This window comes from Mus musculus, chromosome 17, assembly GCF_000001635.26.
Source record: "Mus musculus strain C57BL/6J chromosome 17, GRCm38.p6 C57BL/6J".
Taxonomy (NCBI): Eukaryota; Metazoa; Chordata; class Mammalia; order Rodentia; family Muridae; genus Mus; species Mus musculus.
Genome location: NC_000083.6, coordinates 83,683,856 through 83,971,580, shown reverse-complemented (window position 1 = coordinate 83,971,580; position 287,725 = coordinate 83,683,856). Strand labels below are relative to the sequence as shown.

At 47.4% G+C, this 287,725-nt stretch overlaps 2 protein-coding genes, 8 long non-coding RNA genes, 1 other non-coding gene and 1 pseudogene across 40 annotated transcripts, besides 1 other annotated feature; 7 read left to right on the top strand and 5 right to left on the bottom strand.

Annotated features, from left to right (window-relative positions):
- Positions 1 to 1,116: 1,116 nt before the first annotated feature.
- On the bottom strand, positions 1,117 to 7,606 carry Gm35457. Its single transcript, XR_385836.2, has 3 exons — positions 6,203 to 7,606; positions 3,866 to 3,953; positions 1,117 to 2,417 (listed from the first exon to the last, which is right to left on the bottom strand). It is a non-coding gene; the product is annotated as a predicted gene, 35457 (long non-coding RNA).
- Positions 7,607 to 10,643: 3,037 nt separating this feature from the next.
- Positions 10,644 to 21,510, top strand: Gm41638. Of its 5 annotated transcripts, XR_877040.3 has the most exons (3): positions 11,999 to 12,142; positions 12,973 to 13,589; positions 17,445 to 21,510. It is a non-coding gene; the product is annotated as a predicted gene, 41638 (long non-coding RNA). The 5 variants fall into 5 exon arrangements; XR_003952366.1 differs by lacking the exons at positions 11,999 to 12,142; positions 12,973 to 13,589 and adding an exon at positions 10,644 to 10,764; XR_003952364.1 differs by having other exon boundaries at positions 12,024 to 13,589.
- Positions 14,153 to 17,454, bottom strand: Gm35229. 5 transcript variants are annotated; one of them, XR_385830.4, is made up of 4 exons: positions 16,597 to 17,454; positions 16,258 to 16,414; positions 14,712 to 14,999; positions 14,153 to 14,238 (listed from the first exon to the last, which is right to left on the bottom strand). It is a non-coding gene; the product is annotated as a predicted gene, 35229 (long non-coding RNA). The 5 variants fall into 5 exon arrangements; XR_003952369.1 differs by having other exon boundaries at positions 14,156 to 14,238; positions 14,854 to 14,999; XR_385833.4 differs by lacking the exon at positions 14,712 to 14,999 and having other exon boundaries at positions 14,154 to 14,238; positions 16,270 to 16,414.
- A 28,461-nt stretch (positions 21,511 to 49,971) lies between the features above and the next one.
- Positions 49,972 to 53,647, bottom strand: 1810073O08Rik (RIKEN cDNA 1810073O08 gene). The gene is made up of 2 exons (NR_166916.2): positions 53,477 to 53,647; positions 49,972 to 51,659 (listed from the first exon to the last, which is right to left on the bottom strand). It is a non-coding gene; the product is annotated as an RIKEN cDNA 1810073O08 gene (long non-coding RNA).
- Positions 57,349 to 58,476: an enhancer, noted in NCBI's record as "VISTA enhancer mm1105". NCBI's record gives its function as "enhancer in: limb[9/11] | branchial arch[9/11] | nose[9/11]" and the evidence as "EXISTENCE:transgenic organism evidence [ECO:0001131][PMID:17130149]".
- Gm35125 lies at positions 96,859 to 107,043 on the top strand. 2 transcript variants are annotated; one of them, XR_877036.3, is made up of 3 exons: positions 96,859 to 96,968; positions 98,214 to 98,319; positions 105,727 to 107,043. It is a non-coding gene; the product is annotated as a predicted gene, 35125 (long non-coding RNA). The 2 variants fall into 2 exon arrangements; XR_385829.4 differs by having other exon boundaries at positions 98,214 to 98,867.
- Positions 107,044 to 109,544: 2,501 nt separating this feature from the next.
- n-TIaat17 lies at positions 109,545 to 109,637 on the bottom strand. The gene is given in 2 exon segments: positions 109,545 to 109,580; positions 109,600 to 109,637. It is a non-coding gene; the product is annotated as a tRNA-Ile (tRNA).
- Positions 109,638 to 117,162: 7,525 nt separating this feature from the next.
- C430042M11Rik (RIKEN cDNA C430042M11 gene) lies at positions 117,163 to 119,909 on the top strand. 2 transcript variants are annotated; one of them, NR_155491.1, is made up of 2 exons: positions 117,163 to 117,365; positions 118,607 to 119,909. It is a non-coding gene; the product is annotated as an RIKEN cDNA C430042M11 gene (long non-coding RNA). The 2 variants fall into 2 exon arrangements; NR_155490.1 differs by having other exon boundaries at positions 118,468 to 119,909.
- A 2,690-nt stretch (positions 119,910 to 122,599) lies between these two features.
- On the top strand, positions 122,600 to 140,233 carry Haao (3-hydroxyanthranilate 3,4-dioxygenase). 9 transcript variants are annotated; one of them, XM_030249442.1, is made up of 12 exons: positions 122,600 to 123,789; positions 124,759 to 124,944; positions 128,307 to 128,385; positions 128,634 to 128,730; positions 132,697 to 132,780; positions 133,003 to 133,109; positions 136,017 to 136,106; positions 136,347 to 136,390; positions 136,657 to 136,802; positions 139,186 to 139,254; positions 139,672 to 139,754; positions 139,860 to 140,233. In XM_030249442.1, exons 5-12 carry the CDS (start codon positions 132,721 to 132,723, stop codon positions 139,936 to 139,938), a joined length of 678 nt encoding a protein of 225 aa, XP_030105302.1. In that variant the 5' UTR covers positions 122,600 to 123,789; positions 124,759 to 124,944; positions 128,307 to 128,385; positions 128,634 to 128,730; positions 132,697 to 132,720; the 3' UTR covers positions 139,939 to 140,233. The 9 variants fall into 9 exon arrangements, 7 of the variants coding, with proteins under 7 accessions (XP_030105302.1, XP_030105301.1, XP_006523526.1 ...); XM_030249441.1 differs by lacking the exon at positions 128,634 to 128,730 and adding an exon at positions 124,485 to 124,553; XM_006523463.4 differs by lacking the exon at positions 128,634 to 128,730.
- Positions 127,474 to 127,815, top strand: Gm19260 (predicted gene, 19260; annotated as a pseudogene).
- A 4,720-nt stretch (positions 140,234 to 144,953) lies between the features above and the next one.
- Gm41637 lies at positions 144,954 to 146,056 on the top strand. Its single transcript, XR_877035.1, has 2 exons — positions 144,954 to 144,992; positions 145,733 to 146,056. It is a non-coding gene; the product is annotated as a predicted gene, 41637 (long non-coding RNA).
- Positions 146,057 to 147,865: 1,809 nt separating this feature from the next.
- On the bottom strand, positions 147,866 to 265,418 carry Mta3 (metastasis associated 3). 12 transcript variants are annotated; one of them, XM_006523511.2, is made up of 18 exons: positions 265,296 to 265,416; positions 263,115 to 263,182; positions 256,874 to 256,967; positions 233,126 to 233,252; positions 217,664 to 217,727; positions 215,905 to 216,022; positions 208,568 to 208,670; positions 204,975 to 205,074; positions 195,811 to 195,999; positions 189,605 to 189,679; positions 187,246 to 187,304; positions 182,539 to 182,663; positions 179,780 to 179,928; positions 178,817 to 179,039; positions 171,445 to 171,531; positions 166,984 to 167,130; positions 153,029 to 153,219; positions 147,866 to 151,401 (listed from the first exon to the last, which is right to left on the bottom strand). In XM_006523511.2, the coding sequence occupies exons 1-17, from the start codon at positions 265,321 to 265,323 to the stop codon at positions 153,062 to 153,064; spliced, it is 1,914 nt and encodes a 637-aa protein (XP_006523574.1). In that variant the 5' UTR covers positions 265,324 to 265,416; the 3' UTR covers positions 147,866 to 151,401; positions 153,029 to 153,061. The 12 variants fall into 12 exon arrangements, with proteins under 12 accessions (XP_006523574.1, XP_006523569.1, NP_001366318.1 ...); XM_006523506.1 differs by having other exon boundaries at positions 182,539 to 182,660; positions 265,296 to 265,412; NM_001379389.1 differs by lacking the exon at positions 153,029 to 153,219 and having other exon boundaries at positions 265,296 to 265,397.
- On the top strand, positions 193,593 to 199,942 carry Gm46597 (predicted gene, 46597). The gene is made up of 3 exons (NR_168497.1): positions 193,593 to 193,689; positions 198,539 to 198,710; positions 199,638 to 199,942. It is a non-coding gene; the product is annotated as a predicted gene, 46597 (long non-coding RNA).
- Positions 265,419 to 287,725: the final 22,307 nt, after the last annotated feature.

The window sequence follows — 287,725 nt, the reverse complement described above, 5'->3', positions numbered from 1 at the left end:
CTCAAGTTCAAGGCTAGCCAAGTTTACATATTAAGATTCTATATTTAAAAGTGGGTTGGAGGATGGAAATAAGCCAGGTAGTGGTGGCTCACACCTTTAATCTGGCACTCAGGAGCAGAGGCAGGTGGATCTCTGAGTTTGAGGCCAGCCTGGTCTACTGAGCAAGTTCCAGGCCAGTCAGGCTACACAGAAAACCCCTGTTTTTATTGTTTTTTGTTTGTTTTGTAAAGTGTCTGGACACAGAAAAAAATATATATGATTTATTTTATGTTCTGCTACAGCATTAGGCCCCAGTACACCATACCAAACCCAAATGGAGTTGCTTGTACTAAAAATGAGACCAAAACTGTTGTCTGACATTTCAAGAAACCAGCAATGATGGTAGTCAGATTTCCTAAACTATTAGCATAAAAATTAAGTTTTCCTCTGCCTTAACTCTTGAAAATAAAGACACCCCCCCCAAAAAAAAGGAAAAAAAGGAGGAAAATAAAGCCACCCCAGACGGGCCAAGCCCAGCCACTTATTCTCTCTTTCTCCATCTCACTGTCCCCTTCTTCTTGTGTAGCTTTGGAGTCATCAGTCTCAGCTGTGAGGCTCATACACAGCTCTATGCCCGCAGGAGGGACACTGTTGTGGGCGGCCCTGGTGCTGTTTGTTTTAGCGAGTAGGGGAAGAGAGAAAGGAAGAAGAGGAGGTGGAAGGAAGATGGTGCAGAACCTCATGGCCCTAAGAAGCCACAAGTAGCAAGGGATCTCATAGCTGAGGAATAGAGTAGTGTAGTGGTAGATCTGCCCAATCTAGGCGTGCAGCTTATAAAGTTATGTAGTTGTGTGTTTTTGCATGGGCATATTGGGGCTGGAGGTTTAGTGCAACAGGATGCTGATGCAGGATTACCAATATCTACATTTTGTCTTGTTTCTGCTTTCTCTAGCTCTTCTCTATCTATAAAACTATTCTCTCTCTCTCTCTCTCTCTCTCTCTCTCTCTCTCTCTCTCTCTCTCTCTGACACACACACACACACACACACACACACACACACACACACATATTCATTCTAGGATGGACAATAAAAATTAGAAGAATTATAAATTGTAATTTTGTCAAATGATTCTTTATAAATGTACGAGATAATAGACAATGTCACAATGTTACTCATTTTCATCAATGTGAACTTGATGCTACATTAGTAGTTCAGTCACCAAGAGTAAAGAGCTCAAAGGAGAGGATCCTGAGTGTTCCAGGGGAGGGAGGGAAGGAAGACAGTAGGGATCCACGTTGTAGCTGGGGAGGATGTGGTTGGGGTACGGACACAGAGGCCATTCCTGGTGATAGATTCAAAGTGCTGAGGGAGAAATAACTAAGTCTGGCAGGATGCAGAAGCTTAGGGGTCTCAGTAAAATACGAAAGAATGGATTATTGTTTCTATCCATGTGTCCAGTCACACCTCCATTATTTTATCCTGTGGCCCAAAGCATAGAGGGACAGAGGCAGGTATGCAGGAATTCAGCCTGAGGTGAGTGCCAGGAAGGTGGTGGGAATGCTGGGAGCGTGGTGGGAATGCTGGGAGCGTGGTGGATGCTGGGAGCGTGGTGGATGCTGGGACTTTGAATACTATCTCCTTAAAAACTGAAGAGCGTTTGGGCCCCCGATCACAATTCAAATTCAGATCCAGGCCAAATATTTTTCCTGGATTTATCTAGAATGTGGCTCCTAAACAAGCCACATTTCCTTTGCGTCCTGGGGTTCAAGGTTCAGACTCTATGATTACAATGCTCTGTTCAGACTCCAGTCTCCAAGACTGCTTCCTGCTCTAGCCTGGTTCCAGGCAGTTTCTTCAGGGCTGTTGACCTGGGCCCTGGGAGAAGTCGCAGAGGGAAACATATGTTCCTGCTGAGATGAATTTCTTCCATCTGGCCATTACTGTGTTTGGCGGAACGAGGCCATGGGGACTGAAACCGTGAGGCTGTGCTTGAAAGTGCCTGCGTTTGCATTTTGCAGAGTTTCTGGTCTGGTTATCTTAGATTAACAACGAATCTTCCTGAACAGAGACAGGACCTCTGTGGTCTTCACTGGCTCCTTGGGACTGGCTGCCTAGAGCTGGGGCTGAATCTTAAGATGGATGTTGAGTCAGTTTCTGAAAGGCCAGCTGTGTTTTCCAGCCCGAGCTGGGAAACGACTCTAAGACTGAGCCAAGAGGAGTATGAGGCCAGCCAGGCTAGAGCAGACCCTACAGGGTCCATTCTAGCTAACAAGAACAGATTAACCTAGGCCGTAGTGATGCTGGGCGGGAGGCTCAGAGGTTAAGCGCACTCTGGGGGACCTGAAGTTGGTTCCCAGCACTACATAGGAGGATCACAACTCTCTGTTAAGCCCAGCTCCAGGAGATCCAATAGCTTTCTCTGGCTTCTTCTGGAACCTGCATATGCAAGGCAAATATTCACACAAAACTTATATGTACATAAATTTAAAAATAGAAGGAAAGGAAGGAGATAGAATGCTTATGATGTGATTCTGAAGGCCCCTTGCTCCTCCTGGCCTCCTTGAGGGGAGGTCTTTGATGATAAGAACATTTGCTCTCAGTGGCCATGCCTGTTTGATTCCAGAAGGCAGAAGATAGCACAGTAAGTCTCTCCTGAGATCTTACCTTAAACTAGATACTTAAACAGGCCTCCAGGCAGGAAGGAGAATATGGTCCAAACATCATTACATCATAGAATAGAAAGACCTTTAAAAACCCACAAAAGGCCGGGCGTGGTGGCGCACGCCTTTAATCCCAGCACTTGGGAGGCAGAGGCAGGCGATTTCTGAGTTCGAGGCCAGTCTGGTCTACAGAGTGAGTTCCAGGACAGCCAGGGCTACACAGAGAAACCCTGTCTCGAAAAACCAAAAAAAAAAAAAAAAAAAAAAAGAACCCACAAAAGATGAAGAGATGGTTCTGAAGCTAAAAGCACTGGCTGTTCTTCCAAAGGACCTGGGTTCAATTCCAAGCACCCGGCTCACAACTGTCTGTAAGTTCATTTTCAGGTGACCGGACACCCGCTTTGGGCCTCTGTAGCTATCAGGCATGTATGTGGTACACAGACATATATGCAGGCAAAAAATTCATATGCGGGCTGGAGAGATGGCTCAGAGGTTAAGAGCACTGGCTGCTCTTCCAGAGATCCTGAGTTCAATTCCCAGCAACCACATGGTGGCTCATAACCATTTGTAATGGAATCTGATGCCCTCTCCTGGCCTGCAGGTGTATGTGCAGACATAATAAATAAATCTAGGGGGCTGGTGAGATGGCTCAGTGGGTAAGAGCACCGACTACTCTTCCAAAGATACTGAATTCAAATCCCAACAACCACATGGTGGCTCACAACCACCCATAATGAGATCTGATGCCCTCTTCTGGTGCGTTTGAAGACAGCTACAGTGAACTTTATATATATATAGCCAGGCAGTGGTGATGCACGCCTTTAATCCCATCGCTTGGGAGGCAGAGACAGGCAGATTCTGAGTTCGAGGCCAGCCTGGTCTACAAAGTGAGTTCCAGGACAGCCAGGGCTACACAGTGAAACCCTGTCTCAAAACAAAAACAAAAACAAACAAAACAAAGATAGCTTGGAAAAGCTTCCTGTGAGGATAAGGAGACATGGTCACAAGGGACTGAAAACCCAAAATGATGGCTTAAACAAGACAGATTTTTATAAATCTTGGGTAAATAGTCAAGAGCTTGTCATCAAGAGATCACCGATGGTTAAGGGACCAGGCCGTTCTCATGGCTTCTCCCAAACCATCAACATGGGGTTTAGCTCTGGCCTTGCCACCCCCATCTCCTTCATCTGTCTTCACCATAGCTACGCTCAGCAAAGAGCTTACCAGGAGCCATTTTTACTGATTTTCACATAGGAATCCACGTGATCCTGGTAAGAGTCTCACTCATAGACATCCTTTGATTCCCACTTAGCTGAAAGAGACAACTGCAGAAGATTAACAAGCAACACACACAGGCATACTCCACAGTCCCTGATTTGGGCAAACAGATGTATTTAGAGGCAAACCAAAAAGGGCATCCCTTTCGTGACAGTTTGACTAGAACTTAGTCTGTGACAGAAGCAAACAATGCCGTGAAACGCAGTCTTTGTACTAAAAAAGACAAAGCAAGCATGGGGGGGAGAGGGGGTCCTATGTCCTAGGTGTAGATGTCTCTAAACACACCCTTACACTGTATTAATTGGCTTGCTCATGTCTGTGTGGCCAGTGTGCGGGTGTGCTGAGGTCAGAGAACAACTCTGAAGTGCTGAAGTGCTGCCTTCCCTTCTACTTGTCTGTGAGTCCCGAGCTCTGCCTTAGGTCACCACGCTGGCACAGAAAGTGCCGTAACCTATTTGCCAGCCCCTAATTACAGCCTTTTGATAAAATTAGGGCACCTTCGGAGTCCTTCTGTATCACATGACCCCTGTCCTTGTGCCTAGAAAGGCTAATGAGATTGCTTGAACTAGAATTGGGGAGACAGAGAGAGACAGAGAGACAAAGTTCATCTCTCTATACTGGACTGTGGCGTGTACCCATAAGTCTCATGGGCAGTGAGTTTCAGCTACGCTTGAAGCTACAAAGCTTCTGTCTGTCTGCATCCATCCACTTCACTTCCATCTAAAATGAAGGCAGAACTTTTGGGGTGGGAATACTGCCCAGGAGGTATGACCAGTTGCTAGTGGCCATGTCCTGAGGGCCTGCTATGTATCCCTGGGTTTGGCTACTGTTAAGACCTGTCAATGTACGCTGTGACCTAACCTCCTTGTTTGACCCAGTGTGTTTCTTACAATTATCCTGTTGCCTTAAAGACTTTTACTCTAAGAACCAGGTAGACATGGAAGGATGAATGGGGAAGAAAGGCCGTGGCAGGGTGGACGAGGGTGGGGTTGGGGCAGCTTAGGGGAATTGGTGGAGGCATCAGACTCACTCTGAAGTGATGGCCACTCGCCAGCCACGGTCCTAAGGGCTTTCAACTGTCTGGATTTCTCTACACAACATCCAGGCTACTATTGCCCCATTTCACAGACTGGTAAAACAAGGTACAAGGACTAAGGAATGAACTAGCCCCAAGGTTAAACCTACAGAGAAGTGATAGTAGTGAGATACCTTGCTCTTCCCCAACCTTTGGGTTGGATGTGTGATGTCTGGCTAGACCTTGGACAAAGGGAGGGTACAGGACAGATAGAGATAGCATTGTCTAGAGCAGTGGCTCTCAACCCTCCTAATGCTGTGACTACCCTTTAACACAGTTTCTCATTATTTATTCCTCATAATTTTATTATTGCTGCTGCTGCTTCATAACTGTAATTTTGTTACTTTAAAAAAAAAAACAACCCAATGTCCCTCACATATTATATCCTGACCACCACCATTTCCCCTCCTCCCACTCCTCCCAGTCCCTCCTCCTACCACCCCTCTCCCCCAGATCCACTCCTTCAGCAGAGGGCAGGCCTAGGGGCGTCAATCAAACACAGCATAGCAGGTTACGATAAGACTAGGCACATGCCCTCCTTATCAAGGCTGGAAGAAGCAACCCAGAAGGAAGAAAAGGGTCCCAAGAGCAGGCAAGAGTCAGGTAATTTTGCTACTGTGATGAATTGTAAAGTAATTATCTAATATACGGGATATCTGATATGCAACCCCCATAAAGGGTTGTTTGACCTCCTCAGGGGTCATGACCCACAGGTTGAGACTCACCAGTCTAGAGTAACTGCAATGCAAGGTCTAAGAAGCAAGAGAGGGCAAACCGGCTTGGGAGCCTTGTCCACGGGGGCTGTGGAGGGTGACTGATGCTTTGGACGCTTCAAGGAGCCACCAGGAGTGTTTAAGTTGGGAAACAACATCCTTTGAGCCTAGCTTTTGGGATAGATACTCAGGGCCACACGTTGCACCAACTGGAAGAGGCTGACAGTCAGGAAGCTCTTGCCATAAATGCCCCTCCCTATGCTTCGATTTCATGGAGAAGAGACAGGAAGAAAAAAAAAATGGAGACACTCGACTTCTCGGGCTGAGAAGTGGGACCTGGGACCACCTGGGGTTCCAGACAGGGCTTGGTCCTGTCAGTGGGATGGGGCTAGGAGATGTTGAATTCAAGTTGGACAAAATGGGCTTGAGATTCCTGTGGGGGCTACCCAGTGGAGGTGCTCGCAGGGGGATTATGGGAAAGAAGTCAAGACTTACAGATGCAACTGTGCAGTCATGTAGTGGGACCTCTTAAACCACTGGTGCAGGTCACACCCTCAGGAGACAGACTTTTGAGTAGATCCTTGGGGAGGTAACGCAATGAGCTGTGAGAGACATGAAGCAGCCAGAGGAATGGTCCAGACATGGGGAGGCAGTTCATACAAGGAGCTTTGGGTAAGAAGGCAGGAGAAGCCGAGGGCTTGGGGTTTCTGTTGGGGTTGGGCCCTAGTGCCCCACAGGTTCTATTAGCTTCCTTGATGCCCCAGCTACGGCTTCAACACTTAGGGCTCTGCAAAGTCAAATAGTTTAAATTTATGATGGAAAATGGCCCTGGGGACTGGGGCAATTTACTGCTCACAAACGGATTCCAACTTGTCCATTAAAGCAGCTTCATTCCAGCCCCAACACCCAGGCATGTTCACACCTCTGGTGAGGAGTCAGGCCTGCCCCGGTGATTAGCCTCTGGGCTCGGCTCTCAAGAGGGACCGGCTGCTCCCCTGCGGGAAACATGACAGCCTCCAGAAACAGGGTCACAGCAGCCCACACTGCCACAGAGAGAGGCCAGGCCTGGCGACAGGGCGACAGGGCGACAGGGCGTCTGCTCTGGCCTGCCCTGGACAAGGCCTCTGAGGGGAGGCAGGCCCTGCCCCCTGGAGCGAATTGTGGTGGGGTTGGGTAACAAAGGACTTTGATGCCAGTTCCCAACTCTGCCATTTAAGAACCCTGTGGTTTGAACAGGCCTCCTGGCCTGAAATCTTTTCCTCTTCTGTAAATGAGGAATGGTAATTCCCACCTTAAGAGGGCTCTCTAATGAGGGGATGAGGTAAGAGTGCTAAGCTAAGCTCAGGGCCCGGGGCTGAGCACTCCCTCCAGAAACCAGATGGGTTCTTAGTACTGACTGACCAGCAGTCTGGCCTCTTCCCCAAAGTGTGAGTTTAGGAGGATGTCGCACAGGGTATAGGGAGCATTTGCTGAGGAAATGCTCACAGGACAGGGAAGCGAGAAGAGTTCCGTTCTTGCATCTTTCCTCTGCTCCTGCCCCTTGTCCGCTTCCTTGAAGGGATGGACTCCACAGTAGGAGTGGAATTGGACCCTGGAGGCTGGGAAAGAGAGAGGAATGAATACTCTGAATTGAGCTGCTGGCCTTGAGGCCTCTGTTGGCTTCCGGCTTCGTCTTTGCTCCCACTGCCCAGACCGGGTGGTCTTTGGGAGTCTGTATAAACATGGAGGTAACTGCCTGGCTTTGAAAAGATGCAGAATTCTTCATTCTACTGCTGAACACTCACCTCCCTGTGTAACTCGCGCTTCTCCTGACTGCACCTCCCACCCCCATGTTCCTTCTCTGGTACTGATGCCATTGCAGCTGTTCTCTTTGCTTCTATTTCATACTTTAAAAACCGAGCCAGGAGCTGGGAAGGAGAAGGAGATTGAGGCGGGGGGGGGGGGGGGGGAGATACAGGTTTTATGGTACTCCCACCCTACACTCCCTTTCCACCCCACCCACTGATCACAGAGCCATGTGAGAAGGAACTCCCTAAGGGAGACATCTCCTGTCTCCCAGGCCCTTAACCCTCGCGTCCCATCCTCAGACAAACCCAAGGCAGCCTCTGAGGCAGAGAAAAAGTGTCCAGCTGTGTTCCGGGGTCCCTCCTCCTGCTGACACACACTCTTAGAAAAAGGGTCATCAGTGAAACTGGTCAGCGCCCAAACCGCTCACCAACCACAAAGGGAGACCCAGGTGGAGCGCGAGGGGAGGGGCCTGTGACAGGCAAGAGACTTGTTTCATACCCTAGGAAGTTTCCATGAAGTCTGTGTGTGTGTGTGTGTGTGTGTGTGTGTGTGTGTGTGTGTGTGTGTGTGTGTGTAACCAGGGAAACAAGATTGACAAGTGTGAGTCATTTGGAGCCAGAGTAAGATGTATGACTTTACAAATCTAAGATTCTGGAGATAAATTCTACAGGTGTTAGAGAGACACCTGAAAATGTATTGCTGTATCCCAGAAGGAGAAAGAGAAGGCGAGAGGACACAGCACCAGGAACGAGGCAGAGTGATCGATTGATTGATCGATCGATAGGCACCCAGTAACAGTCAGGAGACCGCATCTCTGTGAAATGGCTAGCATTGACAGGCTGTGACTGGGGTGGGCCAGCTCTGCTCCTAGCTTTGGGGTTGGGGCTCAGGGAGGAAGCTTATGCTTGCATTTTGTTTTGTTTTGTTTTTTTCTCTGAGTCCATCTGGCTAGTCAGTGGGAGGCTAAGGCAGGCTTACCCTCAGCTGACCACTGCCAGTCCCCCTGGTGCTGCTCTGGTTGTAGCTCTTTCCAGACCCGTCTCATTTCCCTCCCAGCACATGGCCCCTCTCTCAGAAGTCCCGTGGCAGGCCCTCATATCGGTGGAGCAACTGAGCCAATGTTTAGTCAACAGAAACAACTTCTCAGAATGACTCTTTTTCAACTGCCTGGTGTTTGTTTGCTTTGCTTTGATTGGGAGTTGGTGGGTGTGGGGTGGCCAGACGGCTATTGTCTTTGGTATTCCCTCCCCTGACCATAGTTCTCAGTAGGAGTTGAGGTCCTGGGGCCTCTGGGCTCTCTTGCTATGGGCGCTGCTTCAGATCCAAGAACTATAAGCAAATATATTCCTTATCTTCCAGTGAACTCCTCCAGTTGAAGGCCCCAGAGGGTGTGAGTTTACCCATATTTTGGTTGAGGCCAGGAAGGGAGATAGCTTTGGACAAGATCTCTGGAGCAGGGAAAGATGGTGACCTTACAGTCAATTACACAAGTAGCCCCATACTCGCCTCCAGGGCCTCCGGAGACTTTAGGGTCCGTAATGAAAAAGCTTGGGGTCCTCCCCAGCACCCTCGTCCCCTACCCTGTCACCAACACCAAGGAGCACCAAAGAGCTTTGACCCCATTCCCCTGATTGATCGGAAAGCAGGAGTGTAGGTGAAGGGTGCTAGTGTCCTTCCCAGAACCACCCTGCCTCACCCACTTAGCCCACTCCACACACCCCGCCAGGGCACAGGAGGAAACCAACAGCATGCTACCCAAGATAAAGGCTTCTGTTTGGTTTTGTGGTTACGCTGAAGCTGTGTTCTTAATTGTTCCAATAAACAGTTTTCAACCTGGAGGCCAGGATATGCCAAAACATGCCACTTCCGCTTCTAGCACCAACTGGCTGCTATGGGTACAAACCTGTTTTTCCAAGTCACAGCTGTCTCCAGACAGTGCCTAACAGGCCATGGCGGCCAACAGGGAGAGCTGGTAACAGAGTGTTACCAACCCAAGGATATGAGACCTTTGATTTCCAGTTCTGCGAGCTACCCCTTGGTGACCTCTTTGAGTTAGTCTTCCTTCCTGAAATACATCAGGGCCTTGATTTCTGAACCTTTAAAGAGATGGTCTAATACCACTGTCTTCTCTTATTGTTGATGTGAGCCTAGCCCTTAACAGCTGAGCTATCTCTTCAGCTCCCAGCTGTGTTTCCAAAGAGCAGGTCCTTCAGTATTAGCATCATTTGAGAACTTACTGGAAATCCAGATCCTTGGGCCTCTTTTCTACTACACCAGAACACTCCGAGTGATGCCCACAGACCGCTGTTAGAGACATAGACACTCCTGTCTAGCGTTGGCCCTTGGTTTTGTTTTACGGTGCTGGGGACTGAACCCTGTGGCCTTGAACATAGCCCCAGCCCTAACTCTGACCCTCAATAAGCTCGTACCTATGATAACTAGCGCACTCTTCAAAGAGGCTACACGGGCTGGGCTCCCAGATGAGCTCTGCTTGTTGGCCTGTTGTATCCCAGAATCTGCTCTGGACTTAGGCTTCTGGTTTCTGCAAATGGCCTGGGATCCAACAGCCCAGGGAAACCTGGCTAGGCAGCACCATTCCTCCCTGGACCCCATGACTGCCACAAGGCTACACTGGCAGACTCTTATCTTCATGCAGACCTTTATGTTATGTCCTAGGGGATTTTTGAGGCGGCAAACGGCTAAGAAGAGGACCATGCTAGCTGTAAACGTCCAAGGCATTATGGAGAGAATGATTTATTTAAAATTCATTTCTCTGCCACCAGCTCCTCCAAGAGACACCAGCTGAGAGGATGTGGCTTCTCTCTGGGGGAACTTCTGTGTGCAGGAGGGCTACTGGGAATTCTGGAACACATCTTCCTGGCTTAAAGTCAAACCCTGTATCTATCGACGGTGGCATCCTCTGGTGTTCAGGAGTTTGCTTTCAGAAAAGTACAGGCCAGCGTTGAGGCTGAAGGACAGACCCAGGTCACAGAGGGTCACTAGGACGCTGGGCACAGGATCCACAGTGGAAAGAGCCTTCAGGAAACTGAGGAAGGGGCCAGACTGGCTTATGACCCATTAGGGCCTCCTGCTGCCCTTCTCCTAAGTCACAATGGCTCCAAGAGCTTCTCACATTAGATCAGAAAACCTTGGGAGAACAGATCCAGCCCAAAGGATGTGCTAGGCTCTCACCAAGCCAGAGCCATCTGAACCGAGGCTCCTCGTCTTTGGAAACTGTGTCCCTGGAAATCTTAGGGGCCGAAATGAAGGTAACAGGAAGCTACTGGTCCAGGAAGGGAAGGAAGAGGGCGAGCTAGGCTACCACATCTGTCATAAATCACTGGGAAAGGCTCACACAAAAACTCGCTTTAGACACAAGCCTTCAGGCCTGTTTTTGGGAAAACTGAGTAACCTCGGGTAATCCTGCCCACCAGGAGATTTTTCTGCCTGGTTCCAAGAGGGAGTGAGAAAGGCTCTGTGTTCCCTTAAAGGGGAAAAGCCACCTTGGTTCAATGTCATTTGGCTCATTGGGGGGTGGAGGGGGATTAAGGTTAAAAGCTATGGGCACTTTATGCTGGGGGCAAGAAATGGGCAGAGGCAGTGTCACACTCTAAAGGGAGCACTGTCAGGAGGTGCTCTCTCAGACTTCACTACTTGGATCTAGGTCTGGTCTTGGAGCAGCCACGAGGCCTGGAGAATCTCAGCAAACACCCTGCACAGGATTCCCGGGTGACTTCAGGGCCTGGCCTGTCAGCTCTCCCATTCTTTGGGAATAGAATGAGTCCAGCCTGCGACTGATTTCCCACTCAGATGACTCTGTTGGCAATGAGGTGTACACTCACTTGGGTTAGAGAGGGGTTTTATTTGGAGCAGAGGTTTCTCAATGCAGTGGCCTAGCACAAAGGAAATAAACACACACATGTATACACAGACATGCACAGGCACACACACACACACACACACTGACCCCATGGCGACTTCAGTCACTACAACAGCAACATACAAGTAGATGAAGTCCAGAAGAAAACAGCCCGTGACTACCAGGACCCAAATCCCCAATGTCACTATCTTTTATCTTCTGTCATTTCATAGATGTGCTTACTTGATCTAGGGGCAGTAGGGAGGAGCTACACATGCAAATATGATTTTACAAGTCATACTACAGAAAGAAGAATGCCTTTCCTGATCTCCAAACAAAAGAGAACACCTGAACCCTCAGTTCTACCCAGGAATCTGCTATTGTGATAGCCCCAGTGGCTCCTTCCTGGTCCCTCACTTCCTTGAGGTACCCTAAATGGCCGGGTCAGTTTTCTGGATTGCCTTAGGCTAGCTTCTCCTGTCTCCTAGTCTCCTAAGTGATGGTCCACTTCCTAATCCCGCCTCCCACTCGTCCTTTGGAGCCCACCAGCAGGAAGGAAAGCTAAGCATGCAACAGCCATGAGCTATCTCTTTAAGAGAGTGGCCTGACAGTTTGTTTACCAGATTTGTTTGGGTCTCAGTGGGAGGGAGAATAAAGATAAAAAGCTGAAAGAAAGGGGGCAGGGAAGGATGCCTGATGCCGAAAGAGGGAGATGGGGAAAGCTGGTCCAGAGGGGGGATTTATTTTTGCAGCATGGATTCCAGTCCCCGAGGGACAGTTTCCACTGAGTAAGTTAATCACCAAATGCGTAGGTTGGGTCAAATACAATTCCCAGAATCCAGCTGAAGGAGACCAGGGCTCTGCTGCCAGCGCCCTGATCCTTCAGGCGGAGGCAGCTTTGGGGTAGAGGGAGCCAGTGCAGACGGATAACACTGGCACTGGAAGGAAGCCAGGGTTACCCAGGCATTGCATTGTGCTGGAAGATAAAAGCTTACCCCTTGGGCTCTATTGATAGGCTTCTGGGCATCCAGGCACCCTCTAATTGTTTGCCCTTTTTGTAGTGGGACACCTGTGCCCACAGGTTTGCAGGAGTCCTGGGCTTTCAGGGGCCAGTAAGATGCTTCAGGGAGTAAGGATATGTCATATGCAAGCATGCAAGGAGAGGTGGGTTGTCAGGCAGAGAAATGACAGAATGAGATCTGCCTCTCCAGAAGTCCGGGGGGGTAGGTGCTTGAAACCATGGGAGGTGTGTCAGGGGCAAAGTACACAACCAGGCTCAGAGTTTGGGCAGGCCAAGGAAGAGGGAGGTTTGGGGTGGCTTTCCTAGAGTCCAGAGTCCAAAGATAGGCTGTTGACACTAAGCTCACAACACAGGGAGCGCTCCACACCCATCTCCTCTCTTTGCCCAGGGCTCCCTGGATGGAGAGCTTCACTGTAGACCGGGATCTGCTCACACATACAGTCTGGGCAGGTTATCTTGTGCAGGGGTAGCAGCTAGGGACTATGGATCAGACTACAAATGCTATCTTGCTTGAGGCAGGCAGAAGTAGCCAGGCCCTTGCTGGAGAACAAGTGAACCAGGGTAGTTTTTGAGTTTTCTTTCCTGTTATGTTCTGAGGACTTGGGAGAGCTCCCCCTCTCTGAAGCATCTCCTCCTAGCAGTGGAGACTAGGTGTGGAAAAGAGCCTAGGCGCCCCAGACTCTTTACTTGCTCCAAGCACCTACCACCCTTCCTGGAGTAGGCTGTCTCTGTCTCCACTGCCACACCTCACTAGAGAAGACCCCTATCTAGGAAAAGTCTCAACTTGGACCGGTCAGCTTCACACACCAGGAAACAGCGGTTAGGAGCAGAGGACCACTGCAAGCCATTCTGCCAGAAGCCTGAGCCATAAATATCTACTCTGCTGGTGACCAAGTGTTTATTTGTCCTTGCACAAAAGGCCACTGTAAAAATTGTCCACTGGGCCATAGCAGGGGAAGATGGGAAGACGATATCCAAGACTGACCAGCCTCGCTGAAGAGCTATTAACCCAATCCATGTCAGAGGGAAGAGGCTTAAAGGGGATGCAGCAGCCAGGACCCAGCTATGGGATTTTGGGTCATTGTCCCAGGAAGAAAGAGCGATGGTAAACACCACTGGCAGAGCCAGAGTCTCCCCTGAAGGTCAGCGCCTCGAAGCCTGAGGCTGAAGCTCGAGGATCAGGAGCTCAAGGCCAGGAGAGCCTTGGCTATGTGGTAAGTTCTAGTCCAGTCTGAACAAGAAGGCCCTGCTCCATCAAAACAAAATCAAACACAACAACAAAAGAAAACCCCACCCTGGGTCAAGCTCAAGTTCCGAGGGCTCCAGAGGCTGCCCCACTATGCTTGTCAGGAAGCAGGCTCAAAGGTTCTGGGACCTTAGGTTCCCCCTTCCTGTCTGGCTCTTTAAGAGTGCCCTGCTCAGACTGCTCCAAGCTCTCCATAGACCAATCTCTCTCTCTCTCTCTCTCTCTCTCTCTCTCTCTTTCTCTCTTTCTCTGTGTTTGTGTGTGTGTGTGCTCCCTTAGGGCACGCTCGATCCCTAGGAGAGCAGGCGGGGGGGGGGGGGGGGGAGAGGGAGGGGAAGAGCATCCGTTTGTCCAAATAGACCTCCTGAATGCTTTTAAGGGCCTACAGTTAAATGAGTAAATATTTTCCCTTTCAGATGAAAGGTACAATCACCCCGCTTTTTAATTACTTTAATTAGAAAAGATTGCCTTAATCTTTAACTTATCTACACTATTGTGGGAACTGCCAGAAAATGAAGTGCAAGGAAAACAGGTGGGGTTTGACCTCTGCTCTCCGGCGTCTTGAATGTCTTCACTGCTGGTAATTAAGAAGAATCAGGGGAAGTTCCTTGCTGAATCTAGGAAACAAAGACACACACACACACACACACACACATATGAGAATGGTAGATACAAGGGCACAATTGACACACACACACCCTTTCCTACCCACATGTACATATGAATGGAAAGAATAAAGAAACCCCAAAATCCCAATATAACAAACTAGAAACTTCTATCTGACTTTGAGGGCAGTGTTCCGGCTCCCAGCCTGAGGTAGTTTAATGAGTTTCCCAGGGTGGCCCAAAATGATTAATTAAGCAGACAACCCCCTCCCCGCCTCCCCTAACAGCAGAACCATAACGGTCTACTTGGGGAGGAACAACGGGGCCCCTTGACTCCAGAGGCCGTTGATGACGTGTTGTAAGAATCAGGAGCCCCAGATAAGGACAATAGCAACGGTCTGGCCTGCGACAGCCACCAAAGTTCCTTCTGCTCAAATCCTGGCTGGAAGATCTTGGGTCTGCTTTCTGGGCTCCCTGTGTCTCACCCTGTTCTGACAGCAGAGTACTCTTGGCACGATGTCTGTTAGAGCAGGCAAGGTTGTCTCTGGCCTCCCTCCCTCTCAGAGTCCCTACGTGTGACCATTCCTGGACTCATCGGTGGACAAGAGGAGGGGTTCTGGTGTCTACCTGGGTTGGACTGGTATGGAACATGAAGAACAAGGACAGAGAGGAGACGAAAAGTTACTCTTGTCTAGGTGTCTGCTCTTTCTAGCTTCTGGCGCCTTCAGAGCCCAGTACTGACTGTTCAATGTTACAGCAAAGGCATCAAGTACCTGAGGTGGAGGGAGAACGGGTGACCAGTAGTGTAGAGACAGGCTAGACGCCAGGCCCACTGTGGGAACCCCATAGCTTGCCCTGGAAGCTCTGATGAAAGGTGGGCAACCCTGTGCCTCTTGGAGGCACCTCAGGGCTCCACCTCTGTAATTTGGACAAGCTGTTCCTCAGACTACTAGACTGTCTCACCAGGAAGGTGCCTCAAGACTACCTGGAGTGCTGAAGGCTGACTACTCTTTCCCCACAAAGGCTCTGTGTTCCTTCCCAGACAGTTGAGCCTGCCTGGGACTTGAACACAAGCAGAAATACCCTGCTGTGAGGCTCTGAGGCTCTGATTGCCGGCCTTAGGAAGGCCTCCGAAGCCTAGAGGCCTGGGAGGAGGCCAAGGTGAGAGGTGGGTGGAGCCACCAGCCTTCTCCTTTCTGAAGCTTCCAGGTGCCGGGGGAGGGATTTCCAGCTTGTTTATGCAACTGTCTGCACTGCGTGCTTTTCTGCAGGTGTTTGTCTAAGCTCAGGTTCCACCCATGTGTCTGATGATGCCTGCAGGCGTGTGCCTCCAAACTCCAGAAACCTGACTTTAGTCTCTACTTTGTGTGAGCACTCTCACCCCAAAACGCTTTACTAAAATAAACCTGCTGCAAACACTTTAACAACCATTTATCCCCACCCTTCTTTCTCGTTCATGGCACAGGCACTAACACCAGCAGGTCTCCACGGTCAATTTAGGAAGCTTGGGAAAATATTGCTTATAATTAAAAGTCTAAAAGGGCCTCAATTAGGGCCGTGTTAGCCCTGCCAGGCCTGGTCCCAAATGCTACTCGGCTACATTCCTGTCCTGGCGGGGAAAGGCTTTTGATTGCTCCAAATCTTCAGTGGCCATGCTGGACCTCACTCTGGCTCTGTGCATCTTACCAGCTGCCCAGGGCACAACCAACCTGGACCTTGGGCTTGCGACTCAGTCCAAGACTTGGTCTTTGTCAGCATAGGACCGAGTCTCCCAGCTCCACCAAGACCTTCCTCCCTGCAGGAGAGCTGGGGGCTGGGTCAACCTTCAGCACCCCTCCTTGGCCAGAGACCAGGCCTCCGGAGGATGAGACAAAGGCAGGGTGCTAAGGGAAAGTGTTGAGAGCTGAGACAGGCAGAGTTCAGGCCTCCTACTCCCACACCCACCTCTGTCTGAGCAGCAGGAGGTCCCTAACCTGGAGTACAAAGAGCTGTCAGGGAGGGGAACAGGATGGGAGCAAGATGGTCACACACCTGACCTCTTACCCTCTGGGGTTGAAAATGTGTAGCTCAGGTGAACTGCTCTACCCCGGCATCTATGAGGCTGAGGGCGCTGAGGGAAGAAACATGGGGCACGTCGTGGTACTGCCTCCTCCTCCAGGAGTGAAGGCCCCAAGGGCTGCTGTCAGGGCTGGGTGGACAGAGGTTCTGAGTCAGTTCCAGAGTGTGCTGTCCCTCCCCGCACGTGGCCACAGCACCCACTGACACACTTAGACAAGGGCGAGAAAGTCCTCCCTCCCCCATCCACATTCTGTTAGCCCACAGTGACACCATTCACAGTCCTAAGAGAGTCACTGTAACATGCACACAGACCTCTCTTGGGTCCCTCCATGTGGACCCCATCTTTTGCAGCCTGGGCTGTCTCTAGTGCCTCTCTGAGTAGGAGAAGCAACTGCAGGCCACAATTTGTCCCCAAGCCCACTGGCTAAATCTGCCTAAGTAGGACAGAGTTGGAGATGTCTCAGGACGCCGGCCTTGGTATCCATCCCTCCCAGTGGATCTCTGAGGAAGGCTGAGGCAGAGTCAGGCCCCAGCTGCCGGGGAGCTGGGAGCGGCAGGGGAAGGGTTACAGGCTAACTAGAAAAAACAATTCCTAACGGGAAAGGCATTCCAGCCCTGCTTAGCTGGGCCGCCAGGCCGTGGGTGGTTCTTGAATTATGCATTTCCTTGAACACAAAAAAAGCAGAGTTCAGGGCAGTTCAGCTGTGCCCTGGATCTCACTCCGGGCCTTTGTTTCCAACCGCCTCAGAGCCCCTCGTGCCTGCACACACGCACACACGGTCCGCCTGGTCCCACCAAACATCCACTGGGACAGTGTTGGCATTAGTGTCACCAAAAGCCAGCAATCAGAGTGGGAGCAGGCTGCTAAGGGACTTTGAAAACGGAATGCAGAAGTGGCCAGGGCCCTGAGCAGCGCTGTCTGCAGTGAGGCACTGGAGACATTTCTTCCCCATTCTCTTTCCATAGCGATGTGGTTGGTGCCCCTGCTTTGTGGCCAGGCCCAAAGCTACACTTGCAGGGCTTATGGTCAGGGAACCCTGGTCTTAGTTCTACCCCTTGGTTGTCATCAGGGATAAGTAGAATCCCCAAGCCCGCCAGACCAGCCTGACTACCCAAACCTAAACTTCTCTCTTTTTCTTTTTCTTTTTTTCTTTTTAAAGGGCCAGTGAGTTGGCTTAGCAGGCAGTGGCACCCTGAGATTGTGGTAGATCAAGCTCTGGAACCCATGCATAGGTGGAGAAGAAGACCCAGCTCCACGAAGCTGTCCTCTGACCACCTCACACATGGTATGGCATGCGCACCCCCAAACAGAAATCAACAACAACCAAAGATCTCAACTGGCTTGGGAGCTGCAAAGGGCCAGGCATGCCAGCCAGAGCACTTCCCTGAATGGGACCTCAAAAGAAGTCTCGGAGGCGTGGCTGATGACAACCACTCAGATTCATCCATTGCCTTCTTTGTCAGAAGGACATTCCCCAAGCACGGAGCCCTCACAGAGAACAGCTAGTCTTTAAGAGGGACTTGAAGAGGTTATGCAGCTGAAGCATGGTCAGGGCTGCTTGTGAACTTTCGGGAGCTGGCAGGGAGGCCTGGACCTAGAGAGGGGCTGGGCAGGATGGATGCAGGCACAGGGCACCGAATACCAAAGGTCAGAGGGGAGCGAGACTGGAGATTGCTGAACTTACAGAGATCCCTGGGCTTGTATCAGAATGTGGGGGACAGGGCAGGGGACAGAGAGAAGGCTAGAGGAAGCATGGGGCCAGCTCGAAGAAGCCAATTTCTGCCTCAGAAGCCAGGGGTACATGAGGTAAAAAGAGGGGAGCCTTCCAGGACCTTGAGAACTAGCCTGTTTTAGCCAGTCTGATTCTTGGAAAGAGCAGCAAAGTCGGGCAGGCAGTCAGACATGACAGGTTAACTAGGCATGGTGGTCCAGGCCTGTAATTCCAGCTACGAGGGAGACTCAGGCAGGAACGTCACAAGTGCAAATCCTATTTGAGCTACAGAGTGAAGCGAAGAAGAGTCTGAGCAACTTAGTTAAGGTTCTGAATCTAAGAGTAAAAGCAAGAGCTAGGGAGATGGCTCAGCTGGTAAAGTGCTTACGTCATAGGAATGAATGTATGAATGAGTTAACTCCCAGCATCCCTGGTTAAAGACCATCACTGGGGAGGCAGAGGCAGAGGCAGAGGCAGAGGCAGAGGCAGAGGCAGAGGCAGAGGCAGAGGCAGAGGCAGAGGCAGAGGCAGAGGCAGAGGCAGAGGCAGAGGCAGAGGCAGAGGCAGAGGCAGAGGCAGAGGCAGAGGCAGAGGCAGAGGCAGAGGCAGAAGCATCCCTGGGGTTTTCTGGCCGGCCAGTCAAGCCAAATGAGTAAGTTCCAGGTTCAGGGATAGACTATAATTCAAAAATAATAAGTAGATGAATTAAAAAGGTAGAGAGTGATTGGGGAAGCTATCTACTGCTGACCTCTGGCAGACACACGTGTGCTCGCCTCAAGCTGCTTCTCCCTGTCACTTAGCACTCACCTCTGGAGATCCCACCATACACAGACACACACACACAATACACATAGACACACACAGACACATACATATACCTACACATGCACACTATCACACATATACATACACACATATGTATACACATGCACACACATGCGTACATATACACACAAACACATGCACACACACACACACACACACACACACACACACAAACATTTTTAAAGTAAGAGGAGAGCTAGGGAACGTGCTCAGTAATAGAACAGTCGCCTAAGATGCATGAGGTCCTAGATTCCGTTTCTGGAATTTAATAAGAAAGAAAAGAAAGGGAGAAGACTGGGTAAGGTTAGAGATTATGAGAAAAAGATGAGGGGATGAAAAGATGAGGGGACAGATGTGATCGAGAGTAGGGTGGCTTATGATGAATTGACTTGAGGGGACAAGGACAAGGACAGATCCTAGAATTGTGATCTTCCCACTGAGCAGCAAATGACCGACAAGAACACAAGGGAAGAGGAGCCCTCTCAGCTTTGGCTGTGCGTCCCGTTGGATGTTAGAGATGCAGATCTGAAGAGAAAGATGCCAGAGGAAGAAAGAAGTGGCGCCCGTGTGCTATCGGATGAGAGTGGAGAGGCAGCAGATTGGGGGAAGGAGGAGACATAGCCCACACCCCAGTTAGCCCCCACTGTCCGTGGTGGGGAGCTCTTGCACCAAGCTTGGGAGGTGGGCTGCATTTGCTCAGGCATGTGGTGGTGTTGCTTAAACATCAGATGATAAGTGCGGAGGCACGGTCGTCCCAGATCTGAAGAGGGCCAGGCCCAGCCTTGGCTCCAGCACACTCGAACAGAGCAGCCATGTGTACAGCAGCCATGTGTTCCTCCAGGGCTGTCATTTCAGTGCCTGTCTGGTCCAAGTCAAGGTCTTGTTTCTTCCCATGGTGGGAGCTCCAGAGGTGAGTCCTAAGCCACAGGGAGAAGCGGCAGCAGCTTAAGGCACCTTGTCTGTTCCCCTTCCTCTCATTGTTTCTAAAAGACACCGATAGCCGGGCGTGGTGGCGCACACCTTTAATCCCAGCACTTGGGAGGCAGAGGCAGGCGGATTCCTGAGTTCGAGGCCAGCATGGTCTACAAAGTGAGTTCCAGGACAGCCAGGGCTATACAGAGAAACCCTGTCTTGAAAAACCAAAACCAAACCCAAAAAAAAAAAAAAAAGACACCTATAAGCACCAGCTTTTTTTTCTCTGCCTTTTTTTTTTCTCCCATACATTAGCTTGTGCAGGCAAAATGGCCATGGGTCACCTACTCGACCCATTCCTGAGGCACCCAATAGCATTCAGATGACCTGGAGACCGCCTACCTAGATCCCAGTGAAATCCCATCCCCCACCCCCACCCTTTTACTCCTAATCCCATTCAGGGTTGAGTCCTGTCTCCAGAATTCCCTGAGAAAGCACAGGGGGCAGGGCGGTAAAGAGTCAACCAAATGAGCAGACTGGGTTGTCTCCCATAATGCTGGTGGCCACCTACTAGTGGCCTGTTGTGTCCCATGTGTCCAATAGGCCTGTGCCAGCCAACATCTCCTTTGAGGGCTTGCCCACCTGCCTGAGGTGTTCTTTGTTCTTCCTGCCTGATGGTCATTCCCTTTGCTTCCCTCCTCAGACTGGACAACAACCATGGGCTGTTGCTTAAACATCAGAGCCTTGAGCCTTGAGCCTGGCCTGCAAGCCTGTCCGTCTAGGTGGAATCATGACAACTGATTCTGACTGATGGAGGAACACATGGGCCAGCAGTGGGCTGTGAGGCCCTGGGGAGGGCCGTTGGGAGGCGCAGAATACACTAGGTGGCCTGGTGTTTAGGAAGAAAAGGGCATCGCAAGTTCAGCGTGCTCTTTGATGGAGAGAGCAGAGGCCAGAGGTCCAAGGAGATGGGGTAGCCAAGGATGGATCTGAGCCACATTCCTCCCTTTCAGGACAGCAGTCTCTCATCTTCCTCTATTCAGCTTTCTCAGGGCCCAAAATGCCTACGGGAGTGGGGGTAGGGTGTGGGGGAGGGCAGAATGGGCTGGAAAGGGAAACCAGATAGGTCCCTATTTATTCTTTTGGAGTGTCTTTGTTCAAGGCAGGAAGAACAAAGAACACCTCAGGCCAGCCCTCCAGGTATACCTGATCTCCTCCTCTGGGCTCCAGGGACAGAGTTCAAAAGCTAGAGTGCCCCACTCCCAACCCAACTGCCAGCCACATCCACGAACCGGAAGACAGGAGCTCTCTGACCAAAGTGGAGTCTGCAGTCCACTGGCTGGCATTCCCACCAGACTGACTACCAATCCCCGTGGACTCTCAGCCTCTTCACCAAGGCAAGATTTGGTGCTGGGACAGAGAAGAAGAGCCTACCTGTCTTATGGGGGAAAATAGAGCAGAGTCATAGCAGCCATGACTCTTTTGTATACCAGGCATGTGGTTGCTCCCTGCTGCCCCACCTACGCAGAAGGCTCCCCAGAGGACCTACCGCTCCTCTCCCCTGAGGTCTGCCAGCTCCCACGGACCTCCTCTGCAGATTCTTCAAGGTGACCTCTGTCTGGAGATGAGGACAATGTGTCTGTCTGTTTTTCAAATATTTGGAGCCTGCTAAAGACCAACACATTTTTTTAAGTGTGTATAATTTGAGGGCAATTTGATCCATATGTTTCTGATTCCCTTGCACTCAAATCATCAAAATATTGATTTTTAAGAGCCATCTGATGTCTAAGGAGCCTTTTAAATAAGCTTTTAAAGCTCTTTAAACCTGGAGCCTGGAGCCGGTGCCAGGGCCCCAGCTGTCCCAGGGCCAGAGCACGCCACCCACTTCCCCAGGTCAGCTACATTTGGACCTGAGTCTTCCTTCTCTTCTGCATGCCCAACCTTTGCCTGACCTTCCTGTCTCCCCCCAGTTTCCCCAGGGCCCCCAGTGACCCTCTCTTCTCTTTATAGACCTCTCTCCTGCATCACCAATACGACTTTGAGACAGAGACCAAGAGGAACAGCCATGATATTTATTTACTTTTGAATCTGCATTGCATTTTGTTTTGTTTTGTTTTTTTCTGAGACAGGGTTTCTATGTGTCACCCTGGCTGTCCTGGAACTCACTTTGTAGACCAGGCTGGCCTCGAACTCAGAAATCCGCCTGCCTCTGCCTCCCAAATGCTGGGATTAAAGGCGTGCACCATCACACCTAGCTTTTGCATTGCATTTTTATTGTAATGTGCTTATGATGGATCCAACCAACCTGACCGAGGAATGTTTAGGCCATGTTGCACTGTACACCTCTGTGCATATTTCTGATTATATCTTTTGGATGCATTTCTAGATATGAAAACACCAGTCTAAGAGGCCACACCTTCATGTCTTTTTATCCACAGCACCTTTTTTTTTTTTTTTCTGAGAGATTTGTACCGGTTTGTGCTTCCACCAATGCCCTAATGGGCACTCAGTGAGGATCTCTGCACACTTGTGGCCCCTATGCTCTCCTTCAACCTTACTGTCTTCCTCCTTCTCTTCCCTTGTCCATCTGCCTAACTCTGATCCACACCTCAGGGTGCGGCATGTGTTTCCGTAGTGCCAGCCCACCTCCCCACTCACAAAATTTAGTGTCTACCTTTCTTGCTGAGACTTAAGCTCCAAGAAGGCAGAGACAGGATTAATCTGCTTCCCAACGCTTCTGGCAAGACCTTACATGCTGCAGATCGTCGTGAACCATTGCTGAATGGAGGAGGAGGAGAATCGAGCAGCCTATATTGATTAGGGATGAATGTGAATCGATCCTTGTCACCCACAGAGGGTACATCTGTGCCTTTGGGGATAAGCAAAAGGATTCTGAGGCTCAAAGGATAAGTCCTCTGGAAGAGTCCTGAGATTTAGAGATGACAATGTTAGTGTGGCTTCTGTGGCCATGTTGGTGGGTGTGAATGTTCTGGTAGGAAAGTCCCATGGCCACCAACCACAGGTAACTGGGACATTTGCTGATGTTCATGTCAGTAGCTTTGATCTGTTCTTTTTCCTTCTGATCTTTTCTTCTCAGGTCTTTAACCAGGGGACATGGTGCCTCTCTTCCATGGCTCTGCGCTGGACCCAGGGCTTAGGGACAGGAGCAATGTTCTTCCTCCCAGCACAGAACCCTTGAACAGTCAGGATTCCACGGGAGACTGGGAGGGCCTCCTCATGGCACTGCCCAAGACAAATCCATCTCTGGACACAGAGCCCTCCATTCCTGGCACAGCCTGGTAGTTACAGATTTCAGATCCTCCAGAAGGATATATATATATATATATATATATAGCCTGGAACCACAAAGGAAGAAAGGTCCCAGACTCTAGATGGCTTTGAGTCCCAGGAGTCCAGGAAGAGGCAGGATCTCTGTTCTCTCCCCCAGTCCCATCACTTGATCCATACTTACAGATGGACCTAGTTCTGTCTCTAGAGTCCCACTTTAAGTCAAATCCATTGACTTCAACTCCCAGATTATGTATGTGCATTGTGCAAGCCCTGACCAGGGAATCTGAGCAGACACTGCCCTAGTAAGAGCATCGCTAGGGCTCAGGGTGAGAAGCTGACTGAGGTGCTGGGCATGAAGTACCTTGAGACACACGGTTCTCCGACCCCCTAAGCACCCACCCAGCACACATCCATCCCTCACACTTTACATACCTGGGACACTTTCTGTCCTCATGGTTTGTTATGGGAGGGACTCTACAGCTACACCAAAAATGGAAGTGTTCCTGGTTATGTGTCTGCATGTATGGATGTGTTCATGTACACTCACGTGTGTGCACATGCATATTTGTGTGCATGTGGTGGCATTTAGAACTTTAGTTCCTGGGATACACAGACCAGATAGTGTGTTTCCAACTGAGTCTCCTACAGCTCTTACACAGCACTAGGCATACACATGAATGTAAACATGTGTAAACATGGAGCATGCATGTGTAAACACATGCATGCATGCATGCATGTATGCATGACAAACCTTAATAATTCACCTCTACCAGACTGTGTGATCTGAGAAGAGGGTTCAGCAAAGAGTCTGGGAGTTGTAGATAGGACTTGAAATGTCCCTGTTGTGTCTGACATAGCTGGGTCTTAGCTACTCTGTTTCTCCTATCCCAGAACTAACCAGGCTGGACCCTGCTTTAGCTTCTGAGACCACACAAGATCAGGCATGTTCAGGGTGGAATACCCACAGACCCCACTCTGTTTCTTGATGCTCATTACAGTCTAGAGATGGGATCGGATCAAATGATTTTTTTTTTTTTGCTTCGATGCTAGAGACAGCTCGGTCTAGAGTCTCTCACAAGGCCTGCTCCTTATTACAGCCTGCTTAGTCCTTCCAGCTGCAGAGCTCAATGGATTTCTGAAGCCCCCAATCCATTTGTGCTGGGACCTTCTGCCCTCCTTCTTCATAGGGCTTGGGGCTGTTTTGCTAACATTCTCCAGGAACAGAGGACAAACACAGTGGCTTTTGCTAAAGCCCAGTGGGCAGGTCTCTGTGAGGACAGGGATTAAGTTTGTCTCTGTTGATCTACCCTCCAGTCCAGGCTGTCTGGGAACTGGCTTCAGGTTCTCTGGGGTTGACCCTCCAGAGTCTGTTTCTATTAGCACTGCATTACCCGGGTGCCACGTTTAGCATCCCCCCTGGGGTACCCTTGCAAAGTGGAACAGATCCAAAAAGAACAAAGCAACTGTTGGCCCAAGCTGATTCTAAGTAAATTACCTTTTTTCCCTACCAGACTCTCGTGGGAGGGAAAAGAGTCCCCTCTGACGTCCAGGCTGGGCACTCCTGCCAGACTGTTCCACACCAGACCAGAAAGATCATTCTGAGCCGTGACCAGGGGACCAGTCTCAGCCAGCCCAGGCTGCCTTCCTCCCAGCCCTGGAGCCTGTCAGGTTTTGACAAGCTGACTGTGATGGTTTGTGGGTTGATCTTCAGAGGATTATCTGGATTTAGGAGAGTTACTTAGGGGTCAATAAGTCTGGGAGGGCCAAAGCTAATTCCCTACAGCAGAGGTGGGCAAGGGCACTCTTTGTGAGTGACCCTTCGATCTTAGAACTGCTCCATTACCTGGGACACCCAATGGCTCTCAAAAGAGTTTTACCCTGGATCCCAAAATATCTGCTTTAGGCCTCTAGGTACCATTTTTTCCTTCCTTCCTTCCTTCCTTCCTTCCTTCCTTCCTTCCTTCCTTCCTTCCTTCCTTCCTTCCTTCCTTTCTTTTTTCTTCCTTCCTTTCTTTCTCTCTTTCTTTTAAATATTTATTTATTTATTTAATGTTTGTGCGTACACTGTAGCTGTCTTCAGACACACCAGAAGAGGACATCAGATCCCATTACAGATGGTTGTGAGCCACCATTTGGTTGCTGGAAATTGAACTCAGGACCTCTGGAAGAACAGTTAGTGCTCCTAACCGCTGAGCCATCACCCCAGCCCTACCATTTCTTTCAAATATCACAGTAGCAAGAATTCTAATCTTTTATATAGAGAGTAGACAATCTTTCAAGCAATTTATGTGGTATTTGTACATGATTTCTTTAAACTCCTTAAATTCTACAACAGAAGAAAGATTAATGCTTCCATGTTGTGACAGAACAATATTTTATTTAAAAATCTAAATCAGGCCAGAATCCCAATTCTCAGGAGGGAGGGGAAGGCAGATCCCTGTGAGTTTGAGGTCAGCCTGGTCTCCATAGTGAATTCCAGGACAACCAAGCCTACACAGAGAGATCCTGTATACACATACACACACACACACACACACACACACACACACACACACACACACACACACACGCGCGCGCGCGCACACACACACACACATGGCAATTCATCACCAATCAAAGGTTTAAGATTGTTCAGGGACTGATGTTCAAAATAAGACTGGCCTGTAGGTTGAATATCTTGAAGTATTTGGAGATAACTGCTTCTAATGAATCTGACTCTAGCATCTGAGATGACAGACTTAGAAGCTGGGTACCAATTCATAGAGACCTCATAAAGGGAGTTTGTCTTGTTGCTCCAAGACCAAGGGCAGGCCTTTGGATGAGAGAGATTGAAGAACTTTGTTGTTGTTGTTGTTGTTGTTGTTGTTGTTGTTGTTTTGTTTTGTTTTGTTTTGAGACAGGGTTTCTCTGAATAGCCCTAGCTGTCCCGGAACTCACTTTGTAGACCAGGCTGGCCTTGAACTCAGAAATCCGCCTGCCTCTGTCTCCCAAGTGCTGGGATTAAAGGCGTGTGCCACCACTGCCCGGCATTGAAGCACTTTTAAACGTTGAGAATACTGTTTGTTCTTTCTCCGTTCCTTGACACTTGGGAGGTGGTATGGACAGAGGACAATCTAAGCAGGCATCAGTGTCTTCTGGAGTGACCATGACAACAAAAGAAACACACCAGTCACCAGAGCAGCAGACTGGAGGCTTTCCTGGGAGGAACCATGAAGCTGAGTGAAGTTTTTTTTACAGCTTTGAGCAACAATAACAACAAAAAACATCTTCAGCAAATATGAAAATGAACAGGTAAACAAAAGCAAAATAAGAGAATGTGGGCATGTCCCACCACAGGAGACAGTTGTAGAAAGTGCAGTGAAGGCCTTCAGCTGGGCTCGAGGTCTTTGCTTCCTTCCGTGCCCCACCGTGGCTGTCTTGGCAAGTTGTTGCTGTTGGCAGGTGAGGTGTATTCTAAAGCAGGGTTCCATTAGCTTCAGCCTACAGGCCAGCCAGGCTCAGGCCCTCTTCAGCAAATAAGGTTCACTGGTTCCCAGTCAGGCCTATTTTCTTGGGACTGCATGTTGATACTTCACACCAAGGTGGCGGACTTCAATGTTAGGAAGGAAGCATATGGCCCACAGCATGGAAAATAGTGAAAATCTGGCCCTTCCCAGAAAAAAGGTGGGTAACCCCAGGTCTAATGCATTTCCAGATGGTTAATTTCAGTTGTATTAAAAGTACTCCCCAAAGAAAGTCTTTGTAACTCTAGACTGTTCTTGGCAGCACTATGCTATGTGTGAGATGTGTACAAGTCTCCTGTTGTAGGGCTAGGGTCGTAACTCAGTAAGTGCTTGCTGACCTAGTGTAAGGACCTGAGTTCAGATCCAAAGAACTTACATAAAAAGCCAGGCAAGGTGACACACGCCTGTGATCCCAGCATGGGGAAGGCAGACTATGCAGGGAGGGAAAAACCAAAACCAAAACCAAAAATCTCCAGCAGATCCCCGCAGCTCATTGGACAGATGACCTGGACAAATCCGTGAGCTCGAGGCTCGGTGGGAGACCCTGTCTCAAGAAGTAAAGGTGGTGAGTGACCCTCAGCATCTACCTCTAGCCTCTAAGTGCACAGGTACACACAAGGATATACACACAGCATGACACACCCCACACATACTGATAAACAATCAAATAAATACAAGAAGAACATTGTGAGGACCACTCTGTAGAGTCAGGCCTTCTCCCTGGTGGCAGTGTGGGCTCCGATGAAGCTTTCTCTGAAGTTCATAACTAAAAAACTTTTTTTCCCCCTTTGTTCCTGATTCCTGGCCATTTCCACTTCAGTCTTCAGCAATGTGAATGTTTGTTTGTACATTTGTCTCTTGTGGTGATTTGAATAGGAATGCCCCGCCCCAACCCCATAGGCTCATAGATTTGAATGCTTGGTCATCATGGAGTGGCACCACTTGAGAAGGATTGGGGTGTGGCCTTGTTGGGGTGGGTGTGGCCTTATTGGAGGAAGTGAATCACAGGCGGGTGGGCTTTGAGGACTCAGAAGCTCAGGCTAGTCCCAGTTCATTCTCCCCCCCCACCCCCCACCCCGACCTGCAGATCAGAATCCAGATGTAGAACACTCAGCTCCTTCTCCAGCACCATGTAGGCCTGCAAGCAGCCATGTTCCCTGACATTATGACAATGGATGAAACCTCTGAAACTGTAAGCCAGCCCCAGTTAAATGTTTTCTTTCATAAGAGCTGCCATGGTCATGGTGTCTCTTCACAGCAATAGAACACTAAGACATCTCCCAAACCATCTCTAAGGAGCACAACATCAGGATGGACGGAAACTCGTAGTCTTTTAAATGGCGGTCCACCACAAAAGTGCATCTTCAGAAGGTCACAGACTAGCAAGGCCTTTACAGTCACTCCTTGTGACTGGCTTTGATCACAGTCTATTTAGTGTTCATCTGCTAACAGTTCTGTGACTTTGGACACACAAACTAACCTCCCATGGACAGATGAAGATCACACTCTAACAGAGGTCAGACACAGCCACATACATTTGTGTTCCTGGAACTCTTGAGGGTCCTCCTAAAGCAGGGGGATTTAGAGTTGGAGGCTAGCCTGGACTACACAGTGAGTCTTTGTCTTAAAAAAACAGAAACAGACAGACAAGCAAAAAGAAGAAAACAATGCTGCTGTTAGGTGAATCACATCTCAACTGTGACAAGCCCAGGCTCAACTGGAGAAAGCTGCTATGGCAGCCATGAGACTGATTCACTGCTGGACTGCGGCCGGGGGTAGTGGTGATGGGGTATTAAACTCACAATTCATTCTTCTCCCATCTCTTACTTCCCTCCCTCCCTCCCTCCCTCCTTCCTCCCTTCTTTCCTTCCTTCCTTCCTTTCTTTGTGATTCTATGAATAAAGCCATCCCCCACCTACTCACATATGCTAGGCACACTCTCTACCACCGAGCTACATCTCTAGAATGAACAATTTCTATCCAACATCCTTTAAAGGGAGAAACAACAACTTCTCTTCCTCCTCCTCCTGCTTCTTCTTCTTTCTCCTCCTCTTCCTCTTTTTCCTCCTCCTCCCCTCCTCCTTTCTTCCTTCTTCCTCTTCTACTTCCTTCCTCTCCTCTTTATTCCTCCTTTTCCTCTTACTGCTCTTCCTCCTCTTCCTTCTTCCCAGTGCTGAGCATGGAAGCCAGGACTTCATATATGCTAAGCAAGCACTCTACCATTGAGCCATATCCCAACTCCCCTCTTACCTTTCAATTTTGAGATAGAGTCTCACTTGCTTGGACTGACCCAGAACCGATCTGTAGATCTGGCCAGCCTTGCATTTCTGACCCTCCTGCCTCTACCTCACACATAGGCCTGTGCCATCAGGCCTACCTTGAGACTGCCTATTAGTTTTATTTTTCTTTTTGAGACTGAGGATTGCTATGTAGCCCTGGCTGGCCTGGAACTCACTCTATAGACCAGACTACCCTTGGTCCTGTGTTAGCATCCTACCTCTGCCTCCTAAGTGCTAGGATCATGGGCAGGCGAGTGCTGCCTCACCAGTCAGACTGGTAATTTCTCAAGGCAATGTTCCAAGCATAAAAAGGACACACAAGTCACCGGGCCTTCTGCTGTAGTGGCTGCCTAACTAACAGGCCTTGTTCTGCTTCTCTTCCTGCATCTATCCATCCAGTTAGCTGTCAGTCACTGCACCCAGTGGTACAGGGGACTGATCTCTGCGTACCTCTGTCCCAGATATTGTTCTCACGCCCTGTTATTTGAACCCCTGCCGTGTTTTCCTTATTGTTTCTACTTAACAAAGGTAGAAATTTGCCCAGAATGTGGTAACTAGAAAGTGTCAGAACCCAGGTCCACTCTTCCCTTGGCATCCCGTTGCCTCTCTGCAAATGAGGCCCAGGATCATAACGGCCCAGGATCAGAGTGGCCCTCACTCCCAGGCACTCTGCTTCTGCTTGGCCTCCCAGTTGCAAAGAGGTGTATCCCAGCATTCCTGCATCCAGAAGCCTCACCCCTGGACAGAGACCTCTGCCCATTTCTCCTCCTTACTGGAGATGGCAGTTAGAAGCTAAATCCATGTCAGCAGCCCACAGTCCTGTGTAGGAAGCACAAATGAAAACCACACCATAATGAGATGCCGTTTCACAACTACCAAACTGAGTGGCTAAATAAAAGCACCAACAATCCCAAGTGGTCACTGGAATCTGGAGCAGCTAGAGCTCATACATACTGTTGGGAAATAAATGAGTATAAATGGCTTAGAAACTATTTGTCCCTATCTACGAACACTAAATAGATCCCTTCCCTGTCAATGCTATTCCACTCCCAACACAAATACCCGACAAAATTGTAGACCTATTCCAAATGTTCATGGCACACCATTTGTTATCACTGACAACTAGAAAATTGCAATATATTCTTAAAGTTCAATGTTATACAACAATAGGAATAAAGAAACCACAACTCCCACGGAGACCTGAGAGAATCTCATCCACGTAATTGTAAACAAATAAATTCATTCAAGATGACATAGCATATGATTTCCTTTGTGGAAAGCAGTGCCCTGCATCCCAAACTCTTGTGTTCAAGGTAATCATTCCCCCTAGGCAGGGAGACCCAAGGACTAGAAAGACTCGAGAAAGGGGCTTTTTACAGTTCCAGACATGTTGCTGTTGGGGGCCAGCATGGTGGGTGATGGAGGAGCAGATCATGTACTGGCCACTGAGGTTCATGTTGACCTTGGACTTTTCAGATCATAGCAAGCAAATGCACAAGTCTGGGTTTTGAACTCTGTTGCTCTTTTCGGGGCTCACCCACAGCACCCAGATGGAGGTTGCCAGAGCTGAGTGGTATGTGCCCAACATCTCCTCCATGTATGGCAGGAGTATAAGGATGTATGCATGTGCTTTCACCCCACAGGGAGCTTTTGTTATCATTGCTCCGTGACAAATATTCAGTGTGAGGGGCACAGGTTGGAAAAACCTAGGGCAGTGAAGGTTTCAGATAGGTGACTCAACTCTGGAGAGGAGATGTCCCAAGAGATGAGGGTTCCAACCATCAACCAGCAGAAGGACCAGAGATGTACTGATGCGGACGGTGAGCACGGAGGATGAATCGGATCACGTGTGGTTTGCAGCCCAGTTTGGGAGGTGAGGTACAGGGATGTCTGCTTGTATCCTGTGCACTCAGGGAGAGTCTGGCAAGGAACTTATGGTCTAGTGCAGCTACAATGGGTGACTGCTGAGGCGTCTGTGGAAGGTGGCGGTGACCCAGAACAGCCTCAGATGTTTGGAAAAGGGGGTTGTGCTCACTGGGCTTCTTCCTTGCAGGTGCCAATCATTCTTTCTACCCAGCATGCATTTCTCCCCTCTCATCTCTAACAAAATCCTCTGCAAAATATGATCTTTCCAGCTCTAGCTGCGATACAACCTATTTCCAACAAATCTCAAGTACAAAGAGTTTTATGGCCAGGCTTTTTAAAGGTCATGTTTTCTTGATTAAAAAGTATAGATTCAGCTAATGTAAACTTGCCCCTTTCCTCCATTCTCTTGGCCTGGAAATTAAATGTGAAGGCTGGAAGTGACGAAGCCATTTGTGACCATGTGAACAAAGTCAGGGATGGCGGGGGTGGGGAGTAGCAGGAGTCTTAATTGTCCATCACTCTTAAGAGCTCATACACGTAACCAGATCACCTACAGCCAGGCATCAATGAAGCTAGGGACAACAGCCCTTACTTGTTTGGTGATTAAGTAACTCATAAGCATGGCAGCCCGGGATGCCTAGTTCTTCTTGGCTTGGTATAACCATAAAGGCAAGACAAGACAGGCAGACAAGAGTAACCAAAACAAACAACCATCAAGCACCAGGGATGTAAAGAAGTCCAGGCCATGTCCACTTCTGGGCCGTTCTCAACGCCAGAAGGCACCCTGCAACTCTCCATGATCAACTTTGTCCTCTTTTGGACTCTCTTATGAAACAAAGAATGACCTTGGTAATGCCAGAGAGGAGCGTATCTGTGGTCCTTGGCGTTTCAAGCCCCCTTCTGACTCCCACTGAGCCACTGGTCAGACATACCTCTTCCTATCCAGTCACTGAGAAAGGCCAGGAGATCACCATGAGGAATGAGTGGAGAGCCAGCCAGGACTAGGGAGGACAGGCAGGGAGGGAGACCTCCTGTCTAAAGAAATCTCATGGGCCCACAGCATGAAGTAGGAAAGAAGGCCAGTTGGACAGAAGGCAGGAATGGGATAGAGGCTGAGGTGCACCCCAGAGTTTCTCAGAGAGGCAGCCCCAAGGCAGAAGGCCGTGGGGGGCTTGATCTTAACGGAATGAAGTTCCCAGTCCCGCTGGTCCCCGGGTCTGTACTCCTGAGATGAGTGACTTTGGCAGCATGAGGCCAGTGAGGGACAGACAAGTGACCAGATCTGTGAGGTGGACTGGAGACAGGGCTTGTCCAAGGTAAGGAAGCGGCAGGGATCACTCTGTTCTCCACACCCACAACAATAAAGTGCTCATATGCATTTCCTGTTGGCAAAACTCTTTGGACAGACGTGATCATACCCAGTCAGTGGAGTAAACCCATAAATGGTGTCAGGCCCACAGAACACAGACAAAGGCATTTACTCCAGAGAGCTGGGGCCTGCCGAGCCCACTCAGGACCGTTGGATGCCAATTCACCCCGAATGCAGCGACCCTCGGGAGGTTTCTCCATTTATCTGTGTCTTCCTCAGAGGTCTGCTGGCTTCTCAGCTCTCCAGCCTCACTCCCCTTGTCTGGACAATGAGGGACTCAGCATAGAGCCCTCTGGGTTTACTGCAGTAACTCAGGGGGCCCGGGAAGCCCAACCTCTGTCACTGTGCATCAGAGTGCTAATAAGGTCACCTCAGCCAAGGCTTCTGACAGCTTACTGAGGACAAACTGTTCCCATCTCCAGACTACACCTGAAGGAAGGAACGACCCATGCGCAGCTGCCACCCAGTACCTGGCCACCGCTTCCTCGCTGAGTAGAAGTCCAGGCTGGGACCCAGGCCAGGCGCCTCCCCCACTCCCTGGAGGCAGGCGGCTGCTAATGGCTCTCCCCACAAGCTGGTTCATTAAAGATTTGTTCTGTGGAGTTGCAATCAAAATAAACAGACGGCCTGAAAGCCAGGGAACTAAAAACCAATTAAGAAGGAATAGAGATGGAGGGAGGCTGGGGGTAGGAGGAAAAAGAGGCCTGGGCCTTCCAAAGACTCGGTTCCCATAGCAGCCAGCTTCCAAAATAGTCTGGGAATGAAAAATAATGAAAACCACCGGGGAAAGCAAAGCTGTCCTGGCAAGAGAGTCCTAACCTTGGGATTGGCTAAATCCCGCTGCCCACAGCTCCCAGAGGGCACCTGGTGACCCGGTGACCTGCCCTTCCCCCACACAATCGTCTTCTTTTCCAAAGTTGTGAGTGGTGCTGCCCCTCTAACAGACCCTCTGCGTAGGCTCCGAGGCAAAGAAGCCACATCCAACCTCCACCTCATGGGTGGCCCAAGAAAGTGGAGAAATGTGAGGGACTAGGCATGTGGTTGTCTGAAAGGTGACAGTCAGTACATCAGGAAGCCCATAACACAAAAGGGCCCCAGTCTAGGTGCAGAAGTCTTCCCGAAGTGCCATTCAGACTGAGATCTCAGGTCTGAGTAGGGCTGGTCCAGAGACAATCCGAAGTCCCCTCAGGAGGCACCTGGATAGCAAGGCTGCAGGAGCAGGAGAGTGGGAAAGCTGAGAAGTGGGAGAAAGAAAACAAGCCTGGTGCGTGCTTCTTATCCCAACAAGGCTCAGACAGGAGGATCACGTTCCAGGCCAGCCTGGGCTACACAGTAAGATCTGGATAGATAGAAAGATAGATAGATAGATAGATAGATAGATAGATAGATAGATAGATAGATAGATAGATAGATAGGCAGGCAGGCAAAATGAAAAAATCAAAACCACTAAACCAGCAGCTCAATGTGGCTGACAAAGATTGTTGTGGGCAGCTCTGTGTCGAGCTTCGTGCTCTCGGCACTGAAAGTTCGGAGCTCTGAAGGTTCAGAGTCAAGGAGCAAGGAGTCCTGCATTGACCTACACAGCAGCTCTATCTCTTTTGTCCAGAGCCAGACTTTCTGGGGGAGCCCAGATCCACACCCCCTTTCTCACCCTTAGTGCTGGGAAACTCTAATGTGACTTTCCAGCAGTTTCTCTGGCGGGCCACCGCCGGCCAGGAACATGGCCAGTTAACCATCTCCAGATCCGTGTCTGCTCTCGGTTTTGTGTCATTGCCGCGGCAACGGGAAAGCAGAGCTCCTGGCCGGTCCACTCTCAGATGCCAAGAGAGAATTACTGCCAAAATGAAGTTAACCCTTTGCACCCTCCCCACCAGCCTTCCAGGCCACAGAGATGAACACTGTGGAGCGTGGTCCTCAGGCCCACAATCCCAGCATGAGGAAGCTGAGGCAGAGGGATCCCTGCTAGTCTGAGGCCAGCCTGAGCTGCAGAGAGAGGAGCCAGTGAGAGCTAAGAGAGAAACCATGCCCGGAAACAAAACTAAAACACAAAAAGAAATGAGAGCACCAAGTCTAACACTCACCAAAAGTTCAACCGCCCCAGGCAGGGCCTGCTCCAGAGAGACCCCGCCACCACCTGAGTGACAGAGTAGAGAGCAGCAGAGAACAGCAGAGGTGGCGTGAGGGTTGACATGCTCAGCTGCTGGAAGCTGCTCTCAAAGCAACTGCCTGTTTTCCCAAGAAACCCAGCCCATGACCGGCAGGAGCCTACGGGCACTTAGATGGACCCATGAAGGCAAAAGCATGGCCACTGTTCCCCCAACTCACTGAGGTACCAACCGGAACAAGGGGGCATGGGGCAAAGCATGCTGGCCTGGGAATCCAGAAACAAGCTGCCCCCAGGTGCCTGTCCTGTCCCCAGGTGGCTAGAACTATGGTCCGGTTGGTTTGGGGTCGGTTGGTTGTTTTAACTTTTTTAAATGAATTAATTTCGAGGGAGGAAGAGAGAGATACCACAGTGCAGCTGTGGAAGTCAGGGGACAAGCTGTAGGCTCAGGCCTTCCATCGTGTGGCTCTGGGGACTGAATTCAGATCATCAGGCTTGGTGGCAGGCACCCTTACAGAGACGCCACGGCTTCCAGATGGTGAGGCTAGGACAGACACGCCCATGAAATCTGACCTCGACGGCTCCTCCTTGTGACCTCATGTTAATGACTCTTCAATCAGACAGCAGACGCCTTAGGTAGGGTCTATCCACGGACACTCAGGGACAAGGGTACCTGCTACTGCTTTTGCCTCCTAGGCATCAGCTTCTTCACCTGTGAGACTGACTGGGGTCATCCTGGGCTAACTGCACATCCTGGGCTAACTGCACATCCTGGGCTAACTGCATAAAGCAATAGAACTGAAAGGGCTGCAGGTGCATTCACAGCTATCTGGCTGAAGAAGATGCTAGAAGCCACCCCTCTTCCTGTCCCTTTGTCCTCTGCTCATCTCTCAACACCCCCTGCCTGCACCGCCTCTTCCTGGGTGGCCACCCAGATGAGGAGCGCTCCTGAGGCTCGTGGCAGCTGTGGTGGCGACTGCTGGCCTTGTGGAAGAGATGTTTTGTTTTGATTATAAATTTGGGGTTGTTTTGTTTTGTTTTGTTTTGAGGCAAGTCTCACTCTGTATTTTAGACTCCTCTGAGACTCACTATGTAGCACAAGCTAGTCTCAAACTTGTAGCAATTCTCCTGCCTCAGCCTTCCAAGTGCTCTACTTACAGGCTTGAGCCTCCATGCCCAGCTCAGAAATTAAGATTGTCGTTCCTCATGTGTCCCTCCCTGCCCCCCCCCACTTCCCCACCCCTTTACAGCTGAAGGAAATGGGTCACAAGCAGGGGACTTTCCAGGAGTCACTTGGTTTGCAAGAACCTGATTCTCCAGGATGGTCTTAGTCTAAGACCCTGTCCCTGTCTCCAGACACAAGCAGGATGATTTCCTGTCCTTAGGACCCATCTAGGGCCAGTGTGAACCTTCTGGGTCCTGAGTGCACCTAAAATGCTAGGGTCATCCTGGGATATGATGAGTGTAGAGAGACGTGTCAAACCATGGCTAGCTTTTTCAGTTGCCAGGGGCCACCTGCAATGAGTGGGCAAGGCACTCAATGTCAGTCCCACTCAGGAGGAGGGGACACTCAGGCCTTCGAGGTGACACTCAGCAAGTCTGAGTGTAAACGTGGACACTCCCTCTAACCTCCTCCACTCTTGCAAACTTCCCTAAGATTCAGGTCAGGAAGGACGCTTGTCCTATCTCATTGGCTTCAGGGAGATCCAAAGATGACTGGCGAGTGTCAGGAGCCTGTAAACCTGTTCTCATTAGTCATTAATGCGCTCACTATTTGTTTGTGTTTCTAAGCAGCAGATCTGCTGATCAGGCCAAACCTCCTTTCTCTCCTCGATCCTAAACAGAACTTTTGATGTGGATCTTGTCTGTTCCCATACCTAGAAGTGAATCCAAGGCCAGATCGGAGAATCAACATCTTGTCTTGGTGAACAGAGTGCTGATGTCTACCTTTTGGGCAGGGTGTAGGCCCTGAGACCAGCCAAGCGAAGGGAAGCCAGCACGGCAGGCAGGTTTCCTGCTCCAGCTAGTAAATGAACAAACACACCAGATCAATGGCCACAGGATACGCTGTGTAGAGCATTCACCTTCCTGGCAAGGGCTGGCCCTCACAGTTACAGCTCTGACTCTAGACCTTTACAAAGAAGTCCTGCAACTGGTTCTCTCTCTCTCTCTCTCTCTCTCTCCCCTTCCCCCTCCCCCTCTTCCGCCCCCTCCCCCCTCTCCTCCTCTCCTCTCTCTCAACTCTCTTTCTCTCCCCTCTTCTCCCTCTCTTTCTTCCTTTCTTTCTCCACTCTCTCCTTCCCTCCTGTCTTCTTTTCTCTCCTTCCTTCTCTCTTCCTTCTCTCTTCTTCCCCTTCTCCATCCTTTCTTCCTTCCTCCACCTTCCTGCCATTTCCACCTTTGACCTCAAGGTAGAGGCAGGAGAGGGAAGATGTTGGCCTTTGGGTACCTGTCTCTGTTAAGCAGGAATGATCCCTGGGAGGTCAGGAGCAGGATCCAGCCATCCGAAAGGGACCAGGGACTGGGGAATGATGAGCAGAACAGCAAGGAGGACCATGTTGGACAACTGTAGAGATATTGGACTAAGAGAAGCCAGAGCCTGGTGATTTAGAGCACCAGTCCGAGTGGGGAAGCCCTCTGAAAAAGGAATATTTGGTAACATCCTACTAATGCTAACAACCCCAAGCCAAGATTGGGCACAAAGGCACACTGTCAGGGAAATGAGATTCTCCAATTCCCAAGGAAAACAGGGGACATCTGTGCCACCACAAACACAGCTATGGAAGGAGCCGGTGATGGAAGGGCCCGGAGCAACCCAGAGGAGAACTTGATGCCAGCAAACTTGGGTCCTGAACAGCAAGATACTCAAGTTCTGGTGAGGGGGGATTCCATGGAACCATGTCCATCCCAGGGAAGTGGAGGCAGGAGGATCAGGAGTTCAAAGTCATTCCCTCTCTCAAGGAAGAAAAAGTCTCTGGATGTCCCTTTCTTTAAGGGAGAGAAAGATCCCTTTCCTCCTGTCAATCAGAAGAAAAGGAACGCAGACTCTCTGTGAGAGTCTCACATGCCCTGAAGGATCACAAACTCCAAGATCCTTCCAGACCTCTTACATAGACAAAGGAATGGAGCCTTTATCTAGGATCCTGGGCAATTGTGGAAACTTTCATTTGTGCTCAGTGTGAATGCAACTGCTTTCTGGGGGCAGATGACAGGGTTGCCACTAAATGTACTAAGTGTATTTGCCTAGGGAGGTAGACACTGACTCCTAAGCCCATGTTTAATCGACGGGCCCATGGATTGATTCTGTCTGCACAGAATACGCCTTCCTTCGGATAACAGTGATCCCATGAAACTGTCAGGCAAGTTGGTCTGGACAACCTAAGGCCAAGCCACAGTGAATTCCTGCTCTTCACAGAGCTTTTGGAGAAAGGCAGCTTTATTAAGTCAAGCCGATACAGTAATGGGGACCAGGTGTGACCACAAGAGGCGCCCGTGAAAACTGCCCCAAAGACCAGCTAGGAACAAAGCAAGGCAGCTGATGCGTGGGTGGGTATGCTTCTCTGGAGCTTTTAAGAGTCGTTTTTGAATATCCGTCTTAGCATCATTTTCTCACGATCTTTTAAAGAAATTTTGTTATTACGTTTTATTTATTTTGTGTGTCTCTTCTGTATTGCCACAAGGAAAGGGATGAAAAATTAAAAGGCTAAAATTTCCACCACCTCTGTCCAAACTACCACAAATCTCAGCTGATAACGTCCCACAAATGCCTGTCTGAAGCCTGGAATGCAGTACTCCCTTTACCAACAGTTGGAGGCAGATGCAGGCAGATCTCTGTGAGTTCGAGGCCAGCCTGGTCTATGTTGCAGGACGGCCAGGGCTATACAGAGAGACCTTGTCTCAAATTCCTACTCCATCCCCCCAAAAACTGTCTGCCTGACTCAGCAGCCTATGTTTCTCAGCAAGGAGAGGCGGTTTGACAATTTCCACACGGAAACAGCCTTGGTCCCAGTCCTGACTTGCCATCATCGCAGAAAACTTAAGCACTGGGAAATACTCACTGAGTCTGAGGCCGTAACTCAGTGAGCAGTACAAGGTCTCTGCATAAGCATGAGGACCTGAGCTTGACCCCTGGCACTCAGGTAGAAGCTGGCCGTGGAGGTGATGGGCTGTCGCCCCAGCACTGAGGCAGATAGGCAAGTCCCTACAGTGTTGTCTCAGTCAAGCCAGGCGATTGATGAACTCCAGAGTCAGTGAGAGACCCAGTCTCAAAAAATAATGTGGAGAGCAATAGAGGAAGGTACTCGGTGTCGGTGTCAACCTCCAGCCTCCACAGTGTGTACTTAAACTGCCACCTTCTCCCCGTCCCCCAACACACAAACACATCAAAGGATACAAATGCAAATACATAATGAACTTAGTGGCAACAAAATAGGGAGAAGAAAAAGCCCCTTGGTAGGATTCGCTTTGATGATGTGCTGAAGGAGTAACTATTTCAACTTGTTGTAGTCAGTGACTACTCAGTACTTGAATCTAGAAGATGCAGTAACAAGTTATGTCTTGTTACTTGTCATGTCTTCCAGGAAAGTCAAATTTTGCAGACTTCAAATCACGAGATGGGGCTGCGCAGACTACCCTTGTGAAACTTCTGCAAGAGGACAGAAATAAATTATGGTCCACGGAGGTGTAAGAAGATGGAGTTACTTTCATCCAAAGAGCACAGAAGCTCCGTGAGGCATCCTCCTCCTCTGGAAGACATATGTTCTGTCACCCAGCAGTAGCTCTGCAGATGCATGCGATAGAAACTAGGATGCATTCAGTCCCATTCTCTCTGTAATATTTAAAATGTAGAAATGTCTGAACATTCCTCTGGGGAGATGCTGTTGCTACGGTATGCGTGTGGCTCATACGTCAATAGGTTGGTCCCCAGTAGAGTGACATGGGAAGTGATGGGGTCATTAAGGGGTGAAGCTTAGTAGAATTAGACCAGGTCATGGAGGTGCTGCATCAGAAAGGATCTGGGTAGTTCTCAAGGCATGTTCAGTTAGTTCTAAGAAAAGATGATTATTTAAAAGCAAAGAAATTTTTTTTTTAAAGATTTATTTATTTATTATATGTAAGTACACTGTAGCTGTCTTCAGACACTCCAGAAGAGGGAGTCAGATCTTGTTACGGATGGTTGTGAGCCACCATGTGGTTGCTGGGATTTGAACTCTGGACCTTCGGAAGAGCAGTCGGGTACTCTAACCCACTGAGCCATCTCACCAGCCCGAAAATTTTTAAAAAATTAACATTTGGGGTTGAAAAGAGAGACCAGCAGTTAAGAGGACTTGCTGTTTTTACTCTGGACATGTCCAGTTCCTATAGCCAGGTAGCGTGCTCACATTCGCCTGCAACTCCAACACTACTCACAATCACATACTCATGGATACACGTGCACACACACACACATTTAAAAATAAATTCAACACCTTAAATCTGATCTCTGTTCCAGGTTCTCTCTCTCCTACCATTCTGATGCCATCTACCACCAGAGCTCAGTTGGTTCCTGCACTGTGCCCTCAAACTTCAAGAACTTAGAGCTAAACAAACATCATCTTCAGACCTCAAAGATGTTGTTAGAGTCAAGAAAGGGACTAATTAATATAGGTCTGCGTCACTAAAATGAATGCATTAGAGCTACATGGGAAAATCTAGAGAGACATTTCAGTCAACAGCCACAGCAAAAACTGCAAAAGGATACTTACAATGATACTATTGGCACAAACTTTAAATGACACAAAATGGCTTGCAGGTTTTGTAGAAAGTGAATCAGCTCATGGACATAAAAGATATCTATTGACTTCAGAACTCTATCTATGGGGACAGAGAGAGGTATAAGAGGAAGAAGGTGGGTCTTGGTCCTAACTATGGCTTTAGTATTTTGAATTTATTTATTTACTTATTTATTTATTTATTTATTTATTTATTTATTTTTGGGTTTTTCGAGACAGGGTTTCTCTGTATAGCCCTGGCTGTCCTGGAAATCATTTTGTAGACCAGGCTGGCCTCAAACTCAGAAATCCGCCTGCCTCTGCCTCCTAAGTGATTAAAAGCATGCGTGCGCCACCACGCCCAGCATGGAAAACTGTCTAAAGAATCACTAGCATTACCAGAGAGATTCTAGAGCTGCAGACTGCAGGGGACTTAGACTTCATACGATAATTTCAACAAAGTCAACTCAACAACCAGCAGCAACAACACAACAACAGACTCTTCAAGGAGAGGAAGGTTCTAGAGTTACTGTATTGTGACACTTACACCTAGAGACTGTTGAAAGACAGAATCTTGAAAGCAACAGGACCATACACACAGGGCTTTCCACCAAGAATTCGAGCAAGACTGTCCTTCAAAATGAAGATACACTTAAGATATTTCCAGATAACCAAATAGAATAGATATCATAGTGAATGCAACAGAGTCAATCTAGCCAGAGAGTCTCAAACTGAATGTTTTCAATCTCCCTATAACACTGCTTATAAGAGATTCATGAAAATATATGACCCCAAGTGGGGTTAAAAAAAAAAGGTGAAATAATTTGTATCAGAAAAAAATAACAAGTGAAGTGAAGCTGACCTAGTATCTTGGTTTCTTTCCTCGAGGCTACGATAGGATATTCTGACAGAAGCAACTGAAAGGGAGCCATTCATTTTAGCTCACGTCTCATGATACAGACCCCTGGGGTGGGGTTCAAGGCAATGGGAGTGAGAAACAGCTGTCACATCACATCAACAGTTAAGAAATAGAAATGGGGCTGGAGAAATGACTCACTAGTTGGGAGCATTGACTGCTCTTCCAGAGGTTCTGTGTTGAATTCCCAACGACCACAGGGTGGCTCATAACCCTCTGTAATGGGATCTGATGCCCTCTTCCGGTGTGTCTGAAGACAGTGACAGTGTACTCACATACATAAAATAATAAAATCTTTAGAAAGGAAAAAAGCAGTAATGAGTGTTTTCTAGGCTCAGCTCACTCTCTCTGTTTTATACCGCCCACCATCCTAGCCTGCAATAACCCCAACAGGCATACCCAAAGGCCATTCCCAAGTAACGCTAGACTCTGTCAAGTTGACAATTAGCACTGATCAGCACAAAGAGCAATATCAATACAAGGTAAAACATACCTCAAGGCAAAAAAGTACATTTAAAAATATAGAGGAATAATATACAATGGTGAAAGGACATTTACTCACATTTTTCTCTTTGACCTTTGAAGTTTGTAAAACTTCACTATGTACTATTTAACTTAAACAAAATAAACGGAAAGGATGGATAAGCAAACGTACAAAGACTAGTGAACTAGAAAATGAGCACAGCAAATATCAACAGAACTAAAAAGTTAATTCTTCAAACAATAAAATAGCATTAGGCAGAGTGGCTCACGTCCATGATGCTGGAACGCAGGAAGCTAAGGCATGATCAAGTAATCTAAGAGCAGCCTGCCTACAAGAGACCCTGTCACAAAACAAGCAAAACCAAACAAATACAGAAAACAAACACGCAAGTCTCTGGCAAGTAGGATTGATGGGAAGGAGTAACAGTACAATGGACCATTTGTGGGCTGCTGTGCTGCGCCACCCCTCGTCCTAGGCTTCAAAGGTGTTTTGTGGAACTGGGCGTGGTTAATACCTCTCTGGGATCCGGGCCTTCAGGAAGCTGAGGCTGAAGGATCGTTGGTTCAAGGCCATCCTGGGCTACGTAGTAAGATCTTGTCACTAGAAACTATTAAAAAGAGAACACCGGGAGCTGGTAAGATGGTTGAGTGCGTAGATACTTAATGCCAAACCCGACAACTTGAGTTCAAACCCTAAGACCAATATAGTGAAGGGAAAGAACAGAACCCCACAAGTTGTATTCTGAGATCCACACACATTTAGTGGCACATGAGTATGCATGCACACACACACACACACACACACACACACACACATGTAAAGGAAGGAAGGAAGGGAGGGAGGGAGGGAAGAAGGAAGGAAGGAAGGAAGGAAGGAAGGAAGGAAGGAAGGAAGGAAGGAAGGAAGGACCCATGTTGGGTAGAAGCAGTCTTCTTGTTCATACCACTATTGCTTTGAATGCTGTCAACAATAATCCTAACCAACACTATGACTTAGGACAGAACTAGACTGGATCAGACAGGATAAAGGATTATGGAGAGCAGCAGGCAGAGCCTGGACCATGATGATCAACGGAAGCGGATACAGAGGTAAAAGGTGAAGCCATAGTGTGGTCACGCTGACAGCAGCCAGAGGAACAAGTGCTAACCACTGAAAGGGGCCAATTACCATGTCTGCTTCCAGGGTCTCTTGGCTTCCCATAGGCCTCACCCAGGATCCTACCTAAGGGGGCAGAACAACGGGCATGTCGGACACTAGGGAGATGCGAGTAGTTTGCCTACTGGTTCAGCTGAAAAAAAAAATCCCAGAAAACCCAACTGGAACAAGTTAAGCAGTAGAGGCCATGTGTATGTGCACTTCACTCAGCTCTGCATGATGGTTCCATGATGCTGGCTGCACACACATGGTCCCATAGCGCACCTCCCTCTAAGAGCCGCTGATTCTACGGCATGAGAGAACCTTCCTCAAACCCACACTACCTACGGATCCCCAGTGCCTCCCTCGCAAGTCCCGTGACTGAGACTTTCTCATTGGCCAACCTGGTCATGTGCTTGGATCCAAGCCAGGACTGAGTCCGCCCAATTGGGTACCACCCTTAGAGCTACCATGAAGTTAAGTAGTTTGGTCAAATTACTGAGCCTCGTTCTTCTTATGTAGTAAAGAGGATGTTACCAATATCTCATTTGTAGTGAGATCATGTTTAATGTTGTAATGTTTCAGATAGTATAAATAAGATCAACATTTAGGCAGTGTGCCCAGCACACGCTGAGTTGACCAACACCTACGGGGGCTGACACCGAAGACTGGACCTGTGTTCCTCCTCATGAAGTGAGAAAGTGGGGGGCCACGGCCCCAGATTTGAAATGAATGTCAATTAGCATACAGATCAGTCGGGGCAACCAATATTAAAATATGATCCCAGTCCTTAAAGATAAACTGAGGCTGTGTGTCTATCACACAGGTAAAGGAATATGGGCCCAGGAAGTCTACAATGACCCCAAAGATGAAGAGGTATAAATGCCTCTGCTCAAACAGGGCTGTCTTGGCAGGGAGGGATCCCTCTGTACCTCGCAGCCTCCCCAGGGATCACGCTTGGGCCCCTGCCATGGGACTGGACCATTAAAAGGCCACAAGCAGATGAAGACAGTAAAGAGCTGTAAAATCCCCTCTAGCTCAGTTGTGGTGGATCATGGGGTCATACGCCCTGATAGGCTTTTACCCAGGGGGGAAAATCTTTCTAATAGCCCTGAAGAATGCCTAATCTGACAGCTCGTTTAGCAGATTATTGGGCCTACCTTTGATCTTCACGAGGCATAATGAGTACGGCTCTGGGGCCAATCAACAGTCACTAATTACAAAAATAGCCAGCAACAGGGGGCCTTCCCAGGAATGGGGCCCACTGCTTGCAAAATTGGAGGATGGGGGTGTTTATGAGTGAGTCAGACCCAGGGGGAGGCTATGGGCTTGTCAGGTCACCAGGACTAGCCCTGGGGTCACTCTGGGAAAGTACTGTAAACTGGGTCTTCACAGGCCTCATGTGACACTTGATACTACCCAGAGACCGGGCAGCTAGTAATGGACCCATTCCCAGCCACAATAACCCAACAGTGAGAACACTGTCCTGACTCAGTACTAACAAACAGGTGGCACTAAGGGGACAGGGAGCCGAGACCACCCTGACCTGCTGCTGGCCCACTTGAGCACGGCAGGACCCTGCCTCTGACTTACTGACTCTGGGCTCCCTTTTCTCCCTCTTCTGAGTTCCCTGGGTATTGAGTGAGTGGTGAGAGGGTATTAAGCCCCGTGATTCATGAGTAGGGGACCTAACCTGAGGTTTAACTGTTTATTAAACTGGGTTTCCAACAGGAGGACAGAGAGAAAGTGAGTTAGTTGTTCTGAGTCAGAGGGGCCAGAAGTCATGTGGGGTAGACACGGTATGGAAAAAACTGCCTTCCGCTGGTTGAGTGCTGGAGCTTCACGCTCAGTCTCTTGGACTTGGTTCTCAGCACTGTGCAAGAACCAGACCCAGCAGTGCAAGGTGTAACCCCAGCGATGAGGAGGTGCAGGTAGGAAGACAAGAAGTTCAAAGTTTTCCTCAGCTACATAGCGGGTGTGAGCGGAGCTACGTGAGACCAGGTCTCCAAAGGAAACAGCTCACAGCAGCCCCTGCCACTCACAAAAGAGCCACGGGACCTTGGCTAAGCCACGTGAGCTCCTCTGAGCTGTGACTTTCTATTCTGCGTAAGAAGTGGGCGGTTTTCCACAGTCTTCACCACACATGATGTACTTCATTAGGTAGAGCACCAAAATGCAGATGAAAGTATTAATATAGCTTAAAATTAATGGAACTTTTAGTTTAACTTCAAAAAATAATGATCGTATTCATTATTTATGATCATATTTATGAAAAGACTTATATACTAAATATATACTTCTAGAATTAAAAACATCACTACATACATTCTATTACATAATACTCTATTACGTATAATAGAATAAATCATTAGCTTTAATAACAAAATTATATTTTATTTTTATTTTTATTTATTTATTTATTCATTCATTCATTTATTTTGAGACAGGGTTTCTCTGTGTAGCCTTGGCTGTTTTGGAACTAGATCTGTAGGCCAGGTTGGCCTTGAACTCACAGAGATCTGCCTGTCTCTGGCTCTGAGGTGCTGGGACTAAAGACAATCACCATCACCTCCCACATAGAATATAACTTTTTAAATAAACCATTTTAAGCCAGGTGGGGTGGCACTCCCCTATAATCTCAGCAGCACTTGGAGGTAGAGACTGTAGAATCAGAAGCTCAAGGCAAACGTGGGCTACTTGGTAAGTTTTAGACAAACAATATACACTCTTAACCTCTGAGCCATGCCGAGGTCCCCAAGTGTGCCTTTGGCATATGTGTGGATTGTCCCCACTACAAAAGTCTTTGCAGACTGACGCCATTCAGAGAACAGCAAAGTGAGGATAATAAACTAACATGCAATGTCTTCTTTTGACACCACCTCACTTTATAACTCTACCTCTACCTCACTTCATAACTTAGAGGAAAAAAAAATGTTTGGGTTTTGTTGTCTGGCAGGAGTGGTGGAGACTGAGGTATGTTCACTAGGCATGAACATCCTGTCCTGGTTTGGTTTAAGTCTTCCATACCCTCATCAGACTCCGCACCCACTCTGGCTGCTCACAGGCACCAAACACTCTTTGAACTAGAACCTGAGCCTCAGGGTAAACTTGGCTGCATCAATTAGCGTGTTCCTTCTCTCCCTAACAATTATAGAGATGTTGAAAGAAAGAAAGAGAGAGAGAGAGAGAGAGAGAGAGAGAGAGAGAGAGAAAGAAAGAAAGAAAGAAAGAAAGAAAGAAAGAAAGAAAGAAAGAAAGAAGAAAAGCTTTTGAAATGAGTATTTTTGTTTTAGTTAAATTTTACTGCAATTCATAACATAAGCTGATTTTTTTTTTACAATATGAACTCAGAGTATAATGATAAAAACAACAACAGGTATGTGATCGTTTAAAAGCAAGGAGCCAGCTGCCCAGGACCCATGAAGCAGAAGCAAGGAGGGTCTTTGTGAGTTGGGGGCAATCTTGCTCTACACAACGACTTCCAGGATAGCTGAGGCTACACAATTATGAGTCCTATGTCAAAACCAAACACAAGGGAAGCAAGGAAGCAAGGAAGGAAGGAAGGAAGGAAGGAAGGGAGGGAGGGAGGGAGGGAGGGAGGAGAGAGAGGGAGAGGGAGAGAGAGAGGGAGAGAGAGAGAGAATCCCACAGAATTGCACGTGGTGGTGCATGTTTATGTCTTGCTACTTAGCAGAAAAATTGCTCATGTCCAAGATTTGATGCCAACCTGAACAATGTACTCAGGGTAAGTAAGCACACGCGTGCACGCACACACACACACACACACACACACACACACACACACACAGAGGAGCGTGGTCTTCTTTTCTATGCTAGGACCTCTATCAAGAAAAACTGCAATGATGAAAACTGGCCAAAGCAGGGATCCTTAAGCCAAGCGTGGAAGAAGAGGTCAGAGAGCCTCCTCCCCTTAACCATCCACCAATACCTGGTGCTGGAGAGCGTGAGTGTGGGAGAAGGTAAGGACGCTGAACTTACTCGGTTTGCTGGTGCTGGTGGAGGTGGTGGTGCTGGTGCTGGTGTTGGTGTGTGGAGCTCTACTTGTCACTGTGTGTGCAGGCCCTGTACTGAGCTCTGAATCCATGGATGAGCCACACAAGCATGATTCCTGTCTTCCTGAAGCTTACAGTCTTACAGGAGAGGAGACATTACAGAAATACTCACTGATAGGTTAACCACACTGTCTTACGGGTCCCCCCCCCCCATAAATGTGATAAAGCTTAAAGCAGAAAGTCTGTTTCACAGTCCAAGATGTAAGCAAGGGCACAGAGAAACCACAGAACTGGACACTCCATTGGGTGGAAAGAAAGGTTTATTGGGTAACTTCAACGTGCCATGGCTATCTCTGGGGCAAAGAGAATAGCGAACTGGTGAAGAAAGTGTTGTCAGTTTTCTGAGGAACAGTTAGCAGCGGGAGGAAGTGTATAAGTGGGAACAACCTGGGGACTCCGTGGGGGACTTTGATTCACGTTGCGGGTATGTGCTAACAGGGAACTCGATGCCTTACTGCCAGAGGTAGTCAGCTGTCCGGGCAGATACGGGAATAGTGGCTCTTCCTGGCACACCCACTCCACAAGTTTCTGAGGAAGGCTGATTTCGGGCTTTTGTTTTTCTGCCAGCAACCTTTCTGTTTACCCGGAGTCAGCCTGAGCTGAGCCCAGACTGTCATCTAGGACGTTGTCAATAGAACTGCCATCTTCGGAGGCCCACCACGGCTCTAACACAGGGAGGTCCTGGCAGCAGGAGCTTGAGTCAGTCAGCACATCTCATCCACAAGTCGGGGAGTAGAGAGTGACAGATTCATGTGCTTAGCTCTGGCCCAGGGTCCCCACCCAGGAAATAAACGTCCCTCCCATGATTCAAATGGCTCTTTCCACATCAATTAATATAGCCAAGACACTCCCCCCAAGACTTTCTTAAGAGGCTAACCTTGAACTAGATAATCCCTTACTAGTGTGGCCAGAGGCTTGACAACTGACACTAACCATCACAATTTCCAAGCCTGGGGGTTGGGGGGCTAAACACAATGAAGAAAAAGAAGAGGAAATGATGAATACAGATAGGCCTAAAAGGTGAATGTCCTTTAACCTCACCCCTCATTTGTTAGAAATCCTATCAGCTCAGCCTTTTCAAAAGGTGACATACGCCCGGGAACAAGAACAATAATGACTTAATCAACTTGCTGACACACTTTTTGCAATGCTCTTTCCTATATTTTGGCTCCATGCTCTCTCTGCTCTGTCACGTGTCCATGGCTTCAAGCTCTCCCTTTTATAGATGAGAGTGGTCGGGCATCCCTCCTACACAGTCAGCCCAAATTCGTGCCCTATTGTTGGGAACTTAGAGACGTTTATCTCGAATTCACAGTAACACTGTGTGAAATTTTAGGACAGGTCTCACATCAGTTAATGTTCACCAGAGGAACAAAGCCAGTGAAAGAAACATATAATTTGGCCTCAAGGTCTGAAAATTGAAGTGGACGGTCAATGTCTCAAAGGCAGAGAGGCTGGATGCCCAGATCAGGGTGCAAGCGCAGCCTTCCCTTGCCTTCCTGTTCTGTGCAGCCTGCATGGATTGAATATCTTGCCATAGGAATGGTGGCAGAGGCTCTCTCAGTCTATGTATAGTACTCATCTCTATCAGAGACATCCAGACGGAGCAGGCGATAACTGACTTTGTATCAGTGTTTGAGTAACGATGACTTTACACCATAGGATTTACATTGTAGGAAATGAGGCTAAGGGTAGCCATTACCTGGATAAAGAGCCAGCTCTTAACAAGAGATGATTGCACTTTAGGTGGAATTATGACCTCATTGTTGACTTTATTTGGAGGTTAAACATGGCTTAAAAAGATGAATATTGCCAGGCTGTGATGGCATGGGCCTGTAGTCCTAGCACTTGTGAGGCAAAGGCAGGTGGGTTTCTAAGTTCAAGACCAGCCTGGTCTCTAGCATGGGTTCTAGGACAAAGTTACACAGAGAGACCCTACCTCATAAAAACAAAAAGAAGGAGGAGGAGTAAAAGGAAGAAGGAGGAGGAAGAAGAGGAAAAAGGAGGAGGAAGAGGAAGAAGAGGAAGAAGGAGGAAGAGGAAAAGAGGAGGAAGAGGAAAAAGAGGAAAAGGAAGAGGGAGGAGGAAGAAAAAGGAGGAGAAGGAGAAGAAGAGGAAGAGGAAGAGAGAGGAAGAAGAAGAGGAGGAGGAGGAGGAGGAGGAGGAAGAGGAAGAGGAGGAGGAAGAGGAGAAAGAAAAGAAGCAGCAGCAGCATATTGGTACCAAGTTTATAGGAGTGGGTTTGTGATAGTTAATTTTATTTCTACTTGACTGGGCTTAGGGACCTCCCCTCCCCCCACTCCAAGCTGGTAAGACATTCTTTTAGAGCACATCTGCCTTTAGCAGTTGCATACATCATCCATTTGGCTCCTGCCCCCAGGGCCCAACTGATCTTGTTGAATCTGGGTCCTGACTCAGATTTGCACTGACAGGTCAGGCCTACCTGAGAAGAAAGGCCCCAGAGTTCTTCCAGGATGCTAGGGCTCTCCTCAAAAGCCTATTTCTCAATATATGGGTGAATTAACCCCTAGTGCAGATGAATCAGTCTTAAATGACAAAACCACTAAGCATTTTAATCTCCCTGAGCTTCTAAATCCCTCCCAGAGAAGGTGAGCATTTCCAGTTTTCCCATTGTCTTAGTTAAGGTTTCTGTTGCTATGATAAAACACCATGACCAAAGCAACTTAGGGAGGAAAGGGTTTATTTGGCTGATGCTCCATATCACTGTTAATCACTGAAAAAAATCAGGTCAGGATCTCAAACAGGGAAGGCACCTGGAGGCAGGAGCTAATGTAGAAGCCACAAAAGGGTGTTACTTACTGGTTCTCCATGGCTTGCTCAGCCAGGCTTTCTTATAGAACCTAGGACCACTAGCCTTGGGCTGGTTCCACCCACAATGGGATGGGGCCCTCCTCCATCAGTCCTATGAAAATTCCTTAGAGTCCTGTCTAAAACTCTACTTGTGGAGGTATTCTCTTAATCTGAGGTTCCCTCTCAGATGACTTTAGTGGTATCAAGTTGACATAAGACTGTTCGGCACACTCATGGTGGGTCATCTTTTGATCCTTATTTCAGCCAACAACCAACCAACCAACCAACCAACCAACCAGCCAGCCAGTTGGGCTGGAACCCTTCCCAGCTAGCTGCAGAGTCGGCTAGGTAAGCCTGTATCAATGGGTTTTTGCCTAATGGAACTTTATGATCGTTGTGTATCTCACACCTCTGACACATTTGCGTATTCATGTCCCTCAGATTTCTGTTTGGGCAGATTAGAAAACGCAAGTTACTCTTTCCAATGTGTTCCCCATGCATCGCTCTGGGTGCCCCAGCTTTTTAGACACTTGAATGCAGTTACAGATCTAGAAGCATCACAACTGTCCCAGGAGGGGGCCATTGTTTTGGTGGCAAGGCCACCTACGAGTCACACCTCATTCTCCATGGGAAACAACAAGCAAATGAACACTCATGCTTGGCCGGCTTTCTCCATTTTATTCAGGGAGGAGTTTGTCACAGTGAAGGAGGGACAGAGGAAAACTGGCTCTTAGAAATATGGAGGCTCAGAAGTCTCTCCAACTTCCAGGTTCACACTGGAAAGTCAGAAGAGCTGGTGACACCATTCAGTCCGGATCCAAGGACTTGAGTACTAGGTCCCCCTGTCTTTGCACTTCAGTTCAGGCACTTAGCAGAATGAACCTCTGCCTGAATGAGGGCCATCTTCTTAGCCTACCAAGGCAAGTGCTAATCACTCCTGGCAGCTCCTTCATGACAGACCCCAAAGTATCTGAGCTGACGCACAAAATTATCCTGATATTACGCAAATATCACGCAAATTTGGTAGTAAACTCTATCAAATTTTATAAAAGAACTGTTCAACTGAAGGAACTTTCCTCAGACTAGCTCCTGGCTCTGCACTTTAAACCTGGTTTCTCTGTCACTCCCCACAGGCCTCTCTTACTGGCTTTCACCACATCACCACGGGAGGCGGGAGTTTTCCAGGAAACCATTCCTCTGGAGTAACTTTAACTAACATGCTCAGACGCGACTGAGCTCACCCATGGAACCATATGTGCATGCATAGCATACAGCTTGAAGTCATCCTACTCCTCATATTCTGCGCAGTTCTGGATCAAGTTTTGGGGAGTTAGATCCCCCAAATGTTCCCAGTTCCACTTCCAATTGACAGCAGGAAAAATGTGGCAGAGGGGAAGTTGAAGTGAGAAAGAGTCAGTGGCTTCGAATGACTGCACCTGGAATAACCCTTCTACACATTTTACACAAACACACAAGCCCTTGTGAAAGCATCGGTAGGACCTGCCCCCAAGCTCTGGAAGGAGGGGTGAGAGACAGCAAGCTCCATAGAGGGGCATAGTCTTTAGAGATGAAAGAGACCCAGAAAAGGGTAATTATAAAGGTGAAGACCTCAGAGCTGCAGCCTCTGGCACAATTATCTTAACAAGTTAAATTAGCCCCAGATAAACCTGTGCCTAATAACTCTAGGCTGCTTGTGCCTGGAGCTCCCATTTAGAAAGAGGACTTCAAAGCCCCAGGCCGGGTCACCGAAGGTGGTTATCACCAACCCCCAAAATACACACACACACACACACACACACACACACACACACACACCTCTTTACTTAAGACAGGGAGTTATTTATGTGTCTGTGTAGCTACCACGTGTGTGCAGGTGCCCCTGGAAGCCAGAAGCCAGCATTAGTTCCCACGGTTTTACAGGGCTGCAGGTGGTTGAGAGCTGCCTGGTGTGAGCTCTAGGATCCAAACCTGAATCCTCTGGGAAAGAAGCAAGCACTCTTAACTGCTAAGCCATCTCTCCAATCCACACCCTAACACTCTTAAGAGCAATTGCAAGACACAGAACCAGATCTCCAACAAGCCTCAGGAGGGGATAGTCCCTCTGCAGGGGCATGGGGAGAGGAAGCAGCGGGAGCAGAGATAGGGTAGTCTCTGTATGCAGGCTGGCAACCATCATGGGAGCTGGCTTTCCTCTTCATACCTCCACTGGTACCGAGCTCCAAAGCTCTGCAGACTTCTTGTAACTCCTTTCATTTGTAGTTCTTCTGCCATGTCTGGGGTATGATTTATCTCACAGATACTAGAGACTTGGTCCCCAATGCAACGCTATTAGAAGGATGGTCGAACCTTCAAGAAAGAAATAATTGAGTTATGAAAATGCCACCCTCAGAAGGAATGCCTACCCCAAGAGAGTGGGCTAGCTCATCGTGGGAAAAAAACTAGTTCCGTGTGTGACACTCACAGCCCCTATTTGTGCTCCCACCAGGTGATGTCATCCGCCATATTGTTACAGAACACTGTCATCCAGAAGCCACATGGAGTGGGCTACTTGATCATGGTGTCTGAGCTTCCCAAACTGTAAGCAAAATAAACCTCTTTATATTATAATTATCCCACCTCAGGTATTTTGTCATAGAAACATACAACAGACTAAGATGGGGCTAGAGAGATGGGTTAGCAGCTAAGAGCAGGCATACTGCTTATATAGAGGACCCAAGTTCAGTTTCCAGCACCCACCTATGGTAGCTCACACCATGTATAATTCCAGCTAGTTCCTAAGGATCTATACTCTATTCTGGACTCTGCAGGCACCTGCCCTCATACATATAGCTATGCATGCATGTGTGCGCTCTCTCGAGTGTGTATACACACACACACACACATAATTGTACACATAATCAAAAATGAAAATAAATCTTAAAAAAGGATATATCCTTTTTCATTGCATTTATTTATACATACACACATATATGCATATACATATATTTCTAAAGTGTGTATATACACATATATATGTGCACACATGCACATGCGTAGAGGACTGTTTTCAGGATCTGGTTCTCTCCTTCCACCATATGGGTCCTAGGGATTGAACCCGGGTCACCAGGCTCAGTGATATCTCCCTGAACTATGATATATTCTAAGAAACAAAAATCATGAACCAGACAGTAGAAAAAGATGTTCGGTTAGCCTCCAGGAACTCTATATTCACAGCTGTTATGGCCTGAACCCAGACCGTGCCAACTCCGCATGGTACCGTCTAGCAGACTGGAGTGAGGTCTAACCTCAACTTGCACCCAGGATGAATGAGAACAGTGGGAGGGGCATGGGGGTGAAGTTCCTGCCCTGGGTCTTCGGCTGCCTAAGGTCTTGTTTTGCTTCTTTGAGGAGACCTGCTCCTCCCTCCCTCAGCCTTAGTGTCTCTGTTCCAGGGCAGTACCAATTCTAAGACCTTGATTAATTCTTAAGGAATATTCCAAAACTATCATCTAAGAGTCAAGACCCTGGGTTCAAGATCTGGGATGACTGGAGTATCAAGTTAGGAAGACTGGCCAGAGCAGATCAGCTCCAGAATAATAGAGCTATGAGCCCCAGACCAGCCAAAGCTGACGGCACTGAGCAGGACTTCACTGGTCTTCCGCTCAGGAAAACCCCATTCTGCCCTTAGCCAGCAGGAGAAAGAAAACAGGAAACACATGTTCTTAAAGGGACGCTGTGCACCTAGACTCAAGATGCCCTCCAGGGAGTCTGTGCCCTACATGGGGGCTTCTTACCCAGCCTGGGGAACCTGCCCTGATCGGCCCTTGAAGAAGAGAAACATTTGTCAAACTTATACAAAAAACACCAAAACTGTAGGCAGGATATTTGTAGTCTTACTAATTCCTGTGCAACCTTGAGCAAGGGGGCTCAGCCTCTCTGGGCCTGTGTTCTCTCTCTCTCTCTCTCTCTCTCTCTCTCTCTCTCTCTTTTCTCTGCTTCACACACCTCACTGGCTTTGCAACTATAAAGTATCACACACATAAAAACAAGTAGGAATGCCAGCGAGTCTTCCCATGCTCCCCACCGCTCCCCGTGCTCCCCTCCATTCCCCGTGCTCCCCACCCCTTCCTGCAAGTTCTAAGTTCCAGGATGCCTCCTCCAATTGCCCCAGAGGAGTGACTCACCCATGATGGCCCCTCTGGCATTCATCCTTTGCTTCTTCTCCTGTCAGGAGCTTGGCATCCTTCTCATCAGGTGTCTGGTCATCCTGTCATAAACTCAGAAACACCTTGAGGTCTGGCAGCCTGGCTACTCTTCATGTCCCTCCTTTTGGCAGCAGGTGTGTAAGAAGCCCTGGCTAGAGGTACAAGGCCTGGGTGAGAGAAAGCACGTTGTGACGTGCCTGAGCTCCACCCACATCTCTTCCTTTGATCCAGTTCTGACTGATGGGGACTTTTGGACTTGACCATCACAGTTGCTGGGCCCAGGTCACCGAGCCCAGAGGAGAGCAACCTGAAGTGGACTCTAGGGTCTCTTAGAGGAGACTTGGGAGGCACTCAGAATGCCTGAAGTTTTAAGAGGATAATGTGTGTACCAGCTCGTTGAGGGTGTCCACCTGTGCCCTCCATTTCCCCTCAGGAACATCCATGGTTTTTCCTTTTAAAACCGGGCCTGGGACCAATAACCTACCAAGCATCTTAAAGAAGGGCTAAGAATGGCTGGGCAGTGGCGGTGCATGCCTTTAATGTCAGCACTCAGGCAGAGACAGGGGCAGGGGCAGGGGCAGGGACAGGGGCAGGGGCAGAGGCAGAGGCAGGTGGGTCTCTTTGAGTTTGAGAGCAGCCTCATCTATAGAACATGTTCCAGGAGAGCCAGGGCTACACAGAGAAACTCTGTCTCAAGCAAACAAACAAACACAAACGAGGAGAGCTAAAAGGCCTCCTGAGGAGGGAGCATCCTGGGCTATGGGCTCAGCTCTATGAGCAGAGCAGAGCAGCTAAAAGCATGGAGATGGGTGGGTGTGAGCCTGGTCCTCACCGTGAGAACAAAATCTAAGCGGTAGATGGTAGCACCCAGGCCGAGGAGACAAGATGAGCTTGCGCCTCCTGTCTCTCTCTCTCCTGTGTGCCTGCTGACTGCAGAGGACTCTGAGCCATCCCATAAGGAGAGCAGAGTCATTGAGAGTCTGGGCCCCTGAGGCAGCACACAGACAGCCTCCTCCCAGCCAGGAGCCCACCCCAGGCGGTTCAGTCAGGGAAATGTGAGGATCTGTTTGTTTTACCAGCAAACATTACAGTGAGGCGAGTACTTAATGGGGGCAAGACTGCAGGAAAAACGGCCCGACGCTTCTAGTATCTTCTGGCCCACCTCCAACGTGGGCTTTGGAGTGTGGTCAGGTTCCCTCACTCAACCCTGATGTCATAAGTGTGCTATGTCAGAAACACAGATGAATGCGTTGGAGTCCTTTCACGATGTCAGCATGTGTTGAGTAACAAGAAATCTACAAGGTACAGCTGCTCCACTGGCAGAATGTCAGCAAGTAGCCTCGCTTGCCTTGATAGCTCTGGCCAAGGCAAACACCGTTTCTTTTTATTATAATCTTAACTGCTAATATTAACTCTCAGATCATACATCATGCAAACACATGGACACACAGAGAGAGAGAGCTTTAAAAAAGCAAAACAAAAAAGTCCACAGAAGTGTTCAAGAGATTTCAAAAGAGACCAGAGAGGCATGGAAACATCAAAAAGAGTCTCCAAAGGGGAACAGTGGACCAGGATGGGAGCTCTGCTGAGTGATCGCTGGAGCCCTGCTGCTGATAAGCCACAGGTTTGAGCAGAGTTCCAGAGAAAGGAGTCTAAAGGCAGAGGCAGTACAGAACTGTGGAGGCTGGAGGAGCAATAGGCGAACAGGTCTGGATATACGGACAGACAGAAGACCCAGAGAGACAAACGGGAAGATAGGCATATCTGCAAGTCAAGTAGGCTGCATCAACAGTGGGGACCAAAGTAAGCAGAGGTCCCTGGAACAGCTGGGAGCTCTCTCTTTTAGGGCCCTAGGCACACCCTCTGCATGAGCTGGGTGGCCAGATGATGAGCTGATGGGGCCATGGCTATTGAAGAGTTAAGTGTCCTTCTCCCTTGGGGTCCTTTAAGGGAGTTTCACCCTTTCCGGTCTGTTTTTCTTGACATGATTTTTAATATGCCCTTCACTCTTCTAGACTGGATTTATTCTAGGCTGGCACCCAAGAATAAGTCGTTTATCACTCTTTATCAAGTGGTTGGTGGGTCCCATAGATGGCACTGTCCGCATGTCCACCTCTTCCATCCTCAGAATGGAGTCAAAAGCTACTTGCAAAGTGGAGTTTCTTGGGCCAAGGAATAGTATGAAAACCACTATTCTATTCAATAGAGAGTAAGTTAGGGTGGGGCACTGCCTGATCATGTGTCATGGTGGGCCCGGTAGATGGAAGCTTTAAGCCTGAACACTGGGTGCATTTGTTCTTGCCTAACCTTGCATCTTCCTGTTCCCATCCTAATCCCACCCAGGCTGGCCATGCTGACCCTGTTTAGCAGGCTCCTGGTTGAAACCTGTCTATTCCAGCTGTTAGCAGTATACTTCTAGGGCCTCTCCACTCTGCTTTGGGGCTCTCTAGGACCCAAGTCCCTCTTCTTCCCTTTCTGGGTACTACCCCTTCCTTTCTCAGAGGCTGCTGAGCTCTGTGATCATCCAGAGGACAGATGAGGCTTGCCTGTATAACAGGCTCACACTGATGCAATGCCTTCATGCTACGGGCTGTCTGTGCCTTGACCACTTGACAAGGAGCAAGCCCAAGGTATAGACACTGGACCACCAACCTGCTTCTGTACCTGGTGTTATCATCCCATTTTACAGATAAGAAGACCTAGGACTCCAAGAGTAGAGCCTGTGCTCTGACATCACTATGTCACATTGCCTAGAAGCCATAGATGCTCAGTAAATTTGTTAAGCAAAACAGATGTGGCAGACTGACTCCCAGTGGTAAATGAAGTCCCCTAGTGTGAGGGGGTTCTGTGGCATTCTGAGGATGCTCCCTGAAGACTGAGGGAGGGTCACATGATCTCACTGGCCTGGCTTATCTACCAAGGTTTTCAGGAGTGTGTGTGGTGTGTACTTATATGTATGTGTGTGTCCTACAAAGACCTGGCAAGGGAAGTACAAGAGATTTTTGGTGCTAGGTAATAGAAAGAGGACACAAATATAAGAGATATACTGTCTTAGTTGGGGTTTTATTGCTGTGAAGAGACACCATGACCATGGCAACTATTATGAAGGACATTTAATTAAGGCTAGTTTACAGTTTCAGAGGTTCAGTCCATTATCATTATGGTGGGACACATCAGGCAGACGTGGTGCTATAGGAGCCCAGAGTTCTACATCTTGATCTGAAGGCAGCCAGGAGACACTAGGCAGAGCCTGAGCATAGGAGCCTCAAAGCCCACAGTGATACACTTCCTCCAGCAAGGCCACACCTCCTAATAGCACCACTCCCTATGGCCAAGAATTGAAACCACCACACATGTGTGTGTGTGTAATTTTCTAGTAACTTCATTTAAAATAGAAAAAGAAAAAAAAAAGAAATATGCTAAATTAATTCATCCCAACACTTGGAAGGCAGAGGCAGGTGGATCTCTGTGAGTTTGAGGCCAGCCTGGGTTACAGAGTGAGTTCCAGGACAGCCAGGGCTACACAGAGAAACAGTCTCAAAACAAAAACAAAAACAAAAACAAAAACAAAACAAAACAACCCAAACCCCCCAAAAACCAAAACAAAACACCCTAATATCTTCTATTTGAGCAATTCTATAAGAAATGCTATCATTTTAAATATGTAACTAAAGTACAAAAGAGGAAAGAAGAAAGATCTTTTTCATTTGTTGTACTGAAACTACGAAGTCCAGCGAGTACTCTACAGTCAGAGCAGCACATCTCAGGGACTCGAGAGCCACACGTGACTCCTCACCACTCTTTTGCCCAGCACAGCTCTGATCTGGGCAGTTGAGGTCAGGCTGACCTGAGACTGTGCTCTGGAAGTCTCAACATGGTGCCTCCTGATGCTCTGGAAAGCTCAAATGGTCAGGTCTTGCTTAGCAAAGCATGATGCAAGTCTGTAAGTAGCAGGCAAGGAAACCCACGCTACATAAACACAAACTGCTCTGTGTTAAGATCCAGGGAAAGCCACCGACAGTTTTAATCTGAAGCAAACCCAGCATGTGTTTGTACTTTTCTATTTACAGTAGGCTCTGGGAGGAGGAGGCCCGTAAACAGCTCAAGGAGCGCCAAGTGGCCCGGCGCTCTCCACACAGCTGCACCTCGTTCCCCAGACCCTCAGGTTACAAGCAAGCCCAGATTAAACCAGAAAGATTTCATGACCAAGGAGCACGGTCTAGGAAATGTGAGGGGGAGGTGGGAATTGGAGGAAAGAGCCAGGCCAGGAAATTGTTGCCAGCTGTGGTATGTGAGCTCCAAAGATGGTAGACGCCTTGAGTCCTGCCCTATGTCTCTGGGCTGTGTGTCTACACACAGGAGAGGCACCCCCAAACTTTAAGCTTAGCCAGTTGGCTGAAAATGGCCCCCAGGAGGTCAGGCCACCCTTGCCAGGGTAAAATCTGAATAGATGGCTCAGCAGGACCCCTAACTTTCAAAGCCTTGTATTGAAATCCTTCATTTTTGAACTGTAGGCTTACATTTTCATTTCACACCAAGCCCTGCAAACTGTGCATCCAGTCAAGGGTAGAGGCAGACTCAGGCAACAAGAAGCCCTTCCTGGCCCAGGATTCCTGCCGGGGAAGGACTAGGTATTCTACTCCCTACAAGTCACTCAGAATGTTGTGGGGTTTCCAAAGTTCAGTTCACAATGATCAGATCATTTAAAGAAAAATACCACGACAATTTCCTACCAGAGTTTAAGTCTTAACTCTTAAAAACAAACAAAACTACTAATTTTTAACCTACCAAAGAATGTGCTTTTAAAAGCTGCCTTCCAGCCCTTCCTGAGGCTAAGGCCCTTTCTCTCAGCTCAAAGGGAGGGGCCTAAATCCTAGAGAGGGGACTTCAAAGCCACAACACAAAATTAAACAGGCAGTGGGAATATGCTGGTGTTGGTGGGCCACCCCTAGATTTACCAAAGACCTACCAATCAGGGTAGGCCTTACACCGTTATCTCCTGCCCCTCATGTCTCAGAGAAGCTACCTCAGTAAGTCTTAATCCTAGCACTTGGGAGGCAGAGGCAGGAGGATGTCTGAGTTCGAGTCCGGTCTACAGAGTGAGTTCCAGGGCAGCCAGGGCTACACAGAGAAACCCTGTCTCGGAAAAACAAAAACCAAACAAAACAAAGCAAATTCTTCTCTCTTTGGTTAGACTACCATCACTAGTGCAAAACTGAGTCCCCACACCTCCCGTCCTAAAACAAAAATGTCCACACTCATCCCCCCCCCCTCACCAAAAAAGTACTCAATTGGTCCTTGTTTATTTTCTTTGAAAGAAAACTTTCTGGAAAAAGTTGTCTAAGCTTGCTCTTTCCAGTTCTATTTGCCTTGGTCTTTCTCTGTAGGTCTTGTAGAGTGTGGACGGGTGTGGCTCAGTGAGTTCCTGTGGGAACAATCAGAGGATTACCTCCTCCAGCTTTATTCCTCAGGACCCAACCACCCAACAGGAGAAGCAGGGACACCTACGGGAGAGTGTTTCCAAAGTCCCACCAAGAGGGGAGAAGCCACTCTAAATGCGGGCAGTGCCATTCCATGGGGTCCTAGACTGAGTAAAAAGGACAAGGGGAGAGAGCAAGCTAAGCGTTCGTGTTCAGGAACTGATAGGACTTCTTACTCCGCTGCCTCTGTGCCTTCCCGACCACAGTCTCCTCGAACTGTGAACTAAAGCCCGGGCCTCCCTTAGGTCGCTTTTGTCAGCAAAGGATGCAGATGCAGTGCTTCCCCCACTCCTGGGCAATGAAGGACCGCGTACTGTTAAATCCTGCTGCACATCTGCACTGTTGCCATGCGATTCAGACAAATCGAATAGCTAAGTGATTCAGACCCTACAAGGATTCCTGTTTGTTGTTGTATGTATGTGGTCACGTTCTTTGGTCTAATTCATAATTGCCTTTCCTTTTTATTTTTTATTTATTTATGTATTTATTTATTTATTTATTTGGGGAGTGTGTATACGTGTGTGTATGTGTATGTGTGTGTGTGTGTGTGTGTAGGTGTGTGTGTGTGTGTGCACGTGCATTGTGGTACTGGGCATTAAACCCAGTTCCTCAAAAATGGTAGGCAAATGTTCTCTCACCTCTGAGATATAGCCATCTAAGTGTGTGTGTATGTGTAGGTGTGTGTGTAGGTGTGTGTGTAGGTGTGTGTGTGTGTGGTTGTATGTGTGTCTTTTATTTTGGATATTATAATTACATCGTTTCTCCCTTCATTTTCTTTCCTCTTACCCTCCCATACTCCTCTCTGCTCTCTTTCAAATACATGGCCCCTTCCCCACTCTTCCTTCCTTCTCGCCTTTCCAAGATCGAATCTGAGTTCATTTTCTCTCTGCCGAAGATGCTCTTAGCCGCCCGTCATCAGATGAGGAGACTTACCACAGTCTGTTTCTCAAGGCACCTCTATTTCTCCTTTGTTTTTGCTCCCACACAGTCAGAGCTGGAAGTCACTCTGGCTCTGGGGCTTCGTTCTGGTATCCTCTGGATTCTGCCGTCTCGATGGAGAGTAGGTTGCCTATCCATTGCATCTTTCTTCTGGCCTCTAGGGCTTTAACCTTTGTGTTTGCTTTGCTTTGTGCACTCAGCTGCCCCACAAGGGATAAGGAGAAATAAGGGAGGAAGGAGGCAGCAAGCTTCTGCGACCTCAGGTTAGACCAAAATCTCTTCTTCCGTAAGAAACCCTGGAGGTGACACCATACGAGAACCTGAAATTGTCCCCAAGAAGGATGTTTAGTCTGAACACTGAACTGCCGGACCATAGCCCTAGGCCAAGGTAGAGGAAGACAGAAGGGAGTGGAGGGACTCCTACCTGAACTGTTGGCACTCAGGACACCGAGAGCTACCTCGTGACTCGTGGCCCTCAGCCGATGGCATGTGAGAGCACATGACAGACGCCATGTTCCAGCAAACACGGTAAGAGCTGCTGCATCAGTGCTGAAACCTCGTGTTCACAGCCAGATAAGTGGAGTCACAAGATCAGTGCCACCAGAAGAGCAGCGACCTGTGTTGTGTTCGTTGCTGTGTCACTGGCTCATAGACAAGTGTCTGTTGTGTAGCAAGAACTCAATACACTTTATCAAATTAACGGAATAGAATGAACCTTGCCTTCTGCCTCAGCGGGATCCTCGCTGCGCCAAGAACAGGATGTATTTACCCAGCTAGATGTGCATCCCTACCTTCTAAATCAAGACCACGCCCTCTAGCTATGTGGTCAGCCTTCCCGGGACCTCCCGACCTGCTCCTTACACAGGCTGAGAGACTAATCTGTGGTATCCCGCTTCACTCCACCACGTGGCTTGCATTTGAGAATCCTACAACAGCTCAAGCAGTCAGTGGTCCTCATGGTAACTGCTGTAAGACACATTCTTTTTCTTTTTGTAAACGCAGGGATTAGGACCAGTCAGTGAAGCACCTTCCCACGCAAGCGTGGGGATCTCAGTTTGATTCCCCAGCACCCATGAAAAAAATCAGGCACAGCTGCAAGCCAAGCCCCGAGGAAGTGGAGCTAGGCCAGGCCGGCCTTTAGTCTAACCGAAGACTGAAAATTAGAGTTGATGAAAGTGAACAGGGCTTCTGTTGTGGGGTTTGGGGAGTGGGAGGAGAGGCTTAGGGGTGGCGTGATCAAAATACATTGATTGGATCTATTGATGCGATTGTCAAACAACAAACAGTGCTATTAAAAACCGAGGTGGGGAGCTATTTGAGAAAGACACCATATGTACCACCACACGCATATGCAAACATGTACACCTGTACACAAAGAGGAGGACATTGATGGGATATGCACCTAAGAAATCATGCCTTCCTTATCAGAACCCGAGGCTGCCAGTCTAACTGTCGGTGGCCACAGAAAGCAAGCTTTGGGGCGGGGGGGGGGGGGGGGGGGAGGGGGGAGGGGGAGGGCAGGCTTGGCTAGTAGAATGGACGCTGGGCTGGGAGCCGCACTCACTGTGTTTGTGTGCAGGCTTGCAGTGTAGCAGACAGCAAGGGGCTAGAGTTGGGAAGAGACACCTACTGAGCTCTGTATTTAAAGTCTAACCCTGGGAAGCTGTCAACAGGACCTGAAACTCTCTGGGCCGAGGGCCCTAGGAAGAAAGGTTGTTGCTGGCACGGAACCATGTCAGGCTCAGAGGGCTTACAATATGAGAAGAATACATATAGACTGGACAGATCAGGTCTGGAAGATAGCTGGGAGCCTGGGCTAGATAGCGGAGGGGAATTTTCCCCCAAATGGATGGAAATTAGTACCAGGCATCTATTTATACTCAGTGTGAGATTGCCAATGGATACATGAGTTGTACCTGCCTGGAGATTTGTAATACAGGTTACAATCTATTCAATGAATCTCCTTTTGCTGCTATTACTGAGTCCTAATTATAGACACCTCCCCCACCACAAACATAGCCAAGGAGACCTGACACAGGAAAGGTGGGCTGGTCTATAAGTGAAGACCCCCCCCCCCAAGCTCACAGTTATCACCGCGATGGCTGGGGTTAAACTAGCCCTGTGCCCACTTGGAGCTGTACACGTGTGTCTGGGGACTGATAGACTTGAGTTGTTTCCTCTCCCAGTGGATCTCCCCACTCCATATTGCTAGACAAAGGTCAACACACGCAGAAAGCTTCTCTGCTGAGCAATGGGGAAAAGACACGGCATTCTGAACACTGCTTTGCAGATGACCAGGATAGTCTTGGTTAGAGTGGCTAACTGTCTCCATGAGGACTAAAATGCCTTTCCCTGGGTTTGCCCAGGGTAAGCCCTCAGTGCTCTCAGGCCCTGGCGCTACCACACGATGGAGGTGGCTTCTCTCCTCCTTGTCCCCTTTGCAGGGAAAATCAGGGTCCTGCCCCTCAGAACATCCAGCCAGCGCCACACACAACACCCAAGCCTCTCCCATAGCTGCTGAAGGCCCTTGATGCCCAAGAGCTCCAGCTGAAGAGCTCAGTGGTTAGCCATATCTCGTCCACACAGAAGGGCGATGCAGAACCAGGCTTTGGGGTTTTATGAAACTGCTTTGACTTCCTTGTTTGTCTCTGAGAAAGACAACCCTCAGCCTTGGTCCAGAGGAAGCAGTGAAGAGCCAACCTCAGGCTATTTCTGAAGCAGTCATGTCACACACTCCCTCCCCTGCTCCCACAGGAAGGGAGTACACAGTTTGGAGAGTCAGACCCCTACTTCCTGGAAGCGAGCTGGCGAGCTGCTTTTTGCCGACTGTAACTATTTCTCAATGACTTTTTAAAATTTTGTTATACTCCTTGAAAGGCTCGTTAGATGATGGGGAAAGAGCATTATCTTGGTTTAGATTGCTATAACAAACACACAGACATCATACCTGGGTTAGTGAGATGGTGTCCTATCATGTAAAAGCACCTGCCATGGAAACTTAAAGAATAATTTAAGTTTTCCAGTTTGGTCACTGGGACCTTTCTTGGACAGAACCAACTCCACAGAGTTGTCCTCTCACCTCCACAAGCACCTGGTGGCACAGCTGCACATACAAACGTACACAATAATGATAGAGTTTCTGGCTTAGAGAGATGGTTCTGTAGTTAAGAGCAATTGCTGTCCTTCCAGAGGACCTGAGTTCAGATCCCAGCACCTACCTCCGTTCACAACTACCTATAACTCAAACTTCAGGGGAATTTGATCCCTCTGGCCTCCTCCAGGACTTGCATATATATGCAACCCCTGCCAACACACACACACACACACACACACACACACACACCAAAAATGAATATTTTTAAAAGTTTTCTGTTGCAAGATATTTGATCATACTGTGAACCCCAAGATTGTATTACTTGCTGGAGGAAAAAGACAAACAAACAAACTTTCTACTATGGTGTGGCTCAGTCCTTAACACCTTTTAGTCCCAAACAATGGAGGTAGAGTTAGTTTGTAGATGGAAGCACCCATGTTTGAAAGTGACTTCTACTTAAGGGGCAGGCAAAGTGACGAGTCAGAGAAAGATCTGACAGAATGAATTAGAGATAGGATACTCCCAACTCTCCTAAGGAAAGAGAAGAAAGGGAAGCTACTTCAGAGAGCAGTTCAGAGAGAGAAGGAGGCGCTTTTACTGGGGGAGTTTTATAGAGACAGATTGCAGACAGAACAAGCTAGACACAGGTGAAGACAGAACAAGCCAGAGAATGAGAAAGTGCCCAGAAGTTTAGAACAGATTGCCAGAGTTAGTTTGAGGCCAAGCAGAGCAAAAAGAGGTCAAGAGAGACTAGGTTAGCACTAAGCCTGGAAGACAGCAATCACATCGGGAGAGTAAAAGTTATATTCTTCAAATCTGGAAGCCTTACGCAACACATTTCTACAGCTGGCATCTGGAAGTCTGAGATTAGGGAGCCTGGCAGGGCTCTGGTGAAGAACCTCTTCCAGCTCCCATAGTATTTATGTCCTGTTATGTGCTTCTGTGGGAGACACTCCGTTGTGTCTACAAGGGCTTGGAAGCAATTTGTGAGGGCTCCAGCCTCATAACCTTACCACCCCTAATTACCTTCTAGACCCACCCCTTCAGCAGTTAGGCTCTTACTTCACAACTTCTGTGTGGACCCCAGCTTTCAGTCCACTTCATAAAGGAGGAAATCAAGACTCTATTGTGTTAGAGTTGACTCAAAGGAGAATGATAGGGAGAGCCGCCCTCTGATTCCAAATCTCCAGCCCCACCCATAACTTCTGTGTGCTTCCGGGATTTCCCCTTCTATTTCATCTCTACCGGGCTGCCTCTGCAGCCCCAGCCCAAGTCACGGAGAATACCTAGCCCAGAGAAAAAGAACTTGGCTCCTGCGATCTCTGCTGACAACTGGTTGCGTGGTCTCAGATGCATCCTTTGTTCTCCCAAGCCTTGGTTTCTCTATTTGATAGCGACGAATTAGTCCTTGTCTTTCTATCTCTGTCAGTTCATGGAGGGATCGAGTAGTAAGTTGTCTTATATAAAAAAAAGGCTTTGACTTGGGAGTCAGAGACAGAACGATCATTATGAGTTCAAGACTAGTCTGGCCTAGATAGCAAGTCCCAGTCAAAGCTGCAGATCGTGATACTAGCTGGGAGATAGGTAGGTAGATGATAGGCAGACAGACAGACAGACAGACAGACAGATAGATAATATCTTTAGAAAACAACAAAGTTCTTTGAAAATAGCTGTGAGGTGAGGAACAGCTTGACTTTGTAGATAAAGCTCCTTCTACCACTGCACAGGAAATTGGTCAAGGAGACAGACAGCAGGCAGTCCCTCAGCTCTTGATCCTCTAACTTCTGGCCATGGCTGGGAGCCACAGCGTCTTCCAGACCTCTCTGTAGTGACAAGAAACACAGCTGCTTCTCATTTACTACCTGGGCTAAGCTGGTCATCCCACCGGAGTCTTGTCAGGGTTCTCTGGGCCATAGCCTCTAAACAAATCCTTGTCCTTCTTTCTCTAGGATTGGGAAAGTCAGAGAGAGGCATGGAAGCTCAGAAGCCCTGCTGGAAGGCAGGCATCACTGCTGTAATAGGCTGTTGTTCTTGTGAGTATCCCACACACACCCTCCATGCCTGCAAGAAGGTTATCCATCCCTATTCCAAACCCTGGGGACTTGGGATACCTCGTGGAGAAGGCACCTGCTTTGCCCAGTCAACTGGCTTTGGCCAATGCTGTTAGAACACGTGCACATGTAGAAAGAACCAATGCTGTTCTCATCTCTACCACCCCTCTACTCTTACTCCTCCGTAAGGGCTGGCCTTCAGCTTGATCCCAGAATGGACATCAGGGTATGAATTCCAGGGTGAGCCCAGTGTGTACCAGGAGGTAAGAAATACAGTACTACATTTAAGATTCAGGCACATTTGTTACTGCAGCCTTACCTAACACATGCTGACTGATGATGCTCTGTCCAGTTCCTCCAGTCTCTGAGCTGAGTCGCATCCACTTGCTTGTAGCTGAGGATCTGGAATCGCTGCTCTGTTTCTACTTCCTGGGTGGAGGCCTCCCTTCCCCTATGGCTCCTCCTGGGCATCAGATGTGGGGTATGGGAACTCTACCTTGGGCTCCTGAATAGCCAGGCCCTCTCTCCTCTTTGATTATAACTGTTCACCCTTCTGCTCAAACTTCTCAAGCACACTTTCAGAGAATTCCCAAACTCTTGCCCTCACTCACATGAATGGCCTACGTGCCACTCACTCCTGCAGACAGCACGGGGCAGCTAAAGGAAGCCAAATTCAGGCACTTCCTCTGTCCTTCCCTTCCTTGTCATGGGGTCCCACAGGCATGTCCAGGGGAATTCCTTCTTCCAATTCCCATGAGAAATAAAGCAAGTCTGCTCAGCCAAACCCGCACCTCTCCTCCCAACAAGGTCTGGGCCTGTGGGGGAAAAAAGCCAACAGCTCTCAAGCCAGACTTCTCTGTAGCTCTGGTCTTGAAAGACGGCCTGTAACTGTTGTCTTTGCTGTTGCCTGAGGTCCCTCCCACCTCGGGTATGGGGCTCTCTACTCTCTACTCTCGCCATCCAGGTCTCATCCCATTTCTCTGTACATAAGGCATAGATGTTGTGAGTGAGCATCAGTTTGGAGCACAAAACACTGTCTTCTCTCTCCTCGAAGCAGGAATTGTGAAGATTCACCCTCCAGGCTGAGAGAAAGCATGACTAAGGAATAGTATTGAAAAACAACCCATTCCAACCATTGTGATGGTAAATTCTGTGTTTTCAATTGCAAGTCTTTAAGTTTTAAATTTTTTAATGAAAAGTTCTTTTCTTAAAAGAAAAATAATAATCAGTTCAAAGCCAGAGATAGTGGCACACATCTGGGATTCTAGCACTGAAAAGGCTGAGGCAGCAAAATGACAAGTTCCAGGCTAATCTGGGCTACACAGTGAGACCCTTTCAAAAAGAGAGACTGAAAGGGTAAGGGGTGGGTTTGGGGTTTTTGTTTTTTTTTTTTTCACTTCTAATATATCATTGGCCAACAAACTTTGGTTCATTTAATTTCTAACTAAAGCATGAATTTCCATGAATTTCCAACACAGTGCAGCCTATAGGATAGAATGCAACATATCCTATAATTCAAATTTTTCTAGAAGTCAAGCTTATAAAGTAGAAAGAAACTGATAAAAATCATTCAAACAACAAGTTTCCTTAACTCAAGATACGGTTTCTACATGACATGGTGGCGAACAATAATAATAAGCGATTTTTCTATTGTTCTTGCCTTCCTTTTCCCTGTTTTTAAAAAGCCACTGTAGGCAGATGCGGTGCTCTCTCTAGTGATCCCAGCATCTGGGAGGCTGAAATTCAGTGGGTCTAAGTCTGAGGCAAGCGATCCTGGGCTGCATATCAAGATCTTGTTGGAAACAAAAGAGAGAACACAGAACGAGAGAGGAGAGAAATGGAGGAGAAGAGAGAGAGAGAAGAGAGGGGAAGGAAAAGCAGAGATGCAGTTAAAAACAGGCACAGAGAAAGCAGGATGCAATTGAGAGTCTCCATCTCGTCTGGTACCAACAATGATCACTTAGAATCAGCCAAAACCACTGACTAGGGATAAGAAAGACCATAGAATTTATACACTCTGATTTTTTTTTTCAGGGATCAACCCCCTCTCCCAAAGAATGTACAAACAGAAAGGGGCTTGAGATGTTTCTCAGTGACAGGGCATCATCTCATAACAGGCCACCCTAGAGCTGGCGCTAGGGGTCACTAATTCAGATAGCCATTTAATGGCCAATTCTCTGCTGTTGGACCCTTTCCAGTCAGTTTTCAATTTAGACCAGGCCACCAGGACCACCATGTCAGTCAAGTATAAACCAAGAGCTATGTTTGAAAGCTGAGGCGCCCCTGTCGCTGGCTTGCTCAGGAAACCCAGGGAAGGCCTCCCATCCCTGCCTCATTCACTTAATGATGAGCATGAAAAAGAGACTCTACCCCATGATAAAGACGGAGGACGTTCCAAATAATCATACCAATAATAACTAAAGACCATGTGTTCACTGAACCTTGGGCACATCTCTCCCAGGAGTATCCATATTTCAGGTGATCAAAATACATGCCTGACAAGAGATCTCTGTATTCTCTGTATTGAAAGCTCAACTCTGCTGGCTGAAAATGAAATTTAAACTTTTTTGAAATGTAAGATTTGCTGACTAACTTATTTTACTTTGTCTACTTTATCTGGTTGTTCTGGGAACGGAAGCCTGAGGCGCTGTAGGTGCTAAGTGAGAGCTGCATTCCTAAGCCCACTTCACCTTGGAGCTCACCAAAGCTGCTCAGGGTGGCCTTGAACTCACTGTGTAGCCCAAGCAGCTCTTGAACTTGGGATCTTCCCGCCTCAGCACCTCACCTCACCTCACCCCACCCCACAAGTAGCCGAGCATTCCTCACCAACCCAGTTTCATTTCTACACATTCTTGCAAAACAGCAAGCCCCAGAACTGTCTGTCTCGGCCAGTTACAGTCAACAATCCCAGTTTAAGGAAGAAAGCCCGAGGTGTAATTAGAGCATCACGATGCAGTACTGCCACCTGTCGGCAGCCTCAATCCCAGCACGTTCCCCAGGAGGATACAATCAGCTTCTAGGACTGTTTCTTTCAAAATGTGCTCTCTGATCCACGTAGCTTGTTAAAAATGCACATTGCTGAGCCATGTAGGACCCGAGTCCACATGACAGACACCAAACAGCCACACTTAACTGAATGTCCCAAGTGATCTTTATGCACAGTAAACTCGAGAAAATGATCAATCTAAAGGACTTGTCTAATCGATGCAAGCTGAGAAAACTCAGAGGCAGCGAATGCTGGAGAACTCGTTTTCCCTGATGCTGAACAGAGCGAAGACTGCTATTTGTTGAGTCTGGTGGGATCCACAGAGTTGGTTTATGTAGAAATAACACCTTGTGCCTAGTACACAAAGCTAAAACAAACCTAAGTCCCATCTCCCTGTCTCTGTCTCTATGTCTCTTTCTGTCTCTGTCTCCTTGTCTTTGTCTCTCTCTGTCTGTCTCTGTCTCCCTGTCTCTGTCTCTTTCTATCTCTCTCTTTGTCTCTCTCCCTCTGTCTGCCTCTCTCTCTTTCTCTCTGATGACACCCCAAAACCCTGTCATCAGGTACCTGTAGCTCCCCTCCCTTGTCACCCCAGCCCAACTCTGTCCCCTTCACATCTGGATCCAGCCAGCTGCTTCAGAGCCCTCTCACTTCACCTCCATTCCTTGACCCTGCTGCTTTATAAACCTTGCAGTACTCACTACCCGTCAAGGTGACAGCTTGTCCCGTATCACCTTCCCAGAGGCCTCTCTGGGGAACCTTTTAGGCTAAACTAGGTTCTCCCCTCCTTGCTAACCACAAAAATTTGCTATATGCAACCACATTGCCTGATACACACATCCTGCCCACACGCATGACTGTAAACTCTTCACAGGCAGAAAGAGCTGTGTCTCCAAGAGTCCCCAACCTGGCAAAACCTCTACCTTGTAGCTAGCAGGCTTCCCTCAGCCTTTGTAGAATGAATATGTATTTTCAAAAACAACAAGAAATCTGTCTGATTTTTTTTCCCCAATGGTAAAGCGGTAAGACTGGGAGGGTGCAGGGAGAGGGCAGGAACAGAGCAACCTGGGAATGTCCTCACCACCTCCCAGGAAAGGAGCGATTTCCCCAGAGGACAGAGGCCTGTCACATCTTGCCCAGCTAATCTGACAGAAGCCAGCTGCAGTGGTTGTCCTGCCCTGGGGAAGACGTGCTGGGGCTGGGAACCACTTGCCACTGTTTGCCCCTGGGGACAGGGCCACAGGGGAACGGTAATTGACTTGTCTCCGAGATTTATTTATTAATTCCTAGCTGCACCATTTGATGTGGTTTCCAGGAGGCACGAGTTGAAATCTGTTCCCTGTCTTTACCCCACAACCCAGTGAAGCAATGGTCCCTAGGGAGCCCGGTAAACCTCAGGGCCAGCTCACCAGAGAGACTCCAGGCAGGCAGGGTCTAGACATGGTGCCCACCACACAGAAGGGCTGAGCTCCTGTGATGCTGCAGATTCTGATACTGGTAAGACTGAGTAAGAAACCTCAGGAGGATGCTTAGGAGGCCTGGATCTCCGTGGGATGTGTAACCGTGCTTTTGGGCTACTTTATTGGGTTCTTCTCTCTGCCATCCTTCTCCTCCCCCAATGCCCCCCACCCCCAGCCCTGGTAGAAGAAAGAAGCCTAGAAGGAAAGGGGGCATAGATTTCTTTAGACTACTTCCTGATGGTTAGGGGCATTGAGTTCTCAGGGGCAAGTCCAGTCTTTATAATCAGGATATGTGCAACCAGCAATTCAGAGGAACAGCAAAAGCAGCTTCAGGAACCAGCAATAGCAGGGAACAGCAGCAGCCACCGCTGCAGGCTCTGGCCCTTTTATAACCGCTCAAGAGTCTCCAGAATTCCAAACTTAAACTATCTCTCAGCTGATAGAATCAGGCCCTGCCAGAGCATGAGACAAAGCCTAGTCAGCCCCCATATCCCACGCCTGGGATTGAAACAAAAACATAGTCACATAACTGGGTTTTCGGAAAGAACAAAATTCTCACTACAGGGATGTCTCTAAGATGAAGCCCTCAGCCATCAGTGACTAGGAGGAACCAGTGACTAGGTAGGAAGCCCCAATGGACCAGGAGTGATGGAGCAGATGTGTTACCCCAGCACTGGGAGGCAGAAGCAGGAGGACCAGGATGACATAGCATAGGGTTAGCCTGGGCTACAGGAGACTCCACCTTAAGCTCGAGAATGTGTTTGCTTCTGCACATGCACCCACGCCCCAAGAAGGGCACCGAGGTTGTAACTCCATTGGCACAGTGATTTCTAGCATCCAGTGAACCCTGGCTCAGTCACGAGCATTAAACTGGACATAATGGGGCACCCTGGGCTACATGAGACTTTGCCATGGTGGCAATCAGAGGCTAGGAAGGTATTGTTAGAAGTAAGGGGTACTGGCTTGCCTGCTGTATGTCTTACCTGGTCACAGGCATCGTAGGTCACTGTAAGTGAACAACAGTGTTTATGCCCAAATGCCAGGTTGATGCCACTGCTCTGCTCCTTCCTGCAGGATCTGCACATCTCTGCCTGTTTCCTACAGTTAATATGAATGGGTTTGTAACCAGGGAAACAAAAGGAAGAGAGGGTGGAGAGTTGACCTAGACATGGGGCACACATGTAGGCTTGCGTTCTCCTGGTGGCACACGGCCGTGACCACACTCGAGTGAGCGAGTTGTGGTAGTGCCGGCCTGCATGCAGCGTGCTAGGTGCACATCGTTGATGGTGGGAGGCAAGGGCATTGCCCCTTAACTTTCTTATTTTCCTATCCCTTCTCTCAGGCTCTCCTTTCAGAAACTAAAATCTCTCACTTTCCTCTGGGGACTTTCTCTCCCTCTGCCCAGTGCTGTTCCCTGATTCTCTTTCTATGTCTAAAGACTCAAATATACTCTAGCCCACACCAGGAATCCTGAAAGTCTGTTTCTCCTTCCCACCCCTACAAAAAGATTCATACGCATACGCAAGCACACATGCGCGCACGCACACACACACACACACACACACACACACACACCAGACTTTGTGAGCCCCCTCTTGGAAAAGTCTTGTCTACTTCCATTCCTACACGTCTCTGCTCATGGGTACAGCAGGACCAAACCCAGATCTCCTTTCTCTGTGTGCCCTTTACTTTTGTCACAGACTCGGACCCATGCGGGGGGAGCCAGCAAGGTCCTTGTCTCAAGAGCGAAGTGCAACAGAACACCCCAAACCTCAACAGTCAATTCAAATATTTGAAGCAATATTTTTAAAATTCAAGATTAATTCCAAATATGCAGGATGAATAAGATGCCAAAACTTTAAATAAAGAGAAGCTCCGAGTGACCGACTTCCCCTATGCCTTAGGCACAGTTGAGTGCGGCTTAGCATGGTCACCAGAATGGACCCAGTCCTGTAACTGGGAAGGAGTCCCTCCACAGGACTCAAACACTGCAGGAACGTGTGGCTCTGAGCCCTGTGTCTAGCAAGTCTGTGCCTGTCTTTCTGTACAATGACACTGTGACATGAGGAGCTCAGGGCCCTCAGCAGCCCATGGGACACAGCCATGAAGTGGCCAGAACTCAGAAGAAGGCCAGCTGTGAAGCTAGTGCAGAGTCAGGCATTCCAGGCTCCGCAGGACCTGGTCCAGAGGCAGAGGCAAACATGTAAAGAATGGACTGGGGGCTGAGTGAAGGGCCGAGAGCTCGAGGAGTCAGGAGCTGACGACACCTTGCTGGATTTTTTTCCTCCTTGCAGCTTTTGGACCTGTTCAGACAGGTCAGCCCGTCTACCCACTCACGGTCATGTCAGATACCTCTATTAGCTCCTCAGGCAAACAGCACACCTCAAGGACACCTGAGGACACCTGGCCCCTGAGCCCTAGAGACAAAGCAGGCCTCTGCCAAGGGACCCCACAGCCTGGCCCTTGTGACTGCCTAGGACTCCTGAGTGTAGGACTGGGGATCTTGCCTTCTATGTATTTTAGCTTCAGAATCCCATGTGCTCAGCTCCTGGGGATCTTGTCAGGACCCTATCCCTACCAGGGAAGTCACCTTTGCCTAGAGTCAAGCCAGGGGCTCCTCATTCAGACCAGGGGAGACACCCCTTTCCATCTCCCTGTCCCAGGAGCCTGAGAGGTTGGTTTCAGGCCAAGGTCATCTCCAAGGGAGGTTCTGGTTGCCTTTTCTCATGCTACCAGAAGTATTGAGCTTAGAATGGTTAGGAGAGGCTGTAGTTAAACCTGCAGGTGCCAGTGGCTCCTGAAGAGGAACACTATGCAACCATGGCCCCAGTTTTGATGGAGAAATACTCCATGTATGTATGTACAAGGCATATACATGTGTGTATATGTATACGGACACATATGCATGTGTGTGTATGTATGTGCATGCACATGCATGCATGTGGAAGGAACTGGGGATAGGTCCAGCCAATAGCCATGTGCTAAAGAGGCCCAGGCAGGCTGACTTCATGTGATTCAGCTTTCTGGTAGGTTTCAGTGGGTGACCAGTCAGAAATTCTGTTTGTCCTGGGAGCCTGAGCTGTGACCACATTTACACATATTCACTCAACAAACATGGGTCTCCACTGTGTGCCAGGCTGAAAGCTGTCCTACCCAGGCTAGGTGTACCCCTAAGCACACCTAAACTTAGAAATCTTTTTCAGCCTTTACTGGGACTGAATGGAATAGTCTTGGTGGTTGCGTGCTCGTCCACAAGGACACCCACGCACTTGCAGTCAAGGGCTCCCTTCCTTTCTGCCTCTCCTCACTGTTAACGACAGAGCCTGGACTTTGGTACCAGTAGGTGAACTATTCAGAAACTCACTCAGAGATCAGACACCCTGGCAAGGCTGAGAAGACAGGCTGAAGTCTGGACTGCCTTGGGTCTGGTCTCTTTGTCTCGGGCACTACTGGTACATTGAGCTGTGATAAAGGAAAGATATCAAACTGACACAGGTCAGGGGACTCCAAACACAGAACCAAGATCTGAAACAAACAGAGACAAAAGGTAACATGGTTCTACCACATTACTCAAGCCACGAACGACCCCATGCCAGCCCAGCCTTCCTCATTTTGAATGCCAACCCTGCCTCACCCACACTGTGGCCCATCACAAAGCCCATCTGTCTTCAGGGAACACCCTCACACACACACACACACACACACACACACACACCACCTCACACTTTTCATCAGGGTAGCCCCTGCTGAGGGTTTTCAGTAGCTCCTGACTGCCTACAAATGACCCCTGGCCCGCACTCTCCAGTCCTGAGGACTGGGGCTGATTTTCTTGGCTCGCATTCCTCTTGTCCCCCCATCCCCCAGCCAATGTGCACACACATTCTCTCTAGACTCTTTCTTTCCCACCTAGACACCATTCGCAAAGCCTTCCAGTACATTCCCTACAACCTTCAAAGCCCTGCCACTCCCACTGTGCCCAACAAAACCCACCAAGGCTCCCCAGGAGCCTTCTCAATGGTCACAGATGGGTACTGCCCCTTTTGCCTACTCTGTACTACCTGAGTGTGTCACCTCTACACACACCCAGACACACACCCAGACACACACACACCTTCTCCTACTGGCCAGTTGCCTCTTGCCTGCTAGCACCCCAGCTAACCTCAGAGCTGAGGTTGGGGCCAGGGCATCTATCTCCCCTTTGCTTCTTGTTTCATGCAGCGCAGGGCTGGGCACCCTGGCACAGACACTGTCACCCACTTAGGCCACCCCAGACCCCGGGGTTGATGTGTTGTCTCTCCGGAAGGGTGTCCCCCTGTCGAAGGCACCAGCCTCTGGCTGGGTGGCTCTGAGTCTAAGGCCTCTAAGTCAGGCTGGGGCCTGCTCAGCTGGGTGGGAACCTTACACATTCCTGCAGAATTAAACAAGGCCCTGCTGGCTCCAGGCTCCCCAGGATGAAGATCATCCGGTTTGCCTTTGGAGCCGCTTTTCTGCTTCCCCAGGCTGAGCCCCACATGGTTCCAAAAGAAAGTTCTTCAGTCTCCCAGGGCAGTGACCTCAATAGCCACAGGAAAGGGGGAAAGGTCACATCTGTGGTCATTTGGTCTGGGTCAAGGCCAGAGCCTCTGCCCTCTGCCGCCTCCTGCCTCATCCCTCCCTCACCCCATCACACGTCTAACACACTTACACACACACATATGCACGAAACGCATGGTGACACGAATACACAGACATATGCACAATGACACAGGAACACAGATGCAACTGAGAGAGCACAAGATACTCATGGAAATGCACAAACTTGTTCCCACACAGATGTATAAGCATGCATGTGCACATAGAATCAATACACACACACACACACAAACACCCTATCATAGTAGTTGAAGGGAAGTGCTCATGACAAGGATCACAAAGCCATACTTTCGTGACCAACCTCCATCTCTACTGCAGTCACATAACCCCCTTCATGAAACTTAGTCCCTGAAACTAAGATAAACAGGTGACTCTGCTTAGAGTCAGTGCCTATGACTACCCACAGGCACACGGTCCACTTCAAGCCAGTCCAGAGCCCTGTGGGCCCCAAAGCAGAGCGTTTATGTAGGAAAAGACAGTTCTCTTTCTACTGCTTGGTCTCTTTGCCAGAGATGAGCACACGGAGCCAACAGGGGTCTTTACTGCCACCTACAGGAAGCCAGGCGTAAGGAATACTCCAAGTGCTCACTATTGGGGTCCAGCAGAAGTAGAAACCCACAAGGACTTCAAAGGATGAACAACGCGTTCATGGTGGGAAGGCTGGGGAGAGGCTCTGCTAGTGACGGTGACTGTGACGGTGACTGTGACGGTGACGTGCCTGCTGTGCAAGCAGAGAGACCCACGTCAGCACCCGGAACCATGGGGTTGTGCGGCAGAGACTGAAGCTCCCTGGCGTTGGTTGGTCGGCCAGTTCAGTCAAATCAGGGCACTCTGGGTTTGTTAAGAGAGCTTGTCTCAAAAAATAAGGACTGATTAAGAAAGATACCCAATATTAATATTGACCTAGTCTTCACATGTATAAACTACACAAACAGGCACAGAGAGAGAGAGAGAGAGAGAGAGAGAGAGAGAGAGAGAGAGAGAGAGAGAGAGAGAGAGAGAGAGAAGGGAGAGGGCGAGAGAAACATACACTTAGAGGTATATACACATACAAAGTGCTATGACATAAATAATTCCTCTTAGCTGTAACACTGTTTAATCCCATGGCCACCCTGTATATGACCCCCATAACCCTTGTCATGGGCTGAACTGGGTACTTTCAAACTCCCCTGTTGAGGCCCAAGCCCCCAGCGCCTATAAGTACAACCATATTTGGAGACATGAAGACAGAGAGGCCCATTAAGATGAGATTGCTAGGGTGGGCCCTAACCTCCTGTGCCTAGTGTCCTTATAAGGAGAGAAGAGGGGAGCACAGAGAGGTCAGGGGCTCAGTTTCGAGGGGGCCACTGAGGAAAGAGATGGCCAGCCAAGGAGGGAGGTTAAAGAAGCCCCTGACCCCGACAGTTTGATCTTGGTCTTCCAGCTTCCACACTTGTGAGAAAATACATTTCTATAGTCTAAGCCACAGTGTTGGTGGCACTAGTGATGCAAAGGCAGGAGTGACCAGTCCTGGAAAGCCACCAAACAGCACCCAGAGCTCTGAGTTCCTAGGGCTGAGCTGCCATGGGGGCTCTCCATCTTTCTCCTTCATAAGAGCAATGATGTGAACCCCCAGCACAGCCTGCTCCTGGCTCAAAGGCCACCTTTTAGTACCCAGTAGGCCACTAGGCAAGGCAAGAGAGGTCAGCACAGAGAGAAGGTGGGCCCCTTAAGCCTGGGCCAGCTCATGGGCTGGCACTGAGCCTAGCACGTCTCTAGGTGCTAAAGAAGGGCTTGGCAGAGCCTTGTCAAAAACCCATGTCCACTCAGGGCAGGCTCAAATTAGTCTGCCCTGCTGCGCTCAGCTGGTTGCAATTGCAGCCCCTCGTGCTAGGATTTCACTTTCGACACTGATTTATGGGAAACACAAGGGTTGCCTAAAATTCACTTGAATTCCTGCTCAGTGAAGCAATGGTTCAGCGAGGCAAAGAAGGAACGAGCCCAGCCCTGCCATCCCACAGGGGTGGGGAGAAGAAGGTGGGAGCGTCCCTGTAGAGGTGGCTACGCCCAAGTGATCAGAGCCACTGGGGTGGGCCATCCACTCCAGCCCCAGGGGCTGCAAGGGCTCCTGGGAAAATGACATCTTCATGCAATCAGATTCTCAGCAGTGCTGAGTTACACGTGTCAGCAGGCATGAGCTCTGCCCACATGTGGGGAGAAAAGCTAATTGCAGAACATATACTACAGTGTCACAATTTATTCGAGATTCCAAAGAATGCTAAACAACCCTGGAAATGCCTTTTAAAAACTTACACATGGGGCTGGAGAGATGGTACAGAGTTTAAGAACACTGGCTACTCTTCCAGAGGACCCAGGTTCAATTCCCAACAACCACATGGTGGTTCACAACCATCTGTGATGGGATCTGATGCCCTCTCCTGGCATGCACACAAAACACTCATGTATAAATAAATAAAATGAATTTTAAAAATGTACACATAAGGAGGGGGATGAGATGGTAGTGGGCTGAGTATGATCAAAATGTATTATGTATGTATGAAATATTGCAATGGAGCCCACTATTAGATACAACTACTATATTCTAATAATTTTTAACTATCATATAAGCCAGGCCACAGTTGTATGCTTTGCCCATAATTCCAGTACTCGGATGATGAAGGTAAGAGAAGCAGGCCCTTAAGGCCAGCCTTGATTATGTAACTAATCTGAAGCCAGCCTGAGCTTCAAGAGATCTTCCTCAAAATAATGACAGCCAAAACTTGCATGTAGCTTTAGAAAAGAACAAACACGGACATTGAGAAAGCCCAAGTGTAGGCTAGAGGTCACTTCGGCAGACGAAGGGGCAGAAGAGGTGTGCACTGGGGGAGCTGCACATAAGGGCCATGGTCGCATCATAATTCTATTTCTGAATCTGTTTCATAGCTCCATAGGTGTTCATTATATCAGTGTGTGTGTGTGTGTGTGTGTGTGTGTGCGCGCGCGTACGCGTGTACACGCGTGGGCATGTGTGTGGGCGTGTGTGTGTGTGTGTGTGTGCGCACTCGTGCGTGCGTGCATGAGTGCGTGCGTGTGTGTGTGCGTGCGCGCGCGCGTGTATGTGTACGCGCGCGCGTGTGTGTGTGTGTGTGTGTGTGTGTGTGTGTGTGTGTTGCTCTGGTCTGCATTGTATAATAACAGTCGTTTAGAAGGAGGCATGAAGGCAAAGAGATGAAGTAAAGTTCCCAGCCTCAGAGATGGGCGTGGCTGCACAGGAGGTTCACTGCAGGTTCGAGACCAGCCAGGGGTACATAGCAAGACCACGCTTTAAAGAAAGCAAGGGAGGTAGAAAGGAAAAGGAGAAAGGAGGAAAAAGATTGTTTTTGCGGTTTCACGTCTCATAGCCTCAGCTCCAAAGCCCCTGGAAGACATTTCAGGTGGCTCCATGACACTAGGAAGCACACGTGGGGGGGAGGGGGGGAACACAGAGTGACCATTCAGCTGAGCCTCAGAATGTCACTGTTTCCCATTGCACCAAGGGGTGGGGGAAGATCTTTGAGCCTCATAGTGAACTTCCATATAATGGGCTAGCAGGAGGCCTTCCCTGTGCTCAAAGCTAGAGAGTAAACAAACAGGGGCGGGGGGGGGGGTAAGAGGGGGCTGTCCAAGGCCTCAGCGCTCTGCAATTTCCTTATAGCCCTCTTTTTCCAGACTGCTCAACTCCCACAGGCCCCAGGACCTGACCTGCACACCACTCCAGGAAGACCATGCCTCTGCATGGCTGTGTTAGTCTATTTTGCAAGCCTGGGCCACTGCTGTAGCTATGCACTCCAATGGCCCCAAATGGCCTGCTCCCTGGTTCTTCATCAGGTCCTCCAGGAACTGAGCGTAGCCCTGGATCCCACTGACCTCCAGCCGCCCAGCAAAACTTGTGACCTGGTTTGACAGAGTTGCATCTCACCCTCCAGCACCCAGCTTGTCTGGTTCTTCTCTACAAACAAGGCTAACTTCTGGAAGCCAGAGTTGCATCTTATTATCCATTTGACAAACACAATAAATAGCTCTGATGTGCTATATGCCTTGTAAGACGCTGGGGACTCAGCGATTGAGCAACAGTGTTCAGTTCTAATCAGACTGAATAGGAAGCTGGAGTGACAGAAGGCTAGAGTCATCGGCAGAGAACTCAAAGACTGGGTGCAGGCCAAAGACCATCCAGTCAGACCCAGCCACACCAAAACATGGGATGGCATCACTTCCAAAGGTCACATCAATAAGCTGCAGAGCCAGGAGAATCCCAGAACTACAGGGACCCGAAACCAAGTTGAATGTTCCCCCTGAGCACTGTATCCTCTGCCAGGCTGGCCTTGGAAAGCCAGTCTCAGCCTCCAAATACCTACTGGTGACAAAGGCAGGCCTCTGGGAGCTGTGTCCCACTCTATCTGGAGGCCACACACTGAGGATAATAAGCTGGGGTCACATTCACGGTGTCAAATCTGAAGCCAAAATTTGCACTTCCCTTCTACACCCAGAAAGGGTGAGATCTGGAAATTTGAGGATAGTCTCTTAACGGGCGGTGACTTCTGGGACACTCACACACACACCCCTGAGAAGCATGAGGCCCCCTCTGTTGCCCAAACCATAACCCTAGAATCTGATCCTGACATACCCTCCCCCCACACTCCACCATCAGTTCAGTCCCAACTGGCGGTTCTCAACCTGTGGGTCGAGATCCCTTCGAGGGGGTCACATGTCAGATATTGACATTATGATTCTTAACAGTAGCAAGATGACAGTTATGAAGTAGCAATGAAATAATCTTATGGCTGGGGATCACCACACACGAGGAACTGTATCAAAGGATTGCAGCATCCTTTAATACACTAAGAACCGCTGCTCCCAACATCAGTGAGAAGCAGGGCTCCCTGACTGAGTCCTTCGGCTCCAGGATCCCCAGAGGCTGGGTCTAGACAGAACTCCACAGCACCTGCTAAGAGGAGTGACAGGGTCCAAAGAGAAGAACAGGTGGGTGTCAGCTGACATTTCTCAGGAGATGGGGCTGTATTTTCAGCTTCCGGCACTAGGTGCTCACAGTCAAGATTCCCATCCAAGGTCTAGAGAGATGGCTCAGCAGTTAAGAGCACTGACTGCTCTTGCAGAGGTCCTGAGTTCAATTCCCAGCAACCACATGGTAGCTCACAAACATCTATAAGGGGATCCGATGCCCTCTTCTGGTGTGTCTAAAGACAGTGCACTCATATACATAAAATAAATAGATAAATCTTTTTAAAAAAATATTCCCATCCAAGAGTTGCTAAGAGAGTGTGGGGCGGAGGGCACATCTCAGATGGCAGTTCTGCTCCATTTCACAATAGCACAGCGATAGCCCAGCCCCAACCAGTCTGAGACTGTTTTGTTTGGCCTGCAGCATGTTAGACATGAATCTTGTTGCCAACATGTAACCCTAGGAGAGATCACGTCAAAAATCCAGATTTGAAATGAGAAGAATGGCTTCCCACTCCCTCACTCTCCAAGGACGAAGCCTCCGTCCCGACCACTCCTCACTGGCACGCCCCTCCCCAACATGCCTACCTACGGAAGACCCTTTATTTCCTGCCATCTGCCCTGGCTCTCTTTTCAAGCCCTCCCGGGGGGTTTGGAATTTGTGAATTCTCATTTTAGAGTCTAAGACTGATTTTGTCCGTGGAAAGTGTGATCTGTAAATTCTGTGGCCCACTCTCTCCCATGGGGTGGGGGAGTGGGCAGCATTCGAGTGGGGAGCTGTGAGGAAGGCAAGCTAGGCTGGGGAAGCGCCTTACGACTGTGACTTAGTGCAGAAGGCAAAGAGAGATGCTTAGCCAGACTGTGAGAGGGCAGTCCTGGGAAAGACGTGCAAGGGAGGTCGGAGACGATCCCTGGGAGGGTGGTAAGGTGGAGTTGGGGCCTCAACATGAGGGGCCGACTTTTTAGATTCTAAAGTGGGCTGATTCCTGGAGCACAGGATTGCCCTTCAGCCATTTTCCCTACCCCACACTCAAAGCTGCCTTCATCCCTGTGCATAGAAAGGAGAAGAGCAGTCAAAGCCTAGGCCAGGCCTCAAAGACTTCAAAACAGAAAGACCCAAAGGCTCCATCCCCACACCGTACATCTACTTCCCTGTTAACACGAGAATCTTTGGCTTGACATCGTCCGCCATCATGGTTTAACAAAATCTCCTTGGAGAACAACCCAAGATGGAGATCATTCAGACCATCTTCCTGCCAACTGGGACAGAACAGTCATGATTTGGTGTGAGAAAGACTAGAAGAAGGTGTCATGTCTCCGAGAGGGAGAGCTGGCTTCCTCAGGCTTTGATGTCACTATCCTAGCTCACCACTACTATTCCTACTAGGCCATTTTGAAATGGCAAGAAAGGATCTACCATGAGTTGGGCCTCTGCGCACTGTGGGCTCAAGTACCCGGGGTCATCCCCAGCAGCGGAAGGGCTCTACCCAGAGTCACTTCCTCTCCTGCCCGATCGACTGCCTTGTGTTAGTTGTGGCAGTCGATGGGATGGAGTGAAGGACCATAGAGACCCCAGGCTCTTGTGCAGCCCAACAGGGGGCTCCTCTTTGCATCTGGTTGACTCCTGACCCCTCCCTCCCTCCCCGGCTCATTTCCTTTCCCCCTGAAATTCTAGAGCTGGAGATCTCTGCTTCCTCAGTGCCATCCAACAAGCCCTCAGAGCACCCTTTCCCTACAGCAACGAAAACAGTGACAATCGTCAGATTAACCCGCGCAGAGAGGAGCCCTGCACAGTCATCTGCCTTCAACTTTTTATCATTCTGGTCCTGGACTGCCCAGAGCTCATGCTCTTTTTGCCCTAAAGCCAAGCATCCTCCCCTTTAGCCCCTGCTCTCGCCCTCCTTGCCCTCCCTTAAGCTACCTCCTCCAGGCCCTTTAACCGCCAACAGCCTACTCTCCCAACTTTGATTTATGACGACCAGAGGGATAGTGAAGCTAGCGTCACCTCACCCCCAACACCATTTTAAAATCATTCAACATTCTGGGCAGAACTTTTCTATTGAAAGGCCAACACAAACCTACACAGTCCCACAGGAAGTTGCAAACAGACACACACCCTTACAACCAGAGATAACAGTGAGGGCTCAGCTCTCCTCACACCCGCTGCCCACCCTCACATTCTGGGCACTTTGGGCACATGCCCCAACAGCCTGCCCTGCCCTGTGAGCCATTTGGGCCTTCTTTTGAGGAAAAACACTCGGCTCCCAAGAAGGTTCCTGACAGGGCTGTTTTTTTCCAGAGCCGCTGGATAAATTGCTTTTGTGCAAAAATAAACACAAGTGAACTGCATTAGGCGAGCGAGTGACACATTAGTTACAGATGCAGGGCCTGTCAGAACATTGAGGGAACAGCTTTTATTGGGGAAAGGCTGAGAGACTCATAAATAACCGGTTGGCAATCTCACATAAACATTTGTGCGTTCACATAAACACCGCCTACCACAAACGGGGCCTGGCTGCCAGCAGGCCTTGGAAGAGCCCTTTCTGCCTGTCCTCGGAGAATAAGGACGAGTCTGGAGGAGGAGAAGGGTCACAAACCCCCTTTCTCCCATAGTTCCCTGCTTCTTGGACCCACACCCTGTGCTCTGTGGGGTGGAGGGAGAGATCCAAGTTCTAAATTCTAAGAGTCTGCCAGAGAAAGAGGGTCAGTGCCCAGCCCCGATGGAACAACTGCTCCATTTTCCTGCCCCCACAGAAAGCTCGCATTAACCAGCCCAGAAAGGAGAGAATAGGGGATGTTGTGGCACTGGGGGGCTGGCCTGCTGAATAAAGCCAAGGGAAAGGCTTGAAATGAGCTTGGAAATCCTTCTCAATACAACCCCACTGGTTCCCATCAGAATTTCTGAGAAAGTGGGATGAAGCCAGCATCCCCCTCAGCCCCACAGACGGAGTCTACAAAGGATGGCACCAGCCTCATTCCATCCCAAGATGCAGGGTGCCTGGGCTTCCTCCCGTTGGCTCTTGAGAATGTCCTTACATTGGCCCTGAACCTCTGAGACCCACACTTCAGACAACATCTGTTCGAGGCCACAAAGAAGGGCAAGGCAGGCCGTGTGGATTTGACCAACCGGGCCATTCTTGCCGCTGTCCTTTCTGTGCCAAGTCTGGTCCCCTCACACTCCACCCATTTCCCAAGCAAAAGCCCTCTGAAAAGGCCCTGATGCCCTTATTTGCACTGAGGTGAACTGTGGCCTTCATTTGACACCATCTCCCTCCCAAGTGGATAAAGCACGAAAGAGCAAGACTGTGTCAGCAGCTAGCGCTCAAACTTTTTGTCAAGTTTTTAAACCAGCTAAAAGGGGAAATAAGAATTTGGGATTTTTCTTTCCCCCTCCCACCCTATTTTGGGGTTCTTTTAGGAAAAAAAGAGTATACAGACAAAAGAGACCGGCCATGTGCCTCGAGATCTCTCACAACAAAGACTGGCCCCAGCGCCAACCAGGAGTCACTGCGCTCTGCCACATGACAGAACAAGACTCTTCAGATTGAGTGCCTTCCTCTTCTGTCCGCTGTGTCCTTTCATCTAACCCCATTCTTCCTTCAGCATGGCTTCCCTCTCTGCCCTCCACGGACCTCCGTGGTCTAGTCCATCTGAATTCCATACCCATCTTGATCCCAATGTTAGACTTCCCATTTTGAGACGACCTTCTTCTTCTGCAGGTCCACACCCAACCCATCTATCCAGACACCTTGAAAACTGCCTTCTCCTAGAGCCTCTCTCTCTCTCTCTCTCTCTCTCTCTCTCTCTCTCTCTCTCCCTCTCTCTCTCTCTCTCTCTCAGACACACACACACACACACACACACACACACACACACACACACACACACACCGTGAATGCCTGAATGTCTTATTCATAACTTTCCTTCCGGCCCTGGGTTGGTTGTGTACACAAGTATCCCCTTCTATCCTTTGCAGAGATCTGAGAGATCCCTCTCTCAGGCATCCCTTCCTCCAAAACACTCATCCAGTGCCTAGAAAATGGCACTCGTACTGAATCGGTGCTGGAAGACGGTGATACAGTCAGGACGGACATGGTGGGATGAAGCGGGGAGGGACATGTGGCCATGATGGAAACCTTCTCCTAGGCAACAGCCTCTTTGGGGCTTTCATTTTGTAGCTGAGTAACTCTGCTTTTGAAGGAACATTAAGCTGCCAGGCAGGTGCCAACGGCCAAGCACGCTGGCTCTATTGACCAAGGCTCCGCCATCTAGGCTCTTTCTTCCTGTGAACAAACATAACGCTCTCTGGGAAGATAGAAAGCGCAGCCCTAGATGGGTTTGTGAAAGGTTCTTTAACCAAGACAGCCCTGGGGAGGGAACACAGTGCAGCCATAATTTACTGTGCTCAATATTTTCACTTCCAATCTTATTTTTTTATAGACCCGACTTCATAGGCTGCAGCTTAAACCCAGATGGAAAGCATTCTGGTTTTATAATAAGAGCTAGATTATGGTAGGCCCACCCTGCTGCTTTGTGCCTGTGAATGAATAAATGCACATGATCGTGGCCATAGGTGGGGCTGGGAGATGCCTTCATTATACGTGTATGCTTGGGCCTAACAATTCTACACTCATCTCTTTTTCCTCATGGCCACATCCTCTGGATGCTCCCAGGGGAGGACGTGATGACCATGATGGTGGACAAGAAGAAGAAAGGACAGAGAAGCTATGAACTGTGCTCTGATTCCTCCTGCGTTGGCTCTTCTTTGAGTCTTCAATGTACCAGGGCATACTGGGCAGGAACGAGGGGGACACACAGTATTGTCTACACTATGATGATGTAGTGTGCCTTGCTCTTTATAGGGCGCTCAGGATCTGGGGTGGTTAGGAAATATCTTCTAACTCCTTCTAATGTTGCCTGAGGTACTTCCCTCATTCTGTAGCACAGAGTCGCATCTCAATGAACATTTTTAAAATCGTGGTGGAGGAGGAGCTGGGAGACAGCTCAGTGGGTGGAGTGCTAGCTTCGCAAGCACAAGGACTGGACTCCAATACAGAAGCTGTGCTTGGTGATATAGAGGCAGGGACAGGAAGATCCCCGGGGAAATGGCATGCTCTCCAGATGGCCAAGCCTGTTCCAGGTCAATGAGAAACCAGTCTCAAAAATAAGAAAAGGCAGATGGTGTCTAATGAATGAAACCTAAGGTTTCTGTACACCCCTGCCACATGAACACAGACATGCTCACACAAAACAACATGATTGAATCACATACACACAGGTATGCTCACAACATGGTTGAACCTGTGCTTTTTAGAGTCTAGGGTGACAAGGTTTTGTTGAACCATCCTTATTTAAGGAGAACAGAAAAGGAAAAATATTTGAAGGGGAAGAAGGAAGGGAGGCACATCGGAAGGTGCAAGGACCGTTGCTCAGGCCAGGGCCAAGAGGCAGACCCCACAGAAGATGGCCTAGTCCAACAGGAGTGTCTTGGCCCAAGGTGTGGCCCACACACATCCATAAACTCCACGAGAACAGGCTGAGGCCAGCCTCACTGCTGGCAAGCATCAAGGCCTAATAGCCCAGGCGGGCAGCTCGAAGACATGCCTTAGCAGCCGCTCTCCCTACCCTCCCCAGGGAGAGTTTTCATCAGAGTTCATGAAGCCTTGGGAGTGTATATCACTAGGGACTTAGGCTCATGGGGGGGTCAGTGGAAAGTGACCTGAGGACTAAACCCACTTCTGAGGACCTTGCCCTTATGGAGGGACTCCTGTGTGGCATGAATACCCAGGAGAGGCTGAGAGACCATTGCTGAGGGCCTCCGTGCATGAGGACCTCTTGGGAGCTCTGTGGGAGGCTGGCTGCCGGTGGCTTGGCAGAATTGGTTTGTTTGGTTTTCATTGTAGACATTTCTACATTGCACAGTCATGGTGGTAAAATTCTTAGGAGCTGTCCTTGGGGGATCTTTGAGGGTACCCAGACCAGAGTAGGTGAAAAGCTGTGCTGAGAAAGCCCTCTTAGACTGGCTATGTCAACCATTCGTGTCTGCTGTACTGAAATCACCACAGCACCAAGGGAGCCATGATCAGCTTCAGGTCGCAGAGAACTTTGGGAAGACGGTGCCCACCACTTGACCTACTTGAGAAATCTGGCCCAAGGGACCCAGGAGCAACATTTCAGAAATGGTTCTTACAATGTATAGTTGCCCGACTCCCTTCTTTGGAGGAAATGCATCCCTGCCCCACACACACATAGAATCTAGGACTGACACAAACACTCTGGAAAACCAATTTGAGCCTTAGTTCTCCACCCTTGGACTGTCCAGTCCTGAGAATCAACATATGCCCTTTTGATTCAAGCTTGTTTGAATTGGTCTTTGGTCACTCATAGCTAAAAATGTCCGTAGCTAAAATTTATACGTGGATAATAAGTGAAATATGCTTCCCCCAGACGTGGCCAACCCACATGTGCTGTGGAATAGCTCTGGATGAGGCCCAACACACAATCATAACCTTACATAAAACATTATGAGATATTCGGTGCTTTTTTTTCTTTTTTGTAATTCAATTGTGTGGTTCTTGAGTGTGATTTTGTAGACAGTGTTGTGTCGCAATGTCAAAAGGTTGCCCATGCCTGCAAGTTTTAGCCAAAGAACAAAATCAAAATAAGAATGTTTTCCCAGAAGCAGAGGCTCATAGACCTCTGGGGGGAAAAGCAAAGAGATGTGGACAGGAAGGCTGGGAACTATAGGCAAAAGAAACCCCACTCTGCTCCCTACAATGGAGAGGGCCCACATCTCACACATAGGTGCCCACGTGCACACACACATGCACAAGCACACTTGGAACATGAAGAGTACATGGATCCTTCCTTGTCTCCCTTGGAATCCAACCCTCATCATCGGTAAACATGGTCTCCGGCTCTAAGCATCCTCTCTCATGACTGACACGTGAGTCCTAGAGTCAACAGGAGACAGAGTCTGCATGTTATGTGAGCCTTGAATTAAGCTGACTCCTACATGAAAGATAGTAGGACAGACTAAATGGGGTAAGAGAAAAAACCAAAACAAAACAGATGTGCTTATCAGTCGAGTCCTTTCTCGTAAATAGTGTGAGTGTAATAGCACTATCCCGTGATAGTAACAAGCACACATTTTGTTCCAGGGCGACTGGCAGATTAGCACAGTGCTTGCTACATTTGTGAATCACAGGTATGGAACGTTTTCCAGGATACATAATTTATGATTCACCTACATTTGCACATATGCATCTTGGTATGCAAATGCATGAAGCGTGAGACTGACTCTTTACTTTGGCAACTAACCAGACATGGAAGAACACCACTACAGCGAGTGATTCACCGATATACGAATGTCAACTAAGATATCACTAAGACTTCAAAACTCAAGCTTAAAGTTAGCCTCGCTTAAACATTTATTTTTATATGTGTTTGATGAAATGTACCAGTTTTAAAATTTTGATGGATCCGTGTGTGGTTTGAATGTAGGATGGACTCCGTAAGCTTGTGTGTTTGAACTCTTGGTCCCCAGCTCATAGGACTGTCTTGGAAGGCTATGGAAGCCTCAGGATACGGATCCTTGAAAAAGTGGGTCACGTAGGCACATAATGAGGTTCTGTAGCTCAGCCCCTGTCTCCTCTTTGCCTCCTGACTGTGAATGCCAAGTGACCAGCTGCCTCACCTTCCTGTCATGGTGCCTCACCAGCCATGATGGATTACAGCCCATCTGAGAGCCTGAGCCAAAAGAAACCCTTCCTTCCTTATGTCACTGTGTCGGGCATTTTGTCACAGAAGTGAGGAGAACAACTAATACGATAATTTTAAAAGACATTTTTATTAGTTATTTATTCACCTATGAATTTTGGGTCTGTGTATGTACATTCCCATGCACACTGCAGCATTCATGTAGGTCAAAGGACATCTTGCAAGAGTCAGGTCTCTCCTTACACCTTGTGCATTCTGGGGATCAAACTCAGGTCCCCAAGCTTGGTGGAAAACTCAGTTACTTGCTGAGCCATCTCAGTGGCTCTAAAGACAGTACTTTTAATATTTGCATGAGAAGGTCAGGGTAGATGGCTCTCTGAGTAAAGTGCTTCCTGCCCAAGTATGCAAGCCTGACTTCCATCCCCAGCATCCAGATAAAAGCCAGGCGTAGCACAGCTGTGGGCACCTGTAACCCCTGCAATAGAGAGGGAAAGCTGGGACTTCCTGTGATTTACTGATCTACCAGTTGCACCAAGTCAGCAAGCTCCAGGTTCAGTGAGAGATCCTATCTCAAAAACATTATGTGGGACTGACCGAGACAGGCACCCAACAAGACCCTCATGCATACATGTGCACACCTATACAAGCATACACACAAACAAACGTTTTTACCTGAGAAGCAATCTTAAATGTAGACCTTTTTACAGCGTACCCAGCTATTTTAAAATTAAAATAGGTGAACTTTCTGCGTGCTGATTCTTTGCTTCTGTATAATAAAAGCCAAACCTTAGTGGCTTACAATAACTTACTTGGCTTTCACCGTCCTGGCCTGAAAGCCAAGTGCAGACCTGACAGCATGGGATATCCAAGATGGCAGCACCTTCATCCTCTTTCTCCTGCCTCAGATGGATGGACGGAGCAAAGGGGTATATGTAAGCAGATCTGCTTTCACCGTGTGGCCTATCTTACGGATGTCTTGACTTGCTCACTAAATAATAGTTTAGGACTGTGGTTCTCAACCTGTGGGTCTTAACCTCCTTGAAGGGCAAATGACCCTTTCACTGGGGTTGCCCAAGTCCATCAGAAAACACGGATATTTACATTACTCTTTGTCTTAGTTAGGGTTTCTCTTGCTATGAAGAGAGACTGTAACCATGGCAACTCTTATAAAGGACAACATTTAATTGGGCTGGCTTACAGTTTCAGAGGTTTAGTCCGTTATTGTAATGGAGAGCATGGCAACATGCAGATAGACATGGTGTTGGAGAAGGAGCTGAGAGCTCTACATCTTAATTTGCAGAAGGAAACTGTCCCACTGGGTGTGGCTTGAGCATATATAAGCCCTCAAAGCCTGCCTCCATAGTGACACACTTCCTCCAACAAGGCCACACCTCTTAATAGTGCCACTCTCTATGGGCCAAACATTCGGACACTTAAGTCTATGGTGGCCATACTTATTCAAACCACCACACTTTTCATAATTCTAGCAAAATTACAATTACGAGGTAGTAGTGAAAATAATTTTGTTTGGGGTCACCAGAACATGAAGAGCTATATTAAACTGTCACAGCATTAGAAAGGTTGAAAACCATTGGTTTAGGGGGAATCAAACTCCTAATAAAACAACTGGTCTACCCCACAATGAATATTCTTTTGTTGTTTTCTCTGTGTAGCCTTGGCTCTTCTGGAATTCACTCTTGTAGTTCAGGCTGACCACAAACTCACAGAAATCCATTCATGTCTGCTTCCCAGTTGCTGGAATTAAAGGCATGCATCACCACTGCCTAGTCACATGAGCACTCTAAGACACCAGAGAGAAACCAAAAGGCTTTTATGACCTACCCTCAGAAGTCATATAGCGTCATGGTCACTGCTTCTGTGGATCCAAAGTACGTCACAGAGATTTAAAAATTTAAAGAGATTTAAAGGAGTGGACCAGACAGGTAGCTAATAGCAATAAAAGCTATTCAGTGTGGGGGTAGGGGGTGCATATTTAAAGACCAATTACCCATGATCTGGCCTTAATGAATCACTTTCCACTAATGTGCAAATACAAGACCCCCAAGTCCTCAGCCATTAAACACCCTCAGACTCAGGTTCCCCCAAAAAAGGCACAAGCATCTAAGTGGGGGTACAGGTGCCTCTGTACCTGAAGAAACTTCAGGTATGGTTCTTCTTGCTCCTAAGACTCATGAGCTAAGAGACAAGTTGTTTTCTTATGCCCAACACGCAACAGTGAGGGAAGTACAACAACAGCAGTAGGTGCTCATCTCACAAAAGGAAAAGGATTTAGAGCAAGCCTGCAACCGAGTTACACGTATACCTCCAACTCCTTCATTAGGCCTGCTTCTTACCTCCAGGAGTTTTTTCTTGGCTCCAATCTCTTAATTATTGTGCTGGTTAGATTTCTGTCAATTTGACACAGATTGGAGTCATCTGGGAAGACAGAATCTCAGTGGAGGAACTGCATAAATCAGATTGGCCCACTGTGGCCGTTTGAATATGCTTGGCTCAGAGAGTAAGACTATTAGGAGGTAAGGCCTTGTTAGAGTGAGTGTGGCCTGGTTAGAGGAAGTGTGTTACTGTGGGGGTGGGCATGAGACCCTTCTCCTAACCACGTGGGAGCCAGTCTTCTATCAGCCTTCAGATCCTCCTGCACCATGCCTGCCTGGACACTGCCATGCTCCAGCCTTGATAACAATGGATTGAATCTCTGAACCAAACCGGACCCAACTAAATGTCATCCTTATAAGAATTGCCAAGGCCATGGTGTCTGTTCACAGCAGTAAAACCCAAACTAAGACATTCATAGACATGCCTTAGACAAGCCTTCTTCATGGAAAATTGACATAAAAAGGCCTAGCCTAGTGTGGGCAGTTGTTGTGGAATAATAATAATCATAATCATAATAAATCCATGCTATTGGTGGAAAGGCACCAACGGGCTGGCCGGCCAAGCACTGGTGGGCAATGGCCAGACTGTTAGCATCTTGTGGAGACTTTCTGACTCAAAGCTCCGAAATCTCTCCACCCAGCTTGCTAAGTTCCCACTGGCCGGTTGCTACCACACCAGCCTCATGCTTCAAAACTCCCATGGCCTTTTGTGGTGCACTTCTGGGAAACCTACAATGTGCTGCCGCTATACCTTTCTCTCTGGAACCCAGTCAAGCCACGGCGTAAAGGAAAACACCACACAAACTTAGTTCAGAATCAATGGTAACTCAATCACTGGGCACACCAACTAGAACCCTAATCTTGTAAGCCATATTAAATCTAAATCCTCCGGCCTCAAATCCTAGTGGATTCATCATCTAAACCAGGAGAAACTAGTAGCTACATCTTGTCCTCTCGATGTCCCTGTCCAATCACTCTCCTGCCTCCTCTCTTCCTCTCTCCAACCAGTAAGCCCTGCCTGCTTGCCCAGTGATTGGTCTCTTTATTCATTAGGGGAGGGTTCATAAGAAGTCACCTGAGTACAGGACTCATCCCTCGTTCCAGACATCCCTTCCTGGGAAAGTGGAATTAACATCAAAATACAAACAGCACCAGGGCCATTCACAACAGGAAGTGCCATCCCTGGGCAGCTCCTGGGATGTATAAGAAAACAGTCTGAGCAAGCCATGGGGACAAGCACTCCTCTATGGTCCCTACCTCACTTATTGCTCACTTACTGCCTGCCTTCAGGTTCCTGCTCCGGTGAAGGACTGTACTCAGGACATCTATCTCAAACACACACTTTCTTCTCCCAGATGCTTTGGGTCATGGTCTTAAGCACAGCCATAGACACAGCAACTGTCCGTAAGAAACGGCCAGTAGCTGCTTTCGCCAAACATGGCCTGCTCTCAACGACCTCTTTATCTCACCTATAGCTCTTTGAGTTTAACCTGTAGAATTACTTTTTAAACTTTGTGGGCTTCTTTTTTTTTGTGTCGCCCTCAATTTTTAACTGTGTGTTCATGTGAGAAGGGACATTTGCACACGAGAGCAGCACCCAAGGAGGCCAGAAGAGCCCCAGAAGATCTGGAGATACAGGAGTCCATCAGGGGCTCAATATAGGTGCTGGAAAAGGAACTCAGGACGTCTACAGAAACAGGAAACACTTTTAACCTCCAGCCCTCTCTATAGCTCCTGTAGGTTTCTATATATCAGGTTCTAACTTCCTTCTTAGACCAAAGCCACACCATTTATTTACTTTAAAGTTTATCTTGACTTTAAGCTACCGGTAAGGAGCCTGTGGCAGTTCTAGATGCGCTGCTGTCCAGTAAAGAATTTAAGCTGTATCTGTATGGCCTTCAGGATCCTCACTGTCTACCCGTGAGGCCCACGAGACATGCCCTTGAGTGTTACTAAGGCATCACAGAAGGATTTACAGCCACACCCTTGGCTTCCTCTTCATCCCCACCCACACTTCGCTGGCAGCACCCTGGCCTGTGCTTTTGACCTGAAGCCTGTTCCTTCGTTGAGAGATTTCAGCTGGAATGGCAGTCCTAGCCTCCCTAGCTTCCCCAAATTTGCTCCAGAGTGGAACAGTGCCTTCTTTAGCTCGTTGCTCTTCTTTTCTTCAGTGCGTTGCCTGGAGATTGCTTTAGACAGGACAATCTCTGTCACTGTCGTGTCATCACAGACATTGGCCTCTGTATTGCCCGTGATGATCTCAGGCATGGTTTCCTCAGGAGGTTTCCTCCCTGTGTCCCAGGACGCCATCTTCTCAACGTTCCTCAGCTTCTGGCTTCTGAGGGCCCCAAAGCAAAAGCCACCGGTCTCCGTCTTCCCTCACCTTCAATACTTCCAGCCAGGTATCCCCTGCCTTCCCAAGGATGCCCCAGAAAACACTGCTGCTGTTTCAGTCCTGTGTGCTCACTCCCCGATAAGTGAGTCTGAGCTGGTCTGTGATTCATGCTAAGAAACGGAGTGTGGTCGAAGTAGGTTGCCTGAGTTTGAAAGTGCTCTCTCAGAATGCTGCCAGTGGCTCCTCCTTTCCTAAGCACTCACTTCTGGGACTCTTGAGCACCTTGTAAGACTTCCAGCTACCCCACTGGAGAAGCCAGTTGTTCCGATACAGAAAGGTACACAGACATCATGGGGAGAGAGAAAGAGCCAGTACTACCCAGTCAGCCTCCTGATGATCCCAGACACCCATTCCTAACCACCATTGCCTGAGAATTATAAGAAAGAGCAGTGACAGATGCCCTTGATAGTCACCTGGGGCTCCCAGAACCACAGAGATAAGAAAAGGGTGTTTGTCTGTTTTGGTTTGACTTGAATTGCAATTTCTTGTTTGTCTTTGTTATTTCTTCACCTTTTAAAGATTTTTAAAGTTGTGTGTGTGTGTGTGTGTGTGTGTGTGTGTGAATGTCTTTATGTGGGTGGGCACCTGTGAGTGCAGGAACCCAAGGAGGCCAGAAGAGGCCATCAGATTTGCTGGAGTTGGAGTTCTAGGGGCTTTTGAGCTCCCTGCTGTGAGTGCTTGAATCCAAACTCAGATCTATAGATGCTCTTAACCACGGTGGTGGTTTGAATATGCTTGGCCCATGGAGTGGCACTACTAGGAGGTGTGGCCTTGTTGGAGGAAGTGTGTCGCTGTGCGGGTGGGCTTTGAGACTCTCCTCCCAGTGCCTGGAAATCATTCTTCTCCAGTTTGCCTTTGGAACAAGATGTAGAACTCTCAGCTCCTCCAGGGCCATGCCTGCACACTGCCATGCTCCCACCTTGACGAGAATTGAATGAACTTCTAAATTGTAAGGCAGACCCAATTAAGTGTTGTTTTGTCCTTTATAAAGAGTTGCCTTGGACGTGGTGTGTGTTCACAGAGTTGCTCTTCCTCACTCTACACTGAGGCTGCTTTAAACTGGCAAGTTTGGGTGCAGTTTGCTAGGCAGTAACACATAAAACAGTCTAGAGGGCTGGAGAGATGGCTCAGTGGTTAAGAGCACTGACTGCTCTTCTGAAGGTCCTGAGCATTCAAACCCCAGCAACCACATAGTGGCTCACAACCATCCATAATGAGATCCGACTCCCTCTTCTGGAGAGTCTGAAGACAGCTACAGTGTACTTTAAAAAAACAAACAAACAAACAAACAAACAGCCTAGAACACAGCTTTGTCCTATTTTTAATTCTTTAGCCTAATCCTATCCCTAGAATGCAGATTATGAGTTCTCACCTACAACAGTGTGATTGGCAATTTTACTAGCACTGAAGAATATTAAAGTTAGAAAAGAATTATAATTTATAGATTTTTCATATACAGTTTTATTATTTGTTCAAAATATCAGTACCCACAGTCAGAACCCTTCTATTCTTAGTAAAAAAATAAATAAATAAATAAACCTGCCATTTTTTATCTTATGTCTATACTTCTATTCATCTAAAGCTTGTCACTTTGTATGTATTTTCAGTTATGCCATTTTCATTGTATCTCTTTTGTGGCTTTTATTACATTTTTCTTATTTTTATTTTAAGACATGGTCTCACTATATAACCCTGGCTGTTCTGGAACTCACTCTGTAGAGCAGGCTGGCCTTGAACTCATAGAGATCTGCCTGCCTCTGCCTCCTGAGAGCTGGGTCTAAAGGTGTGCTCCACCACATGTCGTTTCTTTTTTATTTTCATGTTATTGGTTATTATTTGGGGGCACATATACCATGGTGTTGCACATGTGGCCATCAGAGAATAACTTTCCAGAGGTGGCTCTATCTTCATACTGTGGGTCCTTGAGATGGAACATAAGTTGTCAGGCCTGTGTATAGCAAGTGCTTCTATCCTTGGGCTGATTTCTCCACCACCCCCGCCCCAAGACAGGGGATGTCACTGTATAGTCTACATTGTCCTCCAACTCTCTAAGACACTCTGAGTACTGATTTATAAATGTGAGCCGCCATGCCTGGCTCATGTCATTTTTAAACCAGCATTCTTTTGTTAACTTCATGTATAGCATTTAAGCGTGGAGACATAAGGACTGTCACTTCCTTAAATTGATGACATAAGTGTCCAAAGATCTTTGAAAGACAGAGGGGAAGCTGACCACTCACTTAGACCAGAGGGAACACTGGAGTGACCAAAGGATACCAGGGAGGCGCTCTGTTAAAGCTGTATGTTGAGCTGCCCACCTGTCTGCCTTCTCAGGATGGCCTGGACCATGGAAAGGAACACAGCAAAGCTGAGAGTACCCAAGGCTACCCCAAAACTTGACTTGCACCAGGGCACATCAGGTCTTCTGAGGGTCCCAGGGTCTAGAGCTGGGGAGCTAGAGCAAGCTTGAGAGACCCACTCAGTCAAGCCCCATCAGAAGAGCGGGGAGACCCAGGTTCCCTACAGCATTTGTTTGCACAGTCTGGGGTGTGTTTCTTGCCCTTCACAGCCTCCAAAACTTGTTTTTGAGAACCTTCAGTCTTCTCTTTGCAAAACTGAGATGAGAAGCACCTGTCCCTCCTTTGGTGAGAAAGGGAACTGGGTCAAAAAGATGGAAGCAACAGTTCTTCTCTAAGGCCAGAAAAGCCAAAGTGTGTCTGAGGCCAGGAGCACACATGGATCAGAGCCACAGACAGACAACCTGAACCCCAGACAGGTGCTTGCTTCCAGCACGTGAGGCCACTGTAAACGACACACTGGTGAGTCGCTGAGGCGGTGACCGAGCCTAAGCCTCATGACAAGGTCCAGGTTTAAGCAAAGGGTGAGTTTGTTTTCTTCGCCCGCCTAACATGGGGCTTCCGGCAAGGTCTTTAGTCCCTTTATGTCTCAGTTTCCTACTGGCTAAAATGAGGAGGAAGTGGAGATGGTGGAGAGGGAGAAGGAGAAAGAAGGAGGCGGGGGGGGGGGGGAAGGGAGGTGTTTTCCCAGCTGTCCTTAGAAGGTTTCAGCAAGAAACCCAGATAAAGGGACAAGGACAGAGGTCATCACAAGGGAAGTTCACCTGAGCCATGGAGAGAACAGTTGGGCAGGGACACTGTGCCAGACAGAGGTGGGAGGACTCTCAGTGATCTACAGACCACGGGGTTCTGGGGGTCCAGTCCAGAAGTGCTTCCTGTGTCCCACCAAGCCACAGCTGTTTTACTCAAAAGTCTCAAGTCTATGCCTGTTGTACAGACATGAACTATACACACAGGTACTCAGGAGGCTGCGGGACAGCTGTATGCTGGAGAGCAGCCTGGGATACATAAGATCCTCAGTGTCTGAAATATCTGTGTTTAGGAAGCCTCCATCTTCTCTCCCATGGAGCCTTGCTCTCTGACACGCTGAACCTGGGCTCAGGTTTAAACTCTAAGACTGGAGACCTTAGGGTGACTGGGATGCATCCCTTCTCAGAGAGACTTCACCCTGATGCCATGGCTCGGCAGAGCCAGTCCTGACTGGCCTTGATTGTGTGGGGTTCCCCCACCCCGCTTGCATGGGGCCCTGAAGCCTTCCTCTAGTGACACTTCATTCCCACCCCCATCCCTTCTGAAGCATATGACAATTTAGCCAGGGGCTATGATGAGACTTCATAGTAATCTCACAGCACCCAGTCTGCCCGATCCTCCTGGTCCTCTGTCTGTGAACAGGCCCCTCTCCCAACCCTCAGGAGTCCCAAAGGACCTCCAGCTAGGGACTACTCAGCCCTGTTATGAAGGTGCAGAAGAAGAGGAAGATGTGGGAAAAATGAAGACCATTGTCCCTACCTCTCCAGAACTCAGAGGACAGGATGAGGGAAGAGGCCAGTGGCCATGAGTTCCTCCAACAAAGCCAAGGCATGACCTGACTACCGGAAGTCAGAGACCTGGCCTCCTCCCTAAGCCCCACAGAACAACAGACACCTATGTGCAACTGCAAGACAGTGAGAGTCAATGAGCAGAAAGCAGAAGGGCCAGTGGCTAACTACACCTGCTGGCTCTGAGACCAGACAGCCTGGACTTAAATCACAAGTCTCCCAGTTATTAACTTCGTGACTTTGTATTGACAGCTAAGTGAAGCCATTCACCCATGTGTTAAGTGTGGTCAGTAGTAATTTATTCATGACACTGTTGTCAAGACTAAATCACCTAATTTTTTTCATAGTGGTATATACCGTCTACAGGGTAATAAGTTCCCAATAGACATTAGGTCTAATTATTACACAGGCCCATTTATCTCCACGTTCCCAAACATAGAACCAGATCTATATGGATTGGTTGTCTTAGTTAGGGCTATTATCGCTGAGATGAAGTTTGGGGAGGAAAGGGTTTATTCGGCTCACACTTCCGTATCATCGCTGTTCATCATCAAAGGAAGTCAGGACAGGGACTCAAGCAGGGCAGGGACCTGGATGCAGGAGCTGATGCAGAGGCCATGGAGGGTGCTGCTTACTGGTTTGCTCCTCATGGCCTGCTCAGCCTGCTTTCTTTAGAACCCAGGACCACCAGCCTAGGGATGGCACCGCCCACAGTGGGCTGGGCCCTCCTCTATTAAGCGCTAAGTGAGAAAACGTCCTTCAGACCTGCCTACAGCCCAATCTTATGGGGGCTTTTTTTTTTCTGTTGAGGCTCCTTCCTCTCTGATGACTCTAGCTTATGTCGAGTTGACATAAAATTAGCCCGTGCGTTGGCTTGAAAGTGTATGGGATCTGTACGTCTTTGACGTACAGGGTGTGTATACATCTGGGTGTCTGTGTTTCTGTGTCTGTATGCACAATGATAGTAAAATGTACCGGCATTTATTGTGTGCTCAGACAGTAAGAATTCTACAGGTATTTACACAGACATACACACATGCACACACAGATGGGTGTGAATGACTAAGCACGTATTTAGCACTGCTTCAGTTCTACCCAGAGCGACTCCCTTCCAGCGGGCTGTCGGAGTCATTGTCTCACAAAATGACTTAACCTCTCTCCATCACCGCGGAGGAGAAGGAGTGGGCTAATAACCTGACATCCGGTCCTTTCTCAGACCATTGGTTGGCCAAACTGCTTGTATTGTCTCTCTTCCAATAGGAAAGGAGACAGAAGGAGCCTGGACCAGAGTCCACCAATCAGATCCTTTCATTTCATGACCACATGACCTGCCTCCGCCAGGGAGAATTCCTGATGGGCTAGGCTATCTCTTCACTATCTCTTCACAGTGGATGTCTCCACAACTCTCTCCCATCTGAGTGGCCTCTGACTCACACTGACTGTCCCCTCCCAGGTAAGGGCAGATCCTAAATCAGCAAAGGAGTGGGTTCCCCTTGCGGATGAAACCATAAGTGTACCTATTGTTTCTGTGGGTTCTGTTACCCAGAGTGGTAACACCGTGCATAATGAAGCCTGAGAGTTTTATGAGTGTGTTTCTCTCTTTTGTCTTGATGAGGACCCCTTGACCATCACTGTCAATGGCCTGAGACATCCATCCCTGCACAGAAATGGGATTCGTTATACAGGAAAAAAAGAAAAAGAAAAAAGAAAAAAGAAAGAAAGAAGGGAGGGAGGGAGGGAGGGAGGGAGGAAGGAAGGAAGGAAGGGGAGGGAGGAAGGAAGGAAGGAAGGAAGAGAGAGAGAGAGAGAGAGAGAGAGAGAGAGAGAGAGATTGCAATGCTTGGCACTGAGTTTTTTAAAAAGTCTGTTATAATAGTCTGTTCTCTTGAGAGCATATTTTCTAGATTCCTGCATCTGACTCCCTGGGTGTGACTGTGAAGTTTTATGTAATAGATACCCAGGCCAGAAAAGGAAGCACTTGGTTCACTCCTATCCATGGGGATGGCGGTTGGTGGGAAGGGAACTAGGAGGGAGGGGAGCCAGACAAGCACATCTGGCCTGCTGGGCCCTCCCTGGAGAAGGTCCACGTTCCTGACCTCCCTTGGAACTGTGAAAAGAAAGCAGTAGATTCCCAGCTGCTCCAAGCCACCCTGGCCTCTGCCTGTGACCACGGCGCTCCAGAGCAGGGCAGGGGAGCCTCGGAAACGGCTTTCACAAGCGAGCTTCGACTCCCACGAGGCCCGACTGCCGAGCTGTGGACACAGCAGTCCATCAAAGGAACTCCACAGGCAACAAAGGATCTGGGTTCAGTGGGGTTTCAACCATCCCAGGAGGGACTGGACCATGGGTTATGTAAACTCAGCTCCAGTATATCTGTGGTCAGGGGTGAGAACAGTTCTGGAAACCAGCAGTCACCATACCCCGAAGTCCCAGCTCTTTCTTCTCGCCAGCGGTCACTCAGCTGTTCCTGTCTGTCCACACATCCTAACGCCATCTCAGTGAGAAAAGCTGCGGAGTAAGAGAGTTAAGATCGCTTCGTGGGACAGGCTAAGTTGTCAGGTCCCATGACGTCTAAATCACATTGACCACTTAATGGTTTTTCTCACTGATCATTATAGGAGTTGGAAGAAAGGCCAGTTTGGTTACAAACTAATAAATAAGGAAATTTCTTTTCTTTTTTTTTTCTTTCTCTGCATAGATGAAGTGTGAATTAAATTTTCCAGCCCTGTTGCATCCTCCCCACTGAATGAAATGAAGGATCTCCCGCTGGTCTGTCCAAGTGAAAACAATGACCTCAATAGAGGGTAAGTCCTGGCCTTCTGGACGCCAGACTACCTCCTCCCTGAGGGAGGAACGCGGACGGCAGCAGGAAAGGACATGGTCACCCTTCACCCTGAAAACTCACACACCAGAGTCCATCCCCCTAAGGTGATCTGTGCAGATTTCGTTGTTTTGTTTTTGAAACGCGGGACGGGGATTTCATTCTCCTTCCAAGACCCCTTTCTTCCTGGACGCGTAGCATCCCTCCTTCTTCTGGCCCCTTCCTGCCTGAGCAACTGAGCAGAGCTCTCTCTTCTCAAGCCCTAGCCATTGCGTCTTGTGAGGAGGGCAATGCTGCCCCCTGCTGGCTCCAGGATGAGAAACAGCCCTCAGGGGCAACCAGGTTCCGTCTGTTTCCCTGTAGGTAGGATCTGAACGAGCCTTGTTCCCTTTTCCAAAACAGCTTCTGGCCTGTCTGGACTTGGTTATCTGGATAGAAGGCTGGAGAATCGTCATCCCTTTTCCCAACCGTTGGGAACTTTATTTGACCTTCAATGTTGTTTTCATCCGCATGACTACAGAGTCTGTGCAGGTGAGATTGGGGACATTGGCCCCTAAAAGAAGAGTTCACCTGGTGACTTTTAATTTTCTTTTTTTTGTTGTTTTTTGGTTTTTTGTTTTTTGTTTTTTTTGTTTTGTTTTTGTTTTTTTTGGTTTTTTTCAAGACAGGGTTTCTCTGTGTAGCCTTGGCTGTCCTGGCACTCACTTTGTCACTTTGTAGACCAGGCTGGCCTCGAACTCAGAAATCCGCCTGCCTCTGCCTCCCGAGTGCTGGGATCAAAGGCGTGCGCCACCACGCCCGGCTGTGACTTTTAATTTTCATTGCGCGGAATGTTCTTTATTCCTAATGGTCTGGATACTTTTGGTAATTCTGGTTTCTATGATCACACTGGGGTCTCCTTCAGAGGAAATCCCCAAACTCTTTGCAAGCCCACTCACTGTCAGAAGGGAGGAAGGGGGAGAGAGAGAGAAAGAGAAAGGGAAGGAGAGGGGAGGTGTATAATGAGGCAAAAGGGGGTGAGTGTGTAGATGTCTGTTCTAGTGATCAGTAACTGTCAGCACAGACTAGAATCACCTGAAAGTGATTAATTGAGGGATTGTCTTTATCCCGCTGGTCTGTGAACACATCTGGGGGGGATTGTATTGTCTGTCTTCATTGATGTGCTAGGGCCTAACTGCTGTGACTGGCACCATTTCCTGGGCAAGTGGTCCTGGACTGGATAAGAAATGTATTAAGCATGAGCCTATGAGTGAGCCAGCAAAAAACATTCCTCCATCACTGCTACTCCCTTGAGTGTCCCTGACTTCCCTCAGTGACAGATTGTGACCTAGAAGTGGGAGCCAAACAAGCCCTTTCTTCTCCAAGGTGCCTTTGGTCTTGGCATTTTATGCCAGCCGTAGGAAGCCGAGCTAACGACGACAATATCAGATTAGAACCTTCAGGGGAAGTCTCCCCTTCCACTGAGTCTTTCAGGGATCAAACCCGGCTCGTCGAGAGTTGTTAAGTGTGGAGGCTCCCACCGGCCCTGGACATCCTCTTTGTCGCATTTGGCTGCATTATACAGGTGTGATGGTTTGAATAGTCATGGCCCAATAGAGTCATGTGCTTGTATGTTTGGCCCATAGGGACTGGCCCTATGAGAAGGTGTGGCCTTGTTGGAGTAGGTGTGGCCTTGTTGGAGTAGGTGTGTCTTGTTGGAGTAGGTGTGGCCTTGCTGGAGTAGGTGTGGCCTTGTTGGAGGAAGTGGGCTTTGAGGCCATATATGCTCAAATCATGCTCAGTGTGATACAATCTCCTTCTGCTGCCCGTGGATCAAGATGTAGAACTCTCGGCTCCTCCAGCTCCATGTCTGCCTGAACACTGCCATGCATCCCACAGTGATGATACTGAACTGAACCTCTAAAACTGCAAGCCAGCCCCAATTAACTACTTTTATTTTAAGAGTTGCCTTGGGGCTGGTGAGGTGGCTCAGCGGTTAAGAGCATAGGCTGCTCTTCCAGAGGTCCTGAGTTCAATTCCCAGCAACCACATGGTGACTCACAACCATCTGTAATGGGATCTGACGCCCTCTTCATGCAGGGGGATGTATATGCAGCAGAGCACACATACATTAAATAAATAAAGTTTAAAAAAAAAAGAAAAAAGATTCGCCTTGGTCATGGTGTCTCTTTACAGCAATGGAACCCAAACTAAGACAACAGGTGAAAAATTGATACCCAAGAAAGAACAGCACTCAATCTGATGTCCCATGACTCCCATGACTAGTGATGTCTCAAGGGCTAGCCAAGAGCTCCGAGCTCAGAACAGTGGTCTGCTAAGAAAAAGTCATATTTATTGTTATTTGGGTTTTTAAAAATTTTTATCTTTTAAAGACAGATCGCATGGAACTCAGGCTGGCCTTGAATTTGCCAAGAAAGATGTTGAATTTTAATTTAATTTAATTTTTTGGTTAGGGGAGGGGATTTGGTTTGAGGCAGGGTTTCTCTATGTCCCTGGCTGAACCGGGACTAGCTCTCTAAACCAGGCTGGTCTCTAAATGAACTCAGAGATCTGCCTACCAGTGTTGGGACTAAAGGCATACACAGCCATGCGCAGTTGACCTCAGCCTTTTACAATATTTATTTCCTTATTTGGAGAGAGGTGTGCAAACATGTCACAATGCGATCATGAAGGTCAGAGGGCACCTCCAGAGCCAGGTCTCTTCTTTTATCACATGAGTCCCAGGGACCAAATTCAGATCATGCGTCTTGGCAGCAGGCACATTTACCTGCTGACCCATCTCACTGGCCCCTGATCTTTAACTTCTGATCTTCCTGAGTACTTAGTCTAAGTACCAAGATCACACCATGCCCAGCTTGATGTGGTACTGGGCATCAAAGGACTCAGCCAACTGAGCTACACCCCAGCCCTTCACGTTTATATATAAATGCAAAAACAAAAACAAAACACACTAACGATATTTATTTTGAACACTGAAATTTGAATCTCTTTGCATTGCCTAGTGAGTGAAAATATCATTTTAAGGGCATGAAGAGATGGCTCAGAAGTCAAGGGCACTTGCTATTCTTGCAGACGGCCTAGATCCAGTTTCCAACATCCACATAGTAGCTCACAATCATCTGTAATCCAGTTGCAGGGGATCTGACACTCTCCTCTGACTTCTGTATACACTGTACACACATGGTACATGTATATGAATAGATAAATACATGCAAGCAAAACATTCACGCAAAAACTAAAATAGTTGAATCTTTTTAAAAATGGCATTTTCAATACAAATCAAACATTTAAGTTGATTTTAAAACTTTTTGTTGAATCATTGACTTTCACATCATGTACCCCAGTCCTGCACCATATCTTCCTGTCCCCTCATCTCTGCCTTCACCCTTGCAACCCCCCCCCAACAAATAAAACACAAACAAACAACAACAATGAAAGCAAAGCATAAAACCATCTCGTCGAGGAAGCAGTATGTCCCACAGTGTGTCCCTCTGTCCACACATCGTCACTTGCAAATATTCGTTGCAGTGAGTCATTGGTCTGGTTCGAGGTCTCTGGCTTCTGTGACGCCATCACTATTGGATCCTCACTGGGACTCCTCCCAGGTATCCTGTTGTTGCCCTGTGTCATGGAGATCCTGCAGCTTTGGAACAGCAGCACTGGCCCTTTCACACATCCCAACCATTTACAGATGGTATAGATTTGGGGGTGAGCCTGGGTGGTAGCTGAACTAGTCAGCCCACTGGCTCTCCCTTATCCACATGACCAGGGCAAGCTCTCCAGCACTGCTCTGGCTAGACCCGCTTTGTGCCACCATCTGCAGGAGGCAAGGTCAGTTCTCCTACTCTCCTGCTGTCAGGACTGGCTCACCCACACCCAGCGCCACTGTGCTGTCCAGCCAAGATGTGGGGCCACCATCCCAAGTACTACAGCCAGTGAGGGACAGGGCCAGCTCACCTACCTACCCTCATGACTTCAGGGCCAGTTGTCCTGACTGCCACATGTCGTGGCAGGAGGTGGGGGCGACATCACTCCTCACCCATGCCACCTCATGGCAGGGCCAGCCCTCCTGGGCTCATACCCTTGGGTCTGTTTCATTTCCCCACCCCTCACCCCCCAACCAGGGCCAGCCCTTCTGTGCTGCCCAGGAGAGACGCAGTGTTTTCTCTCCCAAATGCTTCCTCTCTCATGACCCTGAAGCCAGATCACTCAACTGCTGCAGGTGGTGAGGGACAAAGGTAGGAAGGCCTCACCCCTGTACCCATGCCATCTCACAGCAGACAAGTGGTGGGGCCAGCTGTCCTCTGCTTTTGCCCTCAGAGCTGGCAAACCTACCTACTTGATCCCCAGGTCAGCATTGCTGTTCTGTCCCATTAAGGAACGGGACCCAGTCTCCCGAGTGTTGCAGCTGGTGAGGGACCGAGCTAGCTCTCCAGAGCTCATGACCCTGTGGGAGTAGGGTGGAGGCAGCATCTCTGTGCCCATGCCACCCCACAGCAGCTCTCCCATAGGTATGCTGTGGGGGCCAGTTCACCTACACCCCTGCCACCAGGACCAGCTTCTCTGTGCTGCCTGGGCAAGGCTCAGGGCCTGCTCTCCTAAGTGCTGATGCAGATGAGAGATGGGGCCAGTTCTCCAGCGTGAGAAATGGGGCCGATTATGCACCGTCCCCAGACATCCATGCAGTTCCCAGTGGCTGCCCGGACATCCCGATGCTCTGTAGTGGTCATATGAACCACAGATGTCAATGCTGACCCCTGTCACTGCATAGCTGTGGACCTAGACGTGGTCCTCAGTGACAGCTCAGGCTAGGCCCTCACCATGGCCCCAGGTGGCAGGGCTGACCACTCACAGCAGGCTCCTCCTCTCCACCAGTCTCCAGTTCCATCTCTTCATAATGCTCAAGCTGCTCCGCTCTCTTTCTCTCCCCTCTGACCACCACAGACTTGCACATTGCGGTGGCTCCTGCTGTAGGCTGGCCCCTGGGTGGCATTCTCTATTCTTAGTGTGTAGCGTGGAGGTAAGCGGGTACCTGTGGCCCACCTGTTCTGTACACTGGAGGTCAGGTCTGTGGGTGGCACGGCAGTCTGAAGGTCTCTGTCTGTCTGCCTCCTCCCACACTGCGCTGCCTGGATTTGATTTGATTTTTATGAGTCCTAGACAGCTTTGGCCACCTAGCCAGACATCAAGCTAGGATAAAGAAAGGCCTGCCATCTGCTCTGGCCCTGACTGATACAAGAACATCACCAACGAGGTGCCTCTTTTGCCATTGACAGAGTGGCATTTAAATTGACTTACGTGACCAGTTGGTGAATTCGAAATATTTCATTTATTTATTTATCTTTGCTTTTTTTTTTCTTTTTTTTTTTTTTTTTTTTGGCAACAGGGTCTCATCCTTTAGCCTAGGCTTATCTGGAACTCACTGTGTAGCCTAGAGTAGCTTTAAACTAACTCACAACAATCTTCTTGCCTTCAGCATCCCAAGTACTGAGATTATAGACATGAGCCGCCAGACCCAGCTATAGAACGAAAATTCAGTATTGTGGAGGGGCAAAAAAAAATTGTCCACAGGGGAATCTCTGCCTCAGTCCTCAGTCCAGAGACTAGAAGAAGACAGAGCTATAAAGTCAAGGCAGTGTCCTTAGTGACTCCTGTCCTCCGTCACCCTTCCCAATCCCCCCCTTTACCCCTCATCCCTCTTTCCCACGATCACCTGCTCTCCGGGGTGCTTTGATAACCTCTTCCATGCTAAGGGGCTAAGGATACCCTGGGGAGGTCTATTCTAGAAAGTTCTGAAGAACTAAGCTGTGGCCTTTGCATTCAGATATACACACACCTACATACCTATCCTCCGGTACCAGGGATTAACCCGGTGACTTTGCATACAGCAGTTAGTGCTGTACCACTAAGCTGCATACCCAGTTCTCTAGTCTAACTTCGTATCGCAGGCCAGGGCAACCATTAAGCAGCTAAAGATCACAAGTAGATATGGTCTGACCCGTGAATAAGGCTGAAATTTTATTCCTGTGAAATTGATTTTGATGAGGCTGATCCCAGTCTAGGCCCTTGGACTTTCCTATATAAACATCTGAAAACAATTTTCCCAATGTGTATACAGTGAGTGTATACATGGGGACCACTCCTGTGGCCCACAAAGACAGCCTGTGGTCAGCTGTGGAGACACGGGGAGAAAATCCAGTCTGTACTTTCATCTAATTGGGTCCTCAGGACTTGGGAACTCTCCTGCTCTGATCTGGTTCTCCTAACCCAAGCCTATGCTTGGCTAACAGAGTGTGTGGGAGCAGCTCTCTGCTTTCCCTGGTGCTGTGTTTGGGAATGCTGGGAAAAAATGGTCTGAGTCCATGTTAAAGATACAGAGGGGCCCCAGGTAGCCCTGCAGGCTGAGGATGGAATCCCAATCAATGGCCTAAGCCCCACTGTAAGGAAAAACTTCTGGGGCGGGGACGCAGTGCCACCGTGTGGCCGCCACGCGCGGCTTTTCCAAAGGCCCAAAGAAACACCTATCCAACTAAAGCCTGGTGTTCCAGTCAGCATCCAGGCAGACATGATACTGGAGAAAAAGCTGAGTGTTCTACATCTTGATCCAAAGGCAGCCGTCAGGAAACTGTCTTCGCGGGCAGTCAGGAGGAGGGTCTCTTCTGCCCTGGGTGGAGCTTAAGCATAGGACCTCAAAATGACAAACTTCCCCCAACTAGCTCACACCTACTCCAACAAGGCCACACCTCCTAATAGTGCCCCTTCCCATGGGCCAAGTATATTCAGACCACCACACTCAAAACTCAATATGTATGTATGTATGTATGTATGTATGTATGTATAGGGGTGTGTGTGTGTGTGTGTGTGTGTGTGAGAGAGAGAGAGAGAGAGAGAGAGAGAGAGAGCGAGAGAGAGAGAGAGAGAGAGAGAGAGAGAGAGAGAGAGAGAGAGAGAGGCATGCATGTGCCTCGGTGTTCCTATGGAGCTCAGATGACTTTTGGGAGCCCGGGTTTTCTCCTTCTGCCTTGAATTCAGGGTCAGACTCAGGTTGCCAGACTTGAGTACCAAGCATTCTTTACCTTACTGAACCATTTCACACTCTTGATTTCATTGCTCACAAAACCCTAAGAATCCCTACTATCACCACTGTAAAATTAGTCGGACTACATATATTCTAATCCGTTAAGGGTTTCTTCTTCCTCCTCCTCCTCTTCCCCTTCCTCTTCTTCCTCTTCCTCTTCTTCCTCTTCTTCTTCCTCCTTCTCCTCCTCCTCTTCTTCTTCTTCCTCCTCCTCCCCTTTCGACTTCCCTTCCCCCCCCCTCCTCTTCTTCTTTGCTTTGATTGCCCTTTGCTTCTTTTCTTTGATAAAGATATTTTACTTTGGATTTCTAGGTTACATCTAGTTTTGCTCCCTATCTGACCAGAAAGTACTTCGAGAAGCCACTGTCCATGCCAACTGTAAGCAGAAGGGGCAGATGCATATCTCAGAAGAATATTTGTGGTGGAGCAAATATTCCTCAGAATTGAAACATCCCTTCCGGGAGGGATGTAAGACCCAAGAAATGAACAAAACTGAGCTGTCTCGGGAAGCCTCTGGGACGCATAAGCCTCCCAAGGCCCTGTCCATAGCCCAAGGAGTACGACTGCTCAAGCGTAGTCACAATTGCTGAGGGGAGGGGCCGGACTCACTGACTTCCTGCCCTTTCCCAGAGAGCCCCAGGGCAATAGCCCATTGTCAGTCAGGCTGAGGTGGGTGTGGGACGTAAAACCACTCCAGAAAGTTTGGGAAGATAAAGCAAGTCTAGAGTCTGAGATTCAGGTGACTCCAGCTCCCTGCTAGACTCCTGACTTGAAACATGTGCCATGCTTCTCACATAAAAGAAACATGTCCTACGGTCATGTAGGCCCCAAACAGACTTCTCCATTCTAATGAGGTACCTAGAGGCCCAGAGGGCTCAGCCAATGAGCTTTCCCTTCCCAGACATCCCTTCTGGCAAAAGGCATTTAATCTCGGGCCCACCCTGAGAAGTGGGTACGGTTTACACACTCATTTTCCACCATGACAATAAACTGTTTAGAACCATGGACTGACTCTTTTCATCAAGATCTGCCTGTTGTGGGGTGCCATGAAGAAGGCCTTCGCCTACAGAGCCACAGCCTAGTCTCCTGGAGAAGGCCTCTCTGGGCTCCCAGCCACAACTGCCACCAAGCTTGCTGCCAGGCTAAGGACAATCATCCCCATGGGACAAGTTGGAGCTCCCCTCCCTCACCCACCCTCCACTACGGGCTGGACACCTCTCTTCTGCAACTCCCAGGGCGCCTGGATGTCTAAGAGCCTGAGAACCCCTCTACCTCTGCCTTGTCTCAGGCCCAGGGACCCCTGAACCAGCTCCAGCTTTCTCACATCTCAGACTGCGCTTTCCCACCCTGGAGCGATGCCTCCCTACAGCCCAGCACCTGCCCTGGCATGGGGTAAGCACAGTCAAACTCTCTGAGTTCTGCCCTGTGGCAGAGTGGACAAGGGCCTACGACCCTACTGTACAGTTAGTTTGCCTCTGAGCCATCCACAGTAGTGATGGTTTGTATATTCTTGGGCCAGGGAGCGGCCTTGTACGAATAGGTGTGACTTGGCTGGAATAGGTGTGTCACTGTGGGTGTGGGCTTAATAGCCTCACCCTAGTTGCCTGAAAGTCAGTCTTCCACTAGCAGCCTTTGGATGAAGACATAGAACTCTCAGCTTTGCCTGTGCCATACCTGCCTGGATACTGCCATGCTCCCACCTTGATGATAATGGACTGAACCTCTGAACCTGTAAGCCAGCCCCAATTAAATGTTGTTTTTTATAAGACTTGCCTTGGTCATGGTGTCTGTTCACAGCAGTAAAACCCTAACTAAGACAACAGTGCCACAAGGAACCCAGATACACCCACTGGTTTGCCAGTGGACTTTGGACTTTGATGGGATTGTTTGGTCTGTTAGTGCCCAGAGGGGTAGCAGACCAAATTTTATCTCCCCTGGGGAAAAAAAAATCACACAATGTTTTGGTCCTAAACGTTGTTAGAAAAATGGAATGGATTGCCTTAAAGATAAAGCAAGTGGGCTGGAAAAAAAATAAAGCAGGAGTTATGAGCATTGCCTGCTCTTCTAGAGGTCTAGAGTTCAATTCCCAGCAACCACATGATGGCTCACAACCATCTTTAATAAGCTCCAATGTCCTCTTCTATCATGCAGGCATACATGCAGATAGACCACCCATATATAGAAAATAAATAAAACATTCAAGAAAGTCTTTATGGAGCAGAGCTTGCAAATCAGAGTTGAGCTTTTACACCGGAGTCCTTCTACACAGTGGACAAAGGAATCTGTCAGGGGTTTGTGCTTGCTCGTAGTCCCCTTCTGTCACTGTGACAAATACCGGAGAAAAACTCAGCCCAAGGAAGGAAATGGCTCACAGTCGAAGGTTGTTGACTGGCTAGCTGGTTTGCACTGCCCTCTGTAGATGGCAAGATGGGAGTGTGTGGCAGAGGACGGTGCTCAGCTCATGGTGGCTGGGAAACGGGGAAAGGGTAAAGTCCAGAAGGACACACCACCAATAACACACTTCCTCAGCTGCCTCTCACCTTCCAACACCTCCGTCCCGTCCCCCCCCCCCCCCCCCCCATGGCTCAGGTAAGAACCAGCAACTGACTAAGAGATCTGAGTCCCCTCATCCAGTCACTCCCCCAAACCCATCAGTTGGCAGTCCTGGCTCTGAGGAGGTATTTCAAATCCACGACACAGCAGGGAGTAACGGACTGAGGGTCAGAAACTTACACTTGGCAAATCTGATGATTTCTCACTTCTCGTTTGAAAAAGGATTTTTCAGAAAATTTTGTTTTGGAAATGCTGGGTTTTTTGTTTGTCCTCTTAACTCTTTTTCAGGAATAAAGATGATCTGTACAGCACAATATCAGTTACTCATGAAAGAAACACAGTGGGGCTTTCGTGGCCCGTGGGATGGCTTAACTAGTAAAAGCATTTCCATGCAAACCCAAGGGCTTGAATTCCACGCCCGAGTGTCTCCTCAGAACCCACTTAAACGTGGAAAGAGGGACGCTAACTCTTCTCAGTTGCCATCTAGCCTCCCGGTGCGTCTGGTGCCATGCATCTCAATTGTTTTTTTCTTTTAAGGATGTATTTCTAATTGTGTGCGTGTGTGCCCTTGCTCTTGAGTGCTGGTACCTAAGGAGGTCGGCAGCAGGTCCCCTGGAGATGAGTTAGTTACAGCGATCAACCCCATGGGGCTGCTGAGAACTGAATTACTGGTTCGCAGACTAGAGCAGTGCCCACTTTAAAACATCGAGTCATTTCTCCACCCCATTTGTTTGTTTGCTTGTTTGAATAAGCAAACCTTTTACTTTCCACAGCGCTTACATTTATTTCCAGGCTCCGAATGGATTTCTTAAGAGGAACTAAGCCTCCCTCCTCCTGAGCTGGAGTTAGTGAGCGGAAGGTATGGGAGGGTGTGGCACTGGGCGTGAGGATTAGGTGAGCTGAGGGACTCCTGACGTCACTCTAGGATGGATCTTGAGCTAGCTGAGAAGATAAGAGGCTCTTCTGGTAGCCACCATTCCAGAGTGATAGCAGGGCTTTAGGAAGGGAAAATGGAAATTTCCCGGACATTTGTCCCCAGTTGCAAACGCGGGAGGAGGGCAGGGTGCCTTGAACCGGATATGGGGGAGGGCTGCCGAGGCTGGGGGGAGGGGGGGAGGAGCGAGCTACAGGCGGGGTGGGAGGGGGCTAATGCCAGGGAATCGAGCAGTTCCCTCACCTAGGGTCCCACACTCCTAGTCCATTTAGTCCTGGGGAGCCACCCGGAAGCAGTGGGTTGGATCCGGGCTCTGGCGGAGGCAGGGGCGGGAGCTACTGTGTACTCCGCGCTCGCAGGAAGCCGCCCGGCATCAGAGAGCCTCGGGGACCTCGGTCTGCATCCCAGGTCCTGATGCTGTTTAAACAGCAGCCTAAGGACCAGGAAAGGTAGTAGGCAGTCGACTGGGTTTCACTGCTGAATGCTGCGCAGTAGCTACAGAGCTGCTCGGAAACCAAGTGCAAAGCTTCACTGTGAGCTGTTTTCCGCTGTGGCTGAGACAGAAAGCGAGGAGACTAAAGGGAGCGTAACGCCTTCCGATACAAATATAAAATAACAGTAAAGCCTAGCTCCAAAAGGATCGTGCTCCAGGTGAGGCTCGAACTCACAACCTCGGCATTGCTCTGCATGTACTGCTGTATAAGTACCGCGCGCTAACCGATTGCGCCACTGGAGCTCCGCTGTGGCGGCCTTGCGAAGGCTCTATCAGACCCGGCAAGGCGTCGGTGGAGCATGCGCATCTGCCACCTGTGGACGCCGCTCTTACCCCAGCCTCCCGCAACTGCGGACCGGACTCAGGGCAACAAGCCAGTGCCCGGGGATCGAAGGGTCCGGGGAGAGTGTGAGGGAACGGGCTCGCACGGCCGAGCCTGCGGGGGAGAGGCGGCGTCCTCCGCGAGGCTCCGCTCCGGCCGGCCCAGCCTCCCGCACGCGCAGACGGGCCTGGCAGGGGCGGACAGAGCGACCGTGCGGCTCCCGTCCGCTCGAGGAAGCGAACCCGGATCCCCGGCCCGCCCTTCCGATGGCGCGAGGGTGGGCAGCGGAACCTGGCTGGGCTTCTCATCCCGAGGGTCCTCGGGGGTCCAAGCTGCAAGTGTTTCCCTTCTTCCCATCCTAAAAGTTCCAACGTTTAAAACCAAAAGAGCTAGAAAACTCAGAATAGCTTTTCTTTCTTAAAACCAGAAAATCGGAACCCTGGACCAAGGCCCAGATTAGGACTCCTGGGCCACACGCACTTTGTGAGCCCTCATTCCTCTTTTTTTTTTTTTTTCCCCTTTTTTTCTTTTTCTTTTTGTTTGTTTGTTTGTTTGGTTGGTTGGTTGGTTTTTTGGGTTTTTTTTTTGGTTTGGTTTGGTTTGGTTTTTCGAGACAGGGTTTCTCTGTATAGCCCTGGCTGTCCTGGAACTCACTTTGTAGACCAGGCTGTCCTCAAATTTACAGAAAGTAAAACCACCGTGCTTTAAGAAAATACGAGGTTAAACCGGGCTGTGGTGGCTCACGCCTTTAATCCCAGCACTCGGGAGGCAGAGGCAGGAGGATTTCTGAGTTCGAGGCCAGCCTGATCTACAGAGTGAGTTCCAGGACAGCCAGGGCTATACAGAGAAACCCTGTCTCGAAAAACCAAAAGAAGAAAAGAAAAAAAGAAAAAAGAAAAGAAAAAGGAAATACGAGTAGAGAGACTGCCGAGGTGGCTCGGAGGTTAGAAGTTCTGCTCTTGCCGAGAATGCGGGTTCGATCTGACTCACAATCCTCCTTAACTCCAGTTCCAGGGGGAATCTACGGCATACACAGACACATCCATGTACATAATTTTTAAAATTAATAAATCTTTAAAAAGGGAAAAAATATCAGGAAGGATACTAAGGAAGGAGACCAATGAGGGAGGGGTGATAAAGGAGAATTTGTCTCCCGCCCCCCCCCCCCATTCCCGTATCTGTTGTTTTATAAGCTCAGCAGATAGTGGAGGATCAACCAGTATGTGTACATATGTGTGCAGATAGTGGGCATCTCAGTGTTTACAGGAAAAGTGGTACCTCAAAAAGGGAACATAAATAGTTTAGGTCCTAAAGAGACTGAGGTTCTCGGGGAGGAAACTAGATGGGGTGATGCTTAGACAGGAGCAGGAGGCGGGAGCCAGGAGCTCAGGAGAAAACGTCCTGAGCCCCGCAGACTGTCTGTCCTCCCTTTTCAGACTGCCTCCAGAGAGCAGGGAACTAGGAGCCTCACCCAAGGTTCTCACTGGTCTTTATTCGTCTGAGGGGGCTCACGTCTCTTGAGTTTCCTTATCTCTAAATCCAGGAATCCTGACTGGAGAGTATTTCCCCACATGACTCCTGCCAACACACTGAAGTTAATTTTTTAAGACGTGGTCTCACCATGTAACCAAGGCTGGCCACAGATTCGGAATTCTCCTGCCTCTGCCTTCAGAGTGCAGGTTCTACAGGCCAAGCCACCTACCCCATTGCCTTGAAATAATTTGCATTATTATATGTTACATAATAAAACTGATTTTTAAAATAAAATAAAATAAACTTTTTCTAGAAGCAAGGATAGTTAAACCTTGCAATGCCTATAATGTAAAGAGTCTCATTCTTTTCCATATACCAAATAACAAAATGTTTAATTATGTAAGGCAAGGGAAAAGCATGCTGTGTTAGCAGATAAGTTTTAAAATAACATCTCATCTTGGCATAGGGATGAATGTACTGTATATTAAAATGTATGAAATGTAATGACTCATTGTGGCAACAGAAATAGACAAAAACTGTTTCTTAAATGAATGTTTGGAATTTACGCCTTTTGCACTGAAAAAAAGTTGGCTTTTTTTTCGTTCTTGCTTTCTTTCTTTCTTTCTTTCTTTTTTTTTTTTAACTTTCATGGTTTTGTGTTTAAATGGTGAGATGAACTGGAAAGGTTTCAATTGCCCTGTGCACGTGTGCAATCCAGAAAATTACAAGACGGGACTATGACTGTCTTTATTTCTGACAATGAAAGGCCAAATAGCATGTAATGGCCACTGTACTTTCTCTTCATGGCTTTGGTTTCTGCTACACGAGAGGCGCTGTGATGAGCCTCACAAACAAACATTTTGATTAGCTGGGATGCAATCTGGGAGTCTGGTGAATGAGGATCATCTTGATTTGAATTTATGGAATTACCATTTTATGGTCTTCATTTGCTTTATTTCATCAGATTTTTTATATTTCTTATTTTTAGCCAGTGTCTCATTACGATTATGTATTAAGCATAAATGTTGCTGAATAGAAGCCAAATTCCGCACAAGGAGCCCCAGAGCAGCCATCATGGACAGACAGCTGGTGTCAGAGACTTGCTGTGGGTACCAGTCACACCCACCCAGGAGCGTCCAGGACAATTCTGTCTTAATTGGAAGGGCTTCAAGATTATTTTTAGGGGTTTTGTTTTTGCTAGTCAGTTGGTTGCTCTCGTGGTGCCCAGGCTGGCCTCAAACTCAGTATGTAGCAGTAACTAGTCTTGAATTCCTGATCTTCTTGCCTCTGCCTCCCAAGTGCTGGTATTACAGGCATACAGCACAGAACCTGGTTTTTAAGCATCCTTTAAAAGCAGCCTTTAAATACCATTTTTCTCTGAAACTGGAAGGTTGGGTCAGAGGTTAAGAGCATTTGCTGTCTTCCAGAGACCCTGAGTTCAGTTCCTAGCACCTACACTGGGCAGCTCACAACCCCCTGTAACTCCAGCTGCAGAGGAGCTAGAGCTTGAGTGTAACATCCATGTGCACTCACACACATGTAGCATGTACACACAGAGACATGTGCACGGTCACATCAATAAAAAAATAAATTTTAAAAATAGAATGAAAATAAATACTATGTTTCTTAAAAGAACATCACAAGCTGCTACCTGGGACAGGGTGAGCCATCCTCAAGTCTTTCCAATGCTCTCTGTTTGTCTGTCTGGGCTTAAGTGCCCTCCTACCCACGTGGTTCTCGATCCCCCACAGCGCCGTGTAAGCACATGACCCTTTATCTTCTTGAGACAGATGGAGAGTCCAAGGTGAAGTTCAGTGAGTTTTCATGCAGGTATGAGCAGATTACAGAGTGGAGGAAATGCGAATCGAGGGAGCATGTTTCCCTTAGTATTGAAACCAAAATGAAGAATTGCTGAAAGCTAGTCAGATAGTAACAAATTCAAAAAACCGGTAACACCCAGTGTTGACAGAAATATGGGAAAATGGATACTTCTGGGTTTTTTAAATTATTAAATATTGTATATGTATGGGTGTTTTGACTGCATGTGTGTCCGTATAAAATATGTGTGTGGCCTGCAGAGACCAGAGAGGGCATCAGATTCTCTGGAGCTGGAGTTACAGATGGTTGTGAGCCTAGTGGTAGCTGTGGGTGCTGGGAATCCAACCTGTGTTCTTTGGAAGAACAGCCAGTGCCCTTAGCCATTGGTCCATCTTTTCAGCTCCTCTAATCAAGTTTTAAATGCACATAACCATTGACCCAACAGATTCATAGCTGGTGCTGTCCGATAGATACAAAATACCTGTGAACAAATAGAACTGTCCAATCTAAACTATGCTGTTTAAACTATGCTGTATTGTAAAAAATCTACTGCTACTTCATATATTGTTAATAGGAAAATAGCACCTTTCTAACATAGTACTATGACACTGTACCATCATGTCACTTATAATTTTTATATTTACTTATTAAAGTAATTCTTTTAGGTAAAAGAACAGTTTTCTTTTGTAGACCAGGCTGGCCTCGAACTCAGAAATCCGCCTGCCTCTGCCTCCTGAGTGTTGGAATTAAAGGCATGCACCACCACGCCCGGCTAACAGTTTTCAATGATGCATCTCTTTGGATGTTTACTTCTTTGATTTTTTTTTTTTTTTTTGCAAATTAGTTTCTTTTGCATACAAAGGGGAAAAAATGGCTCAGGGTCTGTGAGCACAGGATACTTGTATGCTCATTCTTCACAAAAATTTCTTGTATTTTTGTCGTCGTTGTTTTGATACTTACAAAAATCCCTAGCTCCTATCAGTGGGAGGGCTTGACAGAAACTGATACCACATAGACCGGCTTCAAAGGGGGATCGTTCTGAGGGTGAAAGACCAGTGAGCACCAACTGTGACTGTCCCAGACAATCTGAACCCTAGTCACTGGGCACCCTAATCAGTTACTGGTCACCCTATTTCTTACAATCAATGCATAAAAAGACATGATTCAGGAAAACTCTCCTTGAGTGTTTTGAGGACACAGAAGATGGGAGTGGCAGGAAGTTATCCCTCCTCTGCTTGTCCTCTGCTCTGCAGCCCTGGAACTGGACCCAGATGACAGTGGTTTTCTGTCATCTTCTGCCACTGTCTGGCCCTGTCAATATAGGTGCTAGAGGCCACTGCAGGGGCTGTTATCCCTCTGTCCAATGCTTCTCTTCTGGCTCCTACAGCTCAGCAGACAGTACATGGATTCCCACTTAAGATTAGGCAGCACATTTGCCTACATGCTAGCAACTTTAGCCTGAAGCCCTTTAGCCAACTTCTCTGCCACCCAGTGGGCCACCTTTACCTGTGAGCTCCGGATCCCAGAAGATGCTGGAGGGAGCGTCCACTCCTGCCAGTAAGACTGAGTTTTAGTTTTAGACTCGTCAATACTTGGTGTTAGACCTTCAGATCGGCAGTTCCTCTGGGTGTATGATAGTTTTCTTGCTATCTGCCTTGTTATGATCCATTCTATCTTACCCTCCCACTTATGGGAGCTAGGAATTTTGTAACTATCAGGGAAAAAAAAAATACAAGAAATCTTTGTGAAGTCCAGAATGAACTCCCAAGGTCATCTAACCACAAGTTCCCTGAGCTCACAGACCTGAGCTGTCTTTCTCCTTGCAGTGTGTGCTGTTTTGTATGCAGAAGAAACTATGTTGCCAGGGAAAAACAGAAAGTAGATTTAAGGGTGCTGAGCATTTTTTGTTCAGTGTCGTCTTTAAATTTCTTCTGTTCATTTAGATTCTTTGATGTGTCTGGGTCTTTTCCTCGGATTTATGTGAAATTCTTTTAGTATTACTTACTAGTAGAATATATGGTGGGTGTGTGGGGGTATGTGGTGTGTGTGTGTGTGTGTGTGTGTGAGAGAGAGAGAGAGAGAGAGAGAGAGAGAGAGAGAGAGGGAGGGAGAGAGAGAGAGAGACTAAATAACTTTGGGCATCTCATAGATATTCTCAGTTTTCTTCATTGTAGGTAACAAATATAAATTCATCCACAACACTTGAGCCACAAAAAAATGTCAGTGTTGACACTCCTCAGGGTGCCTTGGACCCCAGGATTCCACACACATTTACTCTTATCAAGATCATTTGGAACCATGTCATGAAGAGTCAGGAATGATAGAATATGGGGGTGGGGGATGTTCTGGAGCGATGGCTCAGTGGTTGAACACACTTGCTGTTCTAGTAGAGGATCAGGGTTCAGTTCCCAGCACCATGATGGCTCACAACCATCTGCAACTCCAGTCCCAAGGGATTTGATGAGGAAACTGGGCAGGCAAGTAGTGTACATCCATGCATGAAGGCAAAACACTTACATATAAGATAGATAGATAGATAGATAGATAGATAGATAGATAGATAGATAGATAGATAGATAATAGATAGATAGATAGATAGATAGATAGATAATAGATAGATGATAGATAGATGATAGGTAGATAGATAATAGATAGATGGATAGATAGATGGATAAATAGATGGATGAATAGTTAGATAATAGATAGATAGATAGATAGATAGATAGATGATAGATAGATAGATAGATAGATAGATAGTAGATAGATAGATAGATGATGATGATGATAGATAGATAGATAGATAGATAGATGATAGATAGATAGATAGATAGATAGATAGATAGATAGATGGTAGATAGATAGATAGATGATAGATGATGATGATGATAGATAGATAGATAGATAGATAGATAGATAGATAGATAGATAGATAAATCGATCGATAGATAGTGTCCCCTATCACTCTTGACAGGATGTTTCTGGTCTATACTATTGCTTTGCTTTGAAATAAAACTCCTTTGCTTCTTTGCAATTTGTTTCTGCCTTTATTTTAGTTTTCTTGAATAAAAGTCTGGGAACCTGGAAACACCAGATCCAAGCAACGTCTGCTGGTTACTACTGGTTTTGTCCCAGTAATGGGTGCAAGTATGGACATTTGAGCCTCTCGTGGCCAGCACACACATCTGGTTCTCCCTTCATGGCAGTTTGATCTCCCAGAAACATGGGGAGAATTGCCTAAGTCTTTTGAGGTTTGGTCTTTTGCTGTGTATTGTAGGGCTAAGTGCAAGCCCCTAAGACCTGGTTCCCTGAGAGAAAGTCTGAGTGTAGACCCAGTGACTTTGCACCCAAGTTATTTCTCATTGGTAAATAAAGATGCTGACAACCAATAGTTGGACAGAAGAGACATAGGTGGGGTTTAGGATTCCAGGACTGGGGGTCTGAGGAAAACCATGAGGGAGAAGAAGGTGAAGGAGGGAGAGAGAAGCCATGGGTTCTCGAGGGAGAACCTGAGGGCTGACCAATTGGAGTTAAGAGCAGCATAGATGAAACATAGTAAATAATAACTTGGGGTTATTGATAGGAAGGTAGATTCTAATAGCATAGAGGGTAGGTATCTGCCCAGCTCTTGTGCTGATTAAGGCTTATTGTAAATATAAAGGTTGTGTGTCTTTTATCCAGGAACTGAATGATCAAGGTGATAGAGAAACCCCAGATTGGGATTAAAAAATTTCAACAACATATGTCTGGTAGGAAGAATGGAAGGATGCTGCTAACATGACTCAACCCGCTCTGCAGCCCCCACAGCAGAGCAAGCAAGCACCTGCAGCACTGGAGACAGGGCGTGGTCCTAAGGAAACGCTACGTGTAACCAGCTGTCCTCAGCCACCAGGAATAGGACGTGTGTTAGTCACTTTTCTCCTCGCTGTCACACAAAACCTGACATGAGCAACATTCAGGCTGGGTCTCCTCAGTTACACCTCCTGCAAATATCCTTTAGCTACTGTGGTGGTCTGAATGAAGATGGCCCACATAGGCCCATACGGAGTGCCACTAAAGAGGTGTGGCCTTGTTGGAGTGGGTGTGGCTTTGCTGGAGGATGCGCGTCACTAGGGGGCGGGTCTGAGGAGCTCAAGCTGGGGCTTAGTGGCTCAAGGTCTCTTCCTGATGCCTTCGGATCTGGATATAGAATGCTCTCCTCCTCTCAAGCACCAGGTCTGCCTACACACGGCTGTGCTTCCCACCATGATGATAATGAACTAAACCCCTGAAACTAAGCCAGCCCAGAGTATGTTTTCCATCATGAGAGCTGCCATGGTCATGGGGTCTCTTCACAGCAAGAGAACCCCTGACTCAGACAGGTATCTTGTTATATGAGCCTTTAACTTTCCCCTTAGCTGAACGGGTTTTCTTTGCTTGTTTTTCTGTCTTGTTTCATTTTTATATTCCTAAGATTTATTTAGTTATGAGCGTTTGCTTGCATGTATGTTTTGTTCACTGTGTGTGTGTATGTGGTGCCATTAAAAGCCAGAAGAGGGCATCAGATCCACTGGAACTGGAGGTACAGGCAATTGTGAGCTGCCATGTGGATACTGGGAACCAAACCTTGGCCCTCTACAAGAGTAGCAAGTGCTCTCAGTGGCTGAGCCATCTCTCTAGACGTGTGTCTTTGAATTGTTTAAATTACACTTTTATTTAGTGGGGGGAGGGGTGTACTTGCTTGTCACCTAGCATATAAATCCTCAGCATCCCATAAGCTCCCGGTTAATTGGAGTCTCCGTTACTTGCAGGTGTGAGGAGGATCTTGATAGGTTAGAGAAGAAGAAACCTATGTCTTCTACCTGAACTCTTTAAAAAAAAAAAAAAAGACAAGACCCAAGGCTGAGGAGATGGCTCAGTGGTTAGGAACACTGGCTGCTCTTCCAGTTTCAATTCCCAGCACCCACATGGCAGCTCGAAACAGTCTGTAATTCCAGGGGATCTGACACCCTCATATGGACATACATGTAGGCAAAACACCAACGAACATAAGATAAATAAGTCTTTAAAAAAAATACAGCTCTGACAACACCTGGATTTTCACCTTCGAGCCCCATTCAGGCTTCAAAACTAAAGATGATAGATTGGTGTATGTGGCAGGACATCGGGTTGCTTTGTCTTGTCTTGTCTCTCGGGACTGGGGATTAAATCAAAGGCATTATGAATAATAGCCAAGTGTTCTATCTCTGAGCTATATCCCCTGCCTTTTTGTTTTGTTTTGTTTTGTTTTTTGTTTTTTGAGACAGGGTTTCTCTGTGTAGCCCTGGCTGTCCTGGAACTCACTCTGTAGACCAGGCTGGCCTCAAACTCAGAAATCCGCCTGCCTCTGCCTCCCAAGTGCTAGGATTAAAGGCATCCCCTGCCATTTTAAATAAAAAATATATACATTTATCTAATTTGGTTTTTTATTTTTGCCCCACGGAGTGAGTTTGGAGGTGAGATGACGATTGTGAGGAATCAGCTCTCTCTTTCCATCACTGCGGATCCCAGGGAAGGACGTTAGGTCGTCAGCTCAGTGACAAGCGTCTGTACCTCTAATCCATCTCGACCCTGCCCTTTGCAGTAGCCATGTCTGTTTGTCAACTTGATGATACCCGGAATGAGCAATCATCCAGAAGTGGAGGACATACCTATGGGAGATGACTCCGCTGGTTTTGTAGTGGATGAATCTACTTCTAGACCAGCTTTGAGGTGAGATCTGGATCTTGAGGTGGGAAGACATACCTTTAACCTGGGCCACACCCTCTGCTGGAAGTCTATGGAAGAGGACGACATAGGAAGCTTTCGTTCTTTGCCTGCTCACCCTCGCCTCTCGAGCACATCCATCCCTTCACTGGCGTTAGCGCCGCCTACTTCTGCGGGATTCCGGCAGATACAGGAGATCAGCTGAGACATCCAGCCTTGTGGACCAAGCAACCACTGGATTCTTGGGCTTTATGTTCATGGTCAATTGTTGTTTGATTAGCTGGACAACAGCCTCTCTCTCTCTCTCTCTCTCTCTCCATATATATATGTATATATATGAGATAGATAGATAGATAGATAGATAGATAGATAGATAGATAGATAGATAGATAGAGAAAAGTAGATAGACAGAGAGGGGGGAGAGAGATTCATTCTATAAGTTCTGCTCTAGAGAACCGTGACGAATACACCTTCTTCTTAACCTTCTTCTTCTTCTTCTTCTTCTTCTTCTTCTTCTTCTTCTTCTTCTTCTTCTTCTTCTTCTTCTTCTTCTTCTTCTTCTTCTTCTTCTTCTTCTTTTTCTGAGAGATAGTCTCCCATAGTTGCTCAGGCCCTTGGGCTTCCTCTTCAGCACAAATAGCTTTGAATTTTCTCTCCTGTCTCAGCCTCCAGTAGCTATAGTCTGTTGCCACCAGGTTTGGCTTACTAGCATTATTTTGACACCACTAATTTTGTGTCATAGCATCAATAGAAAAACCAGCTGAGTCTAGTCAATGGAAAACCCAAAACAAGACGTTAGCATAGGTGCCACCAGCAATATCTGCAGAAGACCACGGACTCGGAGTGGAGTCCAGCATCTGCTCAGTACACCAAGCAAATGTCGGGAAAGTTCAAAGGCAGGATCTGCGAATCATTGGCTCCTGGAGACCCTGAAATGGACTGAGCAGCTAACTATTAAGTCCTGTGTGTATGTGTCAGTTCTCTTGCTCTGCAGACACCTTCAGAATTCAGCGCTGGCTGCCGTTCTTAGAACCTGTTCTGTTCTTGGAGCAGTGTCATTGTTGTATTGTTTTCTTTGTTCAACTAAACTCTACTTCCTATGATAGGACTAAGGAATTCTTCCTTTCCTCAACACAATTATATCAATGATTAAATATGAAATGTGCGGACCCAGCTACTAAATACCAGACTTGTCAGACCAGATTTGTTTAAACTTCAGCTATGTACCATTCATGAGAGATATTGTTCAGAGGTAATTCCACCAGAGAATACACAGAGAGTCTGTTTTTTAAAATTAATTTTCCATCTTGTTCACTGCCACCCTCCTGGTCATCCCCTCCCACAATCCTTTTCCCCATCCTCTCACCCCCTCCTCCTCTGAGCTAGTGGGGACCCCCTGGGTATCCCCCTCACCCAGGCACATCAAGTCTCTGTGGGGTTTGGCACAACCTCTCCCACTGAGGCCAGACAAGGCAGCCCAGCAGAAGAGCATATCCCATGAACAGGCAACAGCTTTTGGGACATCGCCCGTTCCAGTTGTTCAGGACCCACATGAAAACCAAGTTGCACATCTGCTACATATGTTCAGGGAGGCCTAGATCCAGCCCACACAGATACTCTTAAAGCACGGTAGAAGGATTGCCAGCCAGTGACTGCAGGGGAACTAACTCAAATCATGCAGCCCAAGATGCTCTGTTCTTGCCCTTTATGCACAGACATCACATCCTGGTTGACACACTTCACTTAGCAAGAACAGTTAGTGAAAGTAGAACTATAGAAGCCAAAAGGCAAGGTTAGGACATTTAGGGACTTCCCCAGATCCTGACAGTCCAGACTAGATCTTCAGTGGACTAGTTCTTTGGCAGCTGTGGGGGCCTACGTGCTGGGCTCTGAAGTCGAAATGGTGCCACTCACATGTTCCGTTGTGCTCATGTCTCAGGTCTATTTCAGTACACTTAAAACAGAACAACACTAAACGGCTATGGGAACCCTTATGCCTGTAGTCTCGGTTAACTGGAGTGTGACACGCCACCCCCAATTCAGTGACCTGCAGTTGTAGCCATTTCGCTTGCATAAGGGCAGTGATTTGAACTACATTCAGACATCTTCCACTGGGGCATCTAAGCAGACTTATACAGCAGGCCTCTGGCCACAGCCTGCAGTTCAACCTCTCATCCTCAAGGATGCTATCTCAGGTTTCTGCACAAGGGGGCAGCAGCGTGCCAGTGGAGACGCTCAGCAACTACAAATCTTCCAAGAACCAGCCTCCGAAATCCCAAGTTGTTGATTGGAGGTCAGAGGGGGTTAAGGACACCAGAAGAAGATGGTCCGCAGAATCAACTAAGCAGGGCTCGTAGGGGCTCACAGAGACTGAAACAGCGATCATGGAGCCTGCATGAGTCTGTGCAGGGCCCTCTGCTCATATGTTCTGCTGGTTAGCTTGGGAGTTTGTGGACTTGTATCAGTGAAAGTTGGGTGCTTTTTGCCTGCCCCTGGGACCCTTTTCCTCGGCTGCCTTGTCCAGACTTGATAGGCGGATTTGTGTCTGGTCTTATTGCATCTTGTTAAGCCGTGTTCAGTTGATATCCCTGGGAGGCCCGCCCTTTCCTGAAGGGAAACAGGAGCAGTGGAGCTGGGGAAGAGGGAAGGCGGTGGTGGGGACTGGGAGGAGTGGAGTGAAGGAAAACTGCGGTCTCCATCTACTGTGTGAGAGAAGAATAGATAAAAAGGAAAGAAAAGTTAAAACCAAACAGAACACACCTGAAAAGAAAGAAAGGAAAGGAAGAAACCAAAATTCCTTCTTAGCAGCTGGTCTGAAGTCGGGGACAGTCTCATGGGACTGAGTTCTCATCCTGTGGGGTCTAATGCTATAGCCATGCAGAAGGGTCAGAATGACGATGTCCCCCGCCGCCCCCACCCCACCCCAGGCACTGCTGTAGTCTGATTGCCTGTGTGCTAGTGGGAGAAATACCCCCCACACTTAGGATTACAGAACTGGACTGTGCTGTGAGAGTACTGTAGAAGACTGTGGGCGTGGCCTGTGTCCCTCCCCCCACCCCCAACCCACTCCCATTCACCAGTAGAGCCCATGAAGCATTTCTTTTATTCATAGAAATCTATTTGTTCTTAAATACTTAATGAATGTATGAAAGGAGGTAGAGAGAGAGAGAGGGAGGGAGACCGACAGACGGACAGACCAACAGGTCTGAGCTGCTGACACACTAGCTCAATCTATTGAGGGACTAAGGGATCAGCTTGTTATCAACAGCCATGTTCAGCCAAACTTAGAGGCATCTAAAGGTCTTCATGCACCGCCCAATCCAGGGGGGTAGAGCAGGACCGCACCAGCAGTGGGAAGGCCTTGATGGGATCGGAGCCCTGAGTAGATGCTGTTTTCCTCTGATTCCATGGCACAAATAAGCTCCTGTATACGGAGGAAAGAGGTGGCACCTGGGAGCAGCCTGATGTTTGATCTTGATTATTAACTTGATGGGATTTACAATCACCATGGAAACGAGCTTCCTGACACATCTGTGAGGGAGTTGCTAGTTAATTGAGCTGGGGAGGCCCACACTAACTGTGGGTGGCGATAGTCTGTGAGCTGCCTGCCTTTCAGGCTGAGTAAGAAGGCGACTGGGAGCTGAACATCAGCACTGGTCAGCATCCAGCTTGCCTCCTGCCCGTTGATACCATACAATGGGCTGCCTCAAACTCCCGTCGCCATGACTTCCCCCTCAAACTGGGAGCCAAAATTAACCCCTTTTTGTTCCAGCAATAGGCAAAGCAGCTAAATACAAACAGGTACAGTCTGGAAGGACCAAGGATCAATATCTGGAAGGCCCCAGTCAATCGGGGACTGATCAATGGCAGAACACATGGGTAAGAGGGGAACTGTATTTTCTTAACACTGAAGTCATCTGAATAATGAGGCTTGCCCGTGGTACCCTAGAACAGTGTTTTATCACATAGTCCAAAGTAGAGGGCATCTCTCACAGTGATTATACAAATATATCTTAGTTTGAATCTAGAGTGTTCATGTCCTCAAATTCTATGTACAGCCTCACGTCGTTTGATTGCATCAATTAAAATACAGGGTAACTACCACTCTGTCCTCTGTAGGAAGTGTCAGAACATCTGCTGGTTTGCAAGCAGCCCCTCCCCTTGGTGTGACTTCGATTGCCTTCTCCTTACCTTCTTAACTCCTCCCCCTTCCTCCCCATTTAACAGCACCTGAAACAAGCCTGACACATAGGTCATAGGTCCCTGCATTGCCTGGGTTTTGTTTACACCCATTTGACTACGGGGAGATGGGAAACATAAAGAAGGTTTGAGTTATTTAGGTACCAAACAATGTTCTGGAAGGAAATGCTTCAATAAATACTTAGCTGAAACATGCCAAGTGAATAATCAAAAAGATAAAGCTGTAGAAAGGGGCAAGGGTGGTGGAGAGGACACAAGAAGGCCCCTGCCAGGTGCGTGAGATGCTTGCTGAGAGCCTGTCCAAGTTTGGCTTACACCAGCAGAGCTTTTAATTCTGAGAAGAAGAGACTCTGTCAGGCTGCAGACAAGCGAGGGTGGCCATGAGAGCCACGAGGGAGCCACTAGGAATTCTTCTATTCTGTAGTCTGTATTCTGGGCTCAAAGGCCTGAGACCATTTCTTCTCCCTCGCACTGACTTCTGTAGTTCACTCCCTTTCAGTTCTCCCAAGAATTGTGAGTCCTGGAGGGTAGGTGGTCCTTGCCTTCCCCTCTTCCTCCTACGTTTCCTGCCCCAGGGCAACCTTGGCTGAGGAGCCTCTAGTCTGGCAGGCTCTGGGGTGGGTTTGAATGTGCTTGGCCTGGGGAGTGGCACTATTAGGAGGTGTGGCCTTGTTGGAGGAAGTGTGTCAGTGGGGTTGGGGAGGACTTTGAGGCCCTCCTCCTAACTGCCTAGAAGACAGACTGCTCCTGTCTTCTTTTAGAACAAGCTGTAGACCTCTCAGCTCCTTCTCCAGCACCATGCCTGCCTGGGATGCTGCCATGCTTCCCGCCATGATGATAATGGACTGAACCTCTGAACCTGTAAGCCAGCCCCAGTTAAACTTTGTCCTTTATAAGAGGTCTTGGTGTCTCTTCACAGCAATAAAACCCTAAATAAGACAGACACCTAGGACCATCTTCACCTGTAAAGGTCTTCACATGTGGGTGGCTTAAAACATGCAAGGGTGGGGATTGTAGGTTTATGGTGACATCCATCTGTAATCCTAGTACTGAGGTAGAAGGATAGAGTTTGAGGCTAGCCTGAGCTACATAGCAACCTGCCCAACATTCTGGGTCACAAAGTGATTTCTTGTCTCAAAAACAAAAACCAAATAATAAAATATAAACAAGACGTGTGAGGGGACAGGGACATTCTGAAGCTCCATGGCAGAGTTTGCCTAGCACACTAAAGACTCTGGTTCAATTCCCCATGGAGGGGTAAAGAGCTCACTCAGACCAGTGCTGGACACCTCATTCCTGCCCACTACTACTAGGCGCCAGGGCTGCCGAGCTGGACCAGGCCTCAGCTGCAAAGCAAGGTGAGGACAGGGTATCTCAGGTCTAGCCAATCACATCTGCAGGACTGGGCCAGACCTCCGTGCTCCGGAGGAGACTGGATGCAGCCTGTTCATTGCCTCCTGTGATGGCCTCTGTGTGCTCCTGTTGCCTTCAGTCCTCCTTGTGCTCAAAGTCTCCGATTTTCAAACCTTTATTCTCCCAACACAATGTTTCTTTAGAGGCAGGGCAGAAGAAGAAACCCGAAAAGCTGAAAGCCCAGCGTCCTGCATCTTACATGGGCCCAGTAGGTACCAGAGTCCAGCTTCGGTCCAGAGCAACTAGGTGTTGGGAGGATGCTGGCCATGTCCCAGGAGGCGGGTCTGTTCTTGGGCTTTGATCCCTGCTCCGGCGTGTGTGCAGGGGCAGGGCAAGTAGTCTCAGACTCTAGAGCTGCCCCCTCAGAGTGGCAGGGGATTGCTCAGCTCTTTGACCTCTGGTAACCTAATTAACTAGGTGGCCAACAGGAGACTGCGCAGATCGCAGGTCGCAGATCGCATCACTCCAACCTCCCGATTACCTGGCCACCACGTTGTGGGCAGAAGAGTCCTGCCTGCCGGCCATGGAACGCCGTGTGAGAGTGAAGTCTTGGGTAGAAGAGAATCGGGCCTCCTTTCAGCCTCCGGTTTGCAACAAGCTTATGTGAGTCGCCAGCACCCGGTGACTACAACCCACCCTCTTTCTTACTCCTCTTCCCTCAGCTGTCCCCTCCCCCTCTAACCTTGCGTTCCATCCACTTGGTGCTCTTCTGGGGAGGGTGAAAACGACCTGTTTCTTCTTTCACTACCTCAGTATGTTCCTCTTTCTGGAGACCACAGACTTGTGGCCATGACTTCTGAGACCAGCTTGTGTGTCTCTGAGGCTGTGAGAGATGAGGTGGCAGGGTGTGACATTCCTTCCTTCCGCAGCTGAAAGCACCTTTCCAACCCACTGCCCCCATGCACCTTGGGGAGAACCTGGTGTTCAATGCCCCGGACTAGAACTTAAGGCCTGGAGGCCTAGAACCAAGCACCTCAACCCTTGGCAAACCCCGAAGCTATGGAGTCAGATGAACAATTCTTTGGATGAGGGGGCTTGAATTCCCAATCTTCCTGCTTCTATTTCCCAAGTGCCACAACACCCTGTTTCTGAGGTGCTGAGGGAAGAAGTCAGTGAATGCTAGGCTCCCACTTTTCCAAACGGAGCTGCATCCCTAGTCCTGGGGATTCTTAATTCAGGGCTCAAGGCCAGGACACAAACACCAGACCCACCCAAGTCTCCTCTAACTACAGCACAGACTGCCTCCTTCCCCTCCCCCTCCCCTCCCTCAGTTCCACAGCAGAGCTTCTTGCACCACCTCCACAGACCCGAACTCCCCGTGTCTGTGTGGCTATAAGTTATTTCCAGTGGGCAGTGTCCCAACCCAAATGGCTCCAGACATTTCCACCCCAATGGGAAGACTAGCCAAGTATATCACATCGTCTCCTTGACTTCTCACATAGCCCCCCATGAGTTGGGATTTAATAAGTAACTTTCCCAATGTCACAGAACTAGAGGGGGACAGAGTCCATGAGCAAGCCCAGGAAGAGTTTGACTACAAAGTCCACGCATGCTCTTGGTCACTGCGCAATACCCCCGTAGCTAACCAGGACAGCCCCCCCCCCCCCCCGAGCCTCCTCTCTTCTGCCACTGCTGCTTTCCTGTTTGGAGCTTTACCATTTTTGTCTCTCTTCTCCACGTCTTCCCTGTCTGCTGTCTCTCATTTTCACTCCTCCCAGCCTTCCTCCCTCCAAGCCCGTGGGCATTTCTCTGATTCAGTCCACATCAGCCTGGTTAGAAGCAACTGCCTGCCCAGCCTCCAGGCCTGCTTACCCCCACGCCCACCCCACCCCCAGCAGACTAGCCTCTAGAACTTCTCGAGTTCGCCATCATGATCCTAGGGCCTCCCTTTATTCAGTCAGTCGGTATTTGCTGTGCACCACGATGCTCCGACACTGGGCTTACGGCAGGAGGCAAACTGAAAAAAAATGCCTTCCCTGTAGAATTGTTGAGAGGGGACGCCAATCAGTATGAAGTAGCCCATGTCCCTGAGAGGACAGTTTTCATGGCGAGTCTGTGCCATGCCTGGCCCTAGCTTCTCTGGTACTTTGCTGGTATCAGTGGTGTTCCTTGGTTTCAATGCATGAACCCAGTGTCCACTTTCGTCCTCACAGATGCTCTCCCGCTCTGAGTCTCCGCATCCAAAGTCCCACTCTTAAAACCTCACATACTCTGCATTGAGCAAAACATAAAACAGCAGGGACTATCTACCCTTCCTTGTCAGGACTCCTGTTTCCTCAAGGCATCCTCTCTCAGGTTCACACCCACTCTCATACGCTATAGCTGTGTGAGCACAGGAGGTACAGGGTCTGGCTTGTGCATTGTGGCTGGAGGTCATACGTGGGTATAGTTTTCAAATGGGCTTACTCAAGAACTTTCTGAATGTGTTCTAAGTATATCTCAGTCAAGTCTATTAATAAAAAACCAAAAAAAAAAAAAAAGAAAAAGAAAAAAAATGGCTGGAGGGATGGACCAATGGGCAGGGCACTTGCCATCACAGACCTGAAGACCTGAACTGACTCTTAAAAGTTGTCCTCTGACCTCCACATTTACTGCTTATAAGAGCCTCACTGAAAGAAGCCAGGGCAGGAACCTGGAGGCAGGAGCCATGGAGAAGTGTTGCTTGCTGGCTTGCTCTCCATGGCTTGCGCAGTCTACTTTCTTACAGAACCAAGGACCACCAGCCTAGGGATGGCACCATCCACAATGAGCCAGGTCCTTCCCCATCAATCAATAAAACCATCAGTCTGGCTCATAGGCCAATCTGGTGGGGGCATTCTCTTAATTTCCCAAATAACATAAAAGTATCTAACATATAAATACATTTTTAAAAACCCTTGCCAGGCATGGTGGCACATGCCTTTAATCCCAGTACTCAGGAGGCAGAGGCAGGCAGATTTCTGAGTTCTAGGCCAGCCTGGTCTACAAAGCAAGTTCTAGGACAGCCAGGGCTATACAGAGAAACCCTGTCTCGAAAAAAAAAAAACAAAAACCAAAAAACAATAACAACAACAACAACAATCCCTTATGGTAGGTCTGGAGAAGACTCGGTGGTTAAGATCACAGACTGCTCTTCCAGATGCACGGGGGCAGGGGAGGCCTGTGGTATGGGGTGGACATCAACAATGAGGATATCACTAACAATTTCCAGGCCTTTGTGTGGGAGCCAGCCTTGGTGCGTATCAACGCTCTGACAACAGCTTCTGAGGCTGCATGCTTGCCTTATTGTGTCAGTGAATGAGACTATCAGGAACCCCTCCTCCCCCACGCTGCCCCACTGTAGATGCTCCAGCAGCTGGCCAGGCAGAGGCCAAGGCCGCTTCCACTGAGAGGCAGTCTGCATACCTCCTTGTGAGGTGAGGCGGGGGTGGGGTGAGAAAATGGTTGATCATCTGCTGTGTTCTCACTGGAGGTTATTTAAATAAAACTTAAGGTAAAAAAAAAAATCCCTTATGAAATAAATTAAAGCTGCCTTGCTAGACAAGGAAACTAAACCCCAGTAAAGTCAACCACCATGCCCAAGATTGCAATAAAGCTGAATCAGTCTTGGGAGGTGTTTTGTGCTTTGAACACTTGTCAGACACACATCTCCTTGCCCCATTCCTAGATGTCACAGTCTCCTGAGTCCCCTGAGTATGGTCCTTAGAGGTGAAGAGTCTCACAGCAGGCAGGCTGAGTCACCCAAGCTCTTGAGCATGGCCCAGAGTCACCGAGAGCCATGCTTGGCTGTGTTGTGTCTTTGTTGGTCTGAAGACATGCAGACGATCAAACATGGTGACACGTTAATGCGTGCGGAACAATGTGGGTGGGGGAGACCTTCTCCTCTCAGATAAATGTATCAGACCTCTTCCTGTCTCCACAGGTCCCTGCTTCCCCCATCCTTCCCAGGAGTTGACTCGGGTTCTCTTCTTACCTCTCCACTGCAGGCACCAGGAGCAGCTCAAAATCATGTTCGTTGGAGGCCCCAATACCAGGAAGGATTATCACATTGAAGAGGGTGAGGAGGTAGGCCAGGCTGCTCACTCTTGTCACCTGCTGCCACCCGGAGGGTAGGGGGAGTAGACACTTCCTAGACGAGTCCTAGGGCTACAGCGAGTGACCTGGACTCCCATGGGAAGGGAAAATTGTTGCCTTGGAATTGGGGTTCCTGCCTTGTGCCTGGGGATCCTGACTGAGGAGGCTGTAGGCTCCCCACCTCATGCCTACGTGGTGGTATCTCTCCTTCAACCTGAATATGTGATTGACCCTCACAGGAGACACGAACTCTGAGGGACTCCATCATCCTTTGATCCCAGAATCAGGTTCTCCTTCTCCTTCACACAAGGAGCAAATTGTCTGAGGACACAACAGGTAGAGGAGAAATGGAGGACGGAAAGGAACCGGGGAGGTAGAGCATGGGCAGTGCTGAAGAAAGAGTTGGGACTGGGCGGGCCCCCAACTGCTAGGACTTCTATGACGCAGAGTCTGGAGACTGAATTCTGTACATTTACACTTGCTTACTGAAGACACACAAACACACACACAGGCACACGCACACACACACATACACACACATGCACACACACACACATGCACACGCACACACACACACGCACACACACACACACGCACACACACACACATGCACACGCACACACTCTCGCGTGTATCAAAAATTTAGTGTGATGGTGCACATCTGTATTCCTACACTCAGGAGGGAGGCAAAGAGGGTCAGGAGTTCAAGGAGAACTAGGCTGCAAATGAAAATATGTCTGGAAGGAGGAGGAAGAAGAAGTAGAAGAAAGAGGAGGAGGAGGAGAAAAGGAGGAAAAGAAAAGGAAGAGCCGACCCTCCTGAGCGACACAGACACTGTATATATCAGGATTGCTGTGCGCTAGGCAAAGACTACTGTGAATTGTTTCTTGTTTTCTGGAAGACCTGGTTCTAGGGTTTGGGCCTCCACCCCTCTCGCTGACATTCCCAACACAAACTTAAGACCGCTCACCATGAAGCCTTGAGAATTGCTCTGCCGGCAAATACTAAGGGCAACAGAGCAGCAGGCAGAGGATAACAGGCCTGCAGCAACGGTCTGGGCTGAGCACAACCAGTTCCACACACCTTGACCTTCTCCTGGCCGTCGAACACCTCCCTCAAAATGGGTTTCCTGTGATGGAAAAATGATATGAAAATCTAAAGTACAGAGAGAGAGAGAGAGAGAGAGAGAGAGAGAGAGAGAGAGAGAGAGAGGTTAGAGCTGAGTGGCTGTGGTGACTGAGGCCCAGGTGGCCTTTACTGATTGGCAAGCAGACTCATCCCCACTCAACAATTAGGCCTGCTGTCAGTGTCCACCCTGCCTGGCCCCCATTGCCTAGCTCCTTCTTCTCTGCCCTTGCTCATCTCAGGGTCTCTCTGTGCTGCTCCGGAGCATATGTCTGTTCCAACTGGTTTTTATGTCAGCTTGACACGAGTTAGAGTTATGGGAGAGGAGGGAGCCTCAATTGAAAGAGTGCCTCCATAAGATCTGGAAAGCTGGCCCAGCCCACTGTGGGCAGTGCCATCCCTAGGCTGGTGGTTCTGGGTTCTATAAGAAAGCAGGCTGAGCAAGCCGTGGGAAGCAAGCCAGTGAGCAGCACCGGTCCATGGCGTCTGCATCAGCTCCTGCCTCCAGGTTCCTTGCCTGTTATGAAAACATTGATAACTCTAAGTAAAACCATGCCCATGAGTCCTGAGCCAGTACATACTGCAGTTCAGCTGGGGGCTAAGAGATGAGCTGGGCTGGCTTTGATGAGGAGCGATACTTGGTAGCTCAGAGAAGTCTGGCTATAGGTAGGTTTGTGATATTTGGATCCACTTTTTAGTAGGAAGGCAGAGTTTGGTCTTCCTGAGTCCCTGGGCAGCCTCGAGCAAAACAAAGTGTCAGTATCCTCTTTGTCCTTGCCTGTCCTGACGCAGAGCCTGAGCGGTTACTCTGAGTGATGTTTAAAGCGTATCTGGCACTGACTACACTGGATTTCACATCTGGCTGAACTCTGGCCTCTGTGATAGCCTTTAGGTGCCCTGAACCAACTCACCACTCAAACCCACTTTTTCTGGTGGTTGCCAAGAATGAAGGCAATTGACTGAGAAGGAGAAGTTCCTCTGGCTAGTCATATGACTAGACAGGTCCATATCCCATACCCTTGGTCTGAGCCTTTTCTCGTACCACATGGGACCATAGCTCCGCCTGTGGAAAAGACAATGTGTACAGAATAGGTACTTCATAGCTGTGGGTCCCTACCTATTGCTGGCTCCCCTACCTGTGAGTCCTTTCCAGGTCACAGAAGCCAGACTCAATTTAATATCTGTGTGAACAGTACACTTAATCTTCCAGCTAGCCCTAGGTCTCAAACATCATTTCCTTCCCATGAAACATAATTCCTTTCGGATTGCCTGGGGTTATTGATGATCTTCTACTCTGCTGTCAGGGGTATGTCCGCTGCTGCAGGCCAAGCCTGCCCCTCATCAGAGAGGAAGTCTCTGGGCAATCCCACTGCTGCCTTCTAGTTTTGATCAATGGCTGTTAATATCTTTTGTTTGTTTGTTTGTTTGTTTGTTTTGTTTTGTTTTGTTTTTGAGACAGGGTTTCTCTGTATTGCTCTGGCTGTCCTGGAACTCATTTTGTAGACCAGGCTGGCCTCGAACTGAACTCAGAAATCTGCCTGCCCCTGCCTCCAGAGTGCTGGGATTAAAGGTGTGCGCCACCACGCCCAGCTAAGATTTTTTATGGGGGTGAGGGGGCTGTTAATATCTTGTTGTCAGCCTGGAAATGGTTTGAATCTGGCCCCTTCCTCCCATGTTGATATTTGCAGCCCCTCCTCGTAACTCCGAGGTCCCTCCTCTACCATTCCACCATGAAAGGACTCAAGACTTATACTGAGGAGTGGTCACACACACACAGACACAGACACACACACACAGACACACACACACTCAATTGTTTCCTATGAAGAAATCTACTAGGTTTTCTTGGTTTGTATTAAATAACATATAAAGTGCGTGTGCGTGTGCGTGTGCGTGTGTGTGTTTTCTAGATTAGGCTCAGAACCTCATACATACTACATAATGAACATCCTGATGTGACGCTGCATCTTCAATCATACGGCTTGTTTTTAATAATGAACGTAAACACCATTCATTGTAGAAAACATAGGAAGTATAGCCAGCTTTCCCTCATAGCCATGAACTCTGCCACCTATGCTATATATGGACTACTCTGTAATTAGGATCCTCTGTGAATAATTTCTCTTCTTCTTCTTCTTCTTCTTCTTCTTCTTCTTCTTCTTCTTCTTCTTCTTCTTCTTCTTCTACTTCTCCTTCTCCTTCTCCTTCTCCTTCTCCTTCTCCTTCTCCTTCTCCTTCTCCTTCTCCTCCTCCTCCTCCTCCTCCTCCTCCTCCTCCTCCTCCTCCTCCTCCTCCTCCTCCTTCTCCTTCTCCTTCTTTCTCCTTCTCCTTCTCCCCCCTCCTCCTCCTCTCCTCCTCCTCTTCCTTCTTCTTCTTCTTCTTCTTCTTCTTCTTCTTCTTCTTCTTCTTCTTCTTCTTCTTCTTCTTCTTCAACAAGGTCTCACTCCATAGCCCAGACTGGCCTCAAACTCAAGGCAATCTTCCTATCAAATAGAGACAGAGACATAAGTCATATGCCCAGCTCATAAGGTACTGGTTAGGATTTTAAGAAAAAATAGAATATTTAGTAGGAGCCCCCTAGAGAGAGCCCAGTCACTAAGTCCATCCACCTAGGCAGTCAACTGCCACAGCCCAGTGCCAGAGCACCTCAGTAGCTGGAGGGATGCGCAGGGCCCCAGAGCTCCCCAGGCCAGGATCCCAACTGCAGTTCCAAGACTCACCAGCATAGACAAGCTGCTCTGAGCCTCAGCGTCCTTTTCTTCTCAGAATCAGGCCAACGATGCTAACGCTAACGATGCAGACGCTCGGCTTGTAAGATTTCTGATGTGCATGAGAAAGGCCAGCCTGAGTTAAGGAATATCTCCACTGCTGTGTCGCTGGGTTCTTTGGCGAGCTTCTTACCCAGCATCCCTCCTCCCTGCCAGGCACCTGCTGCACCCTGAGGATCCCCTACTAGTTCCAGATTTGCATATAGACCCCTGTACATCTCCAACTTTCTTGTCTGTGGCCTGGGCCAGGGGGTCCAAGGGATTCAGAGCAGGGGTGCTGGGGCTATTCATAAGCCCCGAGGCCTTCGGGAAGCTATCCCGGTTTTCTGGTCAGAGTTCAGGTCCTGGGTAGAAGTTAAGGATCTAAGAGGCAGAGCAGGGAGGTCTCAGGTCCTTGGTTTTCCCACAGGTGTTTTACCAGCTGGAGGGAGACATGATACTACGAGTCCTGGAGCAGGGGCAACACCGGGACGTGCCTATACGGCAGGGAGAGGTGAGGCTGACCCCAAAGAAAGCAGAGGGTGGCCGAGCAGAAACCCACCCCTGGTCATTTTCCCTGCCCATCCTCAGGGCTCCCCCTTCCTGAGCACAGCTCAACATTCCCTCTGTTTTCCTATAGTCTTAGGATAGAGGCTGGCAGAGTGTAGGCTCCAGGGTGGACATGTCACCTTGAGGGGTTGTAGCCTCGCTGGTCTCCTGTTCTCTACTCCTGCAGATATTCCTCCTGCCTGCCAGGGTGCCCCACTCCCCGCAGAGGTTTGCCAACACCATGGGGCTGGTGATTGAGAGAAGGCGGCTGGAGAGCGAGCTGGATGGGCTGAGGTAATTGCTCGTGTGTGGTGGGGGCTTGGGCCATCAAAGAGCTAACAACAGAGGGCATCATTCAAAAGTATAGCTTGAAGGATCGATGATAGACTCAAGAAAGTACTTCCTGGCCACTAAGAGACTAGAGGACTTGGCAACAGGAGGCGATGGAGACCCTGGGTTTGCTGACTGACCAGAGAGGGGAGAGTGGCTTGGATGAGGAGGGGAGGGAGTGGTCTCTGCAGTGCACATGAAGAAGCAGAAGCATGCTTTTGTGCATTCTGCAGGTCTGCTAGGACCCTTGTGGTGGCGAGGGGTGACTACAGACAGGGAGACTAGAGGAACCCAAAAGCCACATGTCCTGGTATGGGCAAATACTGCGGCTGCTAGCAGCCTGGGCCTACAGAAATTGCCCTTGGCTTATGTACTTGTGTTTCTACCCCAGATCATAACAAGCATGGACATCTGGCCAGCAACATCTGTGTTCCAGGCGCCAGCTAGGAGTTGCTGTGTGTGTTTGTTATCCTATTCTCACCCGTGATACTGGCTAGGGCTGGGTGAACTACTGGTCCTAGCAGTTTTTGAAACTCTGGGGACTGGACCCAGCACATTGCACATGCTAGAGCTATGCTCTGTCAGTTACTGGAGCAGAACCGAGGCCCAGGTAAAGAAACTCGCTAGATGAGGCATTACAGAGACGTGCAGAGCCAGCAGGTGCTGGATCAGCAAGGGGGAAGGACCAGCCCTGGAGGGCTCCCCTTCCCCATCAGTGTCTAGATCAGCAGTTCTCACCCTTTCCCAAGGGCCGCCTAGGACCATAGGAAACATTTACCCTACAATTCATAACAGTAGGAAAATTCCGGTCATGAAGTAGCAACAACATAATTTTATGGCTGGGGGGTGGGGGGGTCGCCACAGCATGAGGCACTGTGTTAAAGGCTTACAGCGTTAGGAAGGCTGAGAACCACTGAACTAGACTATTAAGCTCTGAAAGGAAGAAGTCCTCGAAGCCCCCAAACCAAAGATTTTTCTTCGAGTGTGCTTTGAGTTTTCAAAGAAAACTTTAAATTTCTCAATAAATTACCAGAATCAAAATTCTTTGCCACACACCTTCTGTGATACTGGGCATATTTAAACACTCTTTTTTTTTTTTTTTTAATGAGTCAAAATCATACACATTCCCTCTCGAAGTCTGGAAACATGAGAATCCGAAGTGAACTAAATTAAAATTACCTGCCACTTAAGGGAGGATTTTATGGTTTGTGAATTTAATTTTATTCCTCCCGTGCCTCCCGAGCAAACGCATAATTAAAACGCAGAAACAAAAGTCCTTTGTCGGGCTCCAGTTAGACACGAAGGTGTGGCCTTTTTCGTTCATACCTCCCCCTCGCAACCCTCCAGTCTTGTTACATGCATGGTTTTAAGTTTTGCTGTCTTTAGTTTTAAAAAAATAATAATAATGCTGGAGCCAACGAGCCCTCTCAGTGGAAAGGCGCTGCACTGGCTGCCAAGCCCAAGGGCCTGAGTTTGAACCTGGAATCCACAAGGCGGAAGGCATAAACTTGAAAATTACCTTCTGATCTCCACAACCCAGATGATGGCACTCACACCAGCTCCCCATGTAAGAAAAAACATAACTGTGAGGTACTCTAGACGCTACAATTTACCCAGTTTACATAACGGAAGTCACATGCCCACTGGAAAATTCACAAGTATTTCTCATACTGTTAAAAATTCCATCTGTGTGTGTGTGCTGCTGACGGCTGCCCCAGTCCATGGTAATGGCCTGTTGAATAGGCAGATAGTGGGACTTAACTTTTCATAGGAGTCTCTCTGAGGTGCTTTTTGGAGGAGACTCTAGTGAGTTATTGGTGCCCTCAGTAACATTTTACAGCAAATTCAATAACGGATTCATCTGGCTGCTTTTGACCTTTAATAAAAGGCAGGAACTCGGCATTAAAATGCCGCCCCGAAGACCATTCCTGAGGGCACGGCAGCCCCATATAATGAAGCTTTCTGGTAGCCAGCTCCGCCTCAGGTTAGGAGCCGAATGGCTGCATGATTTGTCTGCAGCCTCTGTCTCCAGAGAACTGCCCCTGCCTTTCTGGTGAGAGTCAGGTGAGCAGAAAGAAATGGGCTGATCTGAAACTGATGCAGGGATTAGGCCTTCTGGTGACAGTTGTTCCCAGCACCTGCCTTGCGTAAGGGTCAGAGGTGCCTCCAGTTGTGTAAGGGTCAGAGGTGCCTCCAGTTGTGTAAGGGTCAGAGATGCAGCACAGCTCTGCCTGTCCAGGTGCTCTCTGCCCGTGGGGACATGGGTGGCAAGGGTGACTGAAGGCTGTGTGTGCCAGAGAAAGCCAGAGATGTACTCAAGTTCTAAGCAGCAGATGTGACCTCCCACCTCCAAAACAGAAGAGTCCCTCATGGGGGTGGGAGGTGTAGGGCGTCAGGGAGTGGGAGGTGGGGTGGGGGTGGGGATAAGGGATTGGGGGTGTGTGCTGCACTGGCTGCTGGCATTTCTGTTACAGTGACCCAGAGCCCAAAGAACAGACAGTAGCCCCTTCCGGCTGCCCGTCCAAGATTCAGGCTGAGCTTGAACTTCTTTTTGCTGAAAACAAATCCACTTGGATGGAATGTTCTCCAGTGCTCTCCCAGCTTCTGTCTTGAGTGTAGCTTGCTCCACCACATACATAGGCTGTGTAACCCCTGCCGAGTCATTCTGTTTCCGAGCTCGAGTTCTACCTGGGTTGCACACACCCGGCGTTAAATGTGATCCTAGGCTGTGCCAACAGAAAGTAACAAACACGGCTTAGCTATGCAGTGCCTGGACTCAGCAGGAGGCCTTCAAGCAGAGCCCAGCCTGAACCAGGCTGCCCCAAAGCTGCCCAGATGGAATGTGGGCTCCCTTGACCTCTGTTTTCACAGGTATTACGTGGGGGACACTGAGGATGTCCTCTTCGAGAAATGGTTCCACTGTAAGGACCTTGGCACGCAGTTAGCACCCATCATCCAAGAGTAAGTTCCCATTATGGGCCCCTCCCTCAATGCCCCATGGCCTGGAGCCATCAGGGGTGGGAGTTTAAAAGAATCTCCCACCTCCAGGATGGGACGAGCCACTCTGCAGGGTCGGGAGGGGAAGCACGATGAAGTCCTGTGAGGGGCTATGAACGTGGGCTGGCTCCTGCGTAGGGTATATACCTCACCAGCATCTTAACAGAAATGCTGTCGTTCCGTCCTCTCGCCTGGTCCCTGCAGGTTCTTCCACTCTGAGCAATACCGAACAGGAAAACCCAACCCTGGTGAGCCCCCTCGCTTTTCTCCCTCCCTCTTTCTCTCTAGTGGGATGGGTCTTGACGTGGTCCCAGGAGCCTCTTCCTGAATCCTCTGCCTAGTAATTAAAGTACTGAGCAGACAACACCAAGTAGCAACCTGTATGCCTGCCAAGTCATTCGGCTGCACCCAAATCCCGAACTGGCCTTGAGTTAAGGCTTCTGGGTCCCGGCTATACTGGGGCTGGGTGGCCTGAGCCTGAAGGTCACTCTCCATCACTGTGTCACTGGCGCAGACCAGCTGCTCAAGGAGCTGCCATTCCCGCTGAATACACGGTCCATCATGAAGCCCATGTCATTGAAGGCCTGGCTGGATGGCCACTCCAGGGAGCTTCAGGCAGGCACATCCCTAAGCCTGTTTGGGGACAGCTATGAGACCCAGGTAATACAGCTCAGGGCACTCAACAGCCAGCCAGCCAGCACCTGAGAAATGGGAATCAATATCTCTCTCTGTCTCTCTCTGTCTCTCTCTGTCTCTCTCTGTCTCTCTCTCTCTGTCTCTCTCTCTCTCTCTCTCTCACACACACCCACACACACACACACACACACACACACACACACACACACACACACACACACAGAGAGAAACTTCAGAGGCATGAGAACGGCCTTCCTGTTCCCTCTCTATCTCCGAGATTAACAGTGTTGCTGTGACTGAAGTTCTCTGGGTGCCTTCATGGTCGCAAGGATGCTTTGTGTACAGAGTGGGAGGTTCTATGTCCACTGTCACCTTCCTGGGAATCGCTTACCTCCCCTGGGCTTTTGTCACGTGGGAACTTGGAAGCTGAAGAGGGAGCTATTTGGCAGAGGCTGGGCAGCAATGTGTTAGAGAACATACAAGCTGGCCTTTCATCTAGAATTCCTGCTGCTCTAGGCTTTGGTAAGAACAAGACAGTTGCTATGGACAAATTAACCCACAACTGCCAGTCACGTGACAGCTCATTTACTAGAGAAAAACAGAAAGTCATAGGAGAATAACTGGAGGAGGTCATGTGCACCTAGAATGTTTGATTAAAAATTTTAGATTTGTTTATTTTATTTTGTGCTTATCGGTGTTGGCCCGCATATGCGTACATCATGTGCTTGCCTGGTGCCCGTGGAGGCCAGAAGAGGGCGTTAGACCCTCTGGAACTGGGGTCACAGATGCGTATGAATGTACTGGGAACTGAGTCTGGGGTCTCTGTGATCTTCACCACTTAGCCATCTCTCCGGCCCTGGGTAGAATTGTAAAGCTAGTGTAAGGGTTTGCAGGAGGGAGGTGGAGGGAGTGGTTTGGAGGAGGAAGAAACATAAAGGTCAGAAGAACTGAAACAGCCTAGCCCTGTAAGCAGCCGAGGCTGGCCAGAGCTAGGTGGGAAGGCTAGCAAGGAGGCTGGACTGCTAGCTGCTTCCAGAACTCTGCTGCACTAGACTAAGGGAGGGGCCATGTCCTAGAGACATCGGGGCTTCGCCCACATGTTGGGGGAGAAGTCTAGAGTGAATTTCAGAGCCATCAGCCTTTCATTGTGATGTTGGGCCAGAGAACACCTACAAGGATGCTGCTATTCGCATGTGTGATGGGTTTCCAATGGCACAGCCTGTCACCAGGAGTCAGCGAGATGGCTCATTGGGTCAAGGTGCTATCTTAGGGTTTTATTGCTGTGAGCAGACACCATGGCCAATGCAAGTCTTATAAAGGACATTTACCTGGGGGCTGGCTTACACGTTCAGAGCTTCAGTCCATTACCATCAAGGCAGAAACATGGCAACATCCAGGCATGATGCAGGCAGAGCTGAGAGTTCTAGGTTGCTAGCAGAATACTGGCTTTCAGGCAGCTAGGATGAGGGTCTTAAGCCTACGCCCATAGTGATGCACCTACTCCAACAAGGCCACACATCCTAATGGTGCCACTCCCTGGGCCAAGCAGAGACAAACTATCAGAGATGCTTACTGTATAAGCCTGGCAATCCAGGTTTGATAACTGAGACCCACAAAAACGTGGAAAGAGAGCTGATGCCACAAGTCATGCATGTATGACCACATGTACACACATCATACATTCACATATAATGATGATGGTAATGATGAAGATAATCATGATGATGAAAAAGAAGATGAAAAGGAAGGAGAAGAAGGAAGAGGAGGAGGAGGACAACAACAGCAACAAGAAGAACAAGAAGGAGGAGGAAGAAGAGGAGGAGGAGAAGAAGAAGAGGGAAGAGGGCAAGGAAGAGGAGGAGGAAGACTTAAAAGTTAAACAGTGGTCACTCCAGGGCAGGAGGCTGGCAGAACACAGGTTTAGACTGCTCTTCCAGTACTAGGGACGCCCAAAGCTCCACCCACCACAGCCGTAGCTAATGGCTTCTTCCTACTCTGTGTCTACCTGCTCTAGCTCTCCTTTGCCAATTGCCATTAACCCCTCCTTACAGCCTGCAGGAGCGCAGGCTCTCGCTAATCATAAGGCCAGCAGGCCCCAGCCTCATGTTCTCCCCAGTCAGACGTTGAACACTTCACAGGAAGGGCAGTGGAAATCTGGGGGCCCGGGTTGGGTGTGTCTGAGTGTGAGCTGGTGACACCCATGAGGGCGTGTGTGTGTGTGTGTGTGTGTGTGTGTGTGTGTGTGTGATCCCTTTCTGATCCCTGACGAGTAGGCTCGTCACATGGGGAGGAGGCTGTGGAAGTGGGCACATCTTGTCCCTCGAAGGTGATAATGGTTAAGGGCCAGGGTTGTGACTATTTCCCAAATGGAGCAGAATCCCAAAACGCTCTGCTTTGTCTTCCCCAGGTCATTGCCCACGGACAAGGTAGCAGCAAAGGCCCAAGGCAGGATGTGGATGTGTGGCTGTGGCAACAGGCAAGTGGGATCCCAGGTTTGGGTGGCACCATTTCCTGTCCATGGGGGTTGGTTTGTCCCTGGACCTCAGGCTCCCATAGTGAGAGTTACTCTCAGGGCCTTCTTGCGAGGCAGACTCGGGGACATGAAAGCGAGAGTTGAGGCCTGATGTGCCCCCAGCCTCTTCTGTGGTTTTGTAGTGTTGGGGATGGAACTTATGGCCTCCTTATAAGAGCTCTACCATTGAACACCCCCTGCTTCCCCGTTCCCACACCCACCATGCATGTACTCATGTATGTGCACACACACACACACACACACACACACACACACACACACACACTTTTCTTATTTCAATGCAGGGTTTTGCTAATTCACTCAGGCTGGCCTTGAGCTCAGCCTCATCAGCCTTCACTTGGTTCTGCTGTTCTCTCACAGGAGGGCTCCTCTAAGGTGACAATGGGAGGGCAGTGTATAGCCCTGGCCCCAGATGACAGCCTGCTGGTGCCTGCTGGAACCTCGTGAGTATATGCCAGGACTTTCTGAAGCCATGACAATGATGCCCTTTTCCCTGGAACCCTTGGGCTCTGGCCTTGCCTGACTCTTATGTATCTGTGTCCCCACAGGTATGTGTGGGAGCGAGCACAAGGCTCTGTGGCCTTGTCTGTGACACAAGACCCTGCCCGTAAGAAGCCATGGTGGTGACCCTCCTGTGTGCGCCCCAAGCAGCCACAGGGTGCCTGAGTAATGACCTGGTAGCTGCCCATTTCCAGACAGCTCTTTCAGCCTCATTGCATCTCCATGGACATCAGCAGGCCCCTTGAGTGGTTGAGAGCTGTCACTGGCATCAACCCTCCTGCCTAGCTCAGCCCAGGATGCCAGACTCCTAGGACATCAGCAGTCCCCGATCTTCTAACAGCCATAGCCCTACACTGTCCCCATGTGCCCAGCAGCCTGACACTAAGAAATCTCTCAATAAAGGCATCCTGCTGAATGAGTACTTGCGAGTTTTAGGTGGCAGACCTGTGTTCCCCTGTCATGTGTTACTTGGGGACAACAGTTGCCACAGGGAGTTAGAAGGCCTGTTAATGTGTGTCATCACCTCTTGTGGATAGGTGGTTCCCTGTGCATGCAACCCTGATCCACACCCGCTCCGCATCCTGCTTATAAAGCCGCGTGCTTCTTTGTCTCTCCCTCTGTTCCCTGTTCATTCATTTAGTTGTTAACATACTTAAAAATAACAACAAACCCCCACTCTGCTGAGTTTCTTTCTCAACCACAGAAGTTATGTTATGCTAATTATGGAAAACAGAAATACCTCAAACACAGAGTTCCCCACCCCCAGAGGTAATCACTGTCATAGCTTCTACAAGTGGAGGAAAGGCAAGTGGGACATCTGTAGCTCAGAGAAGGACTTCAGCAAGAGGCCTGTAGCACTAAGCCTGCATCTGCACAGAGCAGGCCTTCCTGGGCAGCCTGGGCTCAGGGAGGGACTTCAGTGAGAAGCTGACAATACTGAGCCTGCATCTGCACAGAACAAACCTAGGCTTAGAGGCAGAGCTTCAAGAAAAGGGAACTAGAGCCCAGTCTCCCTGCCCTAGCCTGGTGGCTCACTGCTCTGACACACTCCACAGAAGGTCAAAGGGGACCTGACTTGGCTGAGGGAGCTTTCTGGCCTTGAAGGATATGACATCAGCACCTTCCTATCCCAAAGCTTTTCTATAAGCAAAGAAGGACCACACTGGTGCCTTCAAATGTCCACTGTCCAGGGTGGCCTGGTCCGTGCTTGGTGGCACCAGTGTGTTTCTCTGTCCCAGATCTGGGAAGAGAACATGCCATGTCTAGAGATGCTGGGGGGGGGGGGGGTCAGAACACAGAAGGAATGGCTCCATCTGTCAGGAAAGGACAACCAGGCTTCCTCGTTTTCTCTTCAATGCTCTCCACAAAGGTGACAATAACACCTGATTTTACAGAGGACAATTTTCTTAACATTTAAAATATGCCCCCCCACCACCCCCCAGCCATAGCGAGAAAGCTGTAAATCCCAGCAGCTGCCATTTGAGGTAGGCCAGACATGTAGCTGAATGGCAGAAGGGGAAACGGGACGTGCTTCAGAGACACGTGAGGAAGCCTGGGCTTCTGAGAAGGTTGATTAGAACAGTGGTAGCAAGAGGACGGGAGAGCCGTGCTTCCCTGAAGAAAAGACTTAACAGAGCAATTGGGCCTCAACTCCACAGGCAACCGCAGCACAGATGGGAATTCTGGGAAGGAAATGGCACTGCGTCATCAATGGAAAACGCGTCCCTCCAATCCCCTTAACATGGCTTAACAAACATCTACCTCCCTAGCCACGTTAGCCAAGGAGTTGATTGCCCTTCCCAGCTAGAATGCTAGGTCTCCCCCAAGTCAGAGAGTGCATTTTCTTGACCAGAAGGAAATAGTTTCCCCTAAATGGGCGTTACTGCTACTGTGACGCTGATGATCAGGGTGCCTCGGTGGGGGCCTCTGCTCTCCAGGGCTCTGGGTCTTTCACATGGGATCGAATTCCCTCTCCATAGTCCCCTGGGGTGGGGGTCAATCCATGTTAGACATGTTTGAATCACACAGGTCTCAGGGTCAGAGCCAGGCAGAGGCCCAAGAGAGAGACATTGTGGAGTGGAAAACAGGGGAAAGCAGGCAGGATGGAGGCCAGACAAGAGACAATGGATGCACGTATTTTGAAACCAGTGTGCATGGTGCCTCTACCCACTTCCCACTTTCTGAAAACTCACCAGTGATCTCAGAGGAAAGCCAGATGGCAGGAAGGGCTGTGGGTCCCCTGCCCAGCCTCCAGGTCACCCCTGTCTGTCCCTGGCTGCCTTTCTGTCTGCACTGCCTTCTCCTGCACCTGCCCCCTCCCTTGGCTTTCACTGTGGCTTTTCCATCCCAGGAGTATCTCTACCAGGGAGCAGGAGGCCAAGCCCGGGCCAGCCAGCCTCAGTCAGATCAAACGCTTCCAAGTCGGCTGCCTCTCCCATTACGGAATTGCTGACACCACCACCAGTGGATTCACGCCACTGTCACTGTCACTGCTGGCTACCCAGAGTGCCTGTCTTCCAGGAGTCTACCCAGGTGTGTACTCTACAGGATTAGAGCAGCCCTGGTGCTGCAGGGGACCACATGTCACCATCTCCATCCCCTTCTTCTGGAGACCTTTCTGTCAACACATCTACAATTAGCCGGCTGCTCCAATTCAAACTAACATGAGGGAAATGTCTGGATGCCCTTCACTGCTGCACAGCCATTTTTGCCTACCTTGGACAGGCATGAGCTGTCCTTATCCAGCTCCTAACCAGCCTTGGAATTTCCCTGTGGTTCTGGCTATACTCTCTGTCTCCATTGAGCTTGCCAGTCCCACTGCCACCTGCCCCAACTTCCCCAGGCCTGACTTCTCTAAAGGACCCCTACCCCCCCTGAGGCTGGACGTTAGGCTGCCACTACACTCCCCAGGGAAAGGAGGGCTCCCTTGGTCTGGCTCAGTGTACCTTTCTTTGGACTTGCTCTTCCATTTAAGGAATGGAAACCATGACTCTTGACCCTTGCCAGCTACAGGAGAGAAGATGGAACATGAGAGGACTGAGGAGGGACGTACATACGGGGAACGGGAAGGGGGCACGTGAGAGGGGAGAGGAAGAAAGGAGAACACTCCCTTTGTACAATGAGGAGAGCAGTGGTGAGGGGTGTGAGGTAAAGTGGAGATGTTGGGGCTCTGGTCCACACGATGCAAATGTAGACCAGCACTCTGTAGCTTCTCTTTCTTTCTCCCAGCGTAAGCTGTTCCTATCCAGGGTACGATGTAGCGTCATCCATTGCTTTCCGTGTGAGGGGGCGAGTGGAACTGGTAAGTGGTAAGCGAGGGCCCAACAGTCACTAATGCTCACCAAGCGCACCCTACCACACACACACAGACCACACAGAGGTGAAGGCGGAGAGCTCTCCTTGACCTCGGGCTGTGATTCCTGGCCAAGGCCTGGACACAGACCATAGCAACGAGCACAGAGGTCGCAGGCACCGGTGGGCTAAGCAGGGATAATGGCTGGTGGTAGGTAGGCAGTGGCTCAGGACCATTCTGGGGGACAATCAGGTTTACAGGGCAGGAGGTCAAGCCTCGGTGCATGGTGTGGAAAGTCTCCAGGGAAACAAGACACGGGAGTGTCCTCAAACTGGAACAGGAAGGCAGGGGTAATGGTAATGGGTGAGATTCTTAGTAAGAGAGCAAAGTGGACCATGATCCGCCTCTTAAAAGTCCCTGTGGGTAGGGGGCACACAAAAAGAAAGATCCAGAAAAAAAGGCTCAGAAGGAAATTTTAAATAGAAGGCTCGGGTATTTGCAAGGAAAGAAGAATGTAAGGGAAGGCAGTCTCTTTGCCCAAGTAAAGCTCTGGATTTCCATTAGAAAAGATGGACTAAAACCACCATTTGTTGGCAAGAGCAGAACATTTTCAACAGTGCCTGCTAACTGCCTGCCTCGGGAAAGCCAGTCCACAGAGCTAAGCACACAAGCAGCCCTGCTGTGTCCGGCATCTGGGGTGGACACCCCAATTCCACAATGCCCTGACCAGCACTATATTTTAAAAAAAGAAAGGAAGAAAGGAAAGAAGGGAGGGAGGGAGGGAGGGAGGGAGGGAGGGAGGGAGGGAAAGAGAGAGAGAGAGAGAGAGAGAGAGAGAAAGAGAGAAAGAGAGAAAGAGAGAGAGAAAGAAAGAAAGAAAGAAAGAAAGAAAGAAAGAAAGAAAGAAAGAAAGAAAGAAAGAAAGAAAGGGTTTTCAGGATATAAGTTTTAAGGTAGGGGAGGTGGCACATGACCATAATCCCAGCACCCAGGAAGGTGAAGGCTTCAAGGCCAACCTGTGGGGAGAGGCAGCTAGGAATGATGTCTAAGTGTGTCTCGAAATAGATGATAGGGAGGGTGGGGGAGGGGAGGTGACCACAGCTCTGAGTGCTCAAGCCACGCAGACTGGATGACAGATTTTTGGTACTTTAGACAGCCATTAGTGACTTTATTGACAGCAAGTTCTCAGAGTGGTTGGGCCAGAGGAGAGGGAAACCATAAAGCTCTATAATGGGTTGAGGCACTAATGAGGTTGGAAGTAATGGAGACACACTTCTCCTCCTTTTCAGTTGTTTTGCCAGGAGAGGGAGACAAGGTGCAGTACGCAGAGGACTGAGGTTTGGGTGGTTTCAGGGTTCTGTCATCTTGTGGACAAAAAAAAAAAAAAAAAAAAAAAAATCAAATATAGTTTCAGGAGGAGGGAGAGGAGAGAACAGAGGTAGGGAGGTGTAGTGGCTATTCCTGGTGGTCAACTTGACTATACCTGGAATGAACTACAATCCTGAATTGGAAGGCTCACCAGTGATCCTAATCTGGAGGCTGGGAGATAGAAGTTTCTGACCTTGAACTCGGAGATCTCCCTGTCTTAATCTTCTGGAATTCATAGCCACTTTGCCTCAAGATCTCCACACCAAGATCCAGGTCAGAAACTTCTCTCTCCCAGCCTCCAGATTAGGATCATGGGTATGCCTACCAATTCTGGATTGTAGTTCATTCCAGATACAGTCAAGTTGACAACCAGGAATAGCCACTACAATCCACCCCTTGTCAACTTGACACAAATAATATCTCATGTCCACTCAAGCAACATCCCTCCATGGCCTCTGCATCAGCTCCTGCTTGAGTTCCAGTCCTGACTTCCTTTGATGATGAACAGCAGTATGGAAGTGTAAGCTGAATAAACCCTTTCCTCCACAACTTACTTCTTGGTCATGATGTTTGTGCAGGAATTCAAACCCTGAGTAAGACAGAAGAAGAATGAGCTAGCTGTAATAAACACTGTATGCCAGGCTCTGGTCTAAGCACCAGACATGTGCTAATTTCTTTAGCCCCAAGATAGATACTGCTATCCCATTTTACAGATGAGAATTCTGAGGTACAGAGAGGTTGGGTGACTTCCCAAGGTTTGTAAATGATAGTCTGGCTTGAGTCTGGATACTCAACTGTAAACTAAAGGGAGTGGGTGGGTGTGTGAATCCAGCCTGTCTACAGCAGGAAGGGGTGTGTTTTAGAGAGATGGGGATTCATGCTTGCTATAAACCTGGTCAGAAGCTGTGTCTGGGCCAGGGTGTCACAAGCTTTAGAGCAGATGTTATTACAGTTGTCTTGGTAAATGGTTGTGCGTGTTATCACATTACCTTCTAGATATTTTGAAGTGGAAATTTCTGGGTTTTTTTTTTTTTTTTGGAAACTCAGTTATGTTTTGTGAGGCAGATACACAGGTGAGAGAATGTGTTGCTGAAGCAGACACAGGTGAGAGGATGTGTGATGTTTAGGAAGACTATAACTATGACCCCACAGACAGTGGGAGGAGGCTCTGGCATTGGTTCACTAGTCTTCGCTGAGGAGGCTCTTGTATTAGCTTACCTTACATCGTGTTGCTCATCTTCGCCTGTCATGACTTTGTAGAGAGTAACTCAGCCAAGGACTTGTGATATTCCTGTGGCTTCTTGCTGCTTCCGAGGACTTGGGCTGATTGGCTGGTGGAACCCCGTGGCTTCTTCCAAACCCAACTGCCATTGCTGATTCGTGACTGGTGATTGCCGAATGGACTGGACTGCTGCTGCTGCTTTGTGTTGGTGTTTGCTACAGGACTGGACTGCTGACAACGGATATTGGAATAGCCCCCAAAACTAAACAGGTCCACAACCCCCGTTCCCTAATTAACCTTTCTCTTCCATTACCTCTGGTGGGTGGTGGACTAGAACCCTTATTAAAATAGGTTTTTGAGAAGTCTAAGCCAATAATATTTATTGTTACATCCATAGATTTGTGTGGCCGTCATCAGCCTTGCTCAGGGGAGCTTCTTTTTGCAGTGGTAATACAAAGGTGCAGAACTCACTGGCCAGAATGCTGAGGAAAAGTGATTGTGTATTGTCCTAAGTAGGACATGGCAATGTATTACAAGTGTGTAAGGGCAGTGGGTGGGGAGGAGCACTGTGAAATGGCATCATTTGGACAACATGGCCACTGTACACATGAATTCACAGTGTTTGTGGTTACTTACACAAGGCCAAAGCTCCAGTATGGGTAGGGTCAAGAGGCTCACCATGTGCCCCCCCCCCCCCAGAGGAGCCACTGGCAGTTGATGGCAGCTAATAAAGAGAAAGTCATTTCCTATTCTTTTTTTAAAGAAATATTTTAGAGGGCTGAGAGATGGCTCAGTGGTTAAGAGCACTGACTGCTCTTCCAGAGGTCCCGAGTTCAATTCCCTTGCAACCACATAGTGGCTTGCAACCATCTGTAATGGGATCTGATGTCCTCTTCTGGTGTGTCTGAAGAAAGTTACAGTGTATGTGTGAGTGTGTGTGTGCGTGTGTGTGTGTGTGTGTGTGTGATAAATAAATCTTTAAAAAATAATGACATAGGAAATGTGATTGCTTGACAAGGGAGCCAATCTAAAAAGCCAACCCTTTCCATGTCTATTGGTTCTGGGTCCAAATACTCTTCAGGCAGGGTGTTTGTACCCGACCTAACAATCTAGGTTCTAACCTCAGGACCTTCGTGGTGGAAGGAAGGAACTGGTAGGAGTTGTTCCTGACTTCCATATGTGTTCCATGGCACATGTAAGCCCACATATATACATAAATACATCATACATACATACATACATACATACATACATACATACATACATACATTGTACATACATACCTGAACAAAAAAAATATTTAAAAATTAAACAATACGCCGGGCGGTGGTCACGCATGCCTTTAATCCCAGCACTTGGGAGGCAGAGGCAGGCAGATTTCTGAGTTTGAGGCCAGCCTGGTCTACAGAGTGAGTTCCAGGACAGCTAGAGCTATACAGAGAAACCCTGTCTCGAAAAACAAAACAAAACAAAACAAAACAAAATTAAACAATACCTATACAAACCCAACAAATAAACCATCTCCATTGGTTTTGCTTTGTTTTTTGGCCCCTTGGTTTTAACCATCTATCACACAGCACAAGAAGGGTCCCGCACATAGGCTGGGAGGGTTTCGTGTGTGCTTTTCCCTAAAATTGCCTCAGCAGAGTAACCGAGGCAGTGTGCTCAGTCACATATCAGTCCTGGGCCGGGGCACATCAGTCCTCTCCTTGCTTTCCCAAGCACCCTAGTGTGGGTTCCCAGGGTTCAGCGCTGGCCAGAGTGGCCCTGTGCGTGACTAATGGGGCGAGGTGCGCCTGTTGCTCTCACCCAAAGCCTAGATGGCACAAAGTCAGAGGCACATATTTGGGGGCATGGCTTCCTGAAACCACCACGCTCTCAGGATGTGGTTGGTGAGACAGAGCAGAGCATTCAACCCTGGGGACAGATTGCTGAGAGTTAGGGTGACCTCTCCTAGACCCTGCACACAGGAAGGGACACACAGGAAGGGACACACAGGAAGGGACACACAGGAAGAGGCATAGTGTCCTTTAGATGAGGTCCCCCAGGTACCAAAGCCTGGAGAGAGAGAGAGAGAGAGAGAGAGAGAGAGAGAGAGAGAGAGAGAGAGAGAGAGAGACAGCCCCCTCGTTGAGCCATTAGCCCTAGGAAGAATGTCGTGACACAAGGCATGAATTCCAGAAATTTATTGGAAACACAATACAAACTGACAAATAGATGGCCTCTCCTACGGACAGACAGGCCACACTGGCACGGCGTGGGGGAGAGCTTTCCCAAGAGCACTGAGGCCAGCTCTGGTTCGTGCTCGTGGCGGGGGGGGGGGGGGGACCAGAAACTGGGAGGAGAGGAACAGGCAGGGGTGTACACAGAAACCAGGACATGGCTTTCTAGAGGGGAGCACAAGGCAAGGTACTTTAGTGGGCCAATTCCTCCAAAGGAGAGCAGGGTCAACTGTGCAGAAAGGCTTTCCCTCCTGGTAAAGCTCTCCCTCCTCAGAAGAATGAAAACAACCTACAAGCCCAAGCAGGCCACTCCGCTGCTTCCTTCCCCAAGATCTTAGCATTGCAGAGGAACTGCCATTCTCTGAAGACAGAGCAACAGGGGTACCCCTGCCCCAGGGCTGCTCTCCCTTGGCCCTCTCTTCCTCTCCCCCTGCTGCTTGCTGAGCCCACAGGTTCCCAGGGTAGCTGGCTTCTGGCTGGAGCCAGCTGGTGGGAAGCACCCACGGAAATCCAGAGGGTGGGAGGGAGAGGCCAAGTTCTTTCTCCCCACTCTCTGACTCCTCATGGCTTTGGCTCCTTCGAAGTGGCTCTGGCCCGTAGTTTCATGGCCTTGTCAGTATGTGCATCTGACCTGTGCTCTCCGCTCCTGCTATTCTTACTTTAGTTAAATACAAGTTTTGCTCTCCTGGCTGGGCCCTGAGTGATAGACACTGGGCCGTAGACAAGGCAGAACCGTGGGAGCTTCCAGCAGCCTCCTTCAGCTCTCCACTTCCATACACCCTCAGTTTATCAGAGCAGTGGCAATGTCTGAGGGCAGACATTTCTTGGGTCCTCCCAGGGGACCTGGCATGGCCGAATGCCTGTGGAGAGAGCCTCAGCTTGGCCATCATCTGCTCACTGAGCAGCGGTGACATGTCATCGACTCCCATGACAGCATCACCGTGGGCCTCAGAAAGGCTGTGGTGAGAAGCTCTCTTAACACCAAGTGCTCAAAAAGGCAAAGGCAAGAGACCAGGTCCCTTGGAACCTACCCTGGGACATTCCTGCTGTGTTCTGGGTTTCCCAGTAGTCAGGTGGAGGAGCCAAGTTGCTTACGTTATGTGTTGGGAAGGGCGAGGCTGCAAGAGCCCGCTCTCACAAGCGAGGTGAGAGAGAACATTCTAGATACATGGGGCTCAAAGTCAGTTGTGCTTTCCCCGAAGCCAACTGGGACCCAGGCTAGGACAGGCCTCCTGTGCTGCTACCATCCCTGGCGAGCCCCTTCTCCAGATCTCCTGGACCTGGCAGAGAGAATGAGACCTCGGCAGTCAGGGTGACTGGTGCTTAGCTGTCACTCATGATGTGCCAGGGTAGAAAAGGAAAATAAACAGGGGGGACAAGCAAGTGTTTCTCCCTGTGTCTCTGTGCCATGTAAACCCAGGGCAGGGTGAGAGACAACTGTGTTAGCTCTTCTCTTTTTTTTTTCAAGAGAATATCTATGGTGGCTTGAATAAGTATGGCCCCCAACGACTCATGTGTTTGAATACTTGGCCTACAGGGAGTGGCACTATTAGGAGGTGTGACTTTGTGGGAGGAAGTGTGTCACTGTGGGGGCGGGCTTTGAGGTCTGCTCTGCTCAAGCTCTGCTCAGTGTGGCACACAGTCTCCTTCTGCTGCCTGCTGATCAAGATGTAGAACCCTTAGTTCCTTCTCTAGCATCAGGTCTTCCTGAACACTGCCAGGCTTCCCACCCTGATGATAACGGACTGAACCTCTGAACCTGTAAGCCAGCCCCAGTTAAATGTTTTCATTTATCAGGGTTGCCTTGGTCATGGTGTCTCTTCACAGTAATAAAACCCTAACTAAGACAATACCCCCAAAAGCCAGTTGCTCCCTCTTTTGGGTCTTTGCTGATGGCGGTACTATAGTGAAATGCCAGCCACCTGCACGTGTTTCATGGGGCACCACTGACCCAGGCCCCACCTGCAGGGTCCCAAGCCATGGCCTAGCAGTGATGGGGACTTGCCATAGCTGTGTAAAGGCATATGCTGAGAAGAACCTCCTCTCCAGAGAGCTCTGAGAGAGGACAAGGCAGCTGGTACCCTGACCAATGTCCTCAGCCACACACACCCTCCTTTCTGCTGCATGGAACACAGACTTCCAGATGTCGGTATTTTTGTGACAATTTACTCTCCTTAGGGATTCAGTTCCAGCTATGGCAACTCTGCCTTGCAACAACCTGTTTGGGGGTCCCTCCCATCAGTCACCCAGCTGCTTTAAGACACAGGCCCCAAGGTGGTTGCAAGGTCAGACTCTAGTCACCTATCACAGTCCTGGGATTCTGGGCTCCACAGCTTGTCCCTGCTAATGGAGAGGTGGCCACATCCTCTGCTTAGGGAGTTACTTTGGTGGCTGCAGCTAAGTGTAGAGGCTGGCAGAGGAGTCATCTGGGATGTTACTGAAGGCTGGTTATTCAGGGCAGTAAAATAGGCAGGTCTCCAGGGGCCTCAGCACAAGCTCTCACAAAGACACTGAGCTGCAAGAGCGAGGGAACACAAAGCCATCTACAAAGATTTATATCTACAAATAGGATTTCCACCCTTATATCCCACCCCTCAGGCTCAACAGAGTCTACTTCAAATAAAATGGGGGTTCCATGACCCACTGTAGGAGCCTCCCACCCCGGTTCCAGGTCTTTGTCAGCTGGTTAGCTACAAGGGGAGAGGGCAGTAAGCCAACCGCTTGTCACAGTGATGCACCCACTTGGCACGATCAACTCCTGATCTCTGGGGAGCGCTACAGGACTGCGGGCAAACCAACCCCACCCCAGCTTCTCTCCAGTGACTAAACAGATGCTGAGAGCTAGTCACTCACAGGCTCTCCAGACCCTCAGGCTCCACAGAGGGTGGGAGCAAACCCTGTACAAGATGCAGAAAGGAAAGAATAGTTTCCCCAGTGAGGAAGAAAAGGTGGCTTACTGAGGAAAAAGCCAAGAGATACAATAGCGAGGGCAGGGAACTACGATGAACGGCAGAAACACTGGCCTATTCTGAAGGAGAAGCCGCTCAGAAAGATGCCGTGTCTCTCCTGTACATAATTTCACAGCATGAAACAAGAGGGTGCACACATGCAGGGCATTGGGGCTCTGGGCTCTCAGCAGCCTCACGGCTGAGCCAACTGCATCTAGGAATTGGGCACTGGGAAGCCAGGAGGTTGAAAGTCCTCCCCTGCCTCAGCTCGTAGACAGGTCCACTCTGGAACAGCAAGGTCTCCGGGAAGGAAGCTAGGTGCCACTGGTCACACATGGAGTCACAGATCCAGACTGTGTGCTCCTACAGTTTCTTCCCTGCCCCCTTCTGGGCTTGCAAGGGGTGCACACGGAGCCCTCCCACTGAAGGGGGCCACCTCCTTTCCAGGCATGGCTGTGACCACCAGCAGGACAGTAGCAGATGTTGGAGTACAGGATGGAGTAGGGATAGCTCAGTCTGACACACAGCAGGTAAGTTCTGGAAAAGGGAAGAGACAAGATCAAAGCTAAATGGTTTCTAACACTGGAAGCAAACTGAGAGTCAGAGGTTGGGGATGCCAGCCTCCCACCAGCATGGTGTCCAGCAGGGAGGGGAAGGCTCAGAGTGTAGTTTGGGGATAGACCAGAGAGAAAGTTCACGTAGGTCAAGAAAATGCCCAAGGGACACTAAAGCATCAATGCCAGGATTTGGATGCAGATACAGTGACTGCTGGTAAGGCTATTGCATCCCAGGCCAGTGGTCCTGTGTTTACCCACAGGTCTCTCAGAACTTCTGGCTGATTTTGGAGGAATGAGGAGCGCACCGAGCTGGGAGGAGCAGACCACACTGCCTCCAGCATTTTGCATGATGCTGACACTCACAGGCTATGAATACACTCTGTAAGAGAGTGAGCCTTAACTCCTAGTGATGCGGGGCCAGAACTGGAGCCACGCCTCTTTCCTCCCCAGCACTGTTGACTCTGTGCATCTGGACATGTGACAGAACAGCAGACACGGCTGCCAACGCTGTCACTGCTGTCTTCCATTACACAGCAGGATAGGGAGGATGCTGAGATGGGACAAAATGCTCAGATTCTCTCCCAGAATCCACTGCAGCTTAGACGGGACCTAAATGTCCACCCATACAGGCCAGATCCATCCCGAGGGATGGAGGATGGAGCTGGGCTAGAGCATCACTTTCAGGAGACTTTTGAGGACGGGGAAGGCATGTATGCACAGACTAGTATCCAATGGGGGCTCGTCAAATGTGCTAAAGGTTCAAATGTAGTTCAGGAGTCAATCAACAGTTGCTTTACTGGCCCTCTTGTATGCTATGACAGCTTTGCCAGAACGATAGGAAGATCAGAAAGGTTGAGGGTTTGCCTAAGGTCACGCAGTGAGGACACCACGGAGCCAAGCTTTGAACTCAGATAAAGTTTTCCTGTTCCACCGAGCCTCCCACTCTCCACCTAGCCCCATATTCTACTACAGTCTGATAAAAGTGTGCCTTCTTTCAATGTCTGAGTTACGAGTGTGCCAGTGTTTTTCAAAAGTCTGCTCTCCCACCTCTCATGGGGAAAGTGGGGACTGTTATTCCCTTGTCCGTACAGAAATAGAACACTCACTTGAACACAGTGTACAGAGGCCATGTTTCTGACCAACCATGGTAACGTTTTTTGCTAAGCTGCTTGCGTTTCAGAGCAACCCTGTCCTGCTAGTAGCTCGGGATCTGGAGTCCAGGCTCACACCTGCTTTCCCCACACTGGCTCTGAGACAGGCTACCCTTCTCTGATATTCAGAGCTTCAGAGTCCCACTTCTCATGTTGGCCCTCTCAAGCCTGTCACTTTCACTCTGGGCAGGAGCCCAGACCTTCCCCAGCCCCACCACACTTTACTGAAGCGAGAACAACAGGCACCTTCAGGAATCTAGGTACACAGGAATCTAGGTATCATGGTGGCAGCAGCGCATGACCCCAGGAGAAAGGTTTAACTTCCAGGTCTCTTTTTAAGACCAAAGGCAGGCAGAGCCACTTATCAAATTTTTGCTCATGCGCAAATGACATTATCTTTTTGTTCGTGTGCAAATGTGCTCCTCTGGCCACTAACTCTGAATCATAAGCACTTACTTTGTTTTCTGCAAAATGTTCCCTATTGTTTGACTACTCAGAAGTACTTGAAGCCCGTGGACTTGGAGACTCTGCCCTCTGATCAACCGGCGCCACAAAAGCAATCTCTTTTACAGTTTCTAGTTGCAGGCTTCTGAGTTCATGTCCTCCCCTTCCGAAAATCAGAGAATTCACCATCCGAATCTTGGAGGCTGGAAAGCAGATGGTGAGTGAGACTATGTGTGTAAGAAAACTAGACGTGGGCCAGTGAGCTGGCTCAGGAGGTAAAGGGCGCTTGCGTGCAAGCCTGGAGACCCGAGTTCGATCCCTAGAACCCAGCCAGTGGAAGGAGTTGTGTGGTCGGACATGTATGCATGAGTTTGTAAACACACCCGCACACATTTGTGCACATGTGCACACACTCACGTATGTATACACTCACCCACTCACCCACTGATGCACTGATACACACGTCTGAGAGCTAGACTTGAGGCTGGCAGGGAGGCTGAGAGCCCAGTTTGTTCAAAGACGCCTCCAAGGGCTCAGAAAATGATACCAGGAATCGGAGAGGGAAGACTGAAGCAAAGGAGATGAGTTGAAGGGTGTCTGTCTGAAGAAGCAGGCCCGGAGCTCTCCCCAGCCCAGGTCCAAGGGCAACTGTCTACTTCCCACCAGGTATCAAGCACAGCTGAGAGATCAAGTGGATTCGTGTTCTGAGTGGTGACCCTCCAGCCGTCCATCTTCCTCGTGAGCTTCCAGAATGCGGGCAGCTAAGCACATGCCTTCTGAGGAAGTCACAGGAGGAAGATTCTCTGGGGATCCTGAGGAGAGACCGCATCATTAAGATTCTGGCCTCTGGGGTTGCCCAGTGACTTCCCAGACTCACCATGCCAATGCGTTGCTGTTGTTTCCTGCAGTATTGCAAACTGAACCCAGGGCCTTTTACCCAGACTAGGCAAGCCCTCTACCAGGCCTCAGTGTCCTTAAATAAAGGTCACAAGGGGAAAAATCTCTAACACAAATGCTAGAGATCAAACATAAAAATCAAAATGTTATCAGTGTCCTCTGAGAAGTAAGAGTTTACATAAAGCATAAAACAGCAAGATTTTCTTTTCTTTAAGAACTTTCTTTCTTTTTTTTTTTAAACCAGGAAAACCAAGGTGGAGAGGCATGGAAGGACGGAGTTCTGCTTCCTGCTATGGTACGTTAATTTATATTAGACTAACTCTCCAGCCAGTCAACTCTGGGCAAAGTAGTAAAACAAACAACTATTTAGGGGTACTAGAGAGACTGTTGCCCGAAGACAAAGTGGGAGGGACTAAGTGAGGGGTATTTAGTCATTGCCTTTCCTGAGAGCAATGGAAGACCAGAGCCTACTCAGGCAGAAAGCTGTGGTCTAACTGGAATGAGCCATTGGAGGTGGAGCCTAAGGCTGTCAGGCTGTCTGTAGAGTTGGAAACCGAGAAGACTCGGGGTGTCCTCAGATGATCTTACCCTGCCCCTAGATCATAGATAGGCACGTTTCTGACCGGTAAGGACAGAGGAAGCTCCAAGAGCCTGGAAACACCAGGTGGGTTCAGTGACCTGAGAGGGGTGTAGTAGCCACCTGTGCTGGGAAGGCATAACTTGGAGTTTAATTTCTACCAGTTTACAGGGGCTGGGTCAACATGATTTTTCCACTGAAAACCCATGAAGCTAAGCAAATCCGAAGACCTCACATCTTTAACCCAGTGGTTGTCAACCTGCCTAATGCTACAACCCCATAATACAACTTCTCGTGTTGTGGTGACCCCCCAGCCATAAAATTATTTTCACTGCTACTTCTCAACTGTAATCTTATTACTGTTATGAATCATAACGCAAACATCTGTGCTTTCTGATGGCCCTTCACAGGGACCGTGACCCAGTTTGGGAACTGTTGCTTTAAACTAAGCTTCCTCCACAGGACCACAGCGATCAGGGCTGGAGAGACGGCTCTGTGGTTAAAGTGCTTACAACTCATGCACGGAGACCAGAGTTTGGATCTCCAGAACTCAACACAAAATGCTAGGCAGGCATGGTAGCCTGCCTGTAACCCCAGCCCTGGAAGGGGGAGATGAGGACTCCCACGGCAAGCTGGTTAGCAAGATGAGCCACACTGGGCTCAGTGAGGTGGCAGAGCGGTCGTGATACTCAACACCAACCTCTGCCTCCATAGTACATGCGCCGGAAACTCACCACACATGCAAACATGCACATAGACATGAGCCAACATGCTCACAGACCCATGCAAACATGCACGCAGACATGTGCCAACATGCAAACATGCACACAGAGGCATGCCCCCCCCCTGCCACACAGAAATGGAAAAAGGAAGAAATAAAGATCAAAGTGATCTTCCAGTTTAACCACTTGCTAGAGCAAAACTCAGGACACGGCAGAGGAAATGGAAGTCAGAGTCTCTGTAGCCTGCCATTCACAGTGACTTGTATTTTCAAGTTTCAGAGAGAAGAGACAGGAAGATGGAACCAGTAATCAAAAAGAAAAATGTCAGCAGGAAATAAATGTGAGATTAAAGCTGTAAGAAGGAGCGCACATGGAATCAAACTGTCTGATGTAAGTATGTTAAAGAAGCTATAGAAAAGGAGCTGTAATGGATGACAGTGTGGTATGTTTTCATCTTTTTCCAGAGGCAGGGTCTCACTACATAACTCAAACAGGCCTTGAGCTTGACATGTGCACAAAACTGCCCTGGACTCACAATCCTCCTGCCTCTGACCCTGAGTGATGGGATTACAAGTATGGCTGCCCTATATTGTATTTTAGAAATATAAAAGGATGTGCCCTTGATTCCAGCACTCAAGAGGCAAAGGCAACCACATCTCTGTGAACTCAGGAATCTCTCCACCTCTCCAGCCCAGGCCAGGCCAGCCAGGGCTACACAGTGAGACCCTGTCTAAAAAAGAAAATAAAGAAATAAATAAAGCACCGGGCATTGGTGGTACACGCCTTTAATCCCAGCACTTGGGAGGCAGAGACAGGCAGATTTCTGAGTTTGAGGCCAGTCTGGTCTACAGAGTGAGTTCCAGGACAGCCAGGGCTACACAGAGAAACCCTGTCTCAAAAAACCAAAAAAAAGAAATAAAGCAATATAAAAGGACTGGATGGCCAAGCATGGCACACACCTTTGATCCCAGCACTCAGGAGGCAGAGACAGGTGGTCTTCTGTGAGTTCCAGACCAGCAAGACTACAGAGACCCTGCCTTAAAAATTAATTAATTAATTGTCTATTATGAAAATGGAGCAGAATATCACTTTATGGGATTTTTAAATCTGTGATGGAGCAATGCACACTGACTTTAAGGATTCTGTTTGATTCATTTCACCTTGAATTTCCTAAGAAAAGACTCATTTAAAAGCACAGGCCTGTGATCCCAGCATTCAGAAAGCTGAGCAGGAGGATGGACTCAGGGCCCGACCTGGGCCACATAGTGAGACTGTCTGGAAAAGAAAAAGAACACACAAGAGGAAGAGGAAAAGAGTGCTTACCTAGCATGCAGAAGGACTTGGGTTCAGAGAACTGAAAGGAACAACAAACTCAGGCCGGGGCTGGACCAGTTCAGTGGTCTAGCACGCATGAGGTCCCGGGTTTGATTTCTAATGGTGCAAAAACAAAATAAACACCTACAGACAATTTTCATTACATTTTATTATTTTTAAATATTTTTTATATTTTTATAAAATTTCATTACATTTTATTAATCTGTGTGTGTGTGTGTGTGTGTGTGTGTGTGTGTGTGTGTGTGTGTGTAGGCATGTGCGTACCACAGTGCACGTGTGGAGGTCAGAGGGCACTTGAAGGAGTCGGTTCTCTCCTTTCACCATGAGGGTCCCAGGGATCAAACTCAGGTCACCGGCTTGGTGGCAGCGCCTTTACCTGCTTAGCCATCGTTCTGGCCCTAAAAACAATTTTTAGAAGAGAGATGAAAAAAGAAAGAAAAGTGGTGTGGTCATACTGATATTAGAAAACACAAACTACTAGATAACAAGTATTAACACTGATAACGAGGGTCACTTCACAATGGTTAAAAAAAAAGACATAAAAATCATATATGCACTTACAAACACATGCAGCAACCGAATTGAAAAATACATGGAATACAAAGGGACACACTAATGGAAAGACAAGACAAATCTGATTGGAAAGTTAAGTGCAGACAGTTTTCCAGAAAGAGGAGGACCTTGGACATGCACCTGTCAAGGGTTGTAGGATTGTGTTAACTGAGGTAAGAAGCCCCACCCACTGTGGGCGGCACCATCCCCTGGCCAAGGTCCTGGACGCTATAATTGGAGAAAGTGGGCTGAGCAGTCACTTTGATCTCCTTACCATGGTGGACTGTACCCTCAAACTATGAGTCAAATAAAATTGTTCTCCCTCATGGTTTTTCTTTGGGGGGTGGGGGCTGTCAGGTATTTTAATGAAGTAACAGAAAAAGAAACTAAGGCAGAAAGTTTTTTCCCCATTTCCTTGCTAGAGCCTGGGAGCTCTCTGAGGAAGAGTCTTTACACATTGGTTTCTGAGGTGGGTCTTTATTTACTGAGGCATCTGGATTCAAAACTGAGAGGCTGAGAGAGCTCACAAATACTTTTCCTGTTCACTTCCCTGTACCTATACAGTGACTCAACCATCTCTACCTCTAGTCCTAAGGGAATCTGTCACCCTCTTCTGGCTTCCCTGAGCACGAGCACAAGGTGCACACATAGTGCACCTACACACATGCAAGCAAAAAACTCATACACATAAAGATATAAAAATAAGTCAGGCATGGTGGTGCACACTTTTAATCCCAGCACTTGGGAGGCAGAGACAGGTGGATCTGAGTTCGAAACCAGCCTGGTCTACAGAGTGAGTTCCAGGACAGCCAGGGCTACACAGAGAAACCCTATCTCGAAAAAAAAAAATACCAGGTTGCTGGTTAATCATGCCTAATGCACTTGGGTCTATCTTCCTAACAACCCTTACCCCTGTGGCTTCTTAGGCCAAGGAAACATCTATGGTCCTCAGACAGTGAAGGAGCAGCCTTCAAGCCCTCTTGATACACCAGGCACTCCTCCGCACTGCTTCGTATTTAACAGCCCACCTGGCCCTTTATACTGCCCTGCTGGATGGAGCTGGACCAGGGGCCGTGTGCAGAGCAGGCAAGTGCTCTACCACTGTGCCAGACTAACAGAAGTTCTAGTAGCCCTGAAGTCTAAATTGCTGTGCCGTCAATGATGAACTACTGATCTTCTTGCCTCTACTCCCCAAGTGCTGGGGTAATGGATGTGTGCCACCACAGCTGGGCTGCGCAGTGATAGGGTTTATCTCCAGAGTCTGTAGGCCCTCCCAACTGAGCTATATCCCCAGATATAGCCCAAAATAATGGTTCTTAACTACACAGTTTAGAAGATATATTTAGCCAAGTTATGGCACACTACACTTGAGACTAGGAGACCAGAGGTGAATCTAAAGAACGTGACTTTCTTCCATAAATAATGTTTTAGAACATTCGAAAGGAAAACTGTGGTCTTTGGAAATGATGTTAAATTGCTGACAGAAGGCAGTGGGACCCAAGCATGCCTGGGTGTGCCATCCACTGTCCCTGGCAGTCTATTTTTATTGGCATTTGTGAAAAAACAGCAGATGCAGCCCCAGAGCTCCAACACTGGTACGGTGGCCCTTGCCACCAACCGGTTCCCAGTGCTGAGATGCCAACAGTTGGACTTGTTGGATCATGGATGCCAGAGACAAATCACTGAAAGGACACTCTTCGCAACCCAGATCATAATATTGTACTTGGAGAGCCATTGGCAGTAGATGACCCTCTCCATGGGTGAGCTAGGGAAACGACATCACTCAATTCGGTAGATAAAGAACAGTCTACAACATGCCAGCATGCCCCAGGGGAAATAAGCCAGAAGAGAGAATTAGAACAGGGCTATTACACAATCCATCACTTTTCCTGCCCAGCTGCCCTGGCTCTACCCCACTTCTCTTCCGGGGCCTGTTGCTTTGGTTTTCTTCACACACCGAATCTTATCCACACTACCCCTTAAACAGTAGCCATGCCATTGTGAAGGTTTAGGGCACCTCCAGCTGTGCCCAGTGGGCAGTATCAGTCCACAGCAGGCTTTTCCGCCAGGTTCCCGTGTGATGGTGGTGGAGTCATAGCACGCAATCGTGCCAGCGTAATGAAAGGTCAGCGCATCGGGCCAGCCAAGACTCCATCAGCTGAAGCGGGCGGGAGGAGTCCATCTGCTGAGGAGGTCAGGGGAGGCGTACTCAGCCCATCTGCTCTCTCCTTGCTGGATTTTTTATTTTTCAAATTTAGTCTTCACTGTGAGAAATACTCTGCTGTCTGAAGATCTTGATGTCCCATCCTGCTGCTGTCGGCTTCTAATTATACAAGCCTGCAAGCAAGCAAGCCCACTCTAGAAATGGAATTCCTGTCTTTACTGCTCCTTGGAATTAAGTAATCGAAGGCAATTTCTTTGTAAAGATATCACACCCCTTAATGTGCAAAATATACATGGGGGATATAACACTATCTACCTACCTCAGCTTCCTCAGTAGCTGGGCCTGTAAGTAAAGAGCATTGAGTCCCGGAGTCACGTTAGGAGAATCACACTCTGAGGTAAGAAATAAAGGTAACTGGGCACTTGTGTAGTATGTACAGTGCCCAAGTTCAATCCATATATATACATATGACATGGACACCACACTCTCGAACTCAAAGTAGCTTTGGTTACCTGCATAAGATGGGGCCATGTCCCGTTAAACAAACTCCCATTCATGTTCTTGTAGGCATTGCTAATTAAACTTACTGGGTCACAAAAATACAAAAGACAAAAAAGTTGGACAGAGGATTCAGTGGGAGGGGCCCAGTGGAAGGGGAGGGATTCCATGGGAGGGGGAGGGGATTCAGTGGGAAGGGGCGGGGATTCTGCAGGAAGGGGTGGGAATTTAGTGGGAAGGGGTTCAGTGTGAGGGGGAGGGGTTCAGTGTGAGAGGGAGGGGAGGGCGTGGTGGTAAGAATGACCCAAATTCATTAAACGCATGGATGAAATAGTTTATGAATAAAAAATAAGTCATAAGGAACAAGCTGACATTTAATTTATATATAATATATAATTCACATAACTATAAAACTGGTTGATATCCTAGCTTTCCTCTTCCAAATAAAACTTTAATAGCTATTTTCCAAGTCCTCCTCCTCCATCGTCCTTCCTTTCTTCCTCTCTTTTTCTTTTCCTTTCCTTTCCTTTCCTTTCTCTTCTCTTCTCTTCTCTTCTCTTCTCTTCTCTTCTCTTCTCTTCTCTTCTCTTCTCTTCTCTTCTCTTCTCTTTGTGTGTGTGTGTGATAGGCTCTTATATAGCCCAGGCTGTCTTCAAACTTGCTACTATGGAGAGGATGGCTCCTAAATGCTGGGATAACAGGTGTGTACCACCTTACTCACTGGAGAGCTACTCTGTGTGTGTGTGTACACACAGAGACCGGAAGTCAACCTTGGCTATGCTCCTTAGGTGTTGCCTATTTTGTTTGGTTTTGTGTGTTCTGTTTTGTGTTTGTTTGTTTGTTTGTTTGTTTGAGATGGTGGCCTGGAATTCACCAAGACGGCCAGGCTGAATGGCTGGAAAGTCCCAGGGATTGATCTTCCTTGAGCAGGATTATGAACAGGTGTCTTCTTAAAACTATATTTACTTATGCTTATGGGTGCTTTGTCTACATGTCTGTCTGTGTGGCACATGGGTGCTTGGTGTCCTCGGAGGCCAGAAGAGGTCATTAGATCCCCTGGGAGTAGAGTTGTAGATGGTTGTGGGCTGCCATGAAGGTTCTGAGAATCAAATCTGGAAAAACGGCCAGTGCTCTTATCTGCTGAGCCATTTATCCAGAGTGCCCCTCACACCCCAGTTCTGATTTTCAGAGACAATTTCTCTATGTAGCTCTGGCTGTCCTGGAACTCACTCTGTAGACCAGGCTGGCCGTGAATTCAGAGTTCGGCTTGCCTCCTATGTGCTGGGATCAAAGGCGTTCACTACCACGCCCAGGTCTCTCCGCCACACCCCTGCTTTCAAAAGTGAGTTCTGTAGATGAGATGCAGGCCCTTGTGCTGGCAGGACTGGCCCTTTTTCCAACTGAGCTATAGGTCCACACTGCAGATAGAACCTTAACACTTACTGAGCACCCACTATGAGTCAGAGGCAGCAGACTTCATTTAAACACCTTCTACCTTCAAGTGACTCTTTGCATTTTCTCTTCTCTTTTTTTCCACTCTCCTGAAAGCCGGAAAGGAAACACTACAGGGGTGAGACACGGAAGGAGAGGCTTTGGGAGCCAGAGAATGGAGCCCACAGGTTTCTGTTAGACCTTCAGTCTGAGTAAGAAACAAACAAAATGAAATGAAACCAAAAGATTCCCGAATACCCACTGCATTTTCCTATGTATTTGCAAACAGACACTCGACTCTTATACCCAGGAAACATGAACATCACCCAAGAGCATGCCTCACTCAGCACAGCCCAGGGTCCTTGTTCACCTAGAGGACGACACAAGATTGGGAGTTCAAATCCCACCGCAGTTACCCATTAACGATGTGACTTTGGGTGAGTCACTAAACCTCTCTGGGCTGTTGATTTTTTTTTTCTCCACTACTGAAATGAAATGATGAAATGATATAAAAGTATAAATGATGTCATCGTGAGAGCAGCTCTGTAAGGCGGATGCCATCACCACTTTACAGATTGAAAGAGGAGAAAACAGGTGTGAAGAAGCCAAAGGCCTCACGGGAGCAGGAGGGAGAAGTCCGAGATTCATTGCAGCTCCTGCAAACACTTGGCTACCTGTCTCCACTGCCCATGGTACAAATGCCTCTATTCCCCTGCCCCGCCGCCCTTTCTTGCGCTCTCAGAGGCACAGAGAGCTTCCCTTAAAGGGCCTATCCCTGATAACTGGGCATTAACGTAGTGGAACCCCTGTAGCAGGTTCTCTGTCTGCCAGCAATGCAAATGACATCAAAGCACCTCTAAGTATGTCGGCAAATGGGTGGGTGACAGCACAGGGCCCGACACTAGGACGTACCACACTGAACATATCTGCGCGGTATGACTGTCAGATCAACCCTGCCTTTCCAGCTCCCTGCACCGAGGCTTCTGACACATGAGCCCGTCTGCACTGGCAGAGTCAGTTCTGTTGGGTGGAGTCAGTTCCGTTGGGTGGAGTCAGTTCCGTTGGGTGGGTGCTGTATGTGGTCCGACGCCTTAGGACTGGCTTAACCCACACTCAGTGCTTGTTCTCTGACCCTAGTCTGTACCAGGGCCAAGTAAAAGACAGAAACTTTCAGGAAAGCAGTATGAAATTGTCTGTCTATTTGGGGGTAGGGGAGGGTGTGTGTGTGTGTGTGTGTGTGACAAGGTGATCTAGAATGGAGCTCAGCTGTAGACTGCTTCCCCCAAAATAAATGTGTGTTGGTGCACAAGGCCCTAGGTTAGACCCCAGTACTGTAGACACTAGGCATGCTGGCACCTTTGCTACATCTGGCGTTTGAGGGAAGCTAGGATACATGGCATCTTGTCTCAAAAGAACGAAAAACCATTTTTTTTAAATGTCTGAAAAAAAATTCCTTCTTGCAAATATCAAGAGCTCCCACCACCGGGAACCGGAAGTCCACCTGTGCTTGCTGCCTGCCGCTGTGGTCAACAATGCTGGCTTATGTTTCTGCTGCTATGATGTTCCAACCTCACCTCGGGCCCAGAAATACAGAACCAAGGGACATACACTTGGAACTCCGTGGGATCGTAAGCTACACAGCGATTTCCTGCCTAAAAGTAAAAAAAGCACCTGAGAGGCAAGGACAGGAGGGGAGATGAGTGACAGAGAAGAGACAGGAAGCTGGGAGGCGGGACACTCACTGGAAGCAGGTTGTCTGCAGCCAAATTAGTTTCCCCTATCTTCACAGTCTTGTCCATCTGTTGGCTGTGGTAATTAAGTACCTGTGCTAATTGGTTTCAACATTGTATCACACGGGGTAAGGCTTTTCCCCGTGAATCTGTACCTGCTTTGGTATTTGATAATAGAACTAGGAGATGGAAACTTACTACACTAACCAGATATTATCCAGCACTGAGGTTAGTCAGGACCTGGATCCTGAGAGAATAAGAAACACGGTCACTGTTCCAAGGAAAGGGCCCACTAGGAATCTGTTTCTGTAGCAGTATGGCCTCAAGGCACCAAATTTATCCCTCTGATGGCTTCCTGACACTTGAGACCAAGTCTCTTAAAAAAAAAAAAATCCTTTGCCACGGCTCCCTCTTCTCCCAGAAGGGGGCGCTAGAGAGCTACAAGTATCCTTCTGTTCCAGTCAGCCACACCCTGTTAGCACAAGCAGCTTGTTCCAGTCCTAGCCATTCAGTGTAGCTCTAGCTGTCCTGGAACTAGCTTGGTAGACCAGGCTGGCCTCGAACTCAAGAGATCTGCCTGCCTCTGCCTCCCGAGTTCTGGACCATCACCGCCTGGTATATCCTCTGAAAGCTTCTAAATTGAGATACTTCCAGTTTCTGTGCCCTTTGAACTCAAGGACATTCGCCGTGTTAGTTGGTCTGCTCTACCGTCCAGCTGTTGTTCTATTGATGTCTTATAATAACTTAGCTGTTAAAACAGTTAATATAGCTTCTATTTCTACACTTGATCTTAGCCCAAAGGCCGAGGAGCCATTATAGTTCCTATTTCTAAATAGTACTCACATTGCTTTTAAAAAATATTTTCGGGCTGGAAAGATGGCTCCGCTGGGCTCACAACCAAAAATAAAGAGAAGCATGTTTAAAAGTTTTTATCTTATTTTTAATTATGTGTGAGGGGCTATGTGCACACGACTGCAGTGAAGGTGGAAGAGGAAGTGGGAGTTAAAGGCCCCTGTGAGCCACCAGGCACGTGTGCTGTGTCTTCTGCAGAGAGAGTATGATTCTAACTCCTGAGCGGTCTCGCCAGCCCCTTCTGCTTTAAGATAAGAGTCTGGGTACGTAACCTGGGCAGGTCTAAAGACTCCTCCCACCACTTCCTCCTGAGTGCTAGGGCTCGTGTGTGGACCACCACACTCTCTGCTTGCTGGAGCAGTTACTAGAGAGTGATTCTGAAACTCGTTGTCCTTGACTTAGAGTCCATCTGTGCCCATATTTGGTAAACTGGGGAATTACAATCCACTGCACTAGGTCTGTTTTCTTCAACACTTTCCTTTGTATAATTTATATTGTGCACCTAAGTGCCAGGCTCTGGGCACAGAGATACAATTGTGTGCCCTAACAAACCCATCCCAACCAGAGATCTTTTTGCGTGAACCGAATGGGAAGGCACAGGTTAGTTGGCTAGCACACGGCAAGGCATGTTGTCACCAGCCTCCTTTTTGAGCTGCGACAGCGGATCAAAGAGTTTTGAAGAAAAGACTGGGTATCTTTGGGAAACGAGGCAGGTGTCACCCGCGGCGAGCTGCTGACTTGGTCAGTATGGCGTCAGGAACTCATGCGTGCTGTGCCCCTGCGTCCTCTTCAGAGTGCAGAGGCAGTGACCTTGCAACAGCCTGCATTCATTCAGTGAGAAGCAGGGCAAGCTGCTCTGGAGGCGAAGCCCCAAGGAGAAGAGGGCCATGATGCTGGGCACCAGGTGCTGAAGAGATGACCTGACCGGAGCTGCCGTACAGGTCTGGACCTGGCTGCAGAGCGGCCGTGTGAGGTGCGAGGGAGACTTCCAGCACTGGTTACTGCAGAGACTGGTGAAGGGCTGGGGGTGTGGCACACTGGTGGACTGCTTGTCTGGTGCTGTGGCTTGAATGTGCAATGTCCCCATAAGTTCTGCATTCCACCACTTGGTCCACACACAGTGGCCCTGTCTGGGGAGCTGCAGAAGGTTTAGTAGGCGGAGGAAGCAGACCACTGGGGTCTTACACTCTGGCCCCATTTCCTGTTGACTGCATTTCGCAGATGCAATGTGACCAGATGCCACTCAGGCCTGCCCCGTGCCTTCCTCATCTCGCTGGACTATATTCCCTGGCTCTGTGAACAAAATAAAACCTCCCTTCTTTAAGTTCCTTTCTTTAAAAGTTGTTTTTTTTTGTGGGTATGAATATGTGGATGTATATGTTCAAGTAGGTACATGTATGTGCAGGTGTGTGAGAGCTTTAGGGATCTGTCTACACACACACACACACACACACACACACACACACACACACACACACACACACACCTCTGCTAAAGCTGCAGACACACGACACCTGGCTTTTAGGTGGGAGCTGGGATCCAACCCAGGCTCTTACACATGTGTGGTAGGTACTGTACTGACTGGGCCATCTCACCAGCCCTTAAGTTGCTTCTTGGTAGGTATTTCTGACACAGCAGTGAGGGAGGTGACAGACGCATGTAGCTAGCAGATATAGAACCCTGGGTTCGATCCCCCCCACACTACCTAAAATGGGCATGATGGCACACACCTGTACCCAGCCCCTGGGAGGGAGGGGCCGAAGAACAGACTCTCAAGATTAGTCTTTAACTCCATAGTAAGTTTAAGACCAGCCTATCTCAGAAAGGAGGAGGAGGAGGAGGAGGAAGAGAAAGACGAGGAGGAGGAGGGAGAGGAGAGAGCACAACCTACTTTCTGCTCTGCAGCAGGACTCAGGGAAGCAGAGGACATGCCTAGGTGGAAAGAAAGGAGCCAATACTCCTTTAAGTCTGAGCCCAAGGCCCCTCTGTGGGTGAGGAGAAGCTGAAACGAAATCCCATTTCTCCCTCTGACCTCCTCTTTGCTTGGTCTTCTACTGCCTCCTTGTCAGGCACACGAGGGACAGGGAGCCAAAGTTCTTACTGCCCTGACAGTGTTTGTGTAAACCTGCGATGCAGCCAAACCCTTGAGAGGCACATTTATAGCACGTGATATCTTACAAATACAAACTAAGCTCTTCACCCGCTAAGCTCTTCACCCGCAGTATTTTACCCATCTTGGCATGATGATGGCCATCGAACGCCACAGAAAGGGACGTCAGCCATGGGAATTATTATAGGAGGCCTATTCTATATCCGTGCTCTAGGGCCTTGTTATATGTAATTTACTGTCTCTGAAAAAGGCAGAGCTCCTAAGGCAGGAAAATCCTGGAGAGAGTTTTATTCATAAATACATGCCAAGACTTAAACAGTAAAGACAGCTTCAAACTCTAGGACATCCGAAATGAACAATATCTACCGCCTGCGTGATTTATTACTGTGGCGTTTGGGGTCCAAATGGTGAGATAATTCAATTCCGCCTGAAGAGTCATTATATGGCTGAGCCGAAGAGATGCGCTCTGGGTAAGAGGCGATATTTCTCAGGTTTTCCATTTCAAACAAATTACTTCTGTATTTAGGATATCACCCAGGCAATTCCTTTCATGATATGTAGCCCTCTCGGGCAATTAAAAACATGGATATGATGAAAGAAGTTAGGGACAGATGCCAAATCCAACGTGATCCACAGAATGCAGAGAAAGCCCTGGAGATCACTGAGGGTTCGACACGAGGCAACGTAATCCTTCTTAGGCAAGGAAAGTTAAATTGAGAAGTGAGCCCAAACAGCAGCAGGAACACTGGCTAAATACAGATTCCCCTCCGAACTAGGCTCTTGCCGCATGTGGCAGTGGGGAGCTGGTGCTGAGCAAGGTCTCACTGGCCCACAGCAGCCTTACCCTTCATGCCCTTACCGGCTCACATTCCCACCAACCTCTGGGCTTTTTTGGAACATGAGCTCATGTAGCCCAGGTTATCTTCAAACTCATTTGGTGGCCAGAATCGGCCTTAAACTCCTGGTCCTCCTGCCTCCGCCTCTACAGTGCCAGGGTTACGGCATGAGCCACCATAGGAGCTAAGAATAGCCATAATAAGCAGGAGAGGACAGAGTGGTCCCAGCCCGTCAGAGAAGGAGGCTCCTCAGGGTTACGTACCATCTAGACCATTGTGATGGCTGTAGTTTCTTTTCCCCAGAATGCTCAGAGATGTGTGATTCGGAGCGGCGAGCATCCTCTTGGTAGCTGGAGTTTGCAGGCTTGGTGGAGACCGAATTACATTAGGTTTCTTTGCGGGATGGATCTCTGACGGGAGGAGAAAGGTTTATCAACTCAGAGCATGGTATTGGAAATCTGTACAGACTCTAACACAGCTAATAGGCGCACATCTTCTTTCCTAATGACCCGAGGGTCGGTCCCCTAGGAGGCAGCCATGGACTTGCATAATGAGGTAGCTTCAAGTGTTGTTACTATGGCTCTGCTTATCAAGGCCACTGGCTCCTCCCCTGCTGGCTGGAGCTCTGAGCCTCAGGTGGGGAAGACAAACACTCAGAAAGCCACTTCAGAAGGTCACTTGCAACATGAGATTTGCTAAGGGAATAAAGCACACGGCTTCTTCGGCACTTGAGAAATCTAAAGAGCATCTGCAGAGGCGGCCTCAGAAAAGCCTGCCTCTGTGCTCTGTCCGCCAGGAGAGCGAGCACGCAGCACATCTGGTGTGCAAGGGCTGGGAAAAACAAGATTACTCCTCTAGCTGTGTAGCAAGGCAGTCAGCAGGTCTGGGGCCAGAACATTTCCACGACGATGAGATTTGAAACCAGAGTTCAACACTGTAGTCAAAATGTAGATGGCACACTTTGACCAGGGAGATGCCACAAAACTGTGACGCGTAGGAGGTTCATGGTTAAAGGCCTTTGCTGAGGGCCATACAACCGGACACCTCTTGTTCTTATGCAGAAACTACAATTTCACAGCGGGAAGTAGATTTAAAGACCTCCGGCCACAATTAGTATGAGTGCCTTGGCTCTAAAGCCCCACCCATTCGATGTTCCTCAGAGTTGTCACCTAGCACGTCACCTATGCTCAAACCAACTTGTCTTTTTAACTTGTTTGCTCAACGCGAGGGCCAAAATAGCAAGATTTACTGAAATTTAGGAAGTGCCACTCAGGCTATTATGACCACTCAACTTGGTCTGATCAAAATCTTATACTTCTTAAAATGTAGGCATGGCTTGCCACTACCATCCAAACGAACGATGTCGTACAGCATGGCACTGATGGTTTGCCAGCCTCACTTTTCATCATAACCTGCAGACGCTGACCTGAATGAGACAGTGAACTCCTTTAACCCTTAGATGTACGGAACCTTTGTCTCTCCAGTTCTCTCAACCTTGGGCCGTATGAAAATACTGTTCCTATGGTTTTCATCCCTTCAAAACCTTCAAACAAAACGATCAAGGCTGAGAGCAACTGCTACTGTTGCCGAGAAGGTAGACCTAGCACACAGAGGTAACCACTCCCAGGGATGCGGTGTACGGCAGCGGTCCGGCACTTGCCTGTCCTGCATGAGGCCTGAGTTCAGTTCCGCAAACAACTCACCACACACACAAGTCCTTCCTCCGAGTGCCTAGTGCACATTAAAAGCTGTAATTTGTCACATCTCAAGTTTTGTTTGATTGCTTTTACTGCACGATTCCCCTGCTTTGCCACACCATCTCCAGTAGGATCTGTGTGACACATTCCACAGGCTGAGGCATTTGACCTCAAAAGGGGGGGGGCCTCCTGGAACCGGTTGTGGAACTCTTAGCCGGAGAAAAAATATTGAGCTGTAGTTCTCATGGCAATCTATCTGTTTTGTTTTCTCTTATTCCTTTTCTTATGTACAAGTTCCTGGTAGCCTAGGCCAAGATCTTAAGCGAGAATAATGGGTAAGAAACCATCCCTAGAGATGGGGCCACTAATATCACTTTATCCCAGGGGAAACCAATGCTTTACTTTCTAAATCATTTACAAACTATTATGGTAGATAAAAACTTTCCCAACAATAAAATTTCATATGGCTACATGTGTGTCATCGGAGGTGGATTTTGGTATATGGTAAAGAAAGCCTTAATTAGAAAGAATTTAAAAAGTTTAAATTTATTCATTGAAGATTTATAAAAAAAATCAGGCACTAGATGTTAAGTAATAATTGACCATGGGGCTGGAGAGTTAGTTCAGTGGTTACGAGCACTGACCACCGTTGAAGATTTATTAATCTGCTCCTGGGAATATGCCACTAGCCTTGGCCGACAGCCCCCACTGAATACATCCTTTTAGAATTGTTATGTTTTGATGGTTTATAATGATGTTACCTGTTCTGTTTGTGATTCACTGACTACATAGTTTCAGAGTTGCAATGCTTGGATGATTTTTGTGCTTTACTGTGTCAAATGACTTTTGTTGGTATTTGTGATTGTTTCACTGGATATAGTTTCTAAGAGATGTAATGTTTGGTTTTTTAATGTATAAAAACCCCTGCTTGAGAGCTGCAGAATACACTCAGATTCAAACTGCCTCCGTGTTTGTTTCTGTTTGTCACCGCCAAATCCTTACCCACCTAGCTTCAAGGACCCTCATTCCAGGGACCCCCATACTCAGCTGGGGTGGTCCGTGGCACTGCTTGACTAAAAGTTTTGAAGACAAGGTTTTATTTATTTGGTGACCCCCGAATTATATTCTATAGTGTGTAAACATGAAGATGGGGTTCAGCTCAGCCCCATCTAAGGACAGGACAGTCAGGACTTAGGGGAAATGCACAGAAGGTGGCCCCTACTCTGCAAGGCTAAACTCTTCTTACGGATGGGAAGGGGCCCCAGGAGTCGGTCCTGGACGAGATGATGCACAGTAGCCTTTAAGGCCTTATTCCCCAGGACATGCCCGTAACCATGTGATATGTGAGAGGACATTAGAGCAAGCCTGGCTTCTTCTGTTCTTTAACTTTCTTGAGATAGGATCTCACATAACTGAAGCTGACCTTGAACCCCTCATCTTCCCAAGTGCTGGGACTATTAACTATGGTTAATTTAATTTAACTTAATTTAATTTTAACTAGGCAGGGTCTTGTGTAGGCCAGGCTGACCTGAAACTCCCTATGTAGCTGAGACTTCAAGCTCTTTAGCCTTTGAGAACTAAAACAGGAGCTAAGGTATCGGAGTAACATCAAAGTTGGCGCTATGGGCTTCCGAGACAGATAACACATCAAGTTCAAGGCTACACTTTGATTTTTCAAAGATCAGATGCCTGGAGTCTGAACACTTCAAACACATAACACATTCCAGGCAGCAGAGTGAGGCTCAGTGTAACTTGGAATATTGAAAAGGAAATATTGGCGTGGCAAAGCCCACGGTCTCCGGGCTTCAGAAAGGGGACTCGTTATGTTCTACTCTCTTGATCTGAAAACTTTAGGAGCAGGCTACTGTTGAGTAGTTATTAACACTATCCCAGTTGCCATGTTTCACTGTGTAAGCGGAGCCATCATCTTTGGAGACTTCTGAGTCATGTGGCATAATAGATATTATTAGAAAACAAAAAAAAACTTCCTTTCCACACAGCCAGTGTGTCAACACTGTAACACGTTTCTGAAGCACCTGGGACTTGAACCCAGGGCACTGTGCATTCTAGACACTCACTCTACCACTGAGCCATACATGTCACCTTTGTGGGAGTGGGGGCTGTTTGGTTGTTACTGTGGGATTTTGTTTTGTCTTGTTTGTTTGTTTGTTTGTTTGTTTGTTTGTTTTTGAAAGGGATACATCTGCTTTGGGGTTTTCTTGGCTTTGAGGAAAGAGCTAGGGCAGCCCGGATAGGCCCTCAACTCACTACACCTCCAAGGCTGACCTTGAACTCCTGATCCTTTTGCCTCCACTTCCAGAGTGCTAAGATGCAGGTGTGTGCCATCACTCTTGACTGCTTTGGGGTTTCGGGGCAGGGCTTGCTGGGTGGCCTGGATGGGCTCTCCTGACACTGCTCAGTGCTGGGATTTACAGGCCTCAGTCACTATGACTGATGCCTTTTTTCTTAATGTTGAAAAATCTATTTTTTTTTCCCCTAAAGCAGAAAAAAAAATCCCTTTAATTCTGTTTAAAGCAGTCCTCTATTTAAAGGGAAAGGCAAATCAGAGATAATATAAGTATCTGCATAAAAATTAAAATTAACGATAGTCATCTTGTATTATTAAATAATTTAAAAATGCCACCCCCTCTGCCCATTAGTTTGCTTGGTTTTGTTCTTGTTTTCAGACGGGGTCATGCTAGGTGGCTAAGCTGTTCTGGAGCTCACAGCAATCCTCCTGCCCCAGTCTCCCAAGCACTGGGATTCTAGGCAGGAACCACTATAGGTGACTTTTTCCTTTTTCTTAGCCTATGTCTATTACAATTAATCCGTGTTTAATTCAACAACTTTTTTCGAAGCAAACAAATATATTTAATTCTGTGCAGTTGATAAGAATGTCTAAGACAACATAAAACTATACATGTAAGGAGGCCAGCTTCGTCCATTTGAAGGACATGAACGAGCCCCGAATCCACGTTTGTAAAGGATGTCATCTCCTGAGGTCTTTCTGTGTCGGGCGATACCTACCTAAATACCCAATGATACACGACAAAGGTTTCCTGGTGCTTCTGCTTTTCAGTGGGCTTCCAGAAAGTTCGGCATGTCTGTCTGCATCTGATGAGAGAAAGAAAAATGGAGACACCAGTAAGGTGGTTTCTTCTACCTTTAACACACAACACAGAAATAAAGGGTGCTGGGGGGTGGGGGGGTGGGGGTAAGGGAGTGGAGGGGCAGGAAATGCAGAGCACCCACCCTGTTCCCACTACTTCCTCTGGGTAGAAAAAACTGTTTTGAGTTTCAGATCCCTGTACTGAAGGAGGGGGTCACATCAACGCTCACGCTAAAGCCAATCAAGTGTAGGCCTCACACATACCATGTGTGCTCACCTGAAGAGAGATGGAAATGGGCTTCCTTTTTAGTTGTGACATTTCTACATTGTGATAGAACAACACTCAAGACATACTCTAATGTAAGATTAATACGGCTTGAAACAAACCAAACCAACGGTTGGCAAGGCAACACACTCGGCCGCTTCTCCGCTTAGCTGGAGCGGGCCAACTGCCCTCTGAAGTCTTGGCCTATCCTAACGAAACTCGTCTGCATCAGACGGTGGCCCAGCAAAGTCATTTGGTTCTGTTACTGCTTTGGCTCCATCATAAAATGATACTTGGGCTGAGGCTTTAACAGTCCCTATGTGTGTACACCCAACAGTCACAATGTGAAGGTGGACACTGACCAAGAAAGTTCCCTTGCCTCAAACCATATCATAAAATAGTTCAGAAAAGGAAATAAAACATATAATATAAACACCGCACTTTAAAGGAGCTGTCATCAAGATGGGGTCAGTGCCTTTGACACTCATAGGTGTTCTTTGCATTTCAATTTGGAACCTCAAATACCTCAAAGAAAGACTGAGCTTGCTCCAGGCCACTAGTCCTTTTTCATCAAGGAAATGTTTTTTAAAAAACAAAAAAACAAAAAACTACTAAGCAGCCGGAGGAAATAGCATTTAAAAGACATTAAAATAGACAAGGCCCGCACTGCAGAGGCCCATGCTTCGGGGAAGCTTAGAGACCCCAGGAGTGTACGCCTGTCCACAAGCACTGTGTACCTACAATGCAACCACTGACACTGTTAAAGACCCTTATTCCCCTCTGCTCCAATGGTTACCTCTGCAAGCAGTACTAAGTTGCGAAGCTCTTCACCTGCTACTGAGTGATAATGAAGGCGGAGGCAGAAGCAAGCGCATCTTTAGCAAGTGTGTTTCGATATACTCTGCAAGGATGGAACACGGGTCCAACCACCACGCAGTGACACCACGTTCCTTCTTCCTATGTCTACCTTGCCTAAAATTCTGGTCAGGCTTGGGAAAGAGACGAGCGGGATTTGTTTTTGTTTTCTTCTCCATTAATTCAAGTGGCTTGAGTGAATCGTCTTGGTAAGTACCTCGGCATTTTGGACAAACGCACTTTCCACAGTCCTAGTAACAAGATACGCTGTGCAAGAACACCAGGAAAACTGTCAACGCGGCTACAACTGACTGACACGGGATGTTATATCATCACTTTGACAAGAGCCACCAAGCCCAAAGATGGTCACTGACACTGCACCAACCGGGTTTCTGCTTAGCAAACTGCCTCTGATTTCTCAGACTAAGTCTCGCCAATGATGTCACATTCCTGGGGAAAGTTTCCAAGTACACTCTGGAGATCAAAGCTCTCTGGCAGGACCCATATTTCACTACATCTATCTTAAAGAGAGTAGTAATTGGTGTTGAGAATTACAAGTCAATTATAAAGAAATTAGGTTGAAAAGTGCTAAGATGGCCTAGCCTGGCTTTAACATGAGAAAAACAGGAGTCATTCAGTAGGAAAACCACATTTGGCACACAGGAACGTCTGTAAACCTCACTGTATGATCAATATTGCTGCATCCTGGTCAACAGGCCAGGCGACACCAAGCTTTGTCGGTCCTTGATTCCCAAATTACTCACCACCTCTAGCTCAACACAGAGGAGGCCACTACAAGTATGTGACAAAGGCAGCAACTGAAGACTGTCCTGAGGGGACCAAAACTGCCCAGACAGGGTGGCACAGCAGCACCTCACTCATGTCACTGACTGGGCACTAAGCTCTTTTCTTATGCATTGCATAGCCACACGTTCATGCCACCTGTTCTCTGATGGACTGGAAATACTGGGGGTATATAGCATAGAAGAGATTATAACATAGGGAGATTATAACATAGAAAAGCTGTAAAATATACACGATTAATTAAAATACACAAAGGCTGGGAGGATGGCTCAGTGGGTAAAGGCGCTCGGGGCACAAGTCTGATGACCTGAAATGTGGATTCTGCAATCTAAGCACGCCCCTGGGGAAGATGGAAGATAAAGGCAGAACCTCCAGAAGCTTACGAGCCCTCTAGTCTGGTTTATGAAACACTGCCTGGAACAAGACAGGCGAGGGCCAACAGCTGTCCTGTGACCTTCACAAACATGCTCTGACATGTGTGCTTCTGCACCTTGCTCTCCACATGAGTAAACACACGCACACTCACATACAAAGTAAAATTCTTTAAAAAAAAAAACAAAACTAACATGGTCTTTTCAGATCTCTGTCAAACAAAATCATTAATAGAAACAAAACAGAGGACTCAGTTTTTGATAGAAACGTTTAGCCCAGTGTAGTGGTACATGCCTTTAATCTTAGCTCTTTGGAGGCAGAGGCAGGCAGGTCTTTGTGAGTTTGAGGTTAGCCTGGTCTACATAGAGACCCTGTCCCCACCCCCCACTGAGGTGGGGGAGAGAGACGGGGTGGGGGTGTTAGAAAATACAGTACAGACAAATACAAAATAGGAAGGGAGTGTTAGCACCACAGATCTAGAAGTACCCTTGCTAAGGTTTCCAGAGTTCAGGAAGACTTCTAATAGAAAACAGAAAGGAGCAAACATAATTGACCAGAAATGTAAATGCCTTTCAGATCTCCGCAATGATTTCTGTTTCACTAGTAAAACGCAAGATGGAAGCTAGCAGCTATGTCTCATCCATCAGCTGCATGAGGGAAAGGTGGGGTACACCTCTGCCAAGCTTCTTCAGCCGTGGGCATTCGTCCACTCAAGATAGTAGTTGGGAATATAAGCTGGGTTTCTAGGAGGCAATGGCTATTAAAATTCAAAACGCATCACGACAGTAGTTGCCTCTGAAGAATATTTATCAGAAAGGGGAAAAAAAAAAGATTATGCGATTTGAAGCCACTTCCATAACTTAAAAGAAAAAAAAAATTAAGGGACAGAGCACTTACAAGTTTAAGGGCACAGCAGTTACAAGCACTTGTGACTCTTGCGGAAGAACCAGCTTAGGTTCCCAGCCGCCATATTGTTGCTCACAACCACCTGTAACTCTAGGCCTATGGGGATCTGACCCCGCCTCTTTTGACTTCCATGTGCCATACATACATGCAGGCAAAAACTCATATACATATAATAAAATAAATGTAAGAAAAATTAAATTTAAGTAACCATTGAAAAACAAATTCCTATTAAAGGCAAACACTATTTAAAAACAAAACAAAACAAACAAACCCAGCAAGAGAACAACCCTCCCGCTGCTCTCGAGCTGAGCACTTCAGGAAAGTGTGTGCAGTTGCTAACAATAAATTTTGTTTTGAAGACCCCATGGATACTTGCAAAGCTGAATTCACATCTTCAAACAGCTGGTCTCTGGATTCGGTGCTACTAATCACCTCTGCAAGCTGGCAGGGGGGTGGGGGCAGGCCAAAAAGGGGGGACAGGCCAATCCCCACCTGCTCTGCTAGGGGCTTAGCTGTCTCTGAAGAGCTGCTGAGGTCCTTAAGTGAGTTTCAGTGTGAGGACTCAGAATGTTAAACATTTGTGCTCAGGTTTAAAATGTTTTGTCACATACATATGTATTCTATATATGTGTACTTTTGTTCTGAGATAGGGCCTGGTATTAAACTCACTATGTAGCCCAGGCTGGCCTCAAAGGAGTGGGAACCCTTCTGCCTATGCCTCCTCAGTGTTGAGATTATAGGCACCTCCTGGGAGGTTTATAATTTATATTTTTTAATAGGAAATGCATTCATTTAAAAGATGAACAATGGAAAAAAAATCTCATCCCATTTTTGTCCTAGACTCCCACTTCCCTTTCCTGCAGCTCTTAATTCTTGCGAAATCCCCATTTACAATATTGCAAGCCGTACTACATTCTCCTTTTTTGTTTTTGTTTGTTTGTTTTTGGTTTTTCGAGACAGGGTTTCTCTGTGTAGCCCTGGCTGTCCTGGAACTCACTCTGTAGACCAGGCTAGCCTTGAACCCAGAAATCCGCCTGCCTCTGCCTCCCGAGTGCTGGGATTAAAGGTGTGCGCCACCACCGCCCGGCTTATACTACATGCTCCTTAATGAACATAAAAGGTTACGGCATTGGGACTTCCATAACCAATCTGAAAGTAGGATTTACCTACTGAGTCAAGTTCTTAGGTGCTGCTCATGCCTCCCTGGGGCTGCGACCTCGGTGGCTTCCCTCTTCTGCGCCCACCCGAATACCCTGTAATCCCTACAACACTGGCTCTGGCGCTGTACTGAGGGAACCACCTTCCTTCCCTAATGCTACTTGTTATTCCAAATGTATCTACGACAGCTCTATTCTTCAGTTCTTTAGAATTACAAGTGTCTACCTTACAGTAGTACAACAGCCCTATACCATTATCAGTAACCCTTGTGTTATAGAGATGGGGCAGCCAACACTGCCTTCAAGGGAAGCTTATGAAGTAATACACACGCACTCACGCATGCACGCACGTAAGTACCTACGTACCTACGCACGCACGCAAGTACCTACGTACTTACGCACGCACGCACGCACATACAGCCATTCGTTTCTGATGGATCTCAGACTCAGTTGCCTAGGGACATTAGGTTACTCCAGAGCTAAGATAAACTCGTCTACTGAAGAGGTTATAAGAATGTTCAGATAGAAGAGATAAAGCCAAACTCAGCTAGAAGCGAGGAGAGGAGCCCAGGCAGTACAAGCGAGCAATACTGGAATTTTAAGTTGTAACTGTTCTAAGTCTCTGATTCTCCATGTACTTCAATAAAGATAAAGACGAAAGTAATTAAGTTTTGGAATTTCATCGCAACAAACTACTGCTCTTCCCCTATTATTTTCCATGCCTCAAACAAACAGAATACAGACAATTTAACCCTGACTCTATTCTTAGCAGCATGGATTTCAAACGATAAGACTGGAATGAAGTGACACAAACTCGCTTTGCTGAGAATACTCAGCGCAAAGATGACGTGCAAATACACTGAAAATCACCCAAGAGCCAAAAGCAAAGCCGCCCGCACGGAGGCCGATCCCTCTGCTGATAGCTTCTCTGCCATTTGCTAGAAACAAAGATGATACCGGGCCCCGGCCAATCAGTAATTTTCTGTCTGAAATGTTTCAATTATTCCTCCTAAGAAACTATATAATAACGTGTTTTAAATCATTTAAACAGTTTGGGTGGATATATTTATTTTCTAGTTCCTTAAAATGGGTGAAAAAATAGCATGTCCTTGACCTCAGAACTGCCAGGACAGAACCAAAGATAGCCCTGAGTTCTCAACTATAGTGAGAGCTCGGCCGGCTCCCTCCACTCGGGAGACTGAATGGTTGCCGATTTTCACTCTTCTTATAGGCCTTTTACCTTTAAGTTTAAAAAAATCTTTGAACTTTCAACTTTCAGCTGAAAATCATTTTTATAAATGAGAAATTCTTTTACAGCCGACATTTCTTTTATGGGCATCCTCTTTGATATGCTTTTATGTTTTTGGGGTTTTTTTTATTTTACTTATTTATTTATTATATGTAAGTACACTGTAGCTGTCTTCAGACATCATTACGGGTGGTTGTGAGCCACCATGTGGTTGCTGGGATTTGAACTTTGGACCTTTGGAAGAGCAGTCGGGTGCTCTTACCAACTGAGCCATCTCACCAGCCCCGGGCTTTTTTTTTTAAAAACAAGGTTTCCATGTTACCAAAGCTGGTCTTGAGTTCCCTGTGTAGCTTGTATGACTTTCAACTACTGGCTCTCCTATCTACTGACTCTCCTGACTATCTACTGACTCTCCTATCTACTGACTCTCCTGACTCTCCGGCCCCTACCTTCCCAGGATTCCTGTGCTTCGTAATCAGTTTTTATTTCATAGACAAAGCACCTGAGCCGGGCAGTGGTGGCGCACGCCTTTAATCCCAGCAGCACTCAGGAGACAGAGGCAGGAGGATCTCATGAGTTCGAGGGCAGCCTGGTCTACAGAGTGAGCTTCCAGGACAGCCAGGGCTACACAGTGAAACCCTGCCTCGAAAATCAAAACAAAAAAAGCAAAAAAAACAACCTCAAACAAACAAAAAGAAAACAACAAAACAAAACAAAAAACAACAAAAAAGAAAAAAAGAAAAAAGGAAAGAGAAAGCACACACCCAAATATCTTTAAGATTTTCTAATCTGCCTCTTTTTTTTTTTTAAATCCATTTAAAAGAAATTGTATGGCCCTACCAGCCATGTATGACTCCAAGCTACCACCGATTATGTGTACATTTTCAGACATGAGGCAATAAGAGAAGAGCCCACAGCTCCCCGGAGCAGATAACCTTAGTTTTAACAACAGCAACAACAAAAAGGAAACATGAGAGAGACTGGATGTGCTGAAAAAAAGAGAGTAAGTCACAGAGACGCTGACTGTAATGTATGACCATGCAATGGAACTCACGCAGGACAGAGAGCGCTCACCCACAACAGGCTCTGACTGGGCAAACTCACACGTGTTTGCTGGGGGTGGGGGTGGGGTGTTCTTAAAGAGGGTTCTCACGGGGACTTAAAACTCACTACACTCACACATACAGGATTCCTTAGGAAGCACTGTGTCTCCTACCGTGTGATGGTTGCAAGGCTCCTGGGAAGACTTTGTCAAGACATACAATTCCTAACTAGTAGAAATTAGCAAATTTTATTAAAACCTCATGAACCCTTAAGACTGGGTTGTGATGTCTCCTTAGAGCTTTTATTGAGTTTACACTGCCACGCTACCAAATTGGTAGACGTGCATCACTTAAGGTCCCTCTGGGCAACTGTGCCACAAAAGCCCGCTCGGTCCGGACACCTCCCCCACCTTCTGATTAGTGCTACTCTGAAAATTTACAGGGATTTTGATGTTGTTTTTCAGGGTGGCATGATATAAATGGCAGCAGACAAGAACAATGTTTAAAAAAAAAAAAAAACAAAGGCTGTACACAAGAACTTATGTTTATTGCAAACAAACAAACAAAAAGAGAGAGCGAGGGAGAGAGAGGATGGCAAGGAGCGGAACGCGGAAGGTTAAGAATTGAAAAGCGTCTTACATTCTGCCCTAATGGCAGCATAATTAATAGCAACAAACGGCCGTCTCGCTGCCTGCCGCAGCCGCAGGGTGCTTTTGCAGACCTGACGAGCAATTTTTGTGAAATACGTAGTACGAAGGAAGAAAGCTTGGCGGGTCTTCACTGCAGACTTGGGGCTTCCGGTGTTCCGGACCGGCATGCCCTGCAAGGCCTGCCGGGACATGTGGCTTCTTGCGCGCGGGTCCTGTAATTGTGAAAAACAATGGTATTTTCAGAAGAGAACTTGCCAAAGCACACAGCCACGTGGAAGCATCTGTCACTCAGGAACCTGCCCCTCGAGGGAAACGCAGTGTGCCCGACTGGGAAGAACGCAGGGAGTGCGCAGGGCAGGGGTGGAACTCAGTCTCAGATCATAGGCACCATTGGTGAGAAGCTGCCCGATCGATCAATCGATTGATCGAGTGGCCCTGTGGGATGTTTATTATTTGTAAGGAATCCTAAGATTCCGGACTTGCCTTCCTCTGGTAGACATCCTTCATCTACACGGATTTACCAAGGCCATCTTTCAACTATGGTTCACTCAAGACTGGGCCCTTTTCGTCCCTCCACAATAACCAAGGAAAGAAAAGGCTTAATTTGTGTTTGCTATGTTATATAATAAAGTGTTCTCATCAGTATCTAAAGGTTACAAGTTGTTTTTAAAAACAAGACAATTTGTAAGCTCTCCTCTCAGGCAAACACCTCCCACACACACTATCCTTTTTTTTCCCCCCTGAATAATCTCAAAAGACCAATATTTTGAATACCTGGGGAAAAATTCCCATTTTTCCCGGCTCTGGTGTTCACACCCACTGTGAGTATACAGCACTAAATCCCAGTTTTGCTCATATTTGTAAGTAGTTCTGTGTTGCATTTCTGCTTCCAAGGAAGAGGCCAATAGCCAGGAAATGTGGCATTTTCAACCTGCAGACCCCTCCCACATACCTCTGCAGTCGGGCTGGGAGACTTCTCTTCGTCTGACTGGGTAGGCATTTTCAGACCTCCATACTTTTTCCAATACAGCCAACAGGTCGCGCAGAGTCTACACTGCATGTTAGGTGGGCCCCAGGAATACCACTGATGAGACTGTGTGGCTAAAGACAGAGGGGAAGGGACCAGGAAATCCATGATCTCAAATTAATGGAACCTCAGAGACACCCTGAAGCCACGGCTCCCTTACAGTGCATTGCATGGGCCTGTCTACAGCCAGTTCCTAAGGCTGTAGGCCAAGCATGAACACACACAAGATGTGCGAGTGCGGTTTTCAGTACCCCGAAGATACTAAGTTGCTTGTTTCCAGCACGCATCAAATGTTTGTCACATCTATTGAGAGGAGCCACATCTTGACTTATGCCTCAGGCTGCTGAGACTTTATTTTGTTAATTAAAATTTACTTCATTATATACATGTCTAGAAATAAGTCTTTCCATGGATATGACTATTACTCTGAAGCTCCTTGGCAGTGTGGAAAACCTGAACAGAGTGGTTTAGAAGCTCTCTTAAGGATTGCTACGGTCCTGAAGAGAGGACTCACTGCTAAGTCAGGAGAGCCAGGTAAAATCAGAAACCTGCCTGCTGTTTCTTTCCTCGGGAAACAAAATCTCACTTTAGAATTTCTTCCTGAATACAGAAAGTCCCTATCATGTGAGCAGAGCACAGCTCCTATGCACCATGCTTAGTAAGGCCTGACCCCAGCTGGTTTACTGTTTGGCTGGACACACAGCCTGTGTCAGCTTCTGCCGCTCACACTTGGGTCCCACATGAAAAGCTTCCCGAAGCGGAGCCAAAGAGCGATGGGAACCGAGGAGGTGCAACACAGTTAAACATGCAGGCCCGGACTACTACACAGAGCCTGTTTGAACGGTTGTCCCTGCCTGTAAGTCAGCAAGCACAGGAGGGTGTCCACTAAGAACACCTCACAAACCAGCATGCAGAGCTGGACTACCGCTAGCACTAGACCTGGGCTGGGCATGGAAAGCCCCTGGGTCCAGTCCCCTACCCACACCAAAAGAGCCAGAAAATAGACTACTACACGTAGTTGTAGTTGCCTTTAGCCAATTCAGAATAACTTCCATCATGTGCCGCTCTTGGAAAATTCCTTTCAAGCCAGGCCAAACCCCTTTCCCCTTTTAACTTAAAACATATAATAAAGTTGGCTTTTTCCAGGCAGATTTTGCACCAACATTTTCATTATATGCATGTGTCATGAGTACAGGTGCCCTAGAAGGCCAAAGGTGCCGGGCACACCTGGGGCTAAAGTGACAGTTGATTGTGTGCCCCTGATGTGAGTGCTGGCAACCACACTCAGGCCCTCTGCAAGATCAGGGCACCCGCTGGAGAGTGGTGAGAGTGGAGCGTGGCAGGCATGGCTCTGGCAGGCCGTACCCTTCTCCCTCATTCCCTCTGCCTTACTGAAAACCGTTAGACTACATCCCTAAAGCTAACCACAAGGCCTATTTCCTTACTTGGCCACTTCCTCCTCCTTAGGCTGACTACCAAGGTCCAGCAATCAAAGTCTCTGCAATCCAAAGCCCCCTTTGGCTCATCTAATTAACATGCCCAATTAAAATTAGTCACCTCACTCTAACACTAAGACTCCCCTTGTACCTTTATAAGCCTCCATTTGCCTATGCGCTCGTCCGTCTCCTCTCTCTGCAGAGGCCTCAATGAGACAGACACCCCTCCCCCCGCCTCCTCTCCTTCCTCCTCATCCTCCATCTCCTATGTTTGTCTCTTATTCCCTGTCCTCTGTCCTTCTGGGGCAACTGGCTCTCCTTTGTGTGAGAACCTGATCCTGGGCTGATACTTTTCCTTAGACTCTTTACCCCTGAGCTAGCTCTCTAGTCCCCAACTTGACTGTTGACATCCAGATGAGGGCACCAAGGACACATATACATACGTCCACCTGCACACGTGTATACCCACATAGGAATGTGCACACATAGAAGAAGAAATAGAGTTGGGCTGTGGTGGCACATGTCTGTGATCCAATCTCTCCAGAGGATGCTGAGGCAAGGGGGTGGCGAGTTGGAGGCCAGCCTGTGCTCGAGGGAGACCCTGCCTCAAGAACCTGACCCATAGCAACAATGACAGAGAGGAGAGCCTCTGCTGTTGTTTGAGATTTAAAACATACAATGTATCGGCTGCGGGCCAGACCATCTCCATAGCCCCATACAACAGGGGCACACATAAGAACCCTGCAAGCAGAGGTGTGCACAGTAAGGCCCGAGGCCAAAAGCAAATATCATAACCTGGCCTTTCCCCACCTGGTGCCCTGGGAGCTTGAGGGCTGTAAGCTCTTATCCCCACACCTGCCTCTTCGCTACAAGTAGCAGACACATTTAATTTGTCAGAGGACATTGAGGAACTCCAAGAGGGGATTTGGTATGTATCACAGCACAAAGTGAATATAACAGCATACAGTTCAAACAAACAAACAAACCCTGCCAGCAAGCATAGATCCACAGAAGAAAACCAGAGCCAATGCACACTCACCTTAGCAAGAGCGCTCAGCCAATATCCACTGATCCCAGCGTGGGCTTGTGTGTGGGGGTGGGGGTGGGGGGGGAGCGGACACCCGCTCACTGAAGAGACGCTGCCCTGTCTCTGAGCAGCAGGCATGCTTTCTAGAACCTTCTCAGTAACCCACCCCACAGCAGAGGACAGTTCCCACACTTAGCCAGGCCTGGCCTGAGCAGACTTACCGTAGCAGCTCTCGCAGGCTCGCCCTAGGAGGGCGCTCTGGGGCTGAAACTGGGTCCCCACAGCTCCATTCACAGTGCCAGCCTTGCCGTTGCTGCTGGAGATTTGGTTGGGATTTGGTTTGCTGCTTTCAATGAAATGTAAAGTGAGATGATAAAAACAATTTGTAGGACAAGGTCAAAAGCAGGCACCTCCTTACTAATTTCCCTTCCCTGAAATACGAACAGATACTTAATCCATTTAGTGAGGAAGACAGAGACTGGGAAAAGCAGGGTGTGAAGATGCACCCAAGTATGGGAGGCAGTGAAGGGAGACAATGAAAAGGAAGTATGGTGGGAGGTGCGAACAAGGATGCTGGGATGGACCCAGGACTTTGTACACTAACCTAAAAAAAAAAATAACAACAACCGCAAACACATACACCAAACAACAACCAAAAGAAAAAGAAAAAAAAAAACAAAACAAAACGAAATACATTGGCACACATGATTCCAGGAACTTACATAAGAGGGTATATTTGGTGCAATGATAAGAAAAAAGAAACAAAATAAAACCAAGGCACTCATTTTGCAAAACAGAGCTATAAAACAGCCAGAGTCCTGTCTCAGGCACTCTGCGGCGAAGGCATGGCTCCTGTGGACACCATACCGGTGCCAATTCTCCACAGCTCGCTGTACTTTTGAAAGACAGAAGCCCCTGGGCTTTATCTTCATCAGACATTTTCCTGACAAAGACAGCCTTTGATTGGGTGTTAAGGTAAGGGCAGTGCTGTGGGGCTGGAAGAGCCCTGGCTCCTCTCCTGCTTGGGATGACGCTGTGGCCGCTACAGTGCTCCCGAGGGGGTGAGGCTAGCTTTGCAGGGCCACCCGCCACACACAGCCAAGGAGCACCTGTCCCAAGCTCGAGATAAAAATTCACATTATGTTTTCTGAGGCAGATTAGCAATTGGATGAGAAAGCTTTTGAGTTCATGTTTTAGATTTGTTTTTCCCTCTTCTGTTTTAAGAAAACACTTTCAGGGGCTGGCAAGATGGCTCAGCGGGTAAGAACACTGACTGCTCTTCGGAAGGTCCTGAGTTCAAATCCCAGCAACCACATGGTGGCTCACAACCATCTGTAATGGGATCTGATGCCCTCTGCTGGTATGTCTGAAGTCAGCTACAGTGTACTTATGTATAATAATAAATAAATCTTTGAAAAAAAAAAAGAAAACACTTTTAGGAGAAAAAAAGACATAGGTCAGGAGGCTAAGTACAAACGCATCAGAGACGCTGGTAAAACTGAATGCAGACTGGCCAGCACAGCTCTAACTCTTTAAACACATAGGCTGCACATGTCAGGGCACTTACTATGTAAACAGAGCTGACAGTAGGCTAACCCCTGCTTAGAGCTGTGCCTACAGCTGCATGCACAGTGCACACCATTCAGAAATACAGACTCACTACATAGGAAACAAAGATCTGCCCCAGAAGAGCTTCCTGCTAGTGAACCTTTCATCTCTGTTACACTGTGAGACCCCTCTCCCCAGCTCAGGACACACACATTCACAAACAAACAAACAAACAAACAAACGAAACAGGTTTTGTTGTTTGTTTAGTATTTTTGGAACAAAAAGAAGAGAAGCGGGGCTGGCACTGTAAGCCTTTAATCACAGCCTCCAGACAGTGGCAGTGGCATCGCTGTGAGTTCAAGGACAGCCTGGTCTACAAAGTGAGTTCTAGGACAGCCAGGGTTATGGAGAGAGTGAGAGAGAGCGAGAGAGAGAGAGAGAGAGCGAGCGAGCAAGAAAGAGAGAGAGAGAGAGAGAGAGAGAGAGAGAGAGAGAGAGTCTCAAAAAAGAAAAGAAAGGAAGTAGTTCAGAGAAACTCAAGTTCCCAAAGAGGTGTTAACATTTCCAGTTGAAAAGGACTCTGCCATGGACTGGCTCAAACAATGCCCCTACTCACTTAAATCTAGTGAAACGTTTCCCAGAAATGTGGAAACTTGGCATTTAAATGCAGGACTAAAGATTTGAGTCTAAGAAGGGCCAGTGCTGGGCTGGAGAGACGGCCCAGTGGTTAAGCGCACTTGCTGTTCTTGCAGACGACCTGGGTTTGATTCCCAGCACCCACACAGTGGCTCACAACCGTTCACAACTCTGATTATTATGTGTAAATAGTAACTTGAGGCAGGTCCAGGGAGGATAATGACAGGTATAAAATGTTCCAGGTTGTGAGAGACCGTGGGAGGGTGTTTTAGAGGAAGGACAGTTTCACGGAATATTTTCATAAACATTTCTTGGTGCCCACAATGCAGTGGCTTTGTGTACTGGTCAGTGTGTTCAGTGTATGCTGCACTTACATTCCTTACTCCTTTTATGATGGAACAAACTCGCAGTGGCCTCACCTAATATTGCGCCACCTTCTCTGAGCTTGGTGACTCGCAGGAACAGTCACCTAACTGTGGACCTAACCTTGACAAGCCGAGGTCAGTCACCTCCCAAACAGCACCGCTTCCAAAGCTCTTCCTAGGTCAAGCTGGTGCCATCTCTCCTCCTGAGCACCCATAGCCAGTCTCCCCATATATGCCCTGCTGCTCCCTGGATCCAAATGAAACCTGTCATCTTCAAGACCATGACTCCTCTTTCAAATTTGTCCATTCTTCAAATCATGGGTACCCATACTGCACTGCCCTGCCCCTGGGGCTGGCTGACTACTCTCTTCACACCAGGCACACCATTTTTCTCCAGGCTCCTCTATTGTGTTCGGTCCTGTCCCAGCTCAGGACACCACTCGCTGTTCAGTGCAACTGCCTGCAGCCATGTGCACTCACACTTACTTCCTCAAAGACTCTTTTTGGGGGGGGGGCATAACAAAATATTTACAGCTCCTCCCCCAACGCTATCTTCTTGGTCACTGTTCTTAGCAGGCAAGGTCTGCGCAAGGTCTGTACCACATGCCTCTGGAGGGCAGCTGATCTTCTTAACCTGCCCTCGGAACTAAACACAAGGTTTTGACTGTAGGAGGCTGCCAGGTTCAAAACAGGACAGAAAAAGAGCTTTCATGATCTATTGAAATAACAACATTCTATTTCCCAGTTAACTGGGAAATTCATTGGGGAGGAACCAGATTTACATACAACTCTGTTACTCAGCTTATTTTTAAACAATGCAAACGAGGCATATTTTTTATGAGTATGATTAGAAATTGTTCTCCAAGGATCATTTAAATCTAGATGTAGGAAACTTTTCTTATAAATGGCTCAGTAGTAAAGAAGTTTAAGTTTGTGGGTAACACAGTCACAACAACTAAATTGTGTGCTTGTGACATTATTGCAGGTGGCTTGGACAATCTATAACTAATACGCAAGACTGTGCTCCAGGGAAAGTTATTTTCAGAAACAGTTGACAATTGAGATTTTTATCCAGACTACTGTGTGGATCCCTGGCTCAGATAAAGACACCAAAGCCAGGGTACATTGAATAAAATCAGTCATTGGGTCACTGAGTCCCCACAGGTGCCGCGTGTTCGCTCTGAGGTGTCAGCACTGTGGGGCACTGTGGGACAGGGGCAAGGCTGTTTGCCCTGAGAAGCTCAGACTTGAGTCACAACCAGGGTTTTTCTTGTGGAACAACATATTTTGAATTTGTAAAGTAAATACATAATTTTAAAGGATATCAAAACAACACTGCAGAAGAAATAGAATAATTATGGGATGTGTAAATTACAGCTTTCAAAAAGTAAAAGAAAGCCAGGTGTGGTGGCGCACGCCTTTAATCTAAAGCACTCGGGAGGCAGAGGCAGGCAGTCCTCTGAGTTCGAGGCCAGCCTGGTCTACAGAGTAAGTTCTAGGACAGCCAGAGCTACACAGAGAAACCCTGTCTCAAAATAATAAAAAAATAGAAAGCAAAACAAAACACCCCCCCACACACACACACAACAACAAAACAACAAGAACCATGACAAGTACATCAGTTATGCCCTGAGGTAAATGTCCGCGAAGCCTCCTGCGTGTACGAACATGTACTATGCAATATACCCAGACCCAGCACAGAAACATCTACACAGAATTGCTGGTTTTAGCTCAAAGAATTTGAAAAATCTTGAAGTGGCAAAGAGAAAGTTGTCGTAGATTTGAGTAACCAAACCTAAGACATCAACGATGGACGAGTGTGATGCCCTTAACACAGATGGAGTGAAAAGAAAACTGACACTCACTTTTATACGACCATGACCTGAAAACCCAAAAGATGTGATAGGATGCTAGATGCAGGAAACAACCAGAACCTATTGACCATCTCCTCACGAAGTGTGGTCCAAGAAAACAACGTAAACCCCTCAGCAAATCATGCAAACAACACACCTCACAGTAACGAGGCACACTACCCAAGGACGCTCCTCCTGCCCTGCAGAATTCTCACTAAGTCCTAGCTGTGTCAAACAGCTGCTTTTAGTAACACGGTTACTCTCTCTCTCACAGGGACATCTGACACTTGCCCTGTAGCTTCATACAAAAACAAGCTGCGCTTGAGCCTCCAGCCCTTGTGCAGGTCACCCACTCCTTCCCAAAGTTGTTGCGTAGGACAACAGAAAACAAGTTCTGAGCTTCGAGGAGGAAAAACAGGTAAGAAAGACACACAAAACTATTCAGGTTTGTCACAGCGAACAAATGGCGTGCTTGGAAGGGCAGGGTTAAGAGCAGGACAATGTCTCAAAGGACTCGATTACTTACTAAGTCGGGATGTACACTTGTTTCAGTTTGCTCTCGGCTTCTGCGGCCTTTAGGCGCTTCTAATTCAAAAGATAGACAAGACGTTTTACGTGGAATGCATACCAATCATTAACACCCCATCTGCCTTACAGTGCACAATTCATTATCTTAAGACTTCTTCCATGTACATAAGCTAAAGCCTCAGTAACTTTTAAGAGAGCCATTAGCTTCTGAACCACAGAACTGTAAGCATACGCAAAACTCCACTTCCCAATCTTCTATTGTTGTTGTTGTTTTCTGACACAAGTTTTCTCTGTGTAGCCCTGGCTGTCCTGGAAATCACTTTGTAGACCAGGCTGGCCTCGAATTTGCAGAGATCCGCCTGCCTCTGCCTCCCAAGTGCCGGGATTAAAGGCGTGCGTCACCATGTCTGGCAGCTGCCCAATCTTCTATGAGGAAACTCTAAGGACTTTTCTGGTGTGCGTGAGTGTGTGATTTGGACCTGTGGCCCCACATATGCCAAGCACGTGCTCTACCACGAAGCTTTACCTCCAACTCTCAGGACAGTGACAAGGGCCATTCTTATTTTTACAGGTTTAGTTTCCCATTTTACCTCTTGTCTTTCTGAAAGGAATATGCGTGCAAACACTGCCCCCCACCCCCAATACAACATTTGCTTTTAGAAAAATTATTTAGTATCTAAACTCTATGCAAGAGAGAGTGACTGTAGTTACTCAGAATAGAATGGAACAGAGCTGTACCCTCACGTGATGGAGCACATGCAGTAACTAACTATCAGTCAGTTCTGAGACAGAGCTCGCTATTAGGCTGAGCCTGGCCTGGAACTCACCACCATGCTGTTCAGCCTTGCCTCAGACTCCCAAGTGCAGGGATTGCCGGTCTGTACTGTGCCTGGCTCTGTAAGACCCGTCAAGCCTGTCTGAACTCACAGACCGCTGCATGGGAAGTCACGGAGGGGCCAAACGCAGGCAAAGAATGGGAAGGTGAACATATTGTCGGATCTACACCATGATCAGCACAGAAATAAAGGCAAATGGAATGGGGGTCAAGTACAGTCACTGTCCCCAGAGAGACTCAAACGCCCCCTCCAGTTGTCCTACAGATGAAGACAAAATTATTCAGGGACAACCTGAGACTTCTAATGGAGTCAACACTTTTGGAAAACACTCCTTCCAAACACAGTAAACTGCCCTTAGTGCCGTGTCTGTGCCTTCTTTGGGGACACTTCCTAACTTGAACAGCACAGGTTTCCAGACTGCATAGCCTTCATCTCCAGCACAGTTGTTTAAAATATGCACTTTCTGAATTCCATATGGTGTTGACACTGGAAATTGTTCAGTGCGCTGTAGATTTCTATTCACTATTCATGACCACGGCAACGCCTGGCACTTGAGAGTGATCCTTAAATGAATGTGTGCAGCATCCAGTCCCTGCTACTGTGCAGCTGGCACATTTAGGCAAATGCCATCTGCTTTTAATCTCTGCCTTGGTTCTGACACGTGACTGCAAGAATCTAAAACAGACATTTACTGAGGTCATTTCAGAAATATGCCTTTCTCTAAAGGCAGATTTTTCAAAAAAAGTAACTAAGAGTTACATGAATTTAGGACATTTAGGAAGAGCTCAAAAATTAAATGATTCCCTACTTTTGAATGACTTTGGAGAAGAAAGCATCAAACTACAGAGACTAAAGCTACCATCCCCGGCTTGACGGCAAACACCTGCAATCCGAGCGCTTTGGAGGCTGAAGCAGGGGGAACTCTGGTTTAGGGACAACCTGGGCTACCCAGTGAGGCCTGTCTCAAAATAACAACAACCATGTTACAACTGCAGTCAAATGCTTGGAGCCCAATGGCAATGTGCCTACCTACCATATTCAAGGTCCTAGATTTGCTCCCTAGCATCTGGACAGAGGACTCCAAAGGGGATGGGGGGGGGGGGGGGAGGCTAGCACTTACGGAACAGGCCCACAAAAATGTCAGGTAAGGAGATTTTAGAAAACTGCAGCAGTATCTGAATTTTTAAGGCCGAGAGCTTCAGGCTCAAATTTTAATCCATAAAAGTATATCGTCCAAGGATTTCTAGTAAGCTTGCTGGAGACCAGGCACTGGCCAGACAATGCCTCTCTAGCTGCCTCTCTCCCTTTCATCTTTCTCAAGTAGTTTTAAAGATGAATGCTGAAAACAGTGAACCACTAGGATGAAACTGTTAAAGATAATATCCTACAGACATGAAACCATGGGATTTAAAGCAGTCTAGGGAGGATCAAACAGGTCCAGGATTCATTCGTTGCTCACAGACAATGACCCAAACAGAAAGGCTCTCTGTCATACCAAAGTGGGGTAGCATGGAAAGTTACCTGCTGCACGTATCTGTCAGTAGTTTTCCACATGTAATAATATTCAATGATGCTAGTCAAGGATTTCCACGGGAGCTGAAAGATATTTAAGACAACAATAATGAAAACAACCTATGGCATAAAGTGTTTTCCTTCAAAATCACATCTTTGAAATGATGTAGCAAGGATCTGTATGTTAGACTCCTTCTAGAAAAAAATCTTTTGGAAAAAAAGCAATATTAATTCTTAGCAAAAGTGTTTTAGGGTTTCTATTCCTGCACAAACATCATAACCGAGAAGCAAGGTGGGGAGGAAAGGGTTTTTTCAGCTTACACTTCCATACTGCCGTTCATCACAAAAGAAGTCAGGACTGGAACTCAGGCAGGTCAGGAAGCAGGAGCTGATGCAGAGGCCATGGAGGGATGTTACTTACTGGCTTGCTTTCCCTGGCTTGCTCAGCTTGCTTTCTTATAACCCAGGATTACCAGCCCACAGATGGTACCATCCACAATGAGTCCTCCCACCCTTGATCACTAATTGAGAAAATGCCCCCCACAGCTGGATCTCATGGAGGCATTTCCTCAAGGGAGGCTCCTTTCTCTGTGATAACTCCAGCTTGTGTCAAGTTGACACAAAACCAGTTAGTACCAAAAGGTATTAAGTTATATTTAATAAGAGATGCAATCCAATGCATGCATTCAATTTCTCACCAATCTAGTGATTAAAAATTATAAAAATAACTGGGAATACTTCCTGACTTACTCAGGAAAGTTCTTAGCACTGTAAAGCATCGATTGAAGCATAATTAATTAGTTAGTTAATTAATGTGGGCCTTCTGTATGCAAGGCAACTGCTCTGCTATGGACTACATCATCAGCTGTGCTACCCAGTTTTAAAAAACAGTATTTACATAGCCTGAGGCTAAGTTATTACAACTTCCAGATGTCATTGCAACTGGATGTCTTTTGGTTTCTGGCATAATATTTTTCAACATTTTCCTGACAACTCTATTTTGTTCATTATAAATAAAACAACCGGGCTGGTGAGATGGCTCAGTGGGTAAGAGCACCCGACTGCTCTTCCAAAGGTCTGAAGTTCAAATCCCAGCAACCACATGGTGGCTCACAACCATCTGTAACAAGATCTGACGCCCTCTTCTGGAGTGTCTGAAGACAGCTACAGTGTACTTACATATAATAAATAAATCTTTAAAAAAAAAAATAAATAAATAAATAAATAAAACAACCTGAGGCTGGAGAGATGGTTCAGTGGTTAAGAGCACTGACTGCTCTTCCAGAGGTCCTGAGTTCAGTTCCCAGCAACCACATGGTGGCTAACAACCATCTGTGATGGGATCTGAGGGCCTCTATCTGATGTGCATGAAGATAGAGCCCTCATACATAAAATACATAAATAAATACATCTTTAAGAAAGCCAAAACAACAGGCTACATCTTTAAAACAAGGATCTGACAGGCATTTATCTGGAAACCCGAGAAAAGGAAGCCAAGTGGACATGTAAGCCAAACTGTCACACAACATACTTCATCTAATCTACGAGGTCCATACAGGCCACACCCAGCACCAGATCCTTTCAACTAAGGACAGTGTCAGGCACTGGCTTATGGTTTCAGGAAAGCTCTCCATGACACACATTCAATGCCTGTCACCATTGCAACCCCAGTAATGACCCAGCGAGCCACGAAAGCACACTTGGCTCACCATCTGTTTTACTATGAATGGGAAGGAAAACCTCTAAGCAGACGTGGTGGTACACGCCTGTAATCCCGGTTTGGAATTCTGAGACGGGAGGATCAAGTTTGAGGACAGCCTGGACTACATGAGACCTTCTCAACAAAAAGAAGGAGGCTAGAGAGAGAGAGACAGCTTGCTGCTCTTTCAGAGGACTCTGGTTCAGTTCCCAGAACCCACATGGTAGCGCACAGCCTCCTGTACCTCTAGTTCCGATGACCTCTTCTAGCCTCTAGGGACACCAGGCATTGCATGTGGTGCACAGACATACATGCAGATCAAACATCCATATATACAGAATAAAAATAAATAATAAGGGCTGGTGAGATGGCTCAGCAGGTAAGAGCACCCGACTGCTCTTCTGAAGGTCCTGAGTTTAAGTCCCAGCAACCACATGGTGGCTCACAACCATCCTTAAGGAGATCTGACTGGTGTGTATGAAGACAGCTACAGTGTACTTACATATAATAAACAAATAAATATTTTAAAAATAAATAAATAAATAAATAATAAAAAGATGTTGTGGGTTGGTTCTAACGTTATTTGTGTTATTTTGGCTCTCAAAAAACCACACAAGAATCTGTACATCCCAGACACTGAGGGTCCCTGCCACCAGTTGGCGCTAATTGGTAAATAAAGTTGTAGGCAGCCAATGGCTGGGCAGGGAGACAGAGGTGGGTCTTTAGATTTCCTGGGCAAGGGACCATGGGAAGGAGGAGGTGTTAGACTGGCCACTCAGGAAAGGAATAGGATGCAAACATGAGAGCTGCCGCAGACAGAGAACTAGCCATGTAAGAATTGAGGAAAAGCAGCCCAGGCGCCACTTCTCCCGTTGGGTCTGGGGAGTCAGAGATGAACTTTAGAAAGTAATAATGCAAGTATATCAGGGGGAAAGTGTGTTAGCTGTGGGGAAGTTTGGGAGTGGCCCAGCTGTTGAGCTACATTAAAAATAAGGCTCTCTGTGTGTGTGTGTGTGTGTCTTTCAATCGTGAACCCAAAACAATTGGGAGAGTGTAGAGAAGGTGTGTGCACCCGCTGGGGAGTTTAGAGTGGATTAACAATTTCCCCACTTCAAAAAGAAAATAATTCCAAGTATTATGGTTCGGATTCCCTCTTGTTGTTCATCGCTGCCCCTAACAGTACAATTCCTAATAGGCAAGATGCAAGAGAAGGCAGCAGACCAGGCAGATGGACCGGCTTAGTCACTGATGCTCACCACCAGAAGATGTGAGTGCTGCACCTGAGAATGGAGACGCCAGTGAAGCCCAACAGCATCAAAGGGACAGGGCGTCGCCTGGATACGGGAGGTTCCCACCAGTGGATAGGATGGGCTTGTTGGAAAAATCCTGCAAGCTAGCCAGGCATTAGGGGAGGACTGGGATGGGGTGAGGGTGCTAGGAGAGCTAGCCAGGTAGGGAGCCTTTCCTGTGGGTGAGGAAAACATCTGGTGGGAGCGAGGAACTCAGATCTCTGAGGTCCCGTGAGACTCCGTCTGAGCAAGCACCCAAGCTCATGCTCCCATGGCTTTAGCCCCAGTGCCCTGAACCCTTGCTTAGGAAATGTGGTTGCATAGCTCTTCCCTTAAACTGCATTTTGTGGAGTTTTTATGCCAGCCTTGCAGCAGTTCAGTCTGGTAGGGACTTCCAAGTCAAAGCAGCAGGCTTAGACTCTTGTCTTAGCTTTGATGCTCAGTGAGGCCTAGCAACTCACAAAATGACAACCGCAAATGGGCAGAGAAAAGACAAGCCAGCATACATTCTCTAGGCCTATCAGAAAACACTCGCCGGCCGTGCTGGCGCACGCCTTTAATCCCAGCACTCGGGAGGCAGAGGCAGGCGGATGTCTGAGTTCGAGGCCAGCCTGGTCTACAGAGTGAGTTCCAGGACAGTCAGGGCTACACAGAGAAACCCTGTCTCAAAAAAAAAAAAAAAAAAAAAAAAAAAAAAAAAAAGAAAGAAAGAAAGAAAGAAAGAAAGAAAGAATATAACCACTGAGTTCTGAACTACCACCAGAACACAGAAACACGAAAAGTGGTTTCGATTCAGCATTTCTCACCCAACACTCTGCTATGGGAACTATAGACTGTTAGGCTGTTGAGAGAGGGTCTCACATTGTACAGAGAATCTCTTATAAGCACCAACTGTCAATAGAAAAGCCGATGACCAATGCCATCGGAAATAGGGGGCGGGACACTGGCAGGAAGAGAGGATTCTGGGAAATAGTGGCAGAATAAAAAGATCTGCCTGGGAAGCCATGAAGAGACGGACTAAATAGAGGACCTAAACCAGCAGGAAGATGAACTCAGGGAGGTGCTGAGGAGACGAGAAGAAAGAAGCGGCTGGGGCTGAAGGAGAGGTAACTAACCACACTGTGGGTATAGATTAGCTGAAATGGTTAAATAAGAGCTAGTCAGGCAATGAGCCAAAGCTTATGGGCAAGGCATTTATTTACTGATAATTAGTCTCAGAGTCGTCATGCAGGAGCAGGGGCTGAGGAAGGAAAATTTGATTTAAGAATTAATGTAACATCACATAGCCCAGACTGGCCTCAGACTCGCTGTGTGGCTGAGTGTGGCCTTGGGCTCCGGGTCCTCCTGCTCCACCTCCCAGGGGCTGGCGATAAACAAGCATGTTCCCACCATGCCTGGCTCTAGATTTTGTCCTTTACAATAGTAAAACAAGTCCTTTGTTTTAGTTTCTTATTTACTGTGGGTGTGGTACACACACAGGACAATCTCCATCGTGTGGGATCTAGGGGTGTAAGGCTGAACGGTTAAGGCTTTTACTAGCTGGAACAGCTCATCTCATCCTGTTCTAGGGAACAGGGTCTTCAGGACATTTTTGAGCTTGCACTTTTAGCTCTATTATGCTAATAACTTCTGCACCAATAGCTTTACACTACCATGGCCACCTGACCATAACTTTTTTTTTCAAGACAGGGATTCTGTGTATAGCCCTGGCTGTCCTGGAACTCACTTTGTAGACCAGGCTGGCCTCGAACTCAGAGATCGGCCTGCCTCTGGCTCACGAGTGCTGGGATTAAAGGCATGCGCCACCACTGCCCGGCCTGACCATAACTTTTTTTATTAAAGCATGATCCCTAGGTTGGCCTTGAACTTATGATCCTCCAGCCTCCGCCTCCTGACTACAGGATTACTAAGACATGACACTTGGCTGGCTTTAGAATTTAGTGTCATAGCTAGTCGGTAACAAAATTTAAAAGCTGTGCTTGGAGTTTATTGCTTCAGTCCATATTGATAAGTAACAATTTTTGTTTTAGAGCTGATTCAAGAGATATCCAACAAATCAAAAGACAGGTTAGCAGCTGGAATCTACTGCACAGTCAAGGAGTGTATGTTCAGGCTACCGCATGGTATACACCTGTAATCCCAATACTCAGGAGACGGACTCAGGATGACCAGCCCAGACTCAATACCAGCCAAGGTTATACAGTGAGGTCCTACCACAAACAAACAAATATAGCTTTACAATTAAAATGAAGGATAGTTGTTATAGAAAGTCATTTATGAAGAGCTCAAACAAAGCCTCTTTTTCAGAAAGAATAAATTTAACTAAAGAAAGCTACTCCAAACACTGAGGCGGGAAGATCTCAAGTTCTAGGTCAGAGGTTCAAGGTCAGCTGTGCAAGTTAGCAAAATTCTAACCAAAAAGGTGTAAGTGGGCTTGGGTTATGGTTCGGCAATGGAATGCGCCCCACACTTGCGCACGCAGACACACACACACACACACACACACACACACACACACACACACACGACAGTCAGCAGATGTGTGTTAGGTGCTGCCATCACTTGTCAGAGTGTGTACATCACCCCCATCACACTGTACAACTTGAATACACAATTTTTCAACGAGTCTGAAAAGGAATTAATTCTAGACATAATAAAATTCTAAGCAAAACACTGCATATCATCGAAGACGGATGAGAATGAGAAAGCACATTGGATTGGCCCTTCTGCTTGGTCAGGGTTACACGACACATCACAAGTTCACATCAACACTTAGTAATACAACTGGAGGAAGGTCAGAGGAGACAGACAGTGCGTGCGCAGGGTGTGGAGGAGGCACTGCAACGCGTGAGCGCAGGCTGTAATGATCAGCCCAAACGCTTGGAACCATCCTTAGTTCTTGGAAATCAGAGTGCTGCAGAGTAAATCCATGCAACCACAGAGCATCCCGAGCCCTCAGGACTCCTCACCCTGGGTATATTCACAATGCAAAGCACATGTCAGCCTCCTCCTTGATAAGTGGCCCTTCATTCTAGTTTAAGCAAATAAAATTACTGTCGAGGCTGAGGATGTGGGTCAGTAGCAGAACTCGTGCTCGAGGCCCTGGCTTTGATCCCTGACACCAACAAACCCTGCGCCAAAGGCATGTTAAATGTAGAAGAGTTACTAAAGAGAGAAAACAGAGCAATATTCCCATCCCACGGGGTCCTTCGCAGCTTTCCACTTACAAAGTCCTGACGAATGTCGTTGAAATCTTTGCCGTATTTTTCCAGTGCTTCTTCGAATAGGCAGGCTTCAGAGGCCGACCACTCCTCCATCTCGTCCCTGCAGAGGACTGGCCCTCCGAGCGGCACCAGCACACTGATGGCGCTGCTGAGGTCATAGCCGTGCCTGTACAGTGTGTCCATGGCATGAAACTGGAGGAGACAAAAGGGACAGGAGCTGTCAGGTGGGCGAGCACACTGCGGGCCAGCGGAGGGCGGAAACACCAGATGCTGCATGTGTGTGGCTAACGGTGCCTTAGCGTTTCCTCTTAAATATCAAAATTAAACAGCCAGACACAGCCAAATAACTGCTCTAAGAGAGCACTAACTGGACTATGTAAGGTATTTACAAACAGATCCATATGGGATGGCAGCAACCCCGAAGAGCCAAAATGCTCAAAATGTTATATTAAGACACAATCTATTTCACTTCAAGATTTCACTTACTTAAGAAAAAAAAAATAAGCAGCCAAGTCTCTTCAGTTATTGGAGAAAACTGTCAATCTTCACTGACCAAGGAAAAGTAAATTTATATATCTGGACCAATGAGATGACTCAGCAAGTAAAGGTTGCTTGCTGCCGCGTCTGACAACCTGAGTTCTAGCCCCCTGCCCAATAGAAGGAAAGGGTTGACTCCCGACAGTTGTCCTCTGGGCTCCATGCGCACAGCATGGCACACGTGTACTCACATCCATACATATACATACAAAAGAAATAAGTAAAAAGGTATGTGTTTGTATTTAACACAAAACAGGCAAGATTACAAATCCAAATGGAACTTGGTTGAACCTTTGGAAAGAGCAGTAACAGCTGATCAGGCATCCTTAGTGCTCTTCTGATAGGCCACTGTGGGTTTCATATTCTAAGAGTGATGATTTGAAGACAGAAGAGTGAGGGCACAGACTTTAATCCCAGCAGAAGCAGGCAAATTCAAGACAGCCTGGTCTACACGGTGAGTTCCAGGACAGCCAGGGCTATACAGACACCCTGTCTCAAAAAACCCCAATGGAACAAACAAGCAAAAGAAAGATTCAAAAAGAGGACCGAGAGTGGGTCACATGGTCAGCTTTCTGTGTGTTTGTGTGTGTGTGTGGTAGGGGAGTGATGGCTCACTGGCATGTACCACTTGTTGGGTTTGACGTCCAGGACCCTAAGTGTCTCCCAGTCAGCAGCACATATAAAACTTCAAGTTGTGAAAGCTTTTGATAGTTTCTCTACTGGAGAGGAAGAGTGCTTTATACATGTGCACACACGTTTATATATGCTAAGAAAACTGCAGTGCAGGACAATCAGCTGTGTGTGCAAGTATGTTTGTGTCCGTGCATGTGCGTACACCAGCACAGACTGGCTGGCAAAGTGTCTGTCCCTCACACACACACACACAGGCTTCAGAGCACGAGTCAAGCCTTGCATCTTTTTGTTGTTGTTCTTGTTTGGTTTTTTGAGATTGGGGTTTCTCTGTGTAACAGAACCCTGGCTGTCCTAGACTCTATTTGTAGACCAGGTAACCAGGCCAACCTCAAACTCACAGAAGCCTTACAGCTTTTACACAAACCTCTTGTGTTGATCATTTCAAACTTCATAAATGGGTGGGGCGTGGTGGCACACACCTTAGTTCCAGCACTTGGGAGGCAGAGGCAAGTATCTTTGAGTTCCAGCTAGCAGGGCTATATACAGTGAGACCTCGTCTCTCAATTAACTAATTAACTAGTTAGTTAGCTAGTTAGTTAAAAGTATATTTCCAGCTGAACATGGTGGTGCATATCTGCAATCCCAGCACTCAAGAGTGAGGCAGGAGGATTACAAATCTGAAATCAGGCAGCCAGTGAAATCCTACAACACAAGGGTGCGTACACACTGTGAGACCAACATGGCTCATATGGGCATAAATTGAATTTGCTGACAGTGTCAAAGGCAATAACTTGTACAGATCTGCTCAGTAACTGGTTGGACAAGGTTTGAACAAATTTAACTTTAAAACAAATCATTGCATTCCAAGAAACAAAGGCCCAGAAGAAAATGTCTGTTGTCAGTTTCCCTTGCCAGTCACTGTGTGGCCCTGTGCTCATCTGCTGCAGGTGGTGGGCCAGCACCCTCTGAGGGAAGCTCTACCTTCCCCACCAGGGCTGTAGCATGCTCGCCCTGCTCCTGCCTCCTGCTCACACCCTGTCAAGGTTCACAACCGATATATTTCTGATTCTCTAGTGAACCTCACTAAATAGACCCTGCAATTTCGCTGTTTCTTTTATCTCCAAATCTGAGAGCTTTCTCACATTATAAAATCAGAACGATCAATAGTATTTAGGGATCCTTTCAACTAAGGATAGGGCCATTAACTGTTACTTTGGAATGTCCTAACTCGACAACAGGCAATAAAACTAAAAGACTAGACAGTATTCACAAGCCAATCCCAGCACTTGAGATGTGGAGGTAGCAAGGAGGTCAATGTTATCCTTGAATATATTAGGCCCGTCTCAAAACAACAAAAACAACAAAGCCAGTAATTACAGGAGGGCTGGAGCGTAGCTCAGTGCCAGACTTGTTTGCCACCCGAGGTTTGATCAACACCTCCTCTAAAATTTCATGCAAATTAACCGTGATGCTGAAATTCCTCAAAAGATAAAGACAATTTTTATAATTAACTGGTGCTCCGGAACCAAGACGTCAATAGAACTCAGTGTGTTTGTCTCAGGTGACAGCTCATCAACTGCTTAACCAGAGGAAACCCACACTTAAGCCACAGCACAAGCCGGATGCAAAGATGTGCACTGCGGCCCAGCAACTCAGGAGGCGCAGCCTGCAGGACAGCTTCCCAGCCACCAGTCAGCTCCAGCCTGCACTGACACTGAGACTCATTTTCTCTAGTAAGCCAACCACAGCCTGGTGGAGGGGGTGGTGCAGTCAGTGGGAACTGAACCTCTAGGGGGCAATTTCATTATGTGAACCAGAGGGTCCCTCCTAGCCTCCGCTTTCTGACATGCAGAGGCGTTGCTTTCGAATGCACTTCTGTGTGATCTAACCATGCTCTTTAAAAGCTTTAAGTGAAAGAACATAGCTTCTAAAACAACAAAAAACAACATTCAGTAATAATAATAATAATAATAAAATTCAGTGCGATGCATCTGTCTGTGTTCCAGAATAGTGAATGGAAGACAAGCGAGCTCTGGGGACACTACACTTACCTACACCCACTGGTGGGTTTACAGTGATGCATGCACCCATGAAAGTCACTCCACACATGCTACTGCACATATAGCTCAACTTAAAATTACAGATGGATTTGAAAACTAAGCACAGGACAAGCTACGTCTCCCCTCAGAGGAAGACTCTGCAGAGGTCGCATCTTCTCCGTAGATACGTACATGCGTGCTGCAAGATCCACTCGAATCTAAATTCTGAAAATCATAACTGATCACAAGCTGTTCCCTCTGCCAAAAAGCAAAGGTGTTGTCACATGTCATCTCATTCATAACAGATGGAAATGACAAACACAAGTATTTTAGGAGGAAGACTGACAAGGAGATCTTGGCAAGGGGATTTCTCATCTTTTGTTCATTTTGATCATCGTGGTAAAAAACGATTGTTGTTCAAACATTTCACCCCTGCCCCGGACCTCACAGGAGGCCACCCTGCCCTACACAGACACTGGGTTTCAGCACACGATTTGCTTGCCCAGTAAAGATGTTACATGACATAAGCAATCTTTAGTATGAGTTTGTGCATTTAGCCTCTTTTCAAAAATTCTGGCGTATTTAAATTCTCTACTCTATTCCCCCCACATTCAAATCCAGTGATCTTCTGAGGTCTCCTGCATTCGTGCTAAAGTACTGGCTGAAGAGTCTCAGTTGGCAGAATCTTATCTGACATACACGAACTCCTGGGTCCAGACAGCAGCACCTCGCAACACCCGCTCAGCAATGCACACCCTAATCTCAGTGCTCACGATGGAGGCAACAGCATCAGAAATCAATACACAAGGAAGTTCAAGGCTGAACCACGACACTTAAAGCCTTCCTTTAAATAAATAAATAAATAAATATAAATAAATAAATAAATAAATAAATAAATAAATGGATGAATAAATGAATGAATAAAAGCAATGTCTGTTGCCACCAAGCCTGACCGCCTGAGTTAACTCTCCACAGTGTCATCTGGCAAACACACAGTCAGGCAGCTGCCAGAACAATGCCTGACTCGACTCCAGAGGACTCCAGACAGAGCTGGGGTGAGGAAGGGACACCTCAGGGACATCCCATGGGAGCAGGGAAGGGGGCGGCATTTTCAGAAGATATTCTGTGTTACAGGCATTAGCGCTGTTCCGATACCCGAGTCCATCTCTTATTGAGCCAGCACAGCCAACCTTCCTCAGTCCAGACCTGCCACCAGAAAGCCTGCCTGTCACTGATCCTCGGCGATGGGTCCTCCTGCAGCTTCTTAACTGCTTGGCGCCTTGGGTTCATCACCTGCAGACTTATCCTGGTGTTCAAGGCCACAACCAAAACTTCTTTCTTTGACTCTGCTCTCCAAGTTACTTAGTTTCCAGAGTCCAAGCAGCAGAGAGAAGCAGAGCACGTGTCTCCTCTGGGAGCGAGGCATGTCCCTGACGATGCTGACACTGCCCTGCAGGCCAAGGGGTGGCCTTGTGACCAACATCACAAATAGGGGTGGAGTGGAGGGCACTCTACCAATGCCAGTGACAATAGGGTAGCAATGTTTCAGTCCAGGACAGATTGCATACATCACACATACAATACTGGCACCAGGGTTGCACTACCTGGTGACTTCACGGCCATCTTCCTTTGTGTGAGACCTTCATGATGTTCCCACCGCAAGAGAAGGCAGGGCTTGACTACAGTGCTTACCAGCCAAGCGAGGGGGAAGGGTGTCAGCTGGGTGTAAGCATTTCTCGTTGATGCTTTCCCCTCTGTGTGCTACACAAAATACGTTCTATTTTATGAAGTGAGCAACATGTATGAACGAACCCTCCATGAGCACAGTATAGTTTGTTGTTTGCACTTTGAACTCTTGATCTGCATGCTCCTACCTCCCAAGAGCTAGGATTGCGGGGTGCACTACCAACCAGGGTCCTCAGTATCTTAACAATATCAATCTTACGGATCTTAGATCAGCAACACCTGAAATCTGCAGCTCTGCTGCATTCATAACTGACCTCAAAATGAGGAAGTCAGAACCGGGCATAAACAGCTACTTGCCCCCAAGTACTGGTGATTGACAAGAGGTACAGGTGTCCTAGATGAGCAAACGGTCGAGGAATGCTAAAAGCCTGGAGTCCCCTTTATAAAGTCCCCAAGGAAAATGGACAGACAGTGAAAGGCCACTATGAGGGCTGGTGAGATGGCTCAGCGGGTAAGAGCACTGACTGCTCAAATCCTAAGTTCAAATATCAGCAACCACATGGTGGCTCACAACCACCTGTAATGAGATCTGATGCCCTCTTCTGGTGTGTCTGAAGACAGCTACAGTGTACTTATTTATAATAATAAATAAATTTTGGGGCCAGAGCGAGCAGGGACTGAGCGAGCAGAGTTGATAGAGCGAGCAGAGGTCCTAAATTCAATTCCGAACAACCACATGAAGGCTCACAACCATCTGTACAGCTACAGTGTACTTACATTCATAAAATAATTAATAAATAAATAAATCTTAAAAAAAAAAAAAAAGGCCGCTACGAGTTTTTCATGCATCCCATCTGGCAAGCAATGCCCAAATTCTGTATGCAGACTTTAAGCATCAGTTTTAATCAGCCCCACCCAGATTGAACATCAATTCCTAGGACCTTAAGATTCCAAATGAACGTGAAGCTACAGCAGTTTAAACAGGAAGCCAAGGTCTTCCATATGTCTGTCTGTTTGTCCTACCCATCCCATCTCTCTTTCTTTCTGTTTCTCTCTGCTCTGTCTGTCACACACACACACACACACACACACACACACACACACACACACACACATATATTCAAGAATAGCTAATCCAGAAAGATAAACACCCGCGGCGTTCTAGTGATGAGGAGGCGGAAGGCAGGTAGGAGAGCTGGTGGACCAGAGAGGCCTTGGTAGAGACAAGAATGGATGTGATTCAGCAACACAGCCCCCAGCTGCCCGAGCCTCCAGGTCTCCTTCTGCTTAATAAAAAACACTGCAGTAATGAGCTGGGTGTACGTGATGGTGTACACCTTTAATCCTAGCACTGTGGAGTCAGAGGCAAGTGAAGTCCAGGCCAATCTGGTCTACTGATTGAGTTTAGGCCAGCCAGAGCCGCATAGTGACAGTCTCTAAATAAATAAATTGATCTTCAATTATATATTACTGTAATTTTTAAAATAATGTGTGATAACGTGACCACTAAACAAACAGGGATGGAAATACCAGAGAGTCAGAAGTCACCTTCTTAGAAGATGCATAATAGTATTAACCCTATTATACACTGGCACACACCTTTAATTCTAGTGTATAAGGGTGGAGGCAGGGGGATTAGAAATCATCTGACCAATTTAAAAAAAAAAAAAAAAAAGCCTGCCTGTCACTAATCCCAGCACTTGGGAGGCAGAGGCAGGCAGATTTCTGAGTTCAAGGCCAGCCTGGTCTACAAAGTGAGTTCCAGGACAGCCTGAGCTATACAGAGAAATAACAAAAATAAATAAATAAATAAATAAATAAATAAATAAATAGTCTTCAGCCAGGTGTGACGGCATCATCTGACATCTTGATAACTCTGGAGGCTGAGGCAGGAGAGTTGTCTCAGGCCCATGAGTTTCAGGTTACCCTGAGCAACACAGCAAGTCTTCATCTCAAAAGAGGAAAACACATTTACTATGGCAATACTATATTACACACACACACACACACACACACACACACACACACACACACACACATACATACATATATATATATAATTTTTATTTATTTATTTTCCTGAACAAAGGCTGTGCTGCATGTTCTTTAGCAGTGGGATGCAGAAAGTCACTGTGGCTCCCAGGCCCACACATGGGCTCCATCAGGCAAATAGGCCCAGCCACCAACTGACACACATCAGGGACTGGCTTTCCCACTCTGGGTCTTCAGTCAGGGCAGAAGGCACCTGCTAGAGTATATAATAAGAGCACATGCCCAGTTTTCTCTGAGAAGTACCATTTCCTGAGAATGGTTAAATGACAAAGGACTGGTTACAGATAACATCCTATCTACACAAAGCAAGAGCTCGCAGCATTGGGGGCCCAGCTTCCTGCGTTCTTAAAACGGTGAGGAAAAGCGTGTTTGGCTGGTGTCGGTAGGTCGGCCAGAGAAGGCATGCCCAGCACGTGGGAAGCTCAGTGAATCCCATCACCCCATGTCATCATGCAGCGAGACGGATGGGAAGCAGCGCTTGTGTCCCACAGGGCAGGGGACCACAGGAGGAGCCTGGAGAACACAGGTGCACGCTTCAGATGAACTCAACTCTTAAAACCTAAATCCAGGAGGTTTGGCTTATCAGACAAATTAAGGCTCATTAATCCATGGAGTTACTCAAGTGACAAACCAAGAGAATAAACTACACTGAGATGGCTCAGAAGGTAGAGGTGCAGGGCCCCAAGCCTGACGACCTGGGGTCAACTCCTAGAACTCACAAAGGAGGGAATGCTGGGAAGCTGCCCCTCTGACATCCGAGGATACACACACACACACACACACACACACACACACACACACACACTAAAAGCAGACCCCAGAAACATAAAAAAGAAAAGCGTAGGTCACATTGAGACATTTGGGGTTATAAATTTTCACCCTGTTAAGCATGATTTCACAACATGCAGCCACATTCTGAGGAGCAGGACTCGGGAGTCGGCATGCCGATCAATACCAGCTGGAGCCGAGAATAACTGTACACAAGTTCACAAAAGATGCTGTGAAATTTAAAATGCAAAATTCATGAGTAAAAACAAAAGAAAAGTTTACAAGTGTAATAGACCTTGAATAATGCAGGAGGTCACAGCGACTTAGGCAAGTGTCTTAAACCTGAGCAACACCAGCCACTGAGGGCCCATGCCCTTAATCCCAGCACCTGGGAGGCAGAGGCAGGCAGATCTTTACATTTAAGGCCAGCCTGAACTATAGATCAAGTTCTAGGATAGTCAGGGCTATACAGAGAAATCCTATCTTAAAACAAAACAAAACAAAACAAACAAACAAACGAAAACCCAAACCTTCTATCTCAGCATTTGAGAAGCTGAGGCAAGAGGATTTCTAGCAGCTGTAGGTGGGACAAGGCTCTAGAATGAGAGCTTGCCTTAAAAACAACAGGCGCAGGAGATGGCTCAGTGGGTAAAGGTGCTTGCTGCTAAAACCTGACAGCCTGAGTTCAACTCCCAGAGCCCATGTAGAGGGAGAGAAGAAAGCTGTCCTCTGACCTCTGCCCGACACCGTGATATAGTCATTCACCTACGTGCACCGTGCACTCACACGCACAACACAAAGTTAAATCAAAACAGCAATAAAACCCGCACCAAGTAATCCTGGCACTGAGATAGAGGCAGGAGGATCAGAGTTCCAAGGTCCCCCATATCTAGGCAGTGAATTCAAGGCCTGCCTGGGCTACATGAGTCTGTCTCAAATGTCTTTTTGAATAAACATTTGAGTGTGCTTGGGAGTGTGTGTTTGAAATTCCTGAATATGAACAAAGAATAATAAGTATGAAAATGTCATAATAAAACACAATATTTGAACACCAAAAATTATTTAAAAATTAACCCCCAAAGTGAAATGCGGTTACCATAGCAATAATCTCAATTGTGATAGCAACAATAATCCTTTAGGTATTAAAAGGAATAAAATACTTTATGTGACCCAAAGTCAAGTAGATAGATGGACAGGGAAAAGCACAAAGCTGGCAGAAACTGCCACGCCAGAAGGTGAGGTGTGTCCCGCCACTCTCTATTCGCTCCCTAATACTGTTCACCGGTCTCAGCTCACAAACAAGAGGTCACTCCGGTTAACCAACTGCTAACCTGAGTCAACTTGGTAGACAAGGGCTAGCGGCCAGAGATCTCCGAGTCTCCGGAACTGTTATAATGGTTCATAATTGAGCAAGGAGCAAAAGCTAACCCCAAATGGCAAAAGCCTTCTTACCAAGGTGATGTCTCGGGAGGCTGCGGCTGCACTCATGTGAAGGCTGGGTTGCCTCACGGAGCTGCTGCAGTCCAGGGCTCGGGCAAATGTTCCCACGGCACTAGGGAGCAAAAACAGAGAACAGTAAGCCATCTACTCCTTTAATAAAAGATTATCACCTCTCCAGCCCTCTGTCCCAGCTTGCTTTATAAGGCTGGAATAGACACTATGAACAAAAGCAACTTAGCGAGGGAAGTTCCAAGTCCCGGCCCATCACTGAGGGAGGGTGAGGCAGGAAACTGGAAGCAGAAGCTGAAGCAGAGACCATGAAGGATGCTGCTCACCGGTGTGCACACGGCTTCCTCAGTGACCCAGGACTGCCTGCCTAGTGGAGCACCACTCCTAGTGGACCAGACCTTCCCCTGTTAACCACTAATCAAGAAAAGACGCCTTAGACTTAGCTACAGGCCAATCTGAGAAGGGGGTTTTCTCAATTGAGGTTCCTGCTTCTTAGATGACCCCAGTTTATGTCAAGTTGCCAAAAAACTAACCCGTTCACCGTCTGTTATTTTTTATTAATTTTTAAAGATTTATTTATTATTCTATCTAAGTATACTGTAGCTGTCTTCAGACACACCAGAAAAGGGCATCAGATGTCACTATGGATGGTTGTGAGCCACCATGTGGTTGCTGGGATTTGAACTAGAGACTTTTGGGAGAGCAGTCAATGCTCTTAACTGCTGGGCCATCTCTCCAGCCCTAGTTTTCATTTTATAATTTGTGTGTGAGTAGGGTATCTGTGCGTGCATGTGTGTGTGCCTGTATGTATGTGTGCACGCACCTCTGTGTATGTGTGTGTGTGTGTGTGTGTGTGTGTGTGTGTGTGTATTTTGGGGAATGCAAAGCCATATGTGTATGTGTGCACACAGAGAAAGCAGAGGTTAGCTCCAGCGTTAGTGGTAGGAGCTGTCTCCCTTATTTGTGAGAGAGTTGTTCATACTAGAACCCCAGGGCTTCCATCTAGGACAGCAAGCCAGGGAGCTCCAGGGTCTCCCAACTGGGCTTTCCAAGCGCACACCCAGCACACACAGGTCCTAAGGACTGAACATCCTGCTTTAGCAGCCAGAGCTTTACTGACGGAGCCCCGTCCCCTGCCCCTGCCTTTGTGCTTTAACTGGGAGCAGGAACTAAAAACAGAGACTGTGGAGGAGGACTACACCCTGGGGTAGTAAGTCATTAACTGTAAAAGAAAGGGAAAACAAGTTGCTGGGTGTTTTGGAATTAAGTATCAATTGAAAAGTCTTTTTCTCGGTTAAAGTCTAACACAGACTAAGTAATCCTGAGCAGTACTGGCATGACACCATAAAGAACTCTGTTCTGAGCTTCGTTTCCTGTACAAACTCATCGGCATGAAGGATGGTGTGGTGGCAAATCCCTTTAATCCCAGCGTTCAGGAGGCTGAGGCAGGAGGATCTTTAAGAGTTAGGAGCCAGCCTGGTCTACATAGTGAGTTCCAGGCCAGCCAAGGCTACAATAGTGAGACCGTATCTGAAAACAAAGCAAGGGCAAAAAGATATTGTATGAAATTCCTTTCGGGCTCTGTAAACTACATATGAAACATAAAAAACTTTCATGTTTAGTCTCGGGATCCATCCCCAAGGCAGCTCATCAGGCAGACACCAAATCCGCAACAAACCACAAAACCTGGAAGCTGAGAAGCTCTGCTGCCAAGCACTGGCGCCTATGTAGGTAATTATCATTCAAGCAAGGAAAAAACAAAACCAAACCAAGCCAACCCAAACCTGTGTGGTCATAGAAAAGGGAGGGAAGAGGAGTCTAAAATGCCGTGGGGCAGATCATTTGGTTTTCAGAACAGAACACAGCATTTGGTATTCAGATGTGCTCAAAAACAGGAAGAGGAAGCTAACGGAGGAGTTTGACTACCAGTGTGAGGCAAGTCCTAAAGATCCACTGTGAATCCCAGTAACGTTTCCCACATGGATGTTAGAACAGAAACCCTTCCTGTGGCCTTCAAAATAATACATTTTCTACTATGCCATTTTTTTTTTCTAAAGATTTATTTATTTATTAAATGTAAGTACACTGTAGCTGACTTCAGACATACCAGCAGAGGGCATCAGATCCCATTACAGATGGTTGTGAGCCACCATGTGGTTGCTGGGATTTGAACTCGGGACCTTCAGAAGAGCAGTCGGCGCTCTTAACCACTGAGCCATCTCGCCAGCCCCCTACTATGCCATTTTTTAAAAAGCAACTTCCACAGCACCGATTTCCATTTGTAATAATCTAGAGCCTTTTTGTGTGCAAGGAGCCTTCACCCCGAGGGGTGCAGGATACATAGGCTGTCTGCTTTGCTAAACATGATAGCTGGGGAAGCTACTTCTTCCTATCGGTTTACTTAAAATATATTATGTAATAAAAAGCAAACCCTACCATACTATACAGATACTTGGTTCTCACAAAGTGAAGGTGGCCAGGGTCTAACCAATACCCACGTGAAGAATCAGAAGGGGTTAACCCTTCCCACACTCTTCCCAAAAAGACCCACCATCTCAAATTCTAGCAAAACAAAACAAAACAAAACAAAACAAAACAAAACAAAAGAAGCAAACAGACCAACAGGCCTGATTGTGGTGACTCAGGTCTTCAATCCAGGAGTCAGAGGCAGGAGGATCTCTGTGAGTTCCAGGCCAGTCAGGGTTACACAGTGAGACCCTGTTTCAAACAATCAAAAGCTAACAATAACTATAGATATCAATATCAGTCCACAATAGGGTCTCACTACGAAGCCGAGGCTAGCCCATGGCTTTGCCCTGGCTTCCCAAGTGCTGGAACTATAGATGTACACCATCATTCCCGACACCACAGACCACTGATAGCGTTCCCGACATGAAGCTACACATATATTAGACATACTGCTGTTTTGAGATCAGGTCACTTATAGCCCAGGCTGACTTGGAATTTGGTATGGCAGCTCAGATAACATCAAACTCAGGTCTTCAATCCAGGAGTCAGAGGCAGGAGGACTCCTTGGCGTTTGCCTCCCAGGTACTGGACTGCAGGTCTATTACAGACCCCACACCTGGCTGCACACTCCTCCCCTTGTTTAATTCTGCTTGGAGTCGTCTGTTATTGGAGTGATGTTAATGCATTTCCTCTGAAATGGCATTCTCTTTTGCCTCCTCACCTCTTCAACTGGACAACATTGCATCTCCAGCTGGACATCTATCTCCACGGTGGAGATGCTGTGAAGGCTGCTACCAAAGCCATTTGCATGCACATCCTTCAGTATCCAGGATGCTTTTCTCCTATGTGAGGCATTAGCAGTGAGACACACAGGCTGTGTGGGAAAGAATGCTGCTCTCACAGAGGACCTGGACTTGGTTCTCTGCACCCACATGGTAGCTCACAAATGTCTCTAACTCTAATTCCAGGATAACCGATACCCTCTTCTGGTCTCCAAAAGCAACTGGCACACATATATAGTACATTTATGTACATGCAGGTAAATACTCATACACATAAAATAAAAATAACAAGTCTTTTGTTTTTTCCTTTCACATAAAGACTTGACGCTATAGTGGCATACTCACCGGGCTACAACTAAAAACTGGTCAATCTGTCGATCCGTAAGTGGGCTATTGGGGTCCCAAACCTTAACTTCCAATTTTGATTGTTCCCTCTCATCTGAGTCTCCTGCCCAAAGACAAAGGAAAGGGAGTGTTGTTATTGACACTGTAGCACATGGTTGTTTGTTGTTATTGACACTGTAGCATATGGTTGTTATTGACACTGTAACACATGGTAGTTGTTACTGACACTGTAGCATATGGTTGTTATTAATACTGTAGTACATGGTTGTTATTGAAACTTGTAACAACGTAGTTGTTATGTGGTTACTGACACTGTAGCACAAGATTGTTGTTTGACACCTAGCATATGGTTATTGTTATGCAGTTGTTATTGACACTGTAGCATATGGTTGTTGTTATTGACACTGTAACACAGAATATAGTTGTTACTGATTGCATATGGTTATTGTTACTGACCCTGTAGCATGTGGCTGTTGTTATTGACACTGTAGCATGTGGTTGCTATTGATACTGTAGCACATGGTTGTTGTTATTGACACTGTAGCATGTAGTTGTTGTTACTAATACAGTAGCATATAGTTGTTGTTACTGACACTGTAGCATATGGTTATTGTTACTGACATTGTAGCATGCGGTTGTTGTTAGTGACACTGTAGCATATGGTTATTGTTAATCATACTATAGCATGTGGTTGACACTATGGTTACCAAAGAGTTAGAAATGCTCAAGTGTCAGGTATATAGTGGTCACATCTGAGTACATCCTTTGATAGCAGGTATGCAAAGGTTGTGATACAACCAAACCTACACCGTGGCAGCATTAGCATGCATCCCTTGAGATCCCAGGCAAGTGTAGTGGTGCGTGTCCATAATTCCTCCACCTTGGAGGCAGAGAGAGGAGAATGGACACAAATGCCAAGTCGTCCAGGACAACACACCGAGGCTTTGTCTCAGCAGCTGCAGATTGATTACAAGGCTGTCTACCTAGCCACCTTTTTTGTCTCTTAGATTTTATTTATTATTATATCTAAGTACACTGTTGCTGTCTTCAGACACACCAGAAGAGGGCGTCAGATGTCACATGGATGGTTGTGAGCCACCACGTGGTTGCTGGGATTTGAACTCAGGACCTTCGGAAAAGCAGTCAGTGTTCTTAACTACTGAGCCATCTCTTCAGCCCCTCCACTTTTTTTTTTTTTTTAATCATATAAAGTTGGAGAAACGTAGATCCAGAAATGTTCTTACCCAGCACAGATCATCTACCCATTTGAAGATTTTGGGAATCATAAATTATTTCAGTATAGTCCTTACAAACCCCAGCCATACTCCTGTGTGAAAGGACCAAGGTGTATCACACATCCTAGAAGCCGTTTCCTGGACAGCTGGAAATATCTGCTTCCTAAATAAAATTCATCTTAGTTGTACCAACTGCCACTATCTGGCATTTTTTTCTGTTATATTTAAATCAGAAACACTCAAGGAGGCCATTTATCACCATTTTTGTTGAGTATTGCTTGAAAAACTCTGGCTGATATACTGAGATATGAATCAAAGGAATAATAAGTTACTAGAATAGCATCATAAATATGAATACAAAAAGCTCAGTAGAATTCCAAAGAAAATGTAATATGAGAAAAAATCACATTCATTGTGACAATAAAAATAAGAAATACAAATAACATTGGCAGTATATTTATGTAATTATTAGGATTTCCAAAGCAAAGATGATTTGACTAGATGGTGAAGTTCTAAGTCTTTCTGATAGCATTTTTGCACAACTCTCTCATAGTATAAATTTATAAGAACTTAATTTTTGGAAGCAGATAAGTTATTTTATTAATCTACAAGTCAAACAGAATTAAGCTACAAAAAAATAGAACTAATTTTGAATGGGTTCTAGCACAGAGCTACAGTAAGCCATGCAATGCTGAGCTCAACTTGATTCCCCAACACCACAAGAATAGTTGGTGAAAGTTGAGAAGCAGGGACAGGGGACAAAGCCTGGCTAGTTACACTCTTGCTAACATGCCTAAAACCCTGAGCTCAATCCCCAACACCACATGAAACCAGGCTTAGTGGTTTTACAACACTTGGGACATAAAGGCAGGAAGAGGCCAATCTAAGCTATGTGAGACCTTGTATCACATAATAGAGAAAAACACTAGGGCATATAGTAATATATATTTGAAAATTTAAGTATTATAATCATATAAGTTATAATGGACACTAACTAAACATAAGTCCCAAGAAGCCATTGTAGCAGGTTTTCTCAAGCTAGACACTTGTGGTTTGAATAGAAACAGCCCCTACAGACTCATGTGTTTGAATGCTTGGCCACAGGGAGTGGCACTATTAGGAGGTGTGGCCTTGTTGGAGGACTCATTGGCACTGTGGGGGTGGGCTTTGAGGTCTCCTGTGCTTAAGCTCTGCTCAGTGTGGCTCACACAATCCTGGGGCTGCCTGTGGAAGAAGAGCTAAAACTCTGGGCTCCTCCAGCACCCTGCCATGCTCCCCACCATGATGATAATGGACTGAACCTCTGCAACTGTAAGCCAGCCCCAGTTAAATGGCTTTCTTTTGTAAGGTGTCAAGGTGTGTGTCTCTTCACAGCAATAGAACCCTAAGACAACACTTGACACTTAGGGCTGACGACATTCTGTGCATTCCCCCACGTTTGGCAGCATCAGTGGACTGTACCTAAGGTGTGCCTGTAAAATATCACCTATCTACTTCCTTCACCAATATGACAATAATGTTTATACGTTGCCTAATGTTCCCTAGGGGACAAACTTGTCCTGTGGTTGAGAATTACTGTTCCACATGTCTGCAATGTATATCTGTTTACAGTTATAGTTAAAGGGAGAGTATTATTCAGTGTGACCATGCTAGCCCCTCCAAGCCCATCTTCATGACCCTGACATGAGATGCTGCTTTAAGCAGAGGACCACAGCTAAGTGTAGCTCCACACTTTGACGAAGATGTGGTCAAGATGTGGCCCCGCCCACCACTGACTCTGCCCCATCTCTCCTGAGAGTTAAAACTATTTGAGGCTGAGCTTGGTGGCACACACCACCAACTCCAGCACCGGGCAGGCAGGGGCAGGCAGATCTCTGTAAGTTCCAGGCCAGCCAAGGCTACACAGTGAGATCCTGCTTAAAAAAACAAACCAAAACAAACTGTGAAGTCTCTCTCCTGGAGACTGGGGCTCAAAGCTGGCACTGGCTCCAGCTTTTCCTGTTCCCAGCATGAGATTCCTATTTAAGCCCATCAGTTTCTAGCAGTGTTGAGAGATCTGCGTCCTACAAAATTAGCCATGGCAAACAACACGGTTGAGCTGGGGATGTAGCTCATTGGCTGAGCTCTTGTCTAGCATGTGTGAGGAGGCCCCACATTCAATCATCAGAGAAAGGGAGAGTGAGAAAATAACATTGCTTATGGGAAAAAACGGACAGAGCTTTCAAAGCCTGGGGAAATTGCTCTGAGAGCAGTCAAATGAATAAGCTGTAAGGGTCAAAACGAAGGCTCCTCTGACATATGCACGGAGCCAAAGGTCGGTGGATCTCCCTAAACCTTGAGCCCCGGCCTCCACCAAGATGCCCATTCTGGCAGAGTTTCAGTGCAATTAAAAGCCAAGTTCAAGGTGCAGGAGTGTTTTGCCTTTTGCAAACACCACTGCTTATCTGTAAGGTAAGCGTCCCACATGGCTGTCCCATAGCAGAGAGGTGCAGCAGATTCTAAAGCCATAAACCCAGCCTTTTGGAAGCCTGCGCGGGATGGAGGGACACCTCTGGAATTCCTCAGTTCTCCTCCTGGGCTCTTAAATGTGTCTCTGAGCACTGCAGGTCTACTGAAGAGACAGACACTGTTCCTACTCGATCTGCCAACGTTTTTCCTATTTCATGACTACAGGTGAACCAATCTTGTTTTTAAAACACATAATGACATCTGCACAGATCAATTCTTTAGCCCTCAAAACAGACCCCCTTCTGAAATCCACACTCCAGTGCTGACGGGTGCATCACCCACTTATCACAACGGCCAATGCACGGCCACATGCTCGCTCTTTTTTTTTCCTCTTTTTGTTTGTTTGTTTGTTTTTTTTTTTTCGAGACAGGATTTCTCTGTGAGGCCCTGGCTCTCCAACTCAGAGGTCCACCTGCCTCTGCATCCCTGGTGCTGGGATTAAAGGTATGCACAAACTCTTTCTTTAAAGAAAAACAAAAGGTTAAGTCAGACACGTTGAACTATTTCCCATCCCAGATTATAATTTAAGACCTATTAGCCATGTTTTACCCAAATCTGGAAATCTAAATCTTAGTTTAACCATTTCACAACTAACGTTTTCATATAGAGGATAGATTTTGTCTTAAAATTCTCGTTTTATAATTCATTTAAATAGTAATTTTAAATTTCCCACATAACCTGTTGTTCTATGGAAAACTCCCACGAGGTGGTCTCAATCTAATGAAATATTTAGTATCTAATCTTCAACTTCATTACAAGCTGTGTTCATCATTCCAGCTCTCCAGTATTTGCTTTGTCAAGGGATAAGAAGCCATAAGTGAACCCTGAAACACGACACCAGATCTTCTAGAATCTATCCTGACATGGTCACAGAAAAGCAAGCCTATATCAGGCTCTGGCAAGCCTCTGCCGCCTCCTACTCGGGATATTAGTCCACATCTGCCTCCCTTGCCAATGCTAACTGCAATCTGGCCACCGGTCAAAACGCACGGGCTGGCGATCGTCCGCGCACTTAGTAAGCTTGAATTGCACCAAGTCCTAAATGCTTGTTCTCAAATATAACACCCTCTGCTGCTCATTTGCACTGCAAGCAGGTACCCAGCTGTATGCAGCTGCCAGAGTGGTGGCAATGCCTCTGGTGTGTTTTGGTTTGGTTGTTTGTCTGTTGGTTTTTATTTTTCAAGACATAGTCTTGCCACATAATCCAGGACAAAACTCAAGCACTCTCCTGCCTCAGCCTCCTCCCAAGTGCTGGATTGATAAGCACACAACACACCAGGCCCGTGCTCATGACTTTATACATCTACTGTGACTGCTAAAGCTCCTTTCCCCTAACAGAGGCTAACTAGGAAGAAGGTTCTTTAAGCAGGGAAAGGTGCGGCTGCCAAACCTCACAAGCAGAATCCCTAGGGCCCACGTGATGGAGACTGTTCTCTGACCCACACACTCACACACACACACACAGACACACACACAGACATACACAGACACACACACAGACACACACACACACACAGACACACACACACAGACACACACACACAGACACAGACACACACACACACAGACAGACACACACACAGACACACACACACACACAGACACAGACACACACACACACACACACACACACACACACACACACACACACACACACAGATACACACACACAAACACACACACACACACACACAGACACACAGACACACACACACACACACACACACAAAATGTAATAAATGTTTGGTTTTGTTCTGTTTGGTTTTGTTTTTTTGCACAGGGTTTCTGTGTAGCCCTGGCTGTCCTGGAACTCAGAGATCCGCCTGCCTGAGTGACAGGATTAAAAGCATGCACCACCACCACCCAGCAAAGGCCAGGCCTGTTGTTGTTGTTATTGTTTTTGTTTTTTTGAGACAGGGTTTCTCTGTATGCTCTGTCTGACCCGGACCTCGCTCTGTGGACCAGGCTGGCTCAAGGAATAAAAAACTTCTAAATGGCATTTTTCTCTAAGATCTACAAATGTGGTATAGTTTTGTAAATGATAAACACACAGAAATAAAGCTAACCAGTAATAATTTTAAAAATAAGCCAAAAAAATAAAGACAAAGACAAGCACCCCTCTCTAGGAAGATCTGCTTAATTATGAAACTGTGGGGTAGAGATGGCTCAATGGCTAAGAACACTCCCTGCTCTTTCAGAGAACCCAAGTTAGTTCCCAGGGTCTCTATCAGAAAGCCAACAAAGTCATCTCTAACTGCAGTCCCAGGGGACCCTATGCTTTCTCTGGATATCCCAGGTACCCACATACTGTGACATACATATACTCACATGATCCACATAGACGTATACGATAAGTCTAATCAAAGGTCTTTAAAATTTTTAAACTGTGAATGTCTCAGTTATATGAACTATACAGATCGGCCAAATCCTGACCAAGATGGGATTGCTCACTGGACTCCACTGCCCCTGAGCTTGTGGCCTGTGCTCACTAGACTCCACTGCCCCTGAGCTTGTGGCCTGTGCTCACTGGACTCCACTGCCCCTGAGCTTGTGGCCTGTGCTCACTAGACTCCATTGCCCCTGAGCTTGTGGCCTGAAGGTACTTATGATCTCCAGACAGAAGGCTGGGAACATAGCTCAGCTGACAGAGTGCTTGCCAAGTCTACATCAGGCCCTGATCCTCGGGGTGGGGAGCTGGGGGGGGGGAGCTGGGGGGGGGGATTGGATGCAGAGGAGGAGAGGGAGAATATGAAGGAATATGGATCACACATTAATTCAAAGTGCAACAACGCTAACAAGGAGTTTAAATTTTGTTGTGATTGCGGCTGTTGTTTTTCGAGGCAGGGTCTATGTAGACTTGGCTAGGCTGGCCTGGAACTCACTAGGTAGACCAAGCTACCCTCAAGCTAACAGAGATCTGCCTGCCTCGGTACCTAAAAAGGCCCGTGCCGTCACGCCTGGCACAGTGCTAACAATCTAAAACTTAAAAGCAGCAGCAGAGCCTGCGAGATGCTCAGTGGTGACAGCTTGCCACAGTGGGTGACAGCTTGCTGCCCAGACACAAGGGTCTCCTTCTCATGCCCACAGAAGGAAGAAGCTGGACACAGAAGTGCATGACTGTAATGCAGCCCTGAGCAGGAGGACGGGGTGATCCCTGGCACCCGCTGGCCAGACAGTCTAGTAAAAGAAACAAGCTCCAGTCCAGCTGAAGACCCTGTCTCACAAGGTGACAGACACCCTACAGGACGCTGACCACTGGTCTACCCCACCCCACACTCACACACAAACCTGTGTGAACCACACCCCCACACTCACACATGCATGCACACACTACACACACACATGAACACACCACACACAGAGATATACACACCCACTCACACACATATGCGTGTACACACAACCCACAGACTAACGTGCAGTCATGAAGGAGTCACGGTGAGTAGATTATTCTCTCACGCTGTCTATGCTTCTAAAATTGGAAGGCTCAGACTTTTAAACTGTCCGTTTATAGTTTGTCTTCCATGAAGGTTCCAAAAACCCTCCAGTTGTAGAACACCAGTTTCCCAGGACTTGAACCCAGAGCACACTCACCTTCTGGTAGCATGTCTGGAATGTCAGCTTGGTACTTTGGGCCCACTCTGATTTCACCTTTGTCAGCCAATAATGTTTTCACTGAAGGGTCGTATACCAGTGAGTAGAAGAAGGTATCCTGGAAAACAAAGACAAAAGCCACCCAAGTGAGATGAGCTCGGTCTACTTCTGTAAAGTGAATTATGTAACTTTAACTTCTGAGTATATAAGAGTCCATTTTAGTGAATACGTTAATCTTTAAGAAGAATACAAAATTTTATAATTTGTTTTAATATGAAAGAAAGCCATTAATTACTCTAGTACAGAGTTTTGCCAAGCTATAAGGAAGGCTGAGGCAGGAGGATCTTTTGAGGCCAGTCTGAGCAACACAGCAAAACTCTGTTTCAAAAACAAAATGAAGCTGGGGTGTGATGGTTACATCTTTAGTCCCAGCACTCAGAAGACAGAGGCAGGAGGATCTCTGTGAGCTCATGCATGCATTCATACAAACATACATACATAGTGAGACTGTCTCAAAAGCAAGCAAGCGAGCAAACCAAAAGCCACATATATTGACTAAATATACAAGAGTAAAGCTTACATGTGTGTGGTTTTTATTTTTACTTTATGTGTATCCGTCTTTGCCTGCATGTGTGTCTGTGTATTACACACAATCCTGAACCCACAGGAAAAGGCACGGGATCCTCTGGAACTGGACTTACAGGTGGCTGTAAGTTGCCAAGTGGGTGCTGAGAACAGAGCCCAGGTCCTTTACAAGATCAAGTGCTCATGACCACTGAGCCATCCCTCTGCCCCATCCATGAGGTCTGTTAATATCACTATGCAAATTCCGTCAACAAGTTATTATAATTCTGTCATTCTCGTCCCAGCTGTAATGTGTAGGCGTGACTATAAGGATAGACACAGCTGCAACTAACTACAGCGTTTACCACCAACCAGCCCTCACACTGAAGACTCCACTGGTTCTGTAAACGCTCAGTGAGGCCAGTGAGACTACTCAGAGGGGAAAGGTTGCTTGCAGTCCAAGACTAATGACCCGCAACCCACATAAAAAGGTAGATGGGGGCCGGTGAGATGGCTCGGCAGTTAAGAGCACTGACTGCTCTTCCAGGGGTCTTGGGTTCAATTCCTAGCACCCACATGGTAACTCACAACCATCTGTAATGGGACCTGGTATGTCTGAACACAGCTACAGTGTACTCAAACATAAAATAAATAAATAAATCTTAAAATAAAAAAAAAAGGTAGCTGTACAGAAGTGAGTCTACCAAGGTGTCCTGTGACCTCCTTATGCACACAATAGCATCCATGTCTGCCCTGTAGCCATTCCATGTATGTGCATGTGGGCAGACACACAAACATATAGTAATAATAATTTTTAAAGACAACATAACCAAAAAAGCCTCCAGTGCCCAAGAGTTAATAAGCAGAGTGACCAGGCCACTAAACTCTTAGGAATTCTGCAGAGCCCCTAGAGCGTGAGCCATTTACTCAAAACCTAGGGCCAGAGTGAGAAGGAACGAGGCTCAGAGATAAACACCCACATCTCTGTCCTGAGCCTCTCACTGGCAAGTGGCAAAGGCCACTGCTTTTGATGACTCTGCCTTTAGCCTGGACAATGCTACTGCCGAAATGCACTCTGGTTGGTGTCGCCTTGCAAGGAAGGCACAATAACACGCTGGCCCAAAAGGACATCCAAAGTGTGGGCTTCGTGTGAAGTAACGGAGAGAAAACAAAAGCGGAGACGGCTGCAAATTACCTCCTTGTCAAGGTATGACAACACGGATTCTGTCTCATTCAGCAGGGCCACGCTGCACTTCCCCCTGGTAAAGAAAGGAACACACGACAGGTGTTACAGTCTCAGTGGTTACATACTAGCTAGGGACACTCAGATCCTGAGTGTAGATGAAAGTCTCGATGACAGCCAGGGACATACTGAGACTCTTCAGATCAACTTTACAGTCCTGGTCTCCAGTGACCCGTACAATAAAGCCTGGTGACAGGCATTTAGAGGCCAGCCAGTCCTGGCAACGTTACTAGACAGAAAATCATTACAAAAGACACCTTACAGGCGCTTCCTAATTATACACTACAAAAGAAAGAAACCCAGTGAAAGCCTCAGGCTAACAGTGAGACTCTCAGGCTATGAAAAAAGCATTGAGGTGAAATCGCGCAAAAGGGGTCTTCGGTCATCCCTATACAAAGAGCACATACAATAACAGTCAGACCTCTTTATGGGAACCTGGAAATAATGTGCATTCAGGATGTAACCAACTGACCACTCCTGGGACTATTGTAAAGGCTGATTCAGCTTTAAATGACTCCTGCAGAGCAAGGGGCAAAGTAAGGTTCCCACATCCTGGAATTGAGGCCTAGGGTGGAGCCCTGAGGGTGACTTCAGAAGTAAGAGGCAGGTACTATGTAGCCCTGGCTTGCCTTGAATTCACAGATGCAGACCTGCTTCTCAAGTGCTGAGATTAAAGGTGTGTGCCACCATGTCAGGCTGAGAAACTTCAATTATAAAAGGTAGAAGGACGGATGACAAATACTTTCAAAGTTATTGTCCATTGGTTTAAGAACAGTTTACTCTAAGCCACAATAACCATGCAAACATGCAAAGCCAAACACTACAAGAACACGCACCAGACAAGGCCTCTCTCTCAGATCGCTAGGGTGAAGTACTAGTCAAAGAAAAACACCAATTAAAAGCAAACAAAACAAAACAAAATACAACACCACAACTAAAATGCTAAAGCACTGATCAAAAGCAAATTTTCTAGGTGGCCGAGTGCTGTGGATAGCCCTGGGACTAGTTAAATTTGATGTTAATTCCGTTCTCCCGAGAGTGGTTGTGAATGGGAACTGAGTCAGCACTCAGGTGTTTTCCTGTAAACCTGCTTCCCACCTAAATTTATAAAATAAAGGAGAGCTGATGGTTGGGCAGATAAAAGGGAAGGTGGAGCAGAAGGTGGAGAGAGAGAAGGAGAAAATGGAAGAGGGAGAGGACGCAGAGGAGGAGGAGGAAGAAGAAAAGAGGAGCAGAAGCACATGGTCTGGAGAAACAGCAAGTTCAAAGGGGTCTCATAGATGTGGAAGATGGGAGTGTAGCGGTAGATCTGCCCAATTTAGGTGTGGAGATTCACGAAAACAGGCGTGGCCCCGCACACCTTCGTTCCCAGCACTCAGGAAGGCAAAGGAAGCTGCTTGCTCCCTGGAGTGACATCTGTCTCAAAAACAAAACAAACAAAAAACAATAATAAATCAATTTAAAATTTTTAAATGAAAGTTTTCTAAGATCTGGGTTGAGAAGGACCCCTTTTTTCCTTCTGTTTTGTTTTGTTCTGTTTCTTTTCTTTTTCTTTTTCTTTTTTTTTTTTTTAAGTTTCCTAAAATTTGTTTGTAGCAGGAATAATGGCCCACACTTGTAATCCTAGCATTTGCGACTCTTAAGAGTGGATCACAAGCTTAAAGTCACCCGAGTGAGTTCCAGGCTCACTGTGTGTGTGTGTGATTTCTTTTAAAAACAAAAAGCTAAAGGAAGGATCTTAAGCAGGTAAACTGCACTAGTACATGTAGATATTATACATCACACACTCACACACACACATATACACACACACACACACAAAGCTGCTAATTCTCCATCAGGTGTCTTGGGCTTGGCACCACTGGCTGCCATGGGAATAGGCGTGTCTTTGTTGCAGGGCCTGAATTATGGGTAGCAGCAACTGCAACATAGATAACATCAGTATCCAATTGTGACAAGCAAAGCTTCCCGGGCCCATTTAATGTTCTATGGGAGGCCATCCTTCACTGAGAGCCACTGTTAAGAGCTACAAGTTGCAGGCTAATAATCCCTAACATTTCAGAGTGCTTATTCAAGAGTGTGACTTTGTAGGTTTTTAGATTATAAGTAGAACGGGACAAAGAAGAGAGACAGTTTAGATACTTCTATACATTTCTATTCAAATACTTATTTTCTATTGTAATACTTAAACAGGATAATTTTAACTAATAAAAATTAAGAGAAGGCAATTTGGGAAGCAGAGGGTACAGCCAAGGTGAAAAAGAGCCTTCTAGGCGTGAAGCCCTGGGTCTGATCTCTAGCGCTTGGTAAATGGGAGAGGGGTAGCGCCTGCCTAGACCCATCACTTGGGCAGTAGAAGCAGGAGCACTGCAAATTCAAAGTCATCCTTGGTTACCTAGGGCGTTCAAGGCTAGCCTGGGTGATGTGAGCCCAGTATCAACAAAAGCAAAACCAAACAGCAGCGCCAGGAAGACACTCCATCACTCTCCTCTAAGTGTTAAGAGGAATTAAAAAGCCAAGAAAAGAAGGTTGAAGTTTAAATTCAGTGTCAGTGGGTTCTGTAAATAAGAGACAACATCAAGTAGTGTTAGGGGAAATCCAGTGTGTCCGTGGCCTGTGAAGAACACAGACTTGGTAACAAAGAGGAAAAGAAACAAAGAGGACTCAGAGAAGGAAAACCCTCTGCCAGACCCCTGTCCCCTTTCATTAGAGGAACAGGGAGTTCCAAACAGTGTAAAGGAAGACTGTCCTCTCCAGGTCGGATGACAGAGACATCGTGTTATCATCAGGACAGCCTAGACAGCCTCACGGCATGAAGACTGTGTGAGGACAGAGAACTCCGCACCAAGATGCAGACTAAAGTACATCAGCACTTAAGGCAGGGAGTGCTCCTCAGCCAGGACACTGCATCTTCCAGACACGGCGGGGCTGTCAGAGACCGTGATAGCATGCACAGGGCCTGCACAGCTGCAAACCAGACAGATCCCAGCACTGAAGAAGAAAAACAGTATCTATGGTGGTTTGAGTAGGTTTGGTCTCCATAGATTCATGTGTCTGAATGCTTGGCCCTGGGGAGTGGCACTGTTAGGAGGTGTGGCCTTGCTAGAGGATGTCCTTGCCTTTGGATCAAGATGTAGAACTCTCAGCTCCTCCAGCATCAAGTCGGCCTGCACGCTGCCATGTTCCCATCATAATGGACTGAACCTCTGAACCTGTAACCCAGCCCCAATTAAATGGTTTTCTTTATAAGAGTTGTGTTGTTCTTAGTGTCTCTTTGCAGCAGTAGAACCCTAACTAAGACAGGGTCCCACCCTTAACCAAGAAGCTATTTGCAATCAACACCTTCTGAGACAGGGAACAACAGTTCTCTCCAAAGGAGTGTCACTGGGTTTATCAACCACATTCCAGGGTGTAGTTGGCCAGAAGCTGCTTGTATTCTAATGCTAATATTGGGCCTCCAAAACTGGTTGCCCAAAATTATTTCTGATTGGTGAATAACAATGCCAATAGCCAATAGCTGGACAGAAGAAACATAGGTGGGGTTTAGGTTTCTCAGGCTTGGGGTTGGAAGAGAAACAGGGGAAGAAGAAGGTGCAGGAGGAGGCAGGAGAACCCCATGGGTTAGGTGAGCCATGAAAATGTGGCCCAGAAGGCTGGCCAGTTGAAGTAAAGAGCAGTCCAGATGAAACATAATAACTTGGGGTTATCGATAGGAAAATAGATTTTAACAGCAAAGAGGGTAGCTAGTTGTCTGGCTCATGTACTGTCTAAGATTTATTGTAAATATAAAGGCTGAGTGTATCTTTTATCCAGGACCTAAATGGTAAAAGGTGGGGGAGAAACCCCGGGCCGGGATTAAATATTTCTACAACCCCAGGGCAGACGCCATGCCCAGGAGGAGTTGGCCACACAACCAGATTCCATGTTTATGTTGTTGCTTTGTTTGTCTTTTTATTTTGGGGGGTTTGGTGGGCATTTTGGTCTTTTGGTCTCATTGATTCTTCTTTTTTATTTAAAGTCTGTCTGTTTTGTTGTTGTTCCTGTTTATTTCTGAGAGAGAAAACATGAGGTTGGGTGGCCAGGGAGGTGGGGCAGATTTGGGAAGAGCTGGGAAAGAATATGACCAAAATATGTTGTATAAAAATTTTTAATTAGGGCTGGAGAGATGGCTCAGCGGTTAAGAGCACTGACTGCTCTTCCAGAGGTCCTGAGTTCAGTTCCCAGCAACCACATGGTGGCTCACATCCATCTGTAATGGGATCTGACGCCCTCTTCTGGTGTGTCTGAAGACAGCTACAGTGTACTTAGATATAATAATAAGTAAATCTTTTTAAAATTTTTAATTATTTTTTTTTAAAAAGCGTATTGGAGATGGGGATGAACTTGTGCTAGAGCACCTGCTTAGTGTGCGTGAGGCCTGGCAAGGAAGGAGGAGGGGAAAGACTGAAGGGAGAAACCCCACATATGGCTGTGGTGTCATTTCCTTGCCCCCAGTCTACTGTTAACACTAAGAGCAGAATTAGGTGAACTAAGTAACTTCAGCATGCCGAAATTATTTTTAAATGAAAATACTGTTTTAACTTTAAATTGTGTGTGTGTGTCTGAGTGTGTATGTGTGTGTGCGTGTCTATGTGTGTGTGCGTGTGTATGGTTATGTGCCTGTGAATCAATCCAGGTGCCTATAGAACCCTGAAGCATTACTTACAGTCATTGATGTCATCCTTTTGGCTAATTAAATTTTTATTTACAGATAACCAAGAAAATTGTAAAAATCTAATTTCTTAAAGCAATGTGCAAGAAGAAAATGATCTTCATTAGAGCTTCTTTAAAACTATTTAAATAATTCACACTGGAGTTCTGTTTCATTGCTTATATGGAGTAAGACATAGGAAGGACAGAAAGACATAGGAAGGACAGAAAGCTGCATTAGCTTGTCTAGTTGGCACAGTTTGGTTGAGGCCTGCTCCTTTTAATATCACTGTTAAAACTATTTTGTATTCAGTGTCCATTTTGAATACAAAACTATTTTGTATTCAGTGTCCATTTTACTCATTAGGTGGAATTAAGTCCAGGTTGTCAGACACTACTTCCCAGAAGTAATTATCTATAGGTGACACTGAAAAATGCTACTAATAACCCAAAAAGTTATGGCTGAATCTCTTGTACTCTGTTAACTCAACGTTCTGAAACTCCCCTGTCCCCCACCCCTCTTACCTCACTCAGGACCAATCAGCTTAAAGATGAGCTGATAATACTTTGTCGAGTTAGACAAAATGCTATACCACTTCACTGCTTGCTTTTGAACCTATGAACCTGGTTTCTCCTATAAAAAGCCTACCCTGAGAGCAGGCTGGTACCACACTTAGACTTCTGAGTCCTTTTTTTCAGTCCTAAACCTTCGGTCTTGTGGTATGTGTAAGCTATTCTTGCTTAACTGAGGTCGGTGTTTGTATGGTTGGTATGGTAATTCCTGAACCCTGACAAATTTTGCAATGTGTATTCACAATCATGCAGTCCACATGAACTGTGTAAAACTTATTCTTTGCAGTGTTGTTTTCAACAGCAAAAGATCAAATGAACCAAACATCCACTCGTTAGAGATTAAATAAACCAAATTTTTAAAGCACTCACAAAAGAGAATGGACAGCCTGGTCTAGTAATGTAGGCCTATAATCCCATCCTAAGAGGCTGAGACAGACGAATCACAAGTTCAAAACTGCTTAATCCTAGCACTCCGGAGGCAGGCAGATCTCTTGAGTTCAAGGCCAGCCTGGTCTGCAAAGTGTGTTTCAGGACAGCCAGGGCTGCACAGAGAAACCCTGTCTTAAGTTCAAGACTTCTTAAGCTGCAGAGTGAGTTCCAGCAAGAAACTGTGTCAAAGGGAAAAGGAAACCGTGCTGGGGCTCTAGCTGGGTATACAGGGTGTGTCTGGCCTGTGATACAACCTAGGTCCAACCTCCAGTAAACGTGGCATGGCAGAGGTATGGCCCAATGGCACAGTGACATTTAGCAATCACGAGGCCCGGGGTTTCACTCCATGGCACTGGGGATGCTGAGAGGGGGCAAAGCATACCAGCATCAATAGTATACAGCGCATGAGGCTCACAGAGGCACGGCCTGCATTGCTTCTGCATCAGCAAAGAGTTTGGGGAAGTTTCCAGAAGAGTCTAGAAACACTGATGGGTGCTGCAAGAGTGAGATATTTATTCATGCATCCATTTTTTATACTTTTATTTCTGAACCCTGTTCATTTATCATATCACTTCCCCCACACACATCAAAAACAAACGTGCCATTTCTGAGAGGCGAGAAGGCTTATCAGTTTTCTGTGACCTTAACATACAAACGGGCTAACTTGTCACCTGCTGCTTTGGGTTCCAGGTTACAAAAAGATTCATCCAAACTGGGCACAACTACTCTTCACTGCCCATTTCAATCAATCCTGCCCATCTATCCCTAGCTACTAACTATAGCTATTCAGAGTATTTAAAGCATTTTATTTATAGGAGCTTAATTTTTTATTAGCCTCCATATATAAGCCACCTAGAGAAAACTTATACCTTCAAACATGTATTGCTCGGTATGAAATGCTTTCCCAATGCTGAATAACTTCAGTCAGAATAGATTTTCAAAAAGAGAGAAATCCCAAGACAATAAAATTCTCTCTCACACTCTCCACATCAGAGCCTCAAAAGTATGTTCAGCTTCACCCACACCTACTGTACTGTATTTTAATTCTCTGGTCTGAATGAAATAAGTTTCAACCATTCCAATGGGGCGGGAGTTGGGTTATTTTGAGTACCAACACAATAGTAATGAATTAACAAATGGCAAGAAAGCCCACATGAGTGTTTTCCGAGATGCCTTAAAGTGATAAGGAGAGGATTAAAAGGCCCCAAACCCAGGGCTCCGTCAGCAGGTGAAAGATTTCAGAGAAGTCCTTTAACAGATGAGACTGAGCAGGACAAACCAAACTCCACACAAGCACATCGTCCGTCAGCAGGGAAACACCACTCTCCACCCGAGAATAAAAGATACGGACTCCACAGGAAAAGGGAGCTGATGCTGGGAGGAGGGACTGCCTTTATGAAGAATGGCCAGTCAAGACAGCGGCCACAGAGGTCTGCCACAGTCCATCTGGCTGGGGGTTTGGGTTTGGTGTTTGGCATGAGCTCACAGTCCTGCACACACCCAGCCCTTCATCTGGTTTTGAATAGAAAAGCCAGCACTCATTTTCCTTCTCCCATCATAAAAATAATGGAGGGTTTTTTTTTTCCTTTTTTGAAATGCCAACACAATTGAATGCTCACCAAAAGGAAGTTTTTCTTCAAAGAACATTAGTAAGAATATTAGTAAGTGGCCTAGAGGCCACTCTTGGAGGATTTTGGCATAGAACTTTTCTAATTACTTTACAAAAAAGGAATAGTGTGAGTTTAGATCACACCACTCCGGACTGCTACCAACTAGTGGCTCTGATGAGGCAGGGAAGGGTCCATCGCCTCAAAAGGAGACAACCAAACAGCATGTGGTGGCTTAAATAAGGATGGCACTCATAGGCTTATATATTTGAATACTGAGTTTGAATATTGAGGAGTGGCACTATGAGGATTAGGAGGTGTGGCCTTATTGGAAAGGTGTCAGTGTGGGGGTGGGCTTTGAGGTTTCAAAAGCCCAAACCAGGCCATCCGGCCCCACTGGATATCTTGTCTCTGCCCCATCGCCACCCCCGCCACACACACCACAATGCATCCCCTCTTTATCTGTGAATAGCTCTCAGCTATTCTCCAGCACCAGGCTTGCTGGCCACCATGCTCCCTGTCATAGTGATAATGGACTAAATCTCTGAAACTGTTAAGCCAGCCCCAATCAAATGTTTTCTTTTCTAAGAGTTGCCTTGGTCATGGTGTCTGTTCATAGCAATGGAACAGTGACTAAGACAGAAATTAGAGCCGGGCAGTGGTGGCACACGCCTTTAATCCCAGCACTTGGGAGGCAGAGGCAGGCGGATTTCTGAGTTCGAGGCCAGCCTGGTCTACAAAGTGAGTTCCAGGACAGCCAGGGCTACACAGAGAAACCCTGTCTCAAAAAAACGAAAAAACAAAAAACAACCAAACAAACAAACAAAAAAGACAGAAATTAGTACCGCGGACTGGGGTATTGCTGTGATAGAATTGACCGTGCTGTTGATTGGAAGGCTTTGGGATTTTAGATTATAAAAGAAGTTGGATGCTTTAAGTAGAACTTACTAGTCCATCCTAGTAGGAGCATGGAGACCTCAGTGCTGAGGGCAACATTAACTGTGGTGACCCAGATCAAGAAGTTTCAGAAGGGAAGAATATTAGTAAGTGGCCTAGAGACCATTCTTGTAATATTTTGTCTAAAAACATGGCTGCTTTTTGCCATTGTCCTAAAAATGTGCCTGAGGCTAAGCTGAAGAATTTTTGGATTAATGGATTTGGCAGAGGAGATTTCAAGATAGCCTAGTACTGGCTGTTGCATGTGGTTGCTAGTGGTCACTCTTATGCAGACCTACAATGAAAAGGAGAAAGTGAGACAAGGACAAATACTACATATACACTTGGAGGACAAAAGGAGAAGCAGGAAAAATGCTGGTGCCAATGCCAGTTCTCAAAGAGAGAAGCCTGGTTTCGAATGGAATCGAGGGAGTGGTGGCCTCAGGACAAGACCCCACCCAGCTAAGCTTCCAACTCAACCTCAGACAGCAGCAGGTCCTGGTGTAGCTGAACAAAGGGGCCAAGTTCAACCCCCACAGAGCAGCAGAACCTGACCGCTTTGGCCATGTGGTTCTGGCTGCAGAGTCAAGCATGGGAGGAAGGGGTTGTGGAATGTCTCTCGGTGGCTAAGGAAAGGTGCTGAGACCAGGCATGTGATAAGGGTGCTCCTTAGTGGAGGCCCAGGAAAGCCACTGTGTGATCCTGTGAAGGGGAAGCCTGGGTTTCACTGGAGACCCCAAGATGGCGGAGATGCCAGAGTCAGAGTGGGAGGTCTGTCAAGGAAAGCAGTGAGCTGGGTATAGAAACAGAGTCAGAGAGAGAGGCGTGCTGCAGTCAACATGAGCTGACGTGATCCGAAGAGCACCCTGACATCAGACACAGAGACGTGGAATGTACAGTGTGCCCTGATGGCTTCAGGCTTGCTTTTGCTTTAGTCCAGGATTTCCTCGCTATGTCTCCTTTCCTCCCTCTCGGAATGGTAAGTACAGTCTGTGCCACTGCGTGCTGAAAGCATGTGGTCTGCCTTTTGATTTTAAAGTTAAGAGATTGCTATGAGTCTCAGAACAGACTTTGAACTTTGGACTTTTTAAGCAATGTTGAGACTACAGGGACTTGTGAAGTTGGGCTGAATGTATTTTTTGCGTTATGCTATGGCTATAGGCCTATAAGGGCCAGACAGTGGAATGTGGTACTTTAAATGCCCCACACAGGTTCATACATTTGAGTACTTAGTCATCAGGAAGTGCACTAGAGAAGGATGAGGAGACACAGCGTAAACAGTCCAAGAGGCCATGTGCCTACACAGTGCCTGAGAGACTTATTCTATCCCATCCACCTCCAGCCGTGACAGAAATCTCAGCACCAACGTGGAAATACCAGGTAAAGAGAAACATGGCAAAAAGTACTTACTCACTACTGGGAAACAGAAGGACCGACCAAGAAGATGAGCTCCTTCACCCATCTGCCCTCCACCCTCAAAAATACAAAGAAAGGAAGGAAGGAAAAATGTTCTCTTTCCCCCATGACACCAATGGCCTTGGTAATACCATCCCACTCTACATCCCAGCCATGCCACTTGTTACAGAAATAACACCACTGTATATGCGAGTTTGCTCTGGCTCTCCTGATTGTTTTTAGGTCTTATTTGCATATGTTTTAGGTCTTATTTGCATAAACTCAGGCTCACCTCAAACTCTGACAATCCTTGTCCAGCCCCCAAGTGCTATCTCAGTGGCCCAAGTGGCACTTCCCCCGACTCATCTAATTTTGTTTTGTTTTTTTTTGTCTACTCTTTAATCTGCTTACTAAGAGCCTGCCTTAGTTTAATTTCTATTGCTGCAATAAATATCATAACCAAAAAGCTACTTGGGGAGGAAAGGATTTATTTCATCTCACAATTTACAGTCCATCAATGAGGGAAGCTGGGAACACCAGGCAGGACCCTAGAGGAAGGAGCTGAAGCAGAGACCACTGAGGAGAAGCAGAGACCACAGAGGGATGCTGCTCACTGGCTTGCTCCTCCTGGCTTGCTCAGCTCCATTTCTTACACCACCCAGTGCTATCTGCCCAGGAATGGCATCACCCACAGTAGGCTAGGCCCTCCACCAAGCATTAATTAAGAAAATAGTCCACTGACATGCCCATCGGCCATTCTGACAGAGGCAATTCCTGAAGTGAACTTCCCTCTTCCCAGGTGACTCTGACAAAAGCTAACTAGCACAGTCTCCCTTACCGTAATCATTATCATTCTTACAATTAGCTTAATATCTAATATAAGCAACAAAAAATTCTATTGTTTCATCGTTTTTTTATGAGTGGTGATTAATGGCTGTCAAACAGAGATGCTAATACAAAAACTCTAGTAGCCCTTCTCACAGAGACCTCTTGTTGGCCTTACACTTCATTCCTCCCATCATGGTGGCTGCAAAATGCTCACAAGATGATTCTGCCTGGCCACGGTCTATATAAAAAGAGACCCCCAATCCTCCACTTGTGGCCCACATCGAAGTTGAATATCAACTCCAAGTAAGTCACTTCCCCCCCAAAATCCTGAGCAGCCTGTTTGTCATACACCCAATCTTTACTTCTAATTCTAATAAGATTTAAACAATAGCCCATTCTAATTGCCATCCTCCATCTCAAAGTCTACATAGGTCAAATGTAAATGAGAAGAGAGTGCCCAATACCTGCTAACAACCTTTGTTTCCTTTAAGTCAAAGGTAGACTCGGTGCGAGTTTGCATTTCTGAATGCCTCTGTGTTAGTTCCACAGTGAAAAGAAAGGGACACCAAGACACTGGCCTCTGAGATCTTACAGTCTAAGATGTAGTCTGGACAGAACTAGTTAGGCAAATTTTACACATAAGGTGCAGGATTTTTACCAGCTGTTCGAGACGCTCAGAACTGAATTAAGACAGACAATTCCTCATTTGGAGTTGCCACATGGCATACTTAGGCAAGGACGCTTTCTGCAGATGGTGGTTGTAGCCATTCCTCTGCATGGAGACAGTAACAGGGACGTGAATGTCTGCAGTCTGTAAATGAACCTGACAACTGCTCAGGAGAGCCTCGGGCCGTCTCCGAAGCACAGAGACTGTACACCTGGGTCTTCAGCGTATCCTGCTACTCTTACCAAAGTGAGGTTTCTCAGGCCCCTTTAAGGAAGTGATCTGGCTCAGCAGGTAAAAGCATTAGCCATCAGCTAAAGGGGACAACCTGAGTTTGATCCTGGCCAGAGTTTGACTCCCAGGACCCATATGGAAAAATGAGAGACTGACTCTAAGTCACCTCGTCATGTACTATGGCATGCACACTATGGTGTGCACAGGCCCACAAATACAGTAAAGAAATGTTAAAAAAAAATTAAATAAAAAACCCATAGTTGAGTAAGCAGAATCTCAGCAGCCAGGAGGCCATGACCAGGATTGACTGACAGGAGCCCTGGGCCAGCCCACTCTGTAAAGGAAATCTCTCTTAAACAAAACTCAGTAAGTATTTTTTTTTAATAATAAAAATAAAAAGCACAGTAGGGCTTTAGATACACAGGAACCTAGATCCTAACCTAGTGAAGGATGGGGGCGGTGAGTATGGTGTCCAGCACAGCCAAAATTAAACATGGAGGAAGACTGGGTCCCTGGACTAAGGCAAGGTCCACCAGCATGCAAGTTAAGGATGTCTCCGTCACTGTTCGTGCTTTGCAGCAAGAGAAGCTTGGGGAGCAACAATTCAGGTCCAAAACCTGTTACTAAACGACATACTGGGGCCAGCTATCGGTGGGGATCCAAGGAGACCTTTACAAGACGCACGGAAGCCCAATTTCAAAGGCTGTGGTCCAGATCTCGGGGCTGGCAAGAAGAAAAGAATTGGTCTTTTAAATGATGACTAGCTGTGCCCCAGACTGGAACAGACATAATTGTTACATGTACCAATGCTGTCATTAGCAGCTTTTAAAAAGCCAGGCTTAGTGCCTTGGAGATATGGAGACGCTGATGTCAGACAGAGAAAGGACACATCCATAAGCCTAGGGTAAGAGGGTTAATTCCTGGTTGCTACACGCAGCTAGCGCTGTAAAGTTATCTTTTGGAATAATCAAACAACATATGTAAACAGTTTTCATTTTGGATCTACCCAACTGACTGGAGTCTAAGAAGGACGTGGGGGTTGGCAGTCAAAGAGCCTGCCTTCCCAGCAGGTCACCTCACAGCTTCCACTGTGTCTGATCTTTTTCTAGCACCGGCTCTGTATGAGTCATTAATGCTGAGTATCTGCAAGTATGGATCAGACAATATCTAAACATGCCACTTACGAAGTGGGAGACTTGAGCAAATACGAGATTGTTTTGTGCCTTGGCCCCCTCCACTGTAAACAGGGATAATAACAGATCTACTTAGAGAGTCGCTGTGGATAAAAGGCTGTGCATGAAAACCAGCCCTGCCATGAAAGGCTCAATAGCTGTTAGAACACGAACCACACATAAGCCTGGCCATTGGTAAAACTGAATACAGAAGCCCCAGTAGCACGAAGCAAGAAGAAAGATTCATTTAGAAATAAGGCAAGCGGCAACGCTAACTAGAGGCACCTCGGCCTTCTCCGACTGTAAGGGGCTGCCTAGTGTAGGCGGATGAAGGAAGGCTTGCTCATCCATCACAGGGCGCGCATATAAAGGCATGCCGCACTTGCATATGTACGAAACCCTTGGACATGCACACAAAACGACTTGATATAGTAAAATAATGAGTGCCGGTGTAACAATAAATCTTGGTGTTTTATAATACGTGCAACATAGAATCTACTACTAAAGGACCCAAGACACAGCACATGAGTGAAGGGTACGGCCTCTGTCCAGCTCCTCCACGCCTGTAAATACAAGCTCACGGCTTGTACCTCATCTCACAAATATGAGGTGAATCTCTAGCTCTGCTCAGAACAAGCCCATGTCTCTCTCATTCCCAGTGGAGTCAGAGAGAACAAAGGGCTGCTTCTGAGGCACACAGGGAGGCTTACAGCAAGTGAGCATTAAAGTTCACCTACTCCAGAGAGCTCAAGAATACCGCCGTCAGGCTCTCCCTGTGCTCCATTCAGCAGGGAGAAAATTCTGGGCATTTGATGGTGTCTCTGAGAACAGAAAGTCAGTATTCACCAAATTAGCCCTCTAGCTGCCAAAGAACAATGGGGCTTCAGCAATTTTCTCCTTTAAAAGCAGAGGCAGATAGGGCAGGACTTCAACCCCAGCAAACTGTCAAGGCCACTCTACTGTGCACTTGTTCAACACCAGCATGTGGGCCGCCGCTGAGCTAGGCTCTGTGCCTAGCTAGCCTCTAAGTACCTTCAGCTGTTTGCAAAGGGGAGCCATAGAGGAGAAAGCGTGGCTCTGCACTCCCTGCTCTCAACGGGGAAAACGGAGAGGAAAAGGCATAAATGTCTCTTCATCATAATTCAAAGCATCATCACTAGGTAAAGCCTTGCATAAGTGTCTTGATAATTATATTCCAATACACTCTCTCAGGCCTTATGGAAGATGAAAAACACCGTTCTTCCATTCCAAGCAATCTGTTAAAGAAAACCAACATTACTTGTAAACAGATTCCAAGCTATCAGAAGGGTAAATTAAAAATACACTTGTGTGTTTTGGATACATTCTTTAAACCATTTGTCAGATTCGTGTTCTAAGAAGATCTATGACTGGCCCCACAACTTCTCGAGCTCGAAATGAATCTTCATGTTCTAACTTCTTCCAAGTAAATAATTAATACATACGGTTTAAAAAAATATTTATTAGTTATGCACATCCTTAAGAAAATTTCATCTGGGCTCAGTGACACATGCCTATCATCCCGACATCTGGAGGGTACGGGCAGGAGGATCAAGAGTTCAAGACCAGCCTTGGCTACATAATAAGTTAAAGACCAGCCTGGGCTATAAGAGACCTTATCTCAAAAAAATATGCACAGGTAAAAAATGATGTATAACACTATCGTAATGAAAACCATTATCACGTGGAATATGTGCTGATAAAAAACTGAAATAAAATAACCTCACAGTATGTCTTCATGTACTATTCTTTGAGCAAAAGTATTAATATATATATTAATATGTATATTAACATATATAGTTTTCTTTCTGAAAATAGCTTGATTAGTGAAAAGATTTTCACATAACCTGGTCTTTTCTTGCAGAGGACTCAAGTCACACAGAATACATTAACTCCTAAGGGAAGCCATAACAGGATGCTCACTGTAAGAGCAGAATCGGCTCCTTCATCATACGCTTGCTATCCTGGAACTCGTCTACGTCCAGTCATGAAGAAACAAGCTATGTGGAAAGCTTTTACCCTCAAACTGGTTCATTGTCTTAGGGATTCTCATACTGCAGGGGGGAAAAACCATGACAAAACACCACGTTAGGTAGGAAAGGGTTGACTGATCTTACAATTCCACATCACTGTTCATCATTGAAGAAAGTCAGAACAGGAACTCACACAGGGCAGGAACCTGGAGGCAGGAGCTGATGCACAGGCCACGGAGGGGTGCTGCTTACTGGCTTTCTTCCCATGACTTGTTCAGCCTGCTTTCTAATAGAACCCAGGACCACCAGCCCAGTGGTGACCCTACCCACAATGGGCAGAACCCAAAGTCACTATTTTTTAAAAAATGTCCTACAGACTCGCCTACAGCCTGATTTTATGGAGGTATATTCTCAGTCAAGGTTCCCTCCTTTCAAATAACTCTATCCTGTGTGTCAAGAAAAAGATAAAGGAAACACACCTATTTATTTTTTAAACTAAAGAAGGGCACAGAGCTGATGCCAGTAATCGAGTAATGAAGTTCAAGGTTTCCATTCCAGAGATGCTCATAAGAAAATAAAAGGTCAAATAGCCTACGAGGGCTGGAGTCCTGTGTCTGCAATCTGAAGAAGTGCGGCATTGCCCGGAGAATACTCACTAGACACTGCTGTGTGTGATGCTAACAGACACTCAGACTGTCAGTGATGAGGCCACAAGACGATGCCTGCATCACGGCAGACCCTGCACAGAATGTCTGCATGCGAACACACCCTGTAAATCTAAGATCAAATCCTAGCATGAAGTTTGTAGTATGCCAAGCTGAGTTTGGGAAGGGCTTCCAAAAGGGCTTTGGGCGCAGTGTTTCCGGGCACGTCAGAGAACTTCCAGGAGGTCTCACCTGATATGTGTCGCAGGCAGTGACTCGTACTGGCGCGACAGAAAGAGCTCCCTGTGTTTCAGCTGGTGCTTCTGCTTCTCCGTCAAGTCGGCCTCAACTGGCGTCTCCGACTCCTCCTCAGTTTCTTCTACACAAACAAAATTCAAAGAATCTGCTGTTACAACTCATGCTGCCTTTTGAGACATCAAAGCAGGATGAATCGAGGGGGCAGAGTGGCAGATTTGATATTTTCTTCAAACTCATCACTTTGGACCTTCACACGGAAGCTTTTCATTGCAGTCTCAACCCTAAATTAAGTTCTCTGGACTGCCAAGGAAGATGACGAATGCCAGTGTTAAAAATGACAGGATCTGTCATGGCAGTACACACCTGTGATCCCAGAGGAGAAATTCAGAGCCCATCTGGGTGTAACTTCAAGGTAAACAAGAGCTACACAGTGACGACCTATCTTAGTGAGCGAGCAGGGCCTGGGCGTGGCTCAGTGGCTGAGCACACTTGATGAGCATCAAGGACCAGGACTATGATTCCAACACCCACATCTCAAAGCCCGGTGTCCTCACAAACAACGGTAGCCCCACCTCTGAGACCGCTGGGGCTTGCTGCCTTCCAACCCTGGGGTCAGGATAGACCCTATCTTGCAGTAATAGAGAATAATAGAAAACGACACCTAACACCCTCTGCCTTTATGCACACATACCTGCAAGCACACATGTGCATACAACTCACACAGATACACACAAATAAAGATAGATAGATCTTTGGTTTTGGTTTTTTGAGATAGAGTTTCTGTGTAGCCCTGGCTGTCCTGAAACTCACTCTGTAGACCAGGCTGGCCTTGAACTCAGAAATTCTCCTACCTCTGCCTTCCAAGTGTAGGGATTAAAGGTTGTGTGCCACCACCACGTGGCATAAATTTCTTTTTAAAAATAAATAAATAAAATTTGAAGTAAATGACTGAAAAATGGCAGCTATGATGTGAATGCCAGCATCATACGCCTGAAGTCCCAACACTCAGGAGGCTGAGGCAGGAAGACGTTGTGTTCTGACCTGCTCAGGGCTGCAGATCTCAAAATTCCTTAATTAAAATAAAATATAAATGGAGCCAGGTACGGCAGTGCACGCCTTTAGTCCCAGCCCTCATGAAGCAGAGGCAGGTGGATTTCTGTGAGTTTGAGGCCAGCTTGGACTACAGAGTGAGTTCCAGGACAGTAATGATTACATAGTGAAACCCTGTCTAAAAAAAAAAAAAAAAAACAAACATGAGACACATTTACGGAGGGAGACAGATAGGCAGGCAGGCAGGCAGAAAGACAGACAGACAGGCAGACAGACAGACAGACAGACAGACAGAAGCAAGCAGAGTGGAAGGAACGATTAGACTAGAGGAAATATCCTTAGACATTAGAACCTGAAGCAGGAAATGAATAACTAAGAGAAAGCTACGACATTTTTAAAGACCCAGGCCTGACGCTGGGAGCTCTGAGCATATAGGGTGCAGGTAGAGCCCAGAACAGCATCATCCAAAAGTGGAAGTGCTGAGACCGGGTGGTGCTCAGAGATAAAGGGAGAAGGATTAGACTGTACAAGACCATCACAGGCGCCGGGCGTGGTGGAACACGCCTTTAATCCCAGTACTCCAGGGGGGCAGAGGCAGGCGGATTTCTGAGTTCCAGGCCAGCCTGGTCTACAAAGTGAGACAGCCAGGGCTATACAGAAAAACCAAAAAAAAAAAAAAAAAAAAAAAAAAAAAAAGACCATCACAGGCTGCAACCCAAGGCCAGCATGGGATGTAAGAGAACTGTCTCAGTGTTGGGCCTCACACCCTACCCTGAGTATACAGGAATCAGATTTATAATACTTACCCCCCCCCCCCGCTTTTGTCTCATAGGAACACTATAAGCCAAATCATTTGGGGAAGAGGAAAAAATATGCTTATAATACCAGAGACTGAGGCAGGAGGATGGAGTTCAAGGTCAACCTGGTTTTATAGTCTAGTCCCCATTTCCAAAACAAAAACCTAGGAAGACCAACACTGAGGAAAGGAAGAAAGAAAAGTCCCAGCCAGGCAGGCTGAGGAGGGGGCTCCAGAAATCCCTTCCCTTCCAGAAGGAAACCCCCCTCTAGCACCCTCTGCAAGCCTCATTTGTTTAAAACTGACAACATAAGAAACTGGGACCAAAAGGAGGCTACCTGTTCCTAGTGACCCTGTTAAGATGGTGGCACAATGCCACCCAAGAGGAGAGCAAGCGATGCCCTTCTGAGAACTGTTCCTGTTTTCCAGTCTGAGAGCAAAGAGGTCCTCGCAGGAGTGAGGCAGGTGCTACCTGGGGTGCTGGGGACAGGGAGGGGGACAGTGACTTGGCCATGAGAAGCAGGGCCAGAGACCACGGGCAACACAAAGAGACCAAGTGGTGTGATGCCTCCCTTTCTTTAGTAACTTTTCTTCTGCAGTGATAGCACAACTCAGGGGCAAAGGGCCCACGTCACCCACACTTCCAGGTAACAAAGCGTCACTGAAAGGAAGTCAGGACAGGAACTCAAGACAGGGTAGGAAGCTGAAGCAAAAGCAGTTGGGGGGGTGGGAGGGGTGCTGCTTACTGGCTTGCTCAGTCTGCTTTCTTATACAACCCAGGACCACCCGACCAGGGGTGGCACCACCCACACTAATCAATCTTATGGAGGCATTTTTCTCAAGAGAATCCGTCTTCCCTAATGCCTGTAGCTTGTGTCAAGCTGACAAAAACTAGCCCGCACACCATCCTTCTCCTTCCTCCCTGGCAGACTCAGCTGGAGCAGACTGTGTTCAAGCTCCGGGGAAAACGGGAATGCAGAGTTAGAATGAGGCTGCAGTTAGAGGCAGGAAGGAGGTTGGCTGCTCTTCATGTAGAAAGCACAACGCAAGGGTAAACTTGGAACACCTGGCAGAATTCTTTTTTGTTGTTATTTTGTTTTGTTTGTTTGTTGAGACAGTCTGTATAGTCCTGGTTGTCTTGGAACTCACTCTGTAGACTAGGCTGGCCTCGAACTCAGAAATCCACCTGCCTCTGCCTCCCAAGCAATAGGACTAAAGGCGTGTGCCACCACTGCCTGGCCCTTGCAGAATTCTTACCTATGAAACCACAGGTGCCACATGGACAGAAGCAGATCTAACAATTCTTTGTCTGTTGCTTTTGTTTTTGAAGATAGAGTTTCTCTGTTGTAGCCTAGGCTGTACAACTAGCTCTGTGGACCAGGCTGGCCTGGAACTCAGAGATCTGCCTCAAAAGCACTGACTGGCACTAAAGGCTTGCGCCACCACCATCCGGTTCAGTTGTCACAATACTTATTGAGGGCCCAGGACCACAGAAGGCATCTTATCAAACACAATTCCCACAATTCTTTTTTGATTGTATGAGGACATGTCATATTCCCTAATTTCAAATTCTAAAGCTCTGAATTGAAAACAAGCCTGGAAAACTGAGTTTAAACATCTCACTTAGGAGCAGGCAAGTTGACTCAGCCGGGAAAGGCGCATGCCATGAAGCTGGGTGGCCAGAGTTCCAATCCCTGGGCCCCACATAATGGAAGTTGTTCTCTGACCTCTGTATATGCGCAGAGGTGGAGACAAAGGCACACACACACACACACACACACACACACAGTATCTATCAGACAATACAATAAAAGAAAGTTAAAGTCTCACTAAGCTCAAACAAAGAAGCAGCAATTGTAGCTTCCGTGAATGTTCTTTCTATCGATGTATGCACAGAGACACAGTTCTAAAGGCGCCGCCTACTTGCAAGTCCAATACCATCTCCCCGGCGGGGATCGATAAAGTTATTGCTGCATTGGCACTATTAGCACAGCAAATATCACATACAAAATTATGCTCCCTGCCTAATTGGAATTTGATAAATTGTTGCTATAAAAGACATGGCTAACTGAATTCTAATGGTGCCTTACAGAGCAAAAGGCGTCATTACATATCAGAATAACAACAGCAAACCTCACTTTTGGGGGTGGGGGAAACGGGGTTGGTTCTGTTGTTTTAGCTTTAAAATTTGTAGCCCTGGCTGGCCTGGAACTCTCTATGTAGACCGGGCTGGCCTTGACTCACTGAGATCTGCCTACCTCTCCCTCAAAAGTGTTAGGACCAAAACTGTGTGCCACTACTCCCAGCTTTTTTTTTTTTTTTTTTTCTTTTTAAATTGTGTATATGAAGGCCTAGAAAAACGGTTCAGTGGTCAAAAGCCCTGGCTGCTCTTCAAGAAGACCCGGGTTTGATTCTCAGCACCCACATAGTGATTCATAGCCATCTGTAATATCATTTCCAGGAGGTCCAATTCCCTCTTCTGGTGTCCACAGGCATGCACAGACACCCACATATATAAAAATAATTTTAATAAAAAAATAAATTATGAGTGCGTGTGTGTATGTGTGTGTGCTTGTGTGTGCATCACATACATACAAAACTTAGTTTTTAGAAAAGAATCCTTAAAATGTTGGGGCTTTTCCCTCCCCACCCCAACTCTTCTTCCTTCTTTTCTCTTCTATCTCCTCCTTTTCCTCTTCTTCCTCCTCCTCTTCTGAGACAGGGTCTCATGTACCCCAGGCTAGCTCTGAGCTATCTACCTAGCTGAGGATGGACTAACATTTCTGATCCTCCTGCCCTGTCTTCTGAATGCTGGACTTGCAGGCTCCAGCAGCCACCCTCTTTCCATGGTGCTAAGGTTCACCAGCAGGGCTCTATGCGTGCTGGGGGTGCATACCTGCTGGGGATACACACTGAGCCGCCTCCCCAGACCCTGGAATATTTTCTAGGCCAAATTTGAATGCATTTTTCTGAGAGAACACCTGCCCAGCAGTTCTCTTGCTCTGTAACCTAAAGACTTACTCACACTTTTAAGCCCCATTGAAGACCTCAAGCTTTTATTAATGGACATTATGCCTATCAAGATTTACTGTAAAAAAGAGCAGAATTTCTTTAAAGACTTATTTCTTTTTCTTTCTTCTTTCCATTAACTTATTTATTCATTTTACATCCCTATCACGGTTCCACCGGTCCTGCCAGTGCCCCCTCAAATGGCCCCTCCCTCTTCACCGCTGAGAAGGGGGAGGTCCCTCCCAGGAACCAACCCACCCGGGCAATCTCAAGTCACTGCAGGACTAGGCACATCCACACCCACTGAGGTCAGACAAGACAGCCCAGTTAGGGGAGCAGGATCTACAGGCAGGCAACAGAGTCAGGGGTCCAGTTGCTCCAATTGTTGGGGGACCCACATGAAGACCAAGTTGCACTTCTGCTACATCTGTGTGGGGGGCATAGGTCCAGCCCATGAATGCTCTTCTGTTGGTGGCTCAGTTTCTGGGGGCCTCCAAGGGTCCTAAAGACTTAATAATTATGTATCCAGGAGAATGTGCTCTCAATGCAGGTGCCCACGAGTACAGTGCCTACAACGGCCAGGAGAGGGCGCTGGATCCCTGCGGCTTGAGTTACAGGTCTCTGTGTCCCAATGTGGAAACTGAACTCAGGTCCCCTGCAAGAGCAGTGAACTAAATGCCGAAGTTACTTCTTTAAACTTAAAACAAAAAAAGGAATATGTAGGGTGGGGATGTGCACCTGAGTGCAGGTATCCCTGAAAATGAGCCAGGTCCCCCAGAGGAGAATTACAGATGCTAACAAGCTGCCAAATCCGGTCCTTAATAACAGCAGTGTGTGTTCTTAACCTCGGAGCCTACATTCCAGAATTCATTCAATCCAGAATTTATTTTTGTTTTTTGTTTTTGTTTTTGTTTTTTAATTTCTTGTTTTGTTTTATTTTTGTTTTTGGAGACAGGGTCTCTGTGTAACCCTGGCTGTCCTGGAACTCACTCTGCAATCTAGGCTACCTCGAATACAGAGATCTGCTTGCTTCTGCCTTACAAGTGCTGGGATAAAAGGCATGTGCCACTACATAGAGCCGAAAAATTTTAAGCAAACTACAAGCACACATTCTATCAGCAGGGAAACTGTCACCCTCAAGTGCCATCCGGTCTCTGCAGAACTCCCGGCCTGATGAGCAGCTGGTGCCGGCAAGGTTAGTGTGGTTTTGAACGTTACTCTGACCTCACAGAAGGGAGTGGAAATGAGCAGTCCACGCACAGGAAGTCAGCGGGAAGAGAAGGCCGTCTGAAATGGTCCTTTCACACAGTGAGCTGCCATGACTCATCAGTTCTACAGCGAGTCAGGATCCCATCAGAAATAAGCTACTTCTGCTTTACATTTATTCAAAGAACACTGCATCTGGCAAAGGCTGCCCAGTCTTATAATAAATCAAAATCCATCTGGGATTCTGTAGCCTTAGCGTGCCACCATGCAACTTTCCGCTCGCTGTAAACTGTGAAACTTCAGAAGCGAAAATAAAAGAGCCACAAGTGTCTTAGCTAGGGGTTCGATTGCTGGGACAGAACACCACGGCCAAAGCAACTCGGGAAGGAAAGGGTACCCCAGCTTACTAGGCTCGGTCACACCCACCACTAAAAGAAGTCAGGACAGGAATGCAGAGGGACCTGGAGCAGGAGCTGATGCAGAGGCCATGGAGGGTGCTGCTTACTGCCTTGCTTTCAGGATTTGCTCAGCCTGATTTCTTATAGAACCCAGGACCTCCTGCCTACAGAGGGCTGGGACCTCCCACATCAATTATTAATCAAGAAAATGCCACAAAGGCCAATCATTTTCCCAATTGTGGTTCCCTCGTCTCAGGTAACTCTAGGTGTCAAGATGACAACAGACAACCAGCACAAGAAGTAGCCTTCCTCTCCAGCTCACTCCCAGCCCCGTCCTCCCAGAGCATCCTCCTCCTGAACTCACTCCCAGCATGGTCCTAGGGCTTCCTCCTCTCAGCTAACCACCAGCACTGCTCTCGCAAAACATTACCGTCCTGAATTTACCAGCACTGTCTTCCCTAAGCACAGTCGAGCATTTCTTCCCATAATAAACTACGTAAAAAGGATCCACATGCCTGTAATCCCACCACTCTAGAGACCTAGGCAGGAAAGACTTACGTGAGTTCAAAAACAGCCATAGTGAATTCCAGAGTAGTCAGGACTACAATTTCCAGTACCCAAATTTAGACCCAAATCCACAAAGTTGTCCTGACCACCACGTAAGCAACATGGTACACACATACAAATAAATAGATATTAAAATTTTAAAATAGGGTCGGGGGTACTGAAGTGGGGGAGTAAGAAGGGTGATACAGAAGGAGAGAGGAGGGGACATAAACACTAAGGACATTTGAAAGATATTCTTTTGTAAGCTTACTTAATAATACCTACATCATGTGTATGTGTCCCTATCCGTGTGTGTGTGTGTGTGTGTGTGTGTGTGTCCATGTATTTATGTTGCATATACATCTATACTTTTATTGTTACAGGGTGATAATATTCTCCCAGGAGCCATAGACTAATAAAAATCCCAGTGACAGACATGGGACACCTCACGGAAGTAGTTAGTCAAGGAATCTAAGAGAACAATACAATACACACAGATAATTGCTATTGCCCTTGGTTGCTTCCCAGATCTTGGAAGTAATACCCTACGCTGAAAACACCACACACTTTGGTGATAGGACTTGGGAGAAATCAAGTTGGCGTGACCTTTAAAGACCTTCTTCCGTGGGGGCTGGCTCTCATAATATTATTAGATGCCATACAAACTGCTAAGGAGAAAAGCAAGAAATAGCCCTACTCAGCTGTAAAGACTTCCTCCACCCACAACAATGACTGACCATACCAGACGGCCCCAACAGCAGCCAACAACTATGTCATTGAACTTAAGGCCTGCTCAGAATGAGAGAACCTATGCCTGCTACTGTAAACCTAGCCAAGAAGCTGCAGCTGGAGAGGTCAGACCCTAGAGGAGAGCCTACTACAGCCATTTCTCTAAAACACTACAGCTTCGGACTGACTACATTACAAATACTTCTCTTCACCCCATCAAGCGCCTCTCATCCCTCACTGGAGTTTCACTGTGCAGCCCACCGAAGGTATCACATACATCCACAACTGGCCAAACCCAGAGGAAAATATGACTCGGTACCAGTAGCAACTGGGACATCAACAGAGCCATCCCCACACCCACAGCTCAGGGGACACTGCAGAGGAGGGAGAAAGAACCCTGTGAGTGCTAGATACCAGGACAACTGCTGCCAGACAGGTCTTCCTGGCGTGACAGGATGCTGGACCACATCCTCCCAATGATATGGCTGCCTGCACAAGACCACTCTGGGCAACACCGCAATGTGGATGGGAAATTTTTGTTGCTTTTGCTTTTCTGAGACATTGCCTCTACGTACCCCTCATTGTCCTGCAACTCGCTACGTAGACCAGGCTGGCCTCCAACTCATGGAGATCCTCCTGTCGTTGGCTCTAAATGCTAGACTCAAAGGAGTGTGCCACTGTGCCTAGCAGATGGGATAAATTTTATCAGAGCCTCATCCCCAGATGAAGAGCTATAGTGGCCGCTAAGGGAGAATCCGGTCCCAAGGAAAACCTCCTGATAGGTTTCCCAATCCTGAACAGTCAGCCCTAAACACATGTATACGTGGGCAACACAAGCTGAACTCTGTAGGGTGGGTGTGTGTTTGTGTGTGTGAGTGTGTGTGTGTAACAATGATAGTTAAAGAAAAGGAGGTCGTGAAGTTGAGAAGGGTAGAGAAGTGGGAGGGGGCGTGGAAATGACATAAGTAGTGTATTCATGTATGAAATTTTCACAAAACATTACAATTTATATAAATAATTATAATTAAGAAACACTTCATGCTTTCACAAAAAGCTCTTCACAGTTGCCAGTCACCATTCAGATAAACTAAAATACAGTGGTGATAAATCTAAGTGCAAACCATGCCGAGTTTCCCTGGAAGCCACGCTCTCCTTCCTACCTGACCTCAGGCAAAGCATAAGGCATACCTGCCTGTGGCTCTCACCCTGGATTCCAGGCAAGAGCTCCGAACACAATCAGGAGTTGCGAGTGCTAGACACGCCGATGCAGGCAGGAGCTCCTAAGGTAAGATGGAGGATGCTAGCAGAGAATCCCCATGGAGAACCCTAGCCTTGGGTGAGGGTGGCCTGGGTCCTATCTGCACTAAGGCTTGGCCTGACAAGGTCTCATTTTTTTCCCTGCCACACCTGGGAGAGCAAACCAGAAAGCACATCTACACAGCCTCCAGTTCCTCCTATGCAAATGGAGGGCGTCTAGTTACATCAGCCTTCATTCAACCCAGCTGCAGTCGGAAATCCTGCAGAGCAAGGTGGTGCACACCTAGGATCCCAGCACTCGGGAGGGAAAAGCAGATGGGGCTCTATGAGTTCCGGTCTCTATGAGTTCCGGTCTCTATGAGTTCCGGTCTCTATGAGTTCCGGTCTCTATGAGTTCCGGTCTCTATGAGTTCCGGTCTCTATGAGTTCCGGTCTCTATGAGTTCCGGTCTCTATGAGTTCCGGTCTCTAGAATCAGCTCCTGACAATCAAGACTACATAGAAAGAAACTGTTTCAAAAAAAAAAAAAAAGTCCCCGTATGAATGATTGTAATATAACATGTACACCTGTGAGACTCCACCGAGCTGCACACTTTACCCATCCGCTGTGTTTCGTACATTAAACATGTAAAATACAACTGCTGCTGTTTCTAGCCAAATGAAGTAGCAGAGACAAGATCTACCTGACCATTAGAAAGAAAAACACTTGATTAGTGAAGACAAAAGACATAGAGCACCAATTCTTAAATGCTAGGCTACTGCACATGCGGCGGGCAAGATGGAAGGAGGTCCCTGTGACAGGAAACCTGACTTCTTAGAGAAGGGGGATGGGGATGGAGAGGTGGCTCAATGGTTAAGGGCACTGGCTGCTCTTCTAGAGGCCCTGGGTTCCACTCCCAGCACCCACAGACAATCCATGACCATCTGTAACTCCAGACCCAGGCGATCCTACACCCTCTTTTGCTCTCCATGGGCATGTATACATGTTGTTAAAACACATGCAGACAAAACACCCATAAAAATAAATAAAATAGCCGGGCGTGGAGGCGCACACCTTTAATCCCAGCACTTGAGAGGCAGAGGCAGGTGGATTTTTGAGTCCGAGACCTGCCTGATCTACAGAGTGAGTTCCAGGACAGCCAAGACTACACAGAGAAACCCTGTCTCGAAAAACCAAAAAAAAAAAAAAATTAATTAATTAATTAATTAATAAAATAAAAATAAATTAATTAAATTAAATAAAAATTTTGAAAGAACAGAGAGGGAAAGAGAAGTAAGACCTGGTAGGCAGAGTACCCAAAAAGGGAAAAACAGAGATCAAAAGACAGAGCTCCAGGTAGGAAGGCCCTGGAGACCCTCAGAAGGTCCTCTCTGCACACGTGGTATGCAGAAAATGCCAGAAACCTCTGGGCCGTGGTAGCGCCCACCTTTGATTCCAGCACTTAGAAGGCAGAGGCAGGCAGATCTCCAAGTCTGAGGCCAGCCTGGTCTACAGAGTTTCAGGACAGCCAGGGCTACACAGGAAAAAAAAAAGAAAAGAAAGGAAGGGAGGGAACTAGGGAGGGGGAGGGAGAGGAAATGCCAGAAGCCAAGAAAGCAGCCCCATGAAAGAATGAGGAAGAAGGCTGGAGCTTACAAAGGGCTGGATGAGCACACTGGGCAGGAAGAGAATTGAGCCCTAGGCGAACACAGCTCTGTCCCTTTTTATAAAACAGCAATGAAACACAAAGAAACCACCACCCAGAACCAAGGTTAAAATAACTGACAGAATACAGAGCCACGGACACAGTTATATGCCAGCAACATCCACAGATTCAAGGTCAGCTTGGCAACAGAGTATATATATAAACGCTCAACTCACTGTATGAGTGTTTGCCTGTGTGCATGCATGTGTGTGCAGCACGTGCATGTCTGGTATTCAGAGACGGAAAGAGTGTGCCCCATCCCATGGAAATGGAGTTACACCTTTTTTTTGTTTTTGTTTTTTTCCGAGACAGGGATTCTCTGTGTAGCCCTGGCTGTCCTGGAACTCACTTTGTAGACCAGGCTGGCCTTGAACTCAGAAATCTGCCTGCCTCTGCCTCCCGAGTGCTGGGATTAAAGACCTGCGCCACCACCATCCAGCCTGGAACTGGAGTTACAAATGGTTGTGAGCCACCCTATGGGTACTAGGAACCAAACCTGGACCCTCTGGCAGGACAGCAAGTATTAATTGCTGTACCATCTCTCCAGCACAGAAACCCTGCCTCTTAAACATGTGTGTGTGTGTGTGTGTGTGTGTGTGTGTGTGTGTGTGTGTAGTGCATATATTGTATATATGTGGCATATATTTAAATATATGTATATTAATTTCTTATTTACATATATTTGGATATATGTGTGTATGTGTGTGTATGAATGATTTTTTTTTAATTCCTAAGACTTAGAATGACCATCTAAATGCTGGCCAAATTGTGAAGAAACTAGCCCTCACCTCCACTACCAGTGGGAGTAAATAGACAATGATAAATCACTCCCACAAAAATTTGCAGTGTCTTTCAAAAGTTAATAAATCGGGTGGCATACATCTGAAATTCCAGCTTTCAGAAACTTGAGGCAGGAGAATTTTGAGTTTGAGGCCAGCATGGGCTGCAGGGTGAAACCTAATCTCAACAAACAAAACTAAACAACGGGACCTCTGAGATGCTTGAGCAGGCGAGGGCGCTCGCTGTGCCAGCCTGGTGATGCTTGAGCAGGTGAGGACGTTTGCTGTGCCAGCCTGGTGATGGTTGAGCGGGCGAGGGTGCTTGCTGTGCCAGCTTGGTGATGGGTGAGCAGGTGAGGGCGCTCGCTGTGCCAGCCTGGCGCTCAGAGGATTACTGATCCCCAGGACCAGTGTAAAGGTGAGGAGACAACAACTCCAGAGTTGTCCTCTGATCACATGCATTCCCTCTTCTAATACTCACCGAAAATTTAAAGGTAAAAATACCATAGCATGTAAAAAGCTATCTCTCCTACTTCAACCCAAGAGAAGGGCAATGACCATCTACAGATGAACGGATCTGCTGTTATAGCCATGTAACAGGACTACTACTCAGTCTCCCAAAAGTTAAAAGAAAAATAAAACTATTGAGAGTTGCCTATGAAATGGTAATCCCTGTGCTCAAGACAAAGCAGAGGCAGAGGCAGAGGCAGAGGCTGTCAGCCTGATCTACATAGAATGCTCCACAACAGTCAGAAATACAGAGAGATGGGGGGGGGGTGTGGAAAGAGAAGGAGCAAGGGAGGGAAGGAGGGAGAGAGAGAGACAAGGAGGAAGAAGGGAGGGAGAGGGGGAAAGAGAGAGAGAGAGATGGAGAGATAGAATTTGCCCTATCAGGCACAGCGCAGACACCCAGCACTCAGCAGGCAGATGCAGGCCAGCCAAGGCTGCAGAGTGACCTAGGGGTGGGCGATGTAGCTCGGTTTGTATGTTGCTTGCCTAGCATGCCCTTAGCCACAGAAGTATGGAGGCTAGGGTGGGAGGACCAGAAGTTCAGAGTCAGTGAGGTGGCTCAGTGGGTAAGGGCCCCTCAACCAACCCTCATGACCTAAGCTGGATCCCCGGGACCCACGGGGTAGAAGAGAATGGGCTCTTACAGGTTTGTCTTCTGACCTCCACACAGGATGACGGGGACACATTCTAGGGCTCTAAACTGTCATTTCTGGCAACCCAAATTGAGAGAGCTATTCTGTGCTGTGTTCCTACTAACTGAAAAAAGGCATAGGTATTGTCATCCTCTGGACAGGACATCCAAAACTGTGCTCCAAACTTCAGAAAACCATTTCCCCTGCATGGCGAAGTCAGCTGAATAGCATGCTATCAGCGCAGCTCCAGAGAATTCAGAGGGACTGGGTACCCACAAGGTCTGTTCCCTGGACTACTTGAGTTCCCCAAGACCCTAAGCAGGCTCTGTTCTGTCAGCATTGGTTCCTGGTGAGGAATCCAACCCAGACTGCTTCATTTTTCTCACTGATCCTGGCTGATACAAAACTACTGTTTTCCACTCTCGGAGGGGAACTTGATTTCATCCCAGCTCAGGGCAAGAAAAGAGAAAGCTCTGACAAGCCTTGAAAAGATAAGGAAATTAGCTAAAGGCGAGGGAGATGGCTCAGTGGGTAAAAGCACTGGTTTGAATCCCCTGAACCCATGTAAAAAAGCTAGCTGTGCAGAGTCTGTGCAGGGAAATGTGCCCGGGAGAATGCCTAGCAGCTCATATGCCAGCAAGGCTGCTAAACACAGTGGAAATCCACAGCAACCCTGCTTAAACAAAGTGGAAGGCAGGGGGCCACATGTGGAAAAGTCCTCAGCCCTTTATCTACACATCACTCACACACACACACACACACACACACACACGCCCACCTAGGATGCACAAGGCCTTGGGTTCCATCCCCAACAATTTCTCAGAAGGGAAAAATATTTTTAAGTAGCAGCAGGAATATAAAGAATTTACTGAAGTAGTCCAGTGTCATGACATACATCTGTAATTCCAGTATTCGACAAAGACAGGATTGAAAGACTGAGTTCAAAGCCAGCCTGAACAAAGCAAGATTATGGTGTTTTGTTTGTTTGTTTGTTTGGTTAGTTGGTTGGTTTTTGTTTTGTTTTGTTTTGGGTTTTTCGAGACAGGGTTTCTCTGTATAGCCCTGGCTGTCCTGGAACTCACTCTGTAGACCAGGTTGGCCTCGAACTCAGAAATCCGCCTGCCTCCCAAGTGCTGGGATTAAAGACGTGAGCCACCACTGCCTGGCCCAAGATTAAAGAATTTACTGAAAAAAGTATCGTGATGGTTTGGTAAGAATGGGCCCTATAGGTTCATATAATTGAATGCTTAGTGTATTAGTTAGGGTTTTACTGCTGTGAACAGACACCATGACCAAGGCAAGTCTTATAAAAAACAACATTTAATTGGGTCTGGCTTACAGGTTCAGAGGTTCAGTCCATTATCATCCAGGTGAGAGCATGGCAGTATCCAGGCAGGCATGGCGCAGGAGGAGCTGAGAGTTCTATGTCTTCATCCAAAGGCTGCTAGTGGAAGACTGCCAGGCAACTAGGGTGAGGATCTTATGCCCACACCCACAGTGACACACCCATTCCAACCAGGTCACACCTATTCCAATAAGGCCATACCTTCAGATGGTGCCACTCCCTGGTCTAAGGATATACAAACCATCACACTTAGTCACCAGGAAGTGGAACTGTTTGGAAGGATTAGGAGGTGTGGCCTTGTTGAAGGAGGTATGTCACATACATGCAAGCACATGCAAGGATAAAATTGTATATTATATAAATATTAAGCATATGTATAACTGGGGTTACTCTATAAACTTGTTCAGTAGTTTACCTTAGAATTTTTAAACTCTCTCTGTCTGTCTGTCTGTCTGGGTGTGGGTATGGGCACACATCTGCAAAGGCCAAAAGCATCACATCCCTGGAGTAACAGATGGTTGTTAGCTGCCCGATACACATGTGTGCAGGGAATCACACATAAGTCCTTTAAGAAACCAGGCCCCTTTATGCCTGGTACTCTTGTTCTTCTTAATGTCTGCACAATATCACAGTGTATAAATAAGCAAGGACTCACTTAGAGAGTATGGAGACTGTTTCATCAAGATGGTTTCCATCGTACAGTGTGGAAAATGGACTCTAATTCTCCTCTCACCAACTACTGCCTGGGGTTCTCTCTGCTACACACTTCTCATAAAACCCTAGCATGGGAGGCAGACCTCACAGAAGAGAATTTTATTCACTGCTCAATAGGAGTGGTTATGCCAGAGGGACCCTGATACCTGTGGGCCTGAGAACAGCTTACTAATAGAAAATAATAACTATAATATCGTGTGTGTGTGTGTGTGTGTGTGTGTGTGTGTGTGTGTATCAGGCTGAGCTCTCAGAGCCATGATGATAATAATGAACTGATCCTCTGACCCTGTAAGCCAGCCCCAATTAAATGCTTGCTTTCTTAAGAGATAGATGTCTTCACAGCAATAGAACAATGACTAAGAGGATTATATGCTTCAATAAAAATATTTTCTTTGTGCTTGTTTTCTTTTTTGTTTGTATGCAGAGACACGATCTCATGTAGCCCAGACTGACTTTCAAACTCGCTAAGTAGCTGCGGGTGACCTTGAATTCCTGACCCTCTGGCCTCCCCTGGTGCTGGGGTGACTGCCGGGCATGCACGTCACTCACCAACAGTCCTGCTTTAGGAGGTGCTGGGGAAGGAAGCCAAGGCTTCATGTCCGCTCACAAGCACTCTCCAGCTCACCTGTACCCCAGACCTCAGAAGACTTCCTTTTGACAGAGAGAACCAGGCGCTGCACACGTGCATTCCCAGTACTGGGGAGACGGAGGCAGGAGAACTGCTCCAAATATGAGGCCAGCCTGGTCCACACGGTGAATTTTAGACTACATCCTGAGACCTCATCTCATACAGCAGAACCAAACAGAACGATCAACTGTGGAAAACTTGACTAGCTCCACTAATTATAAAAATGGCTTTCATTTAACTACTCATGAAAATACAGAGCACAAGGAGGACCCATATCTTTCCAACCCATAAATCATGTCACATAATCATAAAAGTAAAACCAGCACAAAGCCTTGGAAAAAAACTTAGGAATTACCCAATTGCTAGAATGCCTCATTTGGTGATCAATACGCAACGTGACATAATTTTAAAGTAGAAACAGAGTCCTTGCTGTTTTAAAAAAAAAAAAAAAAAAAAAAACAGAAACCGCTAATATTCGAAAGAACAGATCGATAAGAAAATGTATACCATAAAGCATAATTAACTTGTCAAATTCTAAAACTTTGTAATATTTACAGTTGATAATAATCTGGCTAATGAGACACAAACTCACTATAACTGCTAATTATAAAATGTCATTCACAAAAATAAAAACATCATAAAACAGCAAGAGGAAAAATAACCCCAGAGACACAAGTTTATTGCTTTAATGCTCTGAGAGAAAATAGATTTTATGCCAACTTCAATCAAGTAGCAGAAAGCAGTCCAGAAAGACCTGAAAGGTGTCACCAAGGGCAGGCTTGCACTCTGTCTCCAGTGATTTTTATTTTTTGAGACAGTGTCTTACATACCCCAGACCAGGTTGAATTCTTAATCCACCTGCCTCCATCTCCCAAGAGCCTAGAGTACAGTGATACCATGGCCCCCAACATGGCCTTAGACTTGATCTGAAAGGCTCACTAGGACAGCTTTCACTGACTGTAGGAAGCCAAGTCTATGTACACACATCTTCCCTGTTCTCAGGAGCTGAGGCAGGAGGACTGTTGTTGAGCTAGAGGCCAGCTTGGGCTACATGAATTGGCAGCCAGCCTGGGCTTTACAGTGAGACTCTGTCTCTAGACAAACAATAAATAACAGCGGCAACAACAACAAAAATTAACAAAAGGACTTCACATCACAGATCTCAATAAATAAGCACCTTGGAAGAAATCCTCCAGATAGGAACAGAAATGTCACCAAAGATACACAGCAGCTCACTGACATAAATCTCTCTCACACACATTGTCACCAAAGATACACAGAATGCCTATGCTAAAGGACAAACCAATAGAAGAGGAAAAAAAAAAAAAAAAACATTACCTGCTAAAGAATAACAATCTACTGAGCTCGGTATGGTAACCCACCCTTTTAATCCCAGCACTGGAGAGGCAGAGGTAGGCAGATCTCTGTGAGGCTAACCTGGTCTACATAGAGTTCTGGGACAGCCAGGGTTACAAAGAAAGAGACTCTGAGTATAATTAAATAAAGGAAGGAAGGAAGGAAGGCGGGCAGATACTTAATGAATACCCCAGAACAAGCGAATGTCTTCAAAGTTCTAAGAGAAAAATATTTTGAACCCAAAATCCTATAAAGACCCACACTAACAATATGTATGATGATAAAGACATTTTAAGGAACGCAGAGATTTAGAATATTTGGCATCAACACATTTTGTGGGGAAAAAAATTTAGATAAGCACATAGTTCAGCAGAGTGAGACACAACGGAAACAAGGGTGATGTCGGCCTGGGGTACGGTGGGGAGCAGGCAAAGTGAGACACAACGGAAACAAGGGTGATGTCGGCCTGGGGTGCAGTGGGGAGCAGGCAAAGTGAGACACAATGGAAACAAGGGTGATGTCGGCCTGGGGTGCGGTGGGGAGCAGGCAAGAGCACACACAGGACACACAAACCTCCCTACACTTTTGTTAATGTATTTATTCTGCCCGTGAGTGTAGGTCTATGTACGAGTAGGTGTATGTGTTTCTTAATGTATTTATTCTCTGTGCATGGGTGTTTCCCTTACATGTATGTCTGTAGACCATGTCCACCTGGTGCCCAAGGAGCCACAGAGGGCATTGGGACCCCTGGACTAGAGTTACAAATAGTTGTGCACAGCCCTGGAGGTCCTGGGGATATAACCCAGGTCCTCTGCAAGAGCAGCCAGTGCTCTTAATCTCTGACCATCTCTCCAGCCAGGGAAATAAGTCTTAAAAGTAGCTATGGTATGGTATGGTATGGTATGGTATGGTATGGTATGGTATGGTGTGTTGGTATGGGCCTGTAATCCCAACATTTGGGAGGCAGGGAGCAGGCTGATCTCTGTACATTGTACATAGTGAAAGCCTGTCTCAGAATCAACCAATGAATAGATGACAGCTGAAAGGCACTGAGAAATCAAGTGACAGAGATGACCAGGGAAAACAGGCAACTCTGGCTCGAGTGCCTCGGAGGGAGGGGACCAGAAGCCACAACCACAAGCCAAGCCGGGAAGCCCTGCTACCTACCAACAAGAGAAACCCACAGGTCTCTCAAGCCTCACTCGCGTCAGCATAAGGACTGACAGCGACTTCTCCTACAGGAGGGCAAGGAGTGAAGGACGCATCGCAGAGTGCCACAGCCGTAACAAACAGTGAGATGGACTAGCAGCGTCCTCTCAACAGAGGACAGCCCAGAAGCGGACAGAGCCGCTCTGTCAAGGCTTCCAGCAGACCGTGAGAGAAAATCAGCAAAGCTCTGGGACCTAGTGAGGGCTTGAGGGACGAGAGGACAGTTAGGGACTGGGGGTACAAGCTAGATGGCAGAACGCTAGCATATAAACTCAATCTTCAGCCAAAGGGGGCTGTCGATGGTGGAACACTCGCCCGGAGAGAGCCTGGGCTTCATCCTCAGGGGAGGTCACAGGGGCCTGTGATGTCATCATTGGAAGGGACATTAGGTGGGTCAGAGGTTAGCGGTCGTGCTCAGCACCATAGTGAGTTAGAGGCGAGACAAGACAGGCAAAAAGTAGCACCCGCGACCGTGTACCACCCTCACCCCCCCCCCCAAAAAAAAGGCGACAAAGAATTAAGAGGAATGACGAGGAGGAAGAGAAAAGAACTTCTGTCCCCAAACTATTCCTGAAAGTAGTGAGGGAGGGAGCCCATTATACAGAGCAAGATTACCGACACCAAAACCAAGTAATACACACCAACAGAGACAAAGAAAGCTATCCTCGTTCCCTGGATGAATGTAGACGTTCTCAATAAAATACCTGCAAAGCACTGGGAAAGCAGAGAGCAAGTAAGGGCAGGTGCTTGATCCCCACCAGTGCACGTTAATGAATTAAAGTGCCTCCAAACCAAATTCAACAAAATATTAAAGAGATCACACACCAAGTTCCAGTCAGCTTCATTTCAAGAATTCCCCTCTCACCACATAGAAATCAATAAATAAAACACAGCACATAAATCAAATCCACGACAAAAGTTCAACCACCATCTCAGCATACACAGAACAAGCCTCACAGGGTCCCACGTTATTTCACTAGAAAAACCCTGGAAAAGCCAGGCAGTGCTGGCACGCGCCTTTAATCCCAGCACTCAGGAGGCTCAGGCAGGCGCATCTCTTGAGTTTGAGGCCATCCTGGTCTACAGATCGAGTTCCAGGACAGCCAGGGCCACACAGAGAAACCCTATCTTGGGAGAAAAATCTAAGCAAACAAAAAGCCTGAAGGAATTTGAAAGACAGCCACTGTCATAGCATGACAAAGGTGAGGAAGGACAGACACACAGCCAAACCTACAGCAAACTCCCCCGTGCTTTCTCAGTGCAGTGCTTGCCTTCTCGCGCAGAAGTTACTCAAGAGTAGAAAGGGGCACAAGAAGGATAAAAAGCCCGACCATCCCTCTTTGCAAATGGTGAGGTCTACACCTAAGACCATCCTCCATTGTACAGCGAGTCCAAGGCTAGCCCCAGCTATTCTGAGACTCTGTCTCAAAACAAAATATTAAATGATTACATTGCCTACTAATAAACCTAACCGAGCGGCACAATGAAAACAGTGAAGGAAGAAACTGGAGAGAAGTGGGGACAGGCGTAGCTCAGGAGGAGAGGGGTTGCCCCAGGATTCCCAGGGCCCACAGCTGCATCCTGAGCGCCACAAAAACCAGGAGCAGCCTTTCACACCTGTGATGCCAGAACTCATGAGGTGGAGGCAGAACGCTCAGAAGCCCGGCGGCATCCTCAGCTCCACTGCAGGTCCGAGGCCAGCTCAGACATGAGACCCAGTCACAAAAATAACTGAAAGTAAGATATAGAGTAAAGAAGGGATCCGAAGGCAGAGAGGCAGCCTGTGCTGTATGCCCTAAATTGATCTACCAACTCAACCCAATCCCCATGACAGTCCCCATGACGCCCCTCATGGAAACAAGAACAATCAGAGACACTGAGTCACCAGAGGGATCCTAAGAAGAGCAGAGCTGGAGCTCCAAAATATCTGCATACCTCAAAGTATGCTGGAGCCATAGTAACAAGCCAGCAAGCGCTGCTGCAAAACACAACAGGATGGGTAGAGAGCCCACAGCTGATGAGACGGCTCAGTGGTTAGAGCACAGGCTGCTCCTTCAGAGAACCTGGGTATTCCCAGCACCACAGGCAGCTCACAGCTGTCTGTAACTGCGGTCCAGGGGATCCCATGCCTTCTTCTGGCTCCTCTGGGCACCAGGCATATATGTGGCACACTGACATACATGGAGGCAACCCTACACACACACACACACACACACACACACACACACACACACACCTAACAATCACCTAAGTTTTAGCAAAGATGAAAGGACAGCCCCTTCTGCAAAGGATGCTGGGAAAACAGGAGGCCTCTCTCACCCTGCACAAAATCAATCCAAACCAGACCAAAGCCCTTAGTGTGCAACCTGAAAGGAAAATCGGAGACTAAATACACTTTGAGAGATCTAGGCAAGGGATTGCACAAGAGTCCTGCAAGAGCTCAAGAAACAACCCTGGGCAAGCTGGGTGTGGTGGAGCATGCCTTTGATCCCAGCACTTGGGAGGCAGAGGCAGGCAGATTTCTGGGTTCGAGGCCAGCCTGGTCTACAGAGTGAGTTCCAGGACAGCCAGGGCTACACAGAGAAACCCTGTCTTGAAAAAAAACAAAAAGAAATAACCTGAGGATGCCTGGTGGGAAGGAGCTGGCACAGTGCGCTACTGCACCTGTTGCTCTGGCAGAGGACTGGATTCCAAGCACCCACATGGTAGCTCACAACCATCCATATCTCTACTTTCAGGGAAACTGACATTCTTTTCTGAACTCGACGGGTACCAGGAATGTGTATCATCCACATACATACATGCAGCAAAGCACTCGTACACATTGTGGTGGTTTCAAAAGGAATGCCTCCCCACCCCCCATGTTCTAATGCTTGGTCCATAAGGAGTGGCACTGTTATTAGGTATGGCCTTATTGGAGGAAGTGTGTCACTGTGGCGGCGGACTTTTCGGTTCCATATGTTCAAGCTACTTGCAGTGTGGTAGACAGTCTCCTTCTGCTACCTGCGGATCCAGATGTAGAACCCTCGGCTCCTTCTCCAGCATTGTGTCTGCCTGCACGCTGCCATGCTTCCTAGCATGACGATAATGGACTAAAACCCTGAACCTGTAAGTCAGCCCCAATTAAATGTTGTCCTTTATAAGAGTTGTCTTGGTCATGGTGTCTCTTCACAGCAATAAGACCCTAGGACATATAAAAAATCTGGGCAGTGGTGGCACACGCCTTTCATCACAGCACTCGGGAGGCAGAAGCAGGAGGATATCTGTGAGTTTGAGGCTAGCCTGGTCTTCAGAGCTAGTTCCAGGAAAGACAGAGTTACAGAGAAACCCTGCCTTGAAAAACAAAAGATAAAAGCCAAAAAAAAAGCTGGGCACGGTGGTGCACGCCTTTAATCCCAGCACTTGGGAGGCAGAGGCAGGTGGATTTCTGAATTCGAGGCCAGCCTGGTCTACAGAGTGAGTTCCAGGACAGCCAGGACTACACAGAGAAAATCTGGAAGCAGAGACAGACTGATCTCTGTGGGCGTGAGGCCAACATGGTCTATACAGGGAGTTCTAAGCCAGCTAGAGCTACAAAGGGAGACCCTTCCCTAGGGGGGGAAATCTTTTCAAAGAATTGACTAATGGGACTGCATAAAATTAAAAGTTTTTTTCACGGCAAAGGAAACCAGCAGATGAACAGATAGGCTGCATAATGGAAGAATAGCTTTGCCAAGTAAGAATTGGAGGGAGATTAAGTTATCTATAGTGACTCTAGAAAGAACTCAGACCAGATTTAGTGGCTCGCACCTGCAATCTCAGGACTGGAAAAGTGAGACAAGAAGATGACCAAGGAGTTTGAGGCCAGCCTAGGCTACAAGCCTGCAGTACAGTGTGAAACCTTGTCTCAAAGAGACAGAGAAAAAACAAACTCCCGGGTGCCATGGAACACACTAGTGATTCCAGCGCCTGGGAGGTGGAGGCGGGAAGATCAGGATTACAAGGTCAGACTCACTTATGTAGTAAGTTCAAAACCAGCCTGGGATACATGAAAACTAGTCTCAAAACAGAAAAAAAAAATTTTTCCTAATTTATTTTACCACACCTGTGGTAGCTTGAATAAGAATGGCCCCATAGGTTCCTATGTTTGAATACCTGGTCCCTGGTTTGGTGGAACTGTTTAGGAAGGATTAGGAGGTTTGGCCTTGTGGGCAGAAGTGTGTCCTTGGGTACTGGCTTTAAGTTTTCAAAAGATTCAGGCCATTCTGCTTCATGTTTGTGGATGGAGATATGAACAGCGGTCTCAGTCACCGCCCTGCCATGTCTGCTGCCGACTGACTTCCTGCTACTTCTCAAAGCATGGACTCTATCCTTCGGAACTCTAAAACTAATCAAACGTTTTCTTCTATAAGTTGCCTTGGTCATGGTGTTTTATTGCAGCAACAGAAAACTATGAGAACATCCCACTGTCGGCCTTTGGTCCACATATGTGCATGTGTATGCACATGCACACACACACACACACACAGGCACACACACATTCATACATGCATGCACACACACATTTTAAGCTACCAAAAAAAATAACAAATACAGAAACCACCAAGTGTACTAGCGATAGGAATTTTCCATATCTAAATAAAACGCAGCACCTTTTCTAGCAAAATTTTAGTTTCTTATATACCTAATACTCTAAATATGTCATAACAGAAATAAAATTGCAGTATTAGCTGGATTTGGTAACAAAGACCTGTATTTGGAACACTTAAGAGGTTTGAGGCGAGAAAATCATGAGTATCCACAAAGTTGATGCTCAAAAACAAACAAAAACGTAACACATTGCCCAGTTGTTTTAAAGAGAGAAAAGTATCCCCCAGTGAAACAACTCACAATGAAATGGAAATTTCCTCGAATCTCCACCCCACAAAGAAACTATTGAAAGTAAACAATAACAAACCTACTACCCTGATGGTTTGCTAATGCGAACGTTCAAATCTTTTTTATTTCAGTATGGTAATTATTTAATAAAAGTATGCATGATATAATCTAAACAGTGTGACTTGGGATTGTAGGTCAGAGGTAAAGCACCTCTCTAGCCCACTCGAGGACTTGTATTCACTCCCTAACACACACACACACAAATATCATTAAAATATAAATCATATTAGGATATATAAATTATGTCTCTGTATAAACACAGGGAAAAGAAAGAAAAAAGACAAATACTACCCCAAAACTTAAACCAGAGGAAAATGAAACAATGAAGAAATGAAGTTCCTCCAGATGGCTCAAGGGATAAAGGTGTTTGCTACCAAGCCTGACAATCCAAAGAATTAATTACAAGGTGGAAGAACTCTTGAAAGGTGCGCTCTGGGGCTGGTGAGACGGCTCTTCTGCCTCTGAAGGCAGTGAGCTTGCATGTGGTACACACACACACATACACAGACATACACACACTCTCTCTCTCTCCATATATACATACGTATATATATATATATGTATATATATATATATACACACACACACACACATGAATGTATGTGTGTGTGTGTGTGTTTGTGTGTCAAAGCACCCATATACACAAAATAAAAATTAAATTAAAAAACAAATTTAAAAAAAGAAAGAAAGAGGGGCTGGAGAGATGGCTCAGCAGTTAAGAGCACTGACTGATCTTCCAAAGGTCCTGAGTTCAATTCCCAGCAACCACATGGTGGCTCACAACCATCTGTAATGGGATCTGATGCCCTCTTCTTGTGTGTCTGAACACAGCTACAGTGTACTCATATAAATAAAATAAATCTTTAAGAAAGAAAGAAAGAAAGACAAACAGACAGACTTCATGGTAACAGAAAACATTTCCCATACATCATGAAAAGCATTTTTCTCTTGATCCACAAGAAAACCGTTTCACTTACTAGCATGCTTGTCGGCGAGCATGATAAGCGTGTTGGAGATGTCCCGTCTTCTGTAAAAGCAGACGACTTTTGCTTCCACATTGCCACTTGCAGTCTAAGAAATAAGAAGAATAAAAGTCATATGGGACCTGAAGTCTCAAATGATAAATGTGCTTAAAGGCTGGGTGTGGCGGCACATGCTATGGTGGAAGGATTGCTCAAAGTTAGAGGCTAATCAGATGTACACAGAATCCCACACCAGCCAGGACTACAGAGCTGTCTCAAAAAGACAACCAAACAGCCGTGCATGGTGGCCCATGCCTTGGAAGGCAGCACTCGGGAGGCAGAAGCAGGCGGATTTCTGAGTTCGAGACCAGCCTGGTCTACAACGTGAGTTCCAGGACAGCCAGGGCTACACAGAGAAACCCTGTCTTGAAAAACCAAAACAAACAAACAAACAGTGAAAGGTGGACAGGAGGAGAAGAGCTCCCCCTAACCTGTGTGTGTGGATGAGTCAGGGTTTCACATAACCCCGGCTGGCCTCGAACTCACTACCCTCTTCTTTGCACTTTCCTAAGCATGTACAGCCATACCAGATATGTTAATCCCTCCAATATTAAAGCCACCAATAATCCGTTCATGATATTGGAAGTGACCCCCTCAAACCCATCTGCAAACAGCACAGATTAAAGTATAACATCACCAAGCCCCAGCTCCAGGGGCTGTAGCCTGCAAGCACGCAGGACAGGCCTAGAAAAACACCCTCCGTTCAGCCAATATACTTAGTTTACCTTCACATAGGAAAATACCCAAAACTCTAAGTTCCCAACCCTGAAGCTCTTACGTCTTCTGACTAGTCTAGAATACAATCAGCACGCTGCTTGGCTTAATTTACTGCAGCTGAGGCCCAGGCTCCCATTCTCATCTCTATAAATTCTGCAGCTTTCAAGTGGGTCAACCATTCACTACTGAGTTCTTCATAAAAAACACATAAGATTGCAATAAAATGTTACTGTAATGTCCAATTTCTAACCAACGTGGCACACGTTTCTGAATGGCTCTGGACTTAGATATATATATATATATATATATATATATATATATATATATATATATATATATATATATTCAAATATAAAGAACATATACCATAATAAATTTGTCAGTTTTACTAAAATCAGCAGCAATATTTTAGGGGGAAAATGGCACTGTAGAGATAATGCCCCTTCAAATTGAAATTATATTAAATCCCTACCCAAATGCCAATCTATTTCATAATGTTGCGATCAAACTCATCCCACAGAAGCAACGAGCCAACAACCTGCTAAATGAACAGGCCGATATTTCCATGTAAATAAAATCTAGAGCTCCACTCGAAGCTTTTCTCATTTCTGTCTCATTAGTGGGTTCTAAAAGCAAGGCTCTACAAAGATGATTAAATTCTCAGACAAACCTGCTGCAGGGAGAAGAAAGACGTTACTCAGAACATTTCTTCTTCTATTTTGTTTTTTAAACTTTTGTTTTGTTTTAAGTCAAGACCTCACAACATAACACAGGCTGCCTTAGAATTGGTAGTCCTCCTGCCTCGGTTTACCTGGTGCTAGAAAAGGTGAAGGGGGCTGGGCATGATGATGCGCACCTTCAATCGCAGCACTCTCGAGGCAGAGGCAGGTGGATCTCTGAGTTCAAGGCCAGCCTGGTCTACAGACCGAGCTCCACAATAGCCAAGGGTACACAAGCCCTGAGGGATCTGGGGGGAGGGCTCTTTGGGGTTGAAGAGATGGTTCAGTGGTTTAAGAGTACAGGCTACTCACTTTGAGAAAAAGACTCTGATTCAATTCCCAGCACACACATGGCAGCTCACAACTGTCTGTAACTCCAGTTCCAGGGGATTTAATACCCTCACAATGATATACATGCAGGCAATGATAATAATAATATCCTCGGAACCTAAGGGGGTGGCTTTGGACAAGGTGCACTCCTAGCTTGTGCAAAGCCTAGAGTTCGGTCCCCAGCAACAAAACCCTCCGCCGGGGCATACGACGCACTCCTGACTGTTGCATTGCTCCATAGTGCAGAATTGTTCTTCCCTCAGGACTACAGCGCCTTTGTTCTTCCAGGCCTACAGTACACCATGGTTCGTCCCTTCCATAAAGGACACACAAACCATTTCTCTGAAGCTCTGCTACTCTAAATAATGACCCATTGAGCAGTGGTGGGTCTGTTCCAGTTTCTGAAGTGAGGGTCTACCACAGTGAGTGGAGGGGTTGAGGGTGCATGCGTTCTGAATGCTAAGAATTAATGACTCTGAGCTCGGGAGTTACCACTGCTAGGAGATCAGAGAGGCAGAACATCAAGCATTGAAGACAAGCCTGGGCTTCACAGTGAGCCCTTGTCTCAAAACAAAAAACAAGGGCTATAATCACGGCTCAGTATCCTTGCACTGCCCTAGCCTGTCCAAGGTCCTGGGCTCAATTTCCAATACTCCAAATGGGAAGTGGGGGAAACTGATGGGAAAGCTTCCCAATTCCCGTGCCTACTACCAAGAGTTCCCAAGTGGCCCGAGGATCCTGATTAAGACTCCATGAAACAGCTCAAAGGAATCTTTGGGAAGATTATTTACAAAAGCTTGTATATGCAGGTGTGGTAAGTCAGTATTACACCAAAGATATCATCTCAGCACTCAATAGGCAGAGGCAGGAGGATTGCCCCAGGTTTGAGGCCAGATCTGTCTACATTGCAAGCTCCAGGCCAAAAGACTATATACACTATCTCAAACATGCAAGGGCCTGAGCTCAGTAGTTAGTACTGAGTAGTGTGGTGGTAGGGAGAAGAGAGGGATAAGAAGCTAAAGCTATTTCTCAACACCACAGCACAGTCATGTGGGAGCCCTGCTGTATTCCAGCATTTAGGAAACCAGGAGTTCAAGACCCACTTCTACCTCAAAGTGAGTTCAAGGCCAGCCTGAACTGTGAATGACCCAGCTTTAAAAAACGAAAAAGGTGGGGCATGGTGGCCGCACACCTTTAATTCCAGCACTTGGGAGGCAGAGGCAGGCGAATTTCTGAGTTCAAGGCCAGCCTGGTCTACAGAGTGAGTTCCAGGACAGCCAGGACTATACAGAGAAACTCTGTCTCAAAAAACCAGGGGGGAAAAAAATGAAAAAACTTTGAGGTCAGCATGAACCACCAAGAGAGTTCATGAGCAATGTGGAAAACAACAAGATGTGTCATTTGGGAAGCAGAGGCAAGATTTCTGTGCTTTTTGAGGCCAGCCTAGTCTACATAGGGTGTTCCAGGCCAGTCAAGACTACATAATGAGAACGACTCTCAAAAAAATAAAATAGCCAGGCATGGTGGTGCACGCCTTTAATCCCAGCACTCGGGAGGCAGAGGCAGGCAGATTTCTGAGTTCGAGGCCAGCCTGGTCTACAGAGTGAGTTCCAGGACAGCCAGGACTATACAGAGAAACCCTGTCTTGAAAAACCAAAAATAAAATAAAATAAAATATGTAGGCTCGACCTTTGTTTTTGTGGGTGTGTGGGTGTGTGTACATGAAGAGACCAGAGATCCTGGGATTGCTTCTAACACCTGGGTTCTGGGGACAGACTTTGGCTCAAGTGCTCAGGCTTGGTGGTGAGCCATTTTACCGAGTGAATGGACCATCTCGCCAGCCCTTTTTCCTCCTTTTATATATATTTTTTTCGTCTAGGGCACACAGCTCTAGAAATAGTAAGCAAAAGCTGTACCACACGGCCTTGAGTTAAATATCTGAAGGTGATAAATGAAGTGGAAAAAGCAAGCAAGGAGGCATTTTTGTTTTTGAGACAAGGTCTCATGTTCTTCGGGCTGGCCTTGAGCTCTCCCTCTCTGTGAGCCGATGAGCACTCCCCATGCCCAGCCTCTACTCCCCCATACTGGGAGGACTGGTATGGAGCACCACACCTAGTTTTTCGGTGCGGGGCAGGCAAGCTCTCCCCACTGAGCCACATTTGGCCCTTTCACACACTGGACAAGCCTAAGTGATGTATAGCGTGTATGTAAGAGATGAAGACATTCGCCATAGTCTCACAGATAAAAAGCAAAATCACAGCTGTGCTAAGTTTAAAATGTCACACACAGGATTGTGCTCTATAAACATGGAATCTGGGATGCAAATGTGTCGCCTCTCGTGAGTGAGGATGGTGACAAAACCCAGGACCTTGAACAATCTTCTTAAAGAAAAGTCTGGAACTTTTACATTCAAAACTAAACCCTCTTGATGAGCACAGCTCGGTATGGCACATCTTGTACGCTTTCTTGCCATAGGTGATTCAGGACTCTGAGCCCTGCATTGAAGAGTCCCAGGCTAGAGCACCAGGAGTTCACAGCCAGCCTGGGCTACATGAAACTGTGGGCTTACAGGCAATTCTACTAGGCTCCTCCTAAGGACCTACCTAGCAAGCTTAGGTCATCACTTGCCACCTGCTTCGATTACTGACCTCCAGGTGCAGGACTTCTAGCCACCCTAGTTCTCTCTCCCCCAGTTCCCATGTGTTCCGGCTGGGCCCTCTCTCCCCCTTTCTGTCCTTTTCTGCCCCTGTGCCTCTTGCTCCCGTCCACCTGCCTCTAACCCTCTCCAGCCCCCTCCTCCTTTATATCAGGTTTCTTTGCATGGTGTGACTTCCCATGGGGCACCTTGGCATGATCCCACCAGGTACCACCCACCCTCCCATCTACCCCACCGGGGTGGGGGTGTGGGGGAGCTTATCATATTTCATAACACAAACCCTGTCTCAAAACCAGAAACCAAGCCAGGCGTGGTGGTGCACGCCTTTAATCCCAGCACTCAGGAGGCAGAGGCAGGCAGATTTCTGAGTTCAAGGCCAGCCTGGTCTACAAAGTGAGTTCCAGGACAGTCGGGGCTATACAGAGAAACCCTGTCTCAAGAAAAAAAAAAAAAAAAAAAAAACAGAAACCAGAACCAAAACATCAGAAACTTCTCTTTTTTACTTTCCCCTAATCTGTGCTCAGATGAAATGACAGTAATCTTTTGGAGGAAGAACAGGAGAAAACCACATATACATATAAATACATACTACGTTGTGTTTATTTTCATTTCCTGTTTTTCTAAACCAGTGTGTACCGCAGTTTTTTTGTTTGTTTGTTTGTTTCAGTCAATAGTACATTTTAAGTATTTTAGGATAAGTGGTTGGCACATAGTTAAAGGCATTAAGTAAACAATTGTTGAACTAATGAGTCTCTAAACTGTCTAAGGTTTATGCTAATATATAACATTACTATTCATCAAGTACTTTGGTTCATTTGTTTGCCTGTTCGGTTTGGATTTTTTTGAGACAGGGTTTCTCTGTGTAGCCCTGCTGTCCTGGATCTCTTGTAGACCAGGCTGGCCTTGAACTCAGAAACCCACCTGTCTCTGCCTTTGCCTACCTAGTGCCAGAATTAAAGAAAGGTGTGTGCTCTGGCCAGCTCATTTTCTTTTCCTTTCATTTTTGAGTTCTGTCTCTCTTGCTAGCTTGGAACTCTCCAAGTAGGAGAGCCTGGTTGGCTGGTGCGGAAGCCCCAGGGCAGGATTATCAGCCTGAGCCACTAAACCGGTTTTTCTTTCAGATTCTGGGAATTGAACTCAAGTCCTCATGCTTGCAAGTCATCTCCTCAGCCTCTCATTTTGTTTTTTTAAGACAGTCTCAGTGATACAACGCAGGACAAACTCAAACTAGGTATCAGGTGCCTGTCACGCCGCCGACTCATTTTACAATTTTGTGTGTTGTGGGGAGGGGTGGAGGCTGAGACTGGCTGACACTGGGCTGCCATGCCCCTGACTCTAGGCATGAACCACCACGCCCAAATTAGATTCTTCCTTCTAAAGCTCGAGGAGGAATATACTCATTCACTAGCAGATGTGAAACAGCGCTTGGGAAACTGAGGCAGGAGGATTGAGATTTTTTTGGAAGTCATTGTAAGCCTAGCTCAAACAAACATGCCTAATGTTTAAATATGAAACATGCCTACAGTCTTAAATATGAACAGAAGTCAAGTTACACACAACTGGCCTGATCTTCAAGGTTCAAAGCAATCTGAAGAAACAAACGTAACATGGGTCAAAAATCTTTATAAGAAGCCAACAAATATTCAGATGCCTGCAGAACTCTGTAATTAGCCTGGAACTGAAAGTAAAAATCACCTCTCGGGCCCTTTACCCAGTAACCCTTAAAGGGGAAGCGCTTCGGTGTTGGCCAGGTGATGCCACACTGCTCACTCACCTTGTTGAGCTCCTCTATCCGTCTGATGAGGTACGGGTTGCTGGAGGAATTCTCAAAATAAACGTAGTCTGCAAACAAAAAACGCACAGGTCTTTTCAACCAAGAGCTCACATTTGACAGCTCAGAGCCCTTTTCTTGTTTTTGTTTATTTTCCGTTTTGTTTTAGACAGGGTCACATGAGATAGCTCGGCATGTCTCAGAGAGCTTGCCTTGTTCACCAGACTGGCCTCAAACTCACAGCAGAGACCTGCCTGCCTCTGCCCAGGACTGGAGAGCTGGGATTAAAGGTGAGCCACCATCTCTTGGGCTACAATTCCCTATGCGTTAGGAAGTAGGCAAGCCACTGTAAGGCAGCCTCTGTAAGCGGTTCCAAGTTTATCACCGTCCTAGAATTCCCACCCCTGACGAAGTAGCCCAAGCTCATCTAGAACTAACTCAACATCCCCCAGCCTCACACACTCAAGTGGAGATTAGTGGTATGTACCACGTACCACATCCTGCTTACATTTCATTTTCTTTTTGAAAATAGCAGTCCGGGCTGGCAAGAACTGGTGAAGTAATTGAGACTGGCCTTCAACTCCTAAGCCTCCTGGCCCAACACTTACAGGCTGAATTTACTGGCATGTGCCACAGTGGTCACCCTTGAATTAATTATTTAATTTAAAAAAAAAAACAAAAAAAAGCATGGCTTGCTGTAATTGGGGGGAGTGGGACACAAAGGCAGGAGAATCACAAAGCAGAGGCCAGCCTCGTGCTACATAGCAAGACTTTGCCTCAAACAACAACAAAAAGCACAGGTCTTAAATCCCAGCACCTATGGAGCAGAGGCAAGCAGATCTCTGTGAGGCCAGCCTGGTCTAGGACTGAATCCTAGGGCATCTAGGCCTAAGTAGACACCTTGCCTCAAACAACCAAACAACCCCACCACAACATGATAGGCAAACCCCTTCATCACTATGTATCAGAGCTCATCAACGCAGCCTCCCACTAGCGCCTCATCCCTCCAATCCAACCAGCCCTCAACAACGATTCTTACATAAAAGTGTTGACCTGAGACAAATCAGGAGAAAAAGAAAGGCTTAACAGCCCAAATTCATTTCAAACATCAACTTAAAAAAAAAAATCGGCAGGCAGAATGTGTAAGGGCAAGCAGGTATCAAACTTTTCCTTGCTCTACCTGGGATGGTGAGGAATAGGGGCTGGGTGTTGGGTTGTTTTTTTTCCCCCCTTTTTTTATATTTGATTCAACTCCATTTAGACCCTTCTTATAAAGAAACCATGGCAAGTTTTCAACCAAAGGTACAGGATTTTTCCTCTACAGAGTGGCTGGAAACTTCCCACTATGTGTTTACCTGAGAGACTAGACTGCACAGTCACGGTCTACCTAGGCGGCTCTCTCCCAGCCCTCTGCTGCTAAGTGGCCTCATTTAGCCAGGCCATTCCCCCACCATCATCCATCAGGAGCTCGGCTAATGAGCAAAGACGGAAGAGCAAGTCTCACTCACAAACACGCCACTTATCTGAATTATTATTTTACCAGGAAGGAGGGAGGGAGGGCGTCGTGAGCAGGGAAAGTTTGTTTGACCTTATTTCTCTCTCTTCTGCAGAAGGCTGGAAAGACAGACAGCAGAGCCAACGTCCAGGCTGAGCTCTACTCCCTACCTGGGGCTGCGGCTCCCTGGCCCCACACACAGCCCCACTCTCAGGGGGACTGAACGGGAAACCGAAGGGAATGGGGGGTGAAGCAGCGACGGTGCAGGGCCCGGGCTCTGCAAACAGGCCTGTCGAGCTCTGCCCCCCACCTGGGCCACCATCGTCCCCAGCCCACGCTAACACCGAGGCAGAAGCCGGGGTTTGGGGTGAGGGGTGCTCAAGCCCCCCTCCCTCGTGCCCAAAAGCCACGCGAGGGAAAGACCACTCAGCTAGGGGGCTTGCAGGGGCTCTGTCCCTTTGGGGCGTTCGTAAAGGGGGTGTCCGATGCGTGTCCCCAGAAGAGGCCTGGCCCCGAGACGCCGGGCAGGAGCGGTGGGGGAGGGGAGTGGGGGTGGGGATCCCCCTGCGCCCCGCCCGCGGCGCCCTCAGCCCCGGGCTCCCGGGCTGCTGGCAGTAAGCGTGCGCTGCCCGGACCCCCGCTCCCACCGCCCGCTCCCCGACGGGCCGGGAAGGGCCGAGCCTTCCTACCTCCGACCCGGTACATGTTGGCCGCCATGTCCGCCCGCCCGCCCGCGGAGCCCGAGCCGAGCCCCGCCCGCCGCCGCCGCCTCAGCCTCGACCGCCGCCGCTGCCGCCGCCGCCGCCGCCTCGCCACGGGGGAGGGGGAGGGACGGGGAGGGGACACCGAGGGAGGGGGCTGTGCCCGCCCCCAGCGCCGGCAGAGCGACGCCGAGCGGGCCCGGGAGGCCGGAGCACGGCGGGAACGGGGCGGCGGGCTGCGGGGGGCCGAAGACCCCAGGGGCCACCCGCACTAGCCTCGGGGTAGCACACCAGGGTCAGGGGCTGTGGAAGAACCAGGGTGGGGACAGAGGTTCAGCCACTCCGAGCGTCTCTCTCGCCCGCGTCACCTGTCCACCTTGGGACAGGTTCTCCTTTCCTGCTTCTGTTCCCCAGGGACACCCCTCTATGTGTGACCTCAAGCACACGAACGCCCTTCTGGGTACAACTCTCCGATGCAGCCAATGCAAGCGACAGATGCTTGTTTGCGTCCCTCCCTCGTGGTGAGAGGACGTTTGGTGGCTTTAGAGCCTACAGGCCCTGGGGCCAAGAAGACCCTACGTACTTGCAGCTTGCTCAAGTCTGAGACCCAGCTATGAAAAGAACTGGAAGCTGACTTTCTCACCCCGACCACACTGGCAGGTCAGTCGTGGCTGTGCCAAAACTGGGCTGAACAAAACCGACCCCCCCCCCCACACACACACACACACACACACATCCTCTAGCCCTGCCTCTAAACAGGCTTTGTGTACAGCGTGTGCTTTGACCAGGGGAGGCCTTCAGCACAAGAGGGCTTCCTTTGCCGGTAGAAGAACAGGGTTTCCACAATCCGCAGTTTTCCCCCCATCAAAAGGAGGAGGTCGTGTCTAACAGCTTGGGGTTGCTGGTCAGCTAACTAGTTTTATGTCAAAAAGCACGTCCTCGCCCCAATCCCCGTTTTTGGTTTTTTGGTTTTTTTTTTTTTTTGCATTAATGGGGATTGAAGCCAGGTCTTTGCACAGGCTAGTCATTTAACTATAGAACTAACTTTTCATGTTTGTTGGTTTGTTTTTAAATTCTTAATACACTTATTTACTTATCTATCCATCCATGCATCTATTTATCTATCTATCATGTGAGGGCATGAATGCTATGAGATATATATGTATAGGTCTATCATAGGAGTAGAGATTGAACTCAGATAGTCAGGCCTGGCTATACTGAGCTACCTCACCAACATTACTTGTTTTAATACGGGTCTCAGTTCAGGCTGGCTCTTGTAGCCTCCTGCCTCAGCCTCCTGAGTGCTGGGTTATATTACAGGTGTAGGATCACTTGTCCCATCAGAAAGCTCTTAAGTGGCTAGTTTTCCCATGCTGAGTAGCTATAGATCCCTTTTCACGTTCCTCACACCCTCTATGAGGTTTTGAATATAGATGGTCCTCATAGTACTAAACACCTGTAACCCTAGTATTCCATAGGCAAAGGCTGGAGGCGCTCCAGTTTGTGGCCAGCTTGGGATACAGAGCGAGATCTTCCTGACTGACTCTCCCCAATGAACACATAACTTCTTTTAGGAAAGCCAAGGCATTCCAAACTACACCCAGGCCTTGTTGCACAATAAACATTGGCCTAGTATTGTGGGTTGGAGTGCCTGGTGATGCTGATTTAAAGGGCTGTGCCAAAGTAGGAGTTGTCCCGGGAAAAGAAGACTGCATTTTGGTTGAAGCTCCTCTAGCATCCAATATTGAGAATAGCAGGTGTCTGTCGATTCTTTTGTACTCTGGAAAGCCTCAGATTCGCTGGTAGCTTGCAAACTGTGAGTCCTCAGCCCTTCTGGCCCAGGGAAGAAAACAAAAGAGCTCTGGTATGCTGACAGTATAGCTGTTATTTATCATTTATCATAACTCTTTTACTGGGGATCCTACCGAAAATATAATGTGACTTATCTGAAACCACTCTCCATTTCTAAACTGACACACATCAGCTGATAGTTCACCTGGAATAGTATTCCGGCATCAGAACTAATCCCTCTGGCCCAAACAGCATGAACCGCAAAGTCTGTCTTCTACTAAGAATGCCGCCTGAAAATTCAAAGAAATGGATCATAAGTTTTAGAAGGCTTTCTCATTATTTTTAAGTAATAAATATGAACAAGAGTAGGGCTGGAGGTGCATAGGAGATGGCTCAGCAGGTAAACATGCTTGCTGACAAGTTCGACCCCTGGAACAAATACATTGGAAAGAGAAAATTAATTCCCAAAAGTTGTCCACAGAGCCCCACATGTACATCATGGACTTCATACATGCACAGATAAACATGCCCATCATAAACTTCATACATGCACACATACACACATGCCCATCATAGACTTCACACATGCACACATACACACATACACACATGCCCATTATAGCCTACATACATGCACACATACACACTAAGTTTTTCTTAAAGTCCAGTTGGGGGGTAGAGGCAGGAATAGCAGGAGTTCAAGATTATCCTAAACTGCACGGGGAATTTGAGGTTAGCCTGAGCTCCATGGCTGGGTTATAGCTGACTAAGATGTGACTAGATCCTACCATACCTGAAGCTCTGGGTTAGAGGCCCACCAGAAAATAAGTCAAGAATGATAGCCTATGCTTCTAAACCCAATCCTTGGGTTGAAAGTGAAGGTAGGAAGACGGCAGGAAGGAGAAACTCAAGTTTTCCTCAGCTACACAATTTCATGACGCCATCCTAGACTACATGAGAGTCCATCTCAAAAGCAAAATAATAAGTAAAAAAAAAAAATCCTTCCTCAAAGTATTTCTGTATTCTTATTACTTCCTTATCTGCTCTTCCCATTTCCTCAGGTTTTTTGAGGTCTCTATACTTACCACAACAGGTATGTGAAAAGTGCTAAGAACATTTCCCACACCTGTCCACACTCAGCTTTTCTCCAGTCATAGCCTGGAGCCCCCATTAAAGACTTAGACCTGGGTCAGAACAGGAAGTAATGGTGGTGGCCAATTCAGACTCCCCTGTCTCCCCTATCTTCTCTGTCTTAAGCTCCTTCTACCTCCAGCTCCAAAACAGGGTCCTCTATATTGGAAATGCTCAGTATCTTAAAGAGTGGGGAAGGGAGGGAGGCTCAGCAACCAGAGCATGCATTGCTGTTTCAGGAGTGCATGGAGTTAGGATCCCAGAAGAACCCTGTACTGGCTAGTTTTGTATCAACTTGACACAGCTGGAGTTATCACAAAGAAAGGAGCTTCAGTTGAGGAAATGCCTCCATGAGATCCAACTGTAAGGCATTTTCTCAATTAGTGATCAAGGGAGAAAGGCCCCTTGTGGGTGGGGCCATCTCTGGGCTGGTAGTCTTGGTTCTATAAGAAAGCAGGCTGAGCAAGCCAGGGGAAGCAAGCCAGTAAAGAACATCCCTCCATGGCCTCTGCATCAGCTCCTGCTTTCTGACCTGCTTGAGTTCCAGTCCTGACTTCCTTGGTGATGAACGGCAGTGTGGAAATGTAAGCTGAATAAACCCTTTCCTCCCCAACTGCTTCTTGGTCATGATGTTTGTGCAGGAATAGAAATCCTGACTAGCCGGGCGTGGTGGCGCATGCCTTTAATCCCAGCACTCGGGAGGCAGAGGCAGGCAGATTTCTGAGTTTGAGGCCACCCTGGTCTACAGAGTGAGTTCCAGGACAGCCAGGGCTACACACAGAAACCCTGTCTCGAAAAACCAAAAAAAAAAAACAAAACAAAAACAAACAAACAAACAAACAAAAAACAAAAGAAACCCTGACTAAGACACACCCATATCAGAGGACCTGCAGTCGTCTCTAACTCCAGCTCCAGAGCATTCAACACCTTCTTCTGGCCTTCACACACACCTACACACAAGCACACAAACACACACATAAATAAAAAAAGTCTTAAAGTAAAATAAATAAATAGATGGGGGCTGAAGTTGTAGCTCTGTTGGTAGAATACACACCCCACATGCATCTTCATCCCCAACACTGAATAAGCCAGGTGTGGTGTCCCATGTTAAGGACTTCATATTTGTTACGTCACATTTCTCTCTGGCCATCTCCAGTATCCCTATGGAAGAGATGTCCCCTACAGCATGTCAGTAACACCAGAGTAAATGGGGTCTCCCCATGGACAAAGCTTCCTAGTATGGCTGTTGTAATTAAAGAAACACATGGAAGGCATTGCTTGAGGCCCAGAGTGTTCCCTCTGTTGGTCTCTATAAACCCACTCTTCCATTTGCAAGAATGCTGCAAATGAGCCAGGTGTGGCAGCCTATGCCTGCCATCTTAGCTTTCTGGAGATAGAGGCAGGAGGACCAGCCGGAGCTACATGAGACCTTATCTGAAAGAAAGACAAAGAAGAAAGAAAGAGACAGCATCACCACATCACTGCCTAGAAGGCTCAGTGGGTAAAGCCACTTGCCACCAAGCCTGAAGACCTGAGTTCAGTCCCCGGGCATACATGATGGAGGAAAAGCAGCTTCTATAAAACTGTTCTTCAACCTTCCACATGCGTGCCACACACCCATGCATGCCACACATACATATGCACGCACACATAGGTGCATACACACATACCCCCTACACACAATATACACACAAACACACATAGACACACATGCACTCACACATAGACACATACGCATGCACACAGACATACACACATATGCACACACGCCCAAACACATACACACACACATAAACATGCTCACACACATATACACATGTGGACACACACACAAATAAATATAAAAATAAGAAAAGAGACAGGCATGGTGGCACACATCTTTAATCTCAGCACTTAGTATTTTTGGGTTTTGTTTGGTTTGGTTTGGTTTTTTCTTTCTTCTTTTTTTTTTTTTTTTTTTTTTTTTTTTTTTTTTTTTTTGGATTTTCAAGACAGGGTTTCTCTGTATAGCCCTGGCTGTCCTGGAACTCACTTTGTAGACCAGGCTGGCCTCGAACTCAGAAATCTGCCTGCTTCTGCCTCCCGAGTGCTGGGATTAAAGGCATGCGCCACCACGCCCTGCAATCTCAGCACTTAGGAAGCAGAGGCAGCCAGCTCTCTATGGGTTTAAGGTCAGCCTGGTCTACAGATCAAGTTCCAGGACAGCCAGGGCTACGCAGAGAAATTCTGTTTCAAAAAAGCCAACAGATAGATAGATGGATGGATGGATGGATGGATGGATGGATGGATTGATAGATAGATAAGAGACAGAGTAAAAGAGAAGGAAAAAAGAAAGAGAGAGAAGGACATAGGAGAGAGAATTGGGTTTTGTTTCAATTTAGGAATGGAGTTCTTTTTGTTTTAGTTTGGTTTTTTTTCCTTTAAGTTTTCTCTTTGGGCATGGAATTTTTCTTAGGGAAAAAAAAAAGAGAGAGTTCTGTGCTCTGGCTGCAGTCTGGGAGCCTTGTGATATTGAACCTAGGAAGGGAGCCTGGGGGCCTCGGGTGTAATTAATCTGAAGCCGGAGCCCAAGCATCGGAGAAGAAGCTGTACCGTGTTTGTGTTTTCTATGATTTATCACCCCTGCCCTTTCATTAACTTGCTTTGTTTTTTAGCAAATTCCTTTGGAAAAGTCCAGTCTGTCTCAGATATTTTAGGGAGGCCCTCGGCTGTAAAAAAATGGACAGATGCATCCTAGAAGAAAGGCAGGTGACATCAACAAGCAAAACAAGAATGTTCCTAGGGAAGGGGAGCCTGCACGGGAGCGGGGCGGGAGGGGGGGGGGTTGGGGAGGGCACAGCATCTCCAGTCGCTGCTCCCCATCCACTCCCTGGCTCAGAACATGGAGGCCAAGGCTGGCTCCTGGAGAGCTTACTTTTCCTTTCCTCTACTTTCCTTTGAGATGCAGTCACGCCTAGTCAAGTGGACCTCACGGAGCTCCTCCTGCCTCTGTCTCCCAAACGCTGGGATTAAAAACAGACACTGCGAGGCCTGGCTGGGATCCCACCTAGTTCTCCAATGCCCTTGGAGGGGAGTGAGCTGAGCCATATGATTCTAGTCCCAGGAAGGTTCCCTTGCTAGTACCGAGTCAAGGAGGTCAATGGGAGCTATGGTTAGGACGTTTGCAAGAATGAATCAGAGCTTGGTGTGGTAACATGGGCCCCTACTCCTAGTACTCGGGACGCAGAGGCAGGAATATATATCCCTGTGAGTTAGAGGCCAGCCTGCTCTACAGAGAGAGCTCCAAGACAGCCAGAACTATATGGAAAGATGCTGTCTCAAGGGGAAAAAAATAAGGAATGAGTCAGGCTGTAGCACACCAAGAATAGCTCAGAGAAGGGGTCTGGACAGGAGACCAGGAACAGGCATGAGGTGGTGGAAGGGAGTGCTAGTCTGGCCTGGGGCAGAGGCAGTAGGCTGAGTGAGAAGAGGTTGGAGTTCATCAGTGAAGGAACAGCAAGATCTGGAGGCTGCAGGGAACAAAAGGAAAGTCTCAAGGCTTTGTGCAACTGGTTGGAGACAGGTAGGATACAGGAGCTGAGACCAGAGCAGGTTTGGTGATGTGCGTGTTGGCCCCGTGTGCCTTTGGAAGTATCTAGGGAGCTCAACTCCCTGTAGGGAAGAGTTGTGTGAAGAGGCCTGGACTGCGGAGACAGGCCAGCTGGAATCTTTGTCTTCCCCAGTCACCATTAGCCCACAACCCAGCCTGTCTGGTCTTAGAAGTAGGCCAAGCCCTGGCCCCAGGGGAAAAGGCAGCTCTCAAAAGCAGAAACAGGTTTAGCAGGTTGGGTTCTGCCCACCAAATCAAGGTCCAAATGTGCAAACAGGTAGGGCATGAGCAGTCACACAAGTCACTGCCCAGGGCGCTCTCTCTCTCTCTCTCTCTGTCTCTCTCTCTCTCTCTCTCTCTCTCTCACACACTGTGGTCAGAAGCAAATACATAGCACTCTCTGCCTTGACCCTCCGTTCTTGTGGCCCCCGTGGTAGAGAGGGAGAGGAAAAAGATCAGAAAAGGGAAGGAACCAAAGCCCAAAAGAGCCTATCTGGTTCTCCAGGCTCCCACACCTCATCCTCCCTCCCTCAGATGGTGTAGTAGGCTCCACAGAGGAAGAACACAGAAGGCCATCTCGCTGGAGACCGTGACTAAGGCCTTCTTTGGAAAAAGACCGTTTATTGGTGTAATTAAGTTAAGATATCAAAATGAGCGGGTCTTGGATTAGAGTAGGCCTTAAATCCAAAGACAAATGTCAAGACAGATTAAAAGGCAACATGGAAGAGATGGTTCCATAAAGGGGGAGGGTGTGAATTGGAGCATACAGACACAAAAGCCCCCACCCCCACCCCCAAAAAAAACAACCCAATGCCAGAAGCCAGAGGCACTACATTTACCTCCTTTTTTCAAGGCTCTGAAGTCTTTGTTCAGCATCACAATAAGAAGAAGGAAGAGCCAGGTGGGGGGCTAGATAGCCCACCTCACTAATCGCAGCATACCGGAGTCAAAGGCTTAAGAATGAGCTCAAGGCTAGCCTTGGCTACACTGAGAGTTTGAGGCACGCCAAGGCTATGCGAAAAGCTCTCTCCGAACGAACAACAAAAAAAGTAAACCAAATAAGAGAATAAAAGAAAAAAGACAGCAGCGCAATGCCGTGGTGTTACAGAAACAATTGTGTCTTCCTGCCTGACACAGGAAGATAAGCAATAATGCCAAAAAACAAAAAAACACCAAAAAACTTGGGTTCGCCAGGCTTGGTGGCACACCTTTAGTCTCAGTATTCAGGAGGCAGAGGCAGGTAGATCTCTTTGAGTCTGAGGCCAGCCTGGTCTACAGAATGAGTTTCAAGACAAAATGAGTTTCAAGACAGAGAGGGGCTACACAGAGACACTCTCTCTCAAAAAAAAAAAACAGGAAGAAGGAAAGAAAGAAAGAAAGAAAGAAAGAAAGAAGGGAAGAAAGAAAGAAAGAAAGAAAGAAAGAAAGAAAGAAAGAAAGAAAGAAAGAAAGAGAGAGAGAGAGAGAGAGAAAGAAAGAAAGAAAGAAAGAAAGAAAGAAAGAGAGAGAGAAAGAGAGAAAGAAAGAAAGAAAGAAAGAAAGAAAGAAAGAAAGAAAGAAAGAAAGAGGGGGAGGGAGGGAGGAAGGAAGGAAGGAGAAAGAAAGAGAGAGGGGGAGGGGAGGAGGGGAAGGGAAGGGATAGAAAAAGAGAAAAGGGAAGGAAGGAAGGAAGGAAGGGAGGGAGGGAGGGAGGAAGGAAGGAAGGAAGGAAGGAAGGAATCACATCTCCATTAAGAACAAGAAGGAGCAGTGGAATACATTCTCTGGAATAAACCCAAGCTATATCAAATGTCCCCACAAACACCAGTGCAGTGCAAATACAGTGATGCCCAGTTAAGGCCTTAAGGCGTTTCTTTGTCAGGGACCCTTCAGCCCCTCAGACGCCAGTCCATGCTTTCATGGGGCAGGATGGGTGCTAGCAAAACTATCTCCTGTTCACAAAAATGCCCTTTCCTTTCTTTTGTTTTAGGGAGGAGTGTGTGTGTGTGTGTGTGTGTGTGTGTGTGTGTGTGTGTGTGTGTGCGTGCGTGTGCATGTGTGAGCTCACTGTCTCAGCTGGAGGATCAGCCAGTTCCAGGATCTATCTGAGTCTGACTGCCTTCCCTTTCCCTTGCCCTGAGTTGGAGTTACAGAAACAGGACCAGCGCACCCCACCCAGGTTTTGCCTGAGTACTGGGGGCACAGCTCAGGTCCTCATGCTTGTGTGGCAAGCACTTTACCAGCTGAGCCACCTCCCCAGCCTCTATTTATTTATTTTTGCGGATCCTAAATGACCTGGAACCTGCTGTGTAAACTGTGCTGCCCTCTCCCTTCTAAGTGCTGGGATGACCGGTGTGCTCCACTATGCCCAGAAAGAGAAAAGAAGCCATTTCCCTTAACCAAATACTAACAAAGACACCCTGAACACAGAGAGAAGCAGTGTAGATATACCAGAGACCAAGCTGAACCAAGTACTTGTCTCCTGAACTTGTATTTTAGTGAGGAGAACAAACACTAAATATACAAATAGGTAAATATATGATATATATGATAATAGTAAATGAATGATAAATGCTACAGGAATTAAAATCAGGATTAGGAAACAAAGCAATAGCTGAGTAGTACTCCATTGTGTAAATGTACCACATTTTCTGTATTCATTCCTCTACTGAAGGACATCTGGGTTCCTTCCAGCTTCTGGCTATTATAAATAAGGCTGCTATGAACATAGTGGAACATGTATCCTTGTTATATATTGGAGCATCTTTTGGGTATATGCCCAGTAGTGACATTGCTGGGTCCTCAACTATGCAGCTATTAAAAACAATGACTTAATGAAATTCTTAGGTAAATGGATGGAACTAGAAAATATCCTGAGTGAGGTAACCCAGTCACAAAAGAAAACATATGTTATGCACTCATTGATAAGTGGATATTAGCCCAAAAGCTTGGAATACCCAAAATACTATTCACAGACCACATGAACCTCAAGAAGAAGGAAGATCAAAGTGTGGATGCTTTGGTCCTTCTTAGAAAGGGGAACAAAATACTCATGGGAGCAAATATGAAGACAAAGTATGGAGTAGAGACTGAAGGAAAGGCCATCCAGAGACTGCCCCAACTGGGGATCCATCCCATAAACAATCACCAAACCCAAACACTATTGTGGATGCTAAGATGTGCTTGCGGACAGGACCCTGATCTCTAACTGTCTCCTGAGAGGCTCTGCCAGAGTCTGACAAATACAGAGGTGGATGCCAACCATTGGACTGAGCACAGGGTCCCCAGTGGAGGAGTCAGAGAAAAACTAAAGGAGCTGAAGCTGTTTGCAACCCCATAGGAAAAACAACAATATCAACCAACCAGAACCCCTACCTCCAGAGCTCCCAGGGACTAAACCACCAACCAAAGAGTACACATGGAGGGACCTGTGGCTCCAGCTGCATATGTAGCAGAGGATGGCCTTGTTGGGCATCAACTGGAGAAGAGACCCATAGTCCTGTGAAGGCAAAATGGCCCAGTATTGGGGAATGTCAGGAGAGGGTGGGTGGGTAGGGAAACACACTCATAGAAGGAGGGGAGGAGGGATGGGATAGTGGGATTCAGGGGTAGGGGGAGTGGGAAAGGGAATAACATTTGAAATGTAAATAAAGAAAATATTCAATAAAAACAAAATGTTGGTGTGATCAAGAAAAGCCTCTAATACGAAGTAAGAACTCAACAGAGACCTCAGTGAGAGTCCAGGGCCCTGAGACACGCCTGCAAGGTCCCCACACTGGAAGCTGCTGGGCCTATGTGGGTAGGAGGTAAAGAGGAAGTGGTGACTAGGGTCTGGGTCACACACAGCCTGGTGGCTTCAGAAAGGCTTGGCTTTTATTCTAAGTGCAATGGGATGGGGTTCAAATGATTTCTGTTGTTGTTTTTGTTGCTTTTGAGGCAGTGTCTTGCTATGTATCCCTGGCTGTGAATGGATATTTATTTGTGTGTGTGTGTGTGTGTGTGTGTGTGTGTGTGTGTGTGTGTGTGTGCATCTGTCTGTCTGTCTCTCTCCTTAAAGATAGGCTATAAATGTACACACATACATTTTGGAGAAGGCCAGGGTCAGAAATCAAAGCCAGAGTCTCATGTATCCTAGGCTAGTGCTCAACTGCTAAGCTATATCCCTATCCTTCCTTCTCCTCCTCTTCCTCCTCCTCTTCCTCCTCCTCCTTTTTAAATTTAGTTTAAAGCACAACCACATAAAACAGGTGTAGAATTTCCTTGGTCCTCTTTCCAGAGGATTCTCTGAGGCAATTCTCTGAGTTCGAGACCAATCTCATCTCCATTTCAAGTTCTAGCCCAGCCCAAGTTACACAGTGAGACCTTGTCTCAAAAAACAAAATAGACTGCCAAGTGGTGGTGGTGGTGGCGGCGGCGGCGGCAGCACACGCCTTTAATCCCAGCACTCAAGGGGCAGAGACAGGGAGATGTCTGTGAGTTCCAGACCATTTGGGTCTACAGAGTAAGTTCTGGGACAGCCAGGACTACACAGAGAAAGCCTGTCTTGGAAAAACAAACAAACAAACAAACAAACAAAACAAAACAAAATAAGCTCTTCCTAAATTGTCTACCCTAGCCTCTAGCATACCCCAGCCTGCCTTGGGATGGGATTGTTGACATCTGTCACCTCAACCAACTCCCAGGACCTTCTTTTGTTTTTAATTCTGGTACTAGGAAGCTGGAAATAAATGGTGGGTTTTAGCCTTGACTCCAAGGACAGGGAGGGAGGTTCTTTAATCCTCCCACCTCCAGTCAAACAGAGGGACAGAGACTAGAAGGTGTCCCTTTCATCTCATCTGCTCCTTTTATCTTTATCTGTAGGTTGACAGTGGCTGCTCTTTCTGTAGAGAAAGAGGCCAGTTTATTTGTTCTCTTGATTCTTAAAAAGAACTAAAAATTGTTGAGAACTCAAAGCTAAACTTTGAACTTCTGGATAAATAAATCATTGTTTTTGTCTCCTTTTATCTCTGCAAAGTTTTGAGGAAGATAAAAACTGTATTACAGAGCTGCCTCCAAGATGCTGTTGTTACACATTCATACCAGGGGCGAATCATTAGAAGCGACCAACCAACTAACACCAAGATGAGAGGCCAGGCTCCAAGGGGAGGGGAGGGCACCTGGAGGCACTTCGACCTTTTCGGGGGTATTGGCTAAGGTGTAAGCCAAAACCTGTCCAGTCGAAATCAAACCAAACCACTATTGGATCCTTTCTATAGAAGGGGACAGACGATGCCGGGTAACTTCAACAGTGACCTCAGAATGGAGGGTGGAGGCCATGTTAGAGTTTTTTAATCCCAAATCCTGGGATTAAAGGTTTGCGCCACCACCTACAGGCTATGTTAGAGTTCTTAAGATGGGAAGAAGGTTGCAGCATTTCATGGATTCTTTTGTCCTTAACCTTGGTGGATTCCCATGTCGTCTGATTTTCTTTCCCTGTGCCCTGGCACTCAGAGCCTAATGTGGGCCTTGTTTAAGTGGCCCTCAAATCTCCCTCCAGGTCTGAACATTCCTATTTCTACCAATACCAGCTAACTTGCCCCACACTCCCGAAAAGGTCCCTCAGACCTGGGCCAGAGCCACTGTGACTGCGGCAGCAGCCTTGAAGCCCAAGCCTTGGAGCTTCTCCATGAGGGCACCACAGCTCCCCAAAGCAGGACAGGGCGGGCTCAGAGACCCGAGGAATGGAGGAACCCCTCAGCCAGTGGCGTGTTCCTCGGGGTTAGATGCATTATTTATGACTCCGACGTCAGTGTGGCTCCCAGGCACCCAGGGAAATGGAAAGGCACTTGGGCCTGTGCTGATTAAACTAAATATTTAAACAGGAATGAGGAATTGAGGCAAAAACCATTTTTCTTCAAAAGGCAGACAGCACCACAAACTACTTCAAGGCGGAGGATCTAGTAAACACCATCAGATTGGAGGGGAAGGCTGGGGGCTCCTGGTCAAGGGCGCTTCCGAGCAGAACTGTGGGCTTGTCGCGGGCCGAGGTAAGGATTGGAAAATATATGAGAATGATACTGGGAGACGAAGCCAAGCTGAAGTTATGTCCCTGGCTGTGTTTTCCTTGCCCAGGGAACTCCATCTCCTTGTCTCAGAGATATTCTTAACTGGGCAGTGGTGGGGTACACCTGCAATCTCAGCCCTTGGGGGCAGAGGCAAGTCAACTTTATGAGTTTTAGGCTAGTCAGAGTTACATAGCGAGAATGTATGTCATTATCGTTGTTGTTGATGATGATAATAATAATAAAGTAATAAATAGAAAAAAGGAAAATGACTGTCTCAAGGACACCCTTGGCTGTTGTTTTAGTTTTGTTTCATGTTTCAATAATAAGGTACCCTAGCAACTGCAACACGAAGGAGAAAGAGTTTTGTTTTTTTATTTGTATGTATGTATGTATGTATGTATTGGCTCATAACTGCACATTATGGCTTATCATTGTGAGCAAGCCAAAATGGCAGGAACTGAAGCAGCTGGTCACATTACACCACAGTCAAGGGCAGACAAATGAATGCATGCACATGGGCCAATGCTCAGCTCAAGTGCTCCATTTTTACCCAGCTCAGAATGCCCTTCCTAGGGAATGGTGCCACCCATAATGGGTAAGACTTCCCTACCTAGGGAATGGTGCCACCCATAGTGGGCAAGTCTTTCCATCCCAATTAATGTAACCAACAAAATCCTCCACAGACAGGCCCAAGGCCAACCTGATTTGACAGTCCCTCATGGAGTCTCTTCTCAAGTGATTCCACATTGTGTCAAGTGGACAATCAAAATCAACCATCACAGCCTGGGCTACATGTTCTACTGTTTTTGTCCATCTCCTACATAAAAGCCCTTCTGTTTTCAGAATCATGGGGTAAATGCCAACTGCTCACCAACCCTCTTGTCTTAATTCTCCTGATTCCACAGGACATACAAGCTGACCTCCAACCACTACAGATACAGAAAGGGGCCCAAGGCAGAGCAGATGGAGCATAGAGCTAAGTCCCCCAATAAGAAAATCCAAGTTTCTCTAGACTTGAAGAAATACAAAATGTAAGGGAATTACAAGTAACAACCACCTGCCATCTTTTTTTCTCGGTTAAATAAATAAGAAGATAAATAAAAACACACTGGGCAGTGGTGGCTCACACTTTTAATCACAAAACTTAGAAAACAGAGGCAGGTACATCTCTGTGAGTTCTAGGCCAGCCTCCACTACAGAAAGAGAGTTCCAGGGGAGCCAGGGTTACACAGAGAAACCCTGAAACCCTGTCTCAAAAACAAAAACAAAACACAAAACAAACAAACAAAACCCCAAACCGCTAATATATGTGTTCTGTGTCTTTGTATGTATGCCGGTTCCATGACACAGTATGGCCATCAGAAGACAACCTGAGAGATATGTTCTTTCCTTCAGCCACGTGGGTTCTAGAGATTAAACTCAGGTGGTTGGACTTTGCAAATATTTTACGCACTGACTCATCTCAAGAACTGGCTTTGGGCCGGGCAGTGGTGGCACACGCCTTTAATCCCAGCACTTGGGAGGCAGAGGCAGGCGGATTTCTGAGTTCAAGGCCAGCCTGGTCTACAGAGTGAGTTCCAGGACAGCCAGGGCTACAGAGAAACTCTGTCTTGAAAAACCAAACCAAAACAAAACAAAACAAAAAACAAAACAAAACAAAAAAAAAAGAACTGGCTTTGGGCTTTTGGTTTTGTTTTCGCTGTTGTTGCTGTTGAAGTAGGGATCTTATATATCCAAGTTGGGCCTTGCGTTTCTTACCCTCTCGCCTCCACCTCTTACATGCTCTGGGCTACAGGTCAGTGCCGACCCTTCTGGCTGACCAGCTGTCATTTAATCTAGCTTTTTCCTGTTGCCTTTCCCCTCCCTGTGTGACCTCTCACTTGTATCGCCACAGCAGTCACTGTCCCCAGCCCCCAAGGATGTGCTTTTTCTCAGTCCCTGCCTACACAGATGCCCTTTTCCCTCTCTCCCAGGAGGACAGCTGAGACGGGCTGACATTTTCCAAATTAACTTTTAGAAGAACTTAGGGGAATAATTGCAAAACATGCAAGTGCGTAAGTTCAGCTCAGTGCAACATTTATGGAGAGTCTGATGTTTAGTGTCACACTCTGGATGGCAGTGATAAATGGAGCACAGTTCCAGGAATGGGGGAGCCTACTACCTAAGACAGCGGCAGGGGTGAGGGCCCAACTGCTGCTAATCCAGGAAGATAAAGGCCACCGAAACCCAGAACAGTTAGCAGGTGTGCTGTGTGTGTGCAGGGGTTGGCAGAAAGGGCCTTTCTGAAGGTGACCTTCTGCACTGGGGTGGGTATTAATAGGAGAGGAAGACAGTAGGATTTTCTTTATTCCATTTTGGTGTTTGGTTTTGACGGTATGTTTTTCCTAAGTTCTCTGACAGAGGGTTTTGTTTGATCATTTGGGCTTTGTATTTGGTTTTTTGAGACAAGGTTTCACTGAATAGCCCTGGTTGGCCTGGAATTCCTAGCAATCCTTCTGTTTCTGCTTCCTAGTGTAGGGATTATAGAAGTGCATCGCTGTGCCTAGCAGACAAGGGAGTTTTGACTTAATACCATGAGCATAGAAGAAACGAAAAAAAAAAAAAAAAAGAAACGGAAAAACCAACCTGACCAGATTTGTATTGAAGACATATGAAAGTAACTTCCTCCTCCTCTTCCTCCTCCTCCTCCTCTTCCTCTTGTTATTATCATCATCATCATTATTATTGGCATAAATGCTGAAGTGTATGCACCTGTGAAGGTCATAGAACCAACTATACAGACTTAGTTCTCTCCTTACATGGGTTCTAGGGACGAACTCAGGTTAGCACACTTGTGTAGCAAACACCTTTTCCTGCTGAGCCATCTTACTGACTGTAGTCTAAAAGACATAGCTGAAGCTAGTCTGTGTGGCCAAGCCTTGTTGTGTAGCCAAAGCAGGCCTGGAATTCCTGACCCCCTACCTCCACCTCCCCAGTGCTGGACTGATAACACTGTGCTGGGGTCAAACCTGGAGCCTCACACATGGTAATGTTGTTATCGTCCCAGGACCTGGAATCACCTAAGTCACCTAGGAGATAAGCCTCCAGGCATGCCTGTGAGGAGTAAGTTAGGTCCAGAGCAGGCCTGTGAGTAGATTCCTGGTTGGGGGAGGGGGACACTAAAATAGAGCAGCACAGATCCCTGGGGCTGGGTCCGGAACTAAATTGAAGAGGGAAATGTAGCAGAGGAGGAAGATTCATTTTGTGGTACTGTGTGCCCAGCTGACTTGAATTTCCTGTAGTGATGCACCCCTTGCTCAGCTAAGGAGCTAACATAAACATCTTTCTTTTGAGTTGCTCTTTTCAGGATATTTTATCACAGCAGTAACAACAACAAAAAAGAAACTAAGATATCCGCTCAAGATTAACCTCCCTCATCCCCTCCCTCCTAAATGTGGTGGTTTTAGTCATGGAACAGGGTTCAAGAGTGAAGTTATGTGAGGAGATTGCTGAGTGCTTGTGAGAAAATTACAAGAAAACAAGAGTCTTGAGCCTGGCGTGGTAGCGCACGCCTTTAATCCCAGCACTCGGGAAGCAGAGGCAGGTGGATTTCTGAGTTCGAGGCCAGCCTGGTCTACAGAGTGAGTTCCAGGACAGCCAGGGCTACACAGAGAAACCCTGTCTCAACCCCCCACCCCCCCCACCCCCCAAAAAAAGAAAACAATAGTCTTGTGACCTTGGTTTTCTTCCAGAACGTGGAGTTGTTTTTGGATTCTACTTTCTCACCCCTCCTAGCTGTAGCAGACAGAAGCAGTAAACAGTTTGAGTTTTGTTTTTGCAACAAAGTCTCCTGCTGCTCAGGCTGGCCTTGCACTTGACGTGTAGTTATGAATGACTTTGAACTTGTTGATCCTTTTGATTTTACATCCCATTGTGGGATTCTAGGTTTGCTCTTCCACACCTAGCTTTTATCCAGTCTGTCAATCAAACTCAACCCTCTACCACTGAGCTATATCCCCAGCCTCCCAGGACTTAACTTTAAAGTCAACAGAAGGCAGGGAGGGGTTGCACCTCAGTAGTAGAGCTCACCTGGCACGCACACACAGCCAGCCCTAGGTTCTATCTCCTGCACCACAGGCAAAGACAAACGGCAGAAAGACTCCTGCAGAGGCCACAGTACAGTTCAGCAGAAGGGCAACTGCCTAATGTGCAAACCACAGGTTCAATCCTTAGCACCCAAAATACAATTTAATTTAATTTTAAAATATGTCAAGCCAAGCATGCCTTTAATCCCAGCACGCTGGAGGCAGAGGCCATTGAATCTTGTGAATTTAAGGTTAGCCTGGTCTACATATCAAATTTCAGGCTAGCCAGAGTTACATTGTAAAAACCTGGAGGTTTTGTTGTTGTTGTTGTTTGTTTTGGTGGTGCTGTTGTTGTTGTTGGTGGTGGTGGTTGATTTTTGTCGTTGTTGTTTTTGTTTGTTTGTTTTTTGTTTTTCGAGACAGGGTTTCTCTGTGTAGCCCTGGCTGACCTGGAACTCACTCTGTAGACCAGGATGGCCTCGAACTCAGAAATCTACCTACCTTTGCCTCCCAAGTGCTGGGATTAAAGGCGTGCGCTACCACTGCCCGGGCTGGTGCTGTTGTTTTGAAGGACAAAAAGAAAGATTGATTCCAGAAAACCAAGGAAAACTAGACCTCACTGCCTAAGTTCCATTTTCCCTTTTGGGGAACCCATTTATAAGGAGGATGGCATTATTGCCTTCAAAAAGAAGAAATCCCAGCTGTCAGGGTTGGAGAGATGGCTCAGACCTGGGTTCCCAGAACCCACAAGGTGACTCACAGCCCTCTATAACTCCAACTCCAGGGGACGTTGATGCCTCTGTACTCATAGGCACACACCATCTCCCTAACATATACATGACTTAAAATGAAATAAATCTTTTAAAAAAAAATTTATAGTTCTATGAGTTCTAAAAGATGAGGTTACCAGACCCGATAAATATATAATGTAATAATGTGATTGTGATTATTTGTGGTTGCTTCATTTATTTTATTTGGTGTGTGTGTGTGTGTGTGTGTGAGAGAGAGAGAGAGAGAGAGAGAGAGGTGTAGGTGCCCACTGAGGTTTGAAGAGGGTGCTGGGTCCCAAGGAGCTGGAATTGCAGGCAGTTTTGAGCTATCTAAATGGGTGCTGGGAACCAAACTCAAGTTCCCCAGAAAAGGAGTGTGCTTTTAGCCACTAAGCCATCCTTCAAGGCCCTGTTTGTTTAAACACTACTGTTGACTGAACCCAGGATTTCCAGTCTGCTAAACAAATGCAAACCCCCTCCCTGCCCTTCTTTCTTTCTCTGTCTCTGAGCCATATCTGTAAAGCATCTTTTTTTTTTGGTTTTTTGAGACAGGGTTTCTCTATATATCTCTGGCTCTCCTAAAACTCACTTTGTAGACTAGGCTGGCCTCGAACTCAGAAATCTGCCTGCCTCTGCCTCCCGAGTGCTGGGATTAAAGGCATGGGCCACCACGCCTGGCTAAGGCATTATTTTTTGGTTTTTTTGGTTTTTGGTTTTTCGAGACAGGGTTTCTCTCTGTAGCCCTGGCTGTCCTGGAACTCACTCTGTAGACCAGGCTGGCCTCGAACTCAGAAATCCGCTTGCCTCTGCCTTTCAAGTGCTGGGATTAAAGGCGTGCGCCACCACACCTGGCCGGCATCATTTTTTAATTTAATTTTTTTCTAAACGTATTCACTTTACATATTGCTTCTTGCCCCTCCCCCCCCCCCCAAGATATAGGCATCTTTTCCATTTTATTTTAAGACCCAGTCTCCCAAAGTTGCCCAGGTTGGCATGAAGGTATACTGGAATCCAGTCAGACCTTAGACCTCCAATCCACTTACCTCATCTGCTCAACAGCTGGGCTTACAGACCGACATTATCAGATCTGGCTCTGGAAGTGGAAACTTTAAGGGTTCCTTAGAAAGCCAGTTGTGTTGGATGGTGCTTTGCTGGGGCAAACACGTGAAGGAACATTTTGTTAAAGTGGACACAGGTGAAAGACTAAGGCAGACTCATGAAGGAACATTTAGCTGAAGCAGATACAAGAGAGAGGATGTTCTGCTAAAGCAAACAGTAGAAAGGACACGTGATGAAGGATTCTTTCCTAACAACACGCATGTACTGGTCCATGTATGGTCCATGTATGCATGTCCATGGCATCATTGAATTGCATTTGTCAGGACTCCAAAGAGAGAAACACACCAAAAAACTTCTGGCGGTTTGCTGCAGTTTCTTGCTGCTTCTGTGGACTCAGGCTGGTTGACAGAGTGATGTCCGCTGAAACAGACACACGTGCTGAGGCAAGGCAAGTGCTGAGACAAGACCTGTGGAGGACACGTGATGTTTCGACGGTATAAATAGGACTCAACAGACAGACAGTGATGGCGGCAGGGCTAGGCTTGCTTATAGAGCTAGCTGTGCAGTGCTTGTTGGTCTCCAGTCTTTGCTGATCTTTGCTTTCCTGAGAGAGGCACAGCTGAGAACTTCTTCTGCTGTCCCTCCTGGTTCTTCCTGCTGACTCAGGCTGTCTCTGCGAGGCAGTGCCACCACTGCTGATTCCTGTTTGCTATGCCAGCTCTACCGAACTGGACTGCTGGTGAAGTGTTTTTGAACGTATTGAGGTGCAGCTGCTGACCAATGAACTGAACTGCCAAGTTCCAGACAACACAGACAGGAGTTGCTCCAAGGAACCTTTCTAAGAAGGTTCGCAGGCCCGCTTCCCTGTATCCTTTCTTTTCCTCAACCTCTGGTGGGTGATGGGCTAAAAGGGAAGTTTAAAGTGTTTAAGAACCATCCTTAAAAATAGGTTTAGAAGCCGGGCATGGTGGCGCACGCCTTTAATCCCAGCACTTGGGAGGCAGAGGCAGGCAGATTTCTGAGTTCGAGGCCAGCCTGGTCTACAGAGTGAGTTCCAGGACAGCCAGGGCTATACAGAGAAACCCTGTCTCAGAAAACCAAAATAATAATAATAATAATAGGTTTAAAAAAAATTAAAGTTACAAGTTCCTACACAATTCTTGTCAAGAAGAGAAGAGATGAATATTTGTGGGCTCCTAATAGATTTAGTTACTTAACTTATAGGTACAGCACTTGAGAAAGTAGTTATTCAAGCCTGGAAGACAGCCAGAGGGTAAGAATTGGTAGATTTATCTTTCTTTTGCTGGGAAGTAGAGGGTTGGTTTGCTGTTAGTGATGATGTGTGTGTTTTGGTTTGGTTTTGGGTTGTTTGTTTGTTTGTTTGTTTTTGTTTTTTCGAGACAGGGTTTCTCTGTATAGCCCTGGTTGTCCTGGAACTCACTTTGTAGACCAGGCTGACCTCGAACTCAGAAATTCACCTGCCTCTGCCTCCTGAATGCTGGGATTACAGGCGTGTGCCACCATGCCCGGCTTTGTTTTGTTTTTTAACATCTTAGTTACTTTTGAGGCCAGGTTGGCCTCGAACTCACAGAGATCCACTTACCTCTGCCTGCTAAGTGCCAGGACCAAAGGCAGCCACACCCAACTTTCTCCATTTTTTTTCTTCACCAAAACAGTTAGCACTCCTCTTAACTCTCTGAAGAATTCACTGAGAAACAAACCTATTGATCAGTACCTGTTGTTCACTGGACAAGGAGTGCTAGGCCATCAACAGAAAACTGAGTGTTTCTTGCTGCAAATTAAATGCAAGGGCTGAAGCGAGGGTGGCAGGCACTGTACCTCTGAGCTAAACCCACAGCTGCTTAATATGCCGCTCAGGCTGGCGTGGAACTCAGAGCAGTCTGTAGAGACACAAGGCCAAATATCAAAGCAAAATCTCATATTTTAACAATCTGGCCACAAACCAGGTGTGATGGTGTGCACACATCATCCCAGCACTTGGGAGTTCTAGAGACAGGAGGGTCACGGGTTCAAAGCAATTCTTAACTACATAGGAAGTTTGGCACCTGGTGGGGGTAGGGCGTTTGGGAGTTTTTGTTTTTTGTTTTGCTCTGTTTTGTTTTGTTTTGTTTTGTTTTTAAACAAGCCGTCATGTAAGGCAAGCTGGCCTTGAGTAGCCAATGATAAACCACGGATCTTTGTGTTTCCATACAGCAAGGACATATTGGGCTACAGGAGAACCTGTCTTTTTAAAAAATAAATAAATAGCCGAGCAGTGGTGGCACATGCCTTTAATTCTAGCACTTGGGAGGCAGAGACAGGTGGATTTCTGAGTTTGAGGCCAGCCTGGTCTACAGAGTGAGTTCCAGGACAGCCAGGGCTACACAGAGAAACCCTGTCTCGAAAAACCAAATAAATAAATAAATAAATACAATACAATACAATACAATTTTTAAAAAGTGGAGGGAGGGGGGCTGGAGAGATGGCTCAGAGGTTAAGAGCACTGGCTGCTCTTCCAGAGGTCCCGAGTTCAATTCCCAGCAAACACATGGTGGCTCACAACCATCTGTAATGGGATCCAATGTGTCTGAAGAGTGAACAACGTGTATTCACATACATTAAATAAATAAATCTTTTTTTAAAAACACCACCACCACAAGAATAAACAAACAAAAACCCAATGTCTTAGGTTTCTATTCCTGCACAAACATGACCAAGAAGCAAGTTGGGGAGAAAAGGGTTTATTTGGCTTACACTTCCATACTGCTGTTCATCACCAAAGGAAGTCAGGACTGGAACTCAAGCAGGTCAGGAAGCAGGAGCTGATGCAGAGGCCATGGAGGGATGTTCTTTACTGGCTTGCTTCCCCTGGCTTGTTCAGCCTGCTTTCTTATAGATCCCAAGACTACCAGCCCAGAGATGGCACCACCCACAGGGGGCCCTCCCTCCTTGATCACTAATTGAGAAAATGCCCTACAGCAGGATCTCTTGGAAGCATTTCCTCAAGGGAGGCTCCTTTCTCTGTGATAGCTCTAGCTTGTGTCAAGTTGACACACAAAACCAGCCAGTATACCCAATATGTCATGATCATTTGGAGCCTTGGTGATTGGTGATCCGTGATATCTTACATAGACATCTTGACCTTAACCCTTAACGGTTCACAGAGCTTTCCCACAGATGGTCAGTTTCATGGCGATAACTTACTCTGTAAGATTTAACACCCAGTCGATAATGAGATGTCTACCCACAAATGGGTGGACCCCACACAGGAGGCTCTGGAGCTAAGACGAAGTAATTTCCCCTCAACTGCTATAGAAGAACTTCGCTCTCTGGAAGTTCGCCTGCCACCCTTGTCCTTCCCTCCTGTTCTCCTCTCTTCCCTTCCATATTGTACTTGGAACTGAACCCAGGACTTCCTACATGGTGTGTAAATGGTCTACCACTCTTTTTATATTTAAAAACTATTTTATGTGCATGGTGTTTTACCGGTGCATATGTACATACGTATGTATGTATGTATGTATGTATTTGCACCATATGCATGCCTGGTGCCTGCAGGGGGTCAGAAGAGGGCATTGGATCCCTGGAAATGAGTCAGGGTTAGTAATGAGCCACGGTGTGTCTGCTGGAGAACAGAATCCCACTAAATACTCTTAACTCCAGCCATCTCTCCAAGTCCTCCTCCTGCCCCTTCTAACTTGAACTCATTCTGTAGCCCAAGGCTCACCTACCTAGGATTCACATATCTCAAACTCCTGAGTAACTGAGTAGGCCTCAGTTGCAAGGATGGGCTATCTGCTGCTTTCATGCAGTATATTTTACTAAATGATGTTTGCCTATTTGTGCTTTTGAAAAATGTCTTTTATAGTGTGCCTAAAAGGCCTTCCATATCCACCCTGTCTACAGGGTATACAGGGTCTCCCCTACTTTAACCTTTTAAGTGTGGGATACCACAAATGTAAGCTACCATGCCTAACTTGAAATTCTGGAG

Bases quoted from the DNA above. Each gene is read 5' to 3' on its own strand.
- Haao (XM_006523463.4), top strand. From the start codon at position 124,865: ATGGAACGCCGTGTGAGAGTGAAGTCTTGGGTAGAAGAGAATCGGGCC. The intron at 136,107-136,346 runs GTAAGTTCCCAT...TGGTCCCTGCAG, and splicing joins TTAGCACCCATCATCCAAGA to GTTCTTCCACTCTGAGCAAT. The intron at 139,255-139,671 runs GCAAGTGGGATC...GTTCTCTCACAG, and splicing joins ATGTGTGGCTGTGGCAACAG to GAGGGCTCCTCTAAGGTGAC.
- Mta3 (XM_006523511.2), bottom strand. From the start codon at position 265,323: ATGGCGGCCAACATGTACCGGGTCGGAG. The intron at 196,000-204,974 runs GTAAGAAGGCTT...TGTCTCCTCCAG, and splicing joins CCTCCCGAGACATCACCTTG to TTTCATGCCATGGACACACT. The intron at 179,040-179,779 runs GTATGTGGGAGG...TCACAATTACAG, and splicing joins CTCCCAGCCCGACTGCAGAG to GACCCGCGCGCAAGAAGCCA.